We start from the raw sequence: 288,358 nt of genomic DNA on the forward strand, positions 1-288,358 counted from the left end.
GTCTTTAGCAATTGGGAAATTAGGTGTTAACCTAATGTTGCGAAGCTTCTTCTCCGGTAACATTGCACTGCTAACCAGGGCATACAAAACCTTTGCCAGACCAATTCTCGAATATAGCTCATCTGCCTGGAATCCACACTGTATAACAGACATTAATACAATTGAGCTAGTCCAGAGATATTTCACGAGAAGAGTACTCCACTCCTCTGCTCACAACAGAATACCTTATGTCACTAGGCTTGAAATTTTGGACCTGGACAACCTAGAACTATGCCACCTACGGTCTGACCTAAGTTTAGTACACAAGATTGTCTGCTACAACGTCCTACCTGTCAATGACTACTTCAGCTTCAACCGTAAGAATACACGGGCAAACAATAGATACAAACTCAAAGTACACCACTCCAAACTCGATTGAGGAAAATACGTCTTCAGCAACAGAGGGATCAATGCCTGGAATGCACTACCCGACTCTGTTGTTATATCCCCAAACTCCCAAAACTTTAACCTTAAACTGTCTACCGTGGACCTCACCCCATTCCTAAGAGGTCAGTAAAAGGGCGTGCATAAACGTACCAGTGTGTCTACCATCCCTGTCCTATTGTTCCCATTTATTTATACTCATTTCTTATGTATATATGTATATCTGCTTATACTTATATGTTTATATGTTATATTCATACTTTTACTTGTTTTCTCATACATGCTTAACAAATCAAAATAAATAAAATAAAATAAATAGTACAGGTACTGATACATCTCTCTGCAGCAAGGCAAAAAAAAGAAACAAGGGTTTGTTATTCCTTCCATAAACCAATCCAACTATTTGTTTATTCTAAACAGGACCACAGGACCCTTGCGAGCTAGCTAGTTGAATAAAATAATACAGTTGAGTGCATTTTAGAATGAATGAACTCCTTGACATGAACAGTATGAAAAACTGTTCTATCTTGAGGAAGTGAAAAAAAATGGGTGGCAGGCTATCCTGATATTTCAGTGAAGCCAGGTGTGTGGGAAGGTTGGTGGGGTTCTGAAGAAAAAACATACTTCTTATACTGTTGGATGAAGTTAACATCACTAGGGCAATTAGCAAATTTTGTATGAATGAGATGTTTTTCTGGTGCAATAAATTGATCATCATTGCCCTGTTTTTTCCAAAAAGATCAAGCCTTTTTAAGCATTCAAAGTGAACCTTTTTAAAGACAAAATGTTAATGATTTCCAAGATTTGTTTGTTTATTTGTTTACTCCCTTCTTATTATCCTTATAAATAATGAAAAGCTTAATATTCCTAATTCCTAATACCTAACGTACCTAATATTCCTTCCTCCTATTTTCTCCACAACAACTCCATGGGGTAGGGTGGGCTGAGAGAGAGTGACTTGCCCAATTTATCCAGCCTGCTTTGAAGCCTGAGGCAGGACTAGAACATGGCTTCTAGACCAGCACATTCACCATAAAGAAAACTGGGTCCCATAGTGCCAATTTATTTAGTGCAATTTAGTGCAAACACGTGGAAGTGCTTGGGAGAACAAACAGACCTCACTCCCATTTTAGAGACACTGAACAGCCTTCTAAATCTACTGCCCTCCAGATGTGATAACTAGCTAGCTAGCTGGATGGATGGATGGATGGATGGATAGAAAGAGACAGAGATGGGAGAGAGAGAGAGACAGAGAGAGCAAGGTGTGTGTGTGTGTGTGTGTGTGTGTGTGTGTGTGTGTGTGTAGTGGATCTGATATGAGGAGGGCTATAGAATGAAGATCATTCAATGAGAGGTTAATCAGGGACAGAGGGAATACACAAAGAAGGATTTGTAAATGGACTTTCAAATAGGAGTTGTAAAAGGACAACTTACAGCAGAGAAGCCCAAGCCAGTAATGGACCCAAGACAATTATTGCTAAGCAGAGAATGTCCTGACTTGTGTGATGATAATAATGAGTCTGGAGCCAGAACATATGTTGGGAGTACAGACTAGTAGACTTTCCTTGGCACATTCAACAACATAACAGCTGAGAATCCTAGCATGACTCAGTCTGTTTACAATGTCCTGGGTTGTGTGGGACAGGACCCAAAACATGCCTTGCATTCAAAAGCTGAGTTATCATTCCAGAGCCTTGGATCTGGGAAGAAAGATTGGTCTAGTTGCTAGTTTATATTTTACAGTATTTGTAATCTAACCCAATGACAGAAAATTTGGGAACAGTGTGACATAACATCCACAGAATATAACCCCACCTCTATTATAATAAGTCTTGTTAATGCAGCTGCTTCATAAATGGAATTAATAGAATGAAATGGAGGCAATAGAAGATTGATTTAACAGATTGATTAATGTTCCAAGTGCAATATTTGCTGATTAGTATAAACAACCTAAGAAATGACCTTGAAGCAAATATTTGGAAGCTGTCAGCTTCTATGATGCTTGCTTGCTATTGGCTGCCATAGTAATGGGCAGGGGAAGCATTGGCATTTGGGTGAGGAAGCGAACTGGAGGAGATGGGTAGCCTGTGTGAATGAAAAGAGAGGTTTGCTCTCATCATCTACTGTGCAGCTGAATTGACCTGTTTATACCCAGTCAAGATCAACTGTCCCGACATACCAGATGCATGGAACCACCTGAAGATGTGCCCCACATGACACCATATGGGTTGGGGATTGGACATTCAGTCTAGATCTTTGAGGGGAAGGATGTGGTAATACTTTCAATGTGTAACTTTTGCACCTTTAGTCTCAGATCTTGCTTTTCTTTCTAGACTTGCTATAAGGTAATGCAGGTAGTCATCGACTTACGGCTATAATGGAGTCCAACATTTATGTTGCTAAGTGAGAAATGTATTAACTTACAAATTCTTTCTCAGTTTCAAAGGGAGGGCCAGTTTGTAGGACTATTTTAGCCCAGCTCATTTCCCCTTCATTATCTCTTTTCAATTATTATCATCAGATTACAGTATGTTGTACATTTGGAAACAGTTCTCCCCATAATAAGTTGCAAATTGCAGGTAACAGCTGCATGTGGTGAGCAATCTATGAAGTACAAAATTAGTAACACTTTGGTTTAAGAACAACGTGTTGAGTTAACAACATTTACATGACTTCTTAAGTGTCTTAACATTTACAATCATATGTAAGCCTAGTGGCAGGGGGGGGGGTTCCCCTTAGATTTTCTCTTTATTTCCTCCTTAGATCTTAGATCTTTTCATTGTCCAGACAGCTGCCATTCCTTTAGTTTCTGGTGACTGCAATATAGCACTCAGGCTCCTGCATTTCCCTGTCCCAAATCGGCCACCTGTCTCCTCACCCATCACCTATCCAAAGTATCCACATCCATTATTAACAACTGATATCCTTACTACTTTTTTCATGTGAGTACATTGAGCAAGAACTAAATTGTTTTCTGTGGTGCAGTAGGAAGTATCAGAGTAATTAAACCCATGGTATATGAAAAACAGTTGAACACAAGTGCATAACATTTAAGCAGAAGCGTGTCATACGGGGGTCTTGAGTCATGGAGCAATAATGAATTGTAAGTGACATTTTTTTTATAATTAAGATGCATTGTGAAGAACAGTTCTTAGCTACCCTATTGAACTTTTGAATAGATCATTCAGGTTCTAAAACACTTAGAAAACTGGCATTATTAATACATTCAGAATTTTGAATACATTATTTTATGAATCTGCTATACCACAATAAATTCGGAGCAATGTTTTTGGACTACAATTCAGATAGCTCTCAATAGTTTGCAGTTGAGCTTTGACTGCAGTCCTCAGTGATTTCTCATGCAAATTACTTTGCCATAGGTTGAGTCAGGTGGGCTGCTTACATGCATGGAGATCAGTTTTGGGCAATGGATTGCAAAAAGATGAGAAATGGTAGCTCTCCAATCTAGAGTAAAATCTATTTGCCAGTAGGATTCTGGTGGCCACGAACCTTCCCAAATATAGTCTATTTTCTTTCCCTCTATTTGGGAAGAAATAACATATATAGCCTAGCCACAGACCAGTGGTGGGATTCAAATAATTTAACAACCGGTTCTCTGCCCTGATGACCAGCTGAGTAGGCAGGGATCAGTGGTCAGGTGACTGGGTGGGCGTGGCCAACTCAACATCACTCAGCTTCGCCTTAGCTGTTACAATGTAGCAAGGGTTAACTGGAGAGGCAGTTTCTGTAAGCAGGGTAATAAAGACTAGGCTAGAAACAACACCAGAATGTTTCCTTCTTGCCTTCTTTACAGGATTAGCTCTGTAAAGTGGGGGGACGGACAAAATGAGGTTTCTTCCAACAACCGGTTCTCCGAACTGCTTAGAAAGTTAAGAACCAGTTCTCACGGATAGGTGCAAACTGGCTGAATCCCACCACTGCCACAGACTGAATACTTGACAAACTTGCCTATTCAGAAATTGACGGGAGAAGGGAAGTTTCTGCAATCTCACTACTCTCTTCAACATAATTATTGCACTTTGATATGTTGGAAATATAAAATTTATATAATGAAACTCAGCTTTCCACACCTTGGAATGAATTGATGAATTGGGACTTGCTGCTTCATCCACACTGGCTGGGAATTTTAGGAATTGAAATTTCAACTCATCTGAAGGGCATCCTGTTGGGAAAGCCTGCAATATGTTCCACCCCAAACAAATATTGGAGCAACTTCTAAGGGAGGGTATTAACTCCTCATCGCCACACAATGGCAGTTTTGCCATGACAGTCATGTGAATCATCCCTTGGTCACCAGCCATGGTGTATACATTTCACACTTTCATGTCCACAAGAACTCATAAGCCATAATCCAACACAGGGGTAAGTCTGCTTAAGGCCATTGAAATCAATAAGCTTACACATGTTTATCTCTGCATTGAATTGTAGTGCCAGTCTCAAACACCAACTAGCATTCCATTGCTAAGCAGGCTCTTGACAGCAGGGAGGACAATTCATCACTTTAACCTGACTTTAACCTTTCTGTTCCTAAGACTACAGAAAGATTGTTAGCACCTGCCACACTGCAAAGAAGAAATGGATGGGTGCCGGATACAAACTAAAATTGTTTGTGTATTTTCATTTCTATTGAATGAAGTTGATAGAATTATTCTTCACTGGCATATTTAATTATTTGGGTCCTCTATCCCATCAAGAACTGCAGTTAGGTAACAGACGTTAGACATTCTTGTAGAGTGTACCCAAAACTTGGACATGGGCGGGGAAGTACATGTAGACTCAGGCCTCAGGTTGGACATTTCTATTCTTAAGGCAAGAATAGAATAGAATTTAGAATAGAATAACAGAGTTGGAAGGGACCTTAGAAGTCTTCTAGTCCAACCCTCTGCTTAGGCAGGAAACCCTACACCACTTCAGACAAATGGTTATCCAATCTCTTCTTTAAAACTTCTTGTTGGAGCATTTACAATTTCTGGAGGCAAGTTGTTCCACTGATGAATTGTTCCAGGAAATTTCTCCTTAGTTCTAGGTTGTTTCTCTCCTTGATTAGTTTCCATCTATTGCTTCTTGTCAGGTGCTTTGGAGAATAGCTTGACTCCCTCTTCTTTGTGGCAACCCCTGAGATATTGGAACACTATTATCATATCTCCCCTAGACCTTCTTTTCATCAGACTAGACATACCCAGTTCCTGCAACCTTTCTTTATATGTTTTAGTCTCCTCTCCCCTAATCATCTTTGTTGCTCTTCTATGTAACCTTTTTAGAGTCTCAACATCTTTTTTACATCGTGGCGACCAAAACTGAATGCAGTATTCCAAGTGTGGCCTTATAAAGTGGTATTAACACTTCACGTGTTCTTGATTCCATCCCTCTGTTTATGCAGCCTAGAACTGTGTTGGCTTTTTTTGGCAGCTGTAACACACTGGCTCATATTTAAGTGATCGTCTACTAGGATTCCAAGATCCCTCATAGTTACTACATTTTTATTGTTAAATCTCCTTAAAAAGAAACTATTTGCCCTGCATATTTCGACTGCTCCAATCCAGAAAACCCCTGGTGCCTTCTGGGTGCTGCTGTGCAACTTGTCATTACAATTAAAGTTTTCCAACTAGGACCACTGGTGTCCAGGGAGAGGTTGCACAACAACGCATATCAGCACAGCATCTGTTCCCTTCAATTCATGCTCCACTGACTCTCCCCGGAAGAAGCCTGCTTGGAAACTTTGTGTGTCACCAGCACGGGGAAAAAGACTGTTTCACATTCCACAAGAAGGGATAAGGGAGCGGGTGGAGTCAACCTAGCATCTTAGGGCAGGGTTAGAGCAGCTGTTCCAAAATATGTTGCAACTTGTCATTGTCAAAGCAGCAGGGATATATGCTAAGTGAATGTAAAGAAGCAGGGATTGAGTGTCGGTAAGAAAGACAGTAGAGGAAGACCTGGAAAGAAAATATAGAATTATTCTTTAAGCATCCAAGACGTAGGAGGAGATACAATTGGGTATCAGTTTGATAATCAGGAAACAATAGGCCTAGCAGTAAGGAAGTGTGACATGAAATATTTTGAAAGAATCTCACTGCATTCATTCTAAATGTATCTTTCAATCCTTTGTTTAGTCATGTCCCTACAAACTAAAAATAGCCATGTTATACATGAGGGACAAATTGTAAAACAAATTGACTTTAACAGCAAGAATTTAATTTTCCCAAACTGCAGAATTTACCAATACTTGTTTTCTTTTTCTTCCCAGCAAACATCATGAGAGGGGTCCTTAATGCAATTTAGTATCACTTCACATCTGGTAAGACCCAGCTTACATGTCTAAAGGTTGCAGTCATTTCATCTAACAATGTAAGTAGCATCAGCATCATTCCAAAAATAATAAGGATAAATTTTCCCCACCAGTCCAGAGGTGGTATTCAGCCAGTTCTGAAAGGTTCTGGAGAATCAGTAGAGGAAATTTTGAGTAGTTCAGAGAACCAGCAAATGGGCTGGCCCCGCCCCCACTGCCATCCAGCCTCCCAGCTAATCTTCTTTTGTTGCCCTGAACAGGAGAACGGAGCTGGAAAGCAGACTAATGGGGTGGGTGGGGAGGGAATGGGGATTTTGCAGTATCCTTCCCCTGCCACGCCCACAAAGCCACGTCCACAGAACCGGTAGTAAAATTTTTTGAATCCCACCACTGCCCACCACGCTTATATTTTTCTAACCAGCTTAGCTGACAAAGTGCTCTTGAAACTCAATGATTGCAGCAATGTTGTAAAGCCTGAGTTCAGTTGCAATTATCTTTGTTTAGGCAGGAAAAAGTTATGTTCATTTTAATGCTATAAGAAATACAATACGTATATCACAATACTAATTTGTCTTTGCTGGATACGAAAAGCTGGAGAACAGAAACTGCCATTCCCAAGTCGTGACCCGTCAAAAGCGCGTTCCACAAAAGCGCGGTCAACGAAATCGCGTATGTGACGTCATCACAACGCGACTAAAGAAATCGAAAAATTGAAATAAAAATTAAATTACAGCAAGCCGATTCACATAAAGGTAAGGGTTAGGTTAAGGGTTAGGGTTAGGGTTAGGTTAAGGGTTAGGGTTAGGGTTAGAGCGTTAGCGTTACGTTTAGCGTTAGGTTAAGGGTTAGCGTTAGGTTTTTCGTTACGTTAAGGGTTAGGTTTAGGGTTAGGTTTAGGGTTAGGTTTAGGGTTAGGTTTAGGGTTAGGTTTGGGGGGGTTAGGGGAAGGTTTTAGCTTTATTTTTACATTTTTCGATCTTTTTCGATCTTTTTCGTCGCGCTGTGATGACGTCACATACGCGCTTTCGTCGACCGCGATTTTGTCGTCCGCGGTTTTGTGGTAGAACCATTCCAAGTATGCAATATAGGTTTTCTGCTGTTCAAACTGGGAATGAAGCCTTTGAGGTTAAAAAGGAAGTTAATTTAACATAACTAACTAAAAGGATACAGAGGAAGAGCTAAAGGAAAAATCTAAATCCAGTGCTTCTATTTAAAAATATCAGATTGTCATACAAGTATAACAAATGGGAGATGTAATCAGTGTACAAAAACAATGTCAAGATGAAAAATCACTATTGCCTTCAATCACTTCGTCATACTTCCCAAAGCCCTTGATTATGCTGTAGTTCCAACCACATTGGATTCCTTTAATTCTCTTTATTTGCTACCAGTACTTTTAAAGACAATAGCAAAGAAGCAGTTATTACAAAGTTTATAACTAAGGCTAGGCTATGGATGGAGGATTGATGACGTTACAGAACTATAGTTCCTGGCATCCTTGCTATATTGATTGTGTTGGCTGAGGCCAATGGAAACGAAATGCAGCAATATCTGTAGGGTTGCAACTTCGGGCTAAGAATGGAGCTTATTCTGTCAGCTTTCTGTAATTTATGGTGCTGCCATCTTGGGGCTCATGTTCTTGGCTTTAAGCCTTACATAATCGGGGACTAAACATTTAAGGATCATCCTAAAAAGTCCTTCGGATTCTCTCTACATAACCAGCATTTTAATTAACAGGTGTGTGGGAAAGCTTCCATCATTGTATCCAGATGGGAAAATGTCCTGGCAATACTTTCTCAGAATATGCATTGTTGTTCTTCAATCAAAAAACAGGTAGTCCTTGCTTAACAACTATAATTGGGACTGGCAATTCTGTCTCTAAGCAATGTGGTTAAATGAGACATCATATGGCCAAAATGTGATGGCCAAAATATACCTTCATTTGTGATGTGGTTATAAACCAAACACTGTTTATTAAATTACTGGACAAGACATCATGTGATTGCAAATTTGCAATTTTACTGTCAGCTTTTCAATGGACTCTACTTGTTGAAAGCCGGCTGTGAAACATGCAAATAGCAATCACATTGCTGTGGGACACTGTGGATATCATAAATGCCCACAGCGGTGAAGCACCTGAATCTCAATCAGTGATAGTCATAAAGGCCAGAAACAGGTCAGCAAAATTACTTTTTCATCACACTGTAATTTTGAACAGCCTACAAACAAGGCAGTTGTTAAGTAAGGACTACCCGTAACACTGTTTTCATTATTACCTTGTATCTGATGTCTTAGCTTGTTTTATTATTTAGAGTAGATCTCGGACAACTGTATGGTCAAATGCCTGCCATCTTGACCTATTCCCAGTGATACTGTAAAAAAATCTAGGTAATCTATTCATCTTATTTGATGTTCTCTTCCTGCTCTTCCCTCAGTCTTGCAAAGCACATAGTTTTCTGCCTATCATCTGCTCACTTTACATGCTTAAAATGTATGTTTCTGCATGCTAATCAGTGATGGGATTCAGCCAGTCCGCACCTATTTGGGAGAAACGGTTGTTAACTTTCTAAGCAGTTCGGAGAACCTGTTATTGGAAGAAATCTCCTTTTGTTGTTTTCCACTTTGCAGGGCTAATCCTGTAAGGAAGGCAGGAAAGAAACATTCTGGTGTTATTTCTAGCCTAATCTTTATTGCCCTTACAGAAACTGCCTCTCCAGTTAATTAAGACAAAGCGCCCATTGACATGAATGATGTTGAGTTGATCATGCCCACCCAATCACATGACCACCGAGCCCACCACTGATGCTAATTATCACCTCAAATGAGCAGTCAGTCTTTATTTGGTTGATTTTCTTTGCATGGAACTTCAGTAACCCCCTCCAATTCCAGAATTTGAAGGTGGCTCTCCTTTTTTCCCTTCTTTCTTAATGTTCAGTCTTCATAGCTTGTCGTTGCCCTTGGGAAACAATTGCTTTAACTATTTTGTTTGCTGTTATCATAGAAATATCTTTGAATTTCATGATCTTAACTAATTTGTCCTTTAGCCTCGGATTAACCTGTCTGTATGAAATCTAAGAAAAGATAACTGATCTGCCATTAGCTATGAGTTTATGAGGTGTGTTTAGGTATTACCATTTTTAAAAAATATTTAACATTAAGCAAGATTTTGCCGTTTCCATATTTGCTTTCATAAGAGCTCATTTTATTCTTCATTTTCAGCTAACAAAGTGGTGTCATCTAAATATCTCAGATTGTCAGCAATCTGGTTTTGATCCCAGCTGCCATCTTTTTCAATCTTGACATTCTTATAATATATTTGCAACCAATATATGCAGTCAATGTGCACTCACTCCTTCACTATTATGCACCAGTCTAGTCTGTCTTTCCAATACAATAATGTATTGTTCATCGTATAGATTCCTCAAAACAATCAGGTCTTTTGGCAATCAAATGAGTCTTTATATAGTGTACATGTGCAGACAGTCAAAGATTATTGTGTAGTCAGTAATGTCCAGATAAATCTCTTCCTTAGGTTCTCTGTCTTATTCTGCTCTCATGTCTCTCAGCTAATTTTTGAAGTCTTCCTATTTGGCATTGTTTTCTCTCTATATACTTCTGTTCTTTGCTTACATAAGGAATTAGTGCAATGATTTGATAATTTACGCATCTTTTGTATCTGTTTTAGATTTCCAGTCTCTAGGCTAAATACTCATGTCCCAAATTTGTTGATCCAAAGCTGTTGGCAGTTTAACATCTTTTCTCTTGCAGCTTGAAACACAGTTCAATTAATGTTCATCTGTGCCTAGTGTGTTCTTCTTTAACAGCCGATCTTTTGCTTCGTCAAAATCTGAATATATTTCTTCTGTACAAGAATTTCTATCATTTTGAACTTCAGTCTTTCTCTAAGTCCTTTATAATAATTGGCCTCTATTAGGTATGTATGTTCCATGATTTATCTTGCACATTCTTATCTGAGTTCTTAATTTTCTTGTGATTTCTCTGATCTTAAAAACACCCTTTGTTTTTAAAAGCATTTCATTTCTTGTTTTTTTAATTTGGTTACACTTTTGATTAAGATATTTTTCTGTGTACTTTCTTGCTTCTTACTTAAAATATGCATTTAATTGTTATATTATGTATGTCATCCTTGCGATTTTTGGATTTCTTTTCCATTGTGATTTAATTCCTCAGGTTTTGTTCTGGATAAATTAAATGCATATATGCAATTAAATACAGAAGGTGTATGGGCACATTAAACTTCATTGGCATACTTACTGTTTGATTTGTATGCTTATCCCGTAGATTCTGACACCTGTAATTCATGATTTTTTCACAATCTGAATCTGAAATTGTTTTGGCTTGAATGAATGGTGCTGCTCTCTCTGGTGTTTCCTATTATATAATCCAGTGTTATTCATTTAGTGTAGAATTTGCATTTATATTACTTGAAGCAGGTGTCGGCAATGAACAAAAAATAACTTTGCAAAGCTCCATTAATCTGTCTCTTATATTATTGTGTTTACTCAATTCAAGTATTCTTCTAATCCCAGAACTCTTTATTTCTTTAATTTTTGTCTTCCAGACGCTCAATATAGTATTTATCCAGCATATGGCATATAATACATGGACTAGCAATATATATTAACATTACCCAATATAATACTATGTCTTTTCTTGCATTTAGCATCTCTTGAAATTTACCATAAAATTGCTCAATGTTTTCCACCACTGCTTTTGAACAGACTAGAACAGAAAGACTACTGGTTAGCTAGTAGTCTTAATATATGTGAATTGGCTAATTATTGAGTTAGTCAATCATATGCTTTAATGCTTTAATATATAAATAGCCAAAGAGAAAAAGAATTCAAAATGTATTTTTGTGATGTAAATGAGATTTGGAGCACATATTTAGTAATGTACTTTTTAAGTATCATTTGTTCCATCATAAACCTTATGCCCTAAATCAGGGTTGTCAAACTCGCAGCCCACAGGCCAAATGCGTCACATGCTGCCCATGCCCAGTTTAGCAAGGGGGGTAGTCCAATACATCATGTGGCGCCACCGTGACAATGCGAGTTTTTGACACCCCTGCCCTAAATAGTTATCATGTTACCATCTTATTTAAAGGAGTGTATTCCAATCCACATATGTTCACTTAGTTCCAAAACTTTCAATTTCCAGTCCACATATGTTCACTTAGTTCCAAAACTTTCAATTTAATGCACTTCATTTACATTTGGACAATTTCCAGTTTGCCTTAGTTCAAGCCTCTCACATTCTATAGTCAAATGGTGTGTTTCTGTGTAAAATTATGAATGTTTCTTTCAATATTGGCATTATCAGTGACCTGCCTTCTTTGTGGTATAGACGCATCACCAGTACAAAATCTACTTGTAAAAGTTTTAGGTTCTTCTCCAGTAGATAGAATAACCATCTTCTTCTCTGACGTTCTCATCATTTGTCAGCCAGTTTGTTTAAATGATACAGCCAAGTCCAAACAGTTGGGTGGGAGGGCAATGATACAGAAATGGTTTGCCATGACATTCCTCCACATTTGATTTTGGAGTTTCTTACCTAGATTGAAAGCTTCCTTGTGTTTTCAAAGCCTTATTTTTATTTGTCCCGTTGCAGCCTTAAGAAGGTGGATCTTTACCAGGAATTTCTGCTCCCACTGGCAGGGCTACAAAACATACCAAATCCTTGCACTGCCTGTCACCGAGGAAGAAAGAGTTATGAGAAAATTTTGTGGAGGTAAGATGGATGGAATGGCACAGTTTTGCTGTGAAATTTCTCTGAGAATTTGATGTCTGACAAGCCTCTCTTGGGGCAAGTCAAATCCTGGTTAGGTTTCTATACATCTGAACCAGTGATGGAATTCAATTTTTTTTACTACTGGTTCTATGGCCGTGGCTTGGTGGGCATGGCAGGGGAAGGTTACTGCAAAATCCCCATTCCCCCCTAATCAGCTGGGACTCTGGAGACAGAAAATAGATGGGGGTGGGGTCAGTCAGAGGTGGAATTTACCGGTTCTCTGAACTACTCAAAATTTCCACTACCAGTTCTCCAGAACTGGTCAGAACCAGCTGAATACCACCTCTGATCTGAACGTCAAGTTTCTTCAGAGATTCTGCAGGCATGTACTTTGGATATTTCTTTCCTGAATTCACCTATAATATACACAAAAGTTGGGGGGGGAAATCTGAAAATAAGGGTACCGTTGGAGACCCTTAAGGCTTTTAGCAATAGCCCATCTTCCACACCACCACCACTAACGCCAAAACACACAAACTAAAATTGGAAGTTGCAACTCTTGCAAATCATACCATTAATTTTCTCAAGACAACTATTGTGCTAATGCATTACTGCAGATTTCATTGAGGGCCGCATCAGGGTTGTGTTTGACCGGGGTGGGCATGGCCATGGCCAGGGTGGGCATGGCTAGCTCGACGACACTTGTGTCAGGGGCGCCCGTGGTGGTCCAAGTGCTTTGCCAGCGAAAATGGGCTCCTGAGCTCCATTTTCGGCCGCAACAGCCTCCTGCAACCTTTTGCCAGCGAAAATGGAGCTCACTAGGACTGCATGCAAAGGCACTGTGGATCGGTCCTTGTTTCCAGGGCAGCCCCAATGGGCCAGAACTAAGCACCCCATGGCCTGGATTTGACTTGCAGGCCTTGAGTTTGACACCCCTACACTACTCATGTTTTAAATTTTGCAAATCACTAAAAAAAATAAGCAGACTATTATTATCATTTCACTCTTCCCAGGAGAAAAACCTCTCTAAAATATTTCCTTGAAACCCAACACAAAAATGTTTCTGCTTTACAAACTCAAAAAAAAATAATCTAATGTTTGAAACACAGAAGCGCAACATCTGCTTGAGAGGCTAATTTCAAAGGTATTCTTAATGTGCTGCCTCCTTTGGAATCCATATTATAGTTTCAGAAAGTATAATCTTATACTTTTCTGTTTGGATTAAATATTGACAGAATGACTTGCTATTTCAAATATTAACAGCAGCCCTTTAGAGTTCATGAAAAAAAATAGTTCAGCTTGTTAGCATTAGATATCATGGAATGGCAGAGGTAGGTGGTAAATTTGCATTATACATTATCAAAAGTTATTTAGCCAAATAAGACAACCTGGGGGGCTCCACAAATTTTCCCCTTCACTTTTTTATCTGTAGGGGCAAAGAATACAGGAGCTGTTGTTCAAAACATGAACTACAGTGCATTTTCTTGCTTTGTCCTTTAGAGATTCTTTTTGCTACTCCAATTTAAATCAGAATGTATGCTACTGAAAGATAGGGCGATTAAGTCTAGCTCCTACTGGCTTGCAATTACCGGGGGTGGGTGGGACCTGCAACATCCAAATTAGGGTCTAAATTTGGTTTAACTATAACTTATTACAAAAACAACAATATTTCAGTAAAAGTTATGTATTTTCATGTATTTGTGTGTGTGTGTGTGTGTGTGTGTGTGTGTTAACAACCACTTTTGAAATTGAGCTTGAAATGAATTATGCTAGCTGATACATATTTTATTACAGATGAATGAAGAGTTCCTTTTGTCTCATCCACCATAGCGCATAAACCTCTAATTCCATTGCAGTTATAGAGTGTTATGTATTCCTACACAATGCAATTGCTTTATATATTCCTTGCATGTGCGTGTGTTTTATATCTGTTTGTTCGATTAATTAGCCATGAATTGACAGGTCACATGTTTACTGCATATCCTGATACATACAAATCAAATTTAAACAACACAAATCCATGTGTAATACTCCAAGCAGTTTAATTTTTCCTGAAAATTTCTCCATGCTACTCAACTTTCACAATGAAACTTATTAAAGTTTGCACCATTGAAATGAAATGTACACTTTAGGCTTTCCATGGAATGTGTTAAAACTATGGCATGTGATTCCTATAATGCTGTGCCAGAAAGGTATTAGGAGCAAAGAGTGAAAGAGAACTGGAAGCAAGATTCCATCAAAAGGAGCAGGTTTAAATTCAGCATCTAGGAAAGAAACATAATGAATACTGCAGATATATATAACTGATAAGAAACATGTCAGAGGTGGTATTCTACCAGTTCGGACCGGTTTGCCCAAACCATTAGTGGAAATCACAGGTGGCACTTCCCACCCACCCTGGCTCTATGGCAGCCCTTTTTTCACCAAAAATGCATGCGCGTACGGCTATGTGAGCAAAGCGAGCATGTGCGCACGCTCACATTTGCGAACCAGTAGGGAAGGTAAGTGTATACCACCCCTGAAACATATGAATCAAGGTTGGTTAAAATTTTATTTGTGCAGGATGAGCACTTTGGGGAGGCACTGCAGCTATTCTCAGAGAGCATCCTGAGCACCAGTCAGAATCCAAAGTTTGAAATGAAGTCTCTGCTTCTTCAAAAATGCCTCTTTTTCCCCCTTTTGAAACAGGATTCATCTCTGCAACCTAGCTACTTTTTGTCCTGGAGAGTGAGCTGCCTCCACTCTTGGCCCACCAACTATTCTCCTCCTTTTAACACAAAAATGTCAGCCCGTGACAGATTGGAACACGTTCGCCTCTTATGTGCACAGTGTTGCCTTTGTGTTCTTACCATCAGTGGACATCCATCATGTTCTAACCTGACAGCTGGCAGCAGAGCTTTAATCCCTCCAGCCCGTTTGGAATTACGGACCCACAAAAAAAGGACCGTCCCCAGTAACCTCGTCCTGGCCATATCCAGGCATGGATTGGCTCATTAAACCCTTGCAGAGCACATCAGAAATCCTTCCACACAGACTTTCCCCTATACCAGTGTAACCAAATTTAAGTGTCACCTGGCTTCACTAGGCAGTAGTCCCATTTTACTCTGGGTTCACCCATCCCCTGGGATTGTGGGACTCTTGAAGAAATGGAAACAGGAACGATTTGGAAACTTTTCCAGCTTTTCATCAACAAAGATGGTTTGTTCTATTTCCATAGGATAAAGCATATGGCAACCAAGTTACAAATTGATCCCTGTCTCTACTTAGTCTGCTGCTGGACAGTTAACCTAGATGGGCAACTTCAAGGCTCATGTTTGCTCTTGATCTTTACACTGAAATTGAGCATCAAAGTCCTTCAGACAGACAATTTCCAAAAAGAGAATGTCCTCTGTAAAGTAGGTTACATTGCAACAAGTTCCCAGAGATACATCTTTTTAATGAACTACAAAACCAATCTTATAGAACATATGAAAAACCCTGTAGGGGTTGCCATCCAATTATAGCACATTTACCCAGAGTTAATCTTGGTATATAAAATCATTCCAATTTTATTAGGATTTTAAGATTGCAGCACACAGGGAAACGGTTATTTATCATTTAATTTATATCTCACCTTTTCTTCAGGAAGCCAAAATAAGAAACATGGCATTCACTTTTCCAATTTTTCTTCATGATGACTCTTCCAGATACAGTAGACTGAGAGATGGCTGGCTGAAAATCACCTTTTGTGTTTCCACTGCTGACGGTAGGAATGAATCACTCTTAGTCCTAGTCCAATACCTTAAGAAAAAACATCATGCTTTCTGAGTTGGTATAACATGACTCACAAACTAGCCAACCAAGTTTGGCTTTTAGTCATTTTAGTCTAGTGTGTTGTGCTAACCCAATCTGAATGGATTCTGTAAGATATTAGTCCAAACTATGGTTGCCACAACTAGAAAGGACCTGCAACATTCTATATATCCAATATTAGAATGACATTTGGAGCCAAATGATAGTTGTAAAGATTGTCATAGGATTCATATAGTTGGACTTCAACGAACCATCTTCTTTGAGTGTCTCCCTTATTTCAGGAAGGAGAATTAGCTAAAGGCTCTGAAATTGAAGATCTACTGTGCCTCAATCTGTGGTATTTTGTTGGGACAACTTTGATAGGCTGTTTTTTATGATTGAGTTAAAATGCTATACATCAAAAATATATCAAAATAAAATTTTCCACCTCCATTGGTGATCACTACAGGTAGTCCTTGACTTAGTGACCATTCAAAGTTACAATGGCACTTAAAAAAGTGACTTACAACTGGTCCTCACTCTTATAACCATCACAGCATTCCCATGGTCACTTGAGCACTGAGTCTCTCGGGAATAGGGCGGCATACAAACTTAATAAAATGAATGAAAATGAATGATCAGCATTTCAGCCCTTGGCAACTGGCAATGTATTTATGATGGTTAGCATCCTGGGGGTCATGTGATGGCCATTTGTGACCTTCCCAGTAGCTTCTGACACGCAAAGTCAATAGGAAAAGCTGGACTTGCTTACTGATTATATAATTCACTTAACAACTACAGTGATTCTCTTAACAATCATGGCAAAAAAGTTTTTTAAATTGAGCACAACTCACTTAACAACCTTACTTAATAATGGAAATTTTGGTCTCAACTTTAGTCATAAGTCAAAAACTACCCGTGTCATTCTTGCCAGTTTGGAGGAAAGAATGGAGAAAGAATTGACAGAAAAGATAAATCGAGCAAGAAATGGAAATGGCGAGGATGAACTGCGGGTGGCAAACAGTATGGATGAAAATATAGCAGGTTCTGTAATGGTAAAATACAGAACAATTAAAGTGAAAACACACCCCAGGGATCTGAGGGCAAGAAGTAGACACATAAAAATATATGAACTTTCAGTTGGATTATTGCTGCCACCATCTTGAACTTTTTAGCACATCCTGCATACAGTCCATTAGTCACAACAACATTTATGTGTTATACAAAAAAATAGGAGAGCAGAAGAACCCAAATGGCTTGCATCCAATTTTGGGAAATGTCTGCTTGTTCTAATCAAAGGTAATTAAAACAAGCCAGGTTTAAATCATTTTTTTAAACCAATTGGGGTTAGAAAAGCACCCTATACTGCCCAGAGTTGAGCTGCCTTGAATCACAAAAATTATGAAGATGTTACCATTCTTTGTGAGCACATTACTGAAGGAGAATGTGTAAATACAAGATTCCCCTTGGTTTATTTCTCTCCACCATTTAACGTTTAGGAGGCTGGCTACATTTTGAACCATCACTTAGATTATTGTTAAGCCTAGACCTGCAGTTGTGGCAGTAAAGCAACTCCAAAATTCCAGGTATTGCATGCAATTAGAGCAAGACAGGGATGACCTACTTTTCTTATACTTTAAAGAAAATGTGGCAAGAGAGGGTTTTTTTTCCAGACTGCTGCTTTTCTCACCCAACAGCATTGTGACATACTCCATTAGATTAAATTCTCCGCTCTGCATAATAATTAAAATGTACTGATTCTTGAAACATGTGATATGAAGCAGGCTAAAATAAGGCACATACTTGCAAATAAATGCAAAAGCACATTTCTTCCAAGTGTGCATGTATGTATTTGCATACTTTTTAGGCATGCTGCACAGATGCCAAAAAAAATGAATATAGCCAAAAATGTGGGTAAGGGAGGCACATTCTCAAAGCAATTATATTTGTGCTCTGTTTAAAATTAAACATCATATTCTGGTCATAAGTGAGGCAGCTCAGTTATGAGCATCCCAAAAAGTCCTAGCCTTCCCTAATGAATCATAGGCTGGTGTGGCTGCTAACTGTATAGGGCAAATTCAAAACATGCTAGAAATTTGCCCAAAGTCCCTCCCCATTGAGCCTGTGGGCCGAGAAATGTGAATAAAATAGAAAGTCCCTCTGACGGGGTGGGGGATTTTGAAAGGAAAAATATCACTACTTTTTTTTCTTTTTTGGCTTACATTCTTTCCATTGACCAGACCCTCAACTGGTATTTGGTCTGAAAGCCATGCTAGATGAACAGGATGGATGGTCAACTCTCATAACTTGGCTTTATGCATGCCAGACAGTCAAATTTAAGCTCTATTGAATGTAGTGTGAATTATTTCTCCAAAAACAATGAAAGAAGAATGTGGATCAAATGAAAAATAAAACTTTACTTAATAAGTAGCTAGAATACAAGATGCCTGGGTGGTGCTAAATAAGGAAATCATTGCGAGGTTTTAAATTTCTCTGTGTTGAATTGAAATAGCCATAGCTGTGCATTTAAATCTAAGAGAGCTACAGCCCTGTCAAAGATGATGCAAAGTTGATGCTAGTGATGTGATGGACATTTTAAATGGATTCCTTTGTCTCTGCTTATCCCATACATAGAAAAAAAATCCATTATAGGGGGAGATTATTTTTTTTTTGCTATCGATTATCCTAGTTCAAAACACAGCAATACTTCACAATGAAGCATATCGACAAAATGGGTTCTTTATAACCACTTATTTTCTTTGTAATCTCACCCAGACCTTTTGAAGTCCTCTCCAAAATACTTTCTGTTATTTCGCTAGAACAGAGATGGGACCTCAGATACAGATTGTTTCTTGTCATGAGTGTGCTAGCTGAGAATCCAGCAAGAAGATCACAATTCCCAAGACTATAGTAAAACAAATAATTTTAGGAAAGGACTATGACTGATCAACTCAACATTTAAACCAAAGAATCCTTTGGATTATAACTTTTATTAGAACCAATATTTCATGGACTTGAGTCCTTTAGTAAGATGCATGAAGTGTTATCTTAAGTTGAAGAAGGGATTGTATGTGCAATATTTAAGTTTATCCAAGAACAGAACAGAGTAATCCATTTATATTCTGCAAAGAATATACTGTACATCCTTCCATTCACCACCATTCTTTTTTAAAAAGTTTTTCATTTATTTTTGTTACCTAATAAAAATTATTTTGTGAACACAGTGTTGTCCGAATTTCCCCTTAACATTCCCACCAAAAGACATAATTCATTTTACATTATATTTTCATTATTTCAAATTTTAGCCATATTACTTTTCTTCTCCTATTTTACAATTTCTAGTTTTTAACATGTACAAACAATGAATTTTTCTTTCTCTTTAAAAATAAACAATTGATCATTTCTTTTCCATCTATTTTCTATTTACAATATGAATCTTCAAGTTTCAAATTTCAAGTTTTATATAATCAACAACAATTCACCACCGTTCAATCAGAACTGAAGAAGGATGAGAAGCAAAATGCCTTCCAGGGTAAAAATCAGGCAAGCCCAGTTGCCTTTTGAAAAGCACCTTTGGGATAACCATGACCTGGATGGTTTGAGAATCTCCATAGAAATCCATTTATAATAGCAATCCTTCGTGACTAGCTGGATGATTTCTCTACTCTCATAATTGCTGGAAGATTGTCATATGATTTTTTGGGGGGGCAGACAAAGAAAAGTCGGTACTGAGTATCCAGTGCACTGGAGAAACCAATGTGGACTGGTGTATAATCCAGTGAATCGGTGTGAATATAGCATGGATAGTAAACAACTATCTTCAGCAAATTTGGCTCCTAAGCAGCTTCAGTATGTTCCAGTGGAACACCTGATAATTATTTGGAAACAGACCATGTATAGAAAGTCATGATTCATGCACTAGTATTGGAAGCAGCCAAAAGTTTAGATTTTTGATTAATTCTAACTTAAAATGAGTCCAACCCATGGCTCAAATTTCACCAAATGTTATGCCATGGAACATTTACTCATAATTTATTAAATAAATCAGAATTGGCTGACAAAACCCATAAACTAAGTCATTAATATAATTTATAAAATATATAGCAAGATACTTACAACTTGCTTTGACAAAACCAAATAGAATACAGTACAATTAAGTATATGTGAGCCCAGCCTAAAAGAAAGTGTTTTGTATAGCCACCCATTAATCTGGCACGAGACCAAACATTTGATACTGAGGCAAGAGGATTGGACAATGGCCGCACAGTGTCATTGCAATTTATAGTCCCCCCCCAAATGCAGTCATCCTCCCCCTTCCCACCTGCTGCTTGCTTAGATTCTTGCAAAGCGTGTTAAATACCCCTGAGTCTGATCTAGCAGCACGCTGCTCTTGCTCTTAAGCAAGGGCCCATTCTCAGAATCACTTAATGGGGATTAGTTATACATTAAGCACTAAGAGATCCTGACTATGAACTCTCATTTATGTTCTTCTGGTTGAGTTGGTTCACTCCCAGCACCTTGGATGAATGACAGCATATGTAAGATGAAGTGCAGAAAGTGATGCAACAGAAGATGGTGCAATGAAACACACAGAATAGGTTTTCTGTTTGTATTTGTTTATTACAGCAGTTTTAATACACCTCCTTTTTCCAAAAAGGTTACAATAAATAAAAGGAGTCCCTGGGATTTCACTCCTCTAGTCGTTGCCAAATATAAGGGGCAGTACTCATAAATAGGTACCACTTTGGTGGGAAAGTAACAGCGCTCTGTGACTTTATGCTGGCCACATGACCATTGAAAGTCTTCGGTGATCAAGTGCTGGTTGAATAGCCTCAAAGCGGATATAAGCGCCAACCCCCATAAAATAAATAAAGCAAAATAAAAAAACATTGAAAGGTATTTCCTGCATTCTGGAACAGTAGCTACTTTCTCCTCAGCTCAGAGTGGGCAAGGATTGCCCCACTCCAAGCCTTAGCTAGAGGTACAGTCTGTCTTATCCAGATGCATTTTATGCCACCAATGCAGCTTGGACCATGCAAGATAGTCCTTTTTAGGTACGTTAGATGGTAGCTTTTTAACTGTTAGCCAGCTTTGCTGATTTGGTGTAAAAGGCGGGTTAGTTCAATATATTTGGAGGGAGAAAGGATAGGGAAGTTCAGTACAATTGAAAGTTGACCATCTAGTGGTCATCTGGATTTTTGCAGCTCAGATTTGGTTGCCTTCATGATTCCAGGTTATTGATCTTTGAAGAGGAAACAAAGTAAACCAATCTGAGAACAAAGACAGCTGATAAAGGAAACAAATGCCCTGAACTCCTGGCCCTGAAGAAATACAATCATCATTTATATCCAGGCCCATGGTTTAGCTCAATGTGCAAACTCAACTGGCTCTAAGTTACACAGTAGCAATAGCAATAGCAATAGCAATAGCAGTTAGACTTATATACCGCTTCATAGAGCTTTCAGCCCTCTTTAAGCGGTTTACAGAGTCAGCATATCGCCCCCAACAACAATCCGGGTCCTCATTTTACCCACCTCGGAAGGATGAAAGGCTGAGTCAACCCTGAGCCGGTGAGATTTGAACCGCTGAATTGCAGATAACAGTCAGCTGAAGTGGCCTGCAGTACTGCACCCTAACCACTGCGCCACGTCGGCTCAGTAAGTTTTATGGCTAGTAGAGAGTTGGAAACAGAGAATGAGAGGGCTGGATGGAGTCACGGAAGCAGTAAGCATGAGCTTAAATGGACTCCAGAGGATGATAGAGGACAGGAAGGCCTGGAGGAAGGTTGTCCATGTGGCCGCAATAGGTTGGAGATGACTTTGCAACTAACAACAACTTCCCAGTCTCTGTATGAAGAGCTCCTCACAGTAATCCCATCTCAAGATGTTAAGAAATGATCTGGTGAACTGTTCTTCCATTTTATGGGTAAAGTATGTTTGCACTATTTATTGCCTGGGGATCAATAAATCAGTGGTCAAACATCTCCAGCCTGGAGCTGCAGTGCTTGTGCAGTTTAGAAGACTCCAGCCAAATTGTGTCACCTGCTCCAAGAAAGAGATTGAGAGGTGAATCTTCCTTTCAGGAAATGCTCTGGGCTCACCTTTGTGCCTGTCCTGGTACTCTTCTTCCCCCAAACTCTAGGAAGCTTTAGGACTGGCAGGAAGCAATAACTGAAAGGAGCAGATGAGAAAGGAATGTTGCACAGAGCGGCCAGCTCAGCAACTGATCATCAATATCATTGTAGGAGCGCAAGTGAAAATAAATCCACGGGACTGTTGTTGGAGAGGCGGCTGGGCTTCTCTGGAGCACATGCCAGTTCCTTCATCCATTCACCCCCTCCAGCCCCCCTTTCAGCCACAACACTGCCCCAAGCAGCCAACTAATCCCCATAGGGAGAGTACATGAAATCAGATGGACAAGTTTTGATGTGAAGCAGCAGCTTAGGGCAAGCTCAGGTTTCCTAGAGATTTGCTATATTTATCTCTGTGATTTAATGCCCACACGGGGTTTAAATGCCACCAAGCAGTTGGTGTGAGGAGCCAGAGTTTCATTCCCCAACACAGACTCTGCTTTGCCAGACGCTCGCTATGGAACTCCTAGAGACCAACCCATACATTTTTACAGACCGGTTCTATGATGGGGAAAACTACCTGAGCCCACATTTACACAACTACGAACAGGCTGCCTACCAAGACCGAACGGCCATGACGCTTTGTCCTGATGGCCGGGCAGGTATAGAAGAAAAAGTCTCAGTTGTGGCAGACCATAGTCCCGGCCAGTGTCTGCCTTGGGCATGCAAAGTGTGCAAGAGGAAAAGTGTGTCCATCGACAGGCGCCGCGCGGCCACCCTCAGAGAGAAGCGCCGTCTGAAGAAAGTCAATGAAGCCTTTGAAGCTTTGAAAAGGAGCACTTTATTAAACCCAAACCAGCGGCTTCCCAAGGTGGAGATCTTGCGCAGTGCCATCCAATACATTGAGCGCTTGCAAGCTCTGCTTACTACCCTCAATCAACAGGAACGGGACCAACCGGAACTACGCTTCTGTAACGCCATCACCCAGCCAGTGGTAAGTGCCAGGGGTGGGTTCAAACAATTATCTACAGGGAAACAGAACTCACAGCAATAGGAGCCCTTCCAACTAGGTGGGCAGGCCACAGTACCGTAGGCAGGCTACAGTATGTTCAGAATTCACACTGATCGCAATACTTCAGCACATACAGTTGATGACATGATGACTGTCATTTATGTAGCTCTAAAAGTGGATGAGACAAAGTTATGGAGGCTAGTGATGTAACTACTCTTGAATCATAGGCAATGTTTCTTTATTGGCAGTTTCTGGTAGTGGTACTGTTTGGTCATTGTATTGAGCAGATTCTGGCACCAAAAGGGCCTTTGGACTAATCCAAAAGGGCTCTTATGTTTTTAGGAATGCCAGGTTTAAAATATTGGCATTACCAATACCCAATACTCACTACTGAGTATCTCTACTGAGGTTAAAATGATTCCTACGGAGTCAATACATACAATGATTGATATACAACATCAATCATTCTCGGTTAAAAAGACTAATAATCCCCCCTTTTTAAAAGACAAAAAATCTGTGTTTGACTAGTTTATTGTTTTTATTTTTTGCTTTTTGCCACACAAACTCATTTCTTGTAAATAAATAAATAAATAATCTGATCCAGCATTATTACATTTCTATGAGCCTATGGACAGAATAACCTTACTCAAAGCAAAACCAAGCAAGCCCACAGTCTCATTTATTACTTAGTCGTATCCTAAAGGAGTTTTTTTTCCCCAAAGGAGCCCACAGCAGTTCACAAGAGAACTCACATTATCTTAAATGATACCATTGTAATAAACCAACATTCCTTAAAACTGACAAGCATATAAATTATAACAATTTTTTGTTATACACTATAAGTAATAAGATAACCATGTTTATTAACATATCTGACCAATTAACAAGCATACAGGCAACTCAATACTGGTTTAGAAAAACCTGTATAAACTGGAAGATTATATATCCAGAAGAAGAATGAATTTTATTTTAATATAGCATTGTTAAATGTGTGTGTTGTTAAACATACATTATTAGTGGGCAGTTATTGGGCAATCGTGTGTATTTCTACACTGTATCCCTGTAAATTAATTTGTAACTTTTCAGGACTTCTTATTTAAATTGCCTGAACCCGTAAATTACTAACTCCACTGCAAAAATATGGAAGAACTATAGTAAATTAAACAACCCCACAATGATCAAATACATTTTACAATACTTTAGTTGCTTAGAGAAAGCACACTACTGTACCTAGATGTATTTTTCAAGATAAGCACAAAAAAAGGGGTAATGATTAAAACAGAAGTGACTGATGGGTAATGTTACATTCAACAGATGAGACTTCAGGATCAAGCTCTAGCAGATGTGTCAAAGTAGAGCGATAGGATGAATGGTAGGAGCTGACATTTGCTAAGTTCAAGTGGGTTCCTAGACATTTCCATTTAAAAACACCCACGGACATTTGGATACCGACCTGGAGTATCAATCCAAAAGGAAGAGGAGCAGATGCCTGAATGTCGAGGCTCAGTAGCAGAATTTATCTTGTCACTTCAGCTTCCCATATTTTTCTAGTGCCCTTTCAATATATGAGCTTGCCAGAAACATAGTTTTTCTAATAATTAGATTAAGAAAATCAGGAATGTTTGTATATTTGAGAGAATGAGAGAAATGTGTGTTTGAGAGAGATAAAATCTCACAAAGAGTAGAGTTGCTATCAAAGCTATTGAAATTACATTGGCAGCTGCTTGAAATTACAATCAAATATTCAGAATTTGTAACTTTTTATTTCTATTCACTCTTATCTGTCATCTTGATTTTTTCAAAGGTAGAATTAATGGAACTTTAACATCATACAGATGTTTTTTTTTCATCCCCCCTTCCCAACATAGCCACATCTTTGGAAGGAAACCTACCGGTACTTTTTTCCAGAAAAAAACACTGAGCTGTTTAATTGCAGATAACCACGAGGGTAATTCTATTTATTAGCACTAGATGGAGATAATTTGTGTTTTTTACTTTGGAAATTCTCCATACAAATAACACATCCACATTTGTTCTAAATAACAAGAAGAATGTGCTAGCAGAAATTTCATAAGCGATGATCACTGCTACATGTCACTTTTGTTCCAGTAGACCCAATTTTCCTCTTGCATATTTCCATATTTACAAACTATTTGCTGATTCAATTGGCACAGGTTAAGCAGGTTGTCTTGGACAAGTCATCCAACTTTAATAATTGGGTGTATTTATTTAAATTCAAAATCCAGAATAACTCTTGTCTTTTTCTAAAGTATTTAATTTCAGGAAATTTGCTTTTCACTGCATCTTCCCATACTACACAAACCCAAACCTGGTGTGGGTGTGAGTGTACATATGTATACATATATACATACATACATTTCCAAAGAAACAAGAGGAACAGCTGCATGCCAAAACACACAGAGATGTAAGAAAAAGCTATTGCACGATTAACACTTAATACTTGGTCATAACATGTATTTCAATGTACAGGTTAACAAGTACAACACCAATCATATCCAGAAAATCTCATTGTTCTCTCAGTTGCTAGAACCTTAAGTTCACGAAGTAATAATATCTTTGATGAGGTAAAGTATGACCAAATTCATACTTTAAAACAGTTAATTCAATCGTCGCATTAGCGATCCAGTTGCATTTATATACATGTTCAGAATCAGTTTAATACTCAGCTCCCTCATTATGTACCCCACGTCATGTGAATATTGTGCAAATGATACATATAACAATCATATATAGTTACCTATTATATATAATGATGTAATATGTGAATATAATTCTGTAAATCTCATGTCTTGCTATCAATTTTGAACAATAGCTAGGCTCATCTCTGAAGCTATCAAAAAACAAGAAGCGGTAGGGAATAACTCCAAGATAAAGAAAAAGCGATAAGCTATGTTGAAATTTTTTGAGCCCTGTTACATTTTAGTTTGGGTTCTTCTCCTTTTCTGCCTTTCATATTCAACAAGGGGGAGGGGAGCATATACTGTAACCATTTTTCATTTCTGAAACCTTTGGTCTAGATGTTGATGAAACTATTGTTGCTCTATTTCCTCTCTATCATATATTTTGTTATAATAACTGTTTTACTCTGTTTCAATCATATCATCTTCAAGGTAGACTCATCAGCGTTTTTATTGTGGATCAAGATTTTGAATAGGTGATTCCTAACAAAATATATTTTGGAAGAACAAAAAGCAATGGTAGGAAAAGAAAGCAATAAAAATGATCTGTTTAATCTAGTACAAAAGAGAAGGCAAGGAGGATGCAATCAGTGAAGAACTTTGATTCAATTCCAAATATCTTCATCTTCTGATTCCAGGTGCCAAGTGACCATGGATCTAGTAGCACCTCATGCAGTCCAGAGTGGAGCACTCATTTAGAGTTCAGCACTCATTCTACAGGTAGGCTGGGTACAGGTATCCAAATCCAAATCCCAAAATCCTGACCATTCTTACTTGAAATTAAACTCTCTGCCAACTTCCGTTCCTGTACATTTTAATATATGCACATTTTGATACTGTTTCCATGGGACTACAGACTGGGGAAAAAATCGTGTAATGATAAAGCTTTTGTGTTTCTTAAGAAATAGCAATAAATTCTGAATTGTGAAGGAGATTGTTGGCAACTCTGCTTTTTTAGAAGCAAGCAAGTGTTGTGTGTGAAATCTGGAGATTATGTAGTTTCTGAAAAGCAACAGAAATTCACCAATTTAGATTTTAAAATAAGCTCCTTAAAAAAAGGAACTGCTTTATCTGTGATATTTATCCCCAAGGAGTCCTGGTGGCGCAGTGGTTAGAATGCAGTATTGCAGGCTAAATCTGCCAACAGTCTGGAATTCAACCCTGACGGGCTCAAGGTTGACTTAGCCTTCCATCCTTCCAAGGTTGGTAAAATGAGGACCCAGATTATTGGGACAAATATGCTGGCATTGTAAACTGCTCAGAGAGTGCTGTAAAGCACTGTCGAGTGGCATATAAGCCTAAGTGCTATTGTTATTGCTAAGAAAATTTATTTAAATTGATTTTAATACAATGTAAATATTAAGAAATAAGTGTATAAATTGAACCTCTTCAAGTCAACAAAAAACACAAAACTCCAAAAATAGTATTATATTTGAAAATTGTTAATGACCAAGCCCAGATCTCATCACACTGCCAGTATAATTTACAATATTTATGTTTTATCAGTGGTCCAACATTGTAGCTGTCATATTTCTCTCTCCAGCTGATTTGAAACTGAGGAGAAATGATGCTTTTCCATATTTCACTGACAAGGGTGACTGTTTGCTCTACTTTATTAAGCACAGTCGTCCACCTGATTCTGAATGGCTAACAAGATCTAGTTTAGAGTTAAATGATTTTATCACTTAGTCTGAAGTTACTATGTGAATACATTAGGACCCATTGAACGTGATTTTATATAGTAACCTATCCATCTTTTAATGATTCTTGGAATCTTCACTTTTAGTTGCAATAAAATACTTTGTAAAAATACATTGAATGACTTTAATAATCAAAATGATAGAAAGTATCTTAGAGAAAGACAGATCAAAATTATGACTGAATTCCACCACAAGGTGTCTCAGATTTTGATTCTCCATTAGCACAAGGGTCAAACTCGTCGTGTCACGTTGATGTCATGTAACATATCATGTTTTTTGGTCTGTAGGGTGGGTGTGGGCTACACATGACACATCTGGCCCGTGGGCCGCCAGTTTGACACCCTTGTAGACCCATAGGATCTCCCCTCCTTCCTATCTTGTCTAGTAGCAATTGGGTTTTCAGAGAAGGCTCTCCACTTAAAATTACTCCCTTGTTCTCCACAGATCACTTGCTGGGCGATGATTCTTCTGAAGACCGCAATCTTCATTCTCTCTCTTCAATTGTGGATAGTATTGTGGTAGAGGATGTAGCTGTTGCGTTCCAGGAAGAGAGATCTCAGAACTGAAGCAGCAGCCAACAGTAGCCATCTCTTCATTTTAGTCATTACCAGCACATTGTAAAATAGAAGAAACAGGATACTAGAACTTTATAATTAGAAGATAATTATATTCTCACTAATACTGAATGATATTCCAAATAGGGAAGAGTTCCCAGCTAACACAATGGCATTTTGTTTCCCAATTCTGACTGTTCTAGATTACAAATGAAGCCACTTATCCAATTCCATATGCCTGAAAGTGGTTTTGTTTTTGTTTTGTAACCCCTCAAACGTAGGCAAGCTAGTGAGAGATGCCTAATCATACTCATTTAAGCTTCTGCCTGGTTTTCAAAAAGAATATTGTGACTTCAATGAAAAATATGGAGCTGAATAGCATGTCCAATGTCATCTGATGTATTACTGCAAACACTAATTAAGGTTGAAAGAAATAACAGAACAGCATGCTAATGAAGAATGTGTTTCCTTCCCGGTTTTTAGAAATGTTGTTCCTTTGGGGGCCAATTATTTTTTTTTATTGTGGGTGTGTGCAAATGTGTGTGTTTTAAAGATGCTATTCGACCAACTTCTTTTGGCAGTTAGTTTGCAATTTCCAGGCACAAAAGCTATAGAGAATGCTGCCACTAAAGTTTTCTCTTTCTGACTCTTTTTTTATTTTTACTGTGTGCAGTTATCATTTTTGTATTTTGCTAATTTATTGTGAGATTTTTTAAAAAATAAAGCTTTTCTTTGGTTAAATTTGAGATGGCATGGAATGCTCTCTTGGTTTCTTATTGAAAGTACTAAAAATATTCCCTGAAAAAGAAGTGTATTTCATACAAATTATACTCTGTATATCTTTTGAGCCCACCCCCTTCCCCTTTCAGTGCTACATTTGATTCATCCACTTTTCTTTGCCAATACAAAACTTAGCAAATGGTATGAATCTCCACGTATACAAGAGACTCCCCCAGGCTAATTTGTTCTAATTATTAACATACATATGCAAAAAGAAAACATGGAGGGAGGACAGTTCTATGGAGATGCCATCCTATCAATAGCACTGATTTTCTTGTTGATTACCTTACAAAATTAATGACAGAATGTTAATCCATTTTTCTCATGAAAATTCACACTGCAACTTTGGGCCAGGCACTCTCTCCAGACTCCAACCTATATCACTGGGTTGTTGGGGGGAGGTGCAAATGGAGGAAGATGGGGTGGGATTCAGCCAGATCGGACCGATTTGGGCAAACCAGATGTTAATTTTAATCTGGTTCACCAAACCAGTAGTTAAAATGACCAGCTGACCCTGCCAACCCCGCCTCATCCCACCCCCATCCCCCCAGGAGTCTCCATGTGGCCGGTTCATCATGTCAGGTAAGTGCAGGGCCCGCATGGAGGCTCTGGGAGGGCGAAAAAGGCAGCCTACCAGAAGTACCAGAAGTCCGGCAACAGGCCCGTTTCCGGCTTCCAGAGTGTCTCCAGAGCCCGGGGGACACCATTTTTGTCCTCCCAAAGGTTCAAAGAATGCCTCCGGAGCCTGGGGAGAATGAAAATGCTCCCCCTGCTGCTGTGATGCAGGCAGCCTACTAGGCCACACTGCCATGGTTACATCCACCCAGCAACCGGTTTCTAAAATTTTTCAATCTTACCCCTGGTGTTATGTATGTCACCTTGAGTTCCTGAAGAAAAGGTGAGATATGAATCTAACAAGTAGATCAATATAGGTGCATAATGAGCAGTATAGTCAACTTTAGATTCTTATTTTGAAACCTCTACATTCTGAGGCTATTTGAAAAACATGAGGTCATTTTGTTTTCAGTGCAATCCTCTGAGCCCATATTTCTCTTAAATAATACTGTATAAGCGAGCCGTGGAAATACTATGAATAGCAATTCATTTTTTAAAATGTAATGTCGCAGCAGTGTTATATACATATGCTGTTATTTCCTTTATTTCCTTCCCTGAGATGCTTTAGCCTAATTACAGCATAATTTTTAGCCATTAAATCATACGAAAAAGAGGCAGGACATTGGGTATTCTTACTCAACAAAATCAATCAAAAAAGGCAAGCTAGACACTGAAAAGTAATGTTGCAAAATGTGCTTTTAACATTAATTCAGAAACATGTGTCAACTATTAGTAGTCTAGGATACAATTCCCCTTGTCTGCAGTGTATACTGGTAGAAAAACAACAAAAATAGCACATACTTGTGAAATTGACAAAAGTCAGCACATCCACAGAGACAAAATGTTCTGTGCAGGTCACCCAACAGAGGTGTTTTTCATTTACAGCAGTGAGCTCATCTTGCCTGAATAACTCATTGCTAAAGGAAAATGCTCATATATTAACATGACCAATTTAAAACAGCACAATGAACAGTATCCAGCCATGACACCCATGTTTATTCTCTCTGTCAGGAAGCCCCATGTAGCATTTAAGGGACTGTCTGTCCTCAGCCACCCATCAGCCACCCATCAATCACACCAGGTGCAGCAGGAGAGGCATGTTACAGATCCTGTCTGCTAAATCTATCCATCTAACAGGACCCAGAGATTAGCCTTTTTTGCTGTGGAATCCATTCTTTGGAACATGATTCCCCCTGAGGTGAGATTACTTTATTGTCCTTCCAGAAATCTCTTAACATGTGTGGCAGATTTTTCCCCCAACAAGTTTGGAGATCTCATGATAATAAAGAGCCCATGACATGGTTATATTATATGTGATATTTTGGTTTGTGATCTTATTTATATTTTATGTTAATTGTTTTAACAGTTAAGATGATTTTGTTGGTTTTATTGTAGATTACCCAGAGTCACATTAGTAAAATAGGCAATTATATAAATTTTGTATACTGTGATGATAGGAGAGAAGGAGGGAGGGAGGGAGGGAGGGAGGGAGGGAGGGAGGGAGAATAAATCTTTCAAATGGAATAAGTAAATGAGATAAACCTTCCAGTTTGACTACATTCATGATATGATTCTGAGGAGAGACGCTGCATTCACGTAGAAGACAAGTATGAATCAATCAGCCTTGTTTTAAAATCAGATTTATTGGAACACACATACACCCATTCCTGACCTATTTGCAGGGTTTGGAATCCATGCAGTACCAATATAACAAAAGAAAGAGATTATTCATATAAAGGGATCACTTACTTTGTAAATTAAAAAAATATTTAATACTGTATTAGGCAAGTTGTACACCAAAAAAGACATTGCAACTGTACAGTCTCTTGGATATTGCACTTTCAAACAGCACTGTATGAATATATGGCATTCCAGCCACCAAGAAATACCACATCAGTAATAGGGGGGCACACAAGGCAAAAGGCATCATGAAGAGACAAACAGATCCTACCCTAGGAGAGAGAAATAGTAACAGCTAAAATTTTGTGGGGATCACAGGCTACCTGTAGATGCAGAGAGAAGGAAAGGGGATTTTTCTGTCTGTCTATGTGGAAAAGATAGATTATTCCTGGTAGATCCAACAGAGATGTCCAAGAACATCTTCTGCTTTCCCATCATCGGGTTTAATTTTCTTCCATACATGAACATGGGATCTAAGAAAAGCCCATACAAAACTTGCTTGGTAACCAACCTCTCCCTTCTCTCCATCAAGCACCAGTCCATTTTGTTTCTAGCCTGGGTATTTCTTAACTGAGGACCTATGTTGTCCGTGGTCTTGTGGTGCGATGAGAAGCTCCAGCAGAAGCCCAATGCACCTGAGGAAGAGTTCAGAGCTGGGTTTTCCCATCTTCATTTGCCTTGTTTCTTGGTGATTGTCTTATTAGGTCCAAACTGTACAGTAGGAACAAGCAGCTTCTGCTGCTCTCAGGCATAATGGCAGAGTGTAGCACAGGCAGACAATGGTGCAGGAACTGCTGCAGACCAGCATTAAGGTGCACCCACTTCTTACCAAACCTATGTCAAATCATGGTGTCATACATAGTGCAGACTTAGAGACAGAGAAGCCTGTTCTCTTTCTCAATGAGGGTATCTTTAAAGCCAAGGGAAAAGATTTGATTGGGATTTAATGATACCAAACAGGAGATCAAAGGGTTGTATACAAGCAGGAAGAAGAAAGTTCTGCTGGCCATGAGGCCTAAAAGGATTGACCAGTAGCTTCTGTTCTTTGGAGCTAAAGGAGCAGGCATGATCTCCTACTCCCGGAAAGCAGCCAGCGTATAACCATAAAGATAGTGGGAATGTGCTGCAAAAGATAGAAAAAAATGAGATAATTAAACTTCAATAAGAACGGAAAATGTACTGTGAGAAGTTTGTTTTGCGTTTGTTTTCATTCTGAACTGGCAATCTAATTTTGCTTTACAACAGCAATTAAGGTTGTCCTGAAATATGTACTGTTTGTTGACAAAATCATTTCACCTTCTGTGTCTACGCACTTTCCAGTAGAATTAGGATCACAGTTTTTAAAACTGCATGCTTTCAGGTTTTGTCCTAATAGATTTCAAGGGCACCTGCCTGGAAAGAGCTCCCCTATTGTATTTTAAAGGAATATTGAGAAAAACTGATTTAGCTTTATGTTCTCACACGGCACCTCCAGTAACTATTCAGTAGGGCCATGTCTAAAGGATGACAGGCTAGGCATCCCCAAAGGACTGAATTCAAGTGAATGACCCACATTACTGAGAACATATGGGAGAATCTCCTGGTTGATGTCTTTTTTCCTCTGCCAGGTTACATGATTCCATTAAGGTTGCTTCACCTAAATTTGTCAAAACAGTGGAGCTGGCATATTACATCACTAGGCCTTTACTGAAGAGGCAGAATATATACTCTACTGATAAACATAGAACTTGCAGAACAAATGGCAGACACTAGCAAAAAAATGGGTGATGCATCTAGAATCCCAATAAACAAGGACAAGTCTGTTTTTGTCTCTGTTATCAATATCAATGTTGATGTTGCCTTGGGGAGGAAGGGATACAGTTTGCTATCTTTATCCAACAGCTGTCATCTTCACTTCCACAGAGACCTTCCCTGCCTCTGTTCATCACATTCCTAATGCTCCCTCCTCTTTGTTATTATAACCCACTAAGATTTTGTGGACATTTCAGTCACTTGCATCTCTTATAGCATGTAACCAAGCTGATCAGTACCCTGCTGTGTGGAGAAAACATCCCAAATAATCTGGAATAGAAGGTGGTGCCTAAAAGCTCTACTGTGATAATTGATATGCCATAAAATAGATCTTCAGTGCAAATGTTGTAATTATTAAAATGGTTTTGAATTCAGTTTCCTTTTAATAAATGTTTTGAAAAGATTGCATTTCACTCTAGGATACTGTCATTGTTACTGACATTGTTATAGCCATTTGATGGGAATTCTTTCCTGTATAATTTGTGTTAAAGTATAATATTCTCTCATATACTATTAGCATTTTTTCTTTATTTTATTTCTTTATTTATTTTTATTTATTTATTTCTTTATTTTTCAAGAAACTTAGGAGAGCAACTCAGGAGACGTCCAGAAAGCTTCACAGTTGAACAGGAATCCGTATCAAAACTAATAAAATCTCATTTTAAACCATACTTTCTACTGTTTGGTGTCCAATATTATTTTATCCATTTAAGGGATGAAGCTGGAACTAAAAAGGTCAATTATTTTCATCATTTCTTTGCTGGCTCATGTCACATAACAAGATTTCTTAGTGAGAGATGAAGTGCTTTCTTTTTTTCTTAATATTGTTTCTTGACAATTAAATGTAGGGAAAACTGGGTTTTGTGCCCTGCTTAAATATGAAGACATGGACTAAACCAGTGGTGGGGTTCAAAATTTTTTACTACTGGTTCTGTGGGCGTCCCTTGGTGGTTGTGGCATTGCTTGGTGGGCGTGGCTTGGTGGGCGTGGCTGGGTGGGCATGACATGGGAAGGATACTGTAAAATCTCCATTCCCACTCCACTCCAGGGGAAGGTTACTGCAAAATCCCCATTCCTCCCAATCAGCTGGGACTTGGGAGGTAGAGAATAGATGGGGGTGGGGCCAGTCAGAAGTGGTATTTACCGGTTCTCCGAACTATTCAAAATTTCCGCTACCGTACCCCCAGAACTGGTCAGAACCTTCTGTATACCACCTCTGGACTAAACAGTTTATTAACAGATAAAGTCGATTAAGCCACACCCAGTAAAGGTAAAAAAAAAATCTGAGTTTAGCAACATGAAGGTAAGAACTGAATTTGGTAGCGATAGTCCTCGGCTTACAACCACAATTGAGCCCCAAATTTTTGTTACTAAGAAGGACAGTTGTTAAGTGGATTTTGTTCCAATTACAACTTTTCTTGCCACAGTTAAATGAATCATTGCAATTGTTAAGTTAGGGGTAATTAAGTCAATCTGGCTTCCCCATTGACTTTGTTTGTCAGAAGGTTGCAAAGACCTGGGACACTGCAATTATCATCAATATGAATCAATTTCCAAACATTTGAATTTTGATCATGTGATCAGGAGATGCTGTAACAGCAATAAGTGTGAAAAACAGTCCCAAGTCATTTTTTTTCAGTGCCGTTGTAACTTTGAACGGTTGCTAAATGAACAGTTGCAGCCGAGGACTACCTGTACTTCAAGTAACTTCTGGTTTCATCCATTATTTTCTGGATCCTCTATAGAATATGAAGACTGTGCTTGCTCTTTCCTAGTTTCTAAACTTACCTGGAGCCTTGGCCAATTCCCACTGGAAATTGCATTTCAGCAGGAATATGTCCGGACTGTGGATGTTTCCAGCCTTTGAGACCCAGGTGCACCAACTGCAAACCATTTAGCACAGCACACGAAAGCATGCAATTAGTGGGGTCAATAAGCTCTCATGCAAAGCTCATTATGAAATTTTGGTTGCCTGTTGATGACTGCCTATTTTAGCTTATTATGGATTTAGGAATTTAGGTGAATTTCTTAGCAGATATATTTTAATAAATCATTATCCAATGAGCTTAAAAGCCATGACACACATCATCCTGGTCTCACCAACAAATAGTTTAGGATATGGTAACAGAAATTTTAAAACAGTGAAGGAATGCTATTAATAAACTTGAAAAATAGCAAAATGAATTTCATAGTTTATGATCATGGAAAAGGGCATCCATGGAAATTGTTCATTCTAAATTATTTTAGAATTCAAATATTTTATACTATATTTTAATTATATTTATATTTTATTTATATTTTATTTGTTTGCATCCTGCCTTTATTATTTTTGCAAACAACCCAATGTGGCGAACATATTAGCAACTAATCAGTAATATTTTATTTTGTATTACAAACTTCTCATAAAATATGTTGCTCTTTCCTTAACCCCAACTAAGGTAACTAAGGAAATGCTCTGCATGGAATTCAGATAATATTTTTCAGCAAACATTAATTATTCTTCTATTTTTTTGTCTATGTCAAACCTCTGCTATATGTTTTGGAGGTAAAAATTCAATGTAAAATATTCATTTGGTAGTTAGGCTGATGCTTAAAAGAATAGAACACTGGGCTGCATATCGACAGAGAATATACCATACACACCATGCACGACCCAGAGAACCATCTAACTTTTTAGAATGGTGTAATTCATGTCTCATGAATTATAGTAGTTTTATCATACCTTCTGGTGGCATTTTCTTCGGTGGTGCTGAAGGAGGTGGCAGAGGCACCAAAGAGGTCACTCGAAAACCTGCAGGAAGGGTTTCTGCTGATCCACTAACCATGGTGATACTATGAAAGTCTCGAGGGCGGAAACGTTTTCGCCAAGAAGGAGTTCGCCGAAATGTCTTGTCTTCACCCTATAAGGAAAAGGATACTTACATCATATATTGCACAGAGTAACCACAGGAATCTATACGATTTCCAGAAGGAGATCAAAGATTAGGACAGCCTGTAAAAACTGGAACTGGGTTAATTATTCATGGGTTTCAAGTAGAACTGGGTTTCTCAGGAAACATCTTTTTTATTTCTTTTTGAGAAAACCTTTGAACTTTTTCTCTCATCATATTAGAAAAAGGAAGCAGAAATATCTTCAAATATTATTCACAGTATACAAGTATGTATTGGTGGATTAAAGACTATGGTCACATCTAGCAACACTCTGCTTTGGAATCATGATGTTGGATGAAAAATTGAAACAGGCTGACCCACAGTTTGTCACTACTATCTCTTACAGTGGCAACACAGGCAATCCTTAAATTATGCCTGCAGTTGGGATTAGACTTGTCATTGCTAAATGATGGGGTTGTTACATCATTTAGTGCATGCGAGCAAAGGGAGGAAGAAGGAGGAAGAAGGGAGGGACGCAAACAAAGAAAGTCCAGGTGTAGGGAAAGAGACTTACTCAAGCAACTTGTACTCTTCCCTGCTGGTGTACCATTGGCCATTGTGGGAAGCCAGCAGGGGAGGTCACAAATGGCTATTATGTAATGTGAGACACTACAACTGGTCACTAGATGCCCAAATTTTGTTCATGTGTCTATGGTGGCATGGCAATGGCTGGAACTTTGAGAACCAGCCGTAAGTCCCTTTGTTCAGTGCCATCATTAACTTTGAATGCTAACTGAACAAATAGTAGTAAACTTGTGCACTACCTGTAATGGAAATAGAAAATGACAAAGAGGTATTCTACTTGCAGCTGAAGATAGCAGTATTTCCAAAGATCTTCATATCTTTGCCCAAAGGAATTGAGGAACATATATCATTCTTACTACTTTTTAGGAGTGGATGCTATCATACAGAAAATGTAATTTTGTATACAATGTTACAATTTTGGCTGGGGAATTCGAGGAACTGAAGTCAGCTTAACACAGCTTAAAGTTGCCAAGATTGAGAAACACTGTCTTAGATTAGCTCTGTTCAGCTGAAAGTGTTTAAATTAACCTAAATTAGATGATCTACACAGGGTTGTTATAGGTATATACATTTCTTTAAAAACAAGATTGCTGGAATTATTTTTGACAAGCAACTGTCCCTCACAGATCTAAAAGAAGAGAAAATAGCATATGTTCTGCTTTCTCTCTCAAGAAATAAGATGGCTTCCATCTCAATTCTTGCCCTACCACCGAATTTGATAATACCTCTCTCACCCCATGCATGTTTGGAATGTGGAAGTGCCCACTTCTACTTTTCCTCCACATCATTGAACATCACAATGAACCTCCCAGAATATAACTACAATACCAGTTCTATTTCCAGATCTCCAGTTGCTTCCTAACTGATAGTATAAGCACAATATTTCTTAAATTCCCATCCTCTTTTAGTAAGTACTTTATACTCACATCATCAAGTCGTCTGTCAGTACCCAAGGCAAGAAGATTGTTAAATTCTCTCTCCATCACCTGTCGTGCCTGTAAACAATATCAAATAATGCAATAGAAGCAATCTAGGCAAATAAAACTACTAATGTAAATTGTTTATTATCAGAACCAAAGAAGAAGAAGATAAATTCATATTTATACTAGTAGATATCTTCATACTTTTTGGCAGACCAGCAAGATTCCCCTAGTAACACAGGGATAGGTTTCTATATATCTATTTGCATAACTCTAATATACGGCATAGCAGTTATGGGAGACGACCAGCTCCAACTAGTGTATTTTTACTGCATTTGATTTCACTCTTCCATTTTTAGCTTAATTCCTCCTGTTGGTAGAACTTAGTGCAAATATATCAGATCTCACAAACTAGAAGCTTATCACTCCTGGTAGGCAAATCAATTGCCTCCATCTAGTTCAGCATTCTGTCTGTGAAAATAACAATACTTTGTGAGTGTTTTAAAAAGATACATTTATCCATATCCTAAAATTCTGAAAATCGGAACTCTGGTTGGTTCAGTTCTCATAACAGTATAGAAATACAGAAAAAGGATTTCATAGACAGATTTGAAATGAACAGTAAGATAAACTTTCAGTCTCATAGACACCGGTTACCCTTAAGAGGAAGAAATGTGTAATAACCTATAGCACAACAAAGTAATTTTTATTGTATCATTTCTGTTTTAATTTAATAGTGTTAGATTTAAAATCCAAGGATGATGTTCTTCATAAAGGACAGAAGGTTTATTAATTATATGAGAAATAACCATCAACTCTGTAAGAAATGGTGTAAACATTTCTTCCTACCTGAGTATTCTGAGTGGGAATTTGTAAAATAAGTGCCAGGCTATTATAATCAAAATTTTCATCCAGAGCAATAAGTGCACCATGGACTCCACTTTCAATGATGTTGTTGGCATATTCTCTAAGCCCAATGGATTGAATCCAGTGTATTACTTGATCATTTGTCCAAACCAACACATCTAGAAGACATTGAAATTATATATATAAATGAAATTACCCAGAAGAATGTTCACTTTTTCTGAGCTGTTCATGACATAAAAAGAACAAAATACTTGTGTAGTATCTAAAAATAGTCCATTTTGTATATTCAAGTCATGATAGTCTTCTACTATCATTTCTGGGGAAATAAGTCCCACTGTAAAATGTCAGACAAGTATGTGCTAATTTATTTATACACCCAAAATCTATATTTACACCTTTAGCTTGAACACAGTCCAGAAAGAAGATGTCGCAGGCAGAACAGAAGTGGCTGACATATGGCTGAGATTAACTACACAGTGAATATAAATGAACTCGTTGAAAACAAATAGAGTAAAATTCAATACATGAACAGTTCAAAATGACATAAGCAGCAGCTATAAAATCAGCGACACCATGAGAAACAGATAGCGAAATAAAGAATATTTACAATGGGCCATAATATCTAAGGAATTTTTTTTAAAAAAAAACTTTGCTTAGATGATAATAACTTTGCAAAGATAATATTGAAGTTACTACTAGACAAGCCTCTCTGGTGAGGCATTCCATATGCCGAACAGCATGATTGAATTAATCCTTGCCAGGATGATCATCTGGCACCATAAAAAAGCTTTGGAGGACACCATCTAATGAAGGATGAAGAGTTGGAGTGTGTTCTTTTGTACCCATTCCCAGAACAAAGCCCGGCCCGGCACAGTAGCGAAGCGCAAAAGAGCCTCGTCTTGCTGTCCCAAGAAACCACAGCCACTAAAACCCAGTCCCAGCCACACTGCACCCTTGACAGTTACTTATACTCCAAGACTACAATCTCCCATCAGCCAGAATCCTCTACAGGGATACCTGAGCATGATGTATAAAACAACAGGAACATATTGAAATATAAATATATAAAAAATATTAAAGTGATAAATCTGAGACAGATTTTGTGCACCACAAATCCTGCTGAAAAGTCAATAATTAGAAAGCCTCTGGAATATTTCTACTCTCTGCAACTTGGAAAATTGATTCATTGACTAAAAAAGGGTCTATATTTCATAAAGAGATTTGACTTATTTGAAAAATAGAAAGAAAAAGCAAATTTAAAAAATATAATTCAAAACATGAACTAAAGTCATGTCCAAAGAACCAGGAACCTTAATTGGAGTTCTGAATAGTTCTTTTATTGCTGCTCACCTACAAAAAGTATATTACCAAACTAAAGCAATTAACTGAAATAATAAAATAGATAAACCTCCAGAAATTTGCCTCCAGAAGTTGTGGCTGCTCCAACACTGGATGTTTTTAAGAAAAGATTGAACAATCATTTTGTCTGAAATACTATAGGGTTAGAAAGACCTCCAACATCCCATCCAAATCGGTTATTCTGTTATACTCTGAGAATTGCTAGGCAGGGTCCGGCTGTCTTTCTGCCTCCAGACATTTCAAATTCTACTGTCACTTTGCCTTCTGGGAAACAGCTCCTCCTTCTTGTGACTCCATTACAACTATATTTTTGCAGTTTGATTTGAATTCATTTCTAAATTGCTACTTGCCTTTGATTTCATGCTGGCTTTCTTCCCGCCTCTTCTCCAGCTCCTTTCTATCATAGTTCAGTCTTTTGAGGCACATAATCCCGTACTGGAGACTTGTTCTGCAACAATGCAATACTTAGAACAAGGCGTATCAATTTTCCAACCACTTTTACTTTCAAGAGGTGTGCATGTGAATATGTATTTTTTGCCAATGGCATAAATACATAGCTACTTTGGACACTATTTCAAAAATACTGAACTGTCTACACTATTCCAGTTTTCTGATTTTTGGCTTTAATGCACTATAACCTGAGAGTTTAATATTTATGGGATACGCTACTACTCAGCCTAAAAAACTCTTACCATGCCTGTCATTATTGCTCTTCATTCAAAGGAAGGATTGATAAAAGCCAGAGTGTACAAGTTGAACTTCTAGGATCACATGCAACTCTCAAAAGCATTGGATGCAGTTTCCAGAGCCTCTCCACAAGCTGTCACTAAAGTATAGCTTTTTTATTGTAACAGAAGCAGAAAGTTATTAAATACATGGGGAATAACTGTATCAAACTTATTATTTATCCAAGTTATTATTTAAATTTCAACTTTAAATCAAATTTAGGATATGGTTTCAGAGATGTTTAACATTTGTTTTCAAATATCTAATTATGTTAATTTTAATAGTAGTAGTATAGCCTTTATTGTCATTGTACATCATGTATTGGTTAATATGATCAATTTTAACTAGTAAACATATAACTCAGGGGTGGGTTTCTCGCCCCGTTCCAACCGGATCGGTTGGAACGAGGCCGGCGGCGTCCTCGCGCACGCACGCGGCGTCCTCGCGCATGCACGCGGCGTCCTCGCGCACGCACGCGGCGTCCTCGCGCACGCACACGTGTGCACGCACACGTGCGCATGCACGCACGCGGTGCACACATGCGTACTAGCATCTGCGCAATGCTCCAGCTGCTCCTGGAGGATTGCGCAGGCGTTCTGCGCATGCGTGGAAAGCGCAGAATTCGTAAAAACTGGGTAAGGAGCAGGCGCGGGTGTGCGGGTGCGCGCGGGCGCGGGGGGGGGGGGGCTTCGCCGTTCCCGGAAGTTACTTACTTCCGGGTTCGGCGACCAACCGGATCGCAGGGACCGGTGCGAACCGGTCGAAACCCACCCCTGATATAACTGCAGAGAAATATATTAATTGTGTTTAAATAATTTAAATGTAAACATACAGTCACTTAGTGTTTCAGATTTAAAGGCAAAAAAGTGCTTGGAGCACATAGCATACTCATGAAGCACTTTTACGCAACTACTTGAAGCAGCTTGTTTTTTTTCCTCCAACCAAAAAGATGTGATTGATTTAAAGAGTTTCAGACAACTGCTGTATTTGTATCCTGGCACATTCCCAAACTCTTTCTTGCCTTTGAATCCAAAGCACTGCACAACCCTGTTGAATAAAATGAAATCAGATTTGGGGTCTGTCTAGGCTTCACCTCTTTTTGGAATATTGTCTTATCCTCCAAAGCGAAATATGGACCTCAACCTGAAAAAACACCCTTTGACTATAGGAATTTAAGGTGGTTGCAAGAGTGCTTCAGATATTGTCCCAAGAAAACTGCTCACCGATGGAAACTGTCTACCATCTTCAAGTGTACTCGAAGGTCTTTCTTAGTCAGATGATCCAACATTCGTGCATCCACAAGACATTCCATGAAGTAACTGCGATACTGTGGTAGACCTAGACTAGGAAGCCATTCATTCCCTATCCATTCATGGTTCATGTCCCCATAAGCCAGAGTCTGTGGAAATTTTAAAAATAAAAAGTAAATAACATTCACAAGACATATACTGTAATTGGGTGTTTTTCCTGTTGGTCAACAGTGTCCAACTCTCAAAGACTGACTAGAAAAGTTCCTACAGTTTTCTTGGCCAGGTTTTTCAGAAGTGGTTTGCCATTTTCTCCTTCCTGGGACTGTGAGAAAAAGACTGCTGCAATGTCATCCAGCTGGCTTTGTGTGTAAGGTGGGACTAAAACTGACAATCTCTCAGTTTCTAGCCTGTTGCCTTAATCACCACACCAAACTAGCTTTCACATATAAATATGCCTATTAGCAATACTGAAATAATCCTGAGTGGGAGGCCTACAGATTGGAGTTAGAACGTTTTAGTAGAGAAAAACTACCAGCGATAATTGAAATCTTCTATCTTAGATCTAAAATTCCTAATGGAATATACTAGTGAGTTGTGCCACAGAAATAAGTGATATATATATATATATATATATATATATATATATATATATATATGTGTGTGTGTGTGTGTGTGTGTGTGTGTGTGTGTGTGTGTGTGTGTGTGTGTGTGTGTGTGTGTGTGTGTGTGTGTGTTTGTGTATATATATATATATATATATATATATATATATATATATATATATATATATATATATATATATATATATATATGCTACAAGATCATTTTCAGTAGATCTGAAATAATTCTATTACCTCAACAATTTTTGTTGAGAAACAATTTTCAAACAAAAATTGTAACTTCTAAATAATATAGCTTGAAGTACATTTTTCAATATATGACAGTATGACATACATTTGACAGTTATAACAAAATCTCAAATCGATTGCCTGAGTATTATTAACCATGCACATTATATGTCGTAATGTAAGTATGCCATACTTCAAAAACCTTAAAACACAAATAAAGCATCTATATTCTGTTTTCAATTCCTTAGGAATAAATACACTGCATAGCTTTTTTAAATAGTGCAACTTATCTGAAGGATATTTTTATGTGAATGTTAATTTTATTTGAGTCTGAAGACACAGTGAAATAGGATTTGTTACAATTAATAAATAAAGTAAGCAACAGAGTTGCTGGAAAATTTGGCTCAGAAGATTTTATCTGTCAAAGGAAGATCTGTCCTTTTAGCTAACAAAAATTTTCAGTGGTAAAGAAGGAAAATCTGAAAATAAAAGAGAACTATTCCCTATTTATTCCTGACAGGATTCTTTACTTTCAGCTTGTCAAACAAGGGATATCTGATTTTTTAAATGAAAGTTAAAGAACATACTAGAGATATATTAATGGTTTGTATGGGGAAACAGGAAGAATAAAGGATCTGGTTAAGTATAAGTAATGCTAAAATTAAATGAAAAGCACCAATAAAATCAATGTAGCAGATTTTATAAGTTGATATCCTTGACAAGTAATTAGTTATTATTAAATGAAATATGACTAGCTTCCCATTTGGATAAAATAGTAAGGTACTACAATAGCAACCAAAAGGAAGTATAGGAAGATTTTCAAATATTCTGCATTTGTTTCCATTATTCTCCAAGAGGATATTAAATGAATCTAGAGAAACTGCTTAAAAAGACAATTAGATATAATCAGATGGTACACATCTCCATTTCACTGGAAATTACTGAGTTTTGTATTTCCAGTACGGGGGAGGGGGGGACCCACAAAGTAATGCAGGAGTCTCACCTGTGCCCAACTGCCTTCCTCAGTATCCTAAATGTGACAGTGCAGCATGTCAATAAAATAAGTAAAGTCAGATACCACATGAAACCGCATTTTTGTCCCCTTCCCCAATAAAGCAGAGGCATTGTCTATCATCAACATGATCAAAAAACTCACATAAACACAGTTACAAGTAAGAGGCTACCATTATTCACCATTTTTAATTTAAATGATCTCATTGTGGTTGGCATTTTGCTCTCTCAAGAATGTGCTGAAGTTTTGAAAACAAACAACAAACAAAACTCTCGGTTAATTATTCTTGTTACTAAGGAGCTATCGAAGTGAAGTGCCAAACTGGTAATCTTACAATTGGCTTCGCCAATATTGTGATTTGGATGTTTGTTGTCACTAAGCACAACTAATGTATTTCTTTGCTTATCTATAAAGAAACATTTATTCTGCATTTTCTGTCATAATAAACCACTTCATTTGTTTCCAGAGCTGCAAATGGATTTAAACAAAATGCCACCGCAGGCATCAAAAAGCATGCATATTTAAAGATATCCACACAAATAGTTAAATAGACAAAAAGATCAGATAGGTGAGCATATTTCTCTTGTTCCTATCTAAACTTTCCTATGAAAGTTTTTATTTTTGTATATAACATATTATTTTTTTATATAATGCATTCATTTCCACTAGAATAAGAACAAGTGATCTATCCACTGATTTGCTTTGGTGATAACATACAAATATTAATGCAGTAAGTAAACTAGCTGTACAGCCAGACTGTTGTGGCCCGCCAGCTGCCAGTGGAGCTGGTGGCAGACTCTGATGAGGAGGAGGTTGCAGAGGAACTTGGGCCAGTTCTAGAGTCTGGGGAAGACTCTGATGGATGCTCTGCATTGAAAGCAGAGATAGAGCCAGGGCCACCTGACATTTCCCAGCCACCGGAGAGGCAGCTGCCTATGGAAACTGAGATAAGTGGGGAGGAAAAATAGCTGGGGCCTGTTCCAGATGCGCATATGTCAGGAGAGGAGAACAACTGAGCACAAGGAGTTGACTCAGGAAGAAAGGCACACGTGGATGCTGAATGGCCCCTCCCTAGCTGGAGAATAAATAGAAGGAAAGGGGAGTGGTGGTTGTGGGAGACAGACATTTGCATTTTGGAAGATTTGGCTCATCATGTTTCATGCCTCAGAAAATGCTTGCCAGAACTTTATTTACAGCTTTATTTACGGCTGGAAGCTCCCCGCCTGGCAATTATCTCAAAGAACCGATAAGGTCTGTTACTGCAGTTAACTCTTTGAAGGATTATTGCCTGGACTTTTCAGTGTGTGAATGCCATTAATTCACAGGAGATAAATAAAGAGGGTTTTTTCAGGACAAGGAATCTATTTCTTGTTTCTGCTAAGGCTGAGTCAGAACACAGCCTAGTGCCAGAACATATCACAAAAGACCCTCTTACTAGAACAAATCAGTTACTATGCACTTTCATTCAGGTTGGCTTTCTGAACATGAAGTAGATCATTTGTATCAGATAGGAAAAGGCACATTTGGAGTTTTGGCAACTTAGGCCCTATCTTTCCAACTATTCTCAGAATTCCCAACATGGCTTGAAACAACTGATATTAGTCCTTTACGTTATCTCAATTATTCTTCTTATCTAAGCCAAAGAATTCAATTGCTTGGTGAAAATCAAGCTCTTTTTAAAATCAGAAGCAAAATTATTTTCCTGTCGCTTACAATGAGGACAAGATGGCAGAATTCTCTTACACACACAAAAATTACCATTTTGGTTGAAGGAGCTATGGTTTCCATTTCTTCATGAGTAACCCAGACATTTCCAGATGACTAGGGTGAAAATATGACACATATGAATCAGAAAACAAGGAATATTCAATAAAACATTTCAACTGAAAACCACTATTGTAGCCATAGCTTAGGCCATAGAATCAACAGTTGTGACAATGTCAAAAACAGTTAAAAGCTCCCTTGAGTTGAACTCAACTCCTGAAAACAACTTATTTTCTTTTACAAGATCTTGAAGTAGCTAGCGTTATTGCACACTATCATAGCCTATAGCCTTAGAATTCCCTGAAGGTCTTCTATCCAAATACCAGAGGTATCTGCAATCTTGACTTCTTTCCTAGCACTCTGCTGACACTCCTATCAAATGCTAATTATGGTTTTGTAATAGATATTTTCTCTCAGCTGGTAAACATGAACTGTTATAGTATCAAGCTGTTGTAGAGTGAAGGAAGTACCTTTCAAAAATTCCACATTAAAAGACCTACAACTATAGTCTGTTTCTTCCATTTGCAGCATATTACCTGCTCTTCCTGTTGGGTGGATACAGGAAAGAATCTCAATACATAATGTTCCATATATTTCTGCCTAAAGTATTAATATTTCTCACACAGCAAGCAGGGAACACAAAGCAAGTACATCATTACATTTCAGGAAGAAATAGGCATTGTTCATCAAAACCCAAGCCATCTTGCAATAGCTGGCATAGCTGCTAATAATGCACATTTAAGCCAGAAAGTCAACTTACAAATGGGAATAATAATAGTAACTCAGCGCTTCATATAAAGCTGCTGTGAAATTATTTCTGGTAAGGAAAAAGGCACAATATCCTTTACGGATTTTACAAACATATATTCCAATGGGACAGAATGGATAATATACAATTGACTTTCTCCGAGGAATATGGGGATTTCCATTTTCATCCAAATCCTAGAAAGGACCTGCAGTCTCAAGTCTGACTAAAAGCCTATGTGTTTGTTTTACATCTAGTGTTAAATATGGAAAGAAATCCCAAATTATAGATCCCAAGAAGCCAAGATAGAGTACTTACTGTTCTGGAGGTGGGTGGAGCAGAAGGGCTTGTGAGAGACACCATTTCCTGGATTGCCAAGCGCAGTTTTAACCTGTGAAGGGCATTACTAATTCCAATTTCCCTCTGGATCTCTGTATCTGACAAGGCAGACATAATTGCACCGCTTTTCACATTAGCTCTGCAAGCTGCAACATACCAGGCAGGCATGCCCACCCAAAGCTACAACATAAAAGGCCAGAGATGAGTCTGAATTTTGAACTGCACAAATTTCATATACTAAGAATTTACAAAGAACAAAAGCATTGAAATATGAGATTTTGACTGACTATTAAATTCTTCTTATTCTTATGACATACATTCTCATGACAATGCTGTATATTTCTTCTATCATCCCCACATTTCATGGTATAAGATACATTATGCTGAATTATTAACATTTGGGAAGGGTAGTCAAAACAACAATACTCAAAAAATATCTACCATATGTTCTATATTTACATAATCTTTCAACATTTTTACTTAAATTTGATAGGACCCAAAGAGAAAGTTATTTCTCTTATTAATACAGTTTAAATCAAAGTTTGTCACATTATAAATATATGTATATATTTCAAACTTGAGAAAGGTTGTCAGTTTACTCTTAGGGCAGTGAATAGCCAAAGTCTTCCATATCTTGCCTGCTCACTTTTACTGCTATTACGCACACAGTCACATGCCTCTGCTTAAAAAATGATCCTAGGAAATTAAAAATCAGACTTTGCAACACAGCACAGCACAGTTAAAAAGATCAGGCATGTGATTATATTGCAAAGTCAATTCAAAATGATGATAAAACTCCAGAGCCTTACACTATGAATGTGTAAAATGGAAATTCTATTTGCAGATACTTCCCCCAAATGTCTTCATTTGCCTTAAATCTAGATATGCAACACCAGTTTCCAAATATATCAGTCCATTATGAACACAGGTTACCTGGCCATTAACTAAACTGAGTAGGTGAAAGAAGCTTACCTCCAACCAGGAGACCACAGTTGGTCCATCCCACTGAGCAAAGGGAATACCCCTTCTTCTAGCATCTTCCAAAAGTTCATGTCTGGAAAGGGAAGCAGTAATACAACAATTCTTACTAGCTGTGCATTCCTCCAGAAAACAAACAAAACCCCAACACTGAAATTATATCTAAACAGTTGATAACAAGTTTAGCAAGTTGTTCCACAGAATGTGGCCACAGGAAAGCATGCAATATGCAGTCAATATCATTTGGTATTATTTTATCCTGATCATTGAGTTCACTGAGCAAAACTGGAAAGCTAGCAACAGCTTTCCAGTATGAATACCGACAGACATTTTGGTAACATGCTTCCTTCGTACATCTCAGCTGTTCAATACCACATGTGCTCTGGCATTAGACACAAGAATGAGCAGCTGGCATCATTAAAGAAAATTGGTTCTATTCCTTGGCAAAGGAGAGTTAACAAACCTCTTGTCTAAGTTTTAGTTTGAAGGTAGCAGCTATAGAGTTACATATGAGTGTGGAAGGGTGGTCTTTAGTATCAGGACCAGAGTCAACTTTCTATGTAAAGAATTATCAGATTCTCATAGGAAGTGAGTGGGTGCCAGATGTGAGACATGGACCATTGGTTATAAAAAGCTGGGGAAATGTTTTTTTAGTTTATTTTTTTTTCTAATTAAACCAAGTTTTGTTTTAACTGAATAAGCTCTTAGGAAGTTTCTGAAAGAGATATGTCTTGATCATTTGCCCAGATAGTGACAGGCAAGTCTATTCTGATAAACTGTGATAATCCTTGTATAACAGTTTCACAATGTAGAGAAGGAATCCTTTGAAAGATGAGAATCATGAAGTTTCAGATCTTCATCTTTCTTCTTAAGCTGCCATCCACAAATATCTCCATCTTTCTGTTTATTTAAATTGTTTCTTTAAGAAACTTGAAAATGTTATAAAGTATTTCTTTCAGGAGGAGGAAACAGAATAGTTCTCACAAAGTAGTTAATTAAACTTTTCTTACAATTTATTTCAGGAAAGAAATTAGTTTATTCTAGAATGATAATTCAATCCAATCAATGTGAAAGCTTGTGCTAAAATATTTCCCAAATATTCTAGTGAGCTGCAATTCATCAAATGTATACCCAAATCAAGACATAAATTTCCACTAATTGTTACAATATTTATTAAGACAGTAAATACAACTTTCCTCACTTTTTTTTGAGTCGTCGATCTTTTTCTGCTTGTGCTCCTAGCTTGCCAAGACCAAGAGAGTCCTGTATGTTCATTTCTGAATCTGTTAGCAAAACTATGAAACACAATAGATGAAGAATTAGACTACAAAGTCCTCGTGGTATATAATAGTATTACCTTTTTAAAAAAACTTCAAAATCAGAAACTAATTAATGCCTACTCAGGAAATTCAATTTGATATGAAGAAATTTAAACTCAGTAATTCAATCTGCCAAGAGTAGCAAGCTTTACTTAATTTAAGGTTGAAGATTTCATATTTGACAGTATCCATGAGAATCCGACTATAGACAAAGATTGATTTTATAGTACTACAATAATACACTAAATCCTAAATATATACAATTATAAAATTATCCTCACCCAATGTTTCACTTTCTTCATGTATATTAGTAACCACTGTTTTATTGTGGTGTGATGGACAGGATTATGAAAAATTTAAGAAAGAAAGGACATAAGGTGGGATGAAACCAATTCATCCTACTTTAGGTCCTTTCTTCCTTGCATTTTTCATAATCCTGTCAATCCAGACCTTTCCACTTCTGCTTCCATGCCTTCCCTTCTGCTAGCCTCATACATTATTACTTTCCAACATCCAGGTCTATGACTCCTTGCCATCACTGTATTTACTAAAGCCTAATTAGATTACTATCAGCCATCCTGATTCATTCCCTCTCTTGGAAAGTGGGTTGAAGGACAGAGCACCCAATGATGCACACACACACAAATAAACAGGATCCCCAAGACTTTATTTCCTGCTCTTGAAATCTTCTGTGGATAATTCTGTAAACCCCATACCACATTGTCATTTTCATTGACTGCTAAACTATGGGATGCTTTTGCAAATGTTTGTACTCCTAGTCCTTCCTTGTTTCAAAACTTTTCAATCTTCCACCAGTGATCTAATCCAGTAATTTTTGTTCACAGCCTGCTGTGCAATAATAGATACTAATTTAGGTAAATAGAAAGATAGATTATATTTATGAATAAGATTAGAAATAAGATTAGTGCTCAGTTTCCCATACTGTATATTAAAAAGGGTGAACATTTTATTGGTATTTCTCATATTCAGTCTCGAAGTAAGCAGTGGAATCAATCATCCAAAAGGGTGTTGGACATCTATTCAGTACAAATGTTAAGAGGACAGGTAGCCACTTCAGTATGCTCTAATTTGGATTCATATACTGATCAGGGGATTGGACTCATTGGTATAAATGTCCTCTTCCATCCTGATAAAAAACTTGAATGAATCAAGGGTGTCCTTTAGCCAATTCCTCTGCTTCCGCTATTTTACTTTCAAGCTACACCGCTCCTTATCTATCCAGGAGTTCTATGTGATCAAGTCATTAGCTTTAGTCACTGCGTCTGATAATTCATAGTTCAAATTCCTATTTAGAAGATCTGGTTACTGCAATAATATTGATAGGCCAATGGTTGACAATTTATTGATATACATGGGATATTATCAACATACATTTTGCAGCCATGTATTATTTCTTTCTAATGCCTTTGATGGATCTCTACATCTATTATATTTTATTGTATTAAAATATTCAACAATTCAATAAAATGAAAATATAATCCTGGAATTTGCAAAACTGAGGAAAAATGAAATTTAACTGCCATTATCAGTTCTATGTTTATTGTTTCCATCATATTATTTTCTGCTCTTCCAAGGACAGAGAAAGAAAGTCCTTTCTGCTAAATAATCAGCTTCCACGAAATTTGTGGAATTCCTTTATTTAGAAAAGGTGAAGAGAATCAATTACCTTGTCCAGTAGCGCCTTCTCTGCTCAGTTGGATTAAGCGCCCTTTTTCTTTCTTTCCAAACAAGCGTCCAATTGAAGATTTGATGCCTTTCCTCTTGGAGCCTTTATGCAGTGAATCCTGGCTGCTATTACTGCTGCTGGGGTTACTTGCTTGATCCTCTAGAGAACTAAAAGGAGGGGAAAGAAGAGTTCATGATGTCATTATAAATAGTGACATTAAGGTCCTCCACTTGGGATCAGCATCATTACACACACGTGCACACACACACCTCTTTTCAAAATACCCTTCTCAGAGACCATAATCAACTAATCTCTGTCTGTGGGAAAGGATAGCAGTGCAAAACATCTAGAGAAAACAAAACTGAAACGTGTATCTGAAATTCATTCTGTGGAATATTAACAGCTGCATAAATCTTTTATATATGAAGAATTATTTAGTTAGAATAGTTAGAACCCAGAAAAGAACCCCAAGATATTCTGTTACAGTCTATTATGCTCTGAATGTTATATACCAGCGATGGCGAACCTGTTTTGGCTCGCGTGCCATAAGTGGGGGGAGCGCAGGGGGGTCATGTGTGGGCATGCCACACCCATAATGCAATGCCCTACGCCCCCCAGTGCACATGCATGCACTACAGGTGTGACCCCCCATTTTTTGCATGCTTTTTTCACCCTCCCCAGGCTCCAGAGGTTTTATAGGAGCCTGGGAAGGGCGAAAACAGTCTCCCCACCCCCACCCGAAAGGTCATTTTGAGCACCCCAAAGGCTTCAGGGGCCTTCAGAAGGCTTTCCTGAAGCCTCCGAAGCAATCAAAACTACCCTCCGAGCAAACCGGAAGTGACTTCCGGTTTGCCCATAGGGCTGGGGCGGGGTTTGCGCTCTGGACGCTTCAGGGAAGCTTATGAAGCCTCTAGAGGGCCTACGAGGGAGCAGGGGAGGCTCTTTTCACCCTCCCCAGGCTCATATAAAGCCTCTGGAGCCTTTGGAGGGCGAAAAATGGCTTTAAAAAGGGTGAACTAAGGTGGCCAGCACGCACATGCATGCTGGCCAGCTGATAGGGCAGCGCCTCGTGTGCCCTGACAAATGGCTCCACGTGCCATAGGTTCGCCATCCCGGTTATATACTGTAATAAGACTTCCATTAGCAGATTTTCTATCCATCACCAGTCTATCATCATTAAAGTATCAAAGAAAGGAAACCTCAGTGATTGCAACAATTGGAGGGGCATAACATTGCTATCAATCCTTGGAAAGGGAAAAGTTCTATGCCTTGTGTTGCTCAAGAGATTGGAGCATCAAGTGCATGCACATCTATGAGAAGAACAAGCTGCATTCAAGAAAAGATGCTCTGCAACAACCAGTTCCTGACCTTAAGAAATATCATTGAACAGAGTTTAGGATTCCAGAAGCCAATGGTAATTAATTGTATTGACTTCAAAAAGGTGTTTGACTCAATTCATTGAGAATCACTATGGAATATTGTAAAGTTCTATGGTATTCCTCAACATTTTATCAACAGCTTTAAGAACTTGTATTATAACTCCAGATGCTGTGTACAAATGGAATCTGGCAACACAACCTTCTTTAACATCAATACAGGAGTAAGACAGGGATGTTTGTATCACTTGTTTCTCCTCTCTATATACTTGTTATGAATAAAGCAATGGATAACCCTAGCTTTGACATCCTAAGGGCAACAATCCATCTAATAGATTTAGATTTTGCAGATGACATTACACTGTTTAGTGAAACAAAGGGATGCTTGCAAGAAATGACCACTAGCATGGCAGCAGCTGTATTTCAAAGCTTGCACCCGGTTGGTAGACGTCTACGGCAGCCATAAGTATTATCACAAAGTATTATCACTCTTTAAGAGTGTTGCTATACCAATTCCAATATGTTTGTGAAACATGGAAATATACAACCAAGATGATTAAACAGTTAAATGTTTTCCAACAATGCTGTTTGAGAAGAATCCTCCGTGTCTTATATTCTTCTATTATTCCTCCACATAGAAGGAAAAAATAGTATTAGGCACATTCTTCAAGAAGTTTTTATAGATGTAGTGTACTGAATAAATAACTTCTCTATCTATCCCAATTCAATAGAACAAAAGTTTGAAAACACTTTTTTATAATATCTGCCTTTTCACCTCATATAGTTGAACATAACTGACAGCCTATAAAATGACAGATTGCCTCTGTTCCCTTCCCAGACATGTGTACCTCTTGCCTTCATCTTGACTAAAAGCAGGATGTCCAAGTTTCTCCAGCCTAAGGCTTCTGGGTGAAGAAGGAGGAGAAGTCTCACATTTGATGGTTGTTTTATCTTCTCGACTCTCATCTCGACCAGCTGGTGACTGAACAAATAAGGTAAACTCAGACTTAGACAGGAATCTCCTGTCTAAAAACTTTCCTCCAATCTCTACTACGCTTATCAAAAACCTGCTAATTAATTAAAGGAGAAGACAGAACAGAATCACATGCAACAAGTATATCCTGGGAATTACTGCTTACTGTATGCCCAACAAGAGGACTGAATGGTCAAGTTATAATTATGAGTGTTATTTGGAATGATATGGTCATAATATGAGGCAATACAGTCAACAGCAACAGGAAGGAGGAGACATATTGTGACACATTAACAATATGGAGTCTGCAATATGTATCAATCTGGACAGGAGCTCTGACTTGCCATCATTTAAACAGCAATTCATATGTATTTCTATTTTAGATTTGTATGAATCATATATAAAGTAGTATTCTATGGGCGCAAGGATTATTTTTGAAATAACAATTATTAATACATTTTGTTAGATGGGAGCAGCCAATTTGCTACCTAAGCAAAGGACCTGGGACCCTCTTATCAGGACTGAAAGAAGTACCCTGCAGAAACTGCCTATTCAAAATCGTCTGAAGCACAGTTTAAGGAGTACTGCTTACGTAACTGAAAATAATAGAAAAGTCATTCCAAAAAAATGGAAGATATATTAATACACCACACTGTTTTACAAGAAGTTGGTCTTGAACAAAGCCACTGTTACTGCCTCATAAAAATATGTTCACAATTCTCACTCATAGAAATTTCTGAACTATCACTGGCAAATCAGCAAAGAAACCAATTCAGCATATCTCAGAACACAAACCATTATTCTTAAAATAAACATAGTTTGACACTGCAAATCAAGTTATTTAAGCATCCAGGAACAAAGAGCAGAGACCTTTCTATAAGAGAAATAAATTATAAACCCCTAGCAGAGAAAAACTACTTCTAAAATAGGAATTGGCCACAAACCTATTTATTCTGAGCATAGAATCATAAGGCATTCTAGTTGAATGTAAAGTTGCATAAAATGGAGAGGCAGGTGAAAGCATGCCAGAAATAGCAGGAATATGGCAAGAACAGGATTCCTAAAGGGAAATCTGGATTAAATATCAAACCTCAAGGCCCAATTTAAATAAGCAGAAACACAATGAAGAGAAACCTAGTTTGCAACTTCATCACCTCTCACGAAAGATGTCCTCTATTTACAGCCTAAGACTTGCAATATTGTCTAATCTGTTTATGGGATGTGACATAGTTATGGGAAATTAGCACTGTGTGCTTTTTATTGTCCACCTATTCTTTGCCCTACAGAATCTTATCATTTAAATATTTTAATATCTAAATATACTTACTTTAAAGCTTTGTGTGTAATTTACTTTTTTAACACACTTCCTAATGTATTACATAGTTAGATGCATCTTGAATGTCTGCATTTGAGACTTTTGGATTTCAAAGTTTACCTATTAACTTGTTTAATATGTACCCTGCCTTTCTATGCCAGCAAATACTCAAGATGACTTTACTGGAAGCATACATGAAGAAATCAAATACATACATTTATTCACACTGATAGAAGATGCACTCTTGGAAAAAGTGTGATATTGTAAACATTCTAACAATTTACAAATAAGCACAGGTACATGTGCTTATGGATTCTATATAAATTGATATAAGTACTAATTATATGAATCCTTTATATATAAATAACTACTACTTACAACCTTCAAGCAGCAATCTGTTATGAACTAAATGGCTTGAAGCGAACTCATGATCTCTCAGCAACAAAACTTAATTTTGAAAAGATTACTGCAATACTTATAGCTCTATATTTATGGTAGACCATTTATATTTACATGTGAAAGGAAGAAAAACCCCTATAGGACTAGAGCTAAACAGTATGGTAACATTTTATCTGCATCTGAGAATGACACATTTTCAAATAATAGCCAGAGTAAATATTGCTTTACTCTTTAAAATATTTTCATCATAACTTTATTGTTCGCAAGACTACAATTGCAATGTTGTAACTTAGACTGTGTTTGTTTAAGATGACAAAATACAGTTACAGAAAAGGAGCAAGAATATAAATCTACAAAGAAGAGCAAAGAAATGGACAGACTCACAAGTAGTTTCCTTCGGTGTTTCCTCAAATCACTTGGCTGTCAAGAGATTGACATAAAAACAGTGGAAGTTAGCTCAAAGTTACCCTAGGGAGCAGATGGCATACTGTTCAATACAACTGGGACTAGAGAAACTGAGCAACAGCCACGGTGGAGGACTTGTCAAGAGAAAAAAAATGTGGCATTGTAATATTAGACTAAATAGCTTTAGATATTAAATAAAAACGAAATAGAAATGCTAAAGACCACAGTGGTTTGGCAATACAGCTGACCATTACAGGACATAACGGCAGCATTATAAAGAACATAGCATACCATCAAAAATCCCACTTCCCAGCAGAACACACTTTTATTATTTATTTATTTTTGAACTCTTACCAGGGTCATACTGCATATCCGATCAAGGTCCTGAGCTGTGCTGCGAGAGGTGAGTTTTGGAGTAGAACGTCCACTGACAGGAGGAGATGAGCTTGCCAGAGACAGGGCAGTTAAAGATGTGGGGATGGATGCTCTCTTGCGTAACTGTGTCAGATTTAGGGCTTCCATGCTACCACTGGTGACACGGCTCTCTAACTGTTCAGCCCGCAGCTCAGTTGATTCTTTCTCCTCCTGGATCATTCTAGACCAGATCATAATTTAATCTCAGCTGAGATTTTACTATTTTTCATAAGGAGGTACAGGTAGAAGCATTCAAGATTTCTATGTTAAACACAACTCTAGTTCACAGAGCAATTTGGTATACCATGCTTATGTATTATACCAAAAGAAACTGGAACCATCTAAGTAGTTAGGTAGGCTTACTTGGGTTTATTCAAACAAACACAAGAGCTATTTTTTAAAATAATATTTTGAAATATTTATCCATACAACCTAGAACTGTTCTGATGCATTCCTTAATTATAGTCCACATTTTCAATGTTCTCATAATGCTAGAAAAGTCAACTTTTAAAAAAAAAATAGCTTAAAATTGTGATGTGGTCAAATGACTCCATATATTGATTCTCCTTGTATTTTAATCTATGGTTGTATTTTATTTCCTGCAAAATCATTAGTATAACTTTTTTACTACATTAATGTAGTGTAATTTCCATTACAAAATTAAGACAGTCATATGATTTGTTTCCTGTATGTCATTGCAAACATTAGGCAAACCCTTGTTAAATCAGATTTGTCATTAGTTTTAAAAAAAAACCTCTTGCAGGCAGAAGATCCGAAAAATGTTCGTGATGGACTTTCAACTATGAGATTGAGGTGGTGACAGAAATACTGTAAAATTGCTCATTAATTTCTACCTGACTTGGTAGTAGATTCATCTGGGATAAGATATATTTGGTATCATGTTGTTCACCTTATTTATTCATTTATTGTTTTTATGCTTGTAATTCTATACTCCCCAAAGATGCATGACTATTAACAATTAAAACTAACATTCATTCATGAAACAATCAGTAATTGTGGAGTAGCCTCCATCACACTCTAAATGTCCCCTTGGAACAACCCATGAGTCTGTGGTAACTGAACTAAGAACTCATCCAGACAACCATTTAATTTATTTGATTTGGTATCATCAAACTCTATCACCTCATAACATAAGAAAGAAAAGAAAAGAAAATACAATTCAAAAACACCATCAGCAAACAACAGCAACAAATAAATAAAAGCAAAGATAACATAAGATGGTAAACCCAGCAAAGAACAGAACTCAGGTAGCCGGAGTGAGTTCTGTTGTTGTCATCTGGATTTATCGTTTTGTCCAAGACCAGATTTTCAAGGCCCTCCAAAATGCTGTTTGAATGGGAGCCACCCAGAATGCATTTAATATTTCTCTCTACTACCTACTCATGTTTAATATGCTTTCTTCCGATTTCTGGAGTGGCAAAAAAGTATGCCAGCCCAATTAGCTTTTTTCCAAGAGCCAGTCTCTCTTTTCCTTTATAATTATGCTGGTAAGCAATGCTGCCTTTACAGGTTTAATATGGAACCAGACACTTCCTCCCCCACCAAAGTTTCTGTTCCACCTGTTGAACAGGGAAAGCAACCATCAATCAGTCTCTTCAACACTGTGATGCAATAGAATTGGGTCAAAGGAACCCGCCAAGAAAAGACCATGACCTCTTCTTTCACTCAAAACTATTATAACAATGAAGACAGTTTAATGGTTATATTTAAAACAAAGTAAACATTCTGTACCATCCTTCAAGTTGCCTAAATAATAGGTGCCCAACAGAAAGATGTGTGTATTCCCTACCCCATAAGTTGTAAGCCGCCCTGAGTCCCCTCAGGGAAAAGGGCGGCCTATAAATAAACTTATCTTATCTATCTATCTATCTATCTATCTATCTATCTATCTATCTATCTATCTATCTATCTATCTATCTATCTATCTAAGATGCTCTGAAACAATAGGTTGTTATCTGGGCTAGATCTAAACACCTGTCTAGCCCTGTTCTGGGAGAGTGATGTGTGTAAGTGTATGTATATGTGCATATGCATGTCAAAGAACCACAAGAAACCAGCTGACGAGTCAATGGTGAAAAAAGGCAGAATGGAACACATAAATATTCTCAACTGAAACCTGTTCTGTTGCACTCATAACAACATATCCTTTTCTTACAATTAGCTATGAAGATCATTGTACAACACTTCTAATGCACTCAAATACACACACATACTCTTACATATATTTTCACCCAAGTACTCAATATGTTTTTGAGCAGGTCTAGCACTATTTTAAAAGAATGGTGAATACAGGAAGTCATGTAGGATCTGATTTGCATTTCGGAAAGTACCAGCCAAGCATTGCCTGTGGAAACCGGTTGTCATGTCAACCAAGTTACACAAACCAACTAGCATGGAGGGTGATGCTCAGCAAGCATGCAGGATAGCATACATACCTGCAGCTAAAAGCATTCAATAGGAGCTGGGGATATCTTAGTTCCTGGCTAAGCATCACCACAACTATTGCTAATATGCCTGTATAATGAGGCCTGCTACCAAATACACACACCACTTAAGATTGGACTTCCAGGTTCTTCTAAGTGGCAACCTCTCAACCTTCTCTGACAATCTATTGTACTCTTACACACCCCTGATGACAGCTTTTCACTTTATTGACACTAATCATTTTTCCCCCAAAGAAATCTCTCTGGTGCTGAATTACTTGGGAATAGGTGAAATGGAGACCACCTTTCTGTCTGCCTTCCTTTCTTCCTCCCTCCCTCCCTTTTCATAGCTTAAGCAAAAAGAAGACATATGCTTTTGAGAATGAGTGTGTTGGTTCAGAAAAAATGTGTTGCAGGACTTATGGCTGTCTCCCAGCAGGAATACATAATGTACATAGATAGATATGAACATACACAGGACAAATTAGCAAAGTACAGCAACAACACACGCCTCAAATGATTTTTCATAAAATATCTCCTTTTGGTCTGTTCCTTCAGCAACATTTTTGAGCAATGAAAGAAACTAAAATTACACACTTAATACTCTTCATATATTACAGAAAGTATAGATTGTGTAACCCAGACCGAGATCTTCGGAGAGAAGATATTAGAGATAAATAAATGTGCTATTTCTGGGGGCCAGTCCAATCAAACTGCTTATATATTTTCTCTCAAACATTTCATTACCACTCACAGAATTCCTTATCATCTACATGTAAATGTTTGGAATATCAATCCAGACAATGTTTTCCTAATTTATTTCTTGGAGACAAATCTGACACTTTTATGTCTAATCCTTGAACACATACAAAATCAACTAAAATACACAGAATATATACACCAAATGGAGATACCTAATCTCCTCGTTGATGGCATCCAGTTGTTCCTGCAGCATCATGGCAAGGGTCTGGGCATCAGAATGACCACTGGGAGACAACATGTCCATAGAGCTGAAAACTGTCTCTTGGTCATCCTCATCAACATCAGAAATCTCTGGGTCGCTATCAAAAGCGTGAGCTGAAGTACTCAGGATGCCACTTGTTTGACCATGCTCCCAATCCTGGACACAAAAGAAAAATCACAAGGTATCCCACATAAGGTATCATTCCCACATAATTGCAATACCAATTTCACCATCTTGCTGAAATATCTGTTTGAGATGCCAAATTGTTATGTATGCAATTTAAATGATTCCAGTGTTTCAGCTAAGCAAACAAGAAAATTCTGCTGAGGACAGAAGATAGGTTTAGTTCTTTGAGAATCTCCTGCGTTTGAAAGGATGCATAACATACAGTGCAGGCCTTTATCTTGTTGCCAAGCAAAAGAGTAAACCTGTGCCAGAGATGTGATTTCCACATTACTCATTCCCTCCCTAGCTTTATGAACTTGGTTTGACTGCTCGTTAATCATTTTTGCCTCCAAAGTTGTGGGTGTTCTAAAACTGACGGTTTTTAAGAAGGGGCTGGATCACAATTTGTCTGAAATGGCATAGAATTTCCTGCTTGAGCAGGGATTGGACTAGAAGACCTCCAAGGTCCCTTCCATCTCAGTTATTCTGTTAAAGAATGGTCACGTAGAAAAAACAAAGCTAGGTAAGAAAGAAAAGGGGAGATTGATAGTTCTTCAATACTTCAGATATTTGAGTACAGGTTGGGTCACAGAGTCTGGCTTAGTAAAACAGCTGCATTCTACTCTTATTAAGGTAAAGGTTCCCCTTGCACATATGTGCTAGTCATTCCCAACTCTAGGGGGAAGTTCTCATCTCCGTTTTAAAGCTGAAGAGCCAGTGCTGTCCGAAGGCGTCTCCATAGTCATGTGGCTGGCATCACTAAACGTCGAAGGTGCACAGAACACTGTTACCTTCCCATCAAAGGTGGCCCCTATTTTTCTACTTGCATTTTTACATGCTTTCGAACTGCTAGGTTGGCAGAAGTTGGGACAAGTAATGGGAGCTCACTTGGTTACGCAGCGCTAGGGATTCAAACTGCCAAACTGCCAACTTTGCTGATCAACAAGCTCAGCATCTTAGCCACTGAGCCACCACATCCCTTATTCTACTCATAATAATAATAAGCTGGCTATATTGTGCAAAAATAATTTTAGTGTTTTAAGTCAACAGCCCCCACCTTTTGGGCACCAGGGATTGGTTCTGTGGAGAGAGGTTTTTACATGGACTAGAGAGAGTATGATTTCGCATGCTTCGCTGTTTGCAATCAGTTTGGTCAGTTTCTGATATGCCATGGACCAATGCCAGTTCACGGACCAGAGTGTGGGGAAATAAAACTTAAAATAGCAGAAAACAGTATTTCTAATGTTACAGATATACAAACAGAAAAACAATAGTGCTCAGCAATTTGGACAAGAAAATATTGAATCAGCAAATTAGCAAGCAGATTATTCTGATTTTCATCTGATTAAACCAAGAATCTCAGTTCTTAAAATAATGAGTTTGGATTCTGGGTGAGCAATTTCATCCATTCCATATGTTCCAGATTGCTTATCTTACAAGCTGAGATGCTAGAGACCATACCATGGCTGACAGTGGACTTAAGGTTCTCCAGACTTATGGCTGGAAGGACTTCAATCTGCCATTCCTGGGTTTGGCCTCAAAAGCAGCTTAGGAATTTATGACCATTATGGAGGCTATCAGCTTATCCCAGATCATTTCAGATCTGACTCCGGACAGTGGTTACAAACCAGATTTGATCTTTTTGGAGCAATGGCAACACAATCTGGTGAGATCACATTGGCATTGCTCCAAAAAGATCAAACCTAATATTATCCCTCCTATCATGGTCATATCACGCCTTGATGTCCTTGAGATTTTTTATGCTGCCCTCTCCGCAGGGAGGTCAGGTCCATTTGAGAGGTTCACCTCCATAAACTGATGGACTCGATTGAGTCTCAGAGGGTACTGTGAGATATCTCAGAGACTTCGGCAGTCCTGCTGAAGCCCTGGTAACATCCTGGAATCAAAGGGCAGTTAGGGAACTGGACAAGATTGCGCCTCTCCAGATCCATCACACCCGATTTTCCACATTGTTCACAGGGGAGTGGCAAGTTCTAGAAGGGGTTAAGAGATGCCAGCACATCACTGCAGAAAAATGAAGGATCACTTTGACTAGACACAGCTTGTAGCTGCTATTATAGCCTACCTCATGACAATAAGAATGCTATATGGGGTTAACCTTGAAGAGCATTCAGAAGCTACAACTGGCATCATGGGCAGTCTTTGGGTCCCTGCAGTATCCATGTTTCACCACACTTGCACAAGCTGCACTGGTTGTCAATTTGCTTCCAGGAGCAATTCGAGGTTTGTGTGATCACCTTTAAAGCTTTGCATGGCATGGGGTCCAAGTTACCTGAGGAACTATCTCACCCCAATAGGACTAGCCTGTCCCACCAGTACTGGCAGAGGAGGGATGCTGTAAATCCCGTTGGTCAAGGAATTTCAGCTGGTGAGTTCCAGGAGAAGAGACTTCTCTGCCATGCCTCCTGCATTCTGGAACATTTTGCTCCCCAGGGTGAGATCTGCTCCCACCCTCCTGACCTGAAGACCTGGCTCTGCCAGTTGGCTTGGGGCCTCAATGGAGGAGTATCATGCTGAAGGTAGTTGGTGGACCATCTCCTCCCCCATACATTCTGGGCTCTCCCTTCCTACTTTTAATAATAATATGTGTTATTAGAAATATCTATGTTTTCATGGTTTATTGCTTTTAATGTTGTAAACCACTCTTGCCTGTGGCTAGATATGTGACAAATAAAATTAATAATAAATAAATCTCTTACAATATGCTTTATAGGCTGGAAATGATTCAAGTTGATACTCAAAAACCTGGGTGGATACAGTAATTTTCTTCTAGATATTTCAATCAGGTTCATAGTAGAGTGATTGTGGAGGAGTATGGAGGTGGCCTTGAAGAAGGAATTCAAACCTTTAGGTAAACATCAGCTTAGCCTGGGTAGATGGAAGAGAGTAGCAACAAACTCAGAATTTCCCTTGCCTTGATTCTCTTTAGTGTAAGAGAAGCGAGCGAAAACCTCTGTCAGGCTTTCAAGATTCTTTTATTATACCCTATAACAATATTAATTCAGTAATAATGTAATTATTACAGTAATTCATGTGGCATTTATTTCTTGACCTAGTATATCTCAAAGAGCAGGTTGTGATCCTTTATTAACTTACAGGAGTCTGGTTTTATATGGGTGTTGCAGGCCCTTTATAGAATTTTAATATTTATATTAGAATTTAAGAAATTTATTGCCCTTTATTCTGCAGCTGATCGACACTTTCAACTCTCAAGATTAATGGGAAGCAGTTTGGAAACATACTTACTGGATTTATGTATGTATGTGCTGGGTTTTTTGAGTTTCATGAAAAGTATTTTCTTAAGAAAAAGAATTGTTAATACATTTGCTATGATGCTGAGTACGTTGGACTGAGGAATGACTTCATTACATGATTAAAAAATAGGAAGAAACAATGTAATAAACTTCAAAACTGTAGTTTCAAAGAAGCGCACTGAAAAGATATCTATTTGTTTCAATATATAATTTTACCCAAAGTAAGTAATACTTATTTGAGCAGTTCACTGATCCCCGAAAAACATTTAAAATATATACTACATGGCTAGCTTAAATCTCCAATGTAGCTGATGAAAATAATTACAAAATAAAGCATAAGAAAATAAATAGCAACACCGCATCCCAACCAAGTATTGAAATACAAAAGCTAAGAACTCTTTCTTTGTTTCCCAGATTTCACAGGGTTGCAAAGATCCTTTGAAATTTCATCTTACCACCTTCTTCTGTATAAGCCCATCCCATAAGTACTGCCCTGGCCACCATCCAGTGAAGTAGCCTTTCTGCACAACAGGGAGTCTCTTTCCTTTAGAAAGGTTTAGGTTTGCAGCTGTCACTGCCAAGCGAAAGGCCATTGTGCCCCCCCCCATTTTAAAAGCACAAGACAGCTGTTGCAGCTGTTGCCAATACAAATATTTTATGGTGGACGCCAAGATGCAGGCGTAACTGGAGCTGCGCCCTAGAGATTTGTTTGCAGCAAGGCAAACATCAGGAGTTTTACCTTGGAGGATTCTTCCTGCAGGGCTACAAAACGGCTCTTTGGTGCCCGATGAAGACTAGAAGGTGTTGCAAAGGGGTCCGTGGATGGATGGACCATAGTACTCAGGGGATATCTGAGATCAGGAGTACTTCCAACAAGGGACCTATTCAAAATTAAAATGGAAAAAAAATATTTACTTTAAAAAAATAATGGAAGTCATATTGCTTAAAGTTTATCTTTCTATAGAGAAATCCTGAATTTAAATGCATCCAATATGGTTTTTCTTTTCTTGTATCAATATCCTAAAATACAGACATATTGCCAGAGATTATGCATTGAAAATCACAGGATAGGACAGATTTCTTATTTTTTCTGGTTGATGAGGAAATGTGCGGCTAATAAACATTTCAAGAGCAGTTGTAACTATGCTGTTGATATTCTTACACAAAGATTGCCATGATGAGTGTGTCCAATCACAACCCCACCTACATACCAAAGGGCAATAAAGAAGCAGACATTTTCATTATCTATGAATCTTCTGTTTTGATTCAGAGCAGCATTGATTGGGTCTTTCAGGCACGTAGTTAGTGATTTCCAGGATGCTACCTAGCGGAGTACTGAAAAACATCTGCAAGCAAACAACAAAGCTCTGGAAGCACCAAGAACTCCACAATAAATTTCTTGAAACAGTAAAAAACTTCTGGGAGCTAGTAGACCATGTTTGTATACCACATCCAGTAGAAAAAATGAAATTTTCAGTGTTGAACTTTTGAAAATTGAACTTTTCCTAGAACATTCTGTCCTGAGGAGGTAAATTTTATCTCAACTTTATGTGTAGATCAAGGGTTCTTTTTTAAAATAAAGATTATACTTAAGACTACCACTTTGCCTTGCAGTATCCCAGCTTCCCATTGGATAATTTTTTAATCAAAAGACTTATTTAAAATAAAATAAGGTAGGGCAGGATGCTGGGCAAATACTGAGGAAAATGTCAGCAGATGTGTCCTTTGTTTCCCCAAGGCCCTATCAAAGACTAAGGCAATTTAAATCAAAACTTTCTAAGAAACAACCAAAACACATTTATAAGCAAATAAGCATCCTTTATAGAAAAATGTAGTTTACATTATCATAATCTAGATATATTGAACCTAGACTTAGATGATGGGGCTATCTCTAAGATTCCAAGTCCTAGAACAAAAATATAATCAAGGTGGCTCAGAAAAATAAATAAGTAAATATAAGAATAAATTTAAGTAGCTGGTGGAATAGAGTACTGCTAAATATCAGTGAAGGAATACTTGTTCTCTGAAGATCAAGACCTGTCTCAGGAATACTTTCTCATCTCCAGGGAACAGAGGCACAATTGTTTCTCTCTCCCCTTCTTTCCTTCCTTCCTTCCTGCCTCCCTCCCTTTTTATGTTAACATTTTATTTAACAACAATACAGTATGTAATGTACAGTATGTAGAATTACACTTATTTCCTTCTTGTAAGAAGCTATGTGAAAGTACTTGCTTTATTTTTTACTCTTATTATTAATCCTTTTATTTTATTTAAAACAGGGGTATTTTCAAAAAAGATATTACCCGTGAAGACACAAATAACTATTTGGGTTAAACAATTACTGCTCAATTAAGCATTAGTAAAAGATACCAAGCAGAGTGTGTTAAATTGGTTTCATGATGTAAAAAGTATATAGATAAGTATTTAATTTCTGATTTCCCCTTTCTATGAGTCCAGTCAATTTTGCAATACCTGATCGCTTAGATTTTAGAATTCATGTCTAGAAACTCAAGCTAATTTGGATAAGATAAATAGAAAAGAATTGAAGAAATTTCCAGAGGTTAACTATTTCTCAATAAATTAAGCTTTGTAAACAACAGTTGTCTATGTTAACAGTAAAAGAAATGAAAATGAATTATGTAAAGTTAAAAAAAATGAATTTACAAATAAATCAAGAAATGGCTGAAATACAAATTATGAAAAATACAAGAGGGAAAATCTGTATGAATGGATAATGCAATCAGACAAAATTTCATCAATACTGTTCCAATTTTTATAAAAGAAGTGACATCTCTCTAGAGAAAATAGATGAATACCTAAAGAATCAAAATTTACTGAGGATTATACAGGAACAGAGTCAGGTTTTTGAATGCACTTATAACAGTAAAGGAAATTTCTAAAGCTTAAAAAAAAATTAAACCAGTAAGAATACCTAGACCAGGGGGTTTATCGGGTTTTATTATACATGATTTGAGGATTTTATAACCTTTACAAAACACGCTAAACTCTATATTGCAGGAGGAAAGATGCTGGAGAGTTAGAAAGAGGTCAACAGTAGAACTAATATTTAAAGAGGGATCGTTTTGACTTGAATCAGAAACTATAGGCTGATATTATTAAGACTGAAAACAAATTTGCAAGAATGTATGCATGAGGATCAATGGGGGTTTTATCTAAAAGACAGTTAAGGGACAATGTTTAGAAATGCATTGAGCATTTTGGAATATTTAGAGCAACATAATGAAAAACAAGCCACCTTGACTTTCTTAGGTGCAGAGAAGGCATTTGATTATTTGAACTGGCTTTCATATTGAATATTTTGGAAGATATTAATTTTGAACATTATAAAATGAGTAAAATAAATTTACACTTCACAGAAAGCACAAATAATTGTTAACGGAGATATAACAAAACTATATGAGATACTAAAAGGAATAAAATAAGGTTGCACACTGTCTCCTCTCTCCTATTTTGGTACTGAAATATTGAATAGAGATATAACATAAGATGAGAAGATTGTGGGTGTAAAGATTTTAAAAGACACTTATAAATAAGAGTGTTGTCAGATGACTTGGTTTTTGGTTTTGGAAGATGCTTTAGAGGGAATCGAAACATTAATAGACTATTTTTAAAAATGCTACATTAGCAAGTTTCAAGATTGATAAACAGAAGATAAATATATTAACAAATAGAAGAGCAAATAGAAATGTTGAATAAAATAGGTTTTAAAATTAAGAAGATAAAATGTCTAAGTATCACTATGACAAATATGAACTGTAAGATTTCAAAATAACCATGTTAAAAATGGAATTGAATTCAATGAATAGATTAAGATAGGAGAAATTACAACTGTCATTGCTGGAGGAATTTCAGAGATAAAAATGAAAGTTTTGCCTAGAATTATACTTTTGTTTCAGACAATATCTGATTTGGCAATTGATGCTCCATCTAAACAGAAGGCTGAGATATAGCTATATTTATGTGCGGGACATGACTTAAATATAAGGTGTTACAAAATGCAAAGGAAAGGAAGCTTGAATCTACCTGATTTTAAATTATATTTTGCAGCTAGCTGTTTAGTTTGGATGAAAGAATGGTTATTGCTGAGAAAACAAAGGCTCTTGGAGTTAAAAGGACACAACCTAACATTTGGGTTGCATGAGTGTTTGTGGTATGATGAAATCCAGGTTAATTTAGATTTTAAAAATGATTATGTTAGGCATTCCCAATGGACAATATGGAATAGATACAAAACCAGATTGTGCCAGAACACATCTCTATGGATCTCAGCACAAGATTCATTTTATAGATGAGAAATAATAGGGAAAGAGAAATCATGAGGTAATAGAATTTTATCAAGGGTAATGTACTGTAAATAAACTCAAGGGGAGGACTAGTGGCAGTGAGATATAATAGTTAATGTTTTTTTTCCTATTTATTTGTCATATTTTAAAACTCCTACCAAAATGGAACAAATTCAATTAATTAGGGCAATTAATTGAATTACCAGCTTGATTAATATAATAAAGAAAGAGCATTACACAGGCCTCTAGAGGAAGCATATTTTAGAGTGTGGGGGCCACTAGCAAGAAGGCCTGGTACCTACTTCCTATGTACGAGGAGGGAGAGAAGGAGAGGGAGAGGGAGGGAGGGAGAGGGGGGAGAGACAAATCTAATGGTATGTAAATGTAATAAATAAATATACAAATGTAACAGGAATGTAACATGTAAGTTCTTCGTGGTAAAAGTGGGTATAAAAAATAAAATAATCAGATTTAAAGAATTTGTACCTGAATATCAAAAGAAATTAAGAAATATCTTGAGTATTAAATAATAAACAGCCACTGATGATACTTAAAATTCAACCCAGGCCTAGAAAATCCATGAAGTGTGCCAAGGGATTTCAGTGGTTTAAAAACATAGTTGAAATGTACTGTCTAAAAATGGTGTTCATTTTTAAATAATGTATAGATACATGTTTAAAATTAACAATTCCCATGATACAACTGGAGACCTCAGTTCTCTTTTAAATGTTTATCTGTTGAGCTTGTCATATGCCACATTAAGCTCCCTCCCAGGCCAGCAACCTCTCTGTCATCACAAGGCATATTTCTGAGAGCCTCATTTCATTCTGGAGAGAATAAAATCAAAAGGAAAAGCAACAGCTGTGATCTCTATTGGATACAAGACTTTTCAGCCCTACCAACTGGCTTCTTCTTACACATGACTTCCAACTTCGTGCTCTGCCAATACCTGACAAGGAACCTTTGACAACATCCGATAGATAGTAAGTCTCATCACGTGAAACACAACAATATTTTTTTAAATGTTCTACTTTATTTTGCATCACATACAGGTTTTGTTACATTACTACAAGCAAAATATGACACCTCAGTGCTGAACAGTTGGGGACTTGTGAGGATGTGTTGAAAACAGGAATGCTAAATGCGCAGTTTGCTCAGCATGGAATGGATAAACACCAAAACTGAGAGTGCTTTTTATGTTTTTATTTCAATTTTATAATGTTTGTATAGTTATTAAAATAACTGTAGACAAGTCTCCGAAGACAATCAGTTGTAGTTAGAAAATTTGGTAACTACTATTCAAATAACTGTTGGATATGGGACATTTTAAAATATTCATTCATTTCTATGTTGAATATGTTTTAAAAAGACATCCTGTCTTTTTTGCTGTCCTTGCTACAAAACCTATTTATTTGTAACTGTGGCTCTTCATAGGATCATCCATCCATCCACTGATATGAGATCTGAATCTACACAAAAGCCTACTAGAATATTCTCCAGGTGAGATTTTTGATGGAAGTCTTTTTCATTATGCATATCTAACAACAGGATTCCCACTGTTTTTTCAATTTCCCCAAGGCAAACTCAACAGTTCTAGAAACAAAGCAGTTACTACAATAAGCATCTATATGGACAAAGTCGAAAAGGTTATGTGTACGCAAAATGGCATGTCAAAGAACACAATCACAGGTGAGCAATCATTTTTTTCACCATGCATTCTGTGCAACACATATAGAAGAGAGTATGACGTGTACCTTACACAGTGTGCAGTACTTCAGGTAAGGTTAAAGACAGCACAATTCTGGCAATTTGCTTATGCTTGGACATCCATCTATAATACAGGTAAGTCCTGTCCTCGACTTACAACAATTAAGCCAAAGTTTCTGTTGCTAATTGAGACATTTGTTAAGTGAATGTTGCTCCATTTTATGACCTTTCTTGCCACGGTAGTTAAGTGAAACACTGCAGTTGTTAAATTAGCAATATGTTTTTTTCAGTGAATCTGGCTTTCCCATAGACTTTGCTTGTCAGAAAGGTGACCCCGCTGATATTGCAACTGTCATAATTCTGAGTCAGTTGCCAAGTATCTGAATCACATGATCATGGGGATGGCGCAATGGTCATAAGTGTGAAAAACAGTCATAATCACATTTTTTCAGTGCCATTGTAACTTTGGATGTTCACAAAATGAACTGTCGTAAGTCAAAGACTGTGTGTATTGTGAAGCTGACCATTAATCAGAGCACATGGCTGCTCTGAACAGGTCTGGGGGTAGTCATTCTTTAGAACAGTAATGCAGAAGTTGAAAATGCTTCTATGAAATGTGAAACAGATTAATGGGTAAAATCCTTGTAATCTGTTTCACATGTAATTTGCATCTGCACAGCCAACCCATTTGCCCTCCCTCCCCATGGCAGCAAAACAGTTAGATTCCTCTAATGGCATTAATACTACAAGTTCTTCAGCTACAGGGTTTTTAGAATTGAGAGGCCTTGAGACCATACAAAGCAATTCCAACTGTAGCTGTGTGGTAGAACATTACCATATTGATTATGGGTGGCTCTTTTTGGTCTGGTAAAAATTGAAGTTGAGAGTTCTGAGATCATAGGAGTGGGTTCCAGTTTGAACAATCCTGATCCACAAACCTTAATGTGAAAGGTGGGGGGAGAAGGAAGCAATGACCAGCCCAGTGTCAGATCAGAACAGAAAAAGAGACTGGGTGTTAATATTAAATTGCAGGTATCTGTTGGGAGTAGCTATTAGAAAGGGCTATGGGAGTGCTTCTACCGGTGCAGTGTAATTTACTCCCTCACTCATTCTGGTAGGTTTTTTGCACAGATGGAGGCTCCATATAGGGAATGTGATACACAGAGACCAAAATAAACCAAAAATAATCCAAAAGTATAGAACCAAAAATAATTACTAACTGGGAAGATTAGAAGAGAAGATCAATTCCTATTTTCAAAACTACATATGTGCTACTCCCTAATCAACTATCCAACCAAGGGACAGCTTAATTGGGAGATATCTGTCTCCCTTTTCCTCCAATTAGAAACAAGGGGGGGGGGGGAGTCAGTGTTACTTAAACCAGGAATTAATCAGACAAAAAGCTTAGACAAAAATAATATTCTTTAGACCACAGTGACTAAACATACAGAGCTGTATTTCATGCATTTTGCTATGAAACAAATAGCAAGCTTACAAAAATGTTGTACATTTTCTTTTTCAATTAAGCACAATTTTTCTCAGGCAGAGTGTCTCATAATTTACTGTCTCTACAACAAATGAATTGGAATCAGATTTTGTAAGGTAGCATCAACAATGATTAAAGCAATCCAGCTACAAAGTGAAAATGTACATACAGTAGTTGACAATCAAGATAATAATTTCAATTAATTTTATTACACTGAAACAATATTCTCAAATGAATTATAAATGGCATGAGAAAAAGAGTTCAGTACACTATACAGAGATAATTCCTATTTGCAAACAAAGCAATCGCATTGTATGTGTTTGGCTGCTTTACTTAATTGGTTGGCATGTTATATAAATGCACCCTCTACTGGATCCCAAAATTACAGCAACTATCCAGATTTTAAGATAAGAATAAAATTTCTCTGAGTAAAGATCCCAATATAATGACTTCATGGGAAAATTAATCATTCAATTTATTTTTATTTAAAATATGCAAAAAGTTCCCCCTTCTTTCTTGTAGGATTTATTTTAAAATAACCAGTCTAGTCACTATCCTTGCAATTTCCTGGTGATCTTCCTATTAAGATATAATGACACCCAGTTCTGCATAGCTAGCTGACAAGCCACTTTCAGCTTCTTTTAAATTTTATTAGACTTATTTTGCAACCTGACAATGCAGAAGAATGAAAAACACCCTCCTGGAACATATGGCAAGATGTAAAGTCATTATTGTAAATCTACTTTAAGAGTCGAACATCTCTTGCCCAAAAGAGCCTCCAGAAATTGTGAATGCTCCAACACTGGAAGTTTTTAACAAGATGTTGGATAACAGTTTGTCTGAAGTGGTGTAGGGTTTCCTGCCTAGGCAAGGGGTTGGACTAGAAGACCTCCAAAGTGCCTTCCAACTCTGTGGTCCATTCTAAAGAGATCTTTTTGTACTTCTGTGACTCTTGAGGTTATCAAACTCTACTGATACCACCCATCTTGTCAAGTATTATTTGGCTACATAAAGGATAGATGCTAAATATATTTGTTGTTAATATACAAGTTACTTCATAATTTAGTAAAAGTTTCACAGCGTTTTCAAATCTCAAAGTCTGGCTCCCAAATTAGTGGCATCTATAACATTCCCACTAGTATTCAGCTCTGATCAGGTTTACAAAATTATTTAATTGAATTTTTAAAAGAAACTATTTTCCTTATCTGATAATCAGGATAACATATCCTTCTCCCAGCTTGAATGGAATGGTATCTTAAACCAAATCAAACTCCAATTCATAAGAACTTTTCCTTTAGGGTTTCAGGCAAGAGCCTCTTCCAGATGCCAGCAGTCAGTCTGAGTTGCAAACAGTACATGTTGTCATTGAAAAAAATATAGCACTTTTCTACCAGTAAATGAATCATCATGAGTTTGATCTCCTTGTTGTGTTCCAAAGAGTTTGAGAGGTGCTTAAGAGGAGATGACTAGCTTACTGGCATTGTGTCCTTTGATGTGTTGTCCCTGAACCCAATCCTTCCCTCTGCCCATAATAATTATTTTGGGAAAAGTGAGCTTTTCTTCCCACCTTGAAACAGAAAAGTACACAAAGAAGTAAAACTATGAATTATTCCTTTGTTCTCTCAAGTATGCAAGATGCTAGCCATGATTTTTTTTAAAAACTTATGAATTCAGAACTTAATAATGAAATCCAAAAGTACAAGAGACTATTATAAAATGCATGTTGCTATGAAGTAACCATTGAATAAGTGGAAAATATGAATTTGAACTGCCTTTATATAAAGACAATTTGTGACTCAAATTGAATCCAGGTAGCCTTTTTTTACTTCTGAGACATAAAAATTATACAGTATTTATCACAATAATATTGGATTTAATAAAGGGGAATAGTCTTTATTAGATAACAAGTTTTTTTTTCCCAAGTTTGAATGAACACAGTTTTCCCAGCAGTGGGAAAAACTCAAAAAGGTGCAAGAAACTGGCTACGGATAGGTTTTTCAGGAGACTTAATTATTATTCTGGAAAGAATCGTAGATAAAGGTGTTCCTCACAGAAGTATTAATTTCTGAAAGTGTTCATAAAACAAAAAACAAATGACTGTCCTCGTGATGATGTACATACCTGGTATGTACACTGTCAAGTAAAGGTCCACTTCTTGCCTTTAACTGGTCGATTTCTAGCCTCAACCTGTCAATTTCATCAGACAGCCTCCTCTGTTCAGAATAAAAGAAGAAATTGTTTCTCTACAATCTCTAGGCAATTATAACTTTCAAAATGAATGCATTTGTGACATTAAAATGCATGCAAGCAAATAACAATGAAACAAAGCAGGAAAGAGAAAAATAGTACAAAGAGACAGAAGGAAAATTTCTGAAGCGTTAGCCAAAAAAGCCGAGGCTGTGCTAGAAAATATTATTTCCGAGAAGAATCTATAACATATTTAGTAATAAATCTCACATTTGTGACTGTTTATCTAAATTTTGAATGAATGGAAGCCTCAACAATATATTCTAGATTACAACTTTGTACTTAATTTACCTTTGGTTCATTTTTATATGTATGGAGGTTGGGATGATGCTTTTCTAATCAGAAAAAGAAACACTATGTGTTTCATTATACAACTGTTACATTCACTGTTGGTTATTGCTATGTAAACTATCAGCCATGCCAATATGACTATTTGATATCTTCTGACTGGGTTACTTGAAAACATCAAAAGTAATTCTGATAAATATGTCCGGTACTTCTTACACAAGGTTTAGTAATAGCATTTACCTTGTCATGCTGCTGCTCTTCAATTTGTTTTTGAGTATTTTCCAATTCTTGCAACAACGTGTTCTTAAAAACCAAAAACATAGTAATTAGAAACATAAGGGGCCTGAGATAAGATAGTAGAAGGTATACCCATGATAATAAATTATTTATTTTATCATAATTATTAAAACAAGTAATTAATAAGGAGCAATACTCAAGCTAGATTGGGAATAGTGTTAGTAACACTAAGAGGAACAATATCAGAGAAAAAATTACACATAACATACATTGAAGGATGATTCTTCTTAGATTATCATGGACATGGCCAAAAAGTAAAAATCTCTCTCCTCTTCCTGTCTGATCCTAATTCAGTCCCACTGCCATTATTCTACCTAATTATTTGTCAAATTCTTTTAGAGCAGATTAACCATAGTACAAATGGAAAAATTGTAAACATTTCATGAAAACGGACCAGAAATCTTTTTCACAGTGTTGTACAGGAATAATATTTGCCAGTTATAATAGAGCTGTAGCAATTATACATCATTTATAATGTATAATTCTTTGTTTATCTTCAGGAATTGCTATAAAATTTCTTGGGGAAAAAACTACAATACATGTTTTCAAATATAATTTGAAAGTGAAGTAGCTTTGGGTCTTTAAGTATATTTAGTAGCATCACTGAAGATATCAATAGGAGGGGTGCCAAAATCATTTAAACTTTGCAGTGTAAAATATAAAAAGAAGATATTTTTTCTTAGACGGGCAACAACAGGATTTTCAGTCCAGAAATGACTCCCTGCATTTACAAAATATCATTTATATTTGGAAGTAATGCAGTTAAAATGATATTGTTATTCAGCAAAATCTGGCTTTTTGATAGCGTATATAGACGCACAGAGAAAGACATGATAAGTTTCACAGAAATTCAAGATGTGAATATGGCTTAATGAAATAAAGGGATTTTTTAAAAAAAAATCAAAAGCCAGAATTCTATTCCATATTTATTTCAGCAGCTATTTAAATCATACTTTCATAGTTCATGACAAGAACAAAGAGAAAAATCCCAGAATGAAGGCAAGTCTTGTAAAAACTAAGGTAGTAAAGAATCAACCCCTCTAGCCAACCTATTCCCATTCTCTAATGAGAGGCAGCATTAATATTTTTTCTAATATTCCTTTGACATAAATCACTGGATTGAATACAGCTGCTACAATTACTGCAGGTAATCCTCAACTTACAACCACAAATTTTGAGCCCAAAATTTTTGTTGTTCAGTGAGACATTTGTCAAGTGACTTTTACCCCATTTTACAGTCTGTCTTGCCACAATTGTTAAGAATCACTGTGGTTGACAAGTTAGTAACCAGACTGTTAAGTAAATCTGGCTCCCACATTGATTTTGCTGTCAGAAAGTATATTGAATTGCTATGGTGTAAATGATTCCAATACTTAACATACTTAATATATCTTGTGGAAAATGAAGAATAATGGTGATAGTCAAATAAATGAGGTATAATAATAACAATGTATATAAATATTTTTGATTTGATAATATGTGATTATATATGAATTGTAAGTGATGACTATGGAAGGGATGCACAGAAACCTTGTAACCAACCGACACACTGTAATTGACGATGGCTTTATGTTTTTTGTTTTGTTTGTTTATGTTTGTCTAAGAATAAAAACTTTTTTTAAAAAAAAAGAAGGTTGCAAAAGTGATCACATAACCTTGGGACACAGCAATGGTCCTTAAGTATGAACCAGTTGCCAAACATCTGAATTTTGATCGCATGATCATGGAGACGCTGCAAAGATTGTAACTCTGAAAAATGGGCATAATCACATTTTTCAGTGCCGTAACTTGGAACGGTCTCTAAATGAACTGTCATAAGTCACGGATTACCTGTATTCAAAACATCTATGATAAGACCCATCAAATGTCTTAGCTTCTTTTTTTAAGATCGATTTTTGAGGTTATGAACATTCTAGTACCATCTTAGTTATGAGCAAAATTAATTTTCCTATTTGAATATAAAATAGTAAAAAGATCTGCACGATACCTTTTCTTCAAGGGCTGCCATTCTTTCTTTAAGATGAAGCTGAAGTCTCTCATTGGATTCACTCAGCAGCCTGTCCACAGTATCAGAGAGCCTCTTGTTATGTTCCTCGTTCATTTTCTCCCGTTGACGGGCCTGGGGGACATATCAAGATCAGCCAAACATTCCCAAGCAGTTTGCTCTGAGACTGCATTAAAATTAACCTTAATGATTCAAGAAAACAGAAATTGCTATTCACCACAACTAGCCCATTATAATACAAGAAAATATTTACAACAAGGTAAAGGTCATTTAATTAACTGGAAAATGTTAAGAGAGAACTACCCTCTAACTTTCTTTAACTTAACACCAGTTGAGATAACTCTGTAAAAATATTAAATGCACTGAAAATCAGAAGTGAGGTGCTATAAATTGAGCATCTATTTATTCTATCTATTTAGTCTAGGATATAATAATATTCAAAATTTTATCGGCATTAACTGTTGTTGAAATTTTAATTAGCATATCATAGAACAATAGGGTTGGAAGTAACTATGAAGTCTTCTAGGGCAGAAATCACAGATCATTCCAGACAAATGGATGTCAAACCTTTGTTGGAAAACCTTCAAGTTATGGATGGAGTCACCCATAACTCTAGGCTTGAGGCTGTTCCCCTGCTGGGCTTGTTCCCCTGCTAGGCTTGAGGCTGCTCCCCTGCTGAAGTAGGCTGTTCCTACTTCAGAGTAGGAAATCAAATTTCTCCTTATTTCAAGTTTGCATACCTTTATATAAAGCGTCTATCTATTGGTTCTTGTTTTACTCTTGAAAACGATGGTGAATAAATCTATAGTATGCCCTCTTCTAATATTCAAGTATTGGAAGATTTATAAAATGCCTCCCTTTTGCCTACTTCTCTGGGCTATATATACCCACTTATTTTACTTACCCTTCATAAGATTTAGCAAGCCTCTCAACATGATTGTGTTTTTCTTTAATGTCTTCCCAGTTCTTCAGTATCCCTCTTGTATTATGGCAATCAAAACTAAATACAGTATTCCGCATGTAGTCTGACTAGGTCATCACAGACCAGAAATATCATTTCTCATGATCTCAATATTATTGATTCAGGCCAAAACTGCAACTTCTGCTAGCTCATGCTTAATCTGTGATGACAGATTAATCTTAATTTATCCCTACAGGATAACCAGGTCTTTCTCCTGGGTACTACTACCAATCCAAGTTCAACCTATCTTGTACCTGTGCCTCTGGGTAGTTTGGTCTTAAATGCAGAACTTTATTGCCATTGAACAGCATTTTGCTGGGTAGGGCCCAAAGTTTAAATCTATCAAGTTCGCTTTGAACCTTTAAGCTATCTTCTGTGTTATTAGCAGCCCTCCCTAGCTTTGTGTCACCTGCAAATTTGACAAGTATTGCCTCTATCTCTTTTTCTAAATTATTTATAAAAATGTTCTTCCTTTCTAAGTACTTACAAACTCACTGCTTGATTATCTTTCTTTTTTTAGGATTTTCCCAGGTACCAATGACAAATCAAGTGGTCCATTTTCCTCTTTCTTTAAAACAAGGAACCAATGTTAACTCTACTCCGGTCTTCTGACCTGTATTCTATATGAAGGGCAACAACATGACATCTCAAGAAGGAAGACAGGTCACTTTGATCAGAGGCAGAAACAGGGAAAGTGGAATGTAGAAAAAGGGTTCAGACAGAAAAGTCATCAAAGATGAGGCCATTAATTAAATTAAATCAGGAAGTGAAGCTAATTATTTAGATAACTATACCTAACACAACTAGGTATATCTAGTTTGCATGGAGTTAAGGTGATTTCTTCTATTGCTTCAGTGCCACAGATTTAACTACATTGTAACAACCTATCACATAATTATAGTGTGGCGAAGATGTAAAACATCCATGTGGGATCCCAAAGGTGTTTTTTCAAGAGGCAACTGGACTTTCTGCTTCTTCTTTGAAGCTGTCTGCAAGGAGTATAAATCCTTCCACTCCCCACCACTCAGTCAGAGCTGAAGAAGCTTCTTGGATGAGAAGTGAAACGTCTTCAAAGAAAAACCAGAAAGTCCAGTTGCCTCTTGAAAAAGCACCTTTGGGACAACCATGACCTGGATGACTGAGAATCTCCACAAACAACCATGTGGGATATTCTTTCTCACAACAAGCTATCCATGTGATGCCACATTTGTGTAAAAAAACAAAACATGCACATATTAATATCAGAGGTGAAATTCAGCAAGTTCTGACAGGTTCTGGAGAACCAGTCACGGAAATTTTGAATAGTTCGGAGAACTGGCAAATACTACTTCTGGATGACCCCAGAGTTGGATGGGAATGGAGATTTTGCAATATCCTTCCCCAGCCGCACCCACCATTCACGCCCACAGAATCGGTAGTAAAAAAAATTGCATTTACCATTTTCAATTTGACAATACTCTTACCTGAAATAAAATAAAGCTACATTTTTCTAGAGAAAAGAACTTACCCTTCCCAATTCTTGGTTCTTCTCCTCCAACTGAGTTTCCAGTTGCCGCAGTCGTTCTTCGATACTGCCATGCCTTTCCTCAGCCTATATAGAAAAATACATTCTCTAAAATGGTGGTTCTCAACCCCCTCAAGCAATGAATCTGAATCTGAACCTGAATCCCACCAAAATAAAAACAAAGCACTGGCTTTTTAAATAATATTTCTATATTATATGACTTCTGCTATTGATTATTGTAAGTGTTAACTAAATGAAAAACTGTTCTTAACAATAATCTGTACAATTATAATTGTAAAACAAACAGATAATAAATGCTTTCATATTAGATTGAGGTTTTATTTTACTGACATCTCAGTGTAAAAAAAAAACCCTAATTTTGATTTTCACTGTAGTAAGACATTGTGATCATATTCTGAGACTCTCTTTATTTTACTCTAGTGTTAGAAGAAATATTGATTTTCTTCTGAGATATTCAACCAATCAGAATGAAGTTTCTGTTTCAGTCCAGATATAATGTCTACACAACCCTAATCTAGTACTTCACTCATGACTCAAAAGATCAATCTTTCTCCAATAAGCAGCATTTTTTTTAGCTCATTTCATTGGTGGTGGCATCTAGAAGCTGGGAAGGCCATAATGCTAAATCTTGGGGACTGATTGCTTGCCCTTCGATCAGTCTCTCTCATCTTCTCCCATGAATTGATTTGAAAACAGGTAGCTCTCAATATATGACCACAATTGAGCCTAAAATTTCTGTTGCTAAACAAGACAATTGCTAAGTTAATTTTGTTCCATTTTATTACCTTTTCTGCTACAGTTGTTAAGTGAATCACTGCAGTGCTATGTTAGTAACATGGTTGTTAAGTGAATCTGGCTCCCGCATTGATTTTGCTTGTCAGAAGATTGCAAAAGGTTTAAACAGGACCTTGAGACACTGCAACTGTCATAAATATGAGTCAGTTGCCAAGCATCTGAATTTTGATCACATGACCTTGGGCAGGTTGCAGAAATTGTAAGTGTGAAAAATGGTCATAAGTCACTTTTTGCAGTGCCTTTGTAACTTCAAATTAACTGTTGTAAGTCAAGGACTACCTGTAAATTACTCCTATCCTATCCAGGGGCTACCTGCCTATAATCAATGGTACCAACATTATCAATTACTAAACACTGCTCCAAAGAATTAATAAATCAGCTTGGAAATGTAGGTTCGGAAAAATGGAGAAGATTTGTTCTTATATAAGATTACACTTATATGCCATATAGGTATAACTAAGCATCTGTGATATAGCCAATGTGGATTTGCTTTTGTAAAATATTTGGAAAGGCAGCAAATGATTCTCTGAGAAATTCTAGAAATAGACCCTCTCAACCTCAGGACACAGACATGAGTTCCTTGTTGAATTCATTACTCTTATGGTTGAGAAAGCTATTTGAAACTCACAGCACATATTTCCTGGATAGTTCTGGTTTACATCAAGCCTTGTAAGTCTATATTTCATTCAAGAAGTATACAAAATGCTCCCATCTGATTCCTTAAACGCATCCATGTGCAAATAACAGACTTTATAGCAATACCACAAGCTTGGTAAATGGATCTTAATCCCAAAACTAAAATAAGCACACATAATGTCTGACAATTTAATGGGATAAATGTGCTTTAAAGCATTCTTGGACAGCAGTTATTGCCCTCCAATTCTCTGTGCATTAAACAGTAAAGCCTAGTATAATCCATTGAAAAGTTCAGCACAACCAATCTTACCTAAATACCAGCGTAGGAGGCAGTGATGCATAAACTGGATTTCTCAATCAGTTCCAAAACTCAAAATAACTCAAAATCAGTGCTTCAGCTATTCAGAGCCTTAGCTTTTCTGATTTGGACAGCATCAACTATTCAAATCATATTAGAGCTTAACTGTACATCATTAGTAGCTACCTCTTAGGATAATTATAGCCCTAGAGAATGTTATGCTGGTCCAATTGTTAATGCTGAACTTTTCATTTATTTTTTTAGTCAGTTTTTAGAAGACTTAATGAGTAGTTCATGCCTTTTTCTAACTTGCTTTCCATCCCGAGAAAGTCATATGGCCTGGAACAGGTGCCAAGCCATCTAGTAACCTAGGTGTTATTGAAAGCTCATTACAGTCCTGTCTACTTGCCTTGGTAAGAGCTGCTATTCTTTGTGCTAGCTCAGCTTCCACCTCAGGCAGAGTCTCCGCTTTCCTCATTGTCTGCTGCAGTTTCTGCTCCGCCAGCTCCAGAAGCTCCTGAAGATGCCTTGCCTTCTCTTCACACTGTGGAATGATGCAGAATGGCAGTAATGTATACCAGGAGCCAGAAATGCTAAGGATAATTCCAAACTATGCCAGAGCTCTGTATACTAATGCATATATTCCAACGAGAAACAAAGGAAAAGCTTGAATGCCAGTTTTCATTACACATGCTTTTGAGTCTCATTTTTAAAAAGCTACATATCAACATTTGCTGCTATAGGATTGTGGAATATTTGCATGATGTTCATTAGATCATGTTTTAAACCTGTACAAAATGTTCTGTATTGAAACACTCTGGCTCCAAAACATCCTGTCTCTATTCTAACTGTGTAAGACAATTATTTAAAATTTAAAATAGGCTGTTTTGAGCACTTTACATGATTCAACCTGAAACAGTGTGTTTTATATATGAAAGAGAAGTGTTCTCTGCTTAAAACATTTTCAAAAGACTCAAAATGAAATGTTTTGACTCAGAATGCTTCAAAATCAAAACGTTTTGCACACCCCCTTCTAATTTTATATATTATAAAGTTCCTTCATAAATATTTTATTGGATTTATTTGTCACTTGGATAGTTTACTGTTGTGGCCCAGCAGGATCCAGTTGAGATGCTGATGGAACTCTGATAGCGAGGAACCATATGAATCTGCCCTGGATGATGTGGAGGACCCTGGGCAGGGTTCAGACAGAGCAGGGACCAGAGAGGCTGGTTGGCCACCAGGAGGCGCCTGAGGCATGGAGCAGTGGGGAGGATCAAAGGCAGTTTGTCCCTGATGCTAGATTGAGAAGGGCTGAGAAACGGAAGCAGCAACTCCGTAGGCAGACTCACAGAAGATGATTAAGCACAGGTGGTTGCTGATTGGCCCCTCCCAAGAGAGACTATAGGTGAGGCGTTGGGAGGGGACATTTGCAGGAAACAACCATTCGAATTAGTAGTTAAGAAAATCTATCTGTGTATTCTAGCCATGTCTGTTCATTTGGACTATCTGCGTTGCTGCGTTTGAACTATCTGGGTTGTTGCAGAGCTACTCTATTTAACGTGAGTTGTCTGGGCCCTCAGCCAAAGAATTGGCTGGGGAATCAGAACAGTTTACATAATGAAAACAAATAAATAAATAAATAAAATGTTAAGCACAGCGGCAAATCCATATAAACATTTTAAGATTACAGTCTTATATGTTTAACACTCTGAATATTTAACCACTAAGGTAAATGGATTTGAGGCCTATACAAAACCAAGTTTAATATCAGGTATTGCTTGGAATCAGGGATTGGATTCAGCCAGATAGGACCAGTTTGGGCGAACTGGTAGTTCCGGTGATCAGATGGCCCCACCATTCGCCCCTGTGCTACTCTGTCGTATATTTCCTTTGTTTGAAGCCCAGCTGATAGGCACGGCAGAGCGGATTGCCACGTCTCAGCTGTTTTACTCACTGGGGCTATACTAGAAGGTAAGTTTTAGAGTTGTTTTTAAATGCACTGCCGTGCAAAGCGCATGCTCTGCAAACCGGTTGTTACACTGATTGAATCCCACCACTACATGGAACCTGTACATAAAGATTGCATTCTCCCACATGAATCGACATAATAGGTCATTGTCTAAATGTTCCATAATCAAAAAATAAAACTTTTCAATTGCGATGCCCCATTTGTGAAAAGGTTGCATGGTACCTAAGTTAATAGCCAAGGAATCGTTGGCAAAGACAAGACTTTAAATATTTTTTACTCAAACAAAGTTGTCTGTAAATTTTAACTGTCTACATTTAAACATTATTTAAACATTCTATAGTTTTATTACAGATTTATAGCCAAGCAGCCCAATTTTTCTTTGAAAGCAAAGTAGTAGTGCTCCCGGGAAAAAATCATCTCAACAAGAAGAATATCTAGGAGAAAGTTCTGCTAAGGAGGCAAAATGGGCCTTCAAAAATAGAGCGCATCATCCATGAAGCTCTCTATCAGATTGATACTGGCATTCCACTTGCCATGACATTAAACCCCATTACCTGGCGATGGAGAGACTCTTTATTGGCAAGCTCATTCTCCAACTTGTCATTAAGGTCATGAATGGAAGTGGCTTCTCTCTGGGCTGCTAGGTAGCGTTTCTCGAGGGTGGTTATCCTCTCCTCCATGTCTTCTTTTTGTGCCAAAGCCTGGGAAAGGAAATATTAAACAGGCAGGTTTACTTCTACAGTAGAGTCTACCACAATCTAATTCCATTGTAAATCAGATTCAGTCTGTATCCATTTTTCCACTCTTTTAGTTGGAAGTGGGGCAACAAGTGCTGAAAAACTCCATCACAGTTAAATCCTCTGATACCTGGCAGCAAATTATATTCTACGCATCATTTGCAGCTGTAGAAGTATCTGTCCAGTATTGATGGGTGCCTTTCATTATCTGTCAAAGATATTATCACAGGAGTTTCAAGAAGCAAAGGGAGATTAACAAGGAAGAGAGGCTGGTAGGAAATAAAATGTAACCTGAATTTTCAAGAACTTGCACTAAATATATAAAGAACCTGCTAAGCTTTTTCAAGCATTTTAACAGAATATTCTAAACTAGATTACCTTTCTGGAAGGGTTTAGAATAATTTTATAATTTATTACTGCATAACTAAACCCATTTCTTCAGTTACTTCAATAAACTCAGGATTTAGTCTAGCGAGAAAAACTAAATTATTTTAAATTGATTTAGAAGAGGGTTTTTTTTTTATATGCCATCATTTTCACAACTGGAAGTTAGCATTCTGACCTCTCGTAGATCTCTCTGGTACTTGTTGCTCATTTCTTCAGATTTGATGAGGTCCCTCCTGGCTGTGCTTAGATCTTCTTCAAGCTCAGCAACACTGGCAGCCAGACCGGATAACCGTTCTTTAGTTTGTGCTAGTTCAAAGTTTTGTTTCTCTAGAAGCTCCTGCAATTCCACAATCTGACTTGCCCCATCATCTGGGTGTATGGAGCCATTAGGGAGTCTCTGTCAAGTAATATAGAAAAATATCCCAACGTTTCATATCAATAGAGAATAGATAAATTAGAATACTGAACAATTGTCATTGCATGTTTCTAAAATCTATCAACAAGCGCTAAGGCAGTGTTTCCCAAAGTGTGGTACGGGAAGAGTTTGGTGGGGGTACGCGTTGCACCGGAGTTTGGATCACGTGGGAATATCCACTGCACCATGCTTAGCTGCGCCCACAGAACCAAATTATGATGATCTGTCATCTCAACATAAACAATTTCATCCTTCTCATTGAATCAAATAAATGTTCTTTATAATATAACTTTCGTTTATTTTGCGTATGTACCAAAAAAATAAAAAAATAAATATATTTTGATTTTTATTAAAGCATATGTTTTTTATGAGGGGTACTCAGCGTTACGAAAATTATAGAAGGGGTACACATATGTCAAAAGTTTGGGAAACACTGTGCTAAGGTATCAGTCATTCTTTTTATTTGTAAACCACATCATAAGGTGGGATTTTTCTTCCATTCAATTGTGTCAGAGGCTGCTTGGACAAGTTCCTGCAGTTTTCTTGGCAAAGATTTCAAGGTTTGCCATTGCCTACTTTCTAGGGCTGCGAGAAAGTGACAAGCCCATTAGGTCACCCAGATGGTTTTGTGCCTAAGATAAAACTAGAACTCACAGTTTCCTGGTTTCTAGATTGATTCCTTACCCACTATACCAAACCGGCTGTATAGCTCTACACAATGTACCTTTTGAAAATAAGATGTCTTAAATCAGATGAACTCTTAGAACAATTGGGAAACTGTTCAATCAGCCTATTTCAAAATTTTACAAACACAGCCAAAAAAAAAAAAAAAACCCACAAAATTTGCCTACAGGCTAAAGAGTCCCATGGAACATGATTGTCTGACTCACAATTGCAGACATACAGTATTTCAATTGTATCTTAGCTATTATCCAATTCCCTGAAAGTTGCCTCTTACCTTCCAAAGCATTTTTTGCCCAGATTCTTTGCCATCAGTCCTTTTTTCATCTTCCCCTACAGGTGCTTCCCTTTGGGAAGATCCTTGCTGAAGAGCATTTACCTGGAAAATACATATTCAGTAGAACTTGCAGTTCTCATAAACATGAAAACAATGCAAAGCAGATCTATAGAACAAGAACAAGGGACTTGGGACACTTCTGACAGTTAAACCGATATTTTAAAAGGTTTCAAAAGAGGTGGCGCACCTACTTTTTACTTACAACAAATTATTGGAAAGAAAACTCCACATCCAATAAGTTATTTTGTGCAGTTTAAACTTCATGACATAATAAAAGCATGCATGTATTTAACTAATCTTACTTGTTACATTGCTGCTATCTAATTCTGTCATTTTCTTTTTTTTCCCTTCCCTTCCTTGGATATGACATTGTCCAGATATTATTTATTTTATTTGCATCCCATCTTTATTATTATTACAAATAACTCAAGGTGGCAAACTTATCAAGCACATCTTCCTCCTCCTATTTTCCCCACAACAACAATCTTGTGAGGTAGCTGGCTTTCATGACTAAGGAGGGACTTCAACCCATGGTCTCCTGCTTTCTAGCCTAGTGCTTTAAACACTATACCAAACTGCCTATCTCTTACAATAAAGACAGATCATTCTGCATTTTTACATTGGGCTTTGTTGCTCTATGTGCTTATGGTAAACAGAACTGACAGATTACTTGAGAAACAGTACTACGAAATCTGGGATAGAAAATGAAATGCATATTTACTTGCTGGTGGGCACTGGATAGTTGTTCTTCTAGTGTTGCTACTCGTTCCAGTGCTGCTCTTAGGCGTTCTCTTACCTGAAAATGTCAAGAAACTGAATTGTTATTTAAAAGGGAAACTGATGATTACAGAGGTTTCTTGGAATTTATTGGACTAAGGTGCCAGATTTAAGAACACCTAGCATTTGAAACACCATTTCATAATGCAAATAACTTAATGAGATCACTCTCCTCTCAAATTATTTGCTAGAAGGGCGCAGAACTGCCAGCAATAGGAGCCTGGAGCTCATTCAAATAACAGAATGCTCTTGTGGGAGACTATGATCTTTCATATAGTGACTTGGTCTGCATGTGGAAAGAGTATTGTCTGTAAGCATAAACAGAAGATGATTTCAGAAAGTTGTCTAAATTAATATTTTTCAGCAACTTTAACATGTTTGAACCAACTCCCACAATCATCTAGTCAGCATTCTGTGAATTGAAATACTGCGTTGAATTAGAGTGGAAGTGGACTGTGCTGAAACATCCCATTAGAAGAGCACTTGTACAAATTCAGTTTTGACAGTAGCTTCCTGGAATGTAAAGCAATAATATTTGAGAATTTTTTTCAAAGGGCAAAACCTTTTAATATGAAAATCATTTAGTGGAAGGATCAAAAGATGCAGGAGAGTTCTAAGGAAGTGCTGAGCCAAAGCAGTACTAGACATCACCACAGCTTTGTTATTAAAAAGGTTATGAGTTAAAAACAGATGGATTTATTAAAGCTAAACTTTCTCCAACAAAATTAACCACTATGTAACCTTCTCATCCAATGCTTTGTGATGTTCAAATAAAGACTTCAGGGCCTTCAGAACTTCAACCTCACTGGAGACACCTGATGGAGACTGAGCTTGCCGCTTTACTACTGTCATCCTCAAAGAGCGTTCATGCCTTGAGACCAGGCACTCCAAGTGCTCCAACAAAAGCTGAAAATAAAAACAGCAGCTCGTTATTCTGTAAGTCACCCTCAGCAACATAAAGCCTTCAATCCTTGATCCTTGAATAATTACCAGGTTTAACTGCAAGGGCATTTTCTGCACCAGAAGTATAGATATCAGACTAAGGCTGAAATCTTAAAAGCTAATAGATAAGATTTCACATATAAAAATAAATTAATAAACATACATGCAGTGAGAGATTGTTCACAGGAAAGGTAGCAGAGGAAGAGATAGGTAAGATTTTTAAAACTGTCCTTGGATTAACTCAGAAATTATCCCCTTTTTAAACAAAATGTGTTATAAGACAATTTGTTAGATTGAGGTCCCTGGAATGGGGGTTGTAAACGCTCTAAGATGGTTACAATCTACCGGGAACAGGTGTTGTTGTTTTTAAGTTAATCATGTTTGTGCAGGCAAAGTGGGAGTAGTGTTAAAATTCACTCATACTTAGTCTTGGCAAGCTTATTTTGGTCTTGTGCAGCCAAAACTGAGACAAAAGCCCAGTCTGAGTTTTGAGAGACGGCTAAACCCCTGAGTGTAGCTATCTGTCAAAACCATTTGCCAATCGTAACAGCACTGTGTCTGGCAGATGGTTTCTTGCTAGTGTGGCATGTAGTAGTGCATCCAAACTTTGAAGCATCTCTAAGTATAGAATTAGTGAAGTTTAATACTTCTATTTCTCATTTTCAATTTCTAGCATTTCAAATGGAAAATGTATCAACATGCAATTGAGAAAGCTAACCATCTTCCAGTAATGCTGAAAACAGTAAACCTAAGCAAAGAAAGTATAGTGAAAGTTATGTATCTTTTGCTCAAGTTTATCTCTCAAAAGAATCATTAGTTACATTCATAAGGTAATCATATAAGTTAGCAATTTATCTTAACAGAACTTGGCCTTTCTTTAGAGACTGCCTTTTTTTCTGTTCAATTGTGTCCAATTCTCAGAGATTCTCTGCAGTTTTCTTTCCAAAGTTTTTCAGAAATGGTTTGCCATTATCTTTTTCCCAGGGCTGAGAGAGAGTAACCACCCAAAGGTCACCCAGGTGTGGAACTAGAACTCATGGTCTCCTGGTTTCTAGCCTGTTCCCTTAATCATGGCACCAAACTAATTCTCTGAGAGATTGCCTTTAACAAGTCCCTAATGTTCTTTGCAGTGGTTTACAAATACTTGAAGGACTGTCATGGGACAGAAGGGGTGAATTTATTCTCCATAACTAGATATGGTCCTAAACTGTCTCTGCAGGTATGAAAACCAAGCTGCGCTCTAAGAAATATTTTTAAAAGACCAACATTCTATAGAAATTACACTGAATTTAACAGAGATTATCTTAAACCCTGTCATAACCAAAAGAACAAGAGAACAGTAACATCAAATATTACTGAAGATGGCAAATTCTACAAAAAGCTTTCAATCCTCTTAAAACTTAGGGCTGGGGAAAACTGCAAATTTTCTGTATTATTGTCTATTAGATAACCTTAGCAAAAGGCAGACCAAGCTGCACCTCAATTAAACTAGGTAGTTAATTCTAGATTCATAAAGGAAACCATATGATTTCTTTCCTTTTAGCCTAGAATGATGCACAAATCAGGCCACTGTGGCATATTCCACAAGTTATGATTAAAGCATGGCTGAATGTTATCTGCAAATATAAATGTTGCTTTTGGATTAAGCTACCAACAGAACTGTGTCCAGCATGAAACTCATTTATTACTCACCCGCGTATTATTGCGTTCTGCTTTCAGCTCAGAGATTTCCTCTTCCCTTTCCAACAGCTGTTCTCGACATGCATTGAGTTCCCTGGTCAATGTTGCAAATTCCTGCAAGACAATCATAAGCTCCACAATTGAGTTAGGTTTCTATAGATTTTGCCTAAATAAAAGTAATGCCATAAAAAGGGGAATTGCATCCCTATCCTTCTCCCACCCCCTATCCTACCCAAAAAGATCACAAAATATTTCAATTAACCAAACTGGGTTTATGTTACCCATCTGATTATGAATTATAAAATCAGTTAAATAAAATTCATAGTTGTTCTTCAACAAACAAAAAGCAGGTCTTTTTTATTTTGACACTTATCAGCAGGTTTTTATACTTAACAAGGCAACAAAATAACAGAGTTGGAAGGGACCTTGGAGGTCTTCTAATCCACCCCACTGCTTAGGCAGGAAACTACACCACTTCAGACAAATGGCTATCTAATCTCTTCTTAAAAACTTCCAGTGTTGGAGCATTTACAACTTCTGGAGGCAAATTGTTCAACTGATTAATTGTTATAATTGTCAGGAAATTTCTCCTTAGTTCTAATTTGCTTCCCTCCTTGATTAGTTTCTACCCATTGTTTATTGTTCTACCCTCAGGTGCTTTGGAGAATAGTTTGACTCCCTCTTCTTTGTGGCAACCCCTGAGATATTGGAACACTGCTATCATGTTATCCTTAATCTTTCTTTTCACAAGACTGGACATATCCAGTTCCAGCAACTGTTCTTTATGTTTTATCCTTGAGTCACCTAATCATCTTTGTTGCTCTTCTCTGCAATCTTTCTAGAGTCAAGTGTTCCAAAGTTACATTTATTTCTTCAGTGTAATCTGAAATAGCAGTAAGATTCCACTACCACTGGTACCTCTCCCCTTAGTTTCTTTCCTATGTGAATTAAAGAAAATAAGAAACAACAAGTAAAATGTTTCAGTCTGTTCATATAAGACAGTTACTAGTAAGTGCACTTTTTGGTATAACAAAATATATTGAACCTTATATGCCAGTTCAAATTGCCATCTAATGTTTTGTAAGAGAACAAAACATAGTTTTGCTTGTTTGTTTTGCCACCAAACAAGATTTGGATCAGCTTTATGAGTTTTGTGCATGGCTTACACTGGGGCCTCCTTTAATTTTATTCACATAACAAACTCAAGAGGTATTTTGGGCTAAGAATGGCTGCCTAACATTATTCAATGGGTTTTGAACATCAAACTGGGCAGGTAAGACCTCAAGATGACTATAATCATTATTCTACATGGATTCTGTGAAGTTAGAATGGTGTATTTTTTTTTCACTGTCAAAGGGTCATATCACCTGAAAAAGAGGGAGCAGCCCTGGTGTGAAAGATTGTACTTACAGGCCTGGTGTGATAGAAAGTGCTTCCACCCACATGCACAGAGACATGGTTGACTGGTATTCCTGGCTCCCATGTAGGATATCCAGATCTCCCACCCTCAACTGTCCTCTACCCTCCTACAATTTCTGGGCAAGAATCTACTCAGTAAATATTGAGAAAGTCCTTCTCTGCACTGACTTATTTGGAGAGGGCAAACTGCTTTCTTTCCTTCATTCTTGCTTAGCCAAGCAGCCAGACCAATGATAAAAGTTAAATTCTCTATCAGAACAATTCAATAAGAAATGTAACCCTTTCTAATGAGTAGCAAAGTTAAGGTACTTAATGGAAGATAAAGCCAGAAAGAGAAGGGGAAATAGGAGAAAATAACAATTGAGTCTGTAGGATTTTTCTCAGTAACTGCTCCTCTAGACAAGAAATGCCTATACAGAATACATAAAACAAGGTACAGCTGAGATCACTTCCCATTGAACAAATTAAGGTTATAATTTGCATCAAGCTTTTACTAGTTCTTAGACTGATATTACACTCCCAATTTCCAGCTTCTGTGGAACTGAAGTGCTGCTTTTCTAGTTGTGAGCCAGCTGGGAGAGATACTTTGTCTTCCCATGAGAGGAAATCACAAAACCAAGACAAAATTGATTTTGCCATCACCATGCACACTCTGAAAGAAATCTTTTCACTACTGGTTGCTTTTTAACTCTAGACTGACAGGTTAGATATTGGTTTTTCTCTTATGTTTAAACCCATTGGGATGAGATTTTCTTTCACACTAGCATTCCATGGTGGCCTCCCATTCAAATAGCAATAGCACACACACACACACACACACACACATATATATATATGTATGTGTGTGTATACATATACATATACATATACATACATACATACATACATACATATATATATACTGTTTACAAAGTCAGCATATTGTCTGCAACAATCTGGGTCCTCATTTTACCGGCCTCAGAAGGATGGAAGGCTGAGTCAACCTTGAACCAGTGAGAATCGAACTGCTGGCAGTCAGCAGAATAAGCCTGCAATATTGAATTCTAACCACCACCCTGCCATGGCTTTGTCAAAAATAAACTCTAAATCAGTTCACAAATTTTAGCTTACAATTCATCTATACATTCTATATCACTCCAGTCTGAGTACTCTGCATATCATATTTTTCTCCCTTGGAGCACAACATAAGAAAGTCTAGCACTGGTTAGAAACTCTAACACTGGTCAGTTTCTAAACCAAGACAAGATCAAACAGGTGCTGTCACCTGCCAAAGTGAAAGAACTAAACCACAGTTCATAATTTATCCTTTGCCATTGAACATTGGTGGCATTGTCCTGGGGGAGAAGCGAGGGAATCAACAAAAAGGGAATGATTGTGGCTGCCCTTTCTGACATACAATATTGTCTCTGACAGTGCAAAGCTACAGCTTCCCTTCAATGAATCTTTCACTGCCATGAGACACTATATATTTCCAAGAAAACTTTGGTAACTAGTTTTTTTGCCTTTTCATTAGAATGGTATTGCCATGTATTTATCAATTAGAGAACCTGGTGTGATGATGACTCTGTTAGAAATGTAAAACATTCCTGGAGATAGGGAGAAAGAAGCAAGCTGAAAAAAAAATAGCCATCTCTCAAATGTCCCTTCTATAATTTCAGAGGACTTTAAAACGTAAATGGCAATTGGAGAAATTTCTACAGACAGAGATTACCTCAAGGAGGGCAGAAATAAACGAAGCGTGTGTGTGCAAAACAGGGAAATACAATAGGAACTATTTTGGGAGATACTTGATTCTCTTTGGGAAGGTAATAATAAATCGTATTTTCATAATATAGAGCATATGAAATAGCTCAGAGTGCTCTTAATGTACTATCTTTCCCAAATATTAGAATGCAGACAAGAGAACAGCATTCAGATAATCAGCTTGAATTTTCTCTGGCTTGATATTTTGGTAAAATAAGTGTAGTGTAGCATAAGAGATGAGAAGGGAGAAATCCTCCTGTGTGTGTCTTTCACTGAGACAAAATCCAAGTACCAGTACATGTATACTACAAGTAATACTTGGTAAGAAAAATTAGGAAAGTTAATGCAAAAGATAATTGTCTGATTTATTATGCTGTAATGTAAGTAATAGCAGGTTGACTTGCAAGATAATCTTTGAACCAGGGATCCTTACTTACATATTGTAATGTGAATATGCCTGGGATGGAACTGTATTTCATTTGTGCTTGAGGCACAGTAACTAATATGTGCCCCGTTGATAGGTGTTTTGTCCTTACTGTTAAAAGGGAATGTTGCAGGTGACATGGTTATAACTAAGACTGGTAACCTACTTCTTGATGAGTGATGGAGGTCAACATTCATGAGCCCATCAGTTAATCAAGATGGTTATGGAAGATTGAAACTTGGACTTTAACAGAAGTAAATTATAAAGCAGATAAATTAATGAATGAAATGAATGAAAGAAATATATATATATATATATATGTTTTTTTATTTGTGCTGATAAATAAATAAAGGGAGACTAGTATAGATCTATTTCAAGCTATTTAGCTCTCATCAGCTAGCCATACCCTTACTGGGATTTGAACCTGGGCTATATTACATCCTAGGCAAACTTCTTAGCCATTAGGCCACAGGCTCTTATCCGTTATCAGCGAAGCCAGGATGAAAGGTATCTATTAGATTTTTTTACAACCCCTGGTAAGCCCCAATTATGGGAGGGCAACAGAGCACAGGTTCGATTCCCAACATAGGGTATGGCTAGCTGATGAGAGCTAAATAGCTTGAAATAGATCTATACTAGTCTCCCTTTATTTATTTATCAGCATAAATATAACAAATGTAACAAAAAGGCAACAGTAAAAAAATATTGGGTTTCTGTCTGGATGGTCTCTTGTGACGAGCCGAAGACAGAGAGTGGAAGTGTGACCTTCCTCCCATATTTGGGCATACCAGGGGTTGTGACTTTATATATATATATATATATATATATATATATATATATATATATATATATATATATATATATATATATATATATATATATATATATATATATATATATATATATATATATATATATATATATATACATATATACACACACACACACACACACACACACACACACACACACACACACACACACTGTGCAACAAACAAAAGGGTGATGGGAAATGATGATCTGAATAGACCTGATTTAAAGTACCTATTAGAATTGATGAATACACACAGGGAAGTGAAAGTGTGGGCTTAATTATGAACAAAAGCACTAAAATATATCTCAGAAAGTATGATTTGGTATCATCTAGATTATTGTGCATGTGCACAGGAATTCATAGGTAGTAAAATTTACACGTGATGAAACTAATGAAAGGTGATAAAAGAAAATCAGAGATCATTTTGCACAAAAACTGCAGTTTTCAGAATGAATACATCTCAGAAATAAAAGTTATTCTATCATAAGAGATTAAAGGATTTGTCAGAAAGAGGTGAAAGTGTACAAGAAAATTGTTTGGGACACTCAAAGACCCAAACATGAAAGAGAATGATAACTTATGTGTAACTGCTTTGAGCAGTTGATACATGATTAAAACATATATTCCCATATGTACATACAAGGAATGATTCATTCATTCACAAGCAATGGATCTAAAAAATCTAAAAACACAATTGATTGATTGATTGATTTGGGCATAGTGAGAGAATTAGTGAAGGACATTAAGATGAAGAGAGATTGTACCATTATTTGGTAGAGTCAAAAATCAATTTTGGGAGAAAAAGAACATCCAAAGAACTAAATTATGTCAGAATGAAAGAAGAATGACTACAGGAAGAAAAAGGCTGAGTCCTGTTTTAAAGTTTATTAGAGGATAAATTAACAAAATGATTGGCAAGTAGCTATAAAGAAAGACAAGATGAAATTGCTTAGAACAAATAAAATTAATCATATTACAAAGTACTAGAGAAGCACATGGAATTACATTAATAGGAAATATGAAAAAGGTGCTTGGTGGAAAGTTGAAGGGAAAGGGGTGTGATGGGAAGAAATTCATATATAAGAGTAACTGCTGGGGGGAAAGGAAGAGAGGAAGACAGAAGATCTATGGTGGAACTACCAGCTAAAGGAGAGGCGAACACTTCTAGGAGGAGTAAAAAGACATTCCAGCTTGGAGTAAGTTCAGGGGACAAAACATTGGATATCTGCCATTTCCCAAGGGAAGTCTGGTGAGATTTTTGTAAAGTAAGCAACGCTAAAGTATCTACCTCGGCTTGTTCATGGATTGGTTCTGTTTGTTTGCACCTGGCCAATCAGGTGTTTAATAAAAAAATGGCCACAGAAAAGCTTGAAATAGATCTATACTAGTCTCCCTTTATTTATTTATCAGCATAAATATAACAAATGTAACAAAAAGGCAACAGTAAAAAAATATTGGGTTTCTGTCTGGATGGTCTCTTGTGACGAGCCGAAGACAGAGAGTGGAAGTGTGACCTTCCTCCCATATTTGGGCATACCAGGGGTTGTGACTTTATATATATATATATATATATATATATATATATATATATATATATATATATATATATATATATATATATATATATATATATATATATATATATATATATATATATATATATATATATATATATATATATATATTTATCAGCACAAATAAAAACACATATATATATATATATATATATATATATATATATATATACACACACACACACACACACACACACACACACACACACACACTGTGCAACAAACAAAAGGGTGATGGGAAATGATGATCTGAATAGACCTGATTTAAAGTACCTATTAGAATTGATGAATACACACAGGGAAGTGAAAGTGTGGGCTTAATTATGAACAAAAGCACTAAAATATATCTCAGAAAGTATGATTTGGTATCATCTAGATTATTGTGCATGTGCACAGGAATTCATAGGTAGTAAAATTTACACGTGATGAAACTAATGAAAGGTGATAAAAGAAAATCAGAGATCATTTTGCACAAAAACTGCAGTTTTCAGAATGAATACATCTCAGAAATAAAAGTTATTCTATCATAAGAGATTAAAGGATTTGTCAGAAAGAGGTGAAAGTGTACAAGAAAATTGTTTGGGACACTCAAAGACCCAAACATGAAAGAGAATGATAACTTATGTGTAACTGCTTTGAGCAGTTGATACATGATTAAAACATATATTCCCATATGTACATACAAGGAATGATTCATTCATTCACAAGCAATGGATCTAAAAAATCTAAAAACACAATTGATTGATTGATTGATTTGGGCATAGTGAGAGAATTAGTGAAGGACATTAAGATGAAGAGAGATTGTACCATTATTTGGTAGAGTCAAAAATCAATTTTGGGAGAAAAAGAACATCCAAAGAACTAAATTATGTCAGAATGAAAGAAGAATGACTACAGGAAGAAAAAGGCTGAGTCCTGTTTTAAAGTTTATTAGAGGATAAATTAACAAAATGATTGGCAAGTAGCTATAAAGAAAGACAAGATGAAATTGCTTAGAACAAATAAAATTAATCATATTACAAAGTACTAGAGAAGCACATGGAATTACATTAATAGGAAATATGAAAAAGGTGCTTGGTGGAAAGTTGAAGGGAAAGGGGTGTGATGGGAAGAAATTCATATATAAGAGTAACTGCTGGGGGGAAAGGAAGAGAGGAAGACAGAAGATCTATGGTGGAACTACCAGCTAAAGGAGAGGCGAACACTTCTAGGAGGAGTAAAAAGACATTCCAGCTTGGAGTAAGTTCAGGGGACAAAACATTGGATATCTGCCATTTCCCAAGGGAAGTCTGGTGAGATTTTTGTAAAGTAAGCAACGCTAAAGTATCTACCTCGGCTTGTTCATGGATTGGTTCTGTTTGTTTGCACCTGGCCAATCAGGTGTTTAATAAAAAAATGGCCACAGAAAAGCTTGAAATAGATCTATACTAGTCTCCCTTTATTTATTTATCAGCATAAATATAACAAATGTAACAAAAAGGCAACAGTAAAAAAATATTGGGTTTCTGTCTGGATGGTCTCTTGTGACGAGCCGAAGACAGAGAGTGGAAGTGTGACCTTCCTTCCATATTTGGGCATACCAGGGGTTGTGACTTTATATATATATATATATATATATATATATATATATATATATATATATATATATATATATATATATATATATATATATATATATATATATATATATATATATATATATATATATATATATATATATATATATATATATATATATATATATATTTATCAGCACAAATAAAAACACATTATATATATATATATATATATATATATATATATACACACACACACACACACACACACACACACACACACACACACACACACACACACACTGTGCAACAAACAAAAGGGTGATGGGAAATGATGATCTGAATAGACCTGATTTAAAGTACCTATTAGAATTGATGAATACACACAGGGAAGTGAAAGTGTGGGCTTAATTATGAACAAAAGCACTAAAATATATCTCAGAAAGTATGATTTGGTATCATCTAGATTATTGTGCATGTGCACAGGAATTCATAGGTAGTAAAATTTACACGTGATGAAACTAATGAAAGGTGATAAAAGAAAATCAGAGATCATTTTGCACAAAAACTGCAGTTTTCAGAATGAATACATCTCAGAAATAAAAGTTATTCTATCATAAGAGATTAAAGGATTTGTCAGAAAGAGGTGAAAGTGTACAAGAAAATTGTTTGGGACACTCAAAGACCCAAACATGAAAGAGAATGATAACTTATGTGTAACTGCTTTGAGCAGTTGATACATGATTAAAACATATATTCCCATATGTACATACAAGGAATGATTCATTCATTCACAAGCAATGGATCTAAAAAATCTAAAAACACAATTGATTGATTGATTGATTTGGGCATAGTGAGAGAATTAGTGAAGGACATTAAGATGAAGAGAGATTGTACCATTATTTGGTAGAGTCAAAAATCAATTTTGGGAGAAAAAGAACATCCAAAGAACTAAATTATGTCAGAATGAAAGAAGAATGACTACAGGAAGAAAAAGGCTGAGTCCTGTTTTAAAGTTTATTAGAGGATAAATTAACAAAATGATTGGCAAGTAGCTATAAAGAAAGACAAGATGAAATTGCTTAGAACAAATAAAATTAATCATATTACAAAGTACTAGAGAAGCACATGGAATTACATTAATAGGAAATATGAAAAAGGTGCTTGGTGGAAAGTTGAAGGGAAAGGGGTGTGATGGGAAGAAATTCATATATAAGAGTAACTGCTGGGGGGAAAGGAAGAGAGGAAGACAGAAGATCTATGGTGGAACTACCAGCTAAAGGAGAGGCGAACACTTCTAGGAGGAGTAAAAAGACATTCCAGCTTGGAGTTAGTTCAGGGGACAAAACATTGGATATCTGCCATTTCCCAAGGGAAGTCTGGTGAGATTTTTGTAAAGTAAGCAACGCTAAAGTATCTACCTCGGCTTGTTCATGGATTGGTTCTGTTTGTTTGCACCTGGCCAATCAGGTGTTTAATAAAAAAATGGCCACAGAAAAATATGTATCAAAAGGAGTAAGGAATTAACTAAGGTACAGTTTTGACGGAAATAAAGGATTGTTTGGAAATCTGTGATAAAGGCTATGCAGGAAGACAGAGTAAATAGTGTTAAAATTAAAGTGGTCGTAGGTGACCAGGCTGAGCCCAAGGGCTCAAACATGTCATCAATCTTGAATCCCTTCCCGCCCATAAGAGATAAAAGCCCATCTTGAATTCCATTGACTCTTATCTATCACCAGTTTGCTTTGACCATGAATAGTTCAGATTCTAATAGAGTGCATTAGTTTACAATAAACCTTTATATTCATTTGAACTGCTTGGACTTCTGATTTTCCTGCACTTGACAGTGGTAATAAAATTTGGAATGCAACTGAAGTGAGGGAATGTTGGAAAGAGTATTTCTATCAGAATTTATAGAGTTGTAGTAGAAATGAAATAATTACCATAAATTACGTACATCAAAAATGCTGTGAGAAAAATGAATAATGTAAGGTTGCAAGAATAGATGATATAAAATGGAGAAATACTAAAATATTTTATATGATTGGCTTATGGAGAGGCTAGGTGATTAACTGTTTCACCTTATTGTAAGTACTACCTCTATGCCTGATGGTTAGAAATATATAATAATTATTCCCTTATATAAAAGGAAGGGTAGCAAGAATATATGCAAAAACTACAAAGTGATGTTTTTTTCTTATGAATGCCAGGAAAGATTTTAGCAGAATTTCAGGCCACATGAAAGTTGCTTAAAAGGGAATAGTGTGATTGGTATACAGTATAATATGTGAAGTTTTTTAAGAAACATTTAAGTATTTTTGCAAGAGACTCAAGATCCCTTTAGTTTGCAAGATTCTGTCAATGTAAGTTAACAGATAGTTACAGTAGTATTCATGGTTGTGCTTCTTATCTGGACTGTCTGTATAGGGTTAACATAAATCTTGCAAGACTGAAAGTACTTTTCCCCTCTTTTCTCTTTACTCTTCAGAAAACTAGAGAGGGCCACTTCTGAAACACTTTATCTCTCCACCTGTAGAATGAGATAACGTTTACATGCCAGTTTGTCTAGTCTGCAGCTCTTCCTTTGCCTGGCAAGAATCATTCTCACATGCCATTACAGATACAGATTTATGAGATTCCCTTAATGTTTAAGCTAAACAGCAATTTAAAACAGTTACCTTTTGGAACCCAATATTACCTTGTCTCGTTGGCATCATGATTCTTGTAGATACAGTTAACAAGTTTTTCCTCCTTTTATTAGTGAAATTATTTATAAGCTTATATTATTTTGTATAGTAATAAGCTTGGCAGATGAGACAAGACACCAGAGTCAGCTTTAGTTAAGGCATTGTCCCAGGATAACAAAGCTTAATGGGCCCCATTGCCATCCTCCTTCCAAATTATTCTAAAAATAAATTATCACATCAGCAGGAGGTGATATCATCATTCAATAGGGCCTAGGGGTGTCATAGACTCTTGAGTATATGAATTAGGCAATTGAAAATATTACACATTTAAATATTTATTGGAGAGGCTACTTTAAGGATAGTCTTCCTACATCTCACCCTATACAGCAAGAATGATAACACTTGTTGTTTTTAACCTTAAATATTTAATAATTATTAACTTATGTTTTTTCAGAAACAGAATGCAATAATATATGAGGTTGTCAAAGTCTTTTGTATTTCCTATCAAGTTGTTTCATTCTTTAAAAAAAACTTTTAAAGTATCTTAATAGGATCCATACATCATAATATCTAGAATAGTATACCCACTAAAATCAATGGAATTTTGACATGACTGATTGGAATGCCATCTATTTGAATAGATCAGTTCTAAGCATGACTATGTCTGAATGGAATCCATAATAAACCATTCTTCATTTATTTTTTATTTTTTCTAAATAGGAGGAAGAAATAAATAATTCTGGAGTATTGGTCTCATTTGAGGCCTCTTATTGGAATTATTGTTTCTTCCAAACTCATTTTGTTAATCAAAACAGATGCCAAAGCAATCAGTACTATTGACTAAGCATCACACAAATAATTATCCCAATGTGTAGCCAGAAAAACCTTTCTCCCTCAAAAAAAAAAAAAGAGGGGGGAGGGGAGACAGAAAAGAATGTCCCAATCAGCATAGTGCTTTCAAACTTCTCATAATTGTCAATATGCCACTTTAGTTTGCAGAAACAAATATTAGCTAAAATGTTAGAAAATAAAATAGCAGTAGTGATAGCTGTAAGAATAATAAAACAACAAAATTTTCTTAGCCATCAGAGTTCAAGCTCAGTTTCTCTGAGATTGCGCATGAGCACAGCCTGAATTCTTTCAGAACTGTCTCTGCAGCCATTATTTCAAACATAAAAATCTCGCTGTTGGATTATCTAAAAAAAACCCACTAGTTCACCGTACTATTTGTCACATTGTAAAATGGGGAGCTTTTAGAAAGCACACAAGAAATCTGATAATCCCTTTCTCCTGTTCTTCCCCATTCAAAATATTCAGAATGGGGTATTGAAAGTGTGCTGCCTCTGATTTTGGCAATAGGATAAAAGCATCTTCAAAAAGAGGACAATGAACAGTCACTGTCATTTGGACCCCATGTTATCAGTAGAACTTAATTTTGTAGCTATTTAAATATACAGACTGAAGTGTGTATGTGTGTGTGAAACAAGAAAGATAAAAACTAACAAGAACTAATAATTAAGATGAAAGAAAAAGTAAAGAAAGAGAGAACAAAACCAAAAGTGCAGGAAGAAAAGAAAGCAAAAAGAAAAGGCTTCTGGATTTTCTTTTATAACAGTTATAAGTATAAATTTAAATTGACTTCTTTAAAATTACAATATTAATTTCATTAGAGGGAAATATTAAAATTGCCAAAGTACAATATACAAAGAAGCAAAACTAATCATGTCTCTGGAGCTAACTTATCTAAAAGTACAGCTTATCAAATTGTGCAAGCTTATTTGACCAGAAATAAAAGAACTGGGGAGGGGATATTAATTTCAGGAATTCTTTAAATATCCTAATTTTAACATATCATTTCTACCTATGATTTCTACAACTCTCGATAATCGCACTCTGGGAACATAGGAGCATAGAACAAAGTATAAATGTCTGCCCTTTTAATCAACAAACACAGCATGCAGTTTGAAACAGCAGGGAGAATTTAATAAACTGCAAGTTCATACTCACTCAGCTATTACTCACTTCCAGAACCCTATACACAATTTTCTGTGATTGTTGAAGTAACCTAAAGCAAAGAACAAACATTTCTAAATGAGTAGCTTCCAAAAGTCAAGGGCCCCATTTCTTGCAAATAAATGCCAATCATACCAGGACACCTTTGAAGGGGACATATTTGTTCCCAGGAAGCAGCCCTAGAACTATTAGCTCTTAATGTTGGTGGTCTAACCAGCAACACTAACACTGCCCAAGTCCTCTGGCCCTCACAAAGAATTTTGGAGCTACCTATTGTACCACAGTTTCCATTCCTTAACACAAAGAAAAAAAAGCAGAAGGTTATGCCCACAAATAACTTCTGAAGAAGACACAAATCTGTCTGAAAGTTTAGACAGGCCTGAAAACCTAACAGCCCTGGAGTATTTCTACCAAAAAAAAAGGAAGTGCTAGGATGGATACGTATTGCAAGCAATACCCTGCTTACCTGAAACATGAACATGCTGAAATTAATGCCATTGGGAAGATGGATGTTTATGAATTGGTTCCCTGTATTCATGCAGGAAAATCATAGCCACCTTGATCAGTAAATCCATAGCTCTACAGAGTGAAGGGAGAGTAGCAGCTAAGTCCAGGAAGGAAGGTTAGAAGCAGCACAGATTCTAGATGCCACTGCACACCTTGGTTTGAGATTCAAATCAGTAGGAAATCACGTCATATTATACCTAGAAGGATGAGGAGGATTGGGCACTGTAACAGTGTCACCAAAGCTTGCAGAAATTCCCCATCTGCTGCCTGGGTTAATCACATCGCTGTTCAAGATACAGAGAAGGCAGATGTATGATTTGGTAAGAGAAGCACAGGAGCTACAAGCAGGAGCTGGGAGCCAGAAGAGCCAGCAGCCTCCCCCAGAGGATCTCGCAGATACACAAATGACCTAGTTTGCTTTGCATTGCTTGCATGTTTCCTACCCTGAATGTTAGAGGCAGAGGAATTGAAGCAGGAGCAGAAAGTAAATCACTGGATAGCCCCTTAATCCAAGCGGCTGCAGAGCCCAGGAGGCATAACCCTCCCTTGGTGACCTGGCATGCTCTCTGCCCAGCTGCTCAGCATGAACAGACACCATTGCTAGGGCTCTCACTCCAAAGGAGGAGCGCTTAGCAGGAAGGTAGCGAATCGAAGGCAGGCGGGGGAGAGTTACCCGAAAGTTAGTTGGAGCCTGCAGCATGGACCGTAGCATATTTACTGATAGAACTGGGTGACCCAGCTAGAGAATGGCCAAAGGGCAGAGATTGCTCAGTGAGGAAGCAGCAAGACCATAACATGAGAGGGCCAGCTCAGGTGTTTAGCTTTTCCCATCCCTGTCAAGCTCTTATAGGATACTGTGGCAGCTTAGAAGCAGAAGGGGGTTGGCACCACCATAAAATAGCAAGTGGTGAAGTCAAACTCTTTAGTTCAGCAGACAATTTATTAAGGAATTTCATCAAAATACAGACACATGTTAATTCAAACCCCAATCACTATGATGCTAACAACAGACACTTGCATTGCTTTCAAGTAACTCCTTTACACTTCGTTTAATTTTATTTCTCTGAAGAAAAATTCCCCATCCCCACAACAATAGTATTAAGTAAACATAACAATGAAATGCTGACGATTATATTTCAATTTGTTGCTATCTCTATGACAATTTGTCAAGTCTACATTTCTCTACACTGCTACACCTATACTACACCTATACCTGGTTTACTATAATGAGGCCAGAAATTCTTGCTTAGACCAAGGATTAATTAGTTCAAGTATCCATGTTTAAAATAAAATATTTTTTTCTGTTTAACCATTTGGAGGAGGAGTCCTGCTTCCCATGTGTAGCTTCTACTAAATGCCTTCAGTTCCTAAGCCCAACAGAGTGAAACAAAGGAAACAAAAGGAACAGTAAAGTCTTTATCACTGTACTTGTTATTTATTATACTTGTATGCCATATACTTCCAATACAAACCAAGTCATCTAAGATTAATTCAAGTTAGCAGACTGGGTTGTGTTTATTCACAGATGACCACTCAAAGAATTGTATTTATAACTCAATAACCATTTTTTCCCTTTCGTTGTGGATTTTCATGAGTCACAAACTGTGTCCCTAGCCAGAAGAAGAAATGTATTATCATATGGCAACCGAAAATGGATCAGCTCTTCCAAAAATTATATCTGTCTTAGAATGATATATAATCTACAGTCATTAATAAATGAGGTTATATGGCCACCAGATATAATTCCAGTCAGGAAATATATTGTTGAAGCAAAAAAAAGTGTTAATTAGTTTGTCTATGGAGATACTCAATTAATTAAATTAACCAGACCACCCATCCGCAGTCACCTTTCCTGGTCTCTTAGAGAAGCAATAAAAATCATTACAAGGCAAAAGGAGTCTAATAACTAGGAGAAAGCATACTTGGTGACAAGGAAAGCTATGACAAGAGTAACAATGCTTAGAAATGACTCACTAAACAATCTTTATTTTAAAATACAGAACCTTTCTTTTTTCAATAAGCCATTGTTTATTGTCATTATCTCACTACCTCTGGCCTCATGGATGTATTCAGGCTTTGAGCTACAAAAATGCATATATAGGGTTGCATTTCCGCCTTTTTAGGTTTGCTATTGTAGTTTTCAATTTCAAAATAAATGCAATTTTAGCTTTTACCAATTGATAGGTGTTGTGGCCCGGCAGGAGCCATTGGAGCTGCCGCCAGACTCCAACAGCGGGGGGTCTTATGAGTCGGCGTTGGAAGACCCTGGACAGGGTGTCGACTCTGAGCAGGGCGAGGAGAGACTGGTTGGCCACCAGATGGCGGCAGAGCATTGGATCAAAGGGAATGTTCAGGAAAACATTTGGGAGTTGTTTCAGGATGCATGCAGGCGAAGGGATACTCGACGAAAGGAATAACTGCGTAATTGTAGGAGATAATTGTGCTTAACTGATGCTGATTAAGATCCTCTCCTGAGTATAAAAGAGACTGTTTGTGCCACGCCCTGGTTGCAGGAGTCAATGTTCTCGTTCACGTTCATGATTCAGAGAAACCAACTTGGATAAGTGGTTTGCTGTGAGAAGCTTGTTTGCATTGCCTAGGTTTGTAATAATTGCTGCCACAGAGCTTATCTCTTTGTTTATTTTGGGCTTGCAGCCAACAAGAGCTTGGACTGATTAAAACATTCTTTTGTACGTCTGTTTTGGCTTTCGTTCCTGATGGAGAAGGGGGGGGGTCAGAACAGATAGGTATCATGTCTCTGTTATTAATAAACCCATGAAAGAGAAATTTATTCTACAGCACTACTACTGCTCTTGTGGAGCCAGTGCAAATCATAAGGGGCCATAGGTATTTAGTCAGTCTGTAGCAAAACTTGATGATTGTCATTATTCATCTAGAGAAATGCTGAGCTGAAAAAAACCATTTCCTTTAGATGGAACTTAGAAAGCCAGGAATAAATTTGGTTTTATAAAATTATAACAGTTAAAAAGGAAGAATATAATAAACATCCAAAAAATAATGAAATGAAATGTTTCCAATGATCTTGAGGAGTTGGGTGAATTGGCAGACAATATTACTATATATCTTCGAGGAGGAGCCAACGTCGCGACAATACAGACATGCGCTCTCGATGCTCCGAGACAACTGCCGATACTTTTGCCGCTGGGTGGTCCAATCGGACCTAAACCATCCCGTAGAGACAGTGAACATGAAGAATACATCTTGCTGATCTCAGGGACACCGCAAAGTCCCTGATTGATCCAAGAGAAGTTCTTCAAGCCGGCGACAAAAAGTCCAGCCCCAGGCTGATGAAGTTGGGATGACTCTGGAACGGAAGGGAAGTGGAAAGAGAAAGTGTGTCCATCTGGTGAGGAAACTTTATTGTTTTGGAAAAGATTGCCCCCCCAAAAAAATTTTTAAATTAAATTAAATCCGAAAGCAGAAGAAAATAAGCGGTGAAATTAACCTATATTGGATTGCTTTCAATAGTGTGTTTAATTTTACTTGGTGGATTGAATTGCTCGCATTTTTTTTTAAAACAGGAAGGGATCAGTTTTTCTTCTTCTATTTATTTTTATTTTTTAATCTATGGATTAAAGTCTTATTTCAACAAGGACTTTTATTACTTGCTATTAATTCTATTTGAGAACTCTGTTTCTTTTAAGTTTGAAATAACATTAGAGAGTGGGAAGCAATACTGGCTGGAGGCTTGAGTTTTTGAAACAATGCACTTTCCCTTTTCCTTTTGATCTCACTGACTTTGTATCTCGAGGCTTGGCAACTTGTTTATAGAAAGTGATAAGAAACAAGGGCACAAATTGTTTTTACAGATACACTTTGAGAGTCTTACTGGCAGTGAGAGAGAAAAAGAAACAGAACCTTCTTTTTTGAAGATTATAAATGAACTTGTGTTTAAGCTAATTTAATATAAGAAGCCTTGAAAGCCAGAGTGGCAGTATCTATTAGTTTGTCAAAATGGCACAACATTCAAAAGAAACAATAACTTTGCAAAACATCTTGGCTGGAATTCAAAATTTATTAGAAATAACAGAGAGAATTGAGAAGAAGATGGAAAAAATAGAGTTTATAACAGCAAACAATGATGGGGTCACAGTCCCAAAAATTGAAGGGGAAAATGATTATAAAGACAAGACAACTGATTACTTTACCAGTGGAGTGAAAGTGGTTGAAAGTGGGAAAGGAGAGTATGGAAAAGGGAATTAGATCAATAGGAACAGATTTCAAGGCATGGAAGAAGAAAAAAAGGAAAAACGATGGATTTAAGGAGAGAGAACTTCTCAGAAGCAAGATTGACAAACAAAGATAACCTGATTAAAATAGCAGATGGAGGGCATCGAGATTACTTAAGTGATGCTACAAGCAACAAGCTGCGGAGAGAAGTCCACAAAAATTTTATTAAGGAAATAAATAGAAGATCAATTCCACAAATGACAAAAGAAATAAGACTGTATTATTACTGGAAGGATACAGGCTGATACGTGAAAATTGATAATAAAAAAATTAGTTAACTTTAGTAATTAGTGATTAGTAATTTCTAGAGTGCTATGTTAAATAAATAATTGATAAGAATAATATGTACCTTATTATAAGGTACATACCAGTATTGGTTTGATGAGAGGAAATTTGATATAATTAGCAAATGAATTTTTGTTAATAAATAATATCTGTAACAATAACAATGAAATGACAAGGGATAAATTGTAAACAGCAATTTGGAAAGGAGGATCAGAAACCTTGTTATCAAACATAATTAATTTTTACTTAGAACATGCTATAAAGGGGTAATGTCATTAGATGATACTAGAAATAATTAATGAAATGCTACTATGTGCTTGTGTTTTTTAATTTTGGGCTATTTCATGTAAAAGGATGTTAAAACAACCACAGTCAAATGAGAAGCGTGGTTTGTTGATAAAAATATATATAAAGATTTTTGATTTAAAATGCATAATATGATTTGAATTATAAGCAATGTCTGTGGAAGAGATGCATGAAAGTTATTTGTAACCAATCGACACACTTCTACAATATGATTAGTGATTAGTAATTTAGTAATCTTTAGAGTGATATGTTAAATAAATAATTGATAATGATAACAAGGTACACACATGTATTGGTTTGAAGAGAGGAAACCTGATATAAATAGCTAATGAATTTCTATTAATAAATAACAATTATAATAATAATAATGAAATGACAAGGGATATACTTAATATATATATGTACTGGCTCAATAAAAGGTATTGGGATACAAATAGTAAACAGCGACTTGGAAAAGAGGATTAGAAATTTTGTTATCAATCATAATTAATTCTTACTTAGAACATGTTATAAAGGTGTACTGTTATTGGATGATATTAGAAATAATTAATGAAATGTCATTATGTGGTTGTGTTTTTCAATTTTGGATTATTTTATCAAAAGGACGTTAAAACAAGTATAGTCAAATGAGAATTGTGGGATGTTGGTAGTAAGAGATATAAAGATTTTTTATTTAAAATATACAACGTGATATGAATTATAAGTAATGACTGTGGAAGAGATTCTTTTCAAAAAACATTACTGTATATCTTCAATAAAATAAAAGAACTTTAAAAGAATGAATTTACAAAAAATAAAAGTATGTTGTAAAGGATTGGGTTTTTAAAAAAAAAAAAAGTAAAGAAGACAAGTTTTTTTTTCACAAGGCACAAAATTCTCCAGCTCAATAAACCCAACATAATGGGCACTTAAGCTACTTTCAGTGAGTAAATGTGATTCAAGGAGGTAAAAAAATAGGGTGTTTTTAGATTTAAATTGTTCCAAAATGGCATTGTGAAGAAATGTAACCCATCTGTGTGATTTTTAGAGGCTACAATGAAGAATACATCAATCAATCTGAAGTCAGTCTTTGAAAGACTCTGCTTAACAAGTTTTACTAATACTATAAATATTAACGTAAAAGGAAGATATACTCACATTTCTTTGTAAATCAAATATTATACTACCATATTCATGAAAGCACGTTAATAGACCACTGTGTGATTCAACTTTTAAAAAACATTTTAGAATAGTAACCTCCAACTGCAGAATCAGATGTAAAAATAAGGTCATACATAAAGAGGAGTTAATATTTGCCCCTTTTGAATATAGTTTGTATGTTTTATTTCTTTATTTGAATCCCAGCTTTATTGAGCTGAAAGAATTCCATATTAATGTCACAAATGAAGAAATGGGCAGGAAAGAAAATGTGAACAGATAACTGATCTTTCTGAGGTGGGAAATATAGTCCATATTCATTTGTCAATACATTATATTAGCTGCTTATATTTTATTATAGAGTCTTCCATATATACTTTGTTATATATTAATCCTGCACATTCCACACTTTTCTATTTGATTGGCAGAATGACAGCAAAATTCAAGCAGAAACTTAACTTAATTAGATATAGACAAAGGTATTGCCATTTTGCTAAAAACCAGTTTGGTGCAGTGATTAAAATGCTGACCTAGAACTCAGGAAATGGTCAGAACTAGGCCTCATCAGGTATGAAAGCCAGTTGGCCAGTCACTCTCAGTCAATCCAACCTATTTCACAGGGTTATTGTGGAAAAGATAGGATGCAGGAGCATTATATATGTTTAGGTATGTTTGCTACCTTGAATTGTTTATTTTTAAAAATAGAATGAAATAATCATTATTGTGAGTCATCACACAGCCAATCTGGTGTTTCAACTGGTTTGGCATTTTAATACACCAAAGTATTGCACAGGACCAGTGACGTGCGGTCAGCTTTAGCCCCGGTGAGGCTGGTTTTAAACTTGTAGACTTCAACTCCCAGAATTCCACAGCCAGGCATGCTCAGTTCTGATTTAAAGCGACAGCATATTTCCCCCTTGCAAAATAAGTTTTCCCATTCTTTTTCTTCTCCCTCCCCCTCCTTCCTCCCTCTCTCCTTCCCTCCCCCCTCTCTCAAACAGACACACGCACACAGAGAACTTCGATCCTTCTCTCATTCACTCACTCTCAAACACAAACACAGAAGTTGGATTGGATATATTTTCCAAAGGCTTGAAAACAGCTCCTCTGCCATACCCCCCCTTCCCTGCTGCCTTCCGATCAAACTTTTTGAATTCCTCCCCCCTCCCCACACACGGACCTTTTCCAGCTCTGCTTCTCCCTGCCCTACCCTGCCCTCTTGAAAAGCCAGAGCTCTGAAGTCAGACTGAGCTAGTCGCTCCTAGAAAACTCTAAAAAGCCTCTAAAAATGCCCTCTACAGGAGGCGAGAGAATATGTGCCTCATTTGCATAAGAAATTCTTCCCTTGTTAACCCTTGCTTAACTCTTAAAAGGCAAAAAATTCCTTATGCAAAAGAGGCCCCTAGTTCTCTGGCCTCCTCCTAGTTAATACTGAGAGCAGACACCAAGCCACTGTGACTTGAAATCTGGTAGCAACTACCCTGGCTTTAATTATTTTAAGAAAATAATTTAAAATCCTTTCCTTTCCCTGAGGAGACTGGTGAGGCCCCGCCTCCCTTGCCTCTAGTGACTGCACGTCCCTGCACAGGACATAAACTGCTCTACCTTTTGCAATTGACTGTCGGCAATTTCAATGGTGTTCAAATGGTGCTCCAGTTCTTCTGGAATTGAACCCAAGGAGCCTATTACTGTTGGTACTATTTTTGCTTTCTTTTGCCATAATCATTCTACTTTTATTTGCAGGTCTTTGTATTTGGGGATTTTTTCCAGTTCTTACTTTTATTCTGTCAACTCCAGATCCTGCAATGACCACTATCCAGTGTTTTTGTCTTTCTTATTGACAATTGTAAAATCTGGGTTGTTATGTGACAGATGCTTGTCTGTTTGAATTTTAAAGTCCCAGAGCAATTTAGCTTCTTCATTTTCTATTACTTTCTCTCTTTTTATAATAAAAGCAAATAGTATTTCTTGCAGATTTTCCAATGCACCACTTTTCCTATTTGTCATGCAATTGTTTGTAATCAGCCTGTATGATCGCCTTGCAGGGAATGGAGCAACTCACCATGGCCAAATCTCTGCAGGACAACTCACTGCAAGACAACTTGCCACAGGAAAATTCAATGATGTAGGGCTGCCATAACCTGATTTATTCAGTATTGTTGACAGAGGAATTAATGCAATAACAAACAGGAACAGTGATAGGGAGTCTCCTTGAAAGATTCTTCTCTTAATATTAACCTCTCCCAGCCTGTCCGCATTGACCAGCAACTGTGTCTTCCATTGCACTGTTCATCTTTTCACAAAGCTTCTGATGTTTCTACTAACTCCTGTTGTTTCTAGGCATTTGATTATCTAATCATGTGACAGGGAGTTGAGTGTCTTCTTGTCATCAGAACAACTATACTCAAGTCGATCTTCTTTCTCTTGCAGTTTTCCAAAGTCATTATGTCAGTTAGGAGTTGATCTTTTGTTCCTCTGCTTTTAGAACTTTCCTTTCAGCTCAGGTGGAAAGAGCTTGTTTTCAATTAGACGCTGATGGACTGCATCAGCTACAAACTAGTTAGCAATTTAAAAGTTGTTGGTAATCAAGTAATTGGTTTGTAGTTGCCTAGTACTGCCCCTTTTGCTGAATCATTCCTTATCAGGTAGGTTTTGCCAGATGTTAGCTACTCTTTAATTTCACCTCCTGGCAGTACGTTATTAAACTGCTTGGTAATAAATGAGTGGCAATTCATAATGAATAATGGCAGAAAGTGAAGAGGAACTAAAGAGCCACTTGATTTGGGTGAAGAAGAAGAGTGCAGAAGTTGGCTTGAAACTCAACATTAAGAAAACCAAGATCATGGCATCCGGCCCTCTCAATTCTTGGCAAATAGATGGGAAAGAAATGAAGGTAGTGACAAAATTACCGCAGATGGGGACTGCAGCCAAAACTTAAAAGGCGCTTGCTCCTAGGGAGGAAAGCTATGGCAAATCTAGACCGCATACTAAAATGCATAGACATCACCCTGCCAACAAAAGTGTGTATAGTCAAGGCTATGGTTTTTCCAGTTGCAATGTATGGCTGTGAAGGTTGGACCATAAGAAAGGCTGAGCACCAAAGAATTGAGGCCTTTGAATTATGGTGCTGAAGAAGACTCCTGCAAGTCCCTTGGACTGCAAGGCGATCAAACTGGTCAGTCCTAGAGGAGATCAACCCTGGCTGCTCTTTAGAATGACAGATCCTGAAGATGAAACTCAAATACTTTGGCCACCAAATGAGAAGGAAGGACTCACTGGAAAGGAGCCTAACGCTGGGAAAGATTAAGGGCAAAAGAAAAAGGAGACGACAGCGAATCATGTGTCAGGATGGAGGCACTAAATAGCAATAGCAATAGCAGTTAGACTTATATACCGCTTCATAGGGCTTTCAGCCCTCTCTAAGCGGTTTACAGAGTCAGCATATCGCCCCCACAGTCTGGGTCACTCACCTCGGAAGGATGGAAGGCTGAGTCAACCTTGAGCCGGTGACATTAGAACCGCTGAACTGCAGATAACAGTCAGCTGAAGTGGCCTGCAGTACTGCACCCTAACCACTATGCCACCTCGGCTCTTCTGAAGCAGTAGGTGTGAGCTTAAATGGACTCCAGAGGATGGTAGAGGACAGTAAGGCCTGGAGGAACGTTGTCTATGGGGATGTGATGGATCGGACACGACTTTGCAACTAACATCACCAGTCAGATGATTCAACCAAAAACCTACAGTTCATCTTCACCTGGTGCTGACCAATTCTTGATCTTCCTTGCTCTTTTCTCTACAATTTCTGGTGTTACTACAAGTTCTTTCATATCTTCTTTTTTATTCTTCTCCCCCTCCTTTAACCAAGAACTGCACTGAACTGAACTGTTTCTTTCTTGTCAGATATTAACTATAGTTTATTGCAGTTACTCTATGGGTGGATTGATAGAAATGTTTCTGGTTTGATTTAAACTGGAGATTTTATCTATAGTATGCAATTCAAATTTCATAAATGATGATCTTTTATTATTTGCTGATTTATTATTATTTATTCCAGTCTATTATTTTTAATCTCCCTTGTCTCTAGATGATACTTCTTGATAAAGTATTCTACAGCATTGTTTCTCAGCTTCTTTTCTTTAAACTGCTTTAACTTATTTACATTTGAATTTAGCACGTTGATTTTATTTTCCAGTCTGATCTTCCATTCTGGTGGTCAAATGTTTAGCTTTCTTTCTTTATCATTAATTCTACATCCTAGGTATTCAATTATAACTGCAGTCATACTGTACAGTATTCAGTTTGCTTCTTGAAGTGAGCTAGTGTCTCTTATTTAATATTACAGATTGGCATCTTTTAATACTTGTGCTCTGTTTCTTTGGAACAATCTTCAATGAAGGCAACCTTATTTCATTGTTTTATGCTGTTTTTTTCTTTGTTTCAATTCTTCGTTTTCAGTTAGAAGGATTTTGTTCTTTCTGAAATGAAGGCAGAGGAGAGAGTGACTGGTTTGGGAATGAAAATGATTCAATAGAAATGCTGGCTGCCTCTATGGCTGGTTTCCTCTGGGTTTGCTTCTATAGTCTGAGCTACTTTTGGCAAGGTTTTGATTTCTTTACCCTGGGTAGACCTATGCAGTTCTTCCAATTCTGCTCCTGTGAATACTTTACTTTGTATTATAAATCACTGTTGATCTGCTATCCCCTGTTCTGTTACTTTCTGATTCTGGATGTTGCTCTTTCCAGACCAACTGCATTCTTTCTGATATCCTTTTCTTGCTGGACTTGATTTGTATTAACATATCATTATTTCTTTGTTTTCAATCTTTGTATATTTGTGACTGATAAACAACTTTTCTTCCAGTAGTTCTGCTCCTGCTGGCCTTGGTTGCTCAGCCAACAGTCCTGAGTCCTGTAGCCCATTTGTCACCAGAGATCCAGGAACTCCAACACCTAGCATGGTCCTTGTTGACCTAGGTCCATGGTGGCAAATCTATGGAATGCATGCCAGAAGTGGCACGGAAAAACCCTCTCTGTGGGCATGAGTGCCGTCGCCAGCTGCTCTTCTGGTTTCTGGCGCACCAGCTGGTGATCACACATGCTAGAGTGCTGGAAACCCAAAGACCAACTGGCACATGTGCTCTGGCACATATGAAGAGAATGCGTGCACACACACATGTTCCACTTTGGGCACTTGGTGCCGAAAAGGTTCGCCATCACTGACTTAGTTGATGATCAATCTGGTATGGGTTACTGCAAATTACTGTATACCTCACCATTTTATTTACTGGAGAAACATTCTTTGCCTGGGTCTTCTGATGAGATCTGCAAATACAAGTAGAACAACTGTTGAAAAGGTCAGGGAAAAATGTGCTACCATAACTAACTGTTCCTTGAGGGAAGAAATCTTGCAGTTGTTGCAAAACAGACAATGAGCTAGACATTTTGGAATATTTGAACACCCATATTCTTGCCGCATACTTTTTTAGAGCAAAGATACAGATCCATAATGCTGAGAGATTTAGTTCTCACACAATTAGTGAAAAATGGTATAATAGCAAATGTATCATGATAGCAAACATGATAATGTGACGACAAAGACTATAAAGAGGCAAGCTAATCTGCTCAAAAGATAGAGAATGTATTCCTAGATACAGTGGGAAGGAAAATGTGTAGGAGTGTTAGGTTATACTGGACTTCATATGGAACACTGCAGTTGCTGAAATACTTTTGTTATGACTTCCTACTTTCTTAACATATATTTCAATACAATATCCAACAAAATAGATCCACATGGAACTTTTTCAAAAAAAATAAAAAAGCCAGACCACTGAACTCAGTATAGCAAAACCAACACAAACGACAAAAAGGATAAAATTACTATACATTAAAAAATCTCAGAAACAATAAACAGACTGCCACTTGACATTATTGTAGCATGCAAACCAATTAAAGCTCTCTGAAATATCTTAATTAACTCAAGTAGCCAAAAAATAAAAACAAGAGTCATCTACAACACAAAGTTTAAGGGTTGTAACAGCCATAGGACAGATAGGCAGAAGACTAGCAGAGCACATCCATGAGCACCAATTAGCTATCAGAAGATACAATGAAAACCCTTCAATTTCATAACATATGACAAATATAATCTGGAAAAACTTCCTAGATCAAGCTAAATCCAAAAATGGTAGGGAATTCCTGGGAGCTTGGTATTCAGGCAAATCAGCCATCAACAGGCACCTAGGGATAAACAATACTTACCATTCCATGAAGACAATAAAAAAGCTAAAAGGGGAACCAAAAGACCAGAATACCTCCTTGAAAATAATCAACAGTCAGATAAGCATGAAGTAACACTAGGTTTAACACCAGGCAAAAAATTAAGCAGTAAATAATACCCTAATAATGGAACTACCAACTCAGGCAAACAATCAAGCAGTAAACAACAGTTTAATCAAAGAATTACCAAAGAGTAAACAACGCCTCCACCAACACTGACAAGGCAAATCCCACTCGCTATAGCACTAAAGATGTTATCTAGTCAGGTAATAAAATGCTTCAAGCAAGAGAACATCAAAAACTCCACAGTTCAACCCTGAGCTACGTACATTCTCTTCTATAAGTATATCTTTATTACTTGTCATTCTTGCAATTTTTGCTAAAGGTTTATTCTCCAATATGATAATTCCTTCTTGTTACTGTATCCAAATCTTATTTATTTATTTAAATTTATAATAGTCACCCAACACTATGGATTCTGGGTGGTGGTACAACACTAAACCAAATACTCCAAATACATAAAAACAAGCAAAATCTAAAACCACAATGTCACTCCAGACTAAAATGATCTAAAAATAATACAAAACAAAGCAAAACACTACTACTTCAAACAATATTAACCTCAGGCCTGGGTCCAAAGTCAGGCTTTTCAGAATCATGGGAGACAAGGTGATATCCCTTTCATTAAATTACTATAGATTGTAAATCCCTTTGGAATCCAGTAGCAAAAATATATGCTTTCTGTAGTTATTATAATAATTTATACATGAGGAGGACAATGTAATATTTGCTGTCAAGCCCTTAGAGAAGAACACCAGAGACTTTAATATGGAGTTTAAAAACATAAATCGAAGGAAACATATAGAGTTGGAAAAGGAGTTCCCATTGATTAGATAATGAATCTTGCCATCAATTAATTGTTTATTGCTGCTCCTGTTTCTCTCTAAACTCCTCACAATTCTTATAACATTAAGAAACCTGTAATAAGGAACAACCCTTCTTTTTAACAACAGTAATAACAAAATGAATGTTGGCTAAAGATGCCGAAAAAATGAAGCTTTTTTAACAGTTGTCTAGCTGGATCTTTCAGTTTTGATATGGATTAGCAATATTTTGCAAGAATCTCAGGCCCAAGAATAAGACCACAAAACTGATGGGGAGGTACAATCTGTGCTTCCAATTCTCACACAGATGACCAAGGCCAAAGTATTTAGGATAAAATATGGGGAAATTCCTTCTGTACTGTGCTGTGTTGAGCAAGGGTAATGGGCATGAAGCCATGGAGGCAATGCATTTTGTATGTATGGGAACTCAATGTAATGCTTTCCAATTTCAGTAAATGGATTGTGAGCTTGATGACAATCAATTACTGCAACTATCAGAAATTGTAATAAGAAAACTAAATAAAGTTAAATAACTCTTGATGATAATAGATGATGAGTAAGAGAGAAGGTTCATGAGACTTCAGCTGAACCACAAACATTGGAATGAATAGTTTCCATTCTCACAAGGCTAAATGTGCAAGATTTGCACATTACATGCGACTGAAGGTTTTATGAAGTTGCCGGTGGCATCAGAATAAAATAAGTTCTGGCGCTTCACAGTTGAGCAGTCTAAGTCTTAAAGGTTACACAAATGATTAAATGCCAATGGGTAGTCTCACATATCTGACCTTTACTTAATTTTCAGATGTTATCACATCAGATATTGGGATTGATTTGTTTCTGAAGAAGCCAGATCTGGTTGTTTGTTTATTGCGAAATGTACAATATTTTATTGACATTTCAGTAGGAGGTGGTCTCTTGGAAGGGCACTCTTCTGAAACATAACTAAAGGTAAAGGTTCCTCTCGCACATAAGAGATAGTCGTTCCCGACTCTAGGGGGTGGTGCTCATCTCCGTTTCAAAGCCGAAGAGCCAGCGCTGTCTGAAGATGTCTCCATGATCATGTGGCAGGCATGACTAAATGCCAAAGGTGCATGAAACATTGTTACCTTCCTACCAAAGGTGGTCCCTATTTTTCTACTTGCATTTTTACATGCTTTCGAACTGTTAGGTTGGCAGAAGCTGGGACAAGTAACAGGAGCTCACTCCATTAGGCAGCGCTAGGGATTCAAACCTTTTGATCGACAAGTTCAGTGCCTTAGCCACCACGTCCCATTAAATGTAACTAGATTCTTCAAATAATACACACAGATATTGTGTGTATTGACCTGGCTCTTCTCACAGAGAAGAGTTGTCCAGTCTCCCAGCTGCGGAAGTTCAATATTCAAAACCACTGATGAAAGAGAGGAGGTGGGAGTGATGGAACCAAAGAAAATAATATAGGGAACACAAAGAATATGTCTTCTCTTGACAATATAGTGTCATAATTCCTCAAGTATTTTATTGATCCCCAAGTAGAATTGTATTAATGCATACAAAATCTTTGAGGTAATGGATGCATTTGTCCTGTACTTTTCCTGGCAGACCCTTTCAAATTGGGATTTAAGCCTCATTAATTCCAAGCCACATCTGAGTTAACAATTGAAAATCAACAATATATTATCTCACTGAGCATTTATCTTGTCTTAGGTTATTGCTTTTGTGACTGGCAGTCACCTGTTTGAAAGATTCATCAAAAATAGCCCTGAACAGTGTCACAAACTGACATAGTTATTCACATCAGGGCTGTAAATTGGTTGCCTCTCCCTCTGTCAGAACGTTAATTATAAATCCCACATTAAATCAGTCCAAGAAAGGTGTACAATTCATTGAGAAAGGAAAGTACTAAATCTGCCCTGATTTCATCATACATCAACCAAAAAAGCAACTGTTCAGCCATTGAGAACTGATGCCGCTCCCACTATGGCTGCTAGATGATCCGGGATTGCATGTGTGTTGTAACTGGGAATGAATTCCATCCATCATACTTGTGGCACCTGTTTATTACTCATCAACCAATCATTCTCAGTTGCCACACGATTATGACACTAAAAAGATGCTAGAAATTTGTCCCATATACACTTCAAGAGATTTACAATATAACCATGGTTTATTTCTGGAGTATTGCTGCTTTTTCTCATTCTTCATGGATGAGATGAGTAGCTGATCCTTCTGTAAGAACTTCATTCAGGCCACGTCAAACAGTGGAAGAGTTAAGGATAAGGATGAGGTAGATATGTTGTTTTTACTACAGATATAAAAAGACCTAATAATAAACGTCATATACCACAGAATCCAAACCACATTCCACAGAATCCAGCCTCTATTTTCTGTCTCTCTTTCTCCCACTCTTACGTGGTGACAGACTTCTTGCTATTTGTTTCTCAACTTTGGATCATAAGGGCACCTGCATTGTCTTTTGCTAAAAGTCCTGCCTTGTTTGCAAGCTACCCACTCCTAGTCTAAAAGCTCATAGATAAATCATAGATAGATTTAAAAGCTTAGATAAATTCACACATAGTTCTTACACCGAATATTATGTAAGAACTTGTGTTATGTTACTAGCCATCTCACATGAAGTTATTTTATATACCCACAATGCTACCCATCAAATAGCACACTGCTGCAGCAATCTACAGAAAAATGTATAAGTAAGCACTGCAGCTTGCTGCAAAACTAGCTTACGTAACTTCAAGTACACATGGCACCACACAGTTCAAGAATGCTAAGGAGGAATAAAGTATAATTTATATAATTATAGATGCTAGAAATTTACTATGAAATCATATTCTAAATTACAAAATTGTTATACATTAAAGAGCTCTTTTTTTAGCCTGGGGCATTTAAAATTACCTGTCAAAAGAAACAATTATAAAATAAACTAATTCCATGTGTGGCATCAGAGAAATTTTCAAGGTTTAAGATTTAATTTTCATCACATAATCTTTATAAAACATGTTGCCAGAAGAAGTAGAGTGGATAATCTCAGTTATAACAAATATGCAGTAAAGGCCATTTATGACTTATACTACTACTGTTGATCCTTGAATGCTACCTGAAAAAGTCAATATTATAGCAGATGGGTGAAGTTATCAATTGATGTCAGTGACTTAAGTTTATATTTTGCAAGGATCAGCTGATCAAAGCATTTATACTGCTATTGTAAAAATACTAACTGTCCTTTCGGGGAGAATAATGATGCCTTTCATCGCAATCCTAAACTGAGTACCTCAGTCGTCTTAGCTAGATAAATTTATATTTATTAGGGCTGGACAAGTTTGGTTTCAACTCAAAAGAGTGCTTTGGAGAGCTTAGGAATGTGAATAAAACACCTACCTGTGACTCATTAAAGCAACTTTTCCAGCTGCAGTTGCACAATCCTGAAAACCAACAGGTATTTTAATTTCTCACAGATAGCATATTTTTTCGAAGAATCTCTTCCTAAATGAAACCAAAGCATTACACAGCCCTAATATTTATTCTCTCTCCATTAAATTGAAATTGAATCTATAACGTTTCAGAGAATTTAATGGACATTCAGCTGTTTGAGGTGGTTTTTCATTTTCATGGTCTTCATCTTACATGGGTAGACAGGCTATCTTTTCTCAAGAGTGATGATAGAGAATTATTCTAAATGACAAAGCCAAGCATTACCTCTGTCAAACGTTGGTGACAAATAAGAAAGCAATTAATACAGTATTGTCTTTATGTCTTAATCCTTTAGTTTAGCGATTACAGTATAAAAGCTATTTTCTCTGTGCTAAATCACAGAAGGTCAATACACTTGCACTCACTATTCCTTCTGCTTGCTTATATTTCAGCTAACAAAAATCTGGTCTATTTATCTTCTTACCTGAGGTAGAGCAGAGTTTAACTGTCTCTGCAATTGGTCTCGTTCATGCAAAGTCTCTTGCAGTCGGCCCTGAGACACAGACAGTGTCTCACGTGTTTCCCGAAGAGTCTCTAGCAGTTTATCTCTCTCATCAAGCATGTTCACCATCAGCTGTTCAAAGTTGGCATCAGAATCAGAGCCTGGTTGTGGCCCTAAGGGGTCACCCTCACTAATGGTAGGCATTACCTCACACATCATGGCAATACTTGCAAATTGCCTGTGCTAGAGGAAGAACTTGAATTGCCAAGGAAATCTCCCTAGAATGCCTCTTAAGGCAGTACAAACAGCAAGTTAAGGTCACATGGTTACTGTAGGCCACTGCAGATTGTGGCAACTGTCAAATGTAAGATGATAATGTCCATAAAATCTCCATTTCCTTTTGCAGATAACTGAAACTAACATTACATATCTAGAAAAATCAGAAAAAGTCATCACATTGTTACGCTCAATGTATATATAAAGTAATTAAGATCAGCAAGGCCCCTAGATTGAATTGATAATGTAATCTTGTGAGAGTCATTCCCATAATCTTTGACAGATATTCCTTTGATCTCTCCAACGATGACCATCAACCAGGGCATACAGTTCTTTGTTCTTAAAAATGTTCATTGTTTCCATTCAGCACCAAAATCCTTGCTGGTTTTAAGATCTAGAAAGGATTAGAAAGCCTACAAAATATTTCTCTTGTCTTGATATGATCAATAAAAATCAACTTAGATAGATCAAGCAAAAGTTTATGAAATCCAAAGGGAAAGTAGACTGATCATTCTTGAAGCAAGGTTAAACTTTTGCTGAAGATTCATCTTTCATTCTTCATTTAAAATCTGTTGGAAAAGAAAATATTTAGAGGTTAGAATTGTGTTTCATTTCTAAATTTAGATCAAAACCTTTTCATTTACAAAAAAATTCAGAAGGGGAACAGTTTATGGAGAATTCTACATCACAGATTAATACAGTTTACCATTTGTTCCCTATAGCCATTCTTAATATAACAATCAGGTGTTGTTGTTTTTTAATGTAGATACCATGGAGCATTTGTTCTAATTTCAGAGCTTTAATGTTTATTGAACATTGTATCTTTTGCAAACCACTGTACTATAATGTATCTTGAAATTAAGTATATTTTGCCTAGATCCTTTTAATCTAAATTCTATTGCAGAATATTTGCTTATTTTTATCAGAATACTAGACAATCCATAACTCCTTGGATCACAGTTTCTGAGATTTTTCCTTACCAGATTCCTCAATGCTTTCAACAATGACAAAGTTGCTACTGTTCTGCCTTCCCCAAACCAGCTGGAATACATTTAGAGATGTATCTGTTTGAAAATAGCCCAGTCAAACATCCGCACAGGAAATATTTTATGATACTTTGTATTATCATAAACTGCTTTATGATTATTTTATGCCATAAAATAATTTATTAAATTTGCCAAATTTCAAAACTCATTTGAAGTACCTTCGTTGAAAAGGTTTTGCTCTATGGTGTGTGAGAAGCCCTGTTACTACAATAATGAAATATTTGGGGGGGATATTAAAAAAGGCAGAATATTATATTTCTCCAAAGGAGAAATTGAGAAAAATCTTAATAGAGACAAAAAGCAGCACCCAGCATTTGCCTGAAGTCTTTAGAGATGGAGATTTTGTGCCTATTAAGAAAACCAATCTATTCAGAAACAAAAGACCTTCAACTCCAGGTGATGGGATTGAGAAGGACAGGACTTGACCTTCAGGACATAATAGGATTAACCCACCACCATTGAAATAGCAAGAGACACAAAAGCCCCTTCACTACACAATCCCAAAGTCACAGAAATCTATAAAGATCCACCCATTCATTCAACCAATTTGTCAGCTGTCCTAGAACTGCATGCTGTTGGTGGTTCTGCTCTTCAATAAACAAGAATCCTTCTTTCCAATCAACTTCCATTTTATTTCCAGCGCCTTTCTCCCGGCTTGGAAGTAGACCAGATTTTTCTTCCTACAGATGTACGATTTCACCCAATTAAAGGTTACAGGAATTAGAGTTGTATTACTCTATAAATTTTTCATATTCTTGTACTGCCTCTTGCTTTAGGGTAATGATTTGATTATTTCTCTTGCAGTTATCCAAATTTACTGAAGTATATCACTTCCAATGTGTGAAAAAGAGAGATCACAAGCAGTACTATTTTTCTTGCAGTAAAAAGATAAATCAACATTAAAATTATTTCTATAGCACCACCTCCTGATCATATAGTACCAAGGCATATGCGTATAGCACCAAATTATGTAATCTCATTTGTTTAAAAATATGATTAATATGATTTATTGAACAAATATTTTGAGTGTACATTCTATGGGAGATGGGCAGTCTAGAAATATAAACAAATAAATATTGTGTGAAATAAAACAATACAAGTAGAAGAGCCAGAAGAAAAAACAATTTAAAACAAGAATAAGTGAAAAAAGAGGATGCATTTGAATGTTGGTGACAAAATAGAATGAATTTTTCTCCCACCAAAATTAGAGTAAAAATGGGAGTCGAATGTCTTAGAGAGCACTGACACCAAATCCTATCTGAAATCTCTAATAGTCCTAAAACTGCCATTTTACAGGCTGATTGCAACTCAATATTTTTGCTTTGTTTGGATTTTTAAGAGTTTAAGTAGAAGTGAGAAATATCTGCAAGGCAAATCCTCCCACCTATCTTTCAACCCTCTTCTCCAAACCTAAAATTGGCCTAAAATGGCTGCTGGGGAAAAGTTGTTTTACGAGTGCGCTTTGTCCTTCCCAGAGGTGTCTTGTTCCCATCACCGCCCTCAAAACACTGAAAATACACCCACACACAAACACAAGGAGAAAAATATCAGCCTCACTCCTTTCAGTGGCATAAACACATTGGCAACTTCTGCAGCCCCAAACATTATCCATGCCTATATATAAAAACACTAGCAACAGCTAGATCAAATAAATATATGGCAGGTTGGGGATTGATTTGCAGGTGAAATCATCTTGAAATCTTGAACCTGGCCTGGAATGTCATCAAAAGGAGTTTAAAATATAGTAATCCAAACCTGGAAATGTTTTTCAAAAAACTTATACAATACAATACAATACAATAGCAGAGTTGGAGGGGACATTGGAGGTCTTCTAGTCCAACCCCCTGCCTAGGCAGGAAACCCTACACCATTTCAGACAAATGGGTATTCAGCATCTTCTTAAAGACTTCCAGTGTTGGGGCATTCACAACTTCTGGAGGAAAGCTGTTCCACTGATTAATTGTTCTAACTGTCAGGAAATTTCTCCTCAGTTCTAAGTTGCTTCTCTCCTTGATTAGTTTCCACCCATTGCTTCTTGTTCTACTCTTAGGTGCCTTAGAAATAGTTTGACTCCCTCTTCTTTGTAGCAACCCCTGAGAAATTGGAACACTGCTATCATGTCTCCCCTAGTCCTTCTTTTCATTAAACTAGACATACCCAGTTCCTGCAACCTCATATGTTTTAGCCTGCAGTCCCCTAATCATCCTTGTTGCTCTTCTCTGCACTCTTTCTAGAGTCTCCACATCTTTTTTACATCGTGGCGACCAAAACTGAATGCAGTATTCCAAGTGTGGTCTTACCAAGGCATTATAAAGTGGTATTAACACTTCACGTGATCTTGATTCTATCCCTCTGTTTATGTAGCCTATAACTGTGTTGGCTTTTTTGGCAGCTGCTGCACACCACTGGCTGATATTTAAATGGTTGTCAACTAAGACTCCAAGATCCCTCTCACAGTTACTACTATTGAGCAAGTTATCACCTATATTGTACCTGTGCATTTCATTTTTCTTGCCTAAATGTAGAACCTTACTCTTTTCACCATTGAATTTCATTTTATTAGACAGTGCCCAATGTTCACGTTTGTCAAGATCCTTCTGTATCTTGAGCCTATCTTCTGGAGTGTTGGGTATTCCTGCCAGCTTGGTGTCATCTGCAAATTTGATGAGTTCCCCATTTATTCCCTCATCTAAATCATTGATGGAGATGTTGAAGAATGCTGGGCCTAAAACAGAGCCTTGGGATACTCCACTGCATACTTCCCTCCATGTAGATGCAGTTCCATTGAGGAATCCATCTGGTGGTGATGCTGTCTAGCCCACATTTTTCTACTTTATCTAGTAGTAGGTTATGGTCTATTTTATCAAATGCCTTACTGAAGTCCAAGTAAATTATATTGACAACATTTCTCTGGTCCACTAATTTTGTCACTTTGTCGAAGAATGCAATAAAATTAGTCTGGCATGATCTGTTTTTGACAAACCCATGATGGCTTTTGGCTATTGCTTTGTTTACTTCTAGATGTTCACTAATTTGTTGCTTGATTATCTTTTCCAGAATCTTTCCTGGTATTGAGGCCAGCCTGATAGGTCTATAGTTTCCTGGATCTATTTTTTTCCTTATTATGCATTTACCAAAAAATGGCATATAAATTTGAATATCGAACAAGCATTCTCAAGATAATTACACACAGTAGCAGTATCTTTTGTATTCCATACAAAATTCAGAATGACAACAATAATATATTTTGAATTGAATCAAATAAGGCACTGAAGCCGGAATACATAAAACCGTTATCTAGTAGGCTAATGTTCTCCATGAGTCTGGAAGTATATCTGTATGTATATGCCAGTAGTGAGTTGTCAATATTTTTACTACTGGTTCGGGCACGCTCGTGCAAGCATCCAGGCGGGTGGGCGAAGCCTCCTGCCGCTGCTACTACCAGTTTGCCTGATCCAGGCTGAACTGGGATCAACCCACCTCTGGTATATGCATGGACTAAGTAGATTTTAGTCTTTCCACTATTATGACGGCCTTCAGCTGAAGAAGTCCACTAAGATATATTATCTACAAAAAAAAATTCCAGGAAAAGCTATCCATAAGTCTTATGAAAAACACACTCAAGGGGGAAATTTATCATACTGTAAGATTAATGGAAGCTGAAGTAGTTCTACCGTTAATACAAGTCAATGTATTGCCAAGTATTTCTGAGAAAAGTCTCTTGAGTACCACTCTTCCTGAACAAAAAATACCAGATGCCACCAGCAAAACACAATATACACTCAAACTATTCTGCAATTAATTAACATGTAAATATAGTTTTAAAAGCTTCAGCTGTACTGAAGGGGCTGCTACTGAATGCTAGAATTGGAAGAATGCCCTGTTCAAATTAAGCCTTTCTGGTCAAGCCCAGATATACATTTTAATAGGGAAGTATTATTACCACACATTCCCATAAATTCCTTCCCAAAATGAAAATCAGCTTGTTATAATGATGAACGATTATCTTTGCAGAGATAAAATACTGGCCACAAAAAAAATCAATAATATCAAGAAAAGAAATTAGCACATAGAAACAATCACTGTATCATCAGCAGCCCAGCAGAGGTGGGTTCCTACCGGTTCGGACTGATACGGCCAAGTAGGTAGTAACTCGGCCTGCCACGCCCCGAACTATCAGCGTCGCCATAGGCACTGCCATCTTGCTTTTTGCTTCTGCACATTTTTTTACTACTGCACACAGCGTGCATCAAGCACATGCACAAAGCGTGTCCCTGAGTGAATTAGCAGTAGCAGAAGCCTGAACCCGCCCCTGTAGCCCAGGAACCATATTTCTTAAAAATAAGACAAATATGAAGAACCAACTGAAAATGTGTAAATGAATGCACTGAATTTAACAAAATTCAACATGCTCTTACAAATATAATTCAGGACTTACGCACATGATCCAACTTTATTCTACTTTTTCCATTTTTTGTTTGTTTAGTATGGTTGGAAAATAATCAGAATAAGCTATTTCCAATCTTGTGTTCAACAGATGGTAACTTATAAATATCAGTAGCAGTTTTCACTTAACAAGGAGATATGAGATCAAAACACGTGCATTATTAGATTCAAAATGAGTAACGCTATTTTCCTCCAACTTCATTTTATCTTATTTGTGTGGCACATCCAAAGAGTGGAAATCTAACAATAAGAGGCCAACAATGCAAATGCCGTCCTGAAATCCTATTCTGAAATATCAGCTACAGCTAACTTGCATTTTTAGGTGCTTATGTATATCATACTGTCATTTTTCATGGCAGGCCAGAACCCATCTGAATCTTACCTGTACAGGTAATCCTTGACATATGATGGAAATGGAGCCTGCCCATTTGTCATAACAGGCATAAAATGAGTGACTTGTGTGACCGATCCAATTTTATGACCTTTTTGTAGTGATTGTTAAGCGAACACTTTGGTCATTAAGTGAACCAATAGTTTACTATGGGCAAAAGTTTTGGCAAAAAACAGAAATTTCAATGTTTGGCAAAACCATCATAAAATGCTATCACATTATGCTGCAAATGGCCATAAATGTGTCTGTGTTGCCAAGCATCAAAAGTTTGGTCATAAAACTGCAAAAAAGACCTGACAATGTCCCCCCTCAACCAGTTGCCGGTTGTCTATAAAACCCTGCATGGTATGTATGTATGTATGTATGTATGTATGTATGTATGTATGTATTTATTTATTTATCATTATCATTATTATTATTATACGGAGCGGCTCAGTGGCTAAGATGCTGAGCTTGTCAATCAGAAAGGTCGGCAGTTCAGCGGTTCGAATCCGTAGTGCCGCATAACGCAGTGAGCTCCCATTACTTGTCCCAGCTTCTGCCAACCTAGTAGTTTGAAAACATGTAAAAATGCAAGTCTTATCTTATCTTATCTTATTTTATTATTTGTATGCCGCCCTTCTTCGGGAGGACTCAGGGCGGCGAACAATTCAAAGGGGAAAAAAAGGGGGGGAACATAAAAGACAAAATACAAATAATAAAAGTAGACAACAGTCGCACAACCATACATGTCGAGAGGGGAGGGAACTCATCACCCCCAGGCCTGCCGGCAAAGCCAGGTTTTGACGGCTTTTCGGAAGGCCTGGAGAGAGGTGAGGGTCCAAATCCCTGCGGGGAGTTCATTCCAGAGGGCCGGAGCTGCCACAGAGAAGGCCCTCCCCCGGGTAATAGCCAGGTAGCATTGGCTGGTAGATGGCACCCGGAGGAGCCAACCCTGTGAGATCTAATGGGTCTGTGGGAGGTAATTGGCAGCAGGCGGTCTCTCAAGTACCCAGATCCAAGTAGAAAAATAGGGGCCACCTTTGATGGGAAGCTAACAGTGGCATTTAGTCATGCCGGCCATGCGACCACAGAGATATCTTTGGACAGTGCTGGATCTTTGGCTTTCAAACGGAGATGACCACTACCCCCTAGAGTCGAGAACAACAAGCATATATATGTGACGGGAATCTTTATCTTTACCTTATCATCTTATAGGACCTAGAAAGCATGCCTTCTTGGAGATGGCTTCTACACTGTGGAACAATTTTACCCTAGAGATCAGTACTGCTGACACTCTTTTGATTTTATGTAACCATCTCATTGGTTTGATTTTTATTTTTTTTTGGTTCTGGTTCTGCCTTCCAGTGAGTTACCCTCTTTTGGTGGGGGGATCTTTTTTCTTCTTTTTTTATTTGTAAGCCTTCAAAAGTCACTGCATAGTCAAGCAATCTATTTTATTCAGTACTATTTTAACTATTTTATCAGAATTTTAGTCATGTTTGCCCGTTCAACTTGAAGAAATAAAAGGTATAATTTCCTTCACCCACATCACTAACTTTTTCCCAAAACCTGAAAAGCACATAACTGTAAACTTTGTTCTATACTATAAACTAAAGTGGAAATAAAACTACTTGCCTTATCTTGATGTAATTTATATAATATTCTTCCTTTGTCTAGATACAGAGATGTGGAACAAACTGTTACAACACACCCTCTCATTTTATAAGGCAGGGGTCCCCAACCTCAAGTCCATGGACCAGCATCTGGGCATGGCATGCCAGAAACCAGGCCACACAAACAAGCAAAGCCCCATCTCTGAGATGCAGGCAGCATGCAAAATCACGCCCCCCTTCACACCCTCAGTCCGCGGAAAACCTCTTTCTATGGAACTGGTCCTTGGCGCCCAAAAGATTGGGGACTGTTGTTATAAGGATTGATTCAAGTTTACTGAGGTTTTTTAATCTATTGGGAGTCATAAGAGGAGAAGGGATAAAAACTGTATTTGCTCTCCCCACCTTTCTTACTCCTCAAATGGTTTCCTATGATGTGGGATATGGCTCTAAATACTCAGCATGGAAGACTCTCTGCCGTTCTAGAATCAGAAGACTGTCTTATGGCTTTGAAGTGGGGGATAAGTGACAAAGGAAACTATTTGCTTTCTTAAAAACGTATGTTTATAATTCAGGAAACAAAGGCATTTTTAACTTTATGGCATGTATTACATAACTTTAATTTCCATTTCAGAATGCTTAAGAGGTTGAGCATATTGTCTCTTCCATCTCTCCTTACACTATAGTACAATGCTTATTTAAAAGTACTAACCTTTGAAAATACATGCATATTACTCTGCTTTATCTTAAATCACTACAAACTATATAAACTACCATCTGCACATTTTATTTATTTATTTAGGATTTTTTTTTTGCCACCCATCTCATATCCAACAGCTCTGGGTGGCTTACAGCATAAAACTTTAAAGCATGAAAAAACATTAAAATCAACTATCATAGAACACAGTGGATAAAAATAATTAACAAATACAAACCCTTAACATCAGATGGGAAAGGAAGGAGCCAGACACACTTGGGGGGGAGGGGAGGGGGGATTAAGTTTTAGTTAGTGAACCCCTCCAGCATGAAGCTTCCTGATTAGGTCCCAAATTATCTGGCAGAGCCAAATCTTGAGGCTTTTTCAAAATGCCAAGAGGGCGTGAGCCAATCTCATCTCAGGGGGTTAAGATGTTTCAGAGATCAGGAGTCATGGCAAAGAAGGCTCTTCTCCTAGATCCCATCATTCGCTGCTGGGATCTGCAGTTTGGCCCCTCTGCTCCAAAATATGGCCCTCTGCTAGCATGGGATGAGGAGGTTCTCACATATTAGCTTTTTCTTGAATTAGGAAACTATTTGGAGAAGAGTAGACAACCTGTGTCCAACTGGGTGTCCGTTTCCTTACCTAAACAGAGAAACAGAATGACTATGGGATGGTAAAAATGAAATGGAAGCAGAAAAGTCCACAGAGGGACTTGTGGGAAGCTGGTGGGAAGCTGGCAGGAAGCATCAAAAACCTTCCTTCCTCATAGCCTGGTCCATAATCCCTTCACGCTACAAAGAATGGGGACTCTGAACACAAATTCAGATAGAAAGCCACAAGTTGCAGCTCATTCTAGAAGGCCAGTGCACCAGCATAAACTGTAGTTAAAAATGGGCATCTGTTTGAATATCCTTCTTGTTCTACAAATGCAAGGAAATACCAACATAGATTTACTATTCACTTTAAAATATCAGGATAGGAAAAACACTTAATGACATTCAAGTATTAATATCTGAACTAGCAATTATTAGTATCTAAATGATGCAGCTGCAACAGCCTCTGATTTCTGTGCACAAACACGTACAATTCCTCCTCTGCATTAGATCACAATAAGTGCTAATTTATTCAGAGGTAAAAGAACTAAGCAGTACCGCCAAAGTCTACACTGTAACACACTAAAGCTTTGACGAGACAAATAATTACGCCTTGCTCCACATCAGTTGAAAGCTTTAATATATCGTGTCGCTTGCCTTAGCACCAAGTAACAATAGGAAATTATTTGATTTCATCCTCTAGAAAACAGACAAGAAAACTATATTATTATATTACAAGATCCAATCTGGGTTGGTCACCAGGACCAGAAGTTTACTCTTCTGAACTTTTGGACTTGTGCTAGAATTCATCTTCAGGAAAATTCTCTTACACCTGGAATAAACCTATATTAGTTGAGAAGGAAAGGCCTGGTTGCCCATGCAGTTTGGAAAATGAACAAAATTGACATTATCAAAAGAATATGTACCATCAGTTGCTCTTCTGTGCATCAACAGGACAAATTGCTGTGCATTTACTGGAAAATATTCAGTGTTTAACCTGCAAAGTTAACAGGAAAAAAGATGTGTCCATTTTCCACCAACTCATTTTTGTTGTTAGTTGCAAAGTCGTGTCTGACTCATCGTGACCCCATGGCAATGTTCCTCCAGGCCTTCCTGTCCTCTACCATCTTCTGGAGTCCATTTAAGCTCACGCCTACTGCTTCAGTGACTCCAGACACCTCATTCTCTGTCATCCCTTTCTTCTTTTTCCCTCAATCTTTCCCAGCATTAGGCTCTTCTCTGGTGAGTCCTTCCTTCTCATTTGGTGGTCAAAGTATTTGAGTTTTATCTTCAGAATCTGGTCTTCTAAAAAGCAGTTAGGGTTGATCTTCTTTAGGACTGACCAGTTAGATCGCCTCGCAGGAGACTTCTCCAGCACCATAGTTCAAAGGTCTCAATTCTTTGTGCTCAGCCTTTCTTATGGTCCAACTTTCACAGCCATACATTGCAACTGGAAAAAATATAGTCTTGATTATACACACTTTTGTTGGCAGGTGATGTCTCTGTTTTTTAGTATGCTATCTAGATTTGCCATAGCTTTCCGCCCCAGGAGCAAGCATATTTTAATATCTTGGCCACAGACCCCATCTGCAGTGATCTTGGAGCCCAGGAAAATAAAATCTGTCACTACCTTCATTTCTTCCCCATCTATTTGCCAGGAATTGAGAGGGCCAGATGCCATGATCTTACTTTTCTTAATGTTGAGTTTCAAGTCAACATTTCCACTGTCCTTTTTCACCCGCATCAAGAGGCTCTTTAGTTCCTCTCTGCCTCTCTGCCATTAGAGTGGTATCATCTGCATATCTGGGGTTGTTGATATTTCTCCTGGCAATCTTAATTCCAACTTTTGATTCATCTAGCCCTGCCTTTCTCATGATGTGCTCTGCATATAAAGGGCTGATTTAAAACAACCCAAAGAGATATAGTAGAAGATTGCAACCTTAAAGAGCACATTCTATAACTTGAATAATATGCAGCATCCAAAATCATTGCAAGGCCAGATAGAGGTAGTTTTTGACTTACAATCATTTGTTTAGTGACTGTTCAAAGTTACAACAATGAAAAAATTAACTTATGACTGTTTTTCCACTTACGACTATTGCAGCATTCCCTTGGTCATGTGATCAAATTTTGGATGCTTGGCAACTGGCATATATCTATGACAGTTATAGTTTCCCAGGGTCATGTGATCAACTTTTGCAACCTTCTGACAAGCAAAGTCAATGGGGAAGCCAGATTCACTTAATAACTGTGTTACTAAAAACTGCAGTGATTCACTTAAACTATAGCAAGAAAAAACAAAATGGGGCAAAACCCATGTAACAACTGTCTTGCTTAGCAGTGGAAATTTTAGACTCAGTTGTGTTTGTAAGTTGAGGACTACTATAGATATCTGTTCTGGCCCCCCTCTGTCTGGTAATAAACGCAGACACAGGCTTAGCTGTTTGCCACTCTTTATTCACAGCAATTATAACCCTGTTGGCTGAAAGCCCAGACACGAGTCACTGGCAAGAAGTTGGAAGCAACCCAGACTCCAACAGACATGGGAAGACAAGGCAGACCAGACAAGGAGTTTTCCAGATTACTACGAATGGTTGTGTCCTGTAAAAGGACTCCTCCCAAAGTCTCTTCTTATATACTCTCTTGGGAGAGGCCAAGCCACAACCACCTGGGCTTGATTATCTCTTATGAGCCTGTCTCCGTAACTGCTGCCTCCATTTCTCCACCCTTCGTTGCCTGGCGTCAGGGACAAACTCCCTTTGATCTTCCCCACTGCTCCATGCCTCAGGTGCCTCCTGGAGGCCAACCAGCCCCTCTGGTCCCTGCTCTGAGTCTGAACCCTGCCCAGGGTCCTCCACATCTTCCATAGCAGACTCATAGAGTTCCTCGCTATCGGACTCCATCGGCAGCTCCAATGGGTCATGCTGGGCCACAACAGATATCTTATTTCCAACAAGTTTTACTAATCTGCAGTAGCAATTTGTTATATATTTTTGTCAAAGTGTGTACTCATGCAAAGAAAGACAAGGACTGTAATTTTGAGTGCGTGGTTTTAAGAGCTACACAGGCAGAAACATGGTTCAGATCTTGCTCTGGAAAAGTGTTTAACAGAGGAAAAATATAAAAACATATAAAATAAGAAAGGGGAAAACTGCTCCGAGAAGGTAAGGTATGCACAAGTTTTCATACTGCCAGTAAAGTGGTAGTTTCTCTTTTAGGAAGATGATTAAAAACTAAAATCAAACTAAGGAGCCAAGAAAAATGCAAATTGCTAAAAAATATAGGTTGTCAACAGAGAGAGACATATTCTATACTCCCTCCACTTCTAAAATCTGTGCTTGTTTTTTTAAAAAAACATCCAAATGCTGTAACTAAAATAATACAAACAGAGAAGTGTGTATAAAATTCAGCTAATAGGCAAAAGGCAAAAGAAAGTAGGCTTTTTGGAAGATTGTACTGTTTTCCAGACATCTTGGTTAAAAAAAAAATATCAGAAGGCAAGGACCATCTGCAAACATGTGCCTCAGATGCTATGTTATTCATGAGCATACCTAGATCTAAATCCATATAAATCTAGAAGCAATATCTTGATTGACAAAAAGATGTGAAATATAGCATGTTTCTTTTCTCAATTCTCAATTCTCAATTACTACTGTTGACGCTTAAGAAAATTGGAACAAGCCTCTGATTTTTATAAATGAAGAGTGTGTGATCTAAAATTTTCAGGGAAGGGAAGAATTACTTTGTAAAGTTTAGTTTTAAAAAAAAGCTCTCTAAAACATTTTGAAAAATACTGTGCCAGAAACTGGTAACATATTATATATGACAACCCAAAGAACAAATTGAAAAAACTAGCAACACAGCAAAATGCAAGAAGGATTACTTCACAGTTTGATCATTATTTCTAGCTCTAAAAAGTGTGGACTTCATGGATACTATCAGTTGGGTTTTGGAAAACCGAATAGAAGACACAAAAAACCCCACCCCTTAAATGTAACACTATAGCATTGAATTGCTGAGTATACATGCATTTGGAGGGGGGGGGGTCTTTGTTTTTTGGAACACATGAGTCAGATTCTCTATTACAACAGCTCCAAGCCTTATTTCAGCTCAATTCCCATTAAGTATTTTCTGAAAATGTCAACTACAACAGCCTCAGTTAATTTGGTGACCTCTTGCATATTCCATCACATTCTTTGAATAATACTGTAATGTTATTGAGCAATTTCTTTTCAAATTCCCCATCTTCTACACTTGCATCTGTAGGAAATTAGCACCCACCCCTCTCCTACAAGAATGAAATATTTTAGGAAATATTAAAAAGGCAGAATATTATACCACCCTGGATGAGAAAAGTAGAAACATGTTCTTGAAAAGCAGCCCCCACCTTTGTAAATAGCCCCAGAAGGGCTGGGCCAGTTTATCTACAACACAAAAGACATGGCCCTCAGGCAAGATAAGATTAGCCCTCTGCCCATCTAGCAACAGAACTCATCACATGGTACCTGGGGAGATTACATCACCCAGCAAGATTCAACCAAACTTGGGACTCAAGACACTACAAAGTTACCCCTACATGGCCCCATGGGAGTCTGACAACCAATCAGAATACATTTATAATACAATACAATAGCAGCATTGGAAGGGACCTTGGAAGTCTTCTAGTCCCACCCCCTGCCGGAAACCCTATACCATTTCAGACAAATGGCTATCCAACATCTTCTTAAAGACTTCCAGTGTTGGGGCATTCACAACTTCTGGAGGCAAGTTGTTCCACTGATTAATTGTTCTAACTGTCAGGAAATTTCTCCTCAGTTCTAAGTTGCTTCTCTCCTTGATTAGTTTCCACCCATTGCTTCTTGTTTCTGCCCTCAGGTGCTTTGGAGAATAGTTTGACTCCCTCTTCTTTGTGGCAACCCTTGAGATATTGGAACACTGCTATCATGTCTCCCCTAGTCTTTCTTTTCATTAAACTAGACATACCCAGTTCCTGCAACCGTTCTTCATATGTTTTAGCCTGCAGTCCCCAATCATCCTTGTTGCTCTTCTCTGCACTCTTTCTAGAGTCTCCACATCTTTTTTACATCGTGGCGACCAAAACTGAATGCAGTATTCCAAGTGTGGCCTTACCAAGGCATTATAAAGTGGTATTAATCTCTTAAACAGGAACAGGAAGCTCCAGGGCAGGGCCCGAGAGAGGTTTTTAATCTATCTCCCTCTCTCACCCATGTGCTCTTTTTGCCAAGACCTCAAACCATGTGGTCCAGCCAACCATTAAACTATGTTTCCAAGCAGTCTCAATGTTTCCAGTGTCTTTCTTCCCACTTGGAACTGAATCCAGATGGACGTTTCTTCCAAGACATCCCTGAAATGTATTTTGTAGGAAGTTTTCCCCACTTTCTTGTCATCTAGTCCAGGATCTCCCCATTGACTCAGATTTTCATCTCAGCCTCTCACATTAGGCATGTCATCTTATTTTTCAACATTGTTTTCTTGTTCCAGTTAGTTTCTTCTTAATATTCTTCTTAATATTCGGCATTGCTATAATATTTTGCTCCTTCAGTGAGATCTACTCATTTTAAAGCACTATTTCATTTTGACTTTTTATTTTTATTGTTATAATTTGAAAACAATTATCCAGTGCTATCAATTTATAAACAATTTATAGCCGCCTATCTCGCAGCATTGATACTGGGCAGTGTTCAGGGGATCAAAACTAAAAATCAATTTTTGTTATTTCTACCATCACTACATGCAATAATTCTCTTCATTCTCCATTCAAAAGTAGAGAATAAAACAGCCTGAACAATAATAAATTAAATGACTCCTAGTGAAAAAAGTCTTTATAATGACAATGTTTTCTGCTTTTCATTGCAGTCTCCCTTTTTCTCTTTTACTTACTTCAAACCTGTGAGTTCTGAATAATTAAATAAGAGAGTTGGGAGGGAGCTTAAGATTTTCTAGTCCAAGCCCTTGCTCAATCAGGACACTCTATACCATTTCAGACAAATGATTGTGCAATCTCTTCTTCAAAATCTCCATTGTTAGAACACCCACAACTTCTGAGGGCAAGCCATTCTGCTCATTAATTGTTATGTCAAGAAATTTCTCCTTATTTCTATGTTGGTTCTCTCCTTGAGTTTTCTGTTCTGCCTTCAGATGCTTTGGATAATAGGTTGACTCCCCCTTCTTTGTGGCATTTTCTTAAATACTGGAACACTATCATGTCATCCCTATTCAGTGGTGGGTTTCAAAAAATTTTAGAACCTCTTCTGTAGGTGTGGCCTGCTTTGTGGGAGTGGCTTGCCGGCCATGTGACCGGTTGGGAGTGGCTTGCCAGCCATGTGACTGGGTGGGAGTGGCTTGACAGTCATGTGACTGGATGGGCGTGGCCAACTTGTAAAATGTGGTGAAACTCACTTAACAATGCTCTTGCTTAGCAACCAAAATGTTGGCTCAGAAACTCTGGCATTTGAAGCATGTAAGTCTTAAAGCTGTCAAGTTACAAGACCCTTGCACGCCTAACCCTTTAGAAAAAAATCCCAGGGGTGTTCAAACTTGACAGCTTTAAGACTTGTGGACTTCAACTCCCAGAATTCCTCCTCTCGCTCTTCATTTTAATGATGTGTGGACGGGTGGGGGGAGGGAGCTGGAACTGGTTCTAAACAGTACTGTAGATTTGTGGAACCTCTTCTAGAGAAGAGGTTAGAACTGGCAGGAATCCACCCCTGCCCCTATTCCTTCTTCCTCTTCCACCACTGAGCCAAGGTGACGCAGTGGTTAAATGCAGCACTGCAGGCTACTTCAGCTGACTGCAGTTCTGCAGTTCGGCTGTTCAAATCTCACCGGCTCAGGGTTGACTCAGCCTTCCATCCTTCTGAGGTGGGTAAAATGAGGACCCGGATTATTGGGGACAATATGCTGACTCTGTAAACCGCTTAGAGAGGGCTGAAAGCCCTATGAAGCAGTATATAAGTCTAAGTGCTATTGCTATTGCTATTGCTATTCTTTTCATTAAACTAGCCATACCTAGTTCCTGCAGCCGTTCTTCATATTTTAGCATCCAGTCCCCTAATCATCTTTATTGCTCTTCTCTGCACTCTTTCTGGAGTTTCAACATCTTTTAATATCATGACAACCAAAACTGGATGCCATATTCCAGGTGTGGTCTTACCAAGGCATCATAAAATTATATTCACACTGTATGTGAACTTGAACCTACCTTCAAAGAATTTCATGCAACAATATTGCTTGAAATTTGCTGGAATTCTTAAATTCAGTTGTCATATTTATTCAGATATATTCTTGAAAAGCTTTTTCTACTGATGTATATCCTGTCTATCTCTTTTGATATTATATGTTCAGAGTCATAGCATTTTTATTTAAAAATGGAAAATATACCTCAGAATATAAATCAAAAGGGATGATTCATATGCATTTAAACCTCTTATGTGAATCCAGTCTATTCACCAATTCAGTGGTTCTCATACAACTGTACAGTATTGTTTCTCTATGCCTGCATGTTCAACAGATCAAAATGTTCAGCAGGATTTATAAGATTCTAATGATTATTTTGAAAAGATTCTAATTATTTTCACTGCCTAATTATTTCAAGCTAAAATGACCAAGATGGTAGCAAGGCAGTTTATATGCAATGTCAAAGCAGATCAGAGCAGCCAATTAATGTTTTATGGCCAGGCTATGACATTGTCAGACAATTATGAAATTGCCTCCAACAAATTCTGACTAAGCTCCAATCCCCTCAGGTCTCCATTTGTCCAGTCCACCCAGGACTTTTTGCTTCAGAAAGAAAATGATTTGATAATTTAGGGTTTTGATGATTAGAAAGATTATAGAAAGAAGGAAATTAGGATGAAATTGGAGAAAACAGTTTGATTAGAACTGTATGCATAATCGCTGAGAGGACATCAGAAGTCTGTTCTTTATATACGTAATTTTTTTCATGCTTTTTTCTATGTTCTCTTTCCTGTTTTTTTTCTTTTCTTCTTTTCTTTTTCATATTTACTTTGATTTAGTTTTCTTTCTTCTTTCAATTGTATTATTTGTTATCTAAGAAGTGTCAATTCCCACTGTCCCTGTAGCTAGGTCCTATACTCAACCCATAAACAAAGAACCACCAAACTCTTTTGGATGATAGCAATTCTTAGTCAAAAGCCAAATACAAAATGTCTAATTTCAAAAAGTATACTCTCCTCCTCCACCACCACCACCCCAATCCATGAGAGTAGAAATGATCTTTTGCTTTCCAGTAGCTCTGGCCTTAACTTATGGCTGATTATCACCAGCTGGATTTTGAGTTTCATATATAAAAATTCTGCCTGAGAACAGTTACCTGAATAATGTTTATGATCTTGAGATGTTATCATTTTAAAACACAAATTCTGCCACTGATCTCTACTACCATTTTATCTTGCTGTTGCCTTAACTATATTTTACCACTAAGTTTTTGCAGCAGACTAGTAATGTTCACTGTAGTAGTACTAATTTGATTTTCAATTGTTCTTCAACTACTATGTTTGCTTGATTCTTATATCGTGAATCAAATCCCTATACTGGACTGCACTTTGACTATAATTTAATTCATCCATAACTGTTATGTGTACATCTGACACCAAATGGATTGACTTTACCAGCTCCGGTTCGGACTGGTTTGGGCAAACCAGTAGTTCTGGTGAGTAGTTGGCCCCTGCCCTATCCTGTCCTATATTTCCATGGTGGTTTTTTTGCAGCTCAGCTGATCCATGTGGCACAGCTAATTGCTGCGCCTCAGCTATTTTACTCATGGGTGCTGCAATAGAAGGTAAGTTTTAGAGCTTCAAATGGGCGGTTTTTTAATGCTGCGCATGCGCGCAAGCGTGTATTAGGCGCGCACATGCGTGCTAACCGAACTGGTTGTAAAACTAGCTGCAGCCCACCACTGGACCTTAGCCACTATGGTGACCACTTTGCCTATGAGCAATCTTTTCCATTCTAGCCATTTTGTGAGAATATACACAACATGCTCAAAAATTCTAGATGTCTGTTCAGAGAAGTTCGTGTACCTATATTATAGAGTTTCATTCATTCACATCTAAGGAAAACAGATACTTATTATAAGTAAAGAACTTTTTTATTATAATTGCCACAGTTTACAAGTTCCTTACTTTGTGTTCTGTGCTGTCAGATCCCCTTTTTGTGTGACCTAAAGCTATAAAGTGAGACTATTATGGAGACAAAAAAAAATTATACTCAAAATATCTGATTCCAAGACTCCTACATTATTTCTATTTCAAACAGAAAAAAAATGTTTCGGGATTAATTCTATATCATAGCCACAAGCAACAACAGCATACCCACACAGTATCTTGTTCAAATATGTTAGAAATGTTCATAATATAATAATTGCCTGCAGGAAAATGATAAACTATAGGAAATTATATGAGCAAGACATTTAAAGATGCATACTAATAGCACAGTTTGAAGTGTACAAAGAGAAAATAATATTTAAGGGATTTATATTCTGCCTTTTCATCAATCAAAATGTAATGGCTCAGATTTCAAATGTTGCCAATATGTCCTAAAGCTGAATATATAGTACAACATTTATTATAGCTAAACAGAGAATACAATTTAGTTATTTTTTTGTATTTCAAAGCAACTGGGGAAAATAATTTCTGCCTATTCTCTGAAAATGAAAGTATCTTCTACAAAGTTGTAGAATTGGAAGAGATCGTTTTGGTCAAGGAATTAAATCCCCTGCACCACTCAAAAATTCAATTAAAGCATCCCCAACAAAAGGTTCTCTAGTTAAACAACTCTAGTGAAGAGGAACTCAACATCTCAAATGTATATTGAACAAATATTGACTCAAAAGAGTTCACTATTATCCACTATCAAATATAAGAAAAGCTTTCCTAAGATTCAACTGGAATATATCCTTTTTGGATCATATTTTGGTTTTATGACAGATTATGCTCTATGGATTGTCAGAGAACCAGTACTGTGTGCGGCACACTCTTTTCAGTACTTGAAAAATGTATTACATCTTGCTTAATTATCTTTTCTTAAAGCTGAACTTTTTAGACTTAGTTTTTAGTCTCCTAAATTGTCTAGATCAGCCCAACTCCTGGTCTATGAACTGGCACCGGGCCTTGGCATGCCAGAAACCGGGCTGCGCAAATAAGTGTAACCCCATCTGCAAGATGCAGGCAGCACACAAAACCACGCCCCTCCAGTCCGCAGAACAACCTCTCATCATGGAAACAGTCCCACGTTGCCAAAAGGTTGGGGGCAGTGGTGGGTTGCAGGTGGTACGTCCTGGTACGAGCGTACCGGAACCTGCCTGGAGCACCAGGTACTGTTCCAGTATGGTGCTCCGGAGGTCCCACCCACCCACCTGAGCTCCTTACCTGTCCTTTAAGCCTTTGGGGCTTCTGCGCACATGCATGGTACGTACGGCACCTGTGCGACGCTCTGCCGAGCAGCTGGAGCATCACAGAGGTACGAGGCATGCACGCACCACACACATCCATGTGGGTAACGCTGGGCCCATTCCAACCGTACTGGTTCCATCCGGAACCCACTGGTTGGGAGCTCCTGGTCTATATGACAATGGTCAGATCTTTGCATCTATATCAGTTTCTCTGAATCTTTCTTCAAAAGTGGTTTCCAGAAGCAGGCACTATACTGAAGACAGGGCCTCAACAATGTAGAATACAGTAGAACTAGGATTCAGATCAAATTATCCATCAAAGGATATGACCTTAGATTTAGGTGGTATGGATATTTGTGATAGAATAAAGTCAAGGTTAATGCAGATTTCAAAAATCATTATGTTAGATATGCCATATTGAGAGTATGGGATAGAAACAAGCTGGTACACAAAAACATCTTTTGCAACTGTCAATCCAAGAAGCACTCTATAATCATGGGTCCTCAAACTATGGCCCACAGGCCACATGTGGCCCGTCAAAGCCATTAACCCAGCCTACACAGGACCATGAGGCTGCCCCGCCCACATCGCCCGCCCGCCCTTCTGCAGAGCGCAGGACTTATATCCGCAAGCTCCGCCAAGTGGAACTGAAACAACCCCAGGAGCAAAACAAGTTGAAGTTTAATTTGTGTGCATTGTTCAATGGACTGTTAAATTGGCCATGCCCACCTGGTCACATAACCTAGCCATGCCCACTCAGTCACATGACCACCTAGCCATGCCCACCCAGCTGGTCTTCCCCCCAACAGTCTGAGGAAATGGCCCCCAGTTTAAAAACTTTGAGGACCCCCGTACTAGACTAGAGGACACAATAGAAATTAAATTCCAAGAGGATATATTTGACTACATAATATACTTACTGTATATTACTGTGCAGAATCTGATCTGGAATATGTATATTCCTTCAGTATATTAAGAATCGTGACAAAATATAATCTATATAATTTGGAAACAAAATCTTTATTTGACTAATACTTAAGGGCACATTATCAATACATTCACTTCTTTGTGTGGGTCCAATTAATTTAACTCTGCTTTTTCAAGGTATGAAAAAATTAACGAATGCCCTAAATGATATTAAAAGAGGCATAATTATGTGGGCGTTCGAGAAAAATGCCAAACAAATACCTGATTTTGTGTTAAGCATACTGTACAATGGATTCTTTGTACTTTTTCATATTCAGTTAAATTCCAGCTTGTGACCCTAAATATGATGCATGTGGCTTGAAATTGATTTCTGCCTTGGTTGCTAAGTGACTGCTTTGATTTAGAAATCTTACTGTTCATTGACACTGATTACTGAGCAGCAGAACTCCTAGAATTAGAATTCAAGTGACATATATACTAAAGAATAGTTTATGCAAATTTAATAATAGGGAATGCTTTTCTGGAAGGCTTTGACTATCATTCCATCCAGAAAATATTATGATTAAAGAATCTGAGCTTCTATATTTTGCCACAGAATAATTTAGTGACATCCTCTAGATTATTTAAATAGCAAATATATTGAAGTTTAGGAGTGCAATACCAGTTCATAAATATAATTAGGACATGTTCACTTTCACTGTACAAAAATAATTTCAGAGACCATCACAGTCACTGTTATTAAGCAAATAAAGTACCTATAACCACAAAGCAATTATTCTACAAGGCAACATTTAATTACTTAAATGCCAAACACAATTTTTAAAAGCAAGCTTACAATCTAAGCTTCCACCATGACAATCAATTCATCACCTTCTGTATTTACTGTATATTTCCTACTACTATTATACAGGGGTGGGCTTCAAAAATTTCAGCAATTGGTTCTCTGCCCGATTGCTGGGTGGGGCTGGCTATGGTGGGTGTGGTCTAGTAGGCCTCCTGCACCATGGCGGTGGGGGGACAGGCTGTTTTTACCTTCCCCAGGCTCCAGAGGCTTTCCTCGAGCCTCTGGGAGGGCAAAAACTGCCTCTCCCAGGCTCTGGCCTTCCAGAACTTCCCAGAGGCCCATATTTCTCCCTCCCTGAGGCTCCGTGCAGGCCCTGCACTTACCTCGCATCCAAAACAGGCTGCGTGGAGACTCCTGAAAGGGGAAGGGAGGGGGGAGCGGTGGGGCAGGATGAGCAGCCAGGGATGGGATTTGGAGATTATCCGAACCGGCCTTAACGTTAGTTACGGGTTCTCCCGAATCCAGGCAGACCCATAGCAGCCCACCCCTGCTGCTATACAGTTACTGTACAATTTACAAAAATATTGTGAAAATTCAAATAATTAGAGGGTAATCCTATTGGTATATTGCAGTTGTTCAGCATGCAACAGTAATAGATATGAGTTTTAATACCTTAATATATATTGGACTTTTAAAACTTTTAGCATTACAGGATGCCTTGAGCATGTAAGTAGGTGGCATGCAAATTATTGTACTGTAAAGAAAAAAAATTGATAGGGTGTTCTTTTAAGAATATATTTAACAAGTAACACACGTTCTTCAACTACTACAAACTTTACACAACATAGAGACAATAATACAAATTGCTTGTTATGTATCCTATATGTCTTAAATGTAATAGAGGTAGTCCTCAACCTACGACCACAATTGAGCCCAACATTTATGTTACTAAGTGAGACATTTTAAGAGAGTTTTGCCCCATTCTACCTTTTTTTATGCCCCAGCTGTTAAGTGAATCACTGCCGTTGTTACATTAGTAACTTGATTGTTTAAGTGAATCTGGCTTCTCCATTGACTTTGCTTCTCAGAAGATGGCAAAAAGTGATCACATGACCCCAGTACACTGCAACCGTCATAAAAATGAGTCAATTGTGAAGCATTTGAATTTTGATCACATAACCATGGGGGATGCTCTAATGATTGTAAGTGTGAAAAATGGTCATGTCACTTTTACTGTGATGTTGTAACTTTGAAAGGTCACTAAACAAACTGTTGCAAGCCAAGGACTTCCTATACAGATTTCTGTTTCCTTTCTCAGTAGACATTTAAAAATACCAAGCAAAATTATTTACTTAAAAGATAGAGACAGTATGAAATTAATATTCTTTTGCTGATAGAAGTCATTCATCAGCAAACTAGAATGATTTTCAATAATTCTGCCTCCTACCAAATAAAATATCTTTCGATCGGTATGAAGGTATGTGAATTGTTCTTCTTCCTATTCCACCAACAAATGCTTTCATCAGCAGAAGGATATCAACTGAATATTGCTATCATGCTGTACCCATATTGATTCATATTTGCAAAGCCCTATTGATCAAACAATTTACTTCCGAACAATTAACAATAGGATCAGATTGCAGTGCTGATAACTAAAATATTTCCTTTAAGAAAAAAAAATGATGCAAATTGTAAAGTCATTGACATACATTTAGCATTTCTGAAATTCCATAAACAAATTTCAACAGTGGTCAGAATACTTCATGATCATGCAAATGGACAATAACAATAGGTAATTTTCTAAAGTTCGGCTGCATAACCTCCTTGCCCTGGGGCCAGGATGGCCCAATTACAGTTTTGGAGACATGAATGCAAAATATCATCATCAATTGACTCCTAACTCATCTCAACAACCATTTATCTCTTCTACTTCAAGAAACAAGAAAAATGGCATGTGCCAAATCCTGCAATGGACTGGTGAAATGCCCATCCTGAGCAAGCAATTGCTAAATTGGATATTGGATTAAATAACTATTGAGATGAAATTCTAATTGTATAGGTCCGTGATGGCAAACCTATGGCACGCGTGCCAGGAGTGGAATGCAGAGCCCTCTCTGTGGGCACGTGCACCATCTCTAGCTGCTTTTCTGGTTTCCAGTGTGCACATGCATGCCGGCCAACTGATCTTCGTGCTCGCCATGTGCACCTGAAACCCAAGACCAGCTGGCTGGCACATGCATGCCTGTTTTTTGGCCATTTTCAGGCTAGATTTGGTCTGGTTTTGGTGTGAAAAACGGCCTAAAAACTGAAGGCCAAAAAATGGCCAGAAAATGGCCAAAAAAACAGACCATTTTTCGGGCCATTTTCAGGCCATTTTTGACCCCAAAAACCGCTCGAAAAAATGGCTGGAAAAACAAAGGCTAGGAAAAGGCCAAAAGACAGATCGTTTTTGGCCCCAAAACAGCCCAATCCAGCCACAAAACAGGCATGCGTGTGTCGGCCAGCTGCTCTTCAGGTTTCCAATGCTCCAGTGCGCACATGCATGTACATGCATGCACATTCCGGTATGGGCACTCGGTGCCGAAAAGGTTCCCCATTACTAGTATAGGTCTATGATGCTATGACTTTTGGATGCTTTTTACTTATGCAGATAGAAACTGTATAGCAATGTTTAACAAATAGCAATGACTGGTGTTTGCTTTCCCAGCATGAATGGGTAAAGGAAGGAAATTTATCAATGGGAATCTGTGGTAACTGCTATCCTGACAGAACATCTAGCCAAACTTTGACATCTGGAGAGTGATTTCCCAAGTCAATTTTATTTCTAGCTGATATCAGCATGGAAGACAGACAGCTTAAGGCCACTGTAGAATTGCTCAGTCTTTTCAATAGCACTATCCAATAGCATTCTATAAAAATAGTGATCTTTTCAAAAGAACGCATCAGTGGTCATTAATTGTAAAAGTATACTGTATTGTCCCACAGGGGAACACGAAGGTTAATATCATATAACCACACAAAGAAATATATAGTGCTTCTGTTCTCTAAGCTCAATTAACATTAGTGGGAAATTTAACTGAGGGGGCATATCTAGTATAAATACTGCAGTGCAATATATATATGACTCAATGCTTCATTAACACTTCTGTCAGAAGCATTGAAAATAAGAAGTGGGAACTGTTCACTAAAGATAGTATTAAAGAAAATCTTCACAACACAACACCCTGGGGAAATCAAATAGCGACAAAATATTCAACATCAGCATAGCATACCTTTCCATAAAAAGAACTAGCAAAGTAATGCCCATTCCTTATTTAAACTATTTAAATGAGGGTATAATGAAGGATAATAGCTTCATGTAAGCTGCCTATGGAGATTCTCAGTCATACAGGTATTGTTCTAGAACTGAAGCTTTTTCAGGATGAAAAGCAAAATGTTTTCAAGGGGGGGGGGACTAAGAAAGTCCAGTTGTCTTTTGAATAGCACCCTTGGGACTTCATGTAAGCTCTTTTAAGTACATCAGAGCAACACCTTTCAAATACTGCCAAGTGAAGAAATGAGTGCAATAAAACATGTTTTAACACACAAAAAGCATTAATAGTTGACAAGGTGAGTATTACTTTGGGGCAAGTATTAATATAATGATTATATATTTAATCTGCAACCTAAGCTTTTACAATACATTGATGAATAGAATTTGTTCAAAAAGAACAGAAAGTATTAAAATAAAAATCATTTATTCATTGTTACGCTAGTGTTGGCTTTATACCAGCCCGACACATTCCAAAACTTCTCTAGTCTAGTAATCATAATTAAAAGTGAAAACCAGAACCATATGAGAACATACTTTTGGGAACAGGGAAATCTCCTATATTGATTCTATCCATATTCAAGAAAGGAAAAGGAGGGAGGGAAAACTCCCCTCTTCAGATCAGATAGTGACAGCGTACTTAATGGCTCTGAGTAGAACTTTTTTACTTGAGAAAATAGCTATACCCAAGTGTTCCACAACTCAGGTAAAAAGCTTAGGAAGGTAAATATCCCAAGGGTGCATTCAGCAGGCTAGTATTATGTTGTGTTTAACACCAAGGTTTTGCTCCACTGCTCAACTAAAGAGAAGATACAGAAGATGCAAACTGCAGATTACAAACTACTAATTGCAAAAATAATAATAACTCAAATAATACTGATAGGAAACTTTAATTGCCGCAAATTCATGAATTGTGTTGCTGACAACCTTGTCCATCAGAGAGTGCAGGAAAGTACAAAAGGATCAGATATTATTTACTTGATACTGAAAAGTAGGAAAAACTATATTGAGAAAATGGAATATGCAAAAACACTAAGAAGGCATGGAGTTCTGAAGTTCTTAATTTCAGGGAAAAGTAAAATTGTGTATAGTTAAATGTATATCCTGGACTATATTGAAATAAAATGTAATAATCCTAGAGCAATTATAAGCAGGGTATCATTAAAGGAGAAGTAATTGGGGGGGACCAAGAGTTCCTGAAAAGAAGATAGATACAAAAAGCAAACCTCCAAATAATTCCAGTGAAGGAAAAATAAGGACAGTAGATAAAACCAATTTAGTTATCTAAAAGTCTAGGCTGGGCTAGAAACATATGTAGATGCTGTAAAGAACACAGATCCCAGATCTCTTCTAAGGTTTCAGACAAGTAGCCAGAAGTGTAGAAAGAGAAGCTAAAGCTCCAATTGGTCTGACATTCAGGAAGGATGCTAAGAACAATTAAACAGTCCTTGTGGTTTTTAGGACTTGATGGGTGGATAAAAATGCCAAACAGAGTCTAACATCTGGCTGATTATGCAATGAAGTTTAATAATAATATGACATTCTTGGATTTTGGTTAAAAATTTAATGTATGTGAAAGCCAACACCAGAAGAAAATATTGGTTTCCAGTAAAAAAAAAAAAAACCACCCTAAACCGCTGCAAACAATCATAAAGGCAGGCTAGTTGCCAAGTGCCCGAAATGCAAAAATGTGATCATGTTGGAATTTTGAAACCAGGTCATAAGTAGCTCTGGGGAGGTCCATCATCACTTCAAAGGGTCACTAAGTGACCCGTGGTAAATCAAGGACTACCTATATTTAATTTTTGTCCCATTTTCTCACTGTGCTCCATCACTTTTATTACTAGTCTTTGCAGATCTTTTGTATTTGGTTAACAGAGTAGTGTCATAGGACACGATATGGCAGATTATATTGATGTCTCTTCCTCCAATTTCAAAAACATGGTCATCCTCTTCCAATTTAGCTTTCCTTATAGCAGGTGAATAAATAAGGGGAGAGAACATCGTTTTGTCTTATTTCTTTGTCAACCTGGAGCCTGTCTTTCACGATATTTTGTCTATAACAGGGGTGTCAAACTTGGCAGTGTCACGTGATATATGAGGACTTTTTCCCCCTTAGCTAAACCAGGTGTGGGCGTGGGCAGCACATGATGCATCTGGCGCATCCAGGAGTTTAACAGGCCTGGTCTATAGTGTTTTCTCATGAAAACAATGGGATGTTTTGGGATTCCCAAACTGGGTGGTCCTCGGGCAACAGTGATGTCACCCATTCTGTCCTTTCAACCTGAAAGTGCTTCGGTACTCCTGACACAACTGTAGGAGTAGTAACTTGGTCATCTGCATACAAAATTAGAGATATTGTGTGATAGTTTGTATACTCTTAAAGTTCTTTTTTTGGTAATGGAATATAGATTGGAAATGTGATGGCTACAGTGTCAGTCTCCAAATGTTCTGGCTTACCTTGGTTAGAATCTTTACTGATTTCTTTTCTAGTGCTTGCCATATTTCAGTGGGAATATTTGTAGCATATTTAACTACCCAAGGATTATGGATCAAAGGCCTGATAAGATCTATTTTTAATCCACCTATTACTATTACTCCTGGATTATCACCCTTTAAAAATTGACAACATAGACAGATTCTGTATAGGAGTATATGAAATCCAGTTGAATTTCATTGAGAGATTAGTCTGAACATGCTTACTAACTATTAGTTAGATTTGTATCCTGACTTTAAGGAGTTCTACATCTGCTTTAAGTATACTTTTTAAAAACTTTTTTGTTATTTCGATTACTAGTTTTTAAAAGTCATTATCTTACAATTTCTTAGATACTAATGAACATTATTGTAAATATTATTGCCTTATTCCAATTAGGATTATGTTTAATCAATTCTATGGTGCTTAATGTGTCTTAAATTTCATTGGGTTTAATCTTATAAATTTTAGCTTACTAGCACATGTCATTATCATTTAAAATTATAACTCTATTAATGGTGTTTTCAGTCAACACTTGATAACTCTGTCTTCAATGTTTATTTTGCGCTTTTATTATTCAAAGACAGAAATGATGATTTATAATAATGAATCAGAAAAAGCTAAATACTGCATCAGTGTCTTAAAAACATGTTTCTAGGACATATCGCAAAACAAAGCTTTTATTCAAAAAAGAAGCAAAAAGTCAAACTAAGAATCATATATCTTTAAATGACAAAATACATTGTTAACCTCTAGAAGTGTAAACATTTCAGTTGAAAATGTGTGGCTTCAGAAACCTTTTTAAAAATGGATTAGACCAATGGTTCTCAACCTGTGGTCTGTAGACCGCTAGGGGAACCACAATGTCATCACAGGAAGTCCGTGAAGGCGTGAAAAAAATTTATGATTTAAATCTTGAGCTCAGTTTTGGGAGTCTGTGGCCATAGCCCATGACCACAAAAAATATTTAAAGGGGATCCATGGTGAAGAAAAGTTTGAAAACCACTGGATTAGACAAATGCATCAGAAATTATGATGAATGTTACAAAATATGATTCAAGATGAAGGGAAGACGTTTACTATTTTGATTTCAGTTTATCAATTTATTGATTTCAGTTTGTTTCAATTGATACTCCCTTCTTTCATTAAAAATGCCACTTCTTGAAATTGAAGAAGGAGATCATTTGTTTCTTAGAGATTTGAATTGAACTCCTTCCCCAATTCTTGACAAATCTGTTCATATAAAAGTAACTCTACTAAACTCCCCAAAATGTTTTAGACTATACTGTACACCAGTGCTTTCCCTTTCAGACATATGGCAATAACCACATCTTTTGGACATTTTTGTCTTTTTTGTCTTTTGCCCTCATCCAGTTCATTTTTAACCATTTTAACCACATTTCACCTTTCTCCAGAGAAAACACATCAGACTGTAAGTTTACATTTTTGTCTGCTGTTGTATAACTGCGCTAGTCATTAATTATTGATCATTGTAATTATATGGTATCCTCTCTTCTGTATATCTATATATAAAAAAGAATAGAACTTGGATTAGAAACAGTATTTTTTTTGCCTCTTGATTTCTTTCCTATTTCACTTGGAGCACTTCAAATACCTTGGGATGTATTACATGAAAAACTTCAATGAGAAGATCAGCTATCATCTCAATAATCAGAAACATGGCAAATAAATAAGCATTATAGAAATTTATACATCAAAATACCTTGAGGGCACTATGTACTGTTTTGGTAATATGAACTGGACTTTCAGAGTCTAAAATACATACACATCAGCTGAAATAATTGCTTTGTCATTATTATTTAATAATAGATTGTATTCATTAGGCAAAATAATAAATCAGACATTAAATTTAAAGAAGTTAAATTTAAAGCATACACACAAGAAAAGAGTTTGGGAGATACAGCAAGAAAGCTGAGAGGAACAGGCATTACGAACTTTCTGACACCTGTTTATTCTCTGCCTGATGCTAGGGCCTTGAAATTATTTTCCTTCCTGTATGTTTGTCCTAAAAGGCAAAAATTGCAACCTCCCATTGACTCTTACTTTTTAACAAGCATTGGAAAATATTTCCTGATACCTCAAATGATTTTTCTAAGGTAATTCTACATAAAGCCACAATTCTGTGCATAGCAATGATTGGCCTACTTCACAAGTATTGTGAAGTATTAAAAACACAGAAACAGGCAACTTGGCTCTTCAAACAAGTCTTGGAGCTTCTGCCTTCAAGTTGAACAAGAGGATGCCTATGTTTAAATCAAATAACAAAAGAGAAAGAGTTGTAAAATCTAATTCAGAACACCGAGAATATTTTAATCTTATAGTGGGGTCTGTGTATATACATAGTTCTAAAATCTGATGCTTACAGAACACACAAAAATGGTTCAGCAGCTGCTATGCTATGGCAGCTGTTTCTCTTGTTCTGTACTGTCATGCTGTCCCTGTTTATTTCAACCATTTGTCAATCCATCTGTTGTTTCAAACTAGATTTCAAAAGCTTCTGGGTGGAGAGAGGCCATTCAAGTTACAAACCACCTTTGGAAATGCATCTGTCCCATCTGAGCATTATGATAATCAAATTAAGGTTATCTTTTCATCTCATCCCCTCAAGTAAGCAATTCATCCATGATACAGTTTTCCTTTTTCACAAGAATATGTTCGGGGATTAGATATATTATTCATTTCTAGGAAGAAACATCATCACATAATACTACCTGGTTTCACACACGCTTCTGATAACACCTAACCTGTTAAGCCTTTAAAAAAACAAACAGGAGCTTCATTAAGACATTCAGTGAAAACCGAGCTAATGCGATAGATGCGAATTGCAAAACTGCATTAAATCTTGGCGGAAAAAATCGATACGACCCAGTCTACGTTATTCAGAGACCTTTCAAAAAAGACGAAAAGATTCAGCCCATTTTTCAAATATTAGATACAACCGCTTTTGAGCGATGCCAAAATCAGTTGGCTTTGAATGCTATTCAAGGCTTCAGGGCAGCCTCTCTCTGGTTTAAAGAGCAACAGGCTAGGCTGGGCTTTTTCATCTGGTTTTTATTTAACAGTAGTTTCCCCCGCTAAGAGCCACAAGCCAGCCTCGTACCATCGGGGTACAAAGGACGCACGTTCCCCCTCCGTCTCTCTCAACAGCCTTAACGTTCCGGGCGGAGCTGGCCATCTCCAGCTTACCACATCTCTTTCCCTGCGCTCAGCATCGCGGCGGCGGCCGTCTGTCTACGCCCATCGCCTTTACCGCCTTTGCTGGGAGCCAGGCTGCCGGCTCACTCCTTGGAGTAGCTGCCCTGGGGCGATGGGCGGCGGGGACCACCAAGCTGGAAAGCAGGGAACCCGCCGCTCACCCCTCCAGAGAGCTGCACGTTGAAGCTCCCAAGGCGCGGCATCCTCCGTGGCAGAAAAGCCCGAGACGAGGATCGGGGGATCGGGCATCCAGAGACGTCCACCCCGAGGCACGCTGGCGCTCGCCGCCTCGCTTGCTCTCCACTCCCGCGGCAGTGTCAGGGGAGGGGGGCTGACGTGATGCGGCAAGGATGGATAGGCGGAGGCCTCTGGAGCGGGCGGCGCACTTGTCTCACCCGCTCAGGCCATGAAAACGCCGGCTCGCCGGACCGTCCGGGCTCCGGTATCCCACTGCCGACTGACCGCAGCACCTCACGCCGGCGCGATGGCCACGATCAGCCCAGATTCCCTCAAGGCAACAGAAGCAGCAAGTCTTGACTTAGTTCTTTGCCCATCCGCGCACTCTCGCCCGGTGTGAAAGGGATGAAAGAGGGAGCCGGCAGGGGGACGCCATCGCATTCGGCCCCTCCGGATACAAACCGCTACTCACCGCTTGGACAGCAGCTTCTCCTCGCAGCGGGTACAACAGCGTCCCGGCTCGGGAAAAGCCACGCCCCCAAGCCCGTCCCTATCCCACGTCTCGCCACGCCCCCTTTTCCATTCCAACCAGTTCTCCTGAATATTACTCAGCGTTGTTTCGATTGGTGGAAGCGACGCGCTGCTTCTGCTTCGCCTGAAAGATGTTTTCTTAGCCCCGCCTCTCCCCATGCGGATAAAGGAATGACAGCACAGGGGCGGGCTTCTTACGGTGATGCTATGGACGACCCTAAACGAAGAACGCTGATAATTCAGTTGAACAGGTTCCCATGTGTGCATGTGTATGTCATACGTACGTACGTACGTGTGTGTGTGTGTGTGTGTGTGAATAATGCATGTGTGTATGTGTGTGTGTAATGTATGCTTGTGTCGCATATGACACAGGCATACACATACAGATACCCATATACATATATGCATATAAAAAAATTCCAGTCAAGTACACTTCCTCCTGTTGAGCAAGAAATCAAAAAATGGGCACACGTTCTAGTACATTCAATATATTTCCATTTATCAACTTGGTTTGAGCCTTGTTTTGTTCAACCACATCCATTATTTAGCAACTGCTGCTTTAAAAACTTGCTTTGAATAAACAGGCACAGATCAGGTTGTATTTATTATACTTTTAAATCACACAGTGTAACACTAAGGATCCAGTCTTATTCCAATTTAGATAATACAGAAACAGTTATTCACTCAGATAACTCTAAGCCATGTACAAGAAAAACATCCAGAGGCAATGCAACAATAAAACAGCACAATTATATAAAATCTAACACAATGTACAATTAATCATAATATAATAGTTCTATTTCTGGCACAGGGAGCTTCACAATATTCACATCCTCAAAGATCCCCTGAAGCAGTCCTATTTTTACAAGCTTCTTTCTGTAGTAAGCTTCCTTCTTATATTAAGCTACATAAGATTATTATTCTATTTTAATTCTGAATTTATAGTTCTGAATTTTAATTAAATTCAGAATTTTAATTAATTTAATTCAGAATCAATTCTGTAATAAGCTTATTCAGTAATAAGCCACATAAGCTTTTTCTACAATAAGCTTTCTTCCAATAATATGCCACAAGATCTGCTACAGTAAGCATATCTGCTGTTTAAAATAACTGGCCTCTATTCAAGTTTTCCTTGTACCGCTACTTCTAAGTGTATTGGTGCAAAATACATACATTAACTATACCATGAGGGTTTGTACATCTAAACAGAACAGTTTTATTTATAACTAAAGCTAATGTGAAATTTAATAAAACTTAATGCAAATAAAACATTGAAATAAGATACTTCATTAGGTACACCATCATTTATAAGTTGACTTCTTTTTAAATTATTTTTACAGTTAGGCCATTAAAGCAGAGAGTATAAACAGTTTTGACTAAATGTTGTAGATTAAACCACAAAGGCATTTTTTTCTTAGTTGGTTGAATTGACACAATTATACTAGGCTAAAATAAGGCTGGCTACATTTACCACAGTATAATGCAAACTAGCTCAGTGATTAATTTCTGATTTAGAGCAGAGTTCCCCAACCTTTCTGGCTTTGCGGACCAGTGGGAGGGAGTGGGGATGGTTCTGTACAAATGGTGGGCAAGTGCAAACAACTCCATTTGCGCGAACAGTGGGCATTCCCAATCAATTTACGAAGTCTTCTATGTTTTATGAATATATAACATTCAACATATTGAAGTACAAATTACCCAATTGTAGTTTAGCCTAGGGGCGGTGCAATAGCTCAGCAATTCGATGTTGTTTGTCAGCTGGAAAGCAGACAGTCCAGATTCAAGTGTACGATGGGATGAGCTCCCCTTACTCACCACAACTCCTGCCAACCTAGCAGTTTGAAAGCATGCAAATGCAAGAAGATAAATAGGTATTGCTGACAGAAAGGTTACTGCATTCCATATTTTCATAGTGGCGGAAGCATCTTTCAGACAATGCAGGCTCCCTTGGCTGAGAACCAAGATGAGCAATGCCCCCTTGAATTGGTGAGAATTAGAAAGGGAAAAGCTTTATTTTATCCTAATGTGTTCTGGAAACTCAACCACTGAATAGTTTACAGTTCAATATTTCTATAAATTCAGGTAATTGGGTTAAGCTGACTAAGATTTTTATGCATTGTATTGAATGAACATAGTTTATAATTTATGCATGTTGAATTACACAAAAATCCTAATCTTAATTAACTGCACAAAACCTGTATGAAATGTGCATTGTGTGTGTGTGTGTGTGTGTGTGTCTGTCTGTCAGCCAAAAGTACAGCTAACAAAAATCCAGGCAATCTGAGCTTTTTAGTGCTGTTTAGGAAAAATCTGGGTTTTGCTGTTTTAGGCTCTCTAAATTCATAGTTAAGATGGCTTAGCTAAAAATTTTCATCTACAAAACCAGTTCAAATGGAAGGAATAAACTTCAGCTATTACATAAAAGAGATGAAGAACTGAGTCTGAAAGTTTTTCTTGTCCAGAAGTATCTGCAGTTAAATTTACTAGGATAAATAACATGCTTGGAAGATTCTGCTAGGTAGGACAGGTTTTAATATAAGTAAACCTGTTTACATTCTACCTGTGCAACCAGGAACAAAAAGAAATTAGTCTGATGCGTTTTGCTTGAAATTGTGGAGAGAGAAATTATTGTCGAATGGATACTGTATTCTTGAACTTGGCAAGAAGAAACCAAGGGGAAGGAATTGAACATGCCCTACAGGTATTAGATGATTATTTCTCAGCCATTGGGAGCTCAATGGAGATTCACTTTCAGTTAGGTTTCCATCCTATCTGCCTCTTTTCCCTGATTCACTGGAAAAGGAAATGGTTTTTCTCTGATTTACAGAACAGTTTCCTTCGTGGCAAGGCAGGGGAAAAAAAGGGCAGCTCAATGAAATGAGGAAAAAACCAGTACCAGTACGCCTAAAGATGGACTACGACTATTACAGTACTATAACGCGGTTCTGTGCACTGCTGTGTCCAATTAATCCCCCCTTTCCAGCCGAAATTACCTTTCTCGCCTCTTTCTTTTAAAAAAATGTTAAAAACGACGGGGGGGGGAGTGTTTATTCATGACACAATTTGAACTAAGCATGCTACCTGCCATGCCATTCTTCGGATAAGAAAATTCAAGGCCGAGAATGGAAAAGAAATCCTACCGGAAAGAAACCACCCCCTGCCCGGAGGAAAATAGAGTGCCACCCACTGGCATTATTATAGCTGAAAACCAACATCGTGTATGAGGAAATTCAAAATAATCCGAGCCCGCCTCGTAGCCAGGAGACAAGAGCCGCTCCGCCAACGCCCGACCGTGGACCCGCCTCCCGTCTCAAACTAATGACGCCTCTGTGAGCGCAATCAGGCCGCCTTGTCCTTCTCCGAGCCGGGGTGTTTCTGGGTACCGCGAGAATTGCTCTGACTGCAGGTCACTATGCCGGTAGGGCCGGGATGGCTGAGGAGCTGCTGGTAGGCTCAGCCCTTCGGCCCTCTCTGACGAAATGGCACCCCGAGACCGTCCGGTAGTGGCACCTCAGGCCGCCATGCGCAAACGCGGGGCTCGAAAGCGCCTCAAGTTTCGGGCCGAAGACGTCTGCTTAGAGCGGAGTGAGTAGCGAGGCCTCGGCGTCGTATCCGATGGCAGCCATTGTCCCCTGATCAGCTGCCCTGAACAGTCGCTTTCTTTCCGCAGTGACCGTGGCCGACTATGCAAATTCGGATCCTGCCGTGGTGAAATCCGGACGCGTGAAAAAGGCTGTGGCCAATGCGGTACAACAAGAAGGTGAGTTTGGCCGAAAACGCTCCCCGAGGGGTTTAAACTTAACATCCTGCTGGGTTCGATTTTCTGGGCTTCTATCATAGCATTCTGGAGCATAAAGGAACTACGGTGACATTCCATGACAGAACAGGTGAATTTGAGACTCAGTGACACACAAGGTTACCAGAGGTTATCCAGCGGTAAAATCAATTTCACTCTGATCATTTTAAAAATATGTTTGGCGATAGTTGTGAACAGTCCTATAGCTTCTCTGGAAAACTGTCAGACAGTGTCTTACTTTCTATTGCAACAAAATCACTTTAATAGTATGCTTGCAAACTTTTCTGTATTATTTGTTTAGTACTTTAATTGATATATATTTATTCTGTCTCAATCTTATTTATTTTATGCCATCGGAGTTGTAGATGGCAAATATTTCACAACTGCCTGTTGGATGTTAAGTAGATGTTTCCTGTTTTGGTTTTTTTTTTGAACTTTCAAACTCTTTCAGGACTGAATTTATTAAAATTCATATAGGATATACTTTGAAAACAAGCTATAAATTGAATAGTGAACTTGATTAATAATAGTTCTACATAAATTTATTCAAATTAGTCTTTTAATATGTCTCTTAATTGGATAGCTGTAGGAAATAAAATCAAAATGAAAAAGGCATTGCAGCCTGAACTTTTACATTCTTGAGTATTTATTTGTATCTTCTAATCTAAAAAGATAGTTTGAAACATTCAGCACAGAACTGTTTAAACATATTTAGATTACAAATTTGACTTATCAGTTCTATCTTTGTAATCAAGTAAAAGCTTATGCAAAGGTACAGTGTTTTAAGAACTCACTGCCACTATCCAGAAATAATTTAGGAGTCTATATAAAATATTAGTCTAAATTGATCTTGTCTCTTTTATCCATTTTCCTAGTAACATTTATATGAAGGGTGGAGGTGTGTTTTTCCCCTGTTCTCAGGGGGGGAAATGATAAGCATTTATCAATAGGTATTATAAGACAAATTGTTTCTGTTTACGGGATAGTGAAATAAACAATGTCTTTAATTACAACATGAACATTTGGTTTTTTACAATAAATTTCCATGTTTTTCCCTTATAGAAATATGTTTTCACATTTTTCTTTATTGTTGACCTATGAGCTATATTCATCTCTAAGCTCTTTTAATTTTACAGCCGTAGAAGTGTAAACAGTTCACTCTTTTTTAACTTCTAAACTATCAGCAACATTTTCTTGCATCATGATAGCACTTAATTTTCAAGGATAAATGAGCAAGAATATTTGCTTGAGAGAAGCTCCTAAAATAACAGAGAACACAAAAGGGTCATTTAATAGTGAATGCATTAACATTAGCCTAAAAATTAGCTTAGGATCTCTTGCTTCTGGATTGAAATACTGACTGACTCACTCACAGTTGCTGTAGTAGTTCACTTTCTACTCAAGAACAAACAGGTAGAAGTCAAAGCTTGCAAACCAAAACAGAATCTTTAACAGACACTTACCTGAATAATTTTTTTAACAAAAACATATGGAAAAAGTTCAAAATTAATCCAAGGTTCTGAAAACCAATTCAGGGTTGTCCTCCAAGTAGCATCCATACAAATTGCCACCCAAAAGCCAGAGATCAGGCAGTTTTTTCCAGCAAAGGAAAATGAGTTTCTTAAATCAGGCAGTAACCAACTGTCACTAATTAAGAAATATACTCCTTTGCTTGGCAAGAAGCCTCATAGAATGGCTCTGTTCTCCTCTCAGCTTATTGGGGTGCAGAACAGAGGTGGTACTCTGCCGTTCGCACCAGTTTGGGTGAACTGGTAGTGGTGGCGGCGGGAGGCTCCGCCCAGAAGTCATCACTGACGCATGCATGCACACTCCTGGTTTCAAACTTATAGTGAAGGTAAGAGGATTTCATGCCTGGTACAGAAGCTGGGAAGTCTTACATCATCTAACTGTTCCAGCTGTCTAGGTGCTGTTCTTTATCAGCCTCTTGTGATTCTTAGCTTTGTGTCTCCTGAGGTTGACATTCCACAGGTTTTGCTGGAGCCTTTTCTTCAAAGTCAGAGCAGCATCTGAGTCCTAGTCTAAGTACTCACTTTCCTCAAGATCATTTAACCTAGCTAGGGAAATCATGTTTGAGGTTCCATAGGTGGTTCTTGCAGCAACACCATGGCAAGGGTATTGGGCTTTTTCTGTGACAGGGCCTTAATTAATAAATTTTCTCCTAGGGGAGGCATGAGTGCCTGTGCTCTTTTATTTATATTTCTAATTGGTTTACTGAGGATTGCACCAGTTTTAAAATCTTCCGAAGAGAGAACAAGATGAAAATAAAATAATATTTGATTTAATTTTAATTTCCTTTTAATTTTTCCTGATTTTAAAATAACTAGGATACCCTCCATTTGACCAGAATTTTTCCTTTTGGGATTGATGGACAAACAGTTGGGGGGGAAGTTATGGAACATTGTTTTTGTATATGATAATCGCAATGAGAGTATTGTATGCACAAAGATAGAAAGATTTTACACTTACAATGGAAGAATGATTGGAGAAAATAACAGAACTTGCTGGGATGACCAAATTGACTTGTTTTATTAGGGAAAAGATAATATCTATATTTATTGCAGAGTGGAAATCCTTATGGATTCTTTGTATAAAACAGAAAAATAAGCTTAAAATAAGATTGATGATTAGACAGGATAATTATTGAAAGAAAAGAGTCATATAACTATAGAGAAAGAGCTAAATCTCTTAAATCAGTCCTCAACATCTTAAAAAATACGTTGATTTTACAATTGTAGTGGCCAAACAAAACAAAATCGTTAGGTTAATAATGTTGGAAGTCTTGACCACCGTAGGTCACTATAAAAAATGAAAGTCTACCATAATCTTAATATAGGGAAAAATAATATCCATATGTTAGGACTATTATTTCAGGATTTTTCACCCACCCTGTATCTTGCTAATTCAGCTAGTGCAAATCACTATATTTGAGGTTTTTCTTGTCCTAGTCTAACATCCATCTTGATCCTCTTTTATCCAGCTGCGGGTCTCCACTATCAATTTATTCAGTATATTTGTTTTGAGGACACTGCCCTTTTTCCCTCTTCCTCTACCAGAATGTCTGTTGGCTACCTTTCCTAATACACTCCCTTGGTCCCATTCTAATTAGCCTGTCTCTGCTTTCCTCCAGAATTCAGATTCTTTATCACCTCTCTTTTTCTCAAGCCTCATCTGTCTAGTTTTTCTTCATATTTCTTATAAACCAATGCTTGTTCTATAACTTTTGTCCAGATAATCTGCTTTTAATGTCCCTTCCTTAACTTATCTGGTTCTTGGGATAACTTTCAGTCTTTCATTCTCTCTTGTGAAACTTTCCTTCTTAAATGAACCTTAACCACATGTTTCTTAATGCAAGCCATGCCACCAAGCCATTTCAAGCAGCTGGAGGTTTCCTCGCTACTGGATAATAGACAAAAAGATTGTCTTTCATATAAAGGAATGCATGTTGTCCCACATGGCAATCAGAATGACAGGATGACCTACAACACCTTTCTTTGTGCCTACTGGCCCCAAAAAGAATTTAGATTTAGATCCTCCTATTTTTCCTATTGTCTCTTCTCTGGTGGTTTGGATTATCAACATGAATTTATTTTACATTCTTGATTCTAGGGCATCTGCTAATTCTTAAATCTCAAATTATTCCATTTATTTATGATTATAGTGAAATCACTCTGTGGTTTGGAAGCATCTTTCGTACCCACTGATGAAATACTATCTGTGGCAGAGTCCTATGACAGTGGCGATGAAATGGATTCTAAATATTTCACCACTGATGAATATTTCATGACTGATAGAAAAAAGAAAAGCAAGAGGCATAAAGGTAAGATCTATTGTTTCAACTGTTACTTTAACATAATTTCACTTCAACAATAAAATATTTTTATCTCTTCAGATAAAATCAAGCTGCTTTCTTCTTAAAGCATGGCCAGTTACATTGCTTGTTTTATATTTCAGAAAGCTCTGAGAGTGTGGTAGGCAAAGAATATCCAATTGACATATGGTTGATGTTGGCATCCTATATACGTCCAGAAGACACTGTGAGTTTTTCTCTAATTTGCAAAAGGGCCTGGATTGTTACTTGTACAGCTGTATTCTGGACCAGACTTTATAGAAGGTATAACAGCTTGTGAATTCTTTATTCTATATGGTATATGTATTTTAATAGTTATGGGGCTTTTTATAGATTATTTGTGGTGGACACCTTTATGAGTAGCGTGTATAGGAATCTGAGTATAAAAGATCAATGTTTCAATACTTAATGATGTATTTTGTTCTGAGATACAATTTTCCCAGACCTGTCCACTGATTCTTTTATATCCTTTTTGATCAGAACAGTAAGAGATAGCATAACATCAAAATTTAGGGCTGTGTCTCACTTCAGATTTCATATAAAAGGTATCTCATAGCATGTGGGGGAACATTTGTCTGCAACTCCATAACCCAGGAACACTTCCTGGTATCACACAGTAATTGCCACACAACCATAGAAAAAAGTGCAACCACTTTAAGGTTGCTTGTTCAAAAAACTAATGTATTTATATTCTGATACTTCAAAGTGCTTTTTTGTCTTTGAATCCAAAGCCTGCATAGCTGTATAAAATATGCATATATAATTGGTAGCATGGATTACAAAATATACATATGGTATAAAAACAATACCTCTTTGCATTATTGTCAAAGAGAAATTGCTGGGATTCATTGAGAGCTCGTAAATTAGTAATTGCTACAGTTCTTTGGACTTGCAGAACTTCTGAAGCTATGAAATCAACTTCCATTATATAACTGAAGTAATTGCATTGATTTCCTTGAATCAGTTAAAACAGATTGTTTTAGATTTATGACTATTGCATGATAGAAAATGAGTCATATGGTCCTCCCTTGCATATAATATAAATTTACAGCAACGTTTTCCATTACAATGGACAATGCTATATTGCTAAGGAAAGGCATAGTGCAGGATTTTTTTTGTTTTTATAATTTTTTCTTTCTCTAATCCTTCAGCAGGAAATTGAATTCAAGCCAGTCTTTCTTTTAGGTAAACACAGCAATTCCTAACATCATACTTTTAGCTGGCAACCCATGATCTATTGAGTCATTATTTCAGAACTATTTCCTTTTCAGATTCCTCAATGACTGAGCCTCAATTCAGAAAAATATTCAGAGATATATCTGCCTTCAAAGTTGATCTATATGGCATAGTCAAATAAAAATAGTTGACAAAGTGTACCGGAGGGAATATGCTGTGATATTTTGTATTATGTCATAGAATATTTTTAACATTTGCCAGATTTCAATTTTAAGGAAATTATGGATTCTGGAGTTCAAACACATTCTGTTAGTCCATTTCAGGTACCTTGAAACAAAAAAATGTTTTACCTAATTAAAAGTTACAGGAATATGTTTTAGTAGGGTCTAGATGGCCTAGAAATATTATTTAACCTATAGGAGACTCTGCCTCAATGCAGAGTCTCTGAACAGAGAAAAAAATTGAAGCATTTGATAAAAAATAAATTAATGGGGATTAGAGAAGAGGCATTATGCTAATTGGAGCATTCAACCAGAGTACCTTCCTACTCTCTCTCCTATGAGAGTTCAGAAGCTACGTCTTGACTTTCTGGAGGTCTGCAGTTTACAATGATGGATGATGCACAGTTGGAACTGCACTACTTAAATTGTACTGTTATTATTTTGTTTTTGAGGAATTAAGGATGGAAATGTTGGCAGGAGACCTTTAGTTTCCCCATCAATGCAATTTCAGAGCCATAATAACTGACAGTACAATTTCTTAAGCATCACAGAGAGAGGCAGTTAAAAGTGAGAATTAAAACAATTTGCTTCCCAAATGCCTCTTGCTTCTATTCCTATCCTTTACTTAGAAAAAAATGCCACCAAAGTTGCTGTTATGCTTCCAGATTTCAGTGGCATGATCTCAGAGTGCATAGCATGTATTTCATCCCTATCTTATTCTTACAATTTTAATTTTTCTTATTTAGGCATTATAATAGGAGTGCCTCCCTCCCAATCCGTTTACAGCCAGAATCAATGGAAAAGATGTACTGCCTTCGTGCATGTGTAATTCGTTCATTATACCATACGTATAGACCTTTTATTTCCCGGATAGCCAGAAATCCAACAATCCCGGAGGCTACTCCAAGCAGTCTAAAAAATTCAAAAGTAAGTAACACTTTGAGAAGAAGAATTATCCCACTGAGTATTAGCAGATTTCTTTCAAACTAATGAAAAGCATGCAAATGGGTCCACTGCCCAGTACATATTTTAGACAGATGTTGTCTTTATTAGGGGTGGTTTTTTAGACTTCTGCAAGCTTCTTAATTATGTTTTAGGTTTATTATGTTTGCTGTTTAATCTACCAATAAAGAAATCAAAATTTTGAACCTTAAAATAAGTTTATTATTTTTGGTTTCATGTTTGAGAGCAATTTATAACTATGTATTACAAAATAAAGTCAGCTCATTAAGGTGGGTTTAGTTGATACCTAATCCAGCACCCAAAATTGATTTATCGTAAATGCTTTGTAGTCACATCACAACGGCTTTGGTGTCCACAGTTCGTATCATACTAACAATTTGTATATCCTTTTGTGGGTAAAATTGGCACTAAAAAAGGAAATTAAATGTAAAAAATCTGTATTACAGTAACAGTTACAAAATTGGTTACATTCCAAAAACAATGAAATTATTCAGTTCCTCCTTACAATTGTTGAAATGCACATCTTCCATATGTGCGTGGCACTATCTTTGTACACTTTATCGTCAAAGAGCCTGTATGCTTAGACTTTGTTTTTCTTCATTTATAATCTCCTCTCCTTTGTGGAGTTCACCACAAACATTGAGCATGCAAAGTAGGAAGAGACTGGTATTTTTCTTTTTGGTTACTGAATCCAGCTTTTTCCTATTTAATTTCCCTTTCTCTTTCTCAGTGTAGCTTCTGTGGGACACTGGAGCTGTTGTGGTGTCAGCAAAAGTTGCCCTTAAAGACAGATCCACTGTTTGGAGCAGCATACCAGTTGGTACACATCTGAAGGGTAGGACAGCTGGCATGTGGATTTCTATGTCTTAGGAAATTCTTAAGCTACTTTCCTCCTTTTAACTAATATTCCAGGTTTCACAGACAAGAGGGCTAATTCTACTAGCTGCATCCCTCTGAATCTAATGCAGGTAGTCCTCTTTAGTGACTGCCTCGTTTAGCAACTATTCACAGTTATGACAGTAATAAAAAGGTAACTTTGTGACCAATCCTTGCATTTATAACTTTCTCATGTCTGTAAAGCAAAGGAAAGCTGAAGTAAGATTATAAGCATAGTTACAATTTCTCTTAGTGACCATTTTGCTTGTGGTCACTAAATAAGGATTACTTGTATGCAGCTGTAATAATTTGCTTTATAAAGATGAGATGCTTACTCCTATAGTTTAAAAAAAAGTAATATTGCTATGCATGTCTAGACTTTCTTTTATCAAAAGAATATTCTTATCAGTTGTTACATTAGCAAGATCTGTCTCTGCTTATTAATTTATTTAAACTTGTATGCCACTCAGTTCCCAATACCTCTGGCTTACAACAATCAACAAAAAGGAAATTATAATAAAACCAATAAAAGGATAAACAATTAAGCTTGGATTTTATTGATATATTCACTGTAGAATAGCTTTTGTCATAAGAGGTGAATGTTACTTTTCAAATCTAATGGATGTTTAATAAAGTTGTGAATGGGCATCTTGTATGATAGTTATCTTCTCCATAAAAATCTGGAATGTCTGCCCTATTCTGGTTCCAGTAGTTTCTTGATTTTTTTCTTGATAAAGCAAATAATGAGCAATTCTTAGCAATATTTTGAAATCATTATTTCTAGATTCTTTAGATTCAATTTGGAAATATTTGTTTAAGTTCATCTTTCATTTTATTTCCATGTAGTATCTATTTCTGTTCAGAAGAGGAAGTGCACATTATAATACAATGATATCCTTTTTTGAAATTGATGCCAATGTTATTTATTTTACCCTCAAAGTGATTTGTTAAAGTATAGAAACTCCAGACTGGATTATTTGAATACGTTTATGTTCAATAAGCCACAATCTTCATTCCAAAGAGGTTGGAAGCCTAGTGCTTTATTGCTTTATGTCTGTATAACACTATGTCCACAGACCACAACTCTTTCTCTTTTGCTCAACTAGTGCCTGCTTTTCTGGTCTAAAAGGATTAACCAGCAGTCTTCACTGTGGGAATTCAGCTTCAAATTCCAAAGGCAGGTATGAAAGCTAAACATTTGTACTCATGTCAAAATTTCATATTTCAGAATACCTCTCTGGCATTTATAACTCATTGTTATACTTATGCATACAACAGAGTGCATCTTGTTTGGCAAGATGCATGTCTAGATTACAGTCCAAAAAAGATTCTGTTCATAATGGGGAATAGTGGGGAAATTGGGGTATTTTGTAAAAATGTACTCGCACACAATCTGTTCATTTTCCTTGCTGGTGATCAGGATAGTGCTATTCTTACCAAGCTGGAACATTCTATTAAAATTGTGACACAAAATGTACATTTCCCCCCCAAATCCTTCATAAGAGACAAAACAGCATGAAGTAGCATGTAGCGAAACAGATATAAACTGCATAAAATTAGTTATTGTGAGGAGTGGGGTATTAATATCAAACTTGAGTGCAATAGTTCCCATAGGTTTATTTCCTCTAAAGGTAACTCCTATAGATAGAAATTGTTTGTAGTTTACTTAAAGTATATTAGGGTTGTTTATTAATGCAATGTGCTGTTAATCTTACAAGCTACTACATGTCATATTTGGACTACACTCTTAATCATCTGAAATCATATCCACAGCAAAAGCAAGGGCCTATATTCAGACAAATATAACAATCTCCATTATAGCCAAGATTTGTTATATTAAAACTATTAAATGTCACATTGGTTTCCCCAAAAAAGTATAACATATGTAGGTCAGTCCTAATCCTTCAAAGACAGGCCTACAAATTCTCCTGATTTGGTACCTAACTCTTCTCTAAGCTTGTAATTTGAAAGTTTGTAGAATTTGAATCAGTTTCTGGTTAACTAAATGAAATATTTCTCTTGAGTCTCCCAAGTTGAAGAATAAACGTTTGAAACCACTTCAACCACCTGTCCGGTATGCAGATGTCCACATGAACCCTGACCAAGACTGCTGTCTGTTGCAGATAACTACTATCGACTTTATATATATTCCTATAGTAATGGGCATGACAGTTACATTGGTAAGTATTGTGATTTCTTTGCTAAGTTTCCGATCTTTATAGCAGGAATTTTGTTCACTTAATCTTGACCAAATAGTTTCTAAATTTGAAGTATTGTGGTAGTTCGTGGATTACAGCTTTAAATGGGATCAGAATTTCCACCACTAAGCCAAGTGATTGTTAAGAGAAACATCATATCAATGCACTGCTTAGCAATAAGTCCCAATTGTGGTCATTAGGTGAGGACTGTGTGGTCATTAGACAAAGATCTCACACTTCTGCCCTGTGAGAACTGCCTCCACTTTAACTACTCTACCAACCAGTGCTCCGTAGGCTCTGCCGCACCCAGCTGACCTTCACTGTCTTCCTCCAACTGCTGATGAGCATCCACTTTGGCCTATGTGAGGCAGCTTCTGGCAGTGCTAAGATTTCTTCCCAAAGGCCGCTTGCTTGTTCTCATAATGCATTGGAAGGCTTATGAGGTGTTTTGAAACCTGCCAGGAGGCTGGCTGCAGAACAGAGCTTAAGGCAGCTTCACAGTAGTGTTGAGGCTGAAGTAGAGGCCCAGAGGCCCGTGGCAGCTGACTGAGGCTGGCAAAGACCCCAGCCTCTTTTTCAGCCCTAATGCTGTTGCCCAAAGAGTGTTGCTGCATAGGGCAGCCAAAAGGATAGAGATGAGGGAGACAGGCAGGTTGGAAGTTAAAGCGCTTTTGTGGTCGTAAGTGTGGGCAGATTGCCAAGTGCCTGAATTTTGAACACATGACACATCACAGTTTTGCTGCTCCCCATAATTTCAGAGATTGGACGTAAGTACCATTTGTTCAACACCACCTAACTTTGAACGGTTCCTGAACAAATGGTCATTAAGCTAGGACTACCTGTATTTTTCAAATAAAAAAGTCTTCAAGCAGGCACAGATAAGAAAAATACAACTTTGAAAACTATATTGAATAGTCTAATAAGGAATGACTACCACATGTGATTTTATTATAGACTATAAAGTTTCAGGAAAAGCAAATATTGCCCTGAAGGACTTGCTCAAAGATAACAGTTCATTTTTAGAATATTTACAGACAAAATCAGTTTAAAACATTGAATAAAATGCCATTTGATTTTGGGGTTAAGGAAGCCTGTGTGATCCAAATTATTGAATAGCTTCCATTTTCTTTTGCAGTTCACAATAAATGTGAGCACTGACATGCGGCACCACAGAGTGAAATTAGTATTCCACGATTCTCCAGTATGGAGTGGCAAGAAGCCCAGATTTGACCATGGGATGCAGGTTGTAATGGACCCTGTGCACAGTGTGCATCTGTTTGATTGGTGGCATCCACAGTTTCCATCTTCACACATCTGAAGACTCTCAAGTTTACATCATAAATTGTATTCTGTGCTATTTCCATAAACAACAACAATTTGATAAGCCAGTCTATGTATATGCTTAATCACCTCTTGGGAAATAATTTGTGCTAATAAGATTAGAAAGAACTTCTGTAAAGCATTTTATTATATGAAAAATAATTCATCTGCAAATATTTTGGTGCTAATGAAATTTGTCCTTTTGCTTTTTGAAAACAAAACACAGCAGAAATGTGTAACCAAAAGCCAACATGGGTTTCTCAAAAAAAAAACAAAAAAAACCACATGCCTGATAAATCTTACTGCATTATTTGACAAAGTGACAAAATTAGTAGCCAAAAAAAATACTTGGACTTCGTTCAGCATTTGATAAAGCAGACCAGAACCTACTTCTTGATAAGATAGAAAAATGTGGGTAAGACGGCATCACTACCACATGGATTCATAACTGGCTGACCAACAACACTCATCGTTTAGTTGTTAATGGAACTGCATCTACATGGAGGGAAGTATGCAATGGGGTACCTGAAGGCTCTGTCTTAGGCTCAGTACTCTTCAATAACTTCATCAATGATTTACATGACATAGGGAACTTTGCAGATAATACCAAGCTGGCAGGAATATCCAACGCTCCAGAAGATAGGCTTAACATACAGAAGGATCTTGACAGACTTGAACACTGGGCCCTAGATAACAAAATTATATTCAATAGTGAAAAAAATAAGGTTCAGCATTTAGGCAAGAAAAAACAATGCACAAGTATAGTATAGTAGGTGGTACCTTGCTCAATATTAGTAACTGCAAGAGGGAACATGGAGTCGTAGTGAACAACCACTTAAATATAAGCCAGCAGGCTGTTGCAGCTGCCAAAAAAAGCCAACGCAGTCCTAGTCTACATTAACTGGGATAGAATCAAGATTACATGAAGTGTTAACATCACTTTATAATGTCTTGATAAGACCATACTTGGAATATAGCATCAAGTTTTGATTGTCATGGTATAAAGATGATGTTGAAACACTAAAAAGAGTAAGAAAAGAGCAACAAAGATTATTAGGCTAAAACATGAAAGGTTGCAGGAATTGGGTATGTCTGGTTTAATGAAAAGAAGGACTAGGATTGACATGGTAGCAGTATCTGAGGGGCTGCCACAAAGAAGTCGTCAGCCTGTTTTCCAAAGCACCTGAAGGGAGAACAGGAAGCAATGGATTGAAACTAATCAAGGAAAGAACCTAGAACTAAGAAATTTCCTGACAGAACAACTAATCAGTGGGATGATTTGCCTACAGAAGTTGTGGGTACTCAATACTAGAGGTTTGGAAGAAGAGATTGGACTATCATCTGTATAGGTTTCCTGCCTGAGCATGGAGTTAGACTAGAAGACTTCAAAGGTTCCTTCCAAGTCTTGTTCTGTGTAAACTGGCCCATTTTAGAGTGATCCAACTCTGGAATCTTCAGTTCACATATTAGGTAGATATCCATTTCACTTCCACATGCAAAAGTATTTCAATGTGCCACGCCTATAAAAGTGTTTATTTTACTAGTTCCAAAGGCTGTCATTAGCAATCATGTATTTATGGCAAAGAACTTTCAGATTATTGACTTATTGATCACATCTTTACAGAATATAGGTAGTCCTTATTTAACAACTGCCTCTTTTAGAGACTGCAGTTACAATAGTGATAAAAAAAAACTTTATGACTAATCCATTCGTAGGTCTGTAAAGCAAAGAAAAGCTGACGTTTTAAGCGCAATCCTACAGTATTTCATTTACCAGTTGCTTTGCTTAAGTTATTAGTCCCAGTTGTAGTCACTTAAGCAAGGACTACCTGTATGGAAAAACAATGGTGCTGATTCCCTTAAGTATGAATTTTACAGGTATGTTGGGATAGGTTAGACTTTTCATGTTTAAAATAGATTAATAAAGATTAATGTTTAATTATTATTTAGTATATTTTATTCTGTCTTTTTTTATATATAACAAGGTATCAAACACACCTAATATTCCAGCCTCTTGTTTTCCTCACAACTGTGTTGTTGGATACGAAATGGGCAGCAAATAAATTTAATAAATAAATAAACTATGAGGTAGGTTGGGCTGAGAGACTGACAAAATCACTCAAATAGTTTTTGTGCCTAAAGGTGGCTTAGAACTCAGTTTCCTGATTTGATATTGTGATTAAGGTTACCCCTTCATCCCAATATCAAACTGGCTCTCATTTACATGCGATTAATTAGATATCTATCATACAGAAATGAAGGCTTCCTTTAGAAACAAAGAAAGGCGTATTTGCTAGTTGTGAAATGGAACAATTTTGTGACCGTGGCTTCAAAAATAGGTAACAGGTAACTGGGTAAAGGATACTCTAGTTATAGAAAGAAAGGAGGTAAGCAAGCTAAGAATAGATGATCAAGTTAGCATAAAAGGAGATATGAATTGGTGTTAAACTACCATTCCTAATTTAAGAGCTTTTTTCCTCCTGTACACAGTTGCTTGCTATACAACTTACCTTTGTGCTCTAAAAATCACTCAGATTGAATTGTCAGTTTTAATACAATATATACTATGTGTTAATTGGAGTATAAAATGGCCTATAATATTTCAAACAGGTTCCAGTTAAATATTCTTTTAAAGCTTTTCATATATTCAGTATCTCTCTCTTAGTTTGGCTACAAATTTGTCTAATTTCAGCCATTAATACTAGTGAACTTACTGTCTGAAGTTTTTTTAGGGTTTGGTTTAGGTTTGGTTTATTAGATTTATATGCCGCCCTTCTCCCAAGGACTCAGGGTGGCATACAACATTAAAAGAAATACATAATACAAAAGTTAAAAAAATTAAATAGAATATCCCAAACAAACCCAATTAGAATTGACAATAACATTTTTTAAAAAAAAATCGAATTAAAATTACCAATGATCAATTTATTTTGTTTTGTTCAGGCCAGGCTGGCTTGCTGGAAAAGCCAACTTTTTAGGGTGCGTCGGAAGGACCGGAGGTCAGGGATTATACGTAGTTCCGGGGGCAGCTCATTCCAGAGGAAAAGCCCTCCCACAGAGAAGGCTCTCCTCCTGGAGGTCGCTATCTGACACTGTCTGGCTGACGGGACCCTGAGGAGGCCAACTCTGTGGGATCACACTGGATGGTGGGAGGCTACCGGTGGCAGTAGGTGGTCTCGCAGGTACTCTGGGCCTAAGCCATGGAGTGCTTTAAAGGTCATAATTAGTACCTTGAATCGCACACAGGAGACAACCAGCAACCAGTGCAGGCCGCCTAAAAGGGGTGTAACATGGGAGCACCTAAGTGCCCCCATGATAACCCGCGCATCCGCATTCTGGACCAGTTGAAGCCTCCGGGTGCTCTTCAAGGGCAGCCCCATGTAGAGAGCGTTACAGTAGTCCAGGCGAGAAAGGATGAGGGCATGAGTGACTGTGCACAGAGCATCCCGATCCAGGAAGGGGCGCAACTGACGTACCAGGCAAACCTGGTAAAAGGCTCCCCTGGTCATGGCCATCAGGTGTTCTTCTAAACTAAGCCGAGTATCAAGGAGGACGCCCAGATTGCGGGCCCTCTCTGAGGGGGCTAAAATTTCTCCCCCTATCATCAAAGATGGAACAAGATGCACAAATTGGGATGACGGAAGCCACAGCCACTCAGTCTTGGAGGGATTGAGTTGAGCCTGTTCCTCCCCACCCAGATCCGCACAGCCTCCAGGCATCGGGACATCACGTCGAGGGCATCGTTTGGGTGGTTTGGGGTAGAGATGAAAAGGTGGGTATCATCAGCATATTGATGATACCGTACCCCAAAACCACGGATGATCTCACCCAGTGGTTTCATATATATGTTGAACAGGAGGGGTGAGAGAACCGACCCCTGGGGCACCCCACAAATGACACGCCTCGGGGTTGATCCCTGCCCTCCAGTCAACATAAACTGCGACCGATCCGACAGGTAGGAGGAGAACCACCGTAAAACGGTGCCCCCCACTCCCAACCTCCCAAGTTGTCGCAGTAGGATACCATGGTTGATGGTATCAAAAACCACTGAGAGGTCTAATAGGACCAGGACATAAGAGCAGCCCCTGTCCCGGGCCCGCCAGAGATCATCGACCAACGTGACCAATGCCATCTCCATGCTGTATCCGGGCCTGAAACCCGACTGAAACGGATCCAGGTAGACAGCTTCAGGGACTGGGGAAGCTGATGTGCTACCGCACTCTCAACAACCTTCGCTACAAAGCGAAGGTTGGAGACCGGACAATAGTTGGCTAAAGAAGCTGGGTCCAGGGAAGGCTTCTTAAGGAGGGGCCTCCCCACCGCCTCCTTCAAGGCAGGAAAGAACCCCTCTCTCAACGAAGCGTTGGTAATCACCTGGAGCCAGCCTCGTGTCACCTCCTGGGAAGCCGAGACTAACCAAGAGGGACATGGGTCCAGCACACAAGTGGCAGCACTGAGTCTCCCCATAATCCTGTCCATGCCCTCGGGGGTCACGGGGTCAAACTCATCCCAGATGATCTCCACAAGATTCATCCCCATCAACTCACCCGAATCTACCTAGTCAGTCCAAGCCTGTCCGGATCTGAGCGATTTTATCCTGCAGATACTGAACAAATTCTTCAGCCCTACCCTGCAAGGGGTCTTTCCCAGCTCCTTGGTTAAGTAAGGAGCGGGTCACCCTAAACAGGGTGGCTGGGCAGTTATCCGCGGACGCGATAAGAGCGGAAAAATGTTGCCGTTTTGCCGCTTTTATCGCTACTAAGTAGGATTTAATATGAATTCTTACTAGGGTGGGGTTTTGTTTTTGGTTTTGTAATCAGTATAGATTCATGTCTTGAAATCTTTGTGGAAGATTTGGAATTTTCAGCCAATTTTTTTCACAGATAGTTTTCTAGATTATATATGTATTTCTTTTTTAGACTTATACAGAACATCCTAATACAGAGCCGAGGTGGTGCAGTAGTTAGGGTGCAGTACTGCAGGCCACTTCAGCTGACTATTATCTGCAGTTCAGCGGTTCTAATCTCACCGGCTCAAGGTTGACCCAGCCTTCCATCCTTCCGAGGTGGGTGAAATGAGGACCCAGACTGTGGGGGCGATATGCTGACTCTGTAAACCGTTTAGAGAGGGCTGAAAGCCCTATGAAGCAGTATATAAATCTAACTGCTATTGCTATTGCTATTCATAGAATCTGCTAAGCCATATTTTACTAAATAAAGCCCAGTTCCATGGCCTTATTTGAAACTGCAAATTTTGATTCACAAATCATAAGAGACTACTTGTACAATCCAAATTAAAATCAGTTAGTGACAGATCCTGGTGCTCTCTGAGCTTGGTTGGTTCCCCCTCCCAGCCATCTAGATATTTTTTTAGGTATCTAATCTAGATTTTTTTTCTAACCCGTTCACATTTCTAGCTATGATGATGTTACCTAGTTTGGGGAATGAAATGTGTGCAAGAAAACAACTAAGCTCAGAGAGCACAAAGGACCCACTCATTTTAATCCTGAGCTACAAATATTCTCCTTTACTGGTGTCAACTGTCAGTGTATCCACTATTGTTTAATTTTCTTTGGGGTAATAAAAACAGATTGGTTTTGTGTTTTGGAGATCAAACTGATCCTCCCAAAATACATAATTTAATCAGATTTATATGTAGCTACACAGAATTATATGACTAGAAGCAAAGCTGTTGATTTACCCAACAGCTGCTTTTCTCTTTGGATTGGTGGATCTCCCCAGCCATCTCTCAGGGGTCCCTTTTCAGGGAACCTCCTTGCCTCGTAGTTACGTCGAATGCAAGCTTGACAGGTTGGGGCACTCATCTGGAGGATCAGATAGCTCATGTTCTCTGGTCCAATTCTGACCTCTTCCACAGTATGAATTGGCTAGAATTGAGGGCCATCCATCTAGCTCTCCTTCAGTTCCAATCTTCAGTTCACAACACACATATGCTTATTCAGACAGACAACATGACAGCCAAGGCGCATGTCAACCACCAGGGGGGGGGTGAGAGCTGTTTCTCTCATGGAGTCCACCTTTCACCGATGGATCTGGGTGGAAGCCAACCTTCTCTCTCTCCACGCCGAACACATCTCGTGCTTCAACAACTCCAGGGCGGACTGGTTGAGCCATACAGCAATCGACCCTGTGGAGTGGACCCTCAACCATCGCATCTTCAAACAGCTGTCCACCAGGTACAGGGACCTGATCCTAGATCTCTTCGCAACGGCATCCAACAAACAGCTGCCCAGGTATCTGTCTCACTACACGACACCAGGTGCGGAAGGGACAGACGCCTTGAGGTGTAGGTGGCCCCGCGGTCTCCTGTACACCTTCCCTCCCTTCCCCCTGATATCATTTGGAAAATGATAGAGGAGGAAGCCGAGCTCATTCTGCCTGCCCCCCATGGGCTGCGCCGGCCGTGGTTCACAAACCTCATCAACCTCTCAGTGGGGCCAGAGTGGTGTCTTCCCCTGATACCGTCCCTTCTTCATCAGGGTTCCATCCAACACCCCGACCTATCTTGGCTCTGCCTAACCGCATGGAGGCTGAGCGGGAGGTCTTGAGGGCAACTTACCTTTCTGAGACTGTAATCCAAACCATTCAGGCTTCCCGACGCCCAGCCACTAATAGAATCTATGAATCAACATGGCAGACTTTCAGCACGTGGTGCATCTCTAAAGTTGTCTCTCCCCTGGAGGCTTCGGTTTCCCAGGTTTTGGAATTCCTGCAACAGGGACTAAACAAAGGGCTTACACCTAACACCTTGCGGAGGCAGGTTTCGGCTCTGTCCTCAGTGCTCTCTCTTCACCGAAATGAGCCTCTCTCCTTGCACCCTCATGTACGACGCTTCATTAAGGGTGGATCTAACCTCTGCCCTCCTGTCATCCACCACTTCTCCTCATGGGATCTCACCAGGGTCCTTGACTCCCTCACTGGACCACCCTTCGTGCCTCTCAGGTTGGCCTCCTCACATTGAAGACAACCTTCTTGGTGGCTATCACGTCGGCACAACGCGTCTCAGAATTGGCAGCTCTTTCCATCCTTTCCGACCTGTGTACTTTTCATCCAGATCATGTGGTCCTTCGGATTGATCCCACCTTTGTCCCAAAGGTCAATTTGGCCTTTCATCGGTCCCTGGACCTCACCCTATCAAACTTTTGCCCTAATCCCTCTCATAGGCTCGAGCGCAAATGGCACAAGTTACATGTCAGAAGGGCTCTTAAGATCTATATTGCCAAGACGGCCATTTTCAGATGCACTGAGGTGCTCTTCGTCTCTTTCCATCCCACAAATAAAGGTCTAAAGGCTTCACCATTCTATGGTGGGGCATTGGATCCGATTGGCTATAACCAGGGCTTACGTGGCAAACCACCTCTCCCCTCTATCTAACATCATGGCTCATTCCACACAAAGCGGCTACATCTGCAGCATGGACAAGGCAGGCCTTGGTGGAAGAGATCTGCAAGGCAACCACCTGGGCGACCCCTAATTCTTTTATCCGCCATTATAAGATAGACAGAAACGCATCGGCGGATGCAGCATTCGGACAGCGAGTCCTCCAGCAAGTTCTCCCTTCTTCAAGCTCCTAGCCCAATCTCAATCCTACCCGGGGACAAGCCCAGCTCTGGTACATCCCATGCATGACCACTATCTCCACCAACGTTGGAGAATGGGGCGTTGGTTCTTACCTGATACGCCCCTTCTCTAGGCAAGTGGAGACAGCAATCATCCCCACCCTTCGTTCCTGGCCTCGTGACAGTGAGCATTATGAAGCTAAGGGGGGGAATTTATTTTTTTTATTTTTTTTGGAGGATTGAAAGCAGTCAACTAACGCAAAGCAGTCTACTTATCTCCTTTGTCACAAAAGTGGGAGGACACTCCCCCGAGGCGATGACATCACTTTGATAGACTCAGTTCTATTGGTTACTGACTGAGTTAACCCATGCATGACCGCTGTCTCCATCTGCCTAGAGAAGGGGCATATCAGGTAAGAACCAACGCCCCAATCTCTGCATGTTCATACAGTATTTTATATATTATTTCTTCATATTTTAAGTGAACGGGTTTTGCTGTTCTTAAATTAATAAACTTGGGAGGGGAAAAATAACATGTTTTATTCAATAAGGAACTAGTATAGGTAGTTCTACAATTAGAGGCAATCCAGGTAATTAAAATTAAACAATGCCAGTGTGCCTTTCTATTCTTAAGATTTATGTTCACAGTTAATTGTTTACAGCATAATCTCATCTGCACCTAGATAATAATTTACCAGTGACTTATAGATGCTATAATAAATTCAGTGTTCAGTATTTCAGTGTTAACAGAAGACACGGTTGATGCTGTCGGCATTTGTAAAAGAGGATTGGATTTTAGAATGAAATCAAGTTACTGGATTACAACACTGAAGAAAGTATTCTACCCTCTTCTAGTCATAATTGGCATTCCATGTAAGTAGGGGAAACAACAGGAGTTGAAGGCTTCAAAATAGGAAGTGATGTGCAAGGTAATACCAATAAGGTGCAAATTAATGCACAATCAATGTTGGAAAGGCAAGAGCCAGCAATGTGTTGGGACACTTGGTCTAGGGAAGAAAAAAGAACAGGAATGACTGAGTTACAGGAAAGAACAGAAAGTTCCTGTGAAAGAAATTAATTGTTTTTGGATCCTTAACAGCCAGAATAGTTACCTGTAAATTGCAATATACTTTGATTCCAAATTGGAATTCAATCTGTGACTATTCACTGACTATTTTAAGTTTAATTATGTAAACTGTATTCTAAGTACATCAAATATGTCTCTAATGATAATGCCATGAGTATCTTTTAAAGAGAAAAGGAATGGAAAAGTTTCTGATCCTTACTAGAATCAATTACAAAATTTCCTGATATCGAGCTTCTGCAAGAAATCACTGAGCATTTGAAAATTCTGTTTTGATCCTTTTTTTAATTGTAATTTGGATTGTGTGATCTTGTGTGTGCTGGCAGAGAAGCCATAGTTAATTATTTTTCTTGCCACACAATGCAAACAGGTATCAGAAACTAGCTTTTTGTAAGAATATCATGGTAAAAAGTGGAAAGATTTTTGGCATTTTGCTCTGGAAGATTTTGAGAACAGCGCAGTAGTAGTTTGCACTAATCTTTATTGTGACAAGGCCTTTGATAACTGAGTGAGCTGATGCAATAGAAACATACCCAATGAATAAGCTACAAAGGAACTTTAGTAGCCAACTTCCACGTGGGAGAGGAATATGGCACGCTGGATCCAAACTTTAAGTAGATGCTTGGAGGGTGTCAACAATAAGAATAAACACTTTTGCATATTCTTATTTCATTTTGCAGCAAACGTGATGACATTAGTGATCTTCAGTCAAAAAAACTGTTTTATTTCCACCTCCAGTCGCTACCTCCTCATGGCTATGTCATTGGCTGACACAGTGGTCCTTATTCTTGTGGTTGGCATTGAGATCATTGTAGAATGCTTTTGCACAAGTCCATTCTGGTACAGAGATCCTTGGTGCACGTTGCGGGATGTGTTCAACTATGGTGCAGTTAACACTTCTGTCTGGCTGATGGTTTCTTTCACCATTGAGCGTTTCATTGCAATCAACAATATCAAGCTCAGGATGAAAATCTCTTCCCCCAGAAAAACAATTCATGTTATTGTTGTGATTCATGTTTGCTGTTATACTGTGGCCATCCCTCACTATTGGTCTAACTATTCAGAAGTGGAGAATGGAACGGGACATGTCATCTGTAAATATAACCCTGAACTCCCCAGTGCATATGTGAAGGGACTTGTGTGGTTCCAGACTTCTGTGATCTACATTATTCCTTACATCATTATATTCACCTTAAACAGCCTCATTCTAAGGCAGATAATTCACAGTAACAAAGTACACAGTGTTACCTGGACAGTCTTGCACAGAAACCCACCTGCAACCCATTTTCGTATCTGGAAGAAATCAATCATCCTTTTGGTTACAGTTTCAATGACATTTGCCTGTCTCTGCACCACCAGGTTTGTGACTCAAATCATCATAAAAACCACCTACTATAACATAGATAGGCAAGATTATTCAAAGACCATTAATATTGTAACAGATATTGGTACCATGCTAGAAATGACTAACACTGCTATCAATATGTATCTGTACGCTTGTACCCAGTCTGTTTTCCGAAAAGAGCTTATCCGATATTTGCAGAGTATACTGTGTTACTGGCAAACAAAACGAAAGCATCCAATGAATGTACTTTCAGTAATGAGCTAGATAGGCAGAAGTGGTACTGTTTGGTTGAGCTGCAATTCACTGGAAGTGTGTGGTGTTTTACTTGCAGAAATGCTGGACTATTCCCTTTTAATGACAATAAAGCTGCTGATTCTGCATTAAATTCCCTCTGCCATCATACCACTATAATCATGCATTTCCTCATCCTCTCAGCCTATTTCCAAACAACATGAATACTTTTTTCTAAATCTAAATTTAAATTTTCTTTGATGTTTATTGTTCTGGTAAGCCTTAATTCCACTGCTATAGAAAATGTCTAATCCAGATTTCAAGTCCACAAAGTGACTTAAGCCTAACAGTCATTTTTTGTCCCTTATCCATATATAGCTATAGCAAGCTAGATGATAGTAAATAATTTTGTAGAAGGATCTCTACTTCTCTTTGTTAATTGCCTATTTCTGCTAAAGTTCTTTCCTGCACATAGAGTATTGGAAATAACTGGCCTTAGAAGACTGTATTTTTTCATGTGTTTCTTAACTTAAACTTACTTCTCCTTAAGAATCAATACTTGCTCAAGCTTCAGATAATCCTAGTAGAAATTTGGAGGATTCTACTCTGTAAGTCTACCTTCAGCTGGATGTCTTGCCTTAGCTCACTAGATCTCTTGCTCTCATTTCCTTGTTCTTGCTCCTATGAAACCGCAGGCTTCTGCTCTGAGGATTGGTCACAAGTATAAAGAGAGCTCTTCGGGCTCCAAGGCAAACTGTCATATGCAGCCTCTCAGCATTAGGCACCAAGTCCTCACTCCCCAGGCTGCATTTGAGAAGGTTAGGAGAAAGAGAATAAGAGAGTCACATTGCCACTTCTTCCTGCTAGCACAGCTTGAGCCTGATGAGAGTTTGAGAGTTGTCCCACACCTTGATTGCTTCAAAGCATATTTTTCCCCTTTCACCTTCAGACTCAGAGGTGTTATCCTAGTCTCCTTCCATTCAGAAATCTTCCCCCCACCTAATTCTTGGGATGCCTAAAAGTTTTTTCCCTCTTAAGCAAACCATTTCTGCACCAGGGAAATATTCTTTTAATGTGTTTCTTTGATGAATCTAGTGGCTGTCTCAGATTTTGCCCTCCAGGTGTGAAATGCCTATTTTCTCTTATTCCTTCAACAATCCAGGAGCAGGAGAGGAAAAATAATGGCCAGCACAATCACCAGAGGAATCACCAATGCCCACAAGGGTTCTTCTACTTCTAGCATACAAGGCTGCTGGAACAATGAGTGACTAAGGAGCAGCAGTGGAGGAGGGGATAGGAGTGGTCACAACAGTAGTTCTTTCCTTCCTTGCTTCTTTATTTATCCTTCTCACTTCATTGCTCCTATTGGTTAGCTACAATGCCTTGGTTGCAAAATCCAAAATTCTAAATTGTTGCAGTTCACAGATGATTCCTCATGCAATCAATCCAGTTTGTTAAAAGGGTGGGGCAAGGAAGGTGTGGCAAGAAGAAGCCCAGCATTGTTGCCTTATGCCCATAGGCCCTGTGGCAAACACTGCCCATCTCAATATTTATAGTACTGAGTCTGACATACAGTATGTCTGTTACCTATTTCTTTGGAGCTATGTTGATTTAAAGCCTTTGAGACTTTGGTTTTCATTTGTACATGGGGTTAGGAGACCTGGCCTCCTAACTGTCTGGTGAAACACAGTTCACTGTGTAGTGAAGCTACACAGATCTCATTTTTTTATAATCCCAGGATACTTAGTTGTGCTAAGAAACAACATCATTCATTCCAGTCTCCAATTATACATTACTCTTGGGTTTCTAATGGATGTTATCAAGTACACAGGTATTTTAAAAGAATGTAATCTTTTATTCTGTACTTTCTCTTTTTATTTTGTATTAATCATTTCAATAACTTGCACCTTTTAGTAAATCTGTATACTTATATGTCCTCTTCTAATACATTGGTTGAAAACGTAGGCTGCAAGTTAACTTTTCTGGCCTTTTTTTGGATTGTAAGTTCACCTGGAAAAAGGAATAACTTGGGCATGTCTTTGTACATTGTCATGTGATCATGCATAACAAATGTGCCTTTATCATTATATATTCAGTTGAGATGTACTGTTTCAGGAAATTATTTCAACTATAGAATTGTTGAAAATATGTTGCTTTGAGACTCACTCTGAGTTTACCTTCCCTGGTCAGGGAAGTTTGAATGAAAGAGTCATCCACAATTATTTTGTCTGTATATCTTTCTTATAATTATAAAAGTATTATCTTGCATGGAAAATAAAATCTTAACTGACTTATATTGATTAACAATATATCATTATAGTTTTAATGAAGTGACTTATATTGTTTATTTACATTTGGATGAATCTTATTAGATATACCAACAGTCAGCAAATATATGATAAGATAATCTTTATTGCTGCCTTTTCTGGGTATACCCTGGCACACATTCAAAATGAAATTCAGAGAACATCAAAGCAAGTATCAGACAACATACATATGTACCCATATATATATACAACATATATACACATACATACACACACACACATATACATAACATATAAATTAGTCACAATCTGCTTTGGATACATAGCGGAAAAAAGTCTTGAGAGTTAACAAGGTTGATACTAAATGGTATAAAGCTATTAGAAAATCTAGTTGTTCTGCTTTACCACAAAATGTCTTCCTATAGCACTTGTGTTTGTTTTGTAAGCTGTTTTTTTATTAATTCTTACTAAAACTGGAACTACCTTCTACATTTAAAGGAAATATTTCTTCACATAGAAGAAAGGAACTTTTTCCAACAGTACCTTTTTTGCAACAATGAAAACAGCTCATCTTCAGTCTTGAGCAAACCATAAATCAATGGTTTATCTTCCCAGCCCTGAACCAGGGAATTTATCTCAAATCTGGGGAAGAAAAGGAATGGTGTCTACGTGGAGGGAAAGTTGCTGGGCTATCAGCCTGCAACCTGTAGATATGTTGAATACAGATAATCCCCAATTTACAATTACAATTTGGACCAGAACTTCTGTCACTAAGTGATGCAGTTGTTAAGTGTGTCATCATGTGACTGTGCCCAATTTTACAAGATTTTTATCACAGTCATTAAAGAAACCCAGTTTCCTTATTGGCTTTGCTTGTCAGAAGCCAACTGGGAAAGTTACAACTGATGATCACATGATCTCAATACTGCAGCTGTTGTAAATACATGCCAGTTGATGCTGCAGTAGTCTTAATTGTGAGGAGTGATTGTAAGTCTTTTTTTCCAGCACAAACTTGTTGTTAATTGAGTGATAATATATTTGCTGGATGTCAAGGATGGCCTGTATTAGACAAATACAAAATAAACAATTACGCTGACTCAATGCTGAAGTTATGAAATCATAGCCTGATGTGGAGTGTAGGTGGAAAGTTCCATCGGTATAGTTTGTACCAAGCTTTGTAAGGCATATTGAGACTTATGACCTCCCACAGCCCACAGAGTATGAGAGGAGCAAATTATATGCTGGCAGACTGAATGCAGCCTGCAAATTGCTCTTTTTGTTTCCCAGAATTTAGAGCCACAGTAAAGAACTAAATAACTACGTCCTGGCAGTGAAAGTAAGAGCAGATAAAAAAAGATAAAATAAGATTTTATTTGCCACTTTGCTTGCTTCAGTAAAATTAAACATTTTTAACATATTTTATTAATACTGAATAAACTTGTATTACAGAAAGATATGTTTGTGTAACCAGTTCAGTATACATTTAATTTCCTGTGTCACAGGAATTCATTATCTGGTTTCCGATTTCCAAGAACAGGCATCTTACCAGAGGCTTTGCAACTTCCTTTGCCTTCTCATATTTTATTGTTAATGCTGCTGGTTTTTCTCTCTTCACAGAAAAGCTGCTATGTTAGAAAAATGCAATAGGTACAGAATTATTTTTCACTTGGATTGCTAGAATACTCCACTTGAAAACTCCCTGTGTTGTTTTTGCTGCAACACACACAGAGGCATGGAGAGGAAAAGGAGACAGGGAGAGAGACACAGAGGGGGAGAGACAAGCCTGAAAGTGGAGCTTTTACAATAAATATTAGTCAAAGATGATAGCTAACACATATGCATGCTAATTCCATAACTACACTTACTGTAGCATAGAAAATTAGTTTCCATATATTAAAAAAAAAAGATTCTGCTATTCACTTCTAAACCATCAATATGGTTTCTTGGACCAAATTCAAATATTTCACTTCCCTGCAATAAAGCACTCCTGCAGATTAGGCTTGTAAAACAAGGGTATACTTAAAATTGTTCTTTTTCTTAATTAATTTCAGCAGGATTATGGCCAATACATCCAATATTTCAGAACCCTGTTTGTCCCTCTTCTGTAGCTTTTTTATATTGGTCCAAACTTCCAAGATGCGTTGGCTACTACCTGTGGAGACTACCGGGAGTGGGGCAGAGAGGGGAACGCACTGATTAAAGGAGGCTCTATAGCTGCACAGCCCTACATTCACTCTATCCGCTCCTCTGCTCAGGTTGGCTGATTTCTTTTGTTATCCAAAGAAACTGAGCACCTATGAGGCTGAAATATGAAGCTACCTCTTGCAGAGACTCACTGATAACTCCCACAGCTCTTGTGCTGCAGACTGAAGTGTTTTTCAAAGGAGGCTGAGTCATAATTGTTAATGTTCCCACCACCACCCAAAGTTGAGAGTGTAAGTGTCTCTTTTCCTTCTGAACTTGGTATGATGTAGTATAAGAGGCAAGGGAGCTACTCGGTGGTGAAATTCATTTTTTTTTACTAATGGTTCTGTGGGCGTGGCTTGGTGGGCATGGCAGGGGAAGGATACTGCAAAATCTCCATTCCCATCCCACTCCGGGGCCAACCAGAAGTGGTATTTGCTGGTTCTCCGAACTACTCAAAATTTCTGCTACCGGTTCTCCAGAACCTGTGAGAACCTGCTGAATTTCACCCCTGGAGCTACTGCAAAACCAGAAATGATATGATGAGAAGAACAAATAACTTGGACTCAAATTTTTATCTGGAGGGCTATGTTGAGGACTAGGATTTGTCAACCATGCCTCTCTAACCTGGAAGTACTCCAGGTATATTGAGATTCTGGCAATCACTCCCAGCTAGCATGGCCATTACTTCCAAAGGTCACCAAAGTGGGAAAGGTTGGTCTATGGAGAAGGAGCCACATTGAGAAAAAGAAGCTCCACCTTGAAAAGTTTACTTTCTGCCAAAGCCAGGTACGTAACAACTTCAAGCCTGATTCCAAAGAAAAAGAATTAAGTTAGTATGAAAGTGTTTAAGATCATGAGTTTCTTCTTTATGGTTTTTTTCTCTGGCCATGATGATCAAAATTAATTATTGTGAATAGTATCAGTATAAAGTACAGCATTGCATTCATCACCTCCAAGTATAATTATAATTAAGTCATTTACATTCCTATCTATGCTGGCATATGGACAGCAGTATAATAAAATGATTTGGGTTACCTGTTTACATGTAACTATACAAGTGGTAGTATTTAATGTGGAAAATAGTTCATGTAGTAGGCAAATTCAAGGAGAAAGTGACTGCTGCAGAGTTTAAGGAACCTGTGGGTTGTCTTCACCTTGTATCTGCTTTTCCAATTGCAGGGAGAGCTTAATTAATTAAGGCCCAGGGGAACAAAGACACTCTCCCTGGATTTTGCTCCTAGACTGCAGTTTCCTATTTCAGCAGTCATATGGTAGAACTGAGACATTTTTTAACTACAAGCAACATGATAGTAGCTGTTGCCCTGCATCTTATAAACCCACTTTCCAGAGTAGACCAAGAAGCAATGAGATATGTAGACACTTGGTTTTTGTAATAACTACCTTCTTGTGTATCAACAGTTTGAATTTTATTCTTTATAATATTGTGTGTCAGGCAACCAGCAGTCAGTAGAAGTAGCCTGCAGTACTGCATTCTAACCACTAGGCCACCACAGACAGATTGTTACATGCACAATCTGTTAATATGTAATTTTTTTCTCAAGTTGAATTTCAATGTTGGTAACCCGGTAGAAAAGTCCTTGTTGATGTTTTGAACCAAACTTCATAAGACAACCTTCTTATCTGGCAGTTATGGACAGAGGACAGGGTGGAGTTATGCCCTGAAGCACTATGATATGCAATCACTGTGTTTAACCATCTTATTGAATTAATCCATATCTAGGTTGCTCAATATATAAGGAATCAAGCTAATGAGATTTTGGTGAGAAAAAATAGAACCAATATTAACACTAAGTAAGCTTAGTATTTTGTGCAAATTCCAGTATTAGATCATCTGATCAAATTAAGTGTGTTATGCGCACAGAGGCATTTTCTTGTTAGCACAAGTCTAAGCCTATTCACAAGTATGGCATTGTGCATATTTGTTATATAATCCAATGTGAGACTTTCAAAACTTCTTCTGATGAGGTGGGAAAAAACATGTTTAAAGTTTTTGAAAATCAGGCTATTTTACAAAACACTATACTAGGGGTAATTGGGTTGTTAAAACATCTATAATACTTTGGGGCTTTTTATTCCAGTATGACGCCTTTCCTGTAGCTACTTAGCTACTTAATAATCTCATCCATTTCATTGTGTGCTATTCATAAATGGCCTCTCTGAATTGTCCTAGCAACTACAGTACATCATGTGAAAGTGGATAAAATGGCAAGAGGCTGCAGCTGACTGCCAATCACTGATATTTGTAAATTATACTTAATGGCCATGTTTTGTATGTGCTTTTTAATTACTTCATATGAATTTTGCTCTCTATTTTCTATCTTGTTTCTAAATAACTCAGATGAATCACACTAAAAACAGAATTAACTATAATATAAATTTAATTATAGAGTTGTGGGTGCACCATCACTGAGACGTCCAAGAAAATATTGGACATCCAGTTTGTCTGGGATTCTGCCATAGGCAGGGGGTTGGACCAGAAGATCTCCAAGGTTCCCTTCCAACCCTAAGATTCTATTATTCAATTTAAGCTACATTTAGTTGTGTTCTATCCCTTCTATTCCTTGTAAATCTACTTTAAATGTGTGCTATTCAAACCTCAGAGACATTTATTGAATTGCAAAAGAACACATATTCTGATGTATACAGTGATACCACTTCAGATATATTCTACATATAAAATCTAACCAAGAATTACAATAGTAGTGTCCTAAAAGCAGAAAATGATGTTTCTCTGAACAATCTTTCTTGGCACATCAACTCTTACATTAATAGCTGCCATGTCAAACATAGTAGCTTGGAAATAAGAGCTTTTTTTTAAAGCTTTTTTATTATTGAAAAAATTACAAAGGGGAGGGGTTGGAAATTATAACAGCAATGTATCAATACAAGCTTCATCCCTGTGTACATGTATTGTGATATCACATGCAGATAAAAAAGGGGCAGAACTCATGGCATATGTTAACGATGCGTCCAATTTTGTAAACACCTCCAATTACTGTACAACAAAAGTAGGAATGTCAGTTTAGATTCATGGTGTCAATTAAGAACTTTTTAGCTATGCAACTTAATGTGCAATAAAATTCCAGCTTTTAATGTACCTATCAAACAAAACTCTCAAAACTACTTATAAAAACAGTTATGGAATCCTGGGGGCTTTCCATGTAACATCAGTTTTAGTGAATGGGATTTGCTAACCCAGAGAACACCAAGGAGTTAATCATTCAATTCTGAGTTACATATATTCTATTATTATTCCATTGTCATTCAATTTATAGTTTTTATTCCATTGTTACAAGGGACCATTCTTGCTAGCGGGATTATTATAGCATGGAAAAGGCATTCAAACAAGGACATTTTCTCACTGAGATAAATTGTGCAAATCTCTCTTTTTTCTGTCATACCACCCAGTGGCATTTGAAATGTCATGAACTTGTGCAAACAATTGAGGCTGGTACTTAGTAATATTGCTAATAAGTGTCATAAAGTTATATTGTTTCTGTCAAGCCCTGTATCACTTTATATATGTTTTTTCCTGATTGTTGCAAAGTTGTTTTCTCCAACTCTGGCTTTCTCCAGATATTTTAGAACAACAAATCCTAGAATTACCAATCCATTCAAAACACGAAAAGTATCTTGTTGGAAAGATTATTTTAAATACGGAGCAATTCTCATTACATTAATCCGTATGGCTTTAAAAATTAGTTTTCTCTAAATCTGTTTCTCCTAAAGAGCTTTAAAACAGTTGTCCCGCTGCTATAGAAAAACCATTTGTAGTATGGTAAGGGGCACTCGCTTGCCAGGTATGATCCCTGAAGTTAGATGGACAAATAGCTAGCCTTTTCAATACATTCTAAAGAATATATGCCTTCTTTGACATAATGCACTGTCCCAGTATTCTTTCTACAGAATGGATCTGTTCAGAGATAACAAAGTCCTACTTAGTTTTTTCTAATCCACAGGGTTTCAGTTATGTTTATTTTGTAACAAAATAGAATAACAGAGTTGAAAAGGACCTTGAAGGTCTTCTAGTCCAACCCCCTGTTCAAGCAGGAAACCCTATAACATTTCAGACAAATGGTTGCCCAGTATCTTCTTAAAAACTTCCAGTGTTGGAGCACCCACAACTTCTGGAGGCAAGTTGTTCCACTGTTTAATTGTGGCTTCATCTAATCTAGATCAAGCATTATCAAGCATTTACCTCTTTGGGCTCAATAGTTCAGAGAACTCTATACCAAATGCATCTATCATTACTTTTTTTCCATGTGCCCTTTTTTATTGATATATAAGATAAAGTAGCCGGTGTCTTATATAAAGTTCTTTCAAGATTAATTATCAGGGTAAATTCAATCGAAAGAAATTTATTTTTCTATAAGCTTGTTTAATGTCCATTAGAAATCAGAGGTAGAGAATTTTATCTTAATTCTAGAAGTATTTTGAATGACTCAAAATACTTGAAGGCTGTTCTATTTTATCACTCAAAGGTTTAAAGACAAGTGCACATAAGTAAACATATTTTTGGGGGGGGGATCAGAACAAGGATGGAGCACTCTAATCAGAAGACTAATTTAGGAAACATAAGATGCATAAACTGTTATAAAAGATGCAGTAGATGCATGATTAGGCTTATTATCCAATTATGTTCATCTCCCATAATGGATAACATTACTGAAGTGGAATCTTTTCTCTCTGCCAATAAATAAAATATAACATTTAAAATAAATTTAATACAGGATTATCAGTATCACTGGAAGTCTCACAGAAGGTACATCAACTCTGTTCTGTAGCTTCAGAATTTTACTGTAAATAATGTGCAGTGAATATAGGTTTATGGTGTTCACAGAGGAATTCAACCAGAAGAATGGGTATAGTAATAAAAGTTGTAGTGAGCAGGTGAAGCTTGTAGAATTTCAAGTACAGGTAGTCCTCAATAACTCTTTTGCTAAGAGTCACAATTGGAAATCATGTGCCTAACTTAAACATTACTTCACGTTCACTCAATAAATGAAATATCATAAGACACTTCAACAGTCATAAATGTGGGGATGTGGCAAGGCACATATACACATACATACATCCTCATAATTTGAATGATCACTAAACATAGAAGCTGAAACATGGGAGCCAGTAAGCAAAGACTACCTGTACATCCTCTTATGGTTCACATCTTGATGCCAACAAACTCAGGTCAGGAGTGAGATGGGGCCAGTGAAACAGTTAAAAGAAAAGCAATAGCAAACAATTTAATCAAAGTATAATATGCTGTTATAATATATGTTCAAAAGACATACATTTCATCTGTATTTCCTACCTGCTTATTAAGTTCTCTTTGCGACTTCAAATTTGAAAGTTTTCCCTACAAAGGGGGCGGGGGATTCTCATCAGGCTTGCTTGGCATTAGAAACTTAGAAATCAAGATTTCAAGAGGTACAAAATGTTTCTTTGGTCATTTTCCAAAAAATGGAACTTTTGGAAAATGACCAAGGAAACATTTTGTACTACTTGCAGATTTTGTACCACTTGAAATCTTAATTCCATTTATCTGAGAAATGGATGAGGAGATATATATGGGACAAATATTACTGGATTACAAACATTGCACCTGTTTGTTTCAAATTTGGTTTGTCAAATCAATTATGATAATCATAACCATAAACCATCATTACTAATCCCAATCCTTGGGTAAACACATCATGGTTAGTCAGGTTCAAACAAATAAAAAAATGTAAAGGGAAAAAGGTGCTCTGGAACCTGCTGTGATGCCCAATTGCAGTTAAAAGTTGCAGGGGTTTGCCAACAAGAGCTACATGTGCATCCAATCTTCACTTCAGACATCTTTCTCCCTTTGACTATGTCCAATTTGCCAGGTCGTCGTGGAATGGGAACTGCCAAATAGGAAATCTCAACAATTGCAGGCTGGATTGAGACGCTGAATAAAAGGGGGAGGGACCTTCGGGGTGGGAGGCTTTCTTATTCCATAGATCCCCACAAGAAGCCTTTCCCTTCAGCCCCACTGATTTCAATCCTGTTAGGAGCAAATGCGAGTGCTGGGGAGGAAGAGATGAGGAAAGATCTGTTGAGGAAACACAACTTTCCAGGAGTTCAGTGTCACAAGACAGCAGGCAGCGAGACTGGTCAGAAGGTTCCCGAGCAAGACAGAGCCCTAACCGTCTTTCCCCACACAGTCGAGCAAAGTGAAGAAACAGTCATCAGTGGGGCGGAATAACCGCGCTGGAAGCCTGTTGGAAAAGCTGCTCTAAAGTTGGCGAAGAGACAAGAGGAGTCGCGGCGCCCAGACGGTGCCGGAGCGAGATGGGCCCAGAGGCGGGCGGTGCTCAACCAGCTGCGGGGATGCCTCACTCAAAGCAAAGAAGCAGCGGCGGAACACGGGGGAGCGTTTCGCTCGAGCTTTTGCATCTTCTTCTTCGTCGTCGTCGTCAGGCGGCCAAGGCTGCGCGCGGAGGTTTGGCCAACGGGAACGTTTCCCGTCAAACGTTCCCCGAGTGGATTATAGTTCCATTCTGGTGGGCTGCGCGTGGCGGGAAACGGCCACGGCTAAGTGGAAGTCGCCCTCCGGGTGCGTCGCCGAGGGCGAAGTGAATGAGGAGGACGGGAGTTCAAAGGCTCGGAAGGCGAAATTTTCCTCGGCGTTTCCCTCAGAGAGGCGGCTGGAGTTCAAGGGGCGAGACAGAGAAAGAGCCCGAGAAACAACTGCTGCGTCGCGGCTGAGCGACCGGCGACCTCTGCTCGGCGTGGGCATGACGGCTTAGGAGGAGGAAAGTAAGGCTGGGCTCGGAAGAGAGACGCCCGTTTCGGTCCCGCCACAGTGGCTCCCCGCGCGGCACCGTAGGCCGCTCTCTCTTCTGCCCCCCGAAATGCATATAAATCTCGCGGGCCTTTTCGCTATTTTCTCTTGCAGGCTCTGGGCACGTGTCTGTGTCGAGATGGCATCCAATTAAAGGAAGGCGCGTTAAGGCGAGGTCTGCGTTTCTCGGACAAAGGTCAGCTTGCGTCGGGGTTGGGCTGCTTAGACAAAAGACCGGAGAGCCGCTTTCTTCTACCGGGAGCAACGTTTTTGGGGGTAGAGTTGCTGGGAAGTTCTGTCGAACGGGTGCTGCGGAAACCGCCCCTTTTCGGATTGCCCATTGCACGAAGCCCGATGAACGGATGTGGCGCTCCGGTTTGAGCTGGGGGAAGTTAACTAAATTCAGTTGCAGTTTCTCCAAGTAAGTGATTCTTTGACCTGTTTTAGCTTTCCCAGCTCTGCTACTTTCCCAAAACCTCGGAAAAGCTCCAAAATATACGACCCGTTTCTAAATATGGTAGCTTCCTTTCAACAGTTGCCTCTCTCAGACTTAAAAAAAAAACCTGCTATGACGGTAGAGCATTTGTTTATCACGAATTGTTTAAGCTTTCATCTGGGAGTTAGCTCATCAAAGTTACTTTTCTGACACGTGGTTATTCACACCTCTAAGGATTGCAAGAGCTGTTACTTGGCAGAGATGTCAAGCTGCTTTGATCTATATATTTTCAGTGGACCTGAACTGAGTCCATCTAGGTTAGGGGAATTGCTTGTTGCAGAATCTGCTGTTGGCTTTGAATGTTGACTCATCATACTACTATGGAAAAACAAAAAGTTGTGATTTGTTGTTAATGCCTTGTTCCACTGTAACACAGAGAGTGAAAGTCAATGCTTCTTTTTCTTTCCCTATCCTTCCTCATTTTCTTCCTCCTTTTCCCTTCCCCCTCAGTGCCCTCTTGTATTTTACAGTGCCTTATGACTTAATAAAAAATGTGATACATGAATGTTGACATGTGTATTTTAGTGAGTCTGATCAAGTGCTATGGGATAGAGCTCCATCCTGATAGTGACATTGATACTTCTGTTGCAGCTCATTTTGAGAAGCTTATTCAGAGCCTACCAAAAACTGACTTCAAGGAAGCAGCTAAACGCATTAATCTGCAAGTTGATTTGAGCAGGAGAGCAACTTCTGTAGGAATTTTTATGATCTACATATAAAGCCAGACCCTCTGATAGGACTATTGGACTGCTTCTGGAAATTAATAGAAGTACAAAATCCCTTTTAAAAGATAAAAAGAGGCTGGGTATATAGGGCCAGCTAATTATACCTCCAGAGGTAAGGATATAACCAAATTCTGACTTATATCGAGCAGTGGACCCCAAAACTGCATGTCATATTCCAGTAGAACTCTTTTCCAAATTGTATATGCTTGTCCTCAGTAACAGCCTGTACCCAATCTAGTAGTTGACTTTCTGTATGTATTGCAGAAATTGAGAAACCAACCAAATGAAAGGGCTTAACATTTCCAGTAGCATTCCTATTTCAGCTGAAATGCTTAAATCCAATGTTGATGTGCGGGGAACCCTTCTGGCACTGCTATTCCCCTTTATTGTTAAAACAATCTAATTTTTAAATGATTGGAGCACAGGCAGACTTATTTGCATCAATACAATAAATTGTGCAATAAACATAACTCCACAATTGACAAAATTATACAAAAATAAAATGTTGAAGATAAAGTTAATGTCAAGTACAGGAAATCAGGTAGTTCAAATGAATATAGTTTAATGCATGCTAATGCTCTCTACAAGAATTTCAACACTAAGGGTCAAAGCAATTTTATGGTAGATAAGAGTCAATAGAATTCAACGTGGCTGGACTTAGATTTCTTGTGGGTGCAAAGGAGCAAAAAAAATTTTAACCTAGATTTTTAACCTACTGATACTATCATATTCCCTATTTGACTTTAGAGAGCCTGAAGATTCAATATTGCTTTCAGAGCTTAGCCTGTAATTAAATAATTAAAGTTGAAGATTATGGTCTTCACTGACCAGCTAGGGATATACAAGCAATAGAGTTAATGAACAGACTTCTGTAACTGCTGTAAATAAAAATAGGTGCTGACTGGATGCTGAATTTCACTGCCTGAAGACTAGCACATTTTTTCTGAGATTGTTTTTATAGACAAGAAGTCAGGATTGTCACAGTAGCCCTGAAGCCCATTATGGTCAAATTGCTGGGTGGAGTTCAATTGGACTTGGATGCTAATTCCAATTTTGCATCATTTGAGTGCCTATATTTGAGTGCTCTGTTTCAGCCAACAAGACATATATGCCTTATGCTGTATTTTGGCTGGAGTCAGAACTACTGAGAGTTGATAGAAGAGTAACGTTTTTCATGTTCAAATACTGATGAAAAGTATAATTTTACCCATTAGTTCTAGCCAGATGTGTAACTACAACAGCCAGCTATGTTAAGACTCTGTCTGAATATTTAACAGTAATCTCTAAGCCCATATATTTCTATCTGCTCTATGCTCTCTAGTGGGCTATTCAGCAATATAACATTATGCTGCTTTCCTTGAAGATTGACAACAGCCAGAATGCATCCATTTTTCTTCCATAAGCTTTTTCATGATGAATTGTTATTTATTTATTTGTTTATTATATTTTACAGCGCTTGTCTCCCAGCAGTTCACAAATAAAAAGCATTAAACAAAACAATAAAACAGTGCAATAATAAAAACAATAAATAAGACCAAGCAGCAATCAAAACAAAACCTACACTCCCTAGAAGAGAGCTTCAGGCATCCTCATCAAAGGCCTGGGGTTTGAGACCCTCTGAAAATACCATCAGGGTGGGGGCCATCTAGATCTCATGGAGAACCTCGACATATATCAGTTTTACAATATTTCCAACACAGACACTTATGATACTTCTAGAATTCATCAGACCATTCTAATGGAAACTCTGCCTCATTTGTAAATGGGATGTTTTTATTATATTAGATTTTAAATATGTCTTATTTATGCAATGAGGCATGAAAGATGTTGGACTGTAATAAAGAATTGTCTTGTGGGACTTCTCAAGTAGCAGTTAACATTGCAAGAGCTGAGTTGTTCTTTTGAAAAAGCTGCTTGAAAAAGCTGCAGAACAAATCTAATGGGATCAATTTTTCAACCGCCTATGAATGTAGCCTAAAACATAAACAGGAGGAAAGAGTTTTTGTTTAGCCGTGGCAAATCTCTATGTATTATTCCTTCTGTTATTTTTAAGCATAAACCTGAACATGAGCATTTAATATAAATCCAATTGCACCAAGTCGAAGTCACTCCCATTCCTATTTTAAGAATCCACTTCAATCTGACTGAAGGCCTAGTTTTCAACAGTTGCTACCTTGACCAGCCTCTGAGATAGATTGTATCAGGAAACAGGCAGTGTGGATGAGATTCCATTGCTCCTCTTCGAACAGTGGTTTTGGTGATCTCTAAAATCCTGATTCCCCCCCCCTCCCTATGACATATATTTCTTACTTTACACAAAAAGTGAATTCTACTCACACGGAGGAAGCCTAAAAGGCCATTAACTTGGTTTAAACAAGGTTCAAATTGCCCCCATTAAAAATCAAATTGCCCCCCCCCCCCGGTGGGGCGTGGGGCCCACAGTGGGAACCATTGTCTTAGAACCTCCAGTGTATTTCCATTTCCCTGCATTATGGTATCCTTCTCAAACAGGCTGCCTGGGCTGAGTAATGGATGTACCCCTTAGTACTCAGTCTATTCCTACTGGATGGCTAATTCCAGAACACAGTGCTGTTGGCTCAATGCTTTGCCTCTCTCCAGTGTCTGCATGAAACTATAAAGAGATGTTTTGTTGCCTATTTTTATTTAATGGGCTGGCGGTAGGAAGGATGAAAAAACTGCTGATGTTCAAATCCATATAGCATTTGGCAAGATGGTAAGCAAAGCAATACATGAAGGAGGTTTTTCTTACGATTGCATTATTTTTCTCAACAATTTAATGTTGCTTTTGGCAAAAGGTGTAGGAAAATACGGTTTAATTATGATTATAGAAAGATGTCCAACCATTAATACATTTAACCTTAGAAATACAACAGGGTTTGAAATAGCCTAAGGCAATGAGTGAGTGATGAGACTTTTGATGATTTCCTCTTTCTCTTTATTGTAGATTATGGTAATGTTGTTCTTTTAATATATGATAAAAATCAGTCAAACAGTAGAAATAATATACTAATTTAAAATAATTTCTCAAAGTATTAGTAGTAAGTAGCTGAATCAAACAGATGCCACTTCTTTCAGCCATATCCACTAAGGCCACTAGATTGGAAGGAGATACCATAATTCTTTCCAGTAAATTTGCCAGCTAATTGTCAGTATAAATGCCATCTGAATTCAGCTCCCTGCCCCTTGTACTTCAAGAAATGCCTTCTAAATAAGAATCCGAGGTTGAAATCTTGACCATCTGGGGTCCAGCAGCATGCTATTGCTCCCAATTTATAGGGATTGTTGTTTGAAGGTTTTTCAGATTAAGAGGCCTCAGGCTTAATGAAGGTTAGTGTCTAACTCAGTTTTCTTCATACTAACAAGCAACAGTACTGTAAGTGTTATACTTTCAAAGTCCTGACTTTGCCTTGATTAATAGATAAGAGTTGAAATGTGGCTAGTACTCTGATGGATGACCACTCTCAGGGCTTCATATCAGATTATCACAATTAAACTCTTCCCAAACTGGCCCAAGAAATTTAGCATAGCAGATTTATTGCAGAAAATTAAGAAGTCAGTGCATACACATCTGTCTCTAATAACTATTCAGAATCCTTCTTTCTATAGAAGTAAAAGTTTAAATCCCAGGTCTCTCTTTTCTACCTTTATGAGTCAACAATCATATGATTGCTCATTTCCTTTTCTTTGAGCGTTTCTCCTATGTATCCTTTACAAAATGGCTGGATTTGGTGTTAGAATTAGAGATTCCTGCCTTAGCTTCAACCTTTATTCAAAGAATTGTATGTTGTCTATTATTTTACTATATGTGGTTATCTTAATGTTTGTATTCCCCCTTCCCAGTTTTGTGTGAGCCGCCCTGAGTCCCCTCAGGGAAAAGGGCGGCCTACAAATGCTAATAAACCTAAACCTAAACCTAATTCCAGAGATATAGGGTAGACTGAGAAGTAAAAAGCAGCAAAGAGGAGGAGGGAAAATGGCATTGAATACACTTCATGAGCAGCTCCTCCTTAATAAACTCAGAGAAAATAATCACATCACATTAAAACATTGTGGTTAAAAAAAAAAGAGAGAGCAAACTTTCTGTTCCATGAAGCCACCTCCCAGCAATCAATAAATTATGGAGGCCTGTTGGATCAAGGAAGGTTTCATGTAATCAAACCTTCCTAGAGAAGTGGACAGACCATAATTCTCTCTCTTGTTTTAGAGACTGACTATATATACAGTCCAAATGAAGTTCACAGATTTTTTATATTTGCTATAACCTCTGTAGGAATTCTTAACACTCTTAATATCTGACGTGAGATTCCAAAAATACCTCTTTTGCTTTCATATCTCTAACTTGGAAAAAAAAAGTATTATACCACTACTTCAGTTTAGCCTTTCTAATTAATTGCCCAATAACCTGAATGGAAAAAAACTCCCCTCATGGATTCAACAATGACTGATCCCGAATTTCCTTGGCTAGCAAGTCTCCTTGGCTAGCAGGCTCCTGCAAATCTTTGTCATTATTTTCTGGGAATATTGCCATTTGGGAAATGTCTATGGAAATTCTCAGTCATCCAGATTATGGTTGTCACAAAGGTGCTTTTTCAAAGGCAAAGTCCAGTTGCCTTCGAAAAAGCACCTTTGGGACATGCAAAAAGGATTTTTGCATTTCTGTGCTGTGTTATCCAATTTGATGTCCTTCTGTTCCAGGAAACATGGCGAGTCAATTACTTGCATATAGAGAGCTAGATATCCCTGAAACTTCCAGTGGTATCCAGAATGGGTCAAGGAAGACACTGTGCAGGATTAAATATCCGTGTCTCAGCCTTAACATCAAGATAAGGATCTTGCCTTGTTTCCACCTCAACTTTCCTAAACAGAATTTGCTGCTGATAACTGTTTATATTCCTCCCTCTATCTCTTATCCCCATACTCTAGAAATCTGTCAATAGCAGAAGTCTATAGTATCAGGCTAGAAACAGACCATGAGTTCTAATCTGGCCTTAGGCACAAAGCCAGCTGGATGACCTTGGGGTTGTCTCTTTCTCTGAGCTCTTGGAAGGAGGCAATACCAAGCCAACTCTAAAAAATACTTCAGGGATTTGTCCAGGAATTTGTCAGAGAACTGGACCAACTGCATTGTGTGCTTCTTTGGACTTCCCACGCAAGGCCCTTTTTCAGAAGACCAAGAGAACGGGGGCCCATCTCACTTCCAGGGGAAGATTATTCCATAGGGCATAAGCAGAGAAAGCTTTTGTTGGGGTTTGCAGCATACCTTTCCGCCTGATGGGTGGGCTGGGCCAATGTGATGGGGCAAAGCTGGTTCTGTAGGTAGCCTGGCCCATGAGATGTAGGGCTTTATAAGTCATAACTAGCAGTTTAAACTGGACCCAGAAGAAAACAGGTGGAGTTCACGGAGCAGAGGTGTTACATGTGCCCTTCTTTTGGTACCCAAAAGAGCTGCTCACACTGCTGCACTTCGCACTAGTTGAATCTTCCAGATACTTTTCAATATATACCAAGTCATCGAACACAGGGATAGTTTCTGGAATGAGAAAGCTTTATTGCCATAGCTGTATGAAATCTATCATACATTGTTGTGCTCATGAAGTAATCCATAATTGAATTTCACTCAAAATCTAAAGATTAAAATAGATCTTATCAATACTGTAGTTAATATTTCCCATAACTTAGAAAGCCATCCATGGAGAACAGTAGAAATGTGGCTTGTTTTGTTTTTTTTTAAATTTTCTTTCACTTGAGGAATTTTCTTCATATTGAATGAAATGCACTCAACTATCTTCTAACCCATAACACCCAGAAAATGTTCATAGGATCAATCATCAACAACCAGTCAATATCTTAAAATATCTAGCTGTCCTTCAAAGCTTTTTATGGGTATATCATCTTGATTTGTGTTACTGTTGATAAAATTATTTTAAGGGGTATGTTTATTCATTGCTTGAACCAAGAAAGATAATTTTCTGCAGAGCTTTATTTATTTGATGGCTTGCCAATGTTTGACGTAGTACACTAATTGCAATATATACTAGAATATGGTTTTAACTCAAAGATGATATTAAAAACTTCGTTTACCTCTTCTAATAACTGCATTGGCAGAGGGATAGTGAATAATCTACTCAAATTAAAATAGTAGAATTCTTTACTATAAAACCATTAACAAATTATTCCTCTGTTATTGCGAGCTCAGGTACACAAATCTATTTTGGATGGTAAAGTCCTTGGTGTTCTCTGAGTTTGACTGCTTGCTTTCAGGTATTTCATTAGACAACTGGGAAAAACCATCAGTGTGAAACAAAGTTTGCCCCCCATTTATATACAGCAGTTTGTCCTGCCAATATATGCAATATTTTGGTAGTTCCTTGATTAAGGTATTGTTTTCCGCTTAATTGTCTGCTTCTCTTGTGTTGGCTGCTATAAAGGATGTGTTTTGGACTTTTTGATTCCCTTTTAAGTTTTTATAGTCTCTTTTGGATGGATGGAATGAATGAAATCTGTTTGATTGTAATTAGATTCAACATGTATTTTTATAGACAAACATACTGAGCCACCTATAAATTAGACCAGCAACTGCTGAAAGAACTTCAATTTGAGGTAACACTGCAGATAAACACTTTGAATAGCTTTCAAAACCACAATACCAGACTTCCTGCCTGAAAATGGAGAATTGTCTTTACCACTGATTTCTCACAATATAAGCTGGCGGTTTAAGTGAATTAGCATTGGCTTAGAATACTGTACTGAAATCTCTCTGATAAATATGTTTTCATCAGAATTAAACTGCTGCCAACTATATTGACTGATTTAACCTCAGAAAGTCTGGAAACAAATAGTTTATCAAAGTTCCAAGTGAATGGGTTCACAATTTCTTCACAGTCCTCAATGCAGCCTATCACAACCCAGGTGGTTCAATTATAGCTGAATAAAGTCCAGTCTTAGACTGTTGTTGTGTGGAATATCTTAGGGCTTGATTTTCTCTCTTGTTTAACATTTACATGAGGCCATTGGGTGATGTCATACATAAACATGGAGTTGGTATGGAGTTGGCAATTATACATCTCTTCCCATCTATACCTGAGTTGCCAATTATACATCTCAGCCCCTGACTGCTCAAGTATTCTGGCTCAATGTAGGATGGGATGGAAGGAACAGACATAGACTGAAACCTAGCAAGACTGGTTGTGATTATTAAAGCATCCTAGATCTGGAACAGTGTCTCTCAACCTTGGCAATTTGAAAATGTGTAGACTTCAATTTCAAGGCATCAAGGGGAATTTAACATTCACACCTAATGGTATAATGGGTCCTCCTAAGCCAGTGATGCCGAACCTTTTGTGGCTTGTGTGTCAAAAGAGGAAAGAGCGCAGGGGGGGTTCATGCGTGGGTGTGCCACACCCATAATGCTATGCGCACGAGCCCAGCGTGCATGCGCGGTCAGCCAGTGCTCCCTCCATGTGCTTTTTTTGCCCACCCCAGGCTCCAGAGGCTTTATAGGAGCCTGGGGAGGGCGAAAACAGCCTTCCCCGTCCCCCTGGATGCCCTCTGGAGGCTTCAGGAGATTCCCTGAAGCCTCCGGAGTGCAAAAAAATGGCCCTATGGACAAACTGGAAGTTTGGGAACAAACCTCCGGTTTGCTCATAGGGCCGGTTTCAGGGGCCTTCAGGAGGCTTCCCTGAAGACTCCGGAGGGCAAAAAATGACCCTACAAGCAAACCAGAAGTCACTTTCGGTTTGTTCGTAGAGCCATTTTTTGTCTTCCAGAGCCTTCAGGGGGCCTTGTGGAGGCTTCCCTGAAGGCTCCAGAGGGCAAAAAACGACTCTACGAGCAACTCGGAAGTGACTTCAGGGAAGCCTCCTGAAGGCTCAGGAGGGCTAAAACCTGCCATATGAGCAAACTGGAAGTACATTCCCAAACTTCTGGTTTGCCCGTAGGGACGGTTGTTCATACTCTGGAGGCTTCAGGGAAGCTCTTGAAGCCTCTGGAGGGTGAAAAATGGCCTCAAAAGAAGGCCAAAGTCAGCTGGCCAGCGCGCACAGGATCCATTTCTCACACAAAGTCATCTCAGAACCCAGGAAATGTTCCTTCTCTGTCACTTCCTATAAAATATGCTCTCTCCCAAGATCCAGATGGCTCTAGCCTTATCTTGCTTTTGTGATGTTTTGAAGAGCAAATCCCCACCCACCCCAAAGCATTGGGTCAAGAGGATTTGTGAGCCTGACCACTCTTATTGTTCTGGTTGTTGAATTTGCTTCTGGTGGAATATATTTTATGGTGTATTATATTTGAGGTTTTAAAACTTTATGTTGTTTTCACTACCCTCCTGAGTAACTTACTAAATAAATAAAATCAGGTACTTTTTTAACATTTATCCTTTATTGATATAACTAATTCAATTAAAACTTTTATAATTAGTTTATCAAAGTATAAAATAACTTCCACTCTTTTTACTTTTCCATTTTTCTTTGTATTTTATACTTTGATAAACTAATAAAAAAGTTTTAATTGATATAGCTAATTAATTTCAGAACACTTGCTCCCAAAGGTAACAATTACATTTCCTTCCCATGTCCTCTGCTTAACACCAGGCACAAATAATAACTGCAAAGATGTTGGAAATGTGCAAGTAATGTCTACGTAAACTTCAGAAACCAAGAAATATGGTGGGATGAGTAATACTGCAAGTATCTTGAAAAACCAAATATAATGGAGAAGGTATAATTTCTGATTTGGAAAGACAGAAAAAGGTGAACATTTATTATCTCTCCGGTTGATAGGAAAAGCACATCGGTAGATTGTAACTGAACATGTGGAGAAATGTGTTAGTCTTTCAACCCCTAGCCAATCCTGAGCCTTCCGAATCTAACCTTATATGATATTCACTAGGTCAGTGTTTCTCAACCTTGGCAACTTGAAGATGTCCGGACTTCAACTCCCAGAATTCCCCAGCCAGCGAATGCTGGCTGGGGAATTCTGGGAGTTGAAGTCCGGACATCTTCAAGTTGCCAAGGTTGAGAAACACTGCACTAGGTGGTATTCGAAGAGCAGGGCATGGTGAAGATGCTCGCTTTCCACTTGAAAGATTGAGAGTTCAATACTAGATAGTGGCAGCAATTTCTCTCCTTGGGGGCAAAGAAAAAATATCTGCTGCAAACTTCTGATAGGCATCCACAGCAAGGGCATCCAGCCAGTAAACAGCTCCATCCAGTTGCCCTGATTCTACCCCGAATAGGGACTGCAGGATCATAAAAAGGGAGCTTACTGGGCAGGATTAGAGTAAAAGAATTGTGAGTTGAATGGACTGGTAATTTGAAATCTCATTAGCAGAGCTGTTTTTTTCAAGAGTCCCTCAATAAAATATGCTTATGAATAGTTGCCTGACCAGTCTAAATTTCCTGACACACTGTTCTTTGTAAAGCTGAGACCGCCTATCAAGGCTTTTTCTCTTCAGAGCAGCCTTAGAATTTAGAGCTTGCCAGGGCATGACAATTAATCTCTAGAAACTCAATATTTCAAAGCTAGCAGCAGAAAAGACAAAGAGCGACCAGGATTAGATAAATAATTTGTTTTGTGGATGCAAGAAGCTCTTTAATTTTTGAAGGACTTTTGTTAGCATTTTCTCTATAGTTTTCTTGACACTTCTGTAATATTAAACCACCTGACAAGGCTGTCAATAAAATTTCATTTGACTTGAATCATTGTTACATTTCTTTATCAATTGTACCTTCTATATTAACAAAGATAAATGTTACAGTTTTCAATCAACTGTCAACTGTTTGGTGACCTGATTTACCTCCAGTAGAGATATATTGGCAATACAGTTAGTGTCTGACTCAGGCATGATTGTGCTGTGTAAGGACATTGAGAAGAGTTTATAATAACTTCTTAATTTTTTTTCCAGATGACATGGTGAGAACTGAATGATTGCAGATTCACTAGCTTCTAATACATTCTTTCCAAAGTGCCTGTTGTCATGAGGTGTTCCCTGAAACGATCACTTGCAACAGCCTTTTCTCTCTGTGTGTTCCTACTCATCATGTATCTGGCTTCTTGGCACCATGAAGATCTTGTGATGGTAAGAGTAACAACACATTTGCTGAGACAGATAGACAGACAGACAAACAGACACACACACACGCACAGAGTAGCACACATGTTGCTGAGTTCTTACTCTATTAGAAGTCCCAAAATTGCTTCATAAATTTTGAGTATTTGCAAGAAACTTTTTAAACTAAATTATGTTCTCTCTTGGATGTAAGTTCTCTCTTTATTTTCATGCTGATTTGTCCACTGTTTTATAGTAAACATGAGGATAGAGATAAGCAGCCTAGAAATTAGCAGCCCTTTGTTAAAACGTTTTTGGCAGAAAATCAAGCAGAATGTCAGTGCTGATCTGAACAAAGAAATAATGATGGAATTGACAATTTGCTGCCTAGTTTTCTCCCAACACTGTCTGAGATAAGGAAAGCATAGTGTAGTGTTGTCCTGGTGTTTTTTTTTAAAGAACTGGTGTTCCATCCAGGTTGTGACCACTATGGGAAGACGGGTCTCTGTCCATTTCTTCAAAGATCGTACATACTGTACATCTATACCATTCAATTTTTTTTATCTGTTAACTCTTAAAAAACAACCACACTAAGTATTTATTACTCTAAAATGCAGTCTTTTAATTAAAACATGTGTCACAAAAATTGTGTGCATGCCTTCAAATCAGGTTTTTTACACTTGAGAACTGCATGGACAAGTCCCAGCAGTTTTCTTGGCTAGATTTTTTCAGACATAATTTACCATTGCCTGTTTTCTAGTGCTGAGTGAGAGTGACTGGCTGATTTTGTTCCTAAGATGAGACTAGAACTCAGGGCCTACCAGCTTCTAGCCTGATGCCCTAGCCACTACAACAAACCTGTTCCACAAAACGTGGGAATGCAAAAATTCAATCAGCATCTTAGTCTAGAAAGTACAGATCTAGTTGGTACTCTTAAAAATATGAATTAAATTAAATTCTAAGACACATCTACTTTCAACCTTGCCATGGCAAAAGTTTTTAGGACCAGAGGGTGAAGCAGTGGCATATATAGGAATATCTGCTTCAAAATGTATTTCCACTTCCTAAGAAGAATATTCTTTCTTCAGATACCAGATTTGCCTGATAAAGGAGACTTTTTGTAATATAGCTGCCAAATTAATATTTTATTGGCATACATACTGTGCATAGCCTTTAGGAGGCTTCCAGAGTGCTCCTGGGGGTTGGGGAGGGCAAAAATGAGCGAAAAACGGGCCATATTTTGCTTGTTTCCCCCTCCCCCCCGCCAGCTCCCAGGAGCTGTCTATAAGCCTCCTAAAGGCTATACATGCCCTTTTTTGACAAAAAACTGGCCCATTTTTTGCAAAAAATGGGCAGTTTTTGGGAGGTCTGCGGAGTGCAAAAACTTTTTTTTAATTTACCTCTTCAAAATCTTGGTGCATCTTATACTCCGAAAAATACAGTGTGTGTGTGTGTGTGTGTGTGTGTGTGTGTGTGTGTGTATGCATGAATAGGGAGGGAGGGAGGGAGGGAGGGAGGGAGAGAGAGAGAGAGAGAGAGAGAGAGAGAGAGAGAGAGAGAGAGAGAGAGAGAGAGAGAGAGAGATAATCAACCTGTAAATGAGAGACAATGCCAAGTTCCTGCTTTACTGAAATAATTTCATAGCCATAAAAAGCCACTGCACTGATTTAGTGAAAGTTATTGTCTGTTTCTGCACAGAATGATGTTCAGAAGTGGGCTCAAACAGTGGGTCTGCACCCTATTGCAACTGACTGGACCGTTTCTAGCCTCCGAATGTTTATCAATGCCACCAACACACTGAATATCTCTTATGACTACCTTGTTGGGTCGCCTCCACTCCAGAAAAGTAAGTACCAACAAAAGGCAGATCAAATACAGGTAATTCTTGACTTACAACCACAAGTGGGACCAAAATTTTCATCGTAAGTTAGTGGAGTCATAAAAGGAGTCATCACATGACCAGACCCAATTTTATAAACATTTTTACCACAGGTATTTAAGTGAATCAGCATAGATATTAAGCAAGTCACCCAGTCTTTAAGCTGTCCAGTTGATTTCATTACTGGAAGCCAGCTGGAAAGGTTACAAATAGCAATCATGTCACTGCGACCATAGTAAGTGCAAGCTGGTTACCAAGAGCCTGAATTGCGATCATGTGGTGGTGCAACAGTTGTAACTTCGAGGACTAGCTCCAAAGATAAGTGGAATTCATTTTAGGACATCAAAACAAGCAGGCCTTTGTGGTGGCTAAGATTTTTAAAGCAAAAATAAATCTCTGTTCCTACTTTTAGTCAAAAGAAAGCAATAATATTCATGCCAATTTATCTCTATAGATAGGACAACTATGCAGTTTTTTTCTGCTCACTGGTAGCCCTCATGCTGCCCACCCAGTGGGTAATAGAGCTGGTAGATCAGAATGTGTACAATGGCAGATTTTTCTTCTTCATTCCTATTTCCAAGTAAAGAAGGAATGAGGCCGTTGCTATTGCTCAGGCTCTCTTCTTATTCTCAAGAGGATGCAGTTGGCTGGTGTGTCTCATTTCCAGCTCAATGATTCATTCGACATTTTGTCTCCCCTCTCCTTTAGGAATCAGATTTTTTGGTTATAGTTAAGGAGAGGAAAGGATGCAAGCAGAGGAATAGGCGCGTACTAAAAGTTTTATGTATCCTTTTTAAGGTACATGTGATGCCTTTGAGTAAGTGTTGACTCCTGAAGTCTGCCTGGACAAGTCCCTGTAGTTTTCTTGCCAATATTTTTGGAAATGATTGCCATTGCTTCCTTCATAGAGCTGAGAGAAATTAACTACCCCAAAAGTCACCCAGCTGGTTTTGTGCCTAAGGCAAGATTAGAATCCACGGTCTCTGGTTTTTACCCTAATGCCGTGACCCATACACCCAACTGGCTTTTATATCTTTCCTACTGCCTAAGAAATATAAAAGGAAGAGGGCACAGTGTCTGATTTGAGATGGATCAGCAGTACTTCTGGATTGTGTGTCTATGCTGTGGGCACCTGGCCAAATATGCCTTTATGGAGCCATTGCCAACTGCACTGCTGATCTTCTTCCTAGTGTATTCCCGCAAGTTCAGGGTTCCCCTTTCCGGATCATTGAATGTTGCTTTGTACAGTCAGCTGCATCTCCAGAGTGCAGGCCCATAGCTTGCATATCTTTGTTGATGGTGTCTTGCCATCTCCGTTTTGGGGGTTGACGGCCATTAACCTCTAGTTGATAGGCAGTCTTGGCAACGGTGGAAGTTGCTGCTCTCAGGACATGTTCATACCAGTGGAGCCAGCCTTCTCTCATCTGCTCTATAATTGGTGCCACACAAAAAATTGTTGAATGGTCATCACAAATGATGCACTACACTGCAGTGCACCTGCATTGCTGATGGAAATGAGAAATATGCAGCTGTTGGTGTTTGGCCAGCGTCATCTTCCCCAAGTTTTTGCTCCTTCCATTATTGTACTTTTATCGTGGAGGCTATTTTTCCCTTCTCTGTTTCTGATTTGACTTTGCCAGCATATTGTAAACTCAATGAATTTTTTCAAGGCATCTTAAGGAAATGCACTGATGTTCCAGGTAGCTATAGGTTTTTCTTGCACATAATGAGCCTGTCTTGTGGAAAAGGCTGATTTAGACAATTAAATTCATTTAGCAATGCATGAACGTAATATAAGAACACAGTAAGTACATAATAAAACTTCTGTTTTTGAAAACACACGTGAAGGTAGTTATCTCTCCTTTTCTATTCATTGCCTCTACAACTGGACATGGAATTGTCTAAATATTTTAAAATCCCTAAACTAGAGTTGTTACTGCCTCTTGTAATAATTTCCATCAGTGGAAAATTATTTTACTTGTTTGTTCTAAACTTAGTAACAATCGTTTTTAATTAGTGCCCTGGGTTTCTTGTTGATTGATACATATATCAGCTACATAAGGCTGCAAATATACAGAACAAATAGCTACATGACTTGACACCCTGGATAGCAAGGTTCAAACTTACACGGTGCATACATTTTTTCTTTTCACTGCAGAGTTTCTGACATTAGGACTCTGTTCTGTCAAGCGGATGAGACAGGACTATCTCCTGAATACCCTGACATCCATCTTTGAACAATCTTCTGAAGAAGAGATGAAGGAAATGGTGGTAGTGGTACATTTAACAGATCCAGATCATAAGTGGAATTCTCAAATGGCATTGGAAATTGCCAGAAGTTTTCCTAATCAGCTCCATCAGAGAAACCTAGTGGTTATCCACACACGTCTTGAGTATTACCCTCCCTTGGAAGGTCTAAAAAGGAATTTTAATGATCCTGAGGATCGGGTGCGCTTTCGATCAAAACAGAATGTTGATTATGCTTACCTCATGAACTTTGCATCCAACCTCTCCACCTACTACCTCATGATTGAGGATGATGTCCGTTGTACCAAACACTTCCTCACAGTAATCAAAAGAAATCTGGCATCCCAGGAGGGCACCTCTTGGGTCACTCTGGAATTTTCCAAACTTGGTTACATTGCCAAGCTCTACCGTTCTACTGACCTCCCCCGGCTTACTCGATTCCTCATGCTCTTTTACCAAGAGATGCCTTGTGATTGGCTTTTTGTGCATTTTCGTCTCCTGCTTACACAAAAGGAGGAAATTCGTTTCAGGCAATCCCTTTTCCAGCACGTTGGTCACTATTCCTCCTTCCAGGGCACACTAAACAAACTGAAAGATGAAGACTTTGAAGAGGATTTCTCTGAGATCCCTGACAATCCTCCAGCAGATATAATAACCGATATTGCAACATTTCGGAATTCTATCCCCAGTAAGGCTTACAGTAGTGTGATAGGCTACTTTTGGGGTAAGGCCCCTTCTGTTGGCAACTCCTTCACGCTTATCTTTAAAAAGGCTGCCCCCATCTTCCGCATCCAGATCCATACAGGCTCTAAGGAGTTCCCAGAAAGCTATCTCCATGAAGGGCTTGTAGCATTGGGCACTAATAAATTGCAAACATTACGACCAAGGTGTGCTAATTATATCACCATTGGGCACTTTACCAAAGGAATTTTTGACAAGCAGAACCTAGAGAATAGTATCACCTCTGACACTGTTTGTGTGCAGATTTTGGTAACTAACACTCAGAGTGAGTCATTGATCATAAGTAACATAAGCATCTGGATCAAGCCTAAAGCCTGACTTCATTTGAAGGATTAGGATCTCTTGCAGTATAAGAACATTACTTGCAGATAGATCCTTTCTGGAGAGAAGACTCCAAGATGCAGTGGAAGAAGTCAGTTCTGTGTTCTCAGTCCTAATGATGATATATTTGTGTTCTATTACCTTATAACATAAGAGGCCACTAACAATGTTCTTCAAAAGATGGCTACAACTGGCATTGTCTTCTGCTTGTCAAAGACCCTCCTTTTCCAATTGAATGTTTCCAGGATTATTTTGTATCAATCTCTTTTCCCCCACAACAAGAGAGTTCTGTAGCTCTATATGAAAAAAACAGTAAGATAGGACCCGATCATGGCCTGTTAGGAACCGGACTGCATAGTGTGGTTCCTAACACAGGAACCGCAGCGAGAAGCGAGTGAAAGTGAAACTGTACTTGCATGGGATCTAGTTTGTTTTCTCCATCTCCCCCCACCCCTTCTCAGTTCTTGGAAAAATTGTCTTCCACAAAACTGGTCCCTGGTGCCAAAAAGGTTGGGGATCACTGATTTAAAGCTTGAATAGCAGAAACAGAAAGTTGTTTATGATACTACCAGCTGAACTTATTTCAGCTTCCTATCAGATAGGAAGCTGAAATAAGTTCAGCTGGTAGTATCATAAACAACTTTCTGTTTCTGCTATTCAAGCTTTAAATGATAGTTTGGAAAGATGAAGGTGATGTGATAAAAGTTCCTTGAAGCATAATGTATAACTTAAGATCTGTTAACTTCTAAATTAGACTCAAGGATCTGCTCTTTGGCTTCAGAAATAGCTTGTTCTAGCTCCATCACTGTTAGTACTTGAATTGAGGAGCCACATAAAGAAAAATGCTTGTGTTTGTGTGCAGGGATTTGTAATAAGGATTTAAATATATCTATAGGAGTAAGTAGGGCCAATGAGTCATTTCTGTAGTTTTCATCCTTGCTACACGGCCTTGCAAATGACAGGACAATAAGTGATTCAGGTGGGTAACTAACTGTTCACAGTTACATGAAGTAATTTTTACAGAAGTGCAATCTTTTTCTTAAAACTATAGGAACAATATTTTGTACATCTGAAGAAATATTTTTAGATTTTTTCTTAACAAAATGTGTGCAAACACATATTTAATGAATCTAATTTAAAATTTTGATTGCATAATATTTTACATAAAACGCTGACTGATGAATGTAATTTAAACAGCTGTCCCATAATCTAATATAGTTTTTTCCAACCTTGGTCCTCCAGAACTCATATCATTCAGATAAAAAAAGGCTTGAACCTCAGTCAAGAAAGTAACTTGAGAAAATATCTCACACAAATCCATTATTTAGTTCAGGTAGCGATAGACAAGAGGGAGAATGAAGCACATTCAGACTTGAATTCTGTTGTTATACCTTTACAATAAAATAATGCTGACCTATATGGTATTTCTGGAAACAGAGGGATTTAAAGTTTAATATATTTTGGTTTGGTTTTTTTACAGTGAATTGGTATTTAGTTGATTTGATTGATAGATAATAGATTTTATAAATGACATATTTGTTAAGAAAATGTGATGTAAAATAGTAATATACAACATACAAGTACAGGTATAGATGAAAAATGTATTTGTAGACCTGCAATGCAAGAGATTGAATTTATTAGATTTGTGTGAGATACAAGCTGTTAACTGTTAATGCCCCCAAATATATTAAACTTCAAAGCCCTCTGTTAATAGTCTCTCATTATATTTAACTTGCAGAAACTCCACAAACAGCTTCGGAACTTACTCAAACCATTGTCTCTAATCAACATTGTTAATTTTGCCTCCCCTACTAATTCCAGCAGTTTCAAAATCCATTTGTCCAGTGTTGGCGCATTCCTTTTTCTTTACAATATTTGGCACACACAATCCTTGAAGCTGACACCGTGTACAAAAATATGGTAACCAGGGTGGAGGTCGTATGTTTACTGTTAAATTTATGTTTGTTGCATAAACCTTTTTTTCCTTTTCATTTTTCTGTATCTTGTTTGTAATTCTTGCTTGGTTGTTTTCCTTTATTCGATATTGATATTTTATTTTTGGAAAAATATATTTTTTAGGAAAAAAAAACCTGTAAAAGGTGTTTCAATTCAGCATAACCTATGACATTGTTACCAGTAATGCAAATTTACACTGCGGCCTAAGCCCAAAGCCAAGCAGAATCAACTGACTCAAACTTAAGTGGTAGCTATTCTAGTGAGCACTTTCAATTCTTCATTTTATTCAGTTTTTCTAAACAAACCATTTAACAACAGTTCTGATTCCTCCATAAGAATTACAAAATCCTCATGGATAGTTTACATCCATATTTTTAAAAACTATTGAAGATTTACGGGAAATCATCATGCACTGAATTCATTGCCTTTTCAACATATATTCTGAATTTTAATTCTGGATTCCTTTTTTATTATGTGATTTTGTTCTCTGTACTCTGTTCTCAGGCATATTTGAATCAAAATATAACCAAATATTTATACAGATTATGTTACATGGTAATGTAATGTAACATGGTACGTGTTAGCTATTTAAAGTTTAATCTATTATAAAATGTAGCTAATCCAACTAATATGAGTAACTTTTCGGTAAAGTTATTCTGTCTGTTCTGATTTTTTTTTTGATTTTTTAATATGAACCAAAACTTTCTAATCTATTGGAATAAGGTGACATTCTCTAAATCTCAGAAGAATTTTTCTTCCTCTTCTTCCTGTTTTGCATATCTGGAAAATTCTTAGCATGCCCAGTGACTTCCCGTGTAGGTAATTAACATGCAGATAGATGTGTCCTAAAATAAAATTAACAACAATGTAAAGTACGCAGTTTGTATTAATATTTGTAATGCAGCTTTTGCAGAGTACTGAAAATTAGGATCTCTGTAATGGAGAAGAGCTCCCTGGAAATAGCTACATGATATATTAACACATATAGTGGAACCTCCGTTTACAACCCTAATTCGTTCCAGGACTTTGGTCAGCACCCGATTTGGTCGTGACCGGAAGCAAGACTGACTGTGCATGCACGCACACAAAAAAAGGTGTGGGAGGTGCGACAGGAAAAATTGCAGCTGTGATTGATTGCAGATTTTTTCATTTGTTTTGGTCGTGGTCAGAAGCGTTTGTTCCACTATAGTTTGGATTGTACATTTATATTGACCATATATCCCCTTTCAGGTAAGTAATGTTAGGCAGAGTGAAGAAAAGGAATAAGAAATAATATTCCAAATAAAGGAACAGGGTATATTTGAATCTGAATTACAGAATATACCTAAAGCCGAAGAGTTCAGATAAGAAAGTAGGACTATACAGTGCATAAGATTGGACTTGATTCCAAATAATTGCTTCAGAGCTCAAATGGGTTCCTGTCATCAAGTTACTAAAGCAGCCATATCTTCTCAAGCTCACATGGCTATTAGCTGCTTTTGCAGCAGCTAATCCTGGAAACAGATATGACCACTTTTATAATTTGCCAAGAGGTGTTGCATCATCTGCATTTTAACTCAGCTTTTCAGCCTCAAATCTGAATGCACAAATGCAACTGGAAACCATACTTGAAAGGGGTGAAACTTGAAAGTTCAAAATGGTACTTTTTTCTGTTCGAGTTTGTCAGTAAAACAATAAAACCTCTGTGCAGTATTCTGATCAGAATTTGTTTAACTACTATCATATCTGCATTATTAATATTCAACCTGGTAATAAAATACTGGTGCAAAACGTGACCTCTACTCTTGCTGACAAAGTGCACAAGAGTATCCCTTGATACATTTCTTAACTTTGCAAACCGTATGTTGATTCCATACTCTTTGTCAAGTTTATTTATTTATTTATTTATTAGACTTATATACCGCTTCATAGGGCTTTCAGCCCTCTCTAAGCGGTTTACAAATTTTTAGCAAATTGAGTCAGCAACTTGCCCCCACAGTCCGGGTCCTCATTTCACCCACCTCGGAAGGATGGAAGGCTGAGTCGACCTTGAGCCGGTGAGATTTGAACCGCTGAGCTGCAGATCACAGTCAGCTAAAGTGGCCTGCAGTACTGCACCCTAACCACTGCGCCACCTCGGCTCTTCTGTTCTGTTTTTACATCATCATCATCCGATTAAAAAAAAAAATTTGTTGAAGAGTGAACAATCTTTTTTCCAGTAGAATCGAGGGAGGGGTTATGCATGGGTATTGTCACAGCCTGATAAGTCCATAGACTGAGGGAAAACTACTAAGATCGGGACTGGGGATCTGACGGTCCCTCAGCCCAGGGACCCCAATCTAACACCGCCACAAACATGGAGGAGATTCCTGCTCCCCCCTGTTCCTTGAGGCAGTAAAGAACCAGTGGGCCTGTCCTTCCACCTTTTCCAATCCGGGCAGTAATGATCGCCGCATCTACAATGTGGATTTGCTTTTGCCCAGGCCATGCAATTGCCAGCAATCGATACACCAGTAGCAGCTCTGTTTGCCTCCAGCACTCTAGCCACGTCAGTAACCTACCGACGCTTGTTGTGGTTGCACAGTTGGCAGATGGACAACAAGGCCAAATGGAATTTGGCAGCGACTCCTTACACAGGAGCTAATCTTTTGGGGGAAGCTCTAGATCCTATCTTAATAGAAAATAAGGATAAGAAGAAGATCCTTCCGTCTAATGCCAAAAATGCAGACTCTCGTCCTGCCCCCTATTGGAGACCCTCTATAGAGCACCCGAGCACGATCACCAACAAAGATACAACTCCTTTAGATCAGACAGACAGTTCCAACGCCCGTCTTACCATGACTGTAGCAGGTAATAGCAATAGCAATAACAGTTAGACTTATATACCGCTTCATAGGGCTTTCAGCCCTCTCTAGGCAGCCCTTTCGCGGGGGGGGGGAGGCGGCCGTCCCTTCCGCAGGGGGAAATGACTCCAACCTGGATCTTCCCATAGGCGACCGCCTGGCTCACTTTGCAGGCCAGTGGGACAGGATCACCACGGACGGCTGGTTCAGATCCACCGTCAGGCTCGGCCTGTGGCTGGAGTTCATCACCACCACCACCCCGCAGCTCTTCAGAATGTTCCCTCCCTCCCAGGGTCCGGAACACTGCTGCCTAATGATTCTGGCTATAAAGCATCTTCTCGACATTCAGGCAGTGGAAGCAGTTCCACCGGCGGAACGTGGGTTGGACCATTACTCCAACCTGTTCATAGTTCCGAAGAGCTCGGGGGGCTGGAGGGCAATTCTGGATCTCAAGCACCTGAACCAATATCTAGTTTACAGGTGCTTCAAAATGTTGTCCCTCAGATCCATCCTCCAGGGGATCCGTCGGGGGGATTACTTGGCCTTGGTAGATCTAACAGAAGGCGTACTTTCACATTCCAATTTTGCCAGCCCACTGCAGGTATCTGAGGTTCTCACCCGGGGACTTCCACTATCAATACCGTGCCCTTCCCTTCGGCCTGGCCTCAGCTCGTACCTTCACGAAGGTCCTTGCGACATTGGTGGCTCACCTCCGCTCCACCCCGGTGAGACTCCAATGTTATCTCGATGACGTGTTAGTTCAGGCAGCATCACATTCTCAGGCACTCAGTGACCTTCACCTTACCATCCAGTGTCTCCAGTCCCTGGGGTTCTCCGTCAACTTCCCCAAAAGTCACCTCTCTCCATCCACACAAATATTATACCTAGGGACAGTGATAAATTCAGTGACAGGGATAGTTCAGCTTTCTCCGGACCATCTGGTCAGTCTCCGCCAGCTGGCAATCAAGGTTCGCAGAAGTCGATCAGTTTCCATCCTGACCTGGTCTCAGTTACTTGGCAAGATGGTCTCATGGATAGGGATAGTTCCCTGGGCCTGCCTGCACTTATGTGCCCTCCAGTGGACTCTAATCCCATTCCAGAAAAGGAAGATGAGCAACTCCCTTTGAATTATCCGTCTCCCGGCAGACGTCTGGCTGTCCTTCCAGTGGTGGCTATCCCCGGCCCTTCGGCAGGATTGCAGCTTTTGGGAGCCGGACAGAGTAACAGTGACAACAGATGCAAGTTTGTTCTGTTGGGGGGCCTTGATGGACTTCAGGCTGGCACAGGGTCATTGGACAGTTCAGATCTCCACCACAACATCAATTGGCTGGAGCTGAAGGCAGCTTGCCTGGCCCTCCGATGCTTCAGGGACTTGATTGTAAGACACTTCAGGGACTTGATTGTAGGACATCACGTATTTCTCCTGACAGACAATGTAGCCACAAAAGCCCACATAAACCATCATGGGGGTACTCATTCCCGGGCTCTCTGGCTGGGCAGAGAGACACTTGTCATCACTGGTGTCAGAACACATACAGTATCGGGCACGTCCAACCATCAGGCAGACTGGCTGAGCTGAGCAACCCTCGACAATGGTGAGTGGCAACTCATACCCGAGTTATTCCAGATGATCTACCAGAGGTTCGGCACCCTGTGGGTGGACTTATTTGCTACTCCAGGGAACTCACAACTGCCAAGGTTCTTCTCCTGAATCCAGACCCGAACCGTGGAGGGCACGGACGCCCTCAGGAGCAGATGGCCACCAGGCTTCCTTTATGCCTTTCCCAGTATCCGCCTTATCCCAGGGACCCTAGGGAAGGTAGTGACAGGGAGGGCGCACGTCATCATGCTGGCCCTCTATTGGCCAAGGCGGCCCTGGTTTGCGGACCTCATCCAGCTATCAGTATCCCCCCCATGGAGGATTCCTCAGGAGGAGATCGTCCTGTGGCAAGGGGTCCTGATCCACCTGGAGCCCCAGTGGCTCCACTTGACCGCTTGGCACTTGAGTGGCGACTCCTGAGGAACGCTAACCTGTCCTCCAAGGTCATAGCAACCATTGAGGCCTCCAGGCGTCCGTTGACCACTCAAATTTACAACTCCACTTGGTCGGTGTTCGTCAGGTGATGTAACCCGCTAAGTATCAACCCCACCGATGCCTTGGTGGCCCACATTCTCAAATTCCTACAGAAGGGTCTGGATGGTGGCCTCTCCCACAACACCCTATGCTGCCAGGTGGCAGCTTTGTCCTCCATTCTTGGGGGGAGGGCCCCTCCGCCCTATCTCACCTCCCTCTGATTAAATGGTTCTTGAAGTGGGCTGTGAATCTCAGACCTCCCCCTATACATAGATTTCCAACCTGGGACCTGCCCCCTTGTCCTCCAGGCTCTGACGGGAGCCCCGTTTGAACCCCTTTGAACGGTCCATCTTCAATTACTTTCCCTCAAGGTGGCCTTCCTAGTCGCAGTCACGTCAGCCATACGTATTTCAAAACTGGACGCCCTGTCCTCCAAGAATGATCTCTGCCAATTCCATCAAGATAGGGTGGTCCTTCGTCTGGACCCCACCTTCTTCCTGAAAATAAACACTCCATTCCACAGGGCACAGGAGATCATTTTGCCTAACTTTTGTCCGGCCCCTTCCCACGAAAGGGAGATTCTCTGGCACTGACTGGACGTTCGCCGCGCCTTGCGCATCTACCTCAGGTGGACGGCGGGTGTGCGCAGATCAGAGGCTCTCTTTGTCTCTTTTCAGCCCAGGTCTTTAGGAGCCAGGGTGTCTTTGGCCACTATTGGCAGGTGGCTGCGGCAGGCCATAGTGACGGCTTACAAGGCATCCAGTCAGGCCCCTCCAGCAGGGATCACGTCCCATTCCACCCGAAGTGCCGCTACCACTGCGGCATGGACTACCAGGGCCACATTTGAGGACATTTGTTGGGTGGCCATTTGGTCATCTCCGACCCCTTTCATCCGTCACTACCATCTGGACGCATTCACCTCCGTGGAGGCATCCTTCGGTCGCAGGGTTCTTCAATTGGTGGCAGCCACCCCTCCCCCTGGGTCTTAGATCCCCCCCTGGGACTAAACTTGGGTATGTCCCACGTGTAACCCCTCCCTCGATTCTAGTGGAAAAAGAACATTGGTCTTACCTGAACGTGTCTTTTCAGTAGAATAGAGAGAGGGGTTACCCACCCTAGCTAGTATAGAGAGAGGCCAGGGGGGAGGGCCGGGAGGTCCCTGGTCTTTCTTGTATCTTTACAGGTGCAGTCCGTCAACATCGAGGAAACTGGGAGCCAATGGGAAAGGAGGAATATTAAAGAAATTTCCCTCAGTCTATGGGCCAATCAGGCTGTGACAATACCCACACGTAACCCCTCCCTCTATTCTACTGAAAAGACAAGTTCAGGTAAGACCAACGTTCTTTCTCTGGTGTCTTCTCGAAGATCTTCTGAAATTGCTGTAAATCTCAAGCATTTCTTTTTCAATCTCAGTAATGCCACATTGTCTAAACTTTTTCCCATCTTTCTTATTCTATTTCACTTTCTAAAATTTCCGCTTTGTCATTAATTTAACTTCTCCTGTAACCTTTATTTTATTATTTTATTAATGTACGTCCTACCTGTGTTTGTACTAGTAACTCAAGGCCGTGAACATATCCAACACACATTCCTCCAATTTTCCTCACAACAACCACCCTTGTGAGGGTAGTTGGGCTGAGAGACAGTGGTGGCAAAATCAGCCAGTCAGCTTTCATGGCTAAAGCAGTAGTTGAACTCATAGTCTCCTGCTTTCTAGTTTTGTTCCTTAACCACTAGACCAACTGGCTCTCCTGTCATGTAGTTTCTTTAATTTGCTTTGTAAGTTTTTTCATCTTTACAGATTTTTCTTCCATTCTCATTTGAAAGGCAATCAGCTCATTTTTAATAGATTTAACAAATTCAGATTGCTCCTCTATTTTTTCAGACATCTGTTATAATATAATATAATATGTATGTATGTATGTATGTGTGTGTGTGTATGTATGTGTATATATATATCCTCTTTGTTGTTTGTTGCTCGAACAACCCTCTCCCTCCCTCACCCTTGCAGCTTTTCTAGTGATTGCCATTATTTTACTTATAATTTAAAAGTAAAAGTAAATCAATTACAAAGATGAAAATGAAAGGCAAATTTTTCTTCTTCACCATCTTTTATCTTTTTGTCTTGTTGCTTTTAAAGACATTTTTTCAACTAAATGACTACCTGAAAGTAAACAAGGAAGTGAGCATTTGATCAATGTTCTTTAAAAGGCTGCACTTGCATATGTGAGCGCGCTGTTTCTTCCTCAATCCCATTCCATCTACTCATGAGAAAACCACAGGGCTTCCATCTCACAGTCTCGGCACAAGGTGGACAGGTCCAGAGCACAGGTGGGCAATAATTTAGCAATAGCACTTAGACTTACCGTATTTTTCAGAGTATAAGATGCACCAAGATTTTGAAGAGGCAATTTTTTTAAAACAAGTTTTTGCACTCCCCAAAACAGCCTGTTTTTTTTCAAAAATGGGCCCATTTTGTTTTCCAAAAAAGGGGCATGAGTAGCCTTTAGGAGGCTTGTAGAGTGCTCTTGGGGGGGGGGTCCAAAAATGAGCAAAAATTGGCCTGTTTTCCCCTCAATTCTGCCCTCCCCACCTCCCAAGAGTACTCTGGAAGCCTCCTAAAGGCAATGCACAGCCATTTTGGTGAAGGGGGCAGGGTTTCCGGAGGCAAAAAAATGCTATATTCAATGTATAAAACGCACCCAGATTTTCAGCCTCTTTTTTGAGGGAAAAAGCTGTGACTTATACTCTGAAAAATACGGTATATACCGCTTCATAGTGTTTTTACAGCCCTCTAAGTGGTTTATAAAATCAACATATTGCCCCCAACAATCTGGGTCCTCATTTTATCCACCTCAGAAGGATGGAAGGCTGAGTCAATCTTGAGCCGGTGAGATTTGAACTGCTGAACTGCAGATAACAGTCAGCTGAAGTGGCCTGCAGTACTGCACTCTAACCACTGTGCCACCTCAGTTCATTTGGTCTTTGTTGGCTAGAAATCATTACTGGCTTTCATTCACTACTTTTAGCTCTATCTTCACTTCTTCAGAGATATCTAATCTGCCATTGAACTTCACCTGGACATCCATGAGGATCTTGAGGTGGTGAGTGTACATAACACAGAGACACATGACCATCACTGGACCATGTTGCTACATTTGGACCAGTTGAAGCTTCAAATATTCTTCAAGGGCAGATAATGTAAATATACTGCAGTAGTTGAGCCAAGAATTGACTAGGGCATGAATGACTGTACAAATTGTTCTATAGTCTGTTAATACTATAGTACTATGGCATATGCACAGGTACAGTATAGGTGGTAACTTGCTCAATAGTAGTAACTGTGAGAGGGATCTTGGAATCCTAGTGGACAACCATTAAAATATGAGCCAGCAGTGTGCAGCAGCTGCCAAAAAATATGAGCCAGCAGTGTGCAGCAGCTGCCAAAAAAGCCAACACAGTTCTAGGCTACATAAACAGAGGGATAGAATCCAGATCACGTGAAGTGTTAATACCACTTTATAATGCCTTGGTAAAGCCACACTTGGAATACTGCATTTGGTTTTGGTCGCCACGATGTAGAAAAGATGTGGAGACTCTAGAAACAGTGCAGAGAAGAGCAACAAAGATGATTAGGGGACTGGAGACTAAAACATATGAAGAACGGTTGCAGGAAATGGGTATGTCTAGTTTAATGACAAGAAGGACTAGGGGAGACATGATAGCAGTGTTCCAGTATCTCAGGGGTTGCCACAAAGAAGAGGAAGTCAAACTATTCTCCAAGGCACCTGAGGGTAGAACTAGAAGCAATGGGTGGAAACTAATCAAGGAGAGAAACAACTTAGAACTGAGGAGAAATTTCCTGACAGTTAGAACAATTAATCAGTGGAACAACTTGCCTCCAGAAGTTGTGAATGCCCCAACACTGGAAGTCTTTAAGAAGATGTTGGATAGCCATTTGTCTGGAACGGTATAGGGTTTCCTGCCTAGGCAGGGGGTTGGACTAGAAGACCTCCAAGGTCCCTTCCAACTCTGCTATTGTATTGCATTGTATTATTGTATTTTGCTTTTCTATTTTTAAAGGATATACCTGAGTTTCACCTTGTGTATTTATTTATTTATCATGTTTGAATACTGATATAATCAGGGAATAACTCCAGGGAAATCCAAGATTCAAAAAAATCAAGCTAGTGTAGGGTGACCAGACGTCCCGCATTTGGCGGGACAGACATGCCTTCTCATAATTTTTCCCGCGTCCTGGGCCATTCCCAAAAGATCCCGCTTAATTTTGGCACCTTCTTCGACTCGCTCCCCCGCCCATCCGCTGCCGCTCGCATGGGCGAGGTAGCGTAGCGAGTGAGCGGGCGGATGGGCGGGGGAGCGAGCTCACCTTTCCAGCCCCACTTCCAGACAAGCTGTGGGAAAGCCTCCGTGAAAAGAGCCACCTGGGGCCGCCGCTTCTTCTCCGAACTCAGAGTAAGTGACGGGTGGGGCGAGTGAGCGGGCAGATGGTGGTGGGATCGCCGCCCGCTGCACTGCAGCAGACTCACCCCGGGCCGGCCGGGCGGGCTGGGAGGCTTTGGGCGTCCGGGCGGGAAGAGCGCGGAGGAAGGCAGAGCGGCTCTTGACGCGACTCTGCTACTTCTGCTGGAGAAGCCCCTAGATAGGAAAGGCGGGTGGCGGGGCGGAGCAAGGGAGAGCAAGCGGCGGATCCCGGGCTCATATGCAGACGGAGCTCTCCAGGCACAGGAGCGCTGGAAAAGTGCTCCGCTCATGCACCCACTGGGACGGAGCACGCTCGCTCGCTCGCTTCAGCCCTGCCTGCCAGCACGCTAAAGTACCGGCATGACTTTGAAGTGCTGGCTTGCCTTCCACGTTGGCCCGCGCGGAAGGCAAGCCATCCTGTCAAAGTCATGCCTGCAGTTTAGAACTCGGCTGCCATTCAGCAAAACATGTTTCGCTGAATGGCGGCCGAGGGGCACGCTAAAGTGCCGGCATGACTTTGAAGGGCTGGCTTGCCTTCCACGTCGGCTCGCGCGGAAAGCAAGCCAGCCCTTCAAAGTCATGCCGGCAGTTTAGAACTCGGCTGCCATTCAGCGAAACATGTTTCGATGAATGGCGGCTGAGCCCTGCCGGCAGCCTTCCGGGCCGGCTGGCCATTCAGCACTCGCACCCAGCGCTCTTATGCCCACAGGATGGCGCCGGGGAGGAGAGGAACTGCACGGGTCCCGCCGGTCATGGTACAGGCGAAGGTTGGCCGGCTGGGAGTGGGGGTGGCTGCTGCCGAGGCCTCCAGCCTTGCAATCCTGGGCAGGGAAGGCGAAGGTTCGCTCCGGAGCTGCGGAAGACCGTTGCTGCACCGGGAGGCCTCCGCCCCGGGGATCCCCTGCTCCACCCATTTGGATTACCCCCAAACCCAAAGGAGCCTGGGCGCAGGGGTGCAGGCCAGGAAAGACGGGGTTTGTGGACTCGGAGGAGGAAGGGGCGATCTCCCCCTCCATTCGTCTGTCCCGCTGCAGAGCTCCTCCCAGGGGAAAGGGAGGCGGTGAGTGCGCTGATCCCCGTTTGCAAGACCAGCCCTCCATCTTCTTGTCCCGTTGGGAAGGGGGTGGGTGGGAGACAAGAAGGGTGCAGGCTGGCCTCGCTGCTTGCATTTCCCCTATTCCCCGCCTCCCAATATAGGTGCAGAGAAAGAGCCAGGCTTCAGAAAGGAAAGGATATTTTTAATAATTTTCTTTGTCTGAATATGATTTCCCATTGAGGAAAAGGGGAGTTTTAATTCCCCACCAGTAAAAAAAATTGTTTAGTCTTTGAAGGGCCCTTGTGTGACATTTGCCTAGGATCCCACCTCACAAACCACCTCTTTCAGAAAGAGCTTGGTGCACCTAGGATCCCACCTCACACACCTCCTCTTTTAGAAAGAGCTTGGTGCACCTAGGATCCCCCACCTCACACACCTCCTCTTTCAGAAAGAGCTTGGTGCACCTAGGATCCCACCTCACACACCTCCTCTTTCAGAAAGAGCTTGGTGCACCTAGGATCCCACCTCACACACCTCCTCTTTCAGAAAGAGCTTGGTGCACCTAGGATCCCCCTCCTCACACACCTCCTCTTTCAGAAAGAGCTTGGTGCACCTAGGATCCCACACCTCACACACCTCCTCTTTCAGAAAGAGCTTGGTGCACCTAGGATCTCACCTCACACACCTCCTCTTTCAGAAAGAGCTTGGTGCACCTAGGATCCCCCACCTCACACACCTCCTCTTTCAGAAAGAGTTTGGTGCACCTAGGATCCCACCTCACACACCTCCTCTTTCAGAAAGAGCTTGGTGCACCTAGGATCCCTCACCTCACACACCTCCTCCCAGCTTGGGAGATGGTGAGATCTCCTGCTTTCTGAGCTTGGTGCAGCAAGGATCCCACTATCCTACTATTTTATTTTTCTTTATGTACACTGAGAGCATATTTACCAAAGACAAATTCCTTGTGTGTCCAATCACACTTGGCTAATAAACTATTCTATTCTACTTTACTCTACTCTACTCATTTCTATTTCAATTCTAACATTTTAGCTTCTCTCTCTTGAAAATGTAAGCTAGCATAAGGCATTATAATGCAAGCTAGCCTTAACTTTCAAACAGTTCATTTAGTGACCAAAGTTACAATGGCAATGAAAAAAAGTGACTGATGACCATTTTTCACACTTAGCGACCATTTTCACACTTAGCGGCCGTTGCAGTATCCTCATGGTCACGTGATCAAAATTTTGATGTTTGGCAACAGATTTGTATTTATGATGGTTTCAGTGTCCTGGGGGTCATGTAATCGCCTTTTGTGACCTTTTGACAAAATATAAAATTTTTAATCAAGCGCCCCCCCCCCCAGTCAATGGTGTCCCTCTTTACCAATCTGAAAATCTGGTCACCTTAAGCTAGTGGCCATGACACAAGTAAAAAAAGGGTACAGCTTTGATCACAGTTGCAATCACCATCTTGACATTTTTTGAACCCACCTATAGACCTCCACTCTCTTGCCCTTAAACAATTTAAATTGACAAAGTTGCTGTTTGATCATTTTTAGTTGTCTGAGATATGTCTAACACTCATACCATTCCACGCACTGTGGCCAAATAGACTGCCAGAACTGTGGTAACATTCAAGTACCAAGAGTATCATTTCTTTCACCAACCAGCAGTCCATGTAGTTTTCTGAATTCTTGTCACAATTTTTTTTCATTTTTACACTTAGCATCTGTTGAATGCCCACTGAAATGTTATTAATACACAAATGGTATTAGTATGCATCTGAAAACAGCAATGCAGATAAAACATTTACAGTAATGATCTGAAATGAGAAATATTAAAATACCAAATCATGGAATTTAAAGTGAGCTGAAATACTTGATTAGAACACAACTTACTATGAGTCTCTCACATAAAATTTACTCCAATGAGCCAACATGTATTAGAGAAAGGGGCTTTAGAAGGCAAGAGGCATTGCTCTTCTCACACTGGCAAAGAAGCATTGAGCTTAAAAAAAAATTAGGAGCAGGATCTGAGATGACAGAGGTTTTCCAACTAGCCCCCCCCCCCCCAGCTCTACTAGGGCTGCAGGTTCCATGTACCCATGATTCCCCAGCTGGGCCCTTCAAGTTATGGAGTACCTGAAAGATAGTGCTTCTATCCTTTTTTTAAAAAAAAAAAAACCTAAAATATGAGATACCAATACATTTTCCCAGTATTGTATGTTTAATTTTCTCCTGAATTAGCAAGCTAGATCAATCATTTAATACGCGATGCAGGTACCATGCCGTTGCCATAACAAATATCTGAAACAAATATCAAGATGGATATATTAGTTCAACCTCCAACTGCCTCAGGGTTTTGTTTAAGCTAGAATATAACATCCTTAAAGAAGCAAATTTCCTCTTTCCAGAAGGACAATTTTGCCTGTTTAATAAAAAAAAGAAGAAGCAAGAAAACAGAATATTTAGGAACAAACTAGCTCCCCTCCCTGTTATTTTTTTTGTAATTCCATTGTTTCTTTTGATATTTACAAAGACTCCACTGTTTTATGTGGAGTCAGCTATATGTTGCTTTATTACATCTTTATTCCCCTAGGAGATTTTGATATATCAAGAGAAGTAATTTTCTTTGCCCATGATTGAAACCCCAAAGTAAAACTTATTTAATTAATAAATTTATACTCCCATCTTTTAGGGAGAATCTTCACAAGGTATATAAAACAAATTAAAAACCAATATAGTACATCAAATACTGATCACCCGAAGCTATAATTTATGTTAGCCCTGGTTTGTATTTTCTGGAAAGAATCAACACATTAAATTAAATAACCCACATTATTCAACGTAATAAAGGGGGAGGGCCAAAGGAAAATATGAAGCTTACTTCACAAATAGACTCATGCCTGCTTACCTCAGCAGCTAACATTCCTAAACAGCAGCCCACTAAAGTCCATGTGTACCATTCAAAGAAATATCCCATTTTTTTGGAGCAGCCCTGTAATAAATAAAAGAATCATTATGCAAATGTCTCCATCAGCATTAACTAAGGTAACCCAAATGCACAACATGAATATCTCTCAAGATGTTGATTCTGGAAGGGCTTACTATACTATATATCTGGTGAGCAGATGGTTTCTAATCCTCTCTGCATGTCCAGATAATTCCTTTTAAAGAAAAGTAGGACCCAATTTAAGCACCATATTTGGACTATACTAATAGTTACAAATTGAATTTAACCACATATGCTGAAAAGCAATTGTTAAGTTGTAAAGCTGGTACGGACAACTAAAATAAATCTTAAAAGATATTCCAGTGATAACGTAAACACCTTTTGGGGAGAGAGGGGGTTTACATTAATTTTGACTAAATCCTGGCAATTACATGGACAAGTCCATGGTATGTGGTAACACATATCAGAGGTGGTTTGTCATTGCTTTCTTCCTGGGGTTGGGAAAAAGTGACTGGCCCAAGGTCATCCAGCTTGTTTCTGTGTCTAAGGTGTGACCTAGAACTTTGGTTATGCCAGTCCTAATCCAACTTCTTATCTTAATCATTATACAGAATAGGCTCTCTTAATAATTTTTGTGTGTGTCAGTATTGATGAATAAGATGTTAAACTTTCTAAGAGATTCAACATTCTCTTTTGGCAGACAAGCATATGAGAATTTTAAAAATACAAGCATTAATTACTTACATTATATAGAGTCCAAAGCAGGAGAGCAGTTATATCAATAAAGGTCCGGTTTTAACAGTTATCAGTAAACTACTCTCTATAACCCTTTGTCTAAGGATTACAGTGATTATACAGCATGCAGATGATCAAACATCCTTACTAAATTATTGATATATCCAAATTTTCCTTGCTGACATAACTTCACATCCAGAATTTCCTCAGGTTCAGGAGACTTGGCTCGAGTACAGCAAGCTTGTGGCCAGGAGTCATGGGGCTGTTTTTCTTTGAAACGTTCAGCATCTTTAAAATCTCCAGATCCTAAAATTCCACAACACTGAAACTAAAAAAGAACAAAAGTATAGAAATAAAATCTTAGCCCCCTAAAGTTATTGAAGTTAATTTCTTTCCTATTCTTTGTGCTTTCTGAATTTCTAAAGTTTTGCAATCATTTCTCTTTACAATTCCTGGGATTATTTATTTTATTTTGCTGATATGTTTACAAGAATTCAAGAGTAGTGACATTAGGTCAATAAATAAATGTCAGTAAATAGTGTCATGTTCTGATAATTTTATAAAAATGTCCAGTAGTAATGATAAATGGTGAGAAAGTATTTAGAAAAGGTAATTTTTTGTAAGTAAGTATTCCAAAGGGTAGAAGAGGGTGAAAACTTTAACAGCAGAGCTGCTAGTCCCAACTATGTTTACTAAATGAGGGCTACCTATATGTATATATAATCAAAGTTTAATTAAATTGAAAAGAGAATATACATATGTGTGTGTGTGTGTGTGTGTGTGTGTGTGTGTGTGTGTGTGTGTGTGTGTGTTTTCTGAGGTTTTCGTGGGTGTTAGTATGTAGGTCTTTGGTTGTCCGCGTAAAATTGGATGTGTCTTGGCGACGTTTCGACAAAGTCTCATTTGTCATCTTCAGGCTTGTTTGCTCGGCTTGGTGCTCCTGGATATTACATAGCAAGGCAAATATAGAAGCGCACGCATGCACACATGCACACGTGCACGCGCACCAGTGGTGGGTTTCAAACATTTTTAGAGCCTCTTCTGTAGGTGTGGCCTGCTTTGTGGGAGTGACTTGCCGACCACGTGACCAGATGGGAGTGGCTTGCTGGCCATGTGACCGGGTGGGAGTGGCTTGGTGCTTAGCAACCAAAAAGTTGGCTCAGAAACTCTGGCATTTGAAGCACGCAAGTCTTAAAGCTGTCAAGTTACAAGACCCTTGCACCTTTAACCCTTTAGAAAAAAAGAAAAAAAACCAGGGGTGTTCAAACTTGACAGCTTTAAGACTTGTGCACTTCAACTCCCAAAATTCCTCTTCTTGCTCTTCATATATATATATATATATATATATATATATATATATATATATATATATATATATATATATATATATATATATATATATATATATATATATATATATATATATATATATTGTTTTCAGACAAACACAAACACACAACACATATAACATAAAAGCCTCTTCAATTACACACTTTGTTGATTGGTTACAAAGTCTGTCTGTGTCCTTTCCATAGTTCTCACTTGAATTTTATCAAAATTCACATATTAGCAATCAAGATATCTTTGTATACATTGTTATTATGCTTCCTCCTATTCTAACTCATTCAATCATTTTAGCATTGATAACATTCTCTAATAATTTTCAATTCCATATTTTTCCCCATTATTAGTATCATCAATCTAATATACTTGTATACAAATTGATATAATTATTAAACATCCATTAAGCCTAGCTATTATTGCATCCTTTCAGCATAAAGCATATTAAATTTAAAGTAAATTTATATTATGATATTTTATTACATCATCCTGAAATCATCCAATGATATTACATCTTTATATTCTATTCTATATAAAATTGTTTAACTTTTATAAAAAGGTTTTTCAACATCATCTCCAAATCCTCACTTACAGTATTGTATACTTAAGAACTTCTTGTTCATCTTGTTCATTATAAGAATTTGAAACCCTTTGTCTGCTCTTTTTATTAGCTTCACTTTTGTTATCATTAGTGCTTTTGCCGAGATTGCCGAGATTGCTCTCATTATTTCTGCCAAATTTTATCTCCTTTAGTCATCTATTTTCTGACATCCAAAATGAAGATCCGGTTCATCAATTTCGCCTTTCCTTATTTCACACCTGTGATTTCCCTCCACTCTCAGTTTGCTGTCAGTGTCAACAATTTTCTTATCACTTTCATATGTCTGTTATTTCTTCAGCTCTGTCCTCAAACTTCATCACTGTCCCCGTACTTTTTGTATTTTGATCTATAATTTCAAGTCTCTTCTCAATTCTCTTTGTAATTATTCAAACTTTTTGAATTTCTAAGAAAATTCTTTGCAAAGTTATTGCCTTTTCTTCTTCACGTTGTGCCATTTTCCAGGTTATAAACACTGCCAAAACATCCGAGACTTTTTAGGTCAAACAAATTCAGTGGAGTTTTTCAAATCAAAGCTTTCTCTTTCCTTCAAAGGAACACCTGTATCAACAAAATGTTTTCCACTGAGCTTTTCAGTAAACAAAGCTTATAGCTTTATCTGATATTGCCAAGCCGCTAGCCACTAGATGGCAGTGTTACCTCTTTTCCATCTGTTTCTGCCTCTCTGTCCAAGAGAGGAAAAGAAAAGAAAAAGTGTAAAAATTACGCTCCGTCCCAGCCTTATAAGAAGCAGCTTTTAATCCACGAATACCAAAAATGGAGAAAGTATAGAGGAAGAAGGAAAAAAAGAGACCAGTCCAATTTAAAAGTAAGAGGCATTTGTAAAGAGTCCATCCATAGAAAACAAACGAAGTTAAGGTAGAAACGATAACACAATCGTCTTAGACCAGAGTTAATTTGCCGCTTGTTTTTTTCTGTCTTCAATTTTATTTTAAATTCCAATTCTTTTGGGTTTTCCCTTCTCTAATAATAAAAATTTTTCTCACCATTTCGACACCACTCCTGTACTGCTTCTTTTTCAGGGGCTTGTCCCAACCTTTGGCGGCCATTTTGGTTGCTTCTCTTGTAGCTGGCAAAAAGAGCTTTCTCCTGGATCAATCAGGGGCTTTGCAATGCCCCTGAAATGAGGAAGACATGCTCTTCTCTATCACTGTTCCTTCAGAACAGTTTAGGTCCAAAAGGACCATCCAGAAACAGAGATATCGACAGCAATCCTGGAGCCCCAAGATTGCATGTTGTGTTGTTGCGACGTCAAGCCCTGCCCCCTCTCGCTCTTCATCTTGATGATGTGTGGACGGGCGGGGGGAGGGAGCTGGAACCGGTTCTAAATGACACTGTAGATTTGTGGAACCTCTTCTGGCAGGAACCCACCCCTGGTGCGCGCGTGCACACACCCCCCCCCCCACCATATGTGTAGCATGTGTCCGATTCAATCTCTATTCCCCTACCAGAGGCCTGGGAGTTTAAGCGTTCTCCATATTATCTTAATTGAAGATAAGAGGTGATCTGTTACAAGTTTTTGTTGATATAACTTAAAAATAAAGACTAAATGTGAGCAAAACCTTCTGTTTTAAGAATCAATTAAAGGATCCTTTAAGATTATTTTGTGCTATGTTAATTTTTAAGCCATTATTATATATTATAGCATCAAGTACCATGGATTCAAAGAAAGACTTTAGTTTGTCATTATTTTGTTATGTTACACCTGAGACCTAACAACAAAAAAGATTTAACTTGTTTTGTATGTCCTTGGAAAAATAGATTTAAAGTTACAGTTTTATTAAATATGAAAAACTCTTGTATAATCTTTCCCATTTCCTCAAAAATGTTCAACTAAATAATAACATGCATCAATTTGATTACATCTCTTTCAAAATAGTATACAAATTTCAATTTATCTAATTACGGAAATGGCCACTACCTGTCCATTTTCTGAAATACATATAAAAGAAATGTATAATAATTATAATATAACATTTATATTAATTCCTCTTTGAATGCTATTGGATTCAATACTTTTATAGAATATTTAAGTGGTACACTAATTTTACATATTGTGGTTATATACCATTTTGTAATTGCTCTTAATGTACATGACGGACAAAATCTTATGACCTTAAGATAAAATTATTGTTCATTCTTGATTACCATGATCATGAAGCCATTTAAAGCTTTAGAGTATACATTAGTGCCATCGTCTCCCTCATACTTCTGGGTCAGCTGATTTACAAGGTATTTGTCACGGATCTGAAAAAAAGTGTAGAATTAATTTTGCTACCAAGTTCAAAGCTTCAAGTGCTTATGCTAGACATGGTAGAGATGTCAAAGCATGTGAAGTTTTATGTCAGCAATCATATTTTCTAAATATTCTTTTACCAGCTATACATTAGAAATCCAAATAAGGTGCATTTTTCCCCTCAAGATTCAGCCACAAGGCCAGTGTATGACAAATTCAATAAGCAATCTATTCCTCCATGATCTTCTCTAGCAAGTGTGATTCTATTGATTTAAAGATATGTCTACTTAGAAAAAGCTCATGTTTGTATGAAGAAAGTACTAAAAGCAATAAAAGAACTGTTTGGGGGGTTTTAGGATAGCAAAGGAAGCAACAAGGATGAGACATTTCAGACATGTGGTCTAATCCCTGTCTCATTATTACCTTTGCTGCAAAGAAATAAAGGAGTATAATGATCAGAAGCTTCACAATGGAGATCACCAGGATCAGTATGACGAGCTATAAAGTGAAAATAACATGCAGAATTAGGCCCATGTCTTCCACACATAGACAAAAGATTACAATTTGCAGTTCGTATTCTCCACATGGAGAACAATCAAATTCCCAAGATGGCAAAGAGATGGGCCCCAACCCATAATGACCAGGGGGACGCCTCAAAATACATATTGAAGAACATTCATGGAAGATTTAAGAACTCTCAGCATCACATGGGAAGACACTGAAGTACTCGCTCAAGACAAAAACTGCTGGAGATACTTTGCTGTCCAATATGCTACATAGCATGGGAGGATCTAATGCTAATGCTTCCATACAAAATGTTAGAACTAGATGTTATGTATCAACCTAATGAGGCGAGATCTATTAATGATGATATGCTTTAATCCTAAAATTCATTTTCTTGTAATAATTTATGCTGCATCTAGCAGAAATATGTAGGACTAAACCACAGCTCTCACAACTACCAGACTGCATTATTCTTAGCCATTGCACATAAGGTTTCAAAACCATGATATGAATTCCAAACTTGGAAATCTCTTGTAATGTATCTTTGTGTCAATATTCAGTCTTCATACCAGTGAACTCCCTTCACTTACAGTCTTCAACCACTGTATATCTTCAGCAACAGTTGCATAAATGCCCAAATAGCTCAGCCATGCGACCAGTAGACCCATAAGTAGGATGATAGAAACTGCTATTTTTAAGAAATAGTTTGGATGGATATCCAGAATTCTTTTAGGATCAAAGATTGCCCAGATAGCCACAATAATAAGGCAGAGTGACCCAATCTGAAAGAAAAAAACACAGAATAACCATTCAATGTAAAAGTAGTATTTAACTTAGCTAACTTATTCTGATGAGAAAATAGTATTCCCTTAAAACTCCAGTTCCAAGGGGAAGACTGGCTCATAAGGCAAGGGTGGTTGGATACTAATTTTGGTCAAGATTAACGAGAGGTCTATGAGGCTGCCATCTGGATACTGAAGCACACCTTTAACAGACATTACAAGTCCCACATATCAGCGTTCTGTGGAAAATCTTTTGGAAATTTAAAGCTGCAAGGATTTCAGCGGGACAAGGCAATATTGTAAGAATATTAACTCTAGATCCCACTCCAGGTAAACAGTTTTTCAACATATCTAGCTATTTTCCTTTAGAAAAAAAACAGAAATTATCTATTGTATAGAAGGTTACTGTTTTTCTTTAGTCAAAGAGGCTAGCTAGTCCCATGCAAACTTCCTGCAGATTGCTGGTGAATTCATAGAGTTTGTGGTAGACCACCAAGTGAATTTCTGCAGACCAACGCTGATCTACAGAACAGATTGAGAATTTTAAAAAATTGAGAATTTACTTAGGGCATTCCTAGGCATATAAAATTACACATAAATCAGAAAATAACATGACAAAAAATAACAAATGGCAGACATCATTCAATGTGAGCAAATGCAAAATGATGCACCTTAGTGCCAAAAAGGGGATATGATTGAGCATAAATTTACACGTGGTATGGATAAAGTGGACAAGAATAAGCTATTTTCCCCTATTAAAATACTAGAACTAGACATAAGCCTTTGAACTGAATCTTGCAAGAATTGGGCAAAAATATTTTTTTTACACAACGTGTAATCACATTTTGGAATTCGATTCAATGTTGGCTATCAGTTTGAAAGGCCTTAAAAAAACGGGTTGGACAAATTAATAGGAGTCATGGGAATCAGTGTTTATTAGCACTGATGGCAGTGTGACTATCTGCTTGGAAATTAGTGGGGCTTCCTTCTTTAGTTGGTTGGCATCTATGAAAACAAATTGCTGGATCAGATAGGCTGGGGTCTAATCCAGTAGGGCATTGCTTACATTGAAGTACAGTCTATAATACTTACAAACACCAGAACACAGAAGAAAAACATCAGGTATTTCATGCAAAGTATAGTATCCATTTTAAGGCTAATATGAGATGTTTTGGATTTCAGCAGAAATAAGTAACAATCTCTGGAGAGAAAGGAGAGAGATCAATGTGGGTTTATCTTAGCTCTATCTTATCATCCTTTATCTGAATACAGAACTCAAATGGATGAGCAAACCTAAATTAGATAACGAGTTATTGTTATTATTGTTCAGCCTTAAACCAGATATATACTAGTAATATTGTTCATAAATTGCCCAGAATGAACCTGTATTCTTAACTGAACATCTATTCTGATTGTTTAAAACTGTCTTAGTTGTTTTGGCTAACATTACCTGAATTAGATGGTATTTAGGTATTCTGAAAACTGATAAATTTTATTGGGCATAGTTGAGTTTTCTTCAATCCTTGCCAAAAGAGGTTTTAAATTCAAGGACTTTAAAAAAGAGTTTTTAATAAACAGCAAAAGGATGATTAGAGCATTGATTTTGGAAAGTTAAAAAGAGACCAAGATTACAAATATTATTTGAAATAAGATTTTCAAATTTATTATAAGAATTCTGGTCAAAGGAAAATGCTGTTTTGAATGCTTTAAAAAAAATAATGTAAGAATGGGACTTTGAAGATTGGACACTATAGGGAACCAAAAGGAACTGAAATTACAATTAAAGCTCATTCAGTTTAATTGTACACATGTTGTGCATTGACAATAAAGGTTTGATTTGATTTGATTAAAGGAAAAGAACATTTAAATTTGATTTACTAATACAGAATGGAGCAAAATACTTTTACACTTCATGTACTGATGGATATTTGTGATCCATAAGTTAATTTTAAGAGTGTCTGGCATTATAGATAGGCTGTTTTTAAAAGTTGTTATAGAAAAAGAACAAGTTTAACAACACACGGCTAAGATTGATCTGAAAGTGATCTAAAAATGGCAGGCTACACTTGGTATACAAATGAAAACAGATTAAAAGGATAGTCAAATAATAAACCAAAAGAATCACTTAGATAACTTTTCTAAATTGAATTTACAAAGCAGACTTTTTAAAGTTTTGAAGTTTTGTGAGAAAAAACAAAGAAACAAATAAAAATAAATCCAGTTCTAAGACATTATTTGAGGGGATTAAGGATCAAGATTGTTCAAAGTGAAATAGTTTATTTGATCAAAGTTAAAATAGGTATGTTGTTATCTCTACTAACCCTTAATGCAGGGCTGTCAAATTCGCAGCTCACAGGCCAGATGTGTCACATGCTGGCCACGACCTCACCCAGTTTAACGGAGGGGGGGAAAGTCCTAATACGTCATGTAATGCCACCATGATGACGCAAGTTTGACACCCCGCCTTAATGGGCTTCTGTTCACCAGGACTGAATGATCAAGCTTTAAGGGTTTGTAGATAAGATATGGTGAGCTACAGAAAAAAGAAATATTTTGTTGCATTTTAAGAGAAGCTATGTTACAAAAATTATTTATACTGCATTTAACTGAGAAGTCAGTTCTTTAAATATTTTTCTTTTTTCTCTTACTGTCTTTTCTTTTTTGCACTTTCTCTTTTTATTGCTTTATTTTTTTAGTATAAAATTGGTACAATTTTTAAATTGTAACATTTAGTAAAATTATCATTTAAAAGTTAACCACTTTACTGAATGCATCAAGCCGACTCTTTTATATACTTCACAATGGAATATCATGGAAAACAGTTTTGCAGACTATTTGCTCATTTTCTGGATCAAAACAGCATAAAGTAAGAATATGAAGTTATGATTGGCTTGAATTATGTTGCAGTTAAATAGAACAATGGTAAATTTAAGTACTTGGAAGTGGAAACTTGTAGAAAAAGATTAATTCATTTTTAAAAGGACTCAGAAGGTTCAAATATAAAATTATTGATGGACATGTGTAGAAGGAAATGTAATGATTGAAAAATAGAACATATCATGATTAGAGAGTTGGGAAAACAGATTTAGGCTTGTTATAACATTCTCTTATAAGGAATGTTAAGGTTCTCCAACCTTTTTGATGCCGAGACTCATATGAAATTTTGGGCATTCTCACAAAATGGTAGTCATGGTGGCTGTGATCAGTTACAAAAGAGCCACAAACCAAAAACAAACAAAGTATTGGGTTGCAGCAACCTACCTATTGACACCTCTGGAGTCCATGTGGCACCCAGACGAATTGTTGGAAATGCAGGTGTGCTTGAAGTTGGTGTTTTCTTTCTAATTTTAATTAATTAATTAATTAATTTTAAAACTAAATGGAAATAAGATAGGTGAGAAAAAATTGCTAACAAATTGTCATTGTACAGTACATCTTAAGACTTAGGTGATATGTTCTGTTTAGATATGTAAATGTTCAAATATGAAACAGCAAATATATTCAGTGTTAATTGGTGGTGGGGAGGTAGTAGATAAAACTGTTATGGGATCATAACAGCAACACTTCTGATTCATTTGTAACTAGGCATTTGTTTGATAAGCAGGATAAGTGTATACAGTAAGTTTATACTTATTGCTATTTGAAAAAAACCATTTATGTAATCAACATTGTTTAGATGACTCTGAATCATAGCTTAACTAATCACATTTTTGCTTAGTTTGTTGTCAAAAGCTGTATGATTAGTACCATGTTTATCAACCTGTCACAATAAGAGAAAGGGATATACTATATCCCACAACATTCTATTTATTTACTTGTTATTATTGCCATTAACGCTCCCTTCACCCAGTGGCATTCTGTCTCTCAAACCTAAAAAGGATAGATCCACCAAAATAAGATAAACATAATTTATAAGCATGAGAACATTCTTCTCCTAAACCCAGACCAGAATGTAGACTACACAAAGAATGAGAGCTAGCTGTATATAACCAATTTTGGTGTAAGGGTAGGCTGAGGACTGGGAAAGTAGTGCTGCATTCACTTATCTCTACTCAGAAAGCCCATCCGTTTTCTAGAGGATTTTAGTTTGTGAACATTTACTAAAAATTTTACTTATTGCATTTATCCTATGCTTGATTATCTCTATTCCTTTTATAATGTGGATTCTAGTAGAAAATCAAGCACATGTTTTACAAACGACATGTTACCTTTCCCAGGTGGCCTTTTTAACTGCAGAGCGTGAGGAAATGAATTTTGTTTCGTGATGTTTGTGGTTAGATATTGATGTCAGCATAGTATAATGCTAAGATTTCAACAATAAAACACTGTTTTCAATAAGCAAGGATTGCGCATCTAATCAGACTATAGAAAAAAAGAAATCTTGTCTGTGTCAAAAGTCCTGCCTGGGAATAAAACACTGCTTAGGGAAAGCCATTTGCCCTCTCTCTCTTGCATATTTCTTGCTGTTGACTCCTATATTTCAAGTTCTGTCCTTTTATCTTTTCTCTGGACTTCCTAATTTCATTAGTAAATGTACTGGTGCAAGCAGCAATATAGACACAAGGAGATGGACTGGAGACAAAGGAGGCAGGCCACTCCATTGGTTCGTTTGTGGAAGATGCAAAGACAGCACCCACCATCTCATTCTTCTTGATAACATAACACAGCTCCATTTCAGAAGTTATTTGGGATGACAGCACAGGCCTAAACTGAATAGGGCATCATTTTCAGGCATTTTATAACAAACATTATTGCTGTTTCTGTCAAACTAATACTGCTGGCAGACATACTGTGGTTCAATGTACCTTGACAATATGGAAAAATTGTGTGAATTCTAAACCCTGATTAACCATGGATTAATATAGCACTATAGCACTTAGACTTATATATTGCTTCACAGTGCTTTACAACCCTCTCTAAGCAGTTTACAGAGTTAGCACATGTTATGGTAATTCATTGTTGGGGGTTACCCACAATTCAAATATAGCCTTCAGAGGTCTGTCTTGTGATTTTCCATGATCCTCCCTCTTGCTGCTTGCCCCCTTACCCTCCTACCACTGTCGTTGTCACCATTATGTTTATAGTGAAGTTGCTAACACCACTGCTCAAACCCTGAGATGTTAGGAGCCATTCTGGCAGTTGCTCTGACGACTCTATGCTCCAACTAGGGCTCAGAGCAGCTGCCAACACTTGCAGGCCAGTTCTGTTAGTTCTAGAGGACTCTATGGTTCCGTGATTAACCATAAAGTTGTCTCAGAGCAACTGCCAGAATGGCTGATTACACTTGCAGGGACATCGGAGTTGACAGCCCCATAAAAGAGTGACAGAAGTGAGAGATTGAATAATTACCACCACCATCATCAGTAGTAGTGGGATTCAACTTTTTTTACTACTGGTTCTGTGGGTGAGGCTTGGTGGGCATGGCAGGGAAAGGATACTGCAAAATCCCCATTCCCTCCCAATCAGCTGGGACTTGGGAGGCAGAATAGATGGGGCCAGTCGGAGGTGGTATTTACTGGTTCTCCAGACTACTCAAAAAACCTGCTGAATACCACCTCTGATCATCATCATTTGGGGGGTGGGGGGAGAGATTCAATCAGTTAGAAAGCAGGGAGAAGGAAAAGCTTCTTTTTGGCCATTGATCAAATGCATCTGAAGTGATCAACTTGTGTACTGCACAGTACATGACACAATGAGTCATGGCAAGACAATTTGGTCTGATTTTAGGGACATTTGTGGGATCTTTTTTTTCATCCTGTTCATACAGTCGTAAAGTGCGAGGAATACTGGAACATTCAAAAACATTGAAAGAGCTTTGTAGCGTTGTTTGATGTTAGCCAATTTTGTAAGCCCAACCACAATACCACTTAGCAGTTCACTGCCTGATTATACACAGGTAGTCCTCAACTTACAACCATTTGCTTAGTGAACGTTATGATGGCACTGAAAAAATGACTTATGACCACTTTTCATATTTATGACCACTGTAGCATCCCCAGTCACATGATCAAAATTCAGACACTTGGCAACCTGGCATGTATTTATGAGAATTTTAGGGTACCAATGTCATTATTATATTTTGCAACCCTCTTGACAAGCAAAGTCAATGGGGAAACCAGATACACTTAACAAACATTTCAGTAATTTAACAACTGGTGATTCATTTAACAACTGTGGCAAGAAAGGTCATAAGGCAAAACCCACTGAACAACTGTATTGCTTAGCAACAGAAAATTTGGGCTTAGCTGTGGTCGTCAGTTGAGGATGTCTATGTTTGCATAATAAAACTATGTAATAAACTAATTACATTTAGTTTTGTTTTTATTTGGCATTATTTAAACTCAGTTTAAAAAAAAACCGCAGTTTAAACAAGTTATTGGTTGATGCAATATATTAATCCAGCACTGAATCTTCTCAAAAAGCTTAGTTAATTGGCTGCATGATCCTTCTCATCATCTTACACATCGAGTATTCTCTATAATTCTAATTCCCTTGAAATTAGTTCTTTAAAAACAAATTATATATGTGGCTGACCTTAGATTTTTGAGATGCAATATTGATATGCAATATTCATGAAACCTCTTGGTATTGGACCTGGGTACTTGAGAGACCGCCTCCTGCCAATCACCTCCCTACAACCAATTAGATCCCACAGATTAGGCCTCCTCCGAATACCATCTGCTGGCCAATATCGACTGTCGACCCCTCGGGGGAGGGCCTTCTCTGTGGCTGCTCCGGCCCTCTGGAACGAGCTCCCCATGGAGATCCGGACCCTCACCACCCTTCCGGCTTTCCGCAAAGCCATTAAGACCTGGCTGTTCCGGCAGGCCTGGGGCTGATGAGTTCCCAGCCCCACTTAAACTGTTGCGACTGTTGCTCTGTTTTAACTTGCCTGTTTTTGTTCTTGTGTGTATTCCCCTTCCCTCCTGCTTGTTAGCCGCCCTGAGTCTCTCGGGAATAGGGCGGCATACAAATGGAATAAACATTTCAACATTTCTTCATTCATGTATTTTGTTTACATGGATGTAATTATGCACCCACATATCCAAACAAGATAGAGGTAGTCCTTGTTTAGTGAACACAATTAGAATCAGCAACTCCATTAAGCAAAGTGGCTGCTAAATTAAATTGCAATTTTGCTTATGATCTTACTTTAGCTTTTTCCTTTCCTTTCCAGACCTGCAAAGGTTTTAAAAGTGAGGATTGGTCACAGCTACTTTTTCATCACCATTATAATTGTACGAGGCAGTCATTAAACAAGGACCACTTGTATTCATAAGCCATAAATATATCCTAATACAACCTACGTTAAAGTACTGCTGGTAAAAAAAGCTGTCCACACTATATCAAAATTGTACCATACCTTAAAAACCCTTCAGGGTTGTTCAATCTTTCCTATTGTGTATCTCAATTGCAGCCTAATTTAAATAGAAATTTGCAAGGATAGAATACACATAAAAACCCAAATAATTTGATAATTGTGAATTTATTAGAGCTAACTTCTTAGAATAGTTTATCCAAAAATCTTCGGTATTATGGAATCCCATTGTGCTATTGACATGTAATTGTCCATGCAAGAATAGTAAATTCAATTCTTACTTAAAATGACAAAAATCCTAGGGCTGTACTACTTTAGAGTACAGATAGGAACTCTCAAGACTTCAAATTTTTCCACATGAAGAACGAATTTAAGCTCTGACTTCTCTATTAAGATAATTTATCTTTGTATAATTAAATGCTTATCTGAAATGGTGCAGCCCAGCCATGGTTCACTACTTCAAGACAATACAAAAAGCACAAAGTTGATACATGTATGAATTCATACAGAAGATGCATTTTAAACAGATGCCATTGGAGGGCAGTAATTTAATTTTAGCTTCAGAAAGACTGTTCTGTGTTGCCAGATTTTTTGCAGCTAGTATCACATAAATAAGATATATAATAAGGTTGCTTATTATCAGTGCTTTAGCTGAGCAGTCCCCAACCTTTCTGGCACTAGGGACTGGTTTCGTGGAAGGGAATTGTTCCACGGATCGAGGGTGGGCGGGTGGGGAAGGGATAGTTTCATGTGCAACCTAGATTCCACACATGTGCAGACAAAATTTTGCTCACTTTTGCACCACTTATGCGACACAGTTCCTAACAGGCCTAACAAGTTAGGGACCCCTGCTTTAGATTACTAGGAATAAATTAATTTTAGTGTGCATTTGGATATGCATGTAGCAACTCCAGACCAAGTCAGTCTTTTCTCAATATCATGCTACCATTATGGAGGACAGCCATGCAATCGTAGGAAGACATGGCTGCTTTAACAAATTGTTAACAGATGCTATATGAACACCCCCAGGCATTCCAAAACATGCTTTTCCCTTGACATGTGAAATGCTCCACTCTCTAACTTTATTCCTTTTTCCAAAACTAGTTAACAATTTCATGCAGCATTTTGTCTTGTTAAAGCAATACTTCATTCTCATGTTTAGTCTAAAACAGGTAACATATTTATATTCTCTGTATAATTACTTAGGAAAAAAATAGTAAATTCATTTAAAACAGACAAAAGTTGAAAACACACAAGCTTCAGATAAGACTGTTATGAAGGACAATCGTGTTGTTGTGCAGATAGGGTAAGGAACTTTAGACATGCAAATTACACCAGCTGATCACAAACATTTCATCCACTGTTATAAGACTTATTTTCCAAAGATTAAAAAAGCTCAAGAAAAAAAAAACAGATTTCTTGCCAAAAATAGTCCTTGAATTTTTTGCCAACATAATATATCCTTTTAAATATTCAGTAAAGAACTTTTATGATCTCCCTTAATATTTCATTCTCACTACGGAGATTTTATATTAACATTACAAGAAAATTAAAAGGAAATTAAATATTTCTTCTTTACTTTGCACTTCTTTCTGATTATCTGGAAGGAAACAACGCAGCTCACTGCAGATGTCTGTTACCAGCACATATTCTGCTAGTGCATTCTGTAAGTTTTCATATTACATGGTGGTTATATCCCCAGTGATATAATTTGCATTATACTGAAAAAGGCCACAGATCCATATGTTGCGTGATCCTTAAGATAAGGAATATCTATGGAGTTTGCAGGCATTTCATATTTATTTTACAGTGATAATTTCTATTCATAATCCTTTAAATATTGTGAAAAATACAGTAACATCTACATGTACACATCCAATGAAAAGTCTTCAAGTGAGGCTGCATTTTGCTTCTCCTTTTAAAGGTAAAACTTTAAAGTTCAACAGAAACAGAAGAAATCATTGGTACTGCCTATAGTCTCCAAACGGAGAGGCTTGTAACTGAGATGGGTCTTCGGAAAGTTGAGGACCTGTAATAAAAAACAACAGCAATTGTTTATCGCTCTGCAGTATATTGCTGCACTGAATATGTTTCCATTAGGGTCATGGGAGAAAATTGGAGTTCTTGTAGTATGATTGTTCCATACTAACATGCAATTGGGAAGGCACCAACAGTTAAGAACCTACTGTCACATCTTTAGAACCAGAATTGACAACTCTATGAAACTACTATTACACAAGTTTTTGATATCTGTTATGTGAAAGTATTACAAGTTTGCAGATAAGTTTCAAGTATCCTCAAATGTTTTATTTTGAATGCTTTCAATTTATTGTAGCGAAAATAACTCCCATAATATTTAATTGAACTTTTAAAAGAAGTAAAATTGTTTTTCAGTAAGAGAATTAGATATCAGATTTTACAGCATATGAAACTCTGCAATTATCTTACCATTAGGAAATTGAGCAGATGCAAATCTTGTTAACAGGATACCTGCTCCTTCAATTAACGCTAGAAGAATTCCTCCCATAGCTGCAGATCCAACCATGGCAATTGGTCCATCTAATAAAAGGGATTTTTTTTAAAAAAAAGATTTAGAATAATCTTTAAAAACCATTCTTTAATAATACATCAGGTTACATGTTATGTTGGAAATGTCAATCAAAATAATAATAATAATAACAACAACAATTCAATTTATTACCATCCAGCTCTCAGCCCTTTGCAATTGTTAAACGTTTAAAAACAAAGAACAACACAAAACACAAAAACATTATGAGACAAAAGAATAAAAATAGCAATAAAATAAACCCAGAGGGGACTAGAAAGGAAGAAAGGGATATCAGTCATTCTTTCCAAAGGCCTTGACAAAAATGGAAATATAAAGCTAAATAACACTGAAAATTAAAATGTAGATTCTTCATAGCAGGCGTGTACAACCTGCAGCCCAAAGGTCACAGATATCACTCCAAAACTTTAGGTACAACTTCCCTCCATCCTTTCAAGAAATTCTAACATTGTAGAAAATTAAGAATAATAGAATAGGCATTGATAAAGGCTCGTTATACATTTTAATCATCTGTCAGAAAGTTTTAAAAAATGTTGAGAGGCGGGGCTAACGTCGCGACAATACAACATGTGATCTTGAAGCTCCAAGATCACCATCGATATCTTCTGTCACTGGACGGTCCTTTTGGACCTAAACCATCCCGCAGAGACGATGATAGAGAAGGGCACATCCTGTTGATCCCAGGGACATCGTAAAGTCCCTGCTAGATCCAGGAGAAGCCCTTTTTTCCGGAGAGAGAGAAGCAGTCATTAAATCTGCTGAAAGTTGGGAGAGCTCCAGAATGGAAGGAAAACGGGAGAAAAAGTGTGTCGAATTGGTGAGATAAATTTTATTATTAGAGAACACCCAAAAAGATCAAAAATAAAGTTAAAATTGAAGACAGAAGAGGTTAAGCAGCGAGATTAAGCCTGAGTCAAACTTAGTGTGTTATTTTTCTTTAATCTTTTTATTGATGGAATTTTTACAAACACTTTTTACTTTTTAAACTGGACTGGTTTTTTTCTTTCTTTCTTCTATTTCTCTTTTTCCAATACTCATTGATTAAGACTTTCTTTCTTTTTATTTTTTCAACACTCTATTGCATTTTTTTTTAAGAATTGTTCTTTTTCTCCTTGTTTGGAATATAAAGAGGATAGTAAAAGTAGAGGAAAAGAAGTAACACTGCCACTTAGAAGCTTGGAAACATTGTTTTTCCTTTTTTCCCTTTGAGCGTTTGTTCTACATTTCAAGGTCTCTGAGCTTGTTTATTGAAAATGATAGCGGGATGAGCATGGATTGTTTATACAGGTACTCCTCCGGGGTACTATCAGTAGCTGGACTGGAGTGAAATGAAAGCTTGACTTGAAAGAGAGAAGAATTCAGTGAACTTGTTTGGAACTTAATAAAAAAAGCCTTGGATTTTATATAGTGCAAGTGTTTACTATCTGGAGGAAAAGACTGATGTTGCAACACAAAAAAGAAAAGGAAGTGACTTTGCAGATAATTATGCAAGAAATTCAAAAAAATACAAGAATAGAGATCATTGAAAAGAGAATGGAGAATATTGAACAAAGAACAGGAAAAATAGATGGAAAAATTGAGAATATTTACCAAACAATGATGAAATACGAGGACAGATTCCAAAAAATTGAAGAAAAAGATAAACAAAGAGATAAGAAAATTGGAGATACTGACAGCAGAATGAGCATGGTTGAAAAAGACAAGAGTGGAATATTGGAATGGGAGAGCAACAGATCAGAATTTTATCTCAGATTCCAGAATATAGAAGAAGAAAAGGGAGAAAATTTGGCAGAAGTAATGATAGAAATTCTGGCAGAAGCATCGGTGATAACCAAAGGAAAGTTGATGGAAGGAACAGACGAGGGGTTTTGAGTCTTTACAATATATGCAGTGAAAAACAAGTTGCTAAGAGAAGTCCATATAAGAACTACCAAGAAAACAATTAGAACACAAATACTACAAATGGCAAGAGATATAAGATTGTATTAATATTGGAAGGATACAGGATGATGTAATGAAATGCTACAATAAAAATTAATTTAAATTTAGTTAGAATATTACGCATAAAATGAAGTAATAATAGTTATAGTCATATAAATGATTAACAATGATAATAATGTAATAATATATATTAGATTAATAATATGAAATTTTATATAAATTGTAAGTGAGGACTATGGAGAGGATACATAAAAGTTTTGTAACCAAAGATAAACAATTTTATACAGAACACAATATAAAGATGTAATATTACTGGATGGTTTTGGGATGATGGGATGAAATGCCCCAATGTAAATTTATTCTAAACTTAGAATATTTCACATAAAAGGAAGTAATAATGGTTGTAGTCAAATAAATGTTCAATAATGATAATAATTGTATGCATATACGTATATTAGATTGATAATATGAGATTTTACATAAATTGTAAGCGAAGACTATGGTGAGGGAGCACAAACGTTTTGTAGCCAGTCGACACACTGTATGTAATTGGAGGATGGTTTTTATGTCTTATGTCTGTTTATGTTTGTTTGTTTAAAAATAAAAATAAAATTTAAAAAGAAAGCTTTAAAAAATGTTCATAGGTAGTCCTTACTTCTTGAAGCTAAAATGGCCCCTGTTAAAGCACCACTGGAAATAGAATTCCAAGGATCTTCTTTTCCTCTTGCTTTCACCAGGCTACAGTCGATCATGGAGAAGAGACCACCCCAGATAGCAAAGCTACCTATTTGAATGAAAAATAATTCAAAATTTATAACCAAAGTTTTAGTGGTCATTTTTAAATTTGGATCCTAGCAAAAGAAGCTAGAGAAATTTTTGTTTTAAATTAAAAATGAAACAACATCTATGGTTATGACCAAACATATCAAATATTCAAGAATTTAACACCAAAAGGAAGTATAATTAATGCCCACCAAAGTTCCTTAGGGATATTCCAAAAGGTAAGAACATTTGATTAAAAACAGCATCTCCTTAATTTCTAAAAGCAGTTCACTTAATAAATAAGATACTTTTTTTCTTCTTCTTTCAAGCCATTCTGGACTCCTGGTGATTATATGGACAAGACCATGTAGTTTCTGGAAGTAGTTTGCCACTCCGCCCCCACCCCACTAAAGCTCAGAGTAATTGGCTCAAAAACCACCCATGTGGCTTTTGTACCCATGACATGTTTAGAACTCAAGTCTCACCACTCATGACTCCTGGCCCAGGCGTTAACCTCTAAGCCAAGTAAGCAGTTCATACATTAAATGATAACAATTTACCCTCTTTTAAGATAACTGTTTTGTTCTCTCATTGGAATTGAACATAGACATATTCTCTCACAAATGTATATATAAGAATGTTTGTTGAAAGTATTGATTTATGCTTCTAAATAACTTTATTTCCTTGCTTAGACAGGAAAGAAGAAATCTATTCTCTAGCAGGGCAAAAAAAGTTTCTCAAATCTTGAAAGATAACTATTTATCTTTTATCCCTGCTTAGGTAGGCATGGCACTTGAAAGAGGTGGTCTTTCTTCTCCACACCTAGGAAGGAAACGCTTAAGTAAAACATATATTGAGAAATGTCAAATGTTACCTTTTCCTAATTTAAAAGAAAATAGGCTTTTGTTCCCTTCTTTTTATCGTCAAACGCACAGGGCAGATAATGACACAGCTATAGTAGCCCCTTCTTCAGTTATATACTATACTAAAGAAAAGTAAAGACCATGTCCATCAAGAAATGTTATCACTTTTCTTTTTAAAACAGAGGAAATAATAATAAACAATAATAATTACCTCCCAACTGTGGTGCTCTGGTTTTAATAGCTGTCAAACTACCCCGCAACCGGTAATTTACACCCTGGAAAAGATAAAAATATACTATTAAGAGTAATACCAAAGGTTTCTATTCAATTTACAATCTATAGAGTTTAATTTATGTTCCTGAGACTGATATGCTTTTAGCAGTGTGGGCAGCTGGAAAATGAAGTCAGCATCCCCATAAAGCTCGTCTGCGGAAGGAAGCATGAAATGCTCCAAAATCTCCTGGTAGACGGCTGCGTTGACTGTGGTCTTAATGAAGCACAGTGGTCCAAAGTCCTGTTGCTCAGTGGTCCAAAGTCCTCTTTTCTGATGAGGGCAACTTTTGCCAAAAACACTAAAACCTGGTTCAATGACCATGGGATTACTGTGCTTGATTGGCCTCTCCATTCTTCCTCCATACTGCGGGTCCTTGGTTTCAAAATGAGATGCAAAAGTTGCTCTCATCAGAAAAGAGGACTTTGGACTATTGAGCAACAGGACTTTGGACCACTGTGCTTCATTAAAACCAGGGTCAACGCAGCTGTCTACCAGGAGATTTTGGAGCACTTCATGCTACCTTCCGCAGCCGAGCTTTATGGGGATGCTGACTTCATTTTCCAGCTGTCCACACTGCCAAAAGCACCAAAACTTGGTTCAATGACTGTGGGATTACTGTGCTTGATTGGCCAGCAACCTCGCCAGACCTGAACTCCATAGAGAATATATGGGGCATTGCCAAGAGAAAGATGAGAGACATGAGACTGAACAATGCAAAAGAGTTGAAGGCCGCTATTGAAGCATCCTGGTCTTCCATAACACCTCAGCAGTGCCACAGGCTGATAGCTTCCATGCCACACCGCATTGAGGCAGTAATTGCTGCAAAAGGGGCCCACAAACCAAGTACTGAGTACATATGCATGCTTATACTTTTCAGAGGTCCGATATTGTTCTATGTACAATCCTTGTTTTATTGATTGCATGTAATATTCTAATTTTCTGAAATGGTGGATTTAGGGTTTTCATGAGCTATATGCCATAATCATCACAATTATGACAAACCACAGCTTGAACTATCTTGCATGTAATGACTTATCTCATATATTAGTTTCACCTTTTAAGTTGCATTACTGAAATAAATGAACTTTTGCACGATATTCTAATTTTTTTAGTTTCACCTGTACTTTATACAATATGCTATTATAATTACATATATAACATTTTTGTCACCTCTTAATTTACTTTAACCTTTTTATTCTTTATTTCTATTCTCCACTCAATTATACCATGTGTCCCAAATTAAATAGTATTCCATTTCTTCTCTTTTACTTCCATTGTTAGCCTATCCATCTCCGCACATTCTAACACTTTTTTTTATCACCATTCCATCAGAGGGGATGCTATCGTTTTTTCAGTTTTGTGCAAATGTGATTCTGGCTGCTGTTATTATGTGTAACGTGATATATTGTTTTTTTTTACAGTAATTTCCTCTTAGTATACCTAATAAAAATAATTCCAGTTTTAAATCTATTTGTTGTTTAGTAATTTCTTCTAGCCCCAAAACCTTTCACTCTCAGTGCGAAAAGCATTTTGCAAGCCAACAGGATTCTGAAAGCAACGCGTATCACTTTCAGCATCCCATCGGCTTGCAAATACTTTTCATGCAGAGGTTCTGGGGGCTGTGATCTTGGGCAACTTCAGGCACCCGCGTGCTTTTAGAGAGAATGGGTGCCTGAAGTCACGCAAGATCATGGCCCCCAAAACATTTCACTCTCGGTGCAAAAAGCATTTGCAAGCTGATCAGTACAAGCTGAACAGTAGGGTGGAAGTATGGTTGATGGATATAAGTTTTATGGGGCCTGTTTTAATTGGTTATTTTGTTTTAATTATATTGTGGTTTTGATTCTTGCTTGTTGCCCAAAGTTGTTTCTGGTAGATGAATGGCTATATGTGCTTGTTTGTTTAATAAATAAGTAAAATAAATAAAATAAGTAAAAATAAAGATAACATTCTCCATCCCCTGGAGGTTTTTAAGAAAAAGCTGAATAGCTATTTCTCAAGTGTGGGTTAATTGGTTTTCCTGCATACTGCAGAGAGTTGGATTACATGATACTTGTGGATCCTTCCACAATTATATTTTATTATTTCAGAGAAATAGGCATTTTTTTAAAATGTGCTTCATGTTGTACATATAAATAAATATAACATATATAATTTTATAAATTTAAAATATAAAAAGTTATTTTCACTGAATTCATTATTTCCAAAACTCTGTATTTAGGTACTATAGAAAAAATAATCATAAACTTGTCCCTAGAAATTATTTTAACTCACCACTGGGGAATTTCGGAATCCTTTGATGGCTTGAAAGATGCCTCCACCAATGGCTCCCATTGTGAAAGCACCACCACAATCATCCACTATTCTCCAGGGGCTAAATATATATATATACATATATGTAAATCTTGTAACTTGATCACAGCAAACAATTCCTCAGATACTACAGCTTCAATGTATTATGTCCATTAGCTTTCTAACAAATGCACACACCCCAAAAATCAAAACAAAAACCAACAGACAAATACAGTATATGTTTCAAGATTATTTTTTATTGTGGACCCTCTAACTACAGTCTTGTATGTTGCACAAAAGATCTTGTCAGAAGAAAGAAATCAACACAGAAATCATCTGAAAGATCTAGGATTGCTGGTAAAAAAAACAAAGAAAATAAGATTATTGTGCTTTACCAAATAACATCTATTCTACAGTATTAAAAGACATATGTGATTGATTGAACTTCTGTACTACACAAATATCCAGGAGACAATGGAAAATAGGGGAGTCTGGAGTCCTATGGTCCATGGAGTCATGAAGAATCGGACAGTACTTAGCCACTACACAACGACGCAAAGATGATGCGCTAATGGTAGCTGCGCTGTAGCAGTGTTGAGGGGAGAGCCTTGCAACATGCCCTAATAAAGGCCCATATTTTTGCATAACGGAGTGAGCTCCCAATACTTTTCTGTTTCAGAAAAGCAGCAGAAAGCCAAGGTGGCGCAGTGGTTAAATGCAGCACTGCAGGCTACTGCTAGATCAGCAGTTCAGCGGTTCAAATCTCACCGGCTCAGGGTTGACTCAGCCTTCCATCCTTCCGAGGTGGGTAAAATGAGGACCCGGATTGTTGGGGGCAATATGCTGACTCTCTGTAAACCGCTTAGAGAGGGCTGAAAGCCCTATGAAGCGGTATATAAGTCTACTGCTATTGCTAATACTTGTCCCAGCTTCCGCCAACCTAGCAGCTGGAAAGCATGTAAAAATGCAAATAGAAAAATAGGGACCACCTTTGGTGGGAAGGTAATAGCGTTCCGTGTGCCTTCGGCATTTAGTCATGCCGGCCACATGACCACAGAGATGTCTTCGGACAGCGCTGGCTCTTCAGCTTAGAAATGGAGATGAGCACTGCCCCCTAGAGTTGGGAACGACTAGCACATATGTGCGAGGGGAACCTTTACCTTAATATTTTTCGTTTATCAATGTATGAGAATAGAAAACTATATGTGTCCAATTAAATATTCTGGGAATAATGTGTAATCTTTAACAGAAGAAATGGGGATGCCCTCTACAGCAGGGGTCTCCAACCTTGGCAACTTTAAGCGTAGAGGACTTCAACTCCCAGAATTCCCCAGCCAGCAAGCTGGCTGAGGAATTCTGGGAGTTGAAGTCCACCAGGCTTAAAGTTGTCAAGGTGGCTGAGGAATTCTGGGAGTTGAAGTCCTCCAGGCTTAAAGTTGCCAAGATTGGAGACCCCTGCTCTACAGTACATATAGTGCTGAATTACCATTTACAAGACCGCTTGGCTACCTGCTGGGAACTGATCAACAGCGCTGCACTGACCGGGGTTGGTTGTTAGCTGCTGGGAACTATACAGCAATTCTGCAGCACCTGAAGACCGCAGACTCTCCTGCCTCCCGCAGAGGATGGAGTAGAAATCGGACTCAGATTTACAGATGACCTGTTTGCCAAACCGGCAAGGAGTCGCTCAGGGCAGGTCCACTCTAACAAAGCCGCGCGCAGCCATTTCATTCCACGTGCCTTCTCTTGGCTAAGGAGTCGCTTCTCGGTCAAAGGCCGCCGGGTTCCAGCCACCCTTTAAAAGAAGCTGCCTCTTTCGGATTCCCTTGCCGGGAATCCACTTTGAAAGGAGTCGCGCCGGCTGCAAGACGTCCCGCCCCGAGGACATTCCGAGTCCTTGCCCTCTATGAGCTGATTCGCCCAATCCACATCCCCAAGGTGACCGGCAGGAGAAAGGACAACGGCGCGGCTCCCAAGGCGCCCCCATTAAGGACGGAGCCGGCTGCCGCTCGGGAGAAAAAACAAACCAGGCAGGGAGAGGCCACGGCCATTACTTACCAAGGCTCTCGCGCGTATTCCTCCATCTTCGTCCCGGTTTCCACACAGCGGCGTGACGCGCAGAGTCAGACGTTTGCCGGCTTGTGAATCAGGCGGTTTTCGGGCCCCGCCGACGACAGGCGCAGCCATTGGCTGACAGTCCTTGAAGGGGCCGGCTCAACTTAACGAGGCCCGGTTCCGGAGCTGAGCGGCGCCCACGTGTTGCCCTCCGACTGCCTCGGGGACGCCAGGCCGAAGGGAAAGCTTAGGAGGAAAATTAGCTGGATTCCGGCGTGGGATCTCTGTGCTATAAATGAGCGCGAGGGGGGAGGGGAGGGGGGCATTCCCCAAAAGTGGGGTTTTCTAGCATCAGGGGTACCGCAAGAAAGCACTGTTAAATTGTCCTGAGGGAAGGACAAGAAGCAATGGGTGGAAACTAATCAAGGAGAGAAGCAACTTAGAACTAAGGAGAAATTCCCTGACAGTTAGAACAATTAAATCAATGGAACAACTTGCCTCCAAAAATTGTGAATGCTCTAACAATGGACGTTTTTAAGAAGATGTTGGATATCCATTTGTCTGAAGAGGTGTAGGGTTTCCTGTCTAAGCAGGGAGTTGGACTAGAAGATCTTCAAGGTCCCTTCCAACTCTTACTCTATTCTAAATGATCTGTGTTGATCGATTCAGTATACTCGATTCAATGGACACTATTTTTTTATAAAGGTTTTTTTATTTTTAAACAAAAAGACATAAAACACATACAACCTTCTTCCATTTCATATAGCTTGTCGTTTGATTACAAAATTTTGTGCTTCCTCCACATAATTATGTATCGAGTCACAAATTGTTCATTAGATAAACATAAGTACATTATTAGCATATATATATGAATTATTCAAGTGTAATTATTCCTTAATTTTGAACGAGTTATTCTAAGTATTGAATTCATAGATACAACATCATTTGCCTCAATAGTTCAACTCCAATTATTATTTCTACATTTTAAACAGAATATTCTATATATTGAGATCATACAACATCATTCCATTACATCGTTCTAATCTGTTTAACAATGCTAAACCCTTTTAAATATTGCATATATCATTCCATTATTCTTAAAATATAAAATATTCTCCATTTTCCATTACCATGATTTTTTATCTAACCATTGATAAAACAAGTACCAAGTCTTGTAAAATTGTTCATCTTCTTGTTCTCTAATTTCAAATGTCAATTTACTCATATCCGCACATTCCATTATTTTTTGAATAGTTTCCTCCTGCGTTCGTATTTTCTTATTTTTCCAATTTTTTGCAAATAGAATTCTAGCTGCTATTAGAACATTTACAATCAAATATTTCAAATCTCTTATATATATTTCTGGTATAATTCCTCCCCCCCAAAATCTCTGGTTTTAAGTCTATATGTTTTTGTGTCATTTTCTCCAACCACGTGTGGATCTTAGTCCAATATCTTTTAGCTTCTGAGTAAATCCACCGCATATGGTAATATGAACCCGGTGTCTAATGACATTTCCAAAACCTTTCTGATTTATTCTTGAACGTTCTTGCTATTCTCATCGGGGGTAGATGCCACCTGTAAAACATCTTATACAAATTTTCTTTATAAGCTGTTGACATTGTCATTTTATAATTTTGGGACCACAATTTCTGCCACTTCTCTAATTCAATCCCATGCCCAAAATTTTCCCCCAGGCTATCATAGATCCTTTAACTGGTTCTTCTTCTAACTTAATCTCTAATAAATGTCCAGAAAGATTTTAAATTACTTTTTCATCAGTACTCATCAAAGGTTTATCTAGCTGAGTCATTTTATCATAAAAATCTTCCTCTTTACTATCTTTCTCATATCTAGATTGTATTTGCACATAAGAAAATCAGTTCATCTTTATTCCTTCCTCTTCCAACTCTTGCATAGATTTACGTTCACCCTCTGCATTCAATATTTTACTATATCTAACTGTTTGTTCCTTTTTGAATATTATTGAATATGAAAAAGCTTCAATTGTTGATTTTTTAGATAGTATTGTATTTTAATCTTCTCCCAATTTAGTAGCGAAGCCTCCTTCTAAAATACCCCTGTGATTTAATTCCCTTGTACCATAAAAAGGCATGCCATCCCAGCAATAGATCATGATCTTCAACAGTCAATTACCTAGTGTTCCTTAATGTTATCCATTCTTTAACCCACATCAAACTTACTGCCTGGTAATATAATTCCCAGTTGGGAAGGCCCAGTCTGCCTCTTATTCTTGCATCTTGTAACAGTTTAAGTTTTATTCTTGCTTTTTTCCCCCCTGCCATATGTATGTCAAATACTATTTTATCTAAGTCATCAGAGTATTCCTTCCCTAGTCTAATTGGAATTGTCTGGAACAGATATAAAATTCTAGGTAGAATGCTCATTTTAATTGTAGATATTCTCCCTTCATTGATAGTTGCAATTTTTCCCATTTCTTCAGATCCATCACAATCTGTTGTTTAAGCTTGTAGTAATTGTTCTCTTTAAGAGCACTATATCTTGCTGTTAAGTATATCCCCAAGTATTTGACCTTATTCGTAACTAGCATCTCCAAAGTTCCCACCAGTTCTTCCTTTTGTCTTATTGGTATATTCTTTGTCAAGCTCTTCATTTTATCTTTATTTATTTTCAGTCCTGCTACTTTTCCATATTCCTCTTATTTTTTTCTATCAGCTTAGGTGCTGTTTCTAATGGATCCTCTAGGATAAAAACCAAATCATCTGCGAATGCTTGTAGCTTATATTCTTCCTTTTTGATTTTCATTCCTTTAATTTCTTTTTCTTCTCTGATGTTTCTATTTAAAACTTCTAATGTTAAGACAAAAAGTAAAGGTGATAGTGGGCAGCCTTGTCTCGTCCCTTTCTTTATTTCAATGGACTCTGTCAGGTCTCCATTAATCATTATCTTAGCTGTTTGTTTATGATATATAGTTTGTATGGCTTGAGTAAATTTCTCACCAAAGCCCATCTGTTCCAGTTGTGACAACATAAAACGCCAATTAACATTATCAAATGCTTTCTGTGCATCCAAGAACATCAAAGCCAATTGTTTTTCGGGATGCGCCTCATAATATTCCAAAGTATCTAAGATTATTCTTATATTATCTTTAATTTGTCTCTTTGGTAGAAACCCATTTTGATCAGAATGAATAAAATTGTTTAAGTATTGTTGAGTCGTTCTGCCAGTATTGACACAAACAACTTGTAGTCTGAGTTTAACAAGGAAATCGGTCTATAATTCTTAATTTGTAGTAAGTCAGCCTCCTCTTTTGATAAAAGTGTAATATATGCTTCTGACCATGATTTGGGTATTCTCTTCTATGACATCACCTCATTCATAACTTCTAACAGTGGAAGAGACAATGATTCCTGCAGGGTCTTATAAAATTCCACTGGTAGCCTATCTGGTCCCGGGGCCTTCCCATTCTTTTGTTTTTTAAATGTTTCAGTTAGCTCCATCATAGTTATTTTGCCTTCTAGCATTGTTACAGTTTTTTTGGGTATCTGGGGTAGGTTGGCTTCCTGTAAATATTGTTTCACTCCTGCCTCTTCTATATTCTCTTGATCATATAGTTTACCATAGTAATCTTGTATAATCTTTTTCTTCTCTTCATTCCCATAACAGGTTTGCCCTTGGTCATCTGTTAACTGCAGTATTTTCTTTGATTCTCTCTCTTTTCTCTGTTTATATGCCAACCATCTACCTGGTTTATTTGCATTTTCAAAATAGTTCTGTTTAGCACCCCTACTTTTTGAGCTAATTCCTCCTTTTCCATTAGCTCCATTCTGTGTTTAATCATGTCCATTTTTACTTTAATATCCTTCTTTTGTGGGGATTTCTTTAATTCTTTTTCAGGACCCTTATAGTCATTGTCTAGCCCTTTAATTATTTGTCTTTTCTTTATGTTTCTCTTCCTTGTGTAGTCAATTATCAAGCCTCTGGTATAGGCCTGCATTGTGTCCCAAAGGTTCTGCATTGATCTATCTTCTTTTCTATTTTCTTTGAAGAAGCAGCTCAATTCCTTTTCCAGATTTCTGTACAAAATCTTTCTCTTTTTAGTATAGAATTATTTAACAGATGGACACTTTAAATTTTGATGATGGAGATGCTGAGGAGAAAACAAAGTGACAAAAAAATCAAGGTCGACTATTTTTATCAGGAGCTTAAATGACATCTCCCTACCATTTCCTGATTCTGGCTCATGTGTGAGCCAGAATTACTCCACAGTACTGTACATCTGAATGGCCTAGGGTTGCTGCTAAACAAAGGGGAAAAAAGAAGATGATTGTGCTTTGTCAAAATCCACGATATAAAAGGACATGTGTGATTGATTGAACTTGTATATCTCATGTATAATTGGGCAAATTCTGGGAGGCAGTGGAAAATAGGGGAGCCTGGCGTACTATGGTCCTTTGAGTCACAAAGAGATGGACATGACTTACAGAAGGACACTACTTAATGACTACATAACCTCCAGCACACAGATAAAGATGTTGCACTAAAGGAATTGTTGGAAGAAATTTCCCTGAGAGCACTGTGGTATTATCTGCACTGTAACAGTGCAGTGCCTAACAAAGAGCTTAAGATGGAAAAATTATTAAGCCTCAAATTCTTCCTCCTGCCTCTTTCTACCCCTTGGCACACTCTTCCCCATATCCCACTGCTGCCTCTGATCCCTGCCTATTTGCACATGTGAATTGGACTAGCCCGAGACAACTAAACCCAATTATGGTCATGTTTCCTTTGCTGAGATAGCGTTTTTATCCCATCACAAGAATAATGAAAAGCCCTCACTGTCACTGAAACTTCATCTAGGAAGCAAGAGGTGAGAAATGTACAGTACAGTAATGACATTTGAAGAGTGGTCTCCGTGTTGGAGAGAGATCCTAGCATCCGGTAATTGGATCTTTTATGACTGAATAGGACTGCCCTTTGCATGCCAAAATAAGGACTGAATTGCAGAGAACTATGAAAAGAGCATTCCTGAGTGTGGAGATGCGTGCAGATTTTTCTACCTCTGTCAAAGGCTTTATTTTGGAGATTGATGATGCGTATCAAATGATTCAAGATTATACATTGTAGAAGGAGAGCCAAATTAGTGTATGGTGGCAAAAAAACGTTAGCATCTCTTCTGGTAGTACCTCTTATTAATAAATTTCATTAAGATTTAAATGGGGGGTGACGTAGGGATGAAGGAAAGTACTGGTAGTTCTCAACTTACGACCACAATTCAGCCCAAAATTACTATTGCTAGGTGAGCCATTTGTTAAGTGAATTTTGCCCCATTTTACAACCTTTCTTGCCACAGTTGTTAAATGAATCACTGCAGTTAAATTAGTAACATGGTTGTTAAATGAACCTGGCTTCCCCACTGGCTTTGCTTGTCAGAAGGTTGCAAAAGGGGATCACATGACCTCAAGAGACTACAACCGTTATAAATACAAATCAGTTGTGAAGCGTCCAAATTTCGATCACATGGCCATGGGAATGCTGCAGCGTGAAATGTGCAATGTGAAAACTGGTCATAACTTACTTTTTTCAGTGCTGTTGTACCTTTGATCACTAAATGAACTGTTGTAAGTCAAGGACCACCTGTACTTAGTTATACAGGTTGTATGTGAGACAGCTTTGCATCTACCTTATTATTTAACAATTTCCCCCTCCAATTTAATCCTACATCAATCAAGCCACTTCATACATTTGATGTAATGAGCTGCAGCTTAAGACATATGTTTTTTAATTTAAAAAAAAATAGTTGGAAATATTGCTATCAGATTCCTGATGTTTTTGTCAGGAAAAGATACAAACTGTATTACCATATTTCCTTCTTAGCAATTGTGTTGAAGAAGCCCCAAATACTGAAACTAAAAGCAAAGTAACAACATCACACCTGAAACATCTATCTAGTTCAACAAAAGTAGAGAACTGAAGGCCAGCAAGGCTTTTATTTACAGTAGCACAAAGTTGAAGTATTGCATTGTATTTACATCATATAACATTTTACACGTGTAATAATAGCGACTGTCAGCAGATGGAGTGCATTGTACAAATTTTGTTTAGGAAAGATCTGTGGAGGATGGGAGAAAAACAGGTAAAGAATGAATTTTGACTTTGCTTTGGCAATTATTAGATTGCACTAAAATTCACAGGGCCTGGTAATGTACAATCTGAAAACACATTTTTAACTAAGGTAAGCATGCATTCACACAGTGATAATTAATTTGATATGTTCATTCAGTCGTTTTTCTTATTGACATAATCCAGTTTTGATTATATAAGTAGCATTTTTGGAATTACATTTTTTCTATTTTGACATCAGTCTATTACTTCTTTCAAATATCATTAATACTGTAATAAATTATGATGCAAACCAACCACCCCAAAGGTGATACTCTCCAACATGCTATTGGCTAGCTCATTTTGATGTTTGAACCTGGATAAAACTTAATGTAAATGTCAAACAATGAAGCAAGCGTCTGTTTTACATTTCTAGATAATACCTTCCAATATGAATCCTAGCTGTTACAAAGCAGATGAAAGGAGATGGAGAAAGTAAATCACAGAAAAAGCAGAACAAGTGGTATGAACCCTCCATATTATTTGCATAATAAAAGATATGAAATATTTGGGTCAGAATTCCCCAACCTAGAATGCTTGTGAATGGAGTACTTGCTCAATACCTTAGTGGAATATCATTTTGTAAAAATAAAATTAATTTAAAACCTGACAATTTTCAATAACAATTTAAAACCTGACAATCTTCACTGCTGAGGTCCAGCCCCAATCAGATTGGGTGTATTGGTGATGTTTTAAATTGTTTTCCTTTGTTTTTTATTAATTACTTTTCTTTCGCTTTGTAAGCCGCCCGGAGTCCTCCGGGAATGGGCGGCCTATAAATCTACTAAATAAATAAATAATGCTATTGTGGCATTTAATGGGTTTTTGAAATAAAAGCCGAGGAATAAAAACTTTCCACTAATAGTTTCAGAACTACTCAGAAACTACCATCCCTATTGTCCTTATATTTTGCTAGTAAAGTAACATCTTCAGATGACACTTCAGAGGATTGAACTGTTTTTATTGAAAATCTCCCAGATTAGAATGGAAGATCCATCCTATTATACTTAGCTCTCCACTTACTAGCAATTGTGCAAATATATTTGAAAGAAAATCTGATGGGCTTTCTATCTAGCTTTAAACTGCAGGTTGATGAGAGTTGGGAACTTTTTTTTAATGACCTATGTATTGAAAGTGTGCTTTATCACACTAATAACTATAATTTTCTATCATTTGTTTTGTGTAACATTCAAAAGAAATATCAAATGGAAAACTCCTGTATTTTCAGTGGAAAAATAGAAGATATGCTGCTTTCAGCAAACGGAATCTTTCATTAAATTAAGAAAGCTTCAGGCCTATTTTGATTTTACATATTATTGAGAGAAGTGAAATAAGACACTGCATGGCAACAAGGAGATGCTTTTGTTTGTAGATGTGTGCACAGTTGATATACACACTTAAGAGATTTTGTTTTCATTTCTGCATCCATGCAGCGAGCCAGCAGCTTAGGGAATTTTGTTTTGCTTTTCTTTTTTACAAAATGTGCAAGTTTCTCTTTCATTGCCTTTAAAAACCTAAAAGTTCAAGACTAAATTTGGTCATGCAGCACTTCAAGATTCCCTGGAATGTCGTCAAGTTTCAAACTCCTCTGATGGATATCAGCTCCACCTCCTCTCTTGTATGATTGGCTTTTCTCTGCTTGGCTGAACTGTTGTCACTTTTCATTGGCCAGTTTTTCTACATCTGCATAGTCATTATAATCCAAGCTGTAAAGGGGGTTTGGTTTCTCACATGTAGCATTTCAACACCTCTACAGTACCAGAAAAAAGAACCTGGTTTTGCAGAAATCCCAACTCTGTTTTTTTTAAGCTTGCTTTTTAATATATAAAAGTACATATAGATACACATATATAGAGTGTATTCTTGCCAAGATGTCTAAAGTAGCAAAATACCGACGGCAAGTCAGTGAAGATCCAGATATTGACAACTTATTATCTACTTTGTCTCCAGAAGAGATGGAGGAGCTAGAAAAAGAACTGGATTCATCTGATACAGATGGGAGCATTCCAGTAGGCCTCGAGCAGAGAGATAAAACTGACAAGCAATTGAGTGGCAAGTACAATCGAGAGGAATCACTCAGCCACCGTGAAAAGGAGACCAAGAAATTTATTCCAAAGGAACAGTCAACGGATGTAAGTTGCTTTTGGGGAAAGGTGCATTGGTATAAGGGGAGGTGGAATAATGCTAGCTGTAAACTACAACTAGAATTATACAGTTAAAACACCAGATTTTAGGGGGAGGTTTGCAATGTGTAAACCCAGACAATAAGTCAAAAGAAAAAGATTGCTTTTTCATAGTAAGATGCAACACACATCCTTCTTTCATAAACCTGATCAGTGTAATCAAGTTTATTAAACTGCATTAAGGTATACATTTATTGCTTTTCATTGTCATAAATATTTTCCTAAAGCTTTACTGAATAAAACAATGAATGGGTTTACACTTCTTACTATATCATGTTTGTTTCATCATGTTAATTGAGTCAATCACAATGATTAAGTTCATTTACTGTGTACAGCCAAAATGATGTAACATTTTTAACATGAGTAAATGCTCTCACAGAGCAGTTTTTTAGTTTCCTGAACTTGGAGATAATTGTCTCATGTAGGGAAGTGAAAGTTGTTCCCTGTTAGATAGGGTTGAAACCCCAAAACTGTTTCTGGTTGTAGCTTTGCAATATTGGGAGTCCCAGTCTTAATGCTTCTGTGGCTGTGCCGGTTATATCTGAGAGCTTAGTTACTGCAAGAGATAAGATGGAGAAGTCACCCCACATTTGCTGGATTTGTGAAAGTCATAATTTACTTTAATGATAAATTGTTGAACAAGTTTGAGTAGCCCTGTGCCACAATGCTAAGCCTTAAAGGATGGTTTGAATACCACAAAACTACCAGTAGGTTCACATGACACTCTGGGTCAGAATCAAACAAATCACAGTATGGATTGGTGGCATGAGTTAACCCAATAATTAGGATTTGTAAAGGCACAGTTTACAGCTTAGCATGTTGGACATGCTAAATGTCTATTCTGACATTTATTAAACAATCCAAGCACTATTTTACTCTCTTTGCCTTTTACAGCAGCTAACACCAAAACGCTATAAGGGATGTGTTTACATAGTATGCAAAGCCAAAATGTGTTTTAATTGTTTGAGGTTTAGCATTTCATTGTTTAAAAAAATCACGGCGTAGAGTGATTATACCATTTCTAATCCTTTTGAAGTCTAGGGGGGGGGGGAGTAAGATAAGTACCCATGTGATTCTACAGTATGCTTTTTTGTTATAGCATTATGATTTACTAAATAGCCTGCATTTGCAGACCACCTAAAAATAAGCTGTTACATGGTTTGGATTTATATCAGTAGACAAATGCATTTTAGAGAAGTGTTTTGTTCAAGTCCAGTCTATATATCAGGTCACCTGGCAAGGAACGATGGGAGGTAAGCTCTATACTATGTTTATACATGGGCCAAACCGTATTTTATTTACCTATGATAACTACATAAGTCCCAGTTGACTAAATTCTTTCAAAACATTCACCATACAGTAGCTTATTAACCATATATTTTTGACTTGGCTTTTTACGCAAACCCAAGCGTTACATTCTGTTCCTTGAGAGGTGAGGCTAGAGCAGTGAACTTTGTCTTGCCAGCAGCAACCAGACTTGCTTGCCCAGCACTAAGTAGAAATGTAGATGGGGAGGAGCTGAATTTAAGCAGTATTAAAGGGATCACTGGGGGGGGGAAGAACCTTAACTTGCAACAAGCAAGGCTTGTTCTGTTCATAAGCATAATGAAGCAGAGGCTTCACGTGGTGGACTAGGAACACAGGGCCAAATGCAACAAGCTACCGGTAAATATATATATAAATCTAAGGGCAGCTTACTTTTTTTGCTTGAGTACAGAATACAGGTATTACACAGGACTACCTGTATTGCATAGAATACAGGTAGTCCTTGATTTACAATGGTTTATTTAGTGGCCATTCAAAGTTACAACGGCACCGGAAAAAATGACATGATCATTTTTCACACTTATGACCACTGCAGCATGCCAATGGTCATGTGATTGGATGCATAGCAACTGTCTCACATTTATGATGGTTGCAGTGTCCCAGGGTCATGTGATTATTTTTTGTGATCTTCTGACAAGCAAAGTCAATGGGGAAGACAGATTCACTTAACAATCATGTTTCTAATTTAACAACTGCAGTGATTCATGTAACGAATGTGATGAGAAAAGTTGTAAAATGGGGTAAAACTCACTCAACAAATTTCTTCCATAGTAACATAAATTCTGGCCTCAATTGTGGTCATAAGTTGAAGACTACCGGATAATTTAACAGCCATGATTTGGTTAGGCCATTAGTTAATGTATTGGTTGAGTTACCCAAGGGGTGGGTGGGTGGCATGTAATGAGAACACAACAGTAGATGCATACACCAAATGATGAAAAAGATGTGGGCTGTATATTTTGTCTCAGATGTAGATGTCTAAGATCTGCAGAATTCTGCCAGCTTGTCTTGCAAGTGGGTGAGTCTTGCAGCTGTCACCAAGTAAAATTTGGCAGAGGGATAGGAAGAATAACTTCTTTGCAGATGGTATGGGTTTTTCCTCCTTAAGTGTGATACAAGTTGACTTCTTCCAAAAGCATATTAAAATCTCAGCATTTATCAGAAATACATTATGCAAAAATGTTTTCCTTTATTTCTCTAAAATCTGCTAGAATGTTAATGTATTTTGTAACACTTATCTCCTTACAGCTTTATTTTACTTTGACTTAGTGCCATGTTTGGATAATATGCTGTTACCATACTTGGTGAAAGAGATCATGCCTTCTTCCAGTCACTGCATATTTTCCCATTCCTACCGCTCTTTAACCAAAGACAGAGGCTTACTGATGGTTTGATATATTACGCAAATGTAAAGTAACAACTTTAGTTAGCAGGAACTGGGAAAATAACTTCAAATTCAGTTCTTGCTAACAAGCTGTCCCAACTCAAGTGTTTATGGGAGGAGGGGACTTGAAAAATATGCATGCCAGACTATTTCGTTTTGGTGGCTGTTTGGAAAGAAGGCTAGTGCAATAATAACAGAATTCTGGTATTTCAGTAGAATGATCTTTCTTGATCATTTTTTCTGTCTCATTTTACAGATCAGCAGGAAGCATCTTGAACTTGAAAATTGGTAAAAATAGCAGAAAGTACACCATACATTTGCCCTTCAGAACTTGTAATTCGCTAAGATGAACTGAAGCTATGTATGTTATGTGTTATGTATACCGTGTATTATAGCTAGGAAGTGGCTTGATTTTGCCATTTCAGGGAGTAGTGATAATAATGGGTTCTTTAAGCTTTTAGTACCTAGAGGTTAGGTACTTTGCTTTGGTGAGTCACAAGCTCTTTGATTCTTGCATGAGAAAGAGCCCCAGAAAACTTTAGGCTTGCACAGATTTATGACATGTTTAAAGCAGTGTTTTTCAACCTTTTTTGTGCAAAGGCACACTTTTTTCATGAAAAAAATCACGAGGCACACCACCATTAGAAAATGTTTAAAAAATTTAACTCTGTGCCTATATTGACTATATATAAAGTAATTCTCTTGAATAGGAATCAAATAAACAAAAAGAAATTATTTTATAATTGTTCATATTTCTGTTTACTAACCCTAACCCTAAACGCGGGGCCGCAGCCCGCAGGGACTTAATAGAGGCATCCCTGTGTCCCGAAAGCAACTTTCAGAACACAGAGATGTCCCAAGGCAAAAACATCCGGCGGGTGTTTTTCCCACGGCACACCTTACACTATGTCACGGCACACTAGTGTGCCGCGGCACAGTGGTTGAAAAACACTGGATTAAAGGACACAGGAGTGAATCTTGCAAATTAGGAATCAAAGGCTCTACATGGGTTTATTAATGGAGTTCATAATTGCATATTATAAACATTGCTATAATAAGAAATAATTAATTTTAGAAAAAATAAAAACATGCAATGTTTTTTCTCATAGATAATTTGAAAGCTATGGAGGATTTATATTTCTCTCACAACATAAAACCTTTTCTCTGGAGCAGGACTTTTTAAATACTGTGCAAGTACACAAGTAGTTCAATATTAATTTAGACATTGTGGCCAAGAATTAGCTTCCACTTGATGACTGAAGCACTGTAGAAGCCTTTGGCAAATTGAGAAAATGGACATCTCTGAACATCTTTCGATTAACAAATCCAAATAAATTACCTCATGTCACATATTTTGTTTTTAACATTATACAATGGATCAGAGTGTAACAAAATATATAGCTTTCTCATGCTAAGATAAAGACAGATCTCTATTAACATGTACACATGTTAAAACATTGTTCAGTGTTCTGAGTGAGGATTATTATCTTTGTGAAGTTCTGTTCTGTAATGCTGAACTGTGGGAAACAAAGCTAGTTGGCCAGTGGTCAAACTTTCTAGTGTAGTAAATCTGGTCTTTTAGATCATCTTACAGTAAAATGATATTGCTGAGCTGACTCTCTTCTCTTTCTGTCTCTAGAGAGAAAGAGAAAAAATATCCTGTTCATTCCTTTTCTCTGCCTCAGGCTTGTTAGTAGCAGATGGATTAACACATCTGAAAGCAGCAGTAGGAGGAATACAAGGGCCAAGTTTGTTATGACACCACATAGTTCTTCACTATATGGGGAAAACAAATCACTGGGTCTCAGAAGTTCTCTACATTCTTCCATAAGGAAAGACTGATGCCTTTTCATTCTCATGTTTCATTATGTCGTTCCAGAATGCACAATGCAATTGAAACTGTTGAGAGAATTGACATTCTATATAAGTAACTTTATTTGTTTGTCACTTTGTCTTCAGGAATTCAACAGAGCATACACTGTACGAGCATACCCTCATATTTTTCCCTATGACAGTATCACAACTACCCTGTAAAACAGATTGGGCTGAGAAAAAGGTGATTGGCCCCCAAACCACCCACACTGAGCTACTGTGCTAAGTGTGGACTAGAATCTAAATTTTTCCAGTACCAATTCATCCTTTAACCCCTATAGCATCCTGGCTCCCATTTTTATAATAATTTTCTGAAGGCTGAGCACATTTTTATAAGATGCTACCAATTTGCTTACATAAGTCCATTCAATCATCTGATATTTGTGCAGATAGTGTGCTTAAATTTAGCTTCTTACTGCTGCAGTTACAAGACCTTGTGCAAATAGAGAATTTCTAAGCTGCAAATGTCTTGGCGGCAGCAACAGCATTGCTATCCAATGCTGGCTATAATTGGGTAATCCAAATGGGTCTTCGGAGGGGATATCTGCCATACTTCATTCTCCAGCTTTTGCCAACTTGCCAGGAACAGGAAGCTAGATGCAAAAACTTGTAGCTTAGTATCCTTTATTATATTTGATTTTTGGGGGGAAGTGGAAGAGATTTAATTTTCAGCATAAAATTGAGTGTAGAGTATTTTGTTATTGATCTATAGATTGCCAGAGAGTGATTAAGACATCTCAGCCAACTAATTTACCAGAAGATTCAGTTATAGATTCTGTGTGGACATAATGGTAATAGAGGTGCCCATAGCATCCTGATCACTTTAATATTTCATACAACTTCGTCAATTTCTGCTCCATTTCAAACAAGAAGTTAGTAAGCTTGGTGAAGATAAGGTTGGTGTTCTGAAGGTGCTTTAAAATCAGTCCTAGGTGGTATGAATCTGATCAAGACTGAAACTTTAATGACATTATTTTTGGATTCTCCCCAGCTATGCGCTATTGCTTACACAAATACACACCAGTTATAACAAGGCAGAAATAACCTCTGAGACAGCTTTATTAGCACTTGATTATTTGAGCTTCTCTGTCATGGTCACCTAGAGTCTTGACCGTATCTAGTTATTTTAATACCTCAAGGGAATGCAGCAGTGGTGGGATTCATTTTTTTTACTACCAGTGGGCGTGGCTTGGTGGGTGTGGCAGGGGAAGGATACTGTAAAATCTCCATTCCCTCACCACTCCAGGGGAAGTTTACTGCAAAAGTTCCTCCTGATCAGCTGGGACTCTAGATTGGGGCGGAGCCAGTCAGAGGTGGCATTTACCGATTCTCTGAACTACTCAAAATTTCCACTACTGGTTCTCCAGAACTGGTCAGAACCTGCTGAATACCACCTCTGGAATGCAGTCTTGTGACTCGATTTAGAGCTATGTGCATTATTCTGCATACAGAAGGTAATTAATGTATAAAAACAGTACTATAAATATGTAAGATAAATGATGATACTGTATAAAGCTATGCCTTAATAACAGCAGGGAAAGCAGAAGTTTAAAGATAAGATTCAATATGCACGTAGCAATCTTCTAAACTGTTGCACAGCCACTTGTTTCTAGTTCATATTAATTTCTTTTTATGCCAAATAATTTGATTCCTCTGCTAACAGTCAACACTGTGCCTCTCCTACAAAATACTAGGCTTTAAAAATGGGGTTAGATAAATTAGTAGAGGCATAGTAGATCTGTCAACAATTAGCAGTCATAATAGTTCTAAACGGCGTTGCCAGGTTTAGAGACATTATATTTCTGAATATCAGTTGCTGAAAATAAGGAATTCAGTGCCTGATTTTTAAGCCTCTATAGCACAAACAACACAAGCTATGAAAAAGATAACACTACCACACATCAAAACATCTCAGAAAACAACTAATAGACTACTACAAACAGCATCACCACAGCACACAAACGAAGTAAACTTCTAAATTAAACCAAAGTCCTCATCTTACAACAGTTCATTTAGTGCCCGTTCAAAGTTTCAACAGCACTGAAAAAAGTGACATGACCATTTTTCACAGTTACGACCTTTGCAGCATCCCTATGATGATGTGATCAACATTCAGATGCTTGGCAGGTGGTTCATATTAATGACCTTTACTGTGTCCCAAGTTCATGTGATCAATCCCCTGTTGCAACTTTCTGACAAGCAAAGTCAATGGGGAAATTGATTAACAACCAGATTACTAACATACCAACTGAAGTGATTCATTTAACAACTGAGGCAAGAAAAGTTGTAAAATGGAGAAAAAATTCACTTAACAAATGTCTCACTTAACAACAGAAATTTTGGGCTCAATTGTGGTCATAAGTCAAGGATTAACTGTAGTAATGACTGTAATGAGTGGGTTGAGCTGAAAGGCAACATCGAGACCAGACGTCTCCAACCTTGGCAACTTTAAGACTTGTGAACTTCAACTCCCAGAATTCCTCAGCCAGCTTTGCTCCCTCAACCAGCTTTGCTGGCTGATGAATTCTGAGAGTTGAAGTCTACAAGTCTTAAAGTTGCCAAGGTTGGAGACCTCTGATCTAGACCATAATGAGTCTACAGCTGGAAAAGAGTCTGAATCCTTGGATCTCCTGGCCAAGATACACTTACCAAGCAATATACCTACTGACTGCTTAATATGTTTCAACACATTTTGATTTAATAACAACAGCTTTTTCAGTAAAAGCAACTAGCTGTCAAAGTAGAAGATAAAGCAGATTCTATAGATTGGAGCAGGCATATATTTTTCTCTCTTATTTCAACTAATCTCTGTTGGATTTATGGCCAGCTTAATTTGTCTAACCTTAATTTTTTTTGTTATCAATTGGTTCAAACCATAAAACCTCTGGAACATATATGGTCATGAATCTGATGAACTTTGTACTGTTCAGAGAAAAAGAAGTAGGTTCTACCCTGAATCTCAAAACTTAGTTATATTCTAACTAGATATAACTTGTCACCTTTTTCACTGAATGTTAAGACAACCATAGGTGGTCAGTAAGCTGTTTATAGGCAACCCAAAATAGAAATGAGTGTCCTTATGATACTTTCACACTCAAGGAGCCAAAAAAAAGTCAGCTCACAAGGCATTAGTTAACCTTTATTTTCTGTTCCTACCAAAAGATCAAAACTTCAAGCCCCTCATAACCAAAAGGTCAAAACCCTCTCCCCAGTTTCAGGTGACAGTTATTGCCAGCCTATAAAAAAAGCTATAACTGCAAATAACAAAACCCCAGGGGCTATTTGCTGGAAAAGAGGTGGACATCTGTGGCAACTGAAAGAATAAAAGTTTCATACTTTCTCATCCAACTGCTCCCCCCACAGATTCTAAACACATATAGTCACTCAGTTGATACTCATCATGACTTACCGTAGTTACTAAAGCCTTAACCTATTATGTAAATGAAAAACATTGTTTGTATACAAAACATGGTAATCCATATTTTATTGAACCATGGTTTACTATTAATGCAATTATCTGGGTTATACTGAACCACAAATTAGCCAACCACATTTTAGTTCAGTACATTGGTTGATAATGTCAGCAATAAAACCATTTCACCATGCTTCTACAATTGCATGCCGATGCTGCAATTCAGGCAGTAGAATGAAATTCTGAATTCTAATTCTGCCCTGTACTTGAATTCCTGTTTGTTGAGATGTCAGCCAGAACACCATATGGCCAAAGAGAAGGCAGGGAGGCAAATACTATTTCTCTCTTGCTTTTTAAAAACTCTTTCCCAGGTGAGTTACCAGTTATATTTCTAAGAATGCTGTCCAAATTTATCCATGTGATACTATATTTTGGGGTAGTCAGTAGTATAGTGAGATATGGATATCACTGTCTTCCATGTGATTATTTAACGAACTAGCTTAAAATAATGTCTGGGGAAAGTAAGACCAAGACTTCCACAAAGTAGAAATGTATTCTTTATCTACCAGCTTATCAAGCATGTAGTAAATTCAGTCATCATTTTTAAGGAACATGTCTTCATGACATCAACTCTGTCTTCTCCTCACTCTGCTATGGATACAATCTAGAATTTTTTAGTTCCAGTATGAAAATGGTATTCTTCAGATACAAAACGTGTATCTGAAGGCTAAGAATTCCTTGGTCTCAAGTCTTGGGATTATATAATAAGGGGCAGGAATCTATCCACTTCTTATTGGCCACCTAAAGTCTACTGAGATCATGGCCTCTCCCTCTCCAGGTTGCTGGCCACTGTGCTTTATTTGTCATTATTTATCTTTATTTTTTTTCTGAGAGGGCTTGGGAGAAAAGTCAATTTACTATTAGCTCTGTTGCTTTATATGCATTTTCTCCTGAATGACTACAGCTCCACAGAACTCCTAGGCAGGAAGTGTTTTCACTAGTGGAAACTCTGACTTTAACCTGCTCTTCAGAGTTCCTTTTTCTCTTCACATAACATGGTTCTTTAGGTTAACTGTTGGGGTGTGAGGATAATGGAATGTCAGCTTCACATTGCTTTTGAAGGGTTGAAGGCTGGAAGCAGTAACAACATGGAAGTGCCTTTAAATTGCACAGCTCTTGGATTTAGGTCTCTGTGACAAAGGCAAAACATATCAATATTCCAGAAGTGCACATATGTAGATTTAAAAAGAACATGGGAAAAAGTCTTCTAAGTTGGCTCTAAAGACTTCTGACAAATCGCCCCCACCCCCCACAGAACTACAGTTACTACAGTTAAGGACTCAGGACTAAAATCCAGGATCCTTTAACTTGGTGGTAGGGGGCTGGGAGATACAACAATGCAGTCCAGGAATCACAAGTAATAGATATTGTGCCAGATGGATCCAATCGCCTAACTGCAAGCTGCAGTTCAGAAGAGTTGATATTGCTCACTGCTGCTTGCTAGCTATTGAAGTAGAAATTGAGGGAGTAGTCCTCTCTAAAAAAAATACTTAATTAGAAGCCAAGGAATGGTGAGATCATTTGGGAAAGAACAAAATGGGGAAGATGAAGGTGTGAATCAGTGGTGGGTTCCGGACCCTGGCACATGCTGCACATGAGGCCGGGCATCCTAAACGGGCACGCGTGCTGTGCGTGCCTGCAATGCCACCACCCTGTGACACCCAGCTGCCCGGCGGAGGTAACACAGGCACCACATGCTGTGCACGTGTGCGCAATGGGCCAGTCGTGGTATTAAACGCCCATAGAACGCGGGCAGATGGGTGGGCTAAATGAGCCACTGTATCAATATGGTAGCCTCGTCTCCCCACTACTCCCGGTATGGCCATACTGGGCCGTAACGCCCAGAACCCACCACTGGTGTGAACAACACATCTGGACAATTCATTGCAGATCTCACTTGACCATATTTACTTTTCCTTATGATTAAAAGGAGAGTCACAATTGCCTTAGAGTTGGATCTAGAACATTAGATAACTTTTAAAAATCTCAATGTTAAAGCAATGAACTCAATGTTAACTTGCTGTTGCCAATGTTACACTGTGTCTGATCAAAAAGTCCAAAGACATGAGTCAACTGCAGCCTGGGAATTGCCTTGCTGTGGTAAAAAGGGCCATAAAAGGAAGCTTCCCAAAGGAAGCATACAACTAATAAGTCTGAACTGCTAGCAACAACACATAGATCTGAAACCTGCTACAGTATTAGTAAAAAGTTAAAGTTGCCTTCAAGTCAGGTTTGACTCTTGATTTTGATAGAAAAGTGGTTTGCCATTTTTTTATTGTTGTTCCAAGGTTTTTTTAATTCATTTTTATTTTTCCGTCTATTCTACATCTCAGACATTTCCTGGAGAAATCCCATCGAAATATTAACCAAGACCATCCTTATTTACTTTCTGAGTGCTATCAAACCAGGAATTGTCATCTGCTGAGACATTTATTAATTAGGTCACAATTCTAAAATTGTCTGGTGAGACATTTTTATATCATTAAATAACTGAAGTAGAATTAATATCGGCCTCAATCTGGAATCTTAGCCAGAGGTGGTATTCAGAAGGTTCTGACCAGTTCTGGAGAACCGGTAGCGGAAGTTTTGAGTAGTTTGGAGAACTGGTAAATACCAACTCTGACTGGCCCTGCCCCCATCTATTTTCTGCCTCCTGAGTCCCAGCTGATCGGGAGGGAATGGAGATTTTGCAGTATCCTTCCCCTGCCACGCCCATCAAGCCAGGCCCACAAAACTGGTAGTAAAAAAGTTTGAATCCCACCACTGGTCTTAGCCTACATTTGCAGGGACAGAGTGTCTGTGTTCACATTTTCATTTGAACAGTTGTGTTATCCTGCTATGTGGTATACACTGTGCTTTCAGATCCACCTTTCTTTTATAACACAGCCAGCCATATTATGAACTCAGTTACACATTGGTTTAAGTGGTTTGGTTTGGTTCATTTTGGCATGGTATGGTATATAAAACCAATCAATCCTGGGTTATTCAACAATAATGATTTTAAAAGGTGATTCATTTGGAACACAGTTATTATCAAATTTCTAAGCCGTGGCTTATGGTTTAGTGTGATGTAAAAACCTAGCCAGTTGAGGCAAAATCATCACATCACAGTTAAAAATAATGTTGCCTTAGTACAAGGGTAAACCCAGTGCTTTCTCGCTAAGGTCAAAGAAACTTCCCAAACCCTGTCTTGCTATTTGACTGGCTCCCTTATTGGCAAACCCTTTCTTTCTCTGTCTCTGTTATAATTATTGGGACATTCTTCTACTTTGATGTTAAAGGGATATATATTAATTCTGTCTGTCTTCTATAAAAGCTGATGTAATACAAAGCTGTTAGATTTTCTTTGTAATCTTGCTAATTATTTAATTGGGACATTTGGCTTACAGAGAGAGCATGATATAAATTGCACACACCTCCACAAAAAATGACAAAAGTCTAGCTTTATCACCAATGGCATACTCTACTGGACATGCTATTTATCACACCTTTGTAAATCAGGGCCTTCTGTGATAGGAAAGTGCTGAACTTCAAATTTGAAGGCTCTGAACTGTGTGCAGCAGGTGAAGGTGCGTAGTTCCTATCTGTAACTCCATAAAGTAACTGTTCTCAATCCCAGGAAACAATATGTTTGGTTTAATTGGTTTTAGATGTCCTTACATCCCCCATAGCATCTCTGGGTTTCAAATTCAAATATATATCTCCATATTCTATCACAGTCCATGTGTGAATGGAACAAAAGTTGCAAGTTTTGCTGAACATCATATTTTTGTATGTAAAGGCAACAAATTCTGCACTGTATTTAAATGTTCAGCTTTGCATGCTAATACAGTGTATCATAATAGGTATTTATTGAAGATAAGAAGCAAGAGAGCTGCTAGATGTTGCACATGTGGTATCCCAAAAGTGATTATCTAGCATGCCTTTTCTACATGGTATTGAATCAAGGATTCTCCATATTGTATTTTCTTATCAGAGCATCTGAATGGTTTACAAGATGTAATTGAGTATCACTCAACATGCTAGAAAATGTTGACACCTTTCAGTTGAAAGAATTAGACAGCAAGATGTAGAAAGCTGACACTACATGTGTAACCTTTTTGCATTGGTACTAGTTGAGCTGTTACGAGAGCATATAGCAACAGCAATAGCATTTAAGTTTATATACCGCCGCATAGCACTTTGCAGTGCTCTCCGGAAAGTTTGCAATGTAAGCATTATTTGCATATTGCCCACAACAATGTGGGTCCTTGTTTTACCAACCTCAGAATGATGGAAGGCTGAGTCAACCTGGAACCCTGTCAGGATCGAACATCAGGCTGTGGGCAGAGTTTGCCTGCAATTCGGCACTTTAACCACTGTGCCATCAGGGCTCTTTTTTTACAGTCCTTTTGTAAATGACATCATGGACTCCAGTAAATTCTAAATATTATTTTTTATTGCATATGGAGTAATAAATTCTAAATATTTGTTGTTGTGTAAGTTGTAATTTGAGGTCCATTGTTATAGAAGTTAATATAGTCTCCCAATGTCTATACTTCGATCCTAATACTGACCATCCAAGCCAAGGTGATAGAACCAGATCAAAACTTTCTAAACAAAGAATTTATTTTTTGAAAATATTTTCCAGATTTATTAATTGAACTTCTTCTCAAAATGTGAATTAATCTAGGAATAACATTCAGTTTGAGAACATTCATCTTTCTCCATAGGGTGAAGTTTAATAATTCCCATCTATCGATATCTAAAAAAACCTCATTCTTTATTTTATTTCTATTACATATAACTGAGTTTTGGTATACACATATCTATATATGTAATGAATTTGGTACAAATATGGAATTGATATTCATTACATGGATTAATGAGTAAGCAAATTTTCATCAACTGACATCAGTTCCAATTTGGACCAGTTAATAGTGTATCCTGCTATTTTACTGAAGGCATCTCTCATTTGCATCAACATTGCCATAGTAAAGATAATTTTCAACTTACAACAGTTCGCTTAGTGACTATTCAAAGTGACAATGGCACTGGAAAAAGTGACCTTTGACTGTTTTTCACACTTACAACCATTGTGGCATCCCTTTGGTCACGTGATCAAAATCCAGATGCTTGGCAACTGACTCATATTTATGATGACTGCAGTGTCCCAGGGTCATGTGATCACCTTTCTGACAAGCAAAGTCAGTGGGGAAGCCAGATTCATTTTACAACTGTGTCACTAACTTAACAATTGCAGTGACTCACTTAATAAATGTTGCAAGAAAGGTCATAAAATAGGGCAAAATCCACCTAACAAATGTCTTACTTGGCAATAGAAATTTTGGGCTCCATTATGGTCATATGTACTATCTGTAATGTGAGGTTTAGAAATAGACAAAAGACAAAATAATGTCATTTGCATTTGTAATCAACTGAGTTATGCACTACTCCGCAGAACTCCCCATGTCATCCAATAGCATAGGCCAAGGTTTCCATGCAGATATTAAAGAGCAAGGGTTAAGTGGACGTCTCTAGGTCCAATTTTTTAGGTCCTTTAAATAGTGTGAAAATAGGAGAAAATAATTAACCTTTATTTTAGATGTGGGTGATCTATATAATATGTTGATCCATTTTATGAATTCCAGGGGAAATCCAAACATCTGTTTAGTACAGCAAGTGTATACAGTCTACATACTTTGTCAAATGTTTTTTAAACCATTTAATGATAAAATTAGAAATTTTTCTTTATTCAAGTCTATCAAATCTAAAACTACAGCTAGTCCCCCACTTATAACTGATTGCTTAGCAACCATTTGAAGTTACGACAGACTTTGAAAAAGCTAATTACTTGAAGAAGGTACTTTCCCTAGAACTGCATTACACAAAGCAGGTAGATAAACTCCAGTATTCGGTGCTTTCTGAAATCCAGTTTTGCCTTTCAGAGGCCATTCAGCTGATATTTAATCTGAAAAGCATCACATTGAAGAAACTGATATTCTTTATGTGAATTACTGCTTGAAGGCTATACACTCATAGATTTTGGTCTGAGGAGCCAGATATATATTTTAATTTTCTCAATTGTGATTTCTAATACAATGAAGAATGATCGATACAACACACATAATCCAAAGCTCTTTGGGACCCTCTATCATTTTAAAGAATATAAAGAGATCCTAAGACCAAGGAGGTTGAGAACCGATGCACATATTTTTATGCTGAACTCTTCAAAGCAAAAGGGAGCTGCACAAGAGATATTTTAAATATTCCCAGTGAGTTTATAAACTGATTCTGGCCAAGTTACTCAATCCTGTGGGACTAAAGTGTATATATCTCATATATGGGGTTTTTCTCTCTCTCTCTTTATCATGCAGTGTACACCTAATCTTTAGAAAAATTGTGTGCTATGTGAAATATATGGTTTGCATGGTTAGGAATCTCTGGGAAGAGGCAGAAGTTCTAAAACCACCTCCCCTAGGAACATCTTTTGTAAAATTCCTCAAGAAAAGTTTCACTTTAAATCCATTGGTATCATTGAAGTGTTTTGCTTTGTTTTTAATATCCTCAGGAGGAAGAAAAAATGTTGGAAAAAATGGCTGGAGAAAAGAGTTAAACAATTTCTCTAAACTATTTGTGAATGCTCCAACACTGGAAGTTTTAAAGAAGAGATTGGACAACCATTTGTCTGAAATGGTATAGGGTTTCCTGCCTGAGCAAGGGGTTGGACTAGAAGACCTCCAAAGTCCCTTCCAACTCTGTTGTTCTGTTCTTCTCTGTTCTGTTTCCTTTTCAAGTGGCAACGATTAGATTGAAGCGTCACACTACACCCTAATGTCCTTGTTTGGTTTGGTTGCATGAACCCAGCTACTGTGGTTTGTAAAGCATGATTTATGCTTATTCAATAAACCATTGTTCTGCAAAACATGATTCACATGATGTGTCAATCCAATCATAGTTTTTATTTTCATTTATTAGAAAAGAAGTACTGTTTATTAGCTTTTGACTGTTAACTGTTCTTGAAACAAATTCATAATTTATATTCTTTTCCAACGTCTGCAGAGTTTTGCAGCCCTTTTCAATAAATTTATTGGTATAGGCTAATACTATCTAAATCATTTGTTCTCTGGGTCCGAATCCAGCAGAGTAGCTGCACTTGAAGAGCACCAAGGCAGGATTAATGCATGATTGTTTAGATTCCAAAACAAGACATTTCCAAAGTTGCCTTTTCCTTTTAAGGGAACATTGCAGTGGAGTAAAGTTCAGCAATTGCCAGCAATTACCAACAGTACTTTAGTGCTTTCATCTGTTTAAGGAGAAACTAGCTCCATTTTAGTTTGTCAAAACATTTGTGATTAATCCTAAAGGACTGTTTCTTTTTAAAGGAAGTGCAGGGGCAAAGAATGGAAAGTTTGTGCCAAGAGTTATAAGGCAGGGTGAACCTGGAAGACATTCTCAGCAGGGCATCACATATAGGATTGCAAACATGAACAAGGCTTTAGTGTTATAATTCTGGGTTGTTTATAAATTGACCAGATTCAAAAGCAACAAGAATTGGCAGCCTTCAATCTTTAAGTATTTAGATGGCATAGGAATCAAGTTTTTATAACACTAATTGTATTTGTTCATTCATTCATTTAACTTGTATACTACTAACTCCGACAGGATCCCCTGTGGTTAATGATGCTGAACAGATTTTAAAAATCTATAATAGATGTTCTTAAAACAGAGAGAAACATTGAAAAGTAAACAAAATCAGCCATAATAAGAACACCTTAATAATATACACATTCCAATTAAATGGCACCAATCAGCCTACTAGTGCTTCATTGGAAAGCTGAGTTTGAACATATTCCTAAATTTGCAACACAAATTTATCTGTCTATCCATTTCTTTCTCTATCCCACTATTGTGGAATTATGTGCAGATATTAAAAACAAATCCCAATACTTGCTAAGATGTTTAAAGGATCAAATAATAACTGGAAAGCGCAGACCAAAAAGGAGCTCTATTCTAAAACTGCCTTATATCAACCAGTGTTCAAAGAAAGAGAAAACAGCAAATGATCTAAAAAATGGAAAACTAACTCCATTTGGTAATTGTAATTTGTACAATGAAAGTCTCATAGGAGAGCCTTGATATATATAAGTATTCTGTAAATTAATTTAAAATAATGTCCTCTCAAATGTAATATTATTCTTTAATCTTAATTACATTTATCTTATCCCTAAATTCAAAGAAATTCTAGACTATCTATCTGGGTTTTCTTTCATTTATATCATAATGGGTAAGTTTTGATTTACGATTTGAGATTTCTTGGGGATTTTTATATCAATCTTATTCTTCTCAAAAGCATTGATACGGCAGTGGCATGATGTGGTAATGAAAAAAGATATTCTAACATATTTAACTCAGATCATCTTATAGTGGAATTTTATGTTCTTTCCCCTTACTCTAGTAGTCTAGTTATTTGCAGGCATTCCAATTATATAGGCAAGAAATTTAAAATAATGGGAAAAGAGGTCCAAAGTTTAAGAAAAGTAGTTAAAATGTGCTTCAAAAACTTCCAAGGTTTTTTGAGCATGAAAAAAAATTACAGTGGCTGGATTTTGATTGTTTAGTGTCATGCAAGATCATTAGTTACAACCTTATTTTTTATCAACATTTGATATTTCTTTATTATAAATCCTGCCTGAATTTGATGTACAATAGTTGGAAGAATCAGCTTCAGTGTAATCTAAAAGACAAAGTACCTGGGGAAAAATATTGAATCAATACAGTGTAGCTACTGTATTTCTTTCCTTGCTTTGGGCAATGAAATTTTGATGGCAAGACAGGTCTTGAATAGCCAATACTCCTTGCACCTTAATTTTGTGGATTCACCAGAGGTGGATTGCTGCCGGTTCGGCCCGGATCGGCCAAACCGGTAGTAGCAGCAGTGGGAGGCTCTGTCCACCCACCCAGACGCTTCTGCACATGCGCAGAAGTGTTCTGCACGAGTGTGAGCGTGCCGAAACCAGTAGTAAAAAAATTGGCACCCCATCTCTGGGATTCACACATTGTACCATATGATAATGTTAACTGACAATGGAATAGGCTAGTCAAGGTGAAACTGTATGTAATTATGATACAATCAATCAACCTACCACAACTTCATGGTCCCCTGTATCATGTGAATTTAAAATACTAGGTTAATTGAGAAAACCAGAGCTAAATACTATATAACACAGTAACTGTCTTTTTCTTTTTTCTTGAACGACAAGGAGGATTGGACTGCAAATTGAGGAGAGGGAGAAAAAGATGGCGGTGTAATTCTAGTAAGGTTGCATTTGAGCTTCAAATATGTAAATAACCATTAGGCAGCAGCAAAGAGAGGTAAAAAATATTAAGTGATCCTCAGTATGTTTCAGATAAATGAGATCATAAACTATCCACCCTGGAATATTTTGTTTGTTTGTACTCCTAACCATGATGAGCAACTCTAGATACTTACAGTGCTAATAAGGCCAAGTAATCTCAAACTAATTACAGAGATTCTTGTTTTCCAAAAATGGAACTTGCTTATTTTAGTATATAAACAACAGCTTAAAGCAAACTCTATTGAATCATGTGATCTGTTATTTCAACTTCTTTAGAACAGGTGGCCTTTTCTGTAGATTTTCTTGAACCGAAAGGTAGAAAATAATTGACTCCTGCTAATGCCAAAAATGAAAATCCATATAAGCCTGGGAGATTCAAGTCTGATACTTTAACTAAGCTATTCTTACATGGGAATGGACAACTAGATGTTGTGTTTAATACATCGTGATTCAACTCCAAAGGACAAGTTTATTGACCAGAGAATTTGGCTTAATCCATCCTAAACAACTGTCTCATTAGAGTTCTGTCTAATTTTCAGCAGAAATAGAAAAACATAATTTAAGTTCATAAATAGAAAATAGTCTTAGTACTTTATTTGCTGATTCTTTTAACAAAACAATGGTTCTTATCTATATCTCTTTATTGTGTAATTTATATGCCTGGTTCATGGAATTTCATTGGATCTACACAACACTGACAAGTTCTAACATTCCTCTGTTTTCCAACTGCCTTGCCACCCTTTTAGTTTTTGTTTAACATTCATTAAGCAGCACAGTAGTTTTACAGGAATATGAATACAATATGCCAATAGTTCTTAAACAGGAGATAATTAAGCCCAAGGGGTTAATTTGGGCAAATCCTGAGGGTCACAGAGCAATGTATAATTGCTTCTTTGTGAGTCAAGGATCCAGTTTGGGACTGCAATGAGATACTTGTATAAAAGTCTGGATGTAAAGGAATTATTCAATATTGGGGGAAAGGTTAACTGTGTCAGAACCACTGCAATGTGCAATAAATAAATGGTGAGGAAAATGTCTTTGTAAAAGATTATAGAGTTGTGGGGATTTTTCTCAATTCCCAGTTATTCAACTTGCATTTTCAGTCATATTATACACTGATGAACAAGTATTCTGAGAAGCACTTGCCACCTTCCCAGCGTTATTTAACAAACAAATGGAATGAAGCTATATTATGTAATCCAAAGCAGCTGATATTAGAGTGACTGCTGTAATTCTAGTAAATGAAGGCAAACTTACTGTATATGTTCCAGCATAATGTTGCAGGATCACCGCTCCCAAAGCTTCAGTCTTCCAAGTTTGCGGACTTGTACTGGAGCTCATACTCATGAACCTCAGAAGACCAAATCTCTGGTCTAGTCTTCAGAGCTTTTGGAGATGTGCTGGAGCCCATCCTCATGAGGCCACAGCAGAAGTCTAAAAGTTTGGAAGACTAAACCTCTGGTCCTGGTGAACGGCCCAGATTAAATCCATAATTCTAGTGGCAGACTCAATTCCCATTTATCAAACTGGCTAACCTCATTTTCTACTTTGTCTATTCATTTCATTTGGGGGGGGGGAGTGGGGGAGATCCACCTATAAAACTGTTCAGAGAAAGGATGCATGTTGTGTATTTAATTGTGCTTCTCACAATTCTGGATGTCATGGTAAAAAGCAGAAAGTGCAGGCGGTAATACCAATGAACAAGGTAAAACAGTAGGCTCAGAAGGCTCCAGAGTTTGATAGCGATGTTGCTTGAGCCCCTAAAGTCTTTGGCAGGTGACCACATGTTAGTCTTCCAATTTTAAAACACGCTGCAAATTAGTCACAACATTCTAGTCTGATGCCAATTATTTATTTTGGCCCAGCTCTTTCTGGTTGTGGAACATTATGCTCATTTGAGAGGGTACCTTATGCCCAAGTAGTTTGGTCTAAGGATCAAAATAGAACACAGCTGCATTTTCTCAGTTATATCGAGTCTAAAATCAGAGATGCAAAATTAAATTTTAACAGTAAATGAACCAAGGGGCTTCCTCAGTTGAAATACTCAGTTTCTGGTTACATGCTTATTTATTTAGTTACTGTTGCAGAAAATATATACCAAGACTAATCTTGGAATGCCCACACAATATTCTCTAAATCACCTATTTTCAGCGTAAATTATTATGTAATTTTGGAGAGTATTTTTTTTCAGGCGGTGCGGGGTATTTTTCAACTCTAAATATATCATTTCTGCAATATATTGAGTCCATGATCATCCACTGATGCTTGATTGTCTGTGGTTGCCTTTATGTCTTGCAATTCTTGCAGATTCACTGGTTAGTTCCTCTAGGACAGCATTTCTCAGCCTTGCCAATTTCTGTAAGTTGTCTGGACTTGGACTCCTGGAATTCCCTAGCCAGCAAGGGGGATTCTGGGAGTTGAAGTCCAAATATTAGCAAAAAAAATTCAAATTGCTAAGAACCAATATTGAGAAACACTGTTCTAGAGGTTTCAGAAAAGCAGCAGAAAGCCTAGTGAATTAGGCTTAGCCTAGCTAAATCTAATGAGTATAGTTTGATCAACTGTGGATTGATCAGTTGTGTGATCAATAACACAATAGTGATTGACGATGTAGGATTGTAAAACAAAAGCCTTTTAATTCTTACTTTATAATGGGAGGAAGAGTAGCAAAACAATAAACAGACAGGAAGAATAACACTTATATGGTTACAGTGAGTAAAGACAATGAAAAAAGATCACAGCAGGATGTTCAATCTGGGGAAGATTATTTTGCATGGTGGTGTCATAGATGACATTTTAATAAAGAGAATTGTACTTTTTTTTAGGCAAAAGAAGCAGTTTCTGGGGGGAAAGCTGTTTTATTTATTGTTATGACAAATAGAATATATACTGATAGCTTATTCAGAACTGCCCTGCAAAAACAGTTGCAATTCAGCTTTGCAGAAATAATAAAAACAATGCAGGAATATTTAGTTCCAAACTACTGATTGTAAATCATTTTAATCTTCATAACTGCAAGCAAAAAGTGGGAGAATAGGCAGCTGAAATTTAAATATTTCTGAACATGACATATTTGATGAAGGGCTAAATGATCAACTATTTTGTAGAATTCTGAAAGAAATATTTAAAAAACACAGCAAATCTAAGATTTTCAGGACATTTAATTTTTAAAAGAGCAGCAAACTGCTATACAGTATCCATGGAAACTACTGCTAAAGTTACAGTATGGAGCTTTAGTCGGAAGTTTAAAAAAATGTGAATAAACTTGGCAATAGCATGTAGACAGACAATAACAAGTCAAAATGAGCTGTGTTATGATTGTGGCAACTATTTACACATACAAGCTGAATGCAGTTTTTAAAAAATCCCTGCAGAAAATGAAATAAACTGGGATGTATTGATGAGTCTCTTATTCTAAACAACAAATCATTTCCTAAAAATAAGCAACCAGAATATTAATTAAAAGGAGTAGTATATGGCATAGATAAAGTATTTGATAATGAAAACGAATTGGGGAACCTAACCTTAAAATGGTACAATGAAGTCAGTATAAAAGCATAAATGGTGAAATGAGACCAACAATATGGTTCATGCCAGAAACTGTAATCAAAATATATCATAGCAATCAAACACTGGTTCTGCACTCTCAGGAAAATTACAGCATGAATTTGAGTAGCATTTCAGGGATGCTAAATTAAATCCATCAATGTACTGAAGACAAGATTGTCCCCAAGCGTTTTATCTGAAACCAACCTGGTTAAACAGAATAATTTACAAAGGTAATCTTTATGAACACCTAGCACCACTAGCATATCAGGTTCAAAAGTCATCTCCATGTAGGTTTCCCCTTGTAAGAATATGGTTTTATTCCATGACCCTGACTCTTTTTCAAATATCATGCCTCAATATCTTAGTATCTAGTGTCCATCATATTTATACAGGTAGCCCTTGACTTACAACAACAATTGGGGCCAGAATCTCTGCTGTTCAGCAAGGAATTGTTAGGCAAATCATGCCCAATTTTATGACATTTTTTGCTATGGTTGTTAAGCAAATCATTGAGGCTAAGTGAATCATGCGATCATTCAGCAAATCCAGCTTCCCTCGTTGCCTCTGCTTAGGAAGGCAGCTGGGAAGGTCACAAATGGCAGTCACATGTCTCCGCAACCATTGACAAATACATGCCAGTTGGGACGCATCTAAATTTTAATCATGTGACTGTGGAGATGTTGTGATGATTATAAGTGTGAGGACTGATCATAAGACACTTTTTAAAGTGCTGTTGTAATTTCAAATGGTTGCTAAACATGGATGTAAGTTTGCACCAACTTCTACCTTTCTCCCAATTAATAACTGAGTTGAACTTCAGCATAAAGCATCCCAACTGCAAATAACATGAGCCGAGGTGGCGCAGTGGTGGTTAAATGCAGCACTGCAGGCTACTTCAGCTGACTGCAGTTCAGCAGTTCGGCTGTTCAAATCCCACCAGGCTCAAGGTTGACTCAGCCTTCCATCCTTCCGAGGTGGGTAAAATGAGGACCCGGATTGTTGGGGGCGATATGCTGACTCTGTAAATCGCTTAGAGAGGGCTGAAAGCCCTATGAAGCGGTATATAAGTCTAACTATTGCAACTGGTACCCAATAACTATCAATTCTAGACTTCTTCTGTGACACTCTGTGCTAACAACACCACTGCTGTATGAAGTTTTTATTTTAACTAGGCATCTAAATAACTAGATTTAATTAATATTTGGAAGTGGCAATAATATTATCTCTGGTTTCATTGACTGGCTGATGCTTTTTATTCTACTACATGTTTATTCCTGCATTTATATCTTGTTTTTTTTCTGCGAGCTCAAGGTGACATGCATACGATCATTCTTTCTTACCAAGTTTATTTTTTTGTTGTTCTCCCCATTCACAAGGAAGCAAAGGCATCAGAGAAGAAGAAAGAGGCAAAGATTCCTGAAGACAAACGTAAGGAGCCTTACAGCAGAGATCTGAAAAAAAGTAGAACTCCTGATCTGATAAAGGAAGGGAAAAAAGAAGAACAGGTCCAGAAAGCAAATCAGAAGGGAAAAGATGAAACAGACAGCAGTAACAAAATGGGACAAGCCAAAGAGAAAACCAGTAAGGATGAAAAAAGGTTTTCCAAAGAGAAAGAAAAATCCATGGCAGCAGATAAGCGTGTAACAGGCCAAGTGAGAGGGGAAGAAAGGGGTAAACTGCTAAAGAGCAGGTCAGTAGATGATAAAGGAAAAGAAGACAAGGCAGCAGAATATAAGAGAGGGACTGGGTGGGACAGAAAGACTGAAGATAAAAAGGAATGGGAAAAAATAGAAGAAAAAAGATCAGCTTTAAAGCCAGTCTCAAAGACAGAAGATAAAAAAGAACCCACCAAAGCAGGAGAAATAAGTTCAACTACAAAGCCAGGCTCAAAGATTGACAACAAAGAGAAACTCTTGAAGGATAGTAAAGGAATTCCAGAGACAAATGTCCCAATTTTAGAGCAAGAGGACATGATTCAAGAGCCTCCTGATAGCAGCCCCTCTAAATCTGCAGACAGTTCTTCAAGCCAGAGCAAGGAGGATGAAGCCACCAGCATCTTTGATGAACCCTTGGAAAAGATCAAGAATAATGACCCAGAGATGGTAGAAGTTAACGTCAACAATTCTGACTGCATCAACAATGAGATCCTGGTACGCTTTGCTGAGGCCTTGGAATTCAACACAGTGGTCAAGGTCTTTGCCCTGACCAACACACGTGCTGACGATCATGTTGCATTTGCCATTGCCATCATGCTAAAGTCCAATAAGACCCTGACAAGCATAAACCTAGATTCCAATTATATCACAGGCAAAGGGATCCTGGCCATCTTCCGTGCGCTGCTGCAGAACAACACTCTGACGGAGCTGCGCTTTCACAATCAGAGACATATTTGTGGAGGGAAGACCGAGATGGAGATAGCAAAGTTGCTGAAAGAGAACACCACACTGCTGAAACTGGGCTACCATTTTGAATTAGCTGGGCCACGCATGACGGTCACAAACCTACTAAGCAGGAATATGGACAAACAGAGACAGAAACGCTTACAAGAACAGAAACAGGCCCAGGAAAAGATGGAGAAGAAGGACTTCCTTGAGGTGCCAAAGGCAGGATGCTTGCCAGCTGGCTCACCAAAGATTTCTCCAAAACCATCCCCCAAAACCTCCCCATGGTCTTCCCCTAAAGCTCCTCCTAAGAAATCTGGAACCCCAGGTGCTCCTCCTCCCCCACCCCCACCGCTAGCCCCTCCACCTGCTCCTCCCTTGATTAATGAAAACTTACGCTTGTCCCTTTCTCCGGCCACTCAGAGGAAGATGGTAGACAAAGCACTTCCTCCTCAGGAGAAGAATTCCAGAGATCAACTTCTGGATGCCATTCGCTCTATCAACAAGAAGCAGTTGAAAAAGGTACATCATTACAGCATTAAGCTATAAAGTACACATTGACTGAACCTTGTAGTTTATACTCCATATTTTATGCATAGTGCTATATATACTTCTGGCCATATTTCAACAAGCCAGTTAAAAGAAACAATGGCTTATTGCTGCATGTGAATCAAGAGACGGATGGTCATGCTGGGATGCAGCATTGACAGTTATTGCTAGGTTCAATAAAGCTACCGCCTTGATAATGCTAGTTATTTTAAGGCTTACTTGCAGATAGTCACCTTACATTTCTGTGTTTAATGGTTGGAGTATTTCTCCATCATTTCTGCAAGGGCTACATTCCTTAGGTATTTACTAACATCTCCTTTTGGATTTTATGTTTACCAACAAAAAAATAAAGGGAGACTAGTATAGATCTATTTCAAGCTATTTAGCTCTCATCAGCTAATTCAAATCTAGCTGGTGAGATTTAAATAGTTTGAAATGGATCTATACTAGTTTCCCTTTATTTCTTTGTTGGTAAACATAAAATTCAACTCAAAAATAATTTGTTGTGAAAGCGACTGCTTGCGAAGGCTCCTGGATTGGGGCTGAAAGGCAAAAGCGGAAGCAGTATGCTCCGTCCCATAATTGGGTAGACCAGGTTGCCTTGATAGACTGGTCCCACCAGAAAAAACACTTCATCTCCTGTTGGAGTTTCAAAAGGCCTCCATTTAGCAACTCTGTGGGAAGATGGATAGCTAAAACCACTTGTGTTTACCCACTGATTAAGATCATCTCTTCAGACATCACTATCTTCTGGAGATAAGACAGACGGCAATTGAGACATGATGTCAAGATTTTTTAGCATCTGCCTTTAAAAACACCATTCTCAACAGACAAAGCCTTTTTGACAAAGCTATTTTAGGATTAATCTAAATTAGGATGTGCTTTTTAATAATGAAGATGAAAGGGATGATGGAAGAGTGAAAGAGGGGATATTAACATGTTTGTCTGATGAACTGCTGTAACCTTGAATTGCTATTTGGATCTCCATTAGATGCCTCTAAATTGAGAATTTGTACTAAGTTCATGTCTTATTTTGGCAGGTGGAGGTTCCCAAGTTACTTCAATAGTAGGGAGTGGAATCTTGGACAGTGGAGATTTCCAAGGCTGAATCACTGAGTTTGTCTCTCGGGTGACTGTTTACATGAGAAGAACGCAACAGAGCAACAGCCCGCCCTGTGTTAGTCCCAGATGAACCGTGTTCTCTGTGGGATTAATTTGGATACAATAATTAGATGGATTGCCAAAAGGCATTATCATCAGGAAGAAGTGGTATTTATTTTTAGTCCTTTTTAATAACAAAACTTGTTTTTGTCCTGAAAAGAAGGATCTGCAGATATGGTACATTTGGGCTTTTTGTCTAGTTTTTCCTTGTGGAAGCTCAGAAACTAAAGGGGCAAATGTGATCAACCTTGAAGAAGTCTGAATTTGGGGTATCTCTGCTTATCTCATCATATCCCAGGCAGCAACACTGCAATCGCTTGCCACTAGGAACATCTAAAGAGCTACACTGGAGCAGCAGCAGCATGAGAAGGTGTCCAGCATACTGTCGGTACGAGAAGACTCTAAATGGAGCTATGTCACAATTATGCCCATTGCTGCTGGATTGAAATGGCAATGTCATATTCTGTTTTCCTTGTATACTGAAGCAGGAGGGTGGGGGAGAAATCATGGAGACAAAACTCATTGTTCAATGTCTCTGTGATTTCAAGGATTCCATTTCTCTGATAGCAAAAAGCAAACACAGGTTCTTATAGGCCATGGCTTTTTTGGTGGAAAGAAATGGGTGTGTGCGCCACATTTGATTGCTAAAGACTTGTCATGGTGCCATGATGTAAACAAAGGCAGCTGAATGGACTGCATTACTGCTGGGTCTGGGGCTCTGCTGCTTCTACTTCTGAAGTAATTTCCAATTCATTTTAGAATTTGCAAGACTTAAATCTTAGAATTCATGTAAGAGAAAACGAACAAGCTTAGCTGTCAGTGGGAAGTAATGAAAAAGACAAACAGTCCATATATATATATAATCAGCTCAACTTTGGAAACTCAAATTTGAAAAAATCAGGAGCATCTTTAGGGCTTGGGGCAAATAATCAGTTTGAGCCTAATCCAGTGGGCCATAACTTACAAGATCATATCAAATATCTGTCAAGACATTTGTTTACTATAGACATGGGAATACATTTGGGGACCAGAAGGTTTTTGTAATACTTTTTAAAACTATGCTGATTTGTGGAAAGAAACACTCTCAAGGAAGAGACATTGTTTTTGAAATGTGCATCAATAAGCCATGTTATGTGGACTTTGAGAATGCTATGTGCTCCAGCTACTCTATATCAGTTTCCTTTCCTTGCAATCTTGGTCTTCTTTCCCTCCAAATGAATCCCAGTTTCATGAATTATATTTTTAGCATAATAGCTGTCAAATACTTTCTGGTAATATGTGACTATTTAGCATCACGCTATGGTTGGATCACATGGGTGTATACACCCTCATCAGTCCTGATGAAGGGAGTATCCATAATATCAGGGTATGAATGGGATGCTGACAGAACACTGAAGTTAGTCTCCAGTAAGTAGTTTTGACATGGCAGATAAACCACAAATGGAATGTATGAAGTGATCCTGAGAATATTCTCCAAAGCACTGAAGGCAAAATGAGAAGCAATAGATGGAAACTAATCAACCAATCTAGAAATAAGGAGAAATTTCCTGACAATTAGGACAATTAATCAGTGCAATGGCTTGCCTTCAGAAGTTGTGGGTGCTCCATTACTGGAAGTTTTTAAGAAGAGTTCGGACAACCACTTCTTTGAAATGATATGGGGCAGGGGGTTGGACTAGGAAACCTCTAAGGTTCCTTCCATTTCTGTTATAGTAGAGGAATGACAGCAATGCTTTCAGAAGATTGTTAAATCTGTTTTCAGTCTCAAGAAGTAGTATGCTTTTTCTTCATTGTCCTCCCCCTGTCTGGCTCTTCTGTATGTACTGGCTACACATCCCCATTCATTGGTCATGCTAAATATGATGGTGTAGCCCAACACTTCTAGAAGATGTCAGGTTTGTGGGGTCAGCTTTGAATGAAGTAGATACCATACACAGCATGAACTGGACAGGGAGAACCAAATACTTGACCTGAAGAAGAATGTAATAGAAAACAATATTAAAGGGACTATTTTAAAACAAAAAATGCCCCATGAAAGAGCAAATCATTTAGCTTCCTGGTAGCCTCAATAATTTCCTGTATCTAAATTCAAATATTGAATTAAATTAATTTCTGGCTTGGGCTGTAAATTAAAACATATTTTTGCATTTAAGTTACTTTAAGAGATTAATATATAAATGAACAGATAAATCTAACTCTCTTGGAGCCATGTTTCATGGCTCACACAAAATGCCAAAGTGTATCTGAATTAAGATAATGCAGGGTTGTGTGCAAGTGTATGCAATTACATGTTTTCATCTTCTTTCCAAATAAGAAGAAATCTCAGCAGCCTGATAAAAAGCAGTAAGAATTCATAGCTATTAACAAAAATACAGTTCCCTCTCCCAGATTGCATGTCTTTGTATTTTCAAAAACAAGTGGTTTACATATCCAGATATCTTGGTTCCTATTTCCCATCATTTCCAAGCTGAATGACCAGGCTAACTTATGGAGATCATGGCAATTTAACAAAGACCTTCTTGTTCTGACCAAATGAACAAACAGAGACAAGCAGTTCTTATTCACATTTGTGAAATATCTGAAGAAATATTATGTACCCTTCAATTATCTTTTAAAAGGCAGAGGATGGGAGAAAGGTATGCTTGCTGAAGAGAAAGGTCTATATTTTCATCACATTTGAAAAATAAAAGAGGGAAAAAGAAAACCAAGAGAAAAACCATCTGAGCATGTGATGTCAAAATGCAGACATTGTTGTCATTTTCAACTCTGTTTCTCTTGAATTTTGCATTATGTATAGAATTACCTGCACTTTCATTAATAAAGCTCACAAAATGTCCTCGATTGTGAGTAATGAAACATTCTGGGCCCAGAGACTGTGAAATCCTTCAGATGTGTTAGTTTGTATAGAAAGTGCAATCTTGATTGATGTGTGAGCTGGACACCCCCACCCCCACATACACACATAGTGTGCTTAAAACCCTTCAATGGAATCATTTTCCAACCTGTCTCCCAACTGTTTACAATTATAGCTATTTCAGAGTGGGTAATATGGTTATGATTGTTCTGGTCACTGAAGCCAGATTTCTTATTTTATAGTTTCCATTCCTGGGTCATTTTGGCTCTAAAACCTTAGGGAAAAAGGTTGCTTTAACTACTAACCAGAGTATAGAATTTTATATGTATGTGTTTTTATTGTGATAAATTATATAGGTCTTTTAAAAAAAGAAGATGCAAAAAGTATAATAATCTGGAACTCAGGATTTGATGATGCCTTTTAACTTAATGTTAAAGCTGTTCAAAATTTAGCCACAACACTGTTAATGCTAGCATTAGAATTAAAAAGTAGAAACGTTATGTATGTACAGTATAGTAAGTATTTGTAGAGGATATTGTTACAGAAAAGATGAAGTAGGAGAATTCCTTACATCCCTGCAGAAATTGCAGTACATGAGCAAATCACAAAGGCAAACTGATTAGGATAGAGGACTTTTGGTGCACCTCCTCAGAAGATGAGCACTGATGGTTATTAGTTGTTCTGTGCATAGAATTTTAAGAAAAGCCACTGGAGTGGAACATTCCTGTTTGCATACAAACATGAATCCTCCGTGTGGTCTAGAGTGTGCGGGGCATTGTGCCAGAGGGAAGTAGCTTCTCCCTCACTGCCAGATCACTGGGTTCCTGGCCAACACTGCAAAAACTGAAGACCCGACTGAGTCCAAGGCAGCTGAGTTATTTCTCTGAAGCCCAGAGAAATGTCTATATTTGGGCATTTTGCATGGAGTAGCCCAAGCAAAACTTCATTCCTTTGCACTCCACAAGAGTGGGAAGCCTTCCAGCTTCCCAGAACAGCCCAGAGGAGAAGAAAAACAACGCCTCATTTGACACAGCTCTCCCTTATCCATTCACAGCCCCATCTTTTCTTTATTGGTTTCCATTCTTGTGGTTCCCCTGCCATTGTCACTGCATGTGCATGTGTGTTTATTGTCAACCAATACACATTTGTTATTGAAATGTCTATGGACTTGCTTTTGTCACAGATGTCCCTGATTTTGTAAGTTTGCACCACATTTGGCAAATGTTCTACAGATAATTATCATGTATAATCAGGAGAGGCTAATGTTTTCGTGATACACAAATGACAGATGGTGTGAAAACAATATCATATCTTCTGAAGTTTCATTTCCCCACAACTTAGAAAGTATTTTTGGTTTATGGTTATAACAGGCTGCAGTCTGGCTTATTGTTTCTTACTCACTTTCTGCAATGTGTCATGTTGCTTACCATGGGTATGGGCAGGGGTGGGTTTCTCGCCCCGTTCCAACCGGATCAGTTGGAACAAGGCCGGCGGCGTCCTCGCGCACGCACGCGGCGCGCGCATGCGTACTAGCGTCTGCGCGATGCTCCAGCTGCTCCTGGAGGATCGCGCAGGCATTCTGCGCATGCGTGGAAAGCGCAAAATTTGAAAAAACCGGGTAAGGAGCGCGCGCGGGGGGGGGGATTCGCCGTTCCCGGAAGTTACTTACTTCCGGGTTCGGCGACCAACCGGATCGCAGGGACCGGTGTGAACCGGTCGAAACCCACCCCTGGTACTGGGGTTGTCAATTGAGCAGGGAGAAGTCAACAACTATGCTGAAAGGGCTCAGGTTATTGAAGCCTCACCCCCTTTTTGTGTGTATGAGACACACGGTATAAGCATGGAAAAAGGGGTGGTTTATGATAGCCTGATCATGTTCACCATTTGACACCATGGACCTACTGATGAATGCATGCAGGTGCATGCGTATGTGCATATGCTTATACTTAGTCTGGCCAATCCATTAAGGGTCACAGTCCAGACTGATGCTCGGTCTGGTAATCCTGGAAAAAGAAGGAAAAGTGGTCTTTGTGGCTTCTTCCTTGCCTCTGTATCTGCAGGGAGAGGAGTTTCCTGCTTTCTTCACAGCAAGGCTTCCTCTAAAAAAAAACAGGTAGAATTCCAACATAATTTACATCAGAAGAAAAATCTTCTGGAATGTCTTATTGCAATGCATTTTGTCACGTGACATTTACAGTTCCTTACATTCAAGTACCTTGAGTAAAGCTGACATGTCTGGAAACAAAAAACACTTTAGGCTTCTTCAGTACAATTGGAGAGAATGCTATAACTTAATTTACATGCACAATGCCCATTAATCCTGAGTAGTTTAGGCAGGGCTGAAACAATGACAATAGAAAAATTATACATATTAGCTTGAAATAATGATTCTTGATACTCTTGACTGAAAAACAGGCTTCTGTTTTTTATAGTCTCATATTGTACCACTTCTACATCAGAGTAAGTAAATACTGTTTCATCGACCCCCATTCCCTTTCTCCCTGAAAGAACAATCCAAGAATGTACCGAGAAGTAATAGTGAGAAGCTGGGTTGTTCAATGTAGTTTTGTGTGTGTGTGTGTTCAATGTAGTTTTTCTTGAAAGCATGAAACAAAAATGCCAAATTGACACAAAGCCCATGCCAGGCCTTCATTCCAAACAGGTGTTCTAAGAAACAATTTATTGAGGTCCAAACATTTATGAAAAAATAGCTTTTTCTTAGTTGAGATGAGAGCAGAAATTGGACAATAGGCAAAGTTTTGGGGTACTTTGTTTATTTTCTAAGCATTAGAAACAGAATTAAAGAGGGTTAAAGCAATGGGTCTTGCAATTATGATAAAAAACCTATGTGGAAAGAGTGAAGCAATGGTTTTTAAGTGGACCATGTAGACAGAACACTGAAATTGCTAATGCCTTAAACCTGAAGAGCTCTCTGCTTCCTATTAGCTGGTTTTTCAACTTTGGTAATAACTCAGCACTAGAATGAATGAAAAAGAATTTGGGACATTGGTTTAAGAATGCCCTCATGTGGCAAGATTTTTATCTCATATTATCAAGACAAATGTTGCTTTCAAGTGGATAGTTCCTAGTGATACTACCTGCAATACTTTTGCAAGCATTCCATCTTTTCCTCCAAACACACTTTGGAAGTAAAATAATATACAGGGAGTAAAATATTCTGACACTGCACATATGATCCCATATTTTGTAGCTTTGTATTTTGTATTTTGGAGAAGACTCCTGGGAGTATCATGGACAGCCAAAAAAGAAAGAAAGAAACAATGGATCATCAAATAAATCAAACCAACTCATTGGAGGCACAAATGACCAGGCTCAAATTATCCTACTTTGGACAAATGATGCAAAGACCTGGCTCCATTGGGGGAAAGGAAGGAGGAAAGGATGATCAGCAGCAAAGCAGATAGACAATGGAGCAATGAGCATACCATTGGGAGACCTGAAGACGAAGTTGAGGACAGATTGTCATGGAGAAATTCTATGCTATCACTAACAGTTGAAAAGTATCTGATGGGACATAACCAATAAAAATACATTTTGTAGCAAGGAAAAATTCTGATCACAAGACCTCATAAAATGTGAAGTAGAGCAATTGTATGATAAAATTCATCTGTGCAAGCAGTCACCACAGTAAATTTAATTGCAGTAATATATATCTTCAGAAAGAACACACAAACTCATGATTATGCAGAGATGATAAATTCATTTAATAGCTTTAAAGTACTTAAATAGTCCAGCCATTATTAAGGTCTGTAATGTCTTTAGAATATTCTTAGTTGTTTCAAGAAAGCAATGCTATACACACAACTGGAAATAAGTTCCACTGAACTTTTTTTTATCATTCTGGAGTAGATCTGAGGGTGGGAATGGTTGATTCTTGTATGTGCCATTTTCTGGATCTGAATATTTTTTTAATACCTGCATTTTAAAAGCTGCTTTAAAGATTCTTTTGCGGTGGCAGAGTAAGTATAGGTCTGGATTTTCCAGGACATGGATGGATTCCACTGCTGCCTGCTGCAACTAGTCAAGAGTAACAAAATTCCCAAACAGGCTCAGATTGGGTCACCGGAGTTGATGGCAGTGGCACCCAATGGCAGTAGAAGTGTCTTGTTCAATAGTCATGGCTGGCTAGGGAATTCTGGGAGTTGCAGTCCACAAGTCTTAAACGTCCCCAAGTTTGGACACCCCTGCCTTAGAAGAATGCAACAGCAGGCCCTTTCTGTAACGTTACCATGACATTCGCGAGCCCCCGCACCGCTCCTAACCACGCGTTGCTTAAGGAGTTGTTAACAGTACTCGCCTGTTTCCGCGAAAGTCGCCTCCGCCAGGGGGACAAAGAGCGGCGGCCGAAACAGCGGGGAGGGCCCGGCGTCTGTTCCCACGACGACCCCAGTGTTTTCGGACCTCTGCGCCGCTGTGCCACGCTTTGCTGGCGGGAGCTCCCGCAGGATCGGGTGCGGAGGAAAAGAGAGAGAGGAGGCGGACCAGAGCCAACCGGTTGGCGGCAAAAGCGCCCTGAAGGGACGATGCGGAGTCGGGAGCGCGAGTCGGACTTCATCCTGCAAGGAGGTCAGGACGAAGAGCTGCCCTTTGGCGCGGCGTCGCCAGCAGGAAGACCATGGAGGAGAACATCTGGTGGTGGATTTGGAGGCAACGAGCGAGACAGCGGCGAGGAGAAGAACCGCTGTTCGGGCCCGAGGCCGCCCCTCACTCCCGAGGGCAGCCGAAGGGCACTTCTATGTCGCGTGCTCCCTGGACACGTGACCGTGGGGCCCCATTGGAAGTTGAAGCAGCTCCTCAGGGTCGGTATTTCTCACCAAGACTGAACCTTGGATTGCTATGGGGCAGTGACGGCCTTGCCTCTTTCCTGGCCGCTGTTTTGTGAAGACCCCAGTCCTGGCATGCACTAGTTCATTTAGTGACTGTTCAAAGTTACAACCGCATTGAAAAAAAGTGACTTATGACAGTTTTTCACAATGACATTGTTGCAGCGTCCCCACGTTTATGTGATCAAAATTCAGACGCTTGGCAACTGACTCAAATTTATGACGGCTGCCGTATCCTGTGATCCCCTTTTGCGCCCCTCTTACAAACAGAAGTCTGATGTGGCAGGTGCCTATCAGCTTGAATTCTAAAGACCTAGAGGACTTTTAGCTTCTTCATTTTCTCTTACTATGTCTCTTTTGTGGTCCCACCAGTTCTTGCTTTCAGGCACACAGTATTTGTTGCAGAGGTTCAGTGCACTATTGTTTGTTCTTTATCATACTGTTGTTTGCAGTCAGTCTGCTAACTAGGTGATCTAGTGTTTCATTGGTTTCTTTGCATATGTCAAACATTCCTGCCTACTATGCATTGGTCACTCTATAGCAGTGATGGGATTCAGCCGGCCTGCACCTATTTGGGAGAACCGGTTGTTAACTTTCTCAGCAGTTCGGAGAACCGGTTGTTGGAAGAAATCTCCTCCCCCACCCCACTTTACAGGGCTAATCCTGTAAGGAAGGAAGGAACATTCTGGTGGTGTTTCTAGCCTAATCTTTATTGCGCTACTTACAGAAACTGCCTCTTCGGTTAACCCTTATTACATTGTCACAGCTAAGGCAAAGCACCCATCAACTGAGTGACGTTGAGTTGGCCACACCCACCCAATCACATGACCACCAAGCCCTGCCTACCCAGTTGGTCATCAGGGCAGAGAACCGGTTGTTAAATTATTTGAATCCCACCACTGCTCTATAGGCTACATCAAGAAAGATGGCTTTGTTTTAAAAAAAAAACAGTCTAGTTAAAGCCCATCATCTCTGTAGTTACAGTGTCAGCTACACATTATGGGGGTTGAAATCTAATGTATTTGGAGGGAGCCAGGTTTAGGAAGGTTGTTCCAAAGTGAAAGAGAAAATCATATTTGGAAATTCTCCAAGTGAACAACTATTAAAACCTTGGACTGGGCTGAAACCTTTTCTGAACACCAAAACTCTTGATCCAAACGTAAACCCATGTTTCTATGGCAACCATATTATTGTTCAGTATTCAAGACATACTAGATGGGATGATCTGGCATATAAATTAACTAAGGAGAAATTTTAAATTTAAAAATCAGCAAAACAGCCTCATCACTGATTTGAAACATTATGGCTCTTTGTTCCCTTCCCTGCAGACACCCTCCTCAATTCATTGGAAGCAATGAAAGAACTCTGTATCAAATATTAATATTTTCCTTTATCAAGTTCTTAATTGTTGGCAAAGGAAAGTTTATTTCTCTTGTTAAGAAATTATTCTAGGACTACCTATCCACTAACTATACAGCAGAAGTAGAAAAAATACACGCAAACACACATAGCAGTAACTTAATCAGTATTTACAACTTTAATCCACATTGTAACGAACATTTTGCAAAGCAAATGTTTGCCATTCTGATTAGAATAAGAGACAGCGTTGCAACTGTTGCTGCAATTCAGCAGGCCATTCCCACACAGTGGGAATGTGGTTTGAGCAAAAGGGCTGACTCAATTAACTCCTTCCTCCAAAATGTTCTTGTAGGACTCAAAAATGGTCAAATGCATGGAGAAGATGTCTACATTGTGTTGCTTCAGCATTGCTAAACACTTTGGTTTTGCAGAGCTCTGTGCAACATCAAAAGGTGTATGCCCAATGTATGGCTTCTTCACCTGGACTAAAACATTTTCCCAGTTACTGGAAGCCATGAAATTAGTGGGCATTGTAGCACATGGTGGCCTTTTCATTTTCTTGCATGGGAATTGTCTTTATACACTGGTTGAAGCATCATGCATTTGTCTTGCTTCCCAGGCCTTCTCTGTGTGCTCCAAATAATTTAAATACAGCCTTTGCAATACTGGCAGATGCAAAGTTAATATCCCTTCAGCAGGTGGGGAGGAATAAGTGGGACTGTCCAACCTTATCTCATCACACTAAATGTTGCTGATGTTTGGAAAGAACAATGAGATGTAGTGGCAGATTGATAAATATGGCCATGCAGCAAGAATGCAGCAGGAATGTGCAAAACATACTATTCTGCAGCAGCTTCTAAACTATACCACAAATGGCTTTCTATTCTAGATATCTATGAGCCTCCCCTAGAATGGCCAGACTGACATAGTCAGGAAGAAAACAGAGAACTCCAGTGTTCTCCGCAACATTCCAGTGGCAGAATATTAGATTTTGCACACAATAAAATGCAGATCGAGCCACAATAAACACCAAGGACTTTCAGGAGAAATAGGCTACACTGCATAAATAATAGGCACCCACTTCTTACTAGGCATTCCCATGCTTCACGAGTACAATTAATTGATCAGAGGCAAATTTGAGAGGTTGGATTCAGGACAAGTAAAGAGGCTAGCTAATCTTAACTAATCTTTCTTAGTGAAAAGAAAGGAGACTAAACTGAGTTAGAATATTATGAAAGAACAGGTAGGAGTCTCACTGTGGGAGAAAACACATAAGGTTTGAAATAAATTCTTATAGTTACTGTTGGGCAGTGACTATAAACAAAAACAGCAAGTATCCTAAATGATATTGTCCTCTCTTCATATTTGCATAAAAATAAAAGTGAAAGATGCTGGTTGATGAGTTCTGGGATTTAAAACAGAAACCATGGAGAATGCCCAGATTGGGGGAAGCTGTGTTAGCCAGGAATGCTGGAAATTCTAGATCAACCCATTTGGATGTTGGTGGAAAGGATTTGTATAGAAATGGAACCAGGAGAGAATGGACTAAGATTTCAACACTCCTCCAAATGGCTGCCCAACTATCATATCGGTAGTTTAACCAAGGCACCCCCTAATGGCATTGCTGAACCATTTTCAAGCCTGTTTGAATTCTGCCCCTGCTCATCTGAAATGTCAGTTCTTGGCAGGTTGTTTTTGTTCCTTTCTCTACCTTGGGAAATGGGCAATATGATTTCTTTACAGTGAGTTAATGGATATGTGTGAACTCAACAAGATACCTCTGCAAAGAATTCACAATCTAATTTATGCTTACTTTATCTTTTCAAATGTTGAGATTTCATATTACTATGAGGGCAGTTTATGCTGAAAGTTATAATACAATGGTGAAAGAATATGATGGTGAAAGGTTAACTCTCATTAGATTGGTGTGGAATGCACAAAAGAAATTTCAATCCAGTAGAGAAATCCTTTTAAAAATCCCTCTGAAAATCCAAATTATGTTCAATTGATAAAATTACTTTATCTCCCATTTTTCCCTTGAAAAACATAGAAAATCTGTACTTTCACTTGCATATGAAATGCTCACAGTTTGATTTCTCTACCTTCAAATATTGGACTTGTTATCATTCTGTGCTGCGGAGCACCAAAGACAACGTGCCTTCTCTTGTCTATTCCTCATCTCATCTTTTAAAAAGTCTATCTAGGCTCATCTACTTTTCGTATGTATTAATTGCACTTACAGCTTTATTTGGGAATCTTTATGGGCTTTCAAGCAGTTTCTCCTCCAGATTCTGATCAAGATCTACTTAGTGTAAGGATCTTTAGCAGCACCAAATATCTTCAGACCTTCAATACGTATATCCATCTTAGGCCTCGGGGATTTCTTAAGACACAAAGCATTACCTGGAAATTATGAAGAATGGAACTAAAATTGAGCTCCTGGCAGTTTAGGGAAAGAGAGTTTCACTTAGTTCTTTGCAAAACCTTGGAGGCAATCTGCCTACCCACTCCCTCTGAAAAGTTTGGTTTCAGAGAGGGGAAATCTGTCAAATTATACATATAGTGCTTACACCAGCTTTGTGCACTTGCATTTGTAATCATCAGCTACTTCCTGAACCACACAGGAAGTGAGGAGGACAAGGTGATTCTCTCAATATCTGGATTGAGTGGAGAAAAGAATTAAAAGTCACAATGCTTCCTACCATGCAGAATAACTAATTTTAAAAAAAACACTGGCAAATACTGACACAGGCTGGAGTTTCAGGACAGTAGGAGTCCCCCTACAGGTTCTGTAAAAAGGGAGTTAGCAGGCCCATAGAGAAAGCTTCTCTTGATTAGTCCTCCAAGGTTCTTCTCAAGTGCTAGGCTGTGTTGGTTGCGGTGGGATGTATGGTGGGGGAGCTGCAGAAGAAAGAAATTGACCATTAGAATAAGCTTAGCAGCCCCTTGCCGATCTTTGTTGGTCTTGAAAAAATAATGCAAAGTTAGACTTTAGACCCCTGTTTCCCTGAAAATAAGACCTCCCAAGATAATAAGCCCTCCCCAAAACTACTGCAACACAGCAGCAGCCATGAGGTGACTACACTTGCCACCTCCTGCACCTCAAAAATAATACAACCTCCCCGAAAATAAGGCCAAGTGCTTATTTCAGGGGTCAAAAGAAAATAAGACCTTGTCTTATTTTCGGGAAAACATAGTACTTGGATAGGAAGCTAGTAGGAAGGCTTAAGTCAGTAAATTGCCATACAATAAGTTGAACTTGAAGCAGATTTTTACAGAAATGCCAAAGGTGAAACTGGGTCAAACTCAAGGTTAGCTGTTCTCCACATATATGAGGATTATAAAGTTACCATACTCTGGCCTGCAAAAATCCAGATAACTACTAGGTGATAGCAAATGGAATTATTTGTTGTCATCTAGTGATCATCACCTTTGCAGCCCTGATATAGAGGTCCTATGGAAATGTCATATTTCTATATATTTTATTCTGTTACATTGCTACATTTCATGTTACTGTAGTATTTAGGGGGATAAGCCTCTTATTTTGCCTTGCTTTACTCATGGCCATTTGGGTTTCATAGGACAAACCTACCTCCATGTTTTTCTTTGTTCTTGTTCCTCTAACCTTAATTTTCCTTCCCTGCTGTTCCATGTTATTTCGATACATCCTCAGTTTTAATCAATCTTTGCCCTACCAATTAAGAGATGCTGAAGAGATTAAATCACTCACATGAAACTCAATTAAGGCTTACCCTTGTCTAATGAGAAGCAAGCATTGATAGAATTTCTTCTATCTACACTTACCAAGATTTGTTCAGTGCCTATGACTTAATCGATCTTGTGGATCATTCATGTGTGACATTTTCTTAACAATGTCTCTGGAGAATTGCCGCTCTTATAATTCTTTGCCCATGCTTAAATGACATTTTGAGAGTTCATACTGAATATGTCTGCACCATATCTGGATAGGAAGTAAGTCCAGCTTATCATTACTTTATACTCTTTTCTTACCTGAAGGATTGTAGTATGGTGGCCCAGATGGATATAGAGGATACTGTGCTGGAACTGTAGGTGGGTAGGGAAACACAGGGGCATATCCAGGATGAAATGCTGGCCCTGCTTTTGGATCCATGGGATAAGGGTCTGGCGGCTGATTGGGATAACCAGAAAGCGGAATCTCCTGACCTGGATTTGACAAACTTTTGTTAAGTGCACGGTCTGTGCTGATAGTAAATCTATGGAGCAATCTGGATTTGAAGGAGAAGAGACGGCTTGGAGCATGCATGGACACTAGGCATCATATCTGTTGGAAGCCACATCTTTTCCCAATCTTATAACACAATTCAAGGAAAAGGTGTGTTTGATTTTATGAGATGCCAGTAGGTATAATCTGCTCTCTGGTGTGCATCACCTTTCCTCTTTTGAATCTAGATCACCACAAACATTATTGATAATTCTCCATGTTATAAGGCAGGCTTCTCCCAATTTGCTGGTTTTTAGTAGAGAATGTGTTGGATTGCAGCTGCAATCATTTCTCTGGCAGCCTGACTCTGGAAAAGTTTCCCATCAGAATGCTCCTCTAAGCAGCATAAAACTAATTGCAAATATGGTCTATGAGAAAGAAGATTTTGGTAGAAAGCCCAATGTAGCTGGCAAAATCAAGACAACAAGAATGACATGGATTTCAATAAGTTAATGCTACTTTGAAGTAAAATATGGAGCTCTGGAATTATAATAGGAAGTTCCCAGTTTTCTTTCTAGCGAGAATTAATTAAAACAGATGTCCCCCCTTCCCATCTTAAGTTGAATTGCTATTTACGACATTATCAGTCAACTGACTCTCCCTCCAGCATTCCCAGTTCCCCCCTCCCAATCTCTCCCAGTAGGCCACAACAGAAGGACGTTTTCTACCTTGATAAGGAGTCTGCATGTGATGCCGTCGCTGGTACAAGTAGCAGCAGGAGCACAGGAAGCAGCAGACAATGGTGGCAACAATGGCCACAAAGAGAATCACAGCTGAAGCGATGCCAGCAATGGTCCTCGGGCTGCAGAGCGCAGACAAAGATAAATTATGTTCGTGCTACAAAATCTGCTACTGAAACAGATACAGGGATGGATGAATTCTCAAAAAGCCAGTCATTTCTACTGCCCACCTTCACAAAAGATCTTTGGGTCCAGTTAAAAAACAACGGGGAAAAACTGTCAATTATGGCAAAGTTATTTTAAAAATACAGCAGGTGACCAAGGAATCTCTTCCTGATTTATTTAATATTTTAAAAAGAAATATGTAGTAGCAGTATCACCCAAATATTATTTGAAGAAGACTTCTTCCTTTCTTGAGACCTTGGATGGATCAGGGTATCGTGCACACTGTCAAATGGACAGTCCAGGGTACGATGGACAAAAGAATCAGTGTCTGGGCAGATTCTCACATTGCTGTGATCATGGTGGACTTTTAAAGCAAAGATGGATGTTAGCAAAGCTGCTTTAAAAAATGCACCATTTCCCCAGTCCTTCTGTGGCCTATTTGGGCCTATACCGATGGAAGAAGGGAAGAGGAGGGGAATCTTGTTGGTAATATGAATTCCTCAAACAATATCCCCTTTCAAAATTCACTTAGAGGCTTTCCTAAATACATTTGTGCATTCCTACTAAAGAGTACATTTAAATAAGATACAAATAAATGGGCTTATATTAAAAATAATTTTAAAAAACTATTAAAATGGTTTCAAATCTCACAGTTACAAATGTAAGACTCTCCACTTTATGCTTCAACAACCATTGAAGAAATAGATCAAATTCTCTCAATACTGTATTTACAATACTATACTTAAATTCAATACTTCAATATTTTCAATACTCTTGCTATCATCATGGCTGAAAATGAAAATAAAAATCACAACTTAATTCCAAAGGGCATCAACAAGGCAGCCGAACTACCATATTTTTGGAGTATAAGACGCACTGAAATATAAGACGCACCAAGATTTTGAAGAGGCAATTAAAAAAAAAAAGTAGATAGGTAGAGGGATAGAGGGATAGAGATGGAGAGAAAGAGAGAGAAATACAGTAGGTAGGTAGGGAGAGAGAGGTTAGTTAGTTAGTTAGTTAGTTAGTTAGTTAGTTAGATAAAGGGATAGAAAGAGAGAAAGAGAGAGATATAGAGAAATACAGTAGGTAGGGAGAGAGTGTGTAGATAGGTAGGTAGAGGAATAGAGAAAGAAATAGAGAGAGAGAGAAATAAAGTAGGGAGGGAGGGAAGGAGTAGGTACTTTGGTAGGTAGAGGGATAGAGAGAGAGAAATAGAGAGAGCAAAATACAGTAGGTAGGTAGGGAGAGAGAGAGTAGATAGGTTGGTAGGTAGAAGGATGGAGAGAGAGAAATAGAGAGAGAAAAATACAATAGATAGGGAGAAAGAGAGAGTAGCTGGGTATGTAGGTAGATAGAGAGGGGAAAGAGAGAGAAAAAATACAATAGGTAGGTAGGGGGGGAGAGAGAGTAGGTAGGTAGGCAGATGTTTCCAGGTGTAGTTATCCATGTGCTGAAGAAGGAAATCACTGACAATCTGCAGCACCTAAGACTTTGTTTATGCTGGCACAGCATTTGATC

At 38.1% G+C, this 288,358-nt stretch overlaps 9 protein-coding genes across 21 annotated transcripts in view; 5 read left to right on the forward strand and 4 right to left on the reverse strand.

Annotated features, from left to right (window-relative positions):
- The first annotated feature begins 22,764 nt into the window (after window positions 1–22,764).
- On the forward strand, window positions 22,765–28,915 carry MYOG (myogenin). Of its 2 annotated transcripts, none has more exons than XM_014066097.2 (3): window positions 22,765–23,316; window positions 26,672–26,753; window positions 28,178–28,915. In XM_014066097.2, exons 1-3 carry the CDS (start codon window positions 22,765–22,767, stop codon window positions 28,297–28,299), a joined length of 756 nt encoding a protein of 251 aa, XP_013921572.2. In that variant the 3' UTR covers window positions 28,300–28,915. The 2 variants fall into 2 exon arrangements, with proteins under 2 accessions (XP_013921572.2, XP_087576944.1); XM_087720818.1 differs by lacking the exon at window positions 28,178–28,915 and adding an exon at window positions 25,618–25,769 and having other exon boundaries at window positions 26,672–26,732.
- Window positions 28,916–31,305: 2,390 nt separating this feature from the next.
- PPFIA4 (PPFI scaffold protein A4) lies at window positions 31,306–147,307 on the reverse strand. Of its 6 annotated transcripts, none has more exons than XM_087720246.1 (31): window positions 147,254–147,307; window positions 116,398–117,260; window positions 86,643–86,744; window positions 84,750–84,914; window positions 83,953–84,027; window positions 83,172–83,273; window positions 81,974–82,195; window positions 81,229–81,375; window positions 79,112–79,246; window positions 76,956–77,039; window positions 74,470–74,601; window positions 72,426–72,488; window positions 71,772–71,863; window positions 62,893–63,034; window positions 58,664–58,869; window positions 55,246–55,486; window positions 54,871–54,906; window positions 52,648–52,781; window positions 50,424–50,590; window positions 48,619–48,712; window positions 47,412–47,493; window positions 46,419–46,619; window positions 45,350–45,412; window positions 43,583–43,609; window positions 41,705–41,880; window positions 40,106–40,203; window positions 38,379–38,554; window positions 37,536–37,604; window positions 35,876–36,053; window positions 34,942–35,036; window positions 31,306–32,485 (listed from the first exon to the last, which is right to left on the reverse strand). In XM_087720246.1, exons 2-30 carry the CDS (start codon window positions 116,632–116,634, stop codon window positions 34,978–34,980), a joined length of 3,705 nt encoding a protein of 1,234 aa, XP_087576372.1. In that variant the 5' UTR covers window positions 116,635–117,260; window positions 147,254–147,307; the 3' UTR covers window positions 31,306–32,485; window positions 34,942–34,977. The 6 variants fall into 6 exon arrangements, with proteins under 6 accessions (XP_087576372.1, XP_087576370.1, XP_087576371.1 ...); XM_087720244.1 differs by lacking the exon at window positions 147,254–147,307 and adding an exon at window positions 147,000–147,102; XM_087720245.1 differs by lacking the exon at window positions 147,254–147,307 and adding an exon at window positions 146,596–146,676.
- A 3,295-nt stretch (window positions 147,308–150,602) lies between these two features.
- On the forward strand, window positions 150,603–163,675 carry TMEM183A (transmembrane protein 183A). 3 transcript variants are annotated; one of them, XM_087720251.1, is made up of 9 exons: window positions 150,603–150,897; window positions 150,983–151,072; window positions 154,788–154,946; window positions 155,081–155,240; window positions 157,120–157,300; window positions 158,067–158,156; window positions 159,319–159,393; window positions 160,237–160,392; window positions 161,546–163,675. In XM_087720251.1, the coding sequence occupies exons 1-9, from the start codon at window positions 150,792–150,794 to the stop codon at window positions 161,726–161,728; spliced, it is 1,200 nt and encodes a 399-aa protein (XP_087576377.1). In that variant the 5' UTR covers window positions 150,603–150,791; the 3' UTR covers window positions 161,729–163,675. The 3 variants fall into 3 exon arrangements, with proteins under 3 accessions (XP_087576377.1, XP_013914789.1, XP_013914788.1); XM_014059314.2 differs by lacking the exon at window positions 158,067–158,156 and having other exon boundaries at window positions 150,607–150,897; window positions 160,246–160,392; XM_014059313.2 differs by lacking the exon at window positions 158,067–158,156 and having other exon boundaries at window positions 150,611–150,897.
- Window positions 163,676–169,577: 5,902 nt separating this feature from the next.
- On the forward strand, window positions 169,578–174,226 carry LOC106543318 (putative G protein-coupled receptor 139). The gene is made up of 2 exons (XM_014059296.2): window positions 169,578–170,182; window positions 171,074–174,226. The coding sequence occupies exons 1-2, from the start codon at window positions 170,110–170,112 to the stop codon at window positions 172,000–172,002; spliced, it is 1,002 nt and encodes a 333-aa protein (XP_013914771.2). The 5' UTR covers window positions 169,578–170,109; the 3' UTR covers window positions 172,003–174,226.
- Window positions 174,227–182,555: 8,329 nt separating this feature from the next.
- Window positions 182,556–200,265, forward strand: LOC106543329 (alpha-1,6-mannosyl-glycoprotein 4-beta-N-acetylglucosaminyltransferase). Of its 3 annotated transcripts, XM_014059317.2 has the most exons (5): window positions 182,556–183,221; window positions 183,361–183,667; window positions 194,393–194,566; window positions 196,235–196,382; window positions 198,574–200,265. In XM_014059317.2, the coding sequence occupies exons 3-5, from the start codon at window positions 194,465–194,467 to the stop codon at window positions 199,719–199,721; spliced, it is 1,398 nt and encodes a 465-aa protein (XP_013914792.2). In that variant the 5' UTR covers window positions 182,556–183,221; window positions 183,361–183,667; window positions 194,393–194,464; the 3' UTR covers window positions 199,722–200,265. The 3 variants fall into 3 exon arrangements, with proteins under 3 accessions (XP_013914792.2, XP_013914791.2, XP_013914793.2); XM_014059316.2 differs by having other exon boundaries at window positions 182,556–183,667; XM_014059318.2 differs by lacking the exons at window positions 182,556–183,221; window positions 183,361–183,667 and adding an exon at window positions 193,063–193,238.
- A 14,021-nt stretch (window positions 200,266–214,286) lies between these two features.
- LOC106543312 (tetraspanin-18-like) lies at window positions 214,287–226,414 on the reverse strand. 3 transcript variants are annotated; one of them, XM_087720819.1, is made up of 9 exons: window positions 226,265–226,414; window positions 225,474–225,520; window positions 222,358–222,466; window positions 221,074–221,265; window positions 220,403–220,477; window positions 219,892–219,990; window positions 215,932–216,111; window positions 215,010–215,093; window positions 214,287–214,402 (listed from the first exon to the last, which is right to left on the reverse strand). In XM_087720819.1, the coding sequence occupies exons 1-9, from the start codon at window positions 226,280–226,282 to the stop codon at window positions 214,352–214,354; spliced, it is 855 nt and encodes a 284-aa protein (XP_087576945.1). In that variant the 5' UTR covers window positions 226,283–226,414; the 3' UTR covers window positions 214,287–214,351. The 3 variants fall into 3 exon arrangements, with proteins under 3 accessions (XP_087576945.1, XP_087576947.1, XP_087576948.1); XM_087720821.1 differs by lacking the exon at window positions 225,474–225,520 and having other exon boundaries at window positions 226,240–226,414; XM_087720822.1 differs by lacking the exons at window positions 225,474–225,520; window positions 226,265–226,414 and adding an exon at window positions 223,587–223,787.
- Window positions 226,415–228,732: 2,318 nt separating this feature from the next.
- On the reverse strand, window positions 228,733–239,511 carry TIMM17A (translocase of inner mitochondrial membrane 17A). Its single transcript, XM_087720252.1, has 6 exons — window positions 239,340–239,511; window positions 237,264–237,363; window positions 234,927–234,990; window positions 233,746–233,874; window positions 231,032–231,142; window positions 228,733–230,612 (listed from the first exon to the last, which is right to left on the reverse strand). The coding sequence occupies exons 1-6, from the start codon at window positions 239,363–239,365 to the stop codon at window positions 230,542–230,544; spliced, it is 501 nt and encodes a 166-aa protein (XP_087576378.1). The 5' UTR covers window positions 239,366–239,511; the 3' UTR covers window positions 228,733–230,541.
- Window positions 239,512–247,345: 7,834 nt separating this feature from the next.
- LMOD1 (leiomodin 1) lies at window positions 247,346–275,527 on the forward strand. Its single transcript, XM_014059323.2, has 3 exons — window positions 247,346–247,609; window positions 269,978–271,504; window positions 272,572–275,527. The coding sequence occupies exons 1-3, from the start codon at window positions 247,349–247,351 to the stop codon at window positions 272,596–272,598; spliced, it is 1,815 nt and encodes a 604-aa protein (XP_013914798.2). The 5' UTR covers window positions 247,346–247,348; the 3' UTR covers window positions 272,599–275,527.
- A 6,377-nt stretch (window positions 275,528–281,904) lies between these two features.
- Window positions 281,905–288,358, reverse strand: part of SHISA4 (shisa family member 4) — a 19,129-nt gene continuing 12,675 nt past the window's right edge. Inside the window, exons 3-5 of the mRNA XM_014059321.2 lie at window positions 286,661–286,794; window positions 285,761–285,934; window positions 281,905–284,650 (exon numbers count right to left, since the gene is read on the reverse strand). Of these exons, the coding sequence (XP_013914796.1) occupies window positions 284,604–284,650; window positions 285,761–285,934; window positions 286,661–286,794 (355 nt within the window). The 3' untranslated portion in view covers window positions 281,905–284,603. The remainder of the gene's footprint in view (window positions 284,651–285,760; window positions 285,935–286,660; window positions 286,795–288,358) is intronic.

Source organism: Thamnophis sirtalis, unplaced genomic scaffold (assembly GCF_051295495.1).
Source record: "Thamnophis sirtalis isolate CommonGarterSnake01/CBP01778 unplaced genomic scaffold, rThaSir2_p1.2 scaffold_7, whole genome shotgun sequence".
Taxonomy (NCBI): Eukaryota; Metazoa; Chordata; class Lepidosauria; order Squamata; family Natricidae; genus Thamnophis; species Thamnophis sirtalis.

What these genes read in the sequence shown, in the direction of transcription:
- LOC106543312 (XM_087720819.1), bottom strand. An exon ending in ATATACAGTGGTTGAAGACT is followed by an intron (nt 220,478 to 221,073) that starts GTAAGTGAAGGG and finishes TTCACTTTATAG; the next exon opens with CTCGTCATACTGATCCTGGT. An exon ending in TTTATTTCTTTGCAGCAAAG is followed by an intron (nt 219,991 to 220,402) that starts GTAATAATGAGA and finishes ACTTTTTTTCAG; the next exon opens with ATCCGTGACAAATACCTTGT.
- MYOG (XM_087720818.1), top strand. Translation starts at nt 22,765, where the DNA reads ATGCCACCAAGCAGTTGGTGTGAGGAGCCAGAGTTTCATTCCCCAACA. An exon ending in ACGCCATCACCCAGCCAGTG is followed by an intron (nt 23,317 to 25,617) that starts GTAAGTGCCAGG and finishes ATTTAATTTCAG; the next exon opens with GAAATTTGCTTTTCACTGCA. An exon ending in ACACAGAGATGTAAGAAAAA is followed by an intron (nt 25,770 to 26,671) that starts GCTATTGCACGA and finishes TTCTGATTCCAG; the next exon opens with GTGCCAAGTGACCATGGATC.
- LOC106543329 (XM_014059316.2), top strand. Translation starts at nt 194,465, where the DNA reads ATGAGGTGTTCCCTGAAACGATCACTTGCAACAGCCTTTTCTCTCTGT. An exon ending in ACCATGAAGATCTTGTGATG is followed by an intron (nt 194,567 to 196,234) that starts GTAAGAGTAACA and finishes GTTTCTGCACAG; the next exon opens with AATGATGTTCAGAAGTGGGC. An exon ending in GTCGCCTCCACTCCAGAAAA is followed by an intron (nt 196,383 to 198,573) that starts GTAAGTACCAAC and finishes TTTTCACTGCAG; the next exon opens with AGTTTCTGACATTAGGACTC.
- PPFIA4 (XM_087720246.1), bottom strand. Translation starts at nt 116,634, where the DNA reads ATGATGTGTGAGGTAATGCCTACCATTAGTGAGGGTGACCCCTTAGGG. An exon ending in ACCAGAGAGATCTACGAGAG is followed by an intron (nt 81,376 to 81,973) that starts GTCAGAATGCTA and finishes TTCCTTTCCCAG; the next exon opens with GCTTTGGCACAAAAAGAAGA. An exon ending in TAGCTCCTTCAACCAAAATG is followed by an intron (nt 43,610 to 45,349) that starts GTAATTTTTGTG and finishes TGTCACATTTAG; the next exon opens with GATACTGAGGAAGGCAGTTG.
- LMOD1 (XM_014059323.2), top strand. Translation starts at nt 247,349, where the DNA reads ATGTCTAAAGTAGCAAAATACCGACGGCAAGTCAGTGAAGATCCAGAT. An exon ending in CAAAGGAACAGTCAACGGAT is followed by an intron (nt 247,610 to 269,977) that starts GTAAGTTGCTTT and finishes CCCATTCACAAG; the next exon opens with GAAGCAAAGGCATCAGAGAA. An exon ending in ACAAGAAGCAGTTGAAAAAG is followed by an intron (nt 271,505 to 272,571) that starts GTACATCATTAC and finishes TTATTTTGGCAG; the next exon opens with GTGGAGGTTCCCAAGTTACT.
- TIMM17A (XM_087720252.1), bottom strand. Translation starts at nt 239,365, where the DNA reads ATGGAGGAATACGCGCGAGAGCCTTG. An exon ending in GGCCATTTTAGCTTCAAGAA is followed by an intron (nt 231,143 to 233,745) that starts GTAAGGACTACC and finishes CCCTTTTATTAG; the next exon opens with ATGGACCAATTGCCATGGTT. An exon ending in ATCTGCTCAATTTCCTAATG is followed by an intron (nt 230,613 to 231,031) that starts GTAAGATAATTG and finishes TTTTTATTACAG; the next exon opens with GTCCTCAACTTTCCGAAGAC.
- LOC106543318 (XM_014059296.2), top strand. Translation starts at nt 170,110, where the DNA reads ATGAAATCAAGTTACTGGATTACAACACTGAAGAAAGTATTCTACCCT. An exon ending in AGTCATAATTGGCATTCCAT is followed by an intron (nt 170,183 to 171,073) that starts GTAAGTAGGGGA and finishes TTCATTTTGCAG; the next exon opens with CAAACGTGATGACATTAGTG.
- TMEM183A (XM_087720251.1), top strand. Translation starts at nt 150,792, where the DNA reads ATGGCACCCCGAGACCGTCCGGTAGTGGCACCTCAGGCCGCCATGCGC. An exon ending in TTGGAGCAGCATACCAGTTG is followed by an intron (nt 158,157 to 159,318) that starts GTACACATCTGA and finishes TTGCTCAACTAG; the next exon opens with TGCCTGCTTTTCTGGTCTAA. An exon ending in GCTTCAAATTCCAAAGGCAG is followed by an intron (nt 159,394 to 160,236) that starts GTATGAAAGCTA and finishes ATTTCTCTTGAG; the next exon opens with TCTCCCAAGTTGAAGAATAA.